Source organism: Heteronotia binoei, chromosome 13 (assembly GCF_032191835.1).
Source record: "Heteronotia binoei isolate CCM8104 ecotype False Entrance Well chromosome 13, APGP_CSIRO_Hbin_v1, whole genome shotgun sequence".
NCBI classification, from domain to species: Eukaryota; Metazoa; Chordata; class Lepidosauria; order Squamata; family Gekkonidae; genus Heteronotia; species Heteronotia binoei.
The window spans coordinates 56571697-56860054 of record NC_083235.1 but is presented as its reverse complement, the minus strand read 5'-3'; the positions used below and the strand labels follow the sequence as shown (position 1 = coordinate 56860054).

Sequence of the window (288358 nt, the reverse complement as noted above, 5' to 3'; positions counted from 1 at the left end):
TTATGGTTAATGAAAAAAGTGGGCACAAATCACCCCCAAAGGCTGATTTTTAAGTGCATTACTTTCAATGAGGAATTAAGTACTGAGGATTCATGACTAGTTCTCCTGATGTGTAATTTCATGGCAAAAAGCAGCCAATTCCAGGGAGGCAATATGGTTCCAGGGTCTGTGCTAGGGGAATATTTTTTAAACCTATAGGTCTGGATTTAACATTCCAGGTGACAAAATAAGGCACAATTAGTGGCATTAGCTGGCATTATTCCTTGAAGTCAATATGAGTAGAGCATTAATCATTGTTGGCAGCTAAGGTGGGCTCATAATTACCCATGACTGAGTATCCTCAGGCCTTTATGAACCTGGGCCTGCTCAGAAATGTGGTATGTTTTTATTATTTATTTATTTGTTTGTTTATTCAGTTTCTATCCCTCCCTTCCTGCCAGAGCAGGCTCAGGGCAGGTTACAACAGAAGGATTGAAACAACCATGTCTAAAAAGCTATAGTTTACATCAGTTAAAAACCAACAGTACTAAACATTAAAATGGTGTCCCAAATCTGCTTCAAGTCTTTTTAAATCAGGTCTGATCAGTGGGACTTCAAATTATCAAAGCCAGACACAACCTTTTCGTAGCAATTTATGCCAATAGTTGAATAGGCAGCTGGAGCGGGGGAGGGGGGTCATATTAAACATCCACTGCCTCAGTTAAAAGCCTGGTGGAACAGCTCCATTTTACAAGCCCTGTGAACTGTAGCAGGTCCTGCATGGCCCTGATCGGTCGGAGCCAGGACTGAAAAGGTCCTAGTTGAGGATAGATGGATGTCTTTCACGCTGGGGATTACTAGCAGATAATGGTCACCTGATGGTAAGGCCACTGGGGCACATAAAGGGAGAGGTGGTCCTGCAGGTGTGTTAGTCCCTGGATGCTCAAGGCCTTAAATTTTAATCAATAGAGCCATTATGTTTGATTTTTAGAGTAATTATGAAGGTTAGAAGCTGTTTGGGAGAAAAACTTTTCCCACTCCCACATTAGGGTTGCCAGGTTCAACTCAGAAAATATCTGGGGACTTTGGGGGTAGAGCCAGGAGACTTTTCTATTCCTTAAAATAAATAAATAAAAATACAGCAGTGCAGTTCCCCTGAATACAGTCTGCATTTCCTCGTCCCCCAGCAGCTATACTTCCACTAAAAGAAAGTGAACACACACTCTCACAAAGCAGCCAAAATAAACAGTTAGCAAGTGCACATGTTTGTGATCTCACTGGGACAATATGCTCATGTTGCTGAATATAACCATCTGCTGTATTTCAACCAACGTCTTCAGACTAAAAAGGAAAGGACAGCCAAGGGGTGGAGTTTTTCTCCAAACAAACAGAGGGATTGAGAGCAACATGGCTCTGTCTGCTTGCCCTAGTCTCCTGCAGCTTTCCTCATGCCAAGATTTAAAGGCACACACACATTCAAAAACATAAACATTTGTTCTAAACCTGCTGAGGTTTGAAGCCACATAGTAGCTGTTGGGGGGTGGGGTGGGCAGGGGTTCCCCTGCCAACCAGTTGGCTGGCGGCAAGGAGGAGCCTGAAAAAACAAGAGATCCTCCACTTGGACCTGGGAACTTGCAAACCTATCACATTTTTGTTATTGCAAGTGAGAAAAAGCTTGTGGACATCAGCTTGATTACTAGCAGTTCAAGTATAGTTGCCAACCTTGGCTTGCAAAATTCCTGGAGATCTCGCAGCACTGCCTGAGTTGGGCAGAGTCTGAGAAGGGAAGGGACTCAGTAGGGATTAGGGTTGCCAGGTCCAACTCAGGAAATATTCTGGGACTTTGGGGGTGGAGCCTGGAGACTTTCAGGTGGACCTAGGAGTAAGGTTGTGACAAATACAACTGAATTCTGAAGGGAGTTCTGGCCATCACATTTAAAGGGACTGCATGCCTTTTAAATGCCTTCCCTTCATTGGAAATAATGGAGGATGGGGGCACCTTCTTTGGGGACTCATAGAATTTGACCCTCTGGTCCAATCTTTTTGAAACTTGGAATTTTTTTTAAGGAAAGGCATCAGATGCTATGCTGAAAATTTGGGGTATCTACCTCAAAAAAATAGCACCCTCACCCCTGAGCCCCAGATACCCAAGGATCAATTTTACAGTATATCCCGTGGGAATTGGTCTCCATATGGTATAATGGAATGCCCAGCAGACATTTCCTCCCCACACCGCACTTTCTAATAACCCTGAAGTAGGGGGAGGACCTCCAACCTGAGGGATCCTTTGCCCCCAATTGGGGATTGGCAACCCTAGCAGGGATGTAACACCATAGAGTCTGCCCTCCTAAGCTGCCATTTCCTCCATAATGGATATTTGTAGTCTGGAGATCAGTTGTAATTTTGGGAGAACTCCAGACCCCAACTTGATGCCGATAAGCCTAAATTCAAGCAAATTTATAAGAACATGATCACCAAATATGATCATAGAGATAAATGGGGAAAGTTAAACAAACTGGAACGTTCCTTATACAGAGTGTCCCAGCAGAGACAACATTACTTCCAGCAGTAAAGCACACTACTGGATTGAAAACAGGCGTTGTATTGTCCAGTGCCTTTCTACTCAGCTTTCCCCCATATAAATCAATAGAACAAAAGAGAGCTGGCATCATTTTCTCGCTCATGCCTGTCTGTGTCTTCTTCCTGCAGTCCAGAAGGCAGACCTTGGTGGGGATTCTACAGTGGCCACCATCAACCACTCCCTGTCCTTGCTGCAGCGATTGCAAGAGCTCCTGCACAACGGGAATGCCAGCGACACCACTCTGCGGGTGCGCACAACTGGCTCTGATGAAATCAAAGTCTTCCACACCCACCAGCTGATGCTCAGCTTGCAGAGTGACATCTTTGAGAGCCTCCTGCACAACCAAACGATGCTGACCCTGCACGAGCCACCTGACAGTGCTGCCCTTTTTGAGAAGTTCATCAGGTAGGGGGCTGCCATTGCATGTTCTGCCTCAATGACCTGGCCAGGATGGGTCTGAAGGACAGCCATCTTGGCCCTGAGGGTCTGTAGCTAGCAAAGGGGCCAGGTCTGCAAGTGTGCCATGACCCTTCTGCTCTCTCTTGGTCATTCCTGATGGCCTGCTACTCGCTGAGCCTTGCTGTGCTGTCCTTGGAGGCAATGCTGCATGCAGCCCACAGGCTGGGAACACTGCTTGCTGAGAAAACAAGAAATGTGAAAAGAACAGAAGGAGAACATCCTGAGTTAAGCAGCCATCTGTTTTACATATTAGTTTTCTAAATAAATCTTACGTTGTGCCCATAGCCAGTGTGTGGAAGTAGACCATGTAGGTGGCTGCCTAGGGTGCCTACAGGGTACTGCTAGGCATCCCCTCCCACATGCCAGCTGGCCCCGCACTGCCTCTTTTGCCCACCCGAGACTTGGGCAGAGGAAAGTGGCAGCTCGGCCTTGCTTCCAGGCTGCCTTCACTTGCCACCTCTTTCCCCCATCCGAGACTTCATTGAAATGCGGGAAAGTTGAGGGGGGGGGGCGTTTGCACAGTGGGCTCCTCAAGAGGAGCCTGTTACACAAATGAGGCCATCCAGCCCCACTCAGCTTTCCCACACGATGGGAAGGTTGAGCATGGGGGTTAGGGTTGCCAAGTCCAATTCAAGAAATATCTGGGGACGTTGGGGGTGGAGCTAGGAGACATTAGGGGTGGAGCCAAGATCAAGGCTGTGGCAAGCATAGTTGAACTCCAAAGGGAGTTCTGGCCATCACATTTAAAGGAACGGCACACCTTTTCAATTCCTTCCTTCCATAGGAAATAATGAAGGATAAGGGCACCTTCTTTTGGGGCTCATAGAATTGGACCCCCTGGTCCAATCTTTTTGAAACTTGGGGGGTATTTTGGGGAGAGACACAAGATGCTATACTGAGAATTTGGTGCCTCTACCCCAAAAAACAGCCCCCCCAGAGCCCCAGATATCCGCAGATCAATTCTCCATGATTTTCTATGGGAATAAATCTCCCTAGGGAATAATAGAGTTCCCAGCAGACATTTCCCTCCTCCCCCCCAGCTTTCTGTCAAACCTTAAGCGGGGGGAGGGTCTCCCTTAAGCGGGGGGAGGATCCCCTGCCCCCACCTGGGGATTGGCAACCCTAGTGGGGGTGTTTGCATGGTGGGCTCCTCAAAGCAGCCTGTTGCACAAATGGGGCCATCTGGACCTGCTTGGCTTTCCCACACTGTGCGAAGGTCGAGTGGGGGCAGTGTTTGGGCAGGTGCTCATGGCCATCCCCCACTAGAGGGTGGGGGGCGGGGCCTTGCCAGAGGCAACAAAAGCCCCAGCGCTGGCCCTGGTTGTGCCTCAGTTACATGATGTAACTCCTGCCTAGTTTGCTAGCCAAGGTAAAATCAAAGTGGTTGCTGTGGTTGAGAGTTGCACTTATAAACAGGGTTGCCAGGTTTCCTGCTATGGTGGGAGACCGCCCACTGGTATCTCCAGCTTCCTGCCACTGGGTGGTAGGAATAAAAAATATAATCACTTTTGGTGTGCACAACTTGATGTCACTTCCAGAGAAAATGTGAAGGTGATGCCATGTCACTCTACAAATTTCTAGAAACTCTATGGTTTTACCATAGTTTCCTACAGAGATATGATGTAACTTTTGATTTTTTCCCTGGAAACCACATCACATTGTGTGTGATAAGTGCACCCCCATATTCCCACCTCCCCATCTCCTGCCAGGTGCCAGCCATTGACTGGCTACCCTACTTCCAAAGCATTTCTAGAATCAGCCTGCTTCCCTGACAAATCTCTCCATAGGTTCCAAGGCCTGGTACTGTACCTTAAGCACAGATTTTTACTTCTGGCCTGTGGTGTAGTTACAGACATTAGAATTAGATTACCAACTCTAGGTTGGGAAATCTCTGAAGATGTGGGGGCAGTGCCTAAGGAGGGGTGGGAGCACAGAGGGGAGGGATGCTGTAGAGTCTGCCCTCCAAAGTTGCCCTGTCCTCCAGGGGAACTGATATCTAGAAATTAGTTGTAATTCCAGAATAGCAGACCCCACCTGGAGATTATGCAACCAGGGGGTAAGCAAGCCAGCATGGTAGACTTGAAGAAACTAAACTTTGAAACTCAGTGTAGTTGGAAGGAAGCTGAAGTGGCAGACTGGTGGGTTGAGAGTGGAGGCCACGTCATATCACCAGATCCCAGCATGTGGGTTAAGGATGCAGCTCCAGAAGAACAAATTCCCAAGGATACCTGGCAAGAGAAAACACTGCAGAGCTAGCAAGTGGAGCACAGTGCCCGATTGTTCTCACAGGAAGAGATACTTGAGAGCAGTGTTCCCTCTAAGCTGAGTTAGCGTGAGCTAGCTCACAGATTTTTAGCCTCCAGCTCACACATTTTTGTCTTAGCTCAGGAAGGATGACCCTAGAGCACACTAATTTATGCAGTAGCTCACAACTTTAATGCCAGTAGCTCACAAAGTAGAATTTTTGCTCACAAGTCTCTGCACCGTAGAGGGAACATTGCTTGAGAAGGGATTCCACAGGTTGTATTGCTGCTTGGAAGGAGGGGACCTAGGACCAAACAATGCATTATGTTTTTTAAATGGGTAGCTTCCGGTCCCCAACTTGCTTTCCTTGCAGGTACAGAGCAGCAGCAGGGAACTGCTTTTGAAACCATGGCAGCGGCCCAGTTTGTCTTCTGTGCATGTGCAGCTCCACAAAGGGGCAAATAAGAAAATGTCATGGGGGAAGGCTCCGCCCCTCATGCTGCGGTCCAGAGCTGAGTCTGGCACTTGACTTGTTAAAAATCACATGTAGTTTGGTCTCTAGAGAGGAAAAAAAAAATCATGGCTAATGATTATGCAACCCAGATTAGAAGGGGTTTCCTCCATCTCCAACTGTTTGACCCGCTTTAAAGAGTGGGAGTGTTCTGGATCTCTCAGCAGCCTGAGTCACAAATATGAGTCTGCCGTCATGAAAGCTGTGCTTGTAACTGCAGGATGCATAATCTGGTTTTCTGATCAAATCTCTGTTTTTCTGTCAAATTATTAGATCTCCTGTTGACGAGGAGGAAAAGTAAAACAAGATGGGAACAACATGTACATTTCAACACAAATGAGAAATTTGGGTAAAGGGGTAGTATAGCTCAGCTCCTAGCACTGGCAGGAGTTTTTAAGATGTCCCAGTCAATTAAAAACCATACTGTTCTTCTCACTAGCTAATCAGTCCCAAGAGCTGAAACAAAAGTTCTGCCTTCGCCATAGATTTTTGTAGCTGTCACAATAAGTATGTTAATTCTTTCATGTCGATGTGCCAAAATCTCAGCTTTCTATTCCACAGAATCATGTGATTAAAAACAATGCAAAGAGCATGGTGAGGAATGGATGAAAACTTTTCTATTCAGTGTAGGACTTCTTCTCACATTAATACTGATCAAAATAGGAGTTGATTGCACCTTTAAGACCAATTTAGTTTTATTCAGAACGTAAGCTTTCGTGTACATGCACACTTCTTCAGCATCACTGCAGTGTGGCTCCTCCCCCTCCCACCACTGTAAAAGAAGTGACAGAAGCTCTGTGCTTTTGCTACTGTAACCTGAGTTTACTGGAGTGTTGAGCTGGTGCTGGGAATGTACTGTACATTGGGGCCTGAAGACTTTTGGACCTTTAGAGGCCCACTGGCATAATCTCATCAAGCTTTAAGAGCCTAGCATGCTACATGTGAATGAGTTCAGTCAATCTAAAGCAAAACAGCTTTAGGAGGGGAGCTTTAGGAGCATGGAATGGAAAAGTATTGGAGAGGTGTCAGAGTTTAACCCTTCACCCACTGGCTTGTTCCCCCTCCCCCCACCAACAAGATTCTAGATGTCTGTTTGGAAGGGTAACTGGCATTTGAAATCTTTTGGAGAATACTTCATAAGGGTAAATTGAGGAGAAAGTGGCAGGTGGGAGGTTAAGCACCTCCCCATGCAATTGCTTCTGTGTTGAAAATCCTTACTCCCAAAACAGTTTTGCTGCAAAGAAGTGAACTGCTAGAGTTTCATTTCATGTGCTTGCTTGTAACATAGTTAGACCATTTGTTTCTGAGACAGGGCAGAATCTTGTTCAAATCTGATAGAAATATTGTGATCTGAGGTTATATCTTTGAATCATGAGGGAATCCTGAAGCTGTGTGTGTTGAGAGAGGAGGTAGTGAGCATGGCCATTGTTGAAAGGGTCAAGGGGAATTGACATTGCCTCCCTTCTCCAGGTATCTGTACTGTGGCGAGATCTCCATCCTCCTTCATCAAGCCATCCCTCTTCACCGACTAGCTAGCAAATATCATGTCTCCAGTTTACAGCGGGGGGTGGCTGAGTATATGAAGAGTCACTTGGCCAGTGAGTCAACCCAGGGCCATGTGGTGAGCTGGTATCACTATGCAGTGAGGATCGGAGATGAGGCTTTGCAGGAGAGCTGCCTCCAGTTCTTGGCCTGGAATCTCTCTGCTGTGATGAACACTGCTGAGTGGGCCTCAGTGAGCATAGACTTGCTGCTGCTGTTGCTCGAACGCTCTGACCTGGTCCTTCAAAGTGAACTGGAACTGTACACTGCTGTGGAGGAATGGGTGGCTACACATCAGCCTGAGAGCCCTGTAGTAGAGAAGATGCTGAGAGTTGTGCGCTACCCTATGATCTCCCCCAGCCATCTCTTCCACCTGCAGAAGCAGTCTTCGGTGATGGTGAAGCACTATAATGCCGTGCAGGACCTGCTCTTCCAAGCTTTCCAGTTCCATTCTGCATCCCCAATCCACTTTGCCAAGTACTTTGATGTCAACTGCAGCATGTTCCTGCCTCGCAACTACCTCTCCACCTCTTGGGGCTCCCAGTGGGTTATTAACAACCCAGCTCGGGATGACCGCAGCACTAGTTTCCAGACCCAGCTGGGACCTAGCAACCATGACTCTTCCAAGCGGGTGACTTGGAATGTCCTGTTCTCCCCGCGTTGGCTCCCTGTCAGCCTGCGTCCTGTCTACTCTGATTCCGTGTCTGGAGCCATCCAGTCCATCAGGATTGAGGATGGGCGCCCTCGCTTGGTTATCACTCCAGCCACAACCAGCTCTGACTTTGCTGGGGTCAGTTTCCAGAAGACCATCTTAGTGGGAGTGAAGCAGCAAGGCAAAGTCTTTGTCAAACATGCCTACAGCTTCCATCAGAGCACAGACGAAGTGGCTGACTTCCTGATGCATGCTGACTTGCAGAAGCGTACTTCTGAATACCTCATTGACAATTCCCTGCACCTGCATATCATCATCAAGCCGGTCTATCATTCGCTGATCAAGGTGAAGAAATAGGAAGAAAAGGAACAGCAGGGCAAGGCATGGGGTGAGCTCTGCTGGTGTACATTGAGGAATGGTGACCCAACCACCATCCACTGCAAAAAGTTTGATGCATAATCTGTATTTTGCAATTTATGGATGCCAGAATGACTTTTTGGGATAAGCCCACAGTGCTCCTAGCACAGCAATAACATCTGTACCAGCAAATCTGGGATTTTTAGCTTTTTAGATAGATGGGAAATCACGGGAGGGAGGGAAATTTTTTCGTCTTTGTTTAAGTTGCTTATGTTTAGATCCCTTCCAACTTCCTTTTAAATTACTCAGGTAGCACTGGAGGATCTCTGTGGTGCTTTGGATTAGGGTGTTCGCGTTCTCAAAGGTACGCCCATAGTGACAGCTTTGTCTCTCCTAGCTGCTTAGAACCTGACTTGCATTCCATGTCTTGACCTGGATCTCTATGGAATGGTGGGAATTTGACAGTCAAAGAATGAAGCACCCTGGTAGAACAAGCTCCTGGAAATAATACTGAAAACAATCTCTTTGTGTTATCCTCATTTGACCTAGGTCTGTCAGCATTCTGTATGCTTGATACCAGCCCAAGGGATCCATGGGGGGACTGTAGACTGGAGTAGGGTGGAGAGAGAAAATCAAGCTCCAGCTGTCTCCTGCAAAGTCCAGGCAGGGTATCTTAAAGAATAACAGGCATTTCTGCTCATAGTTCGGTTTGACTTGTCTTCATTAGAGGGATGTGTATTTGTTTGAAACGACTAAGCTATAATAAATCTATCACCAGCAGAAAAAAAAATAAAGAGTGAAGTCACCACCATTATGCGAAATGAAAGTAAGTGTGAAAATAACGTGAAAGAGAGGAAGATAATAGATGATCTGTGCTCCCCCAGTCTTGGTCAGGGCAACCCAACCCAGCTTCTGAGCACCTATGACATCTAGAATACTTTCCCCTCTGTAAAACCCATTGCACACAAGCATTGTATTATTGTTTTTTATTCCTGTATCTGAGTCCTTGATTCTGCAAAGACTTGTTAATGGCCACTCACCACAATTTATTTCAGGTAAATAGGAGTAAGCTATTACCTGAAAGTTTTCTCAGATTCCCTCAGACACAAATCTTCCCTCTGAAGATTTCATGAAGTTAAACTGTAAACACACACACGCACGCACACACACACAAACACAGAGGGATCTGGGAGAATTCCAGTGCAGATACCAACACAACCACAGCTTTGTCAAAGGAATCTGATCTTTCTACAGGAATTTCAGCTGGAATGAATGTTAATTTTAAGAGTGTTGAAGGTGGTGCTTTTGTCCTGATATTGGCTCTTATCAAAGAGCATTCTGAAACAGTTCAAAAACCAGTTATCCATCGTTGGTGATGCTGTTATCATATCACCTTGAACAATCTAAAAAAAGAGAGAAATTACTGCCCATTTCCAGCCCTTGCCTTTCATTACTGGTCTCTTGTATATTTTCCCCCTTTCAAGACGGTTTTCCTGTAATATGCGCGAATTCTTAATATTGAACAAAAAAATGACAAGTAAATAAATAATTGGGACATTGTTTAAGGGAAGTGGCTGGATTTCTTGCTTTGTTTAAATGGGTGCCATTAAGACATAATTACTAGCTCAGGCAAGAAAGAACAGCTGTGATCCTTTATATAGAAGTTCAGATAATATTTGTGTCATGTACAGCCATGAAATGTATTTATTTATTTTATTCGACTTATATCCCGCCCTTCTCACGAAGCAGGCTCAGGGTGGGTTGCATCAGAAAGGCGAAATGCATGATACTGTGTGTAGCAGAAGATGAGAGTTAGCCTGGAATTGTGGGAGGGGGTGGCACAGGGCAGGTGTGTAATTGTAGACTGAGGCCCAGCTAGAGGATTGGTGCTTATAGTATCCCTGCAGGCAGTGTCCACAACTATTTGGATTATTTATCAGCCAATGAAAATCAGAAAACTTGTTTTTGAGGTGACCACAAAATGTTGTATAAGGAGTTTTCTGATTTTGTTTGCAGCTGTCTGCTCATGGAAGGACCTCTGGAGTGCTTACTGCCTCAGGCCGTGGCTATGGGGGAGGGGGGGAAGCTGCTCCACCCAACCCCCCCTTCCACCTCTATGGCCTCTCCTTTCCCTGCTGCTCTGGCAGCCCCCAATCTCCCCACCGCTGCTGCTGTGGTGGGCCCCAGCACTCCCTGCTCTCTCACGCCCCCGTTCTTCCTGCCACTCCGCTTTTTAAAGTGTGTGACTCATTTTGGGGCCCCAGGCCTCTCCACCTGAAATTTTATTCCCTGCCCCCCCTCCAAATTTTCTGGCTACAGGCCTGTACCCCCTTCTGCCCAAGTTTCTCTTCCATGCACTGGCTCTATTACTGCTCTTATCCCAGCCCAACAAACATCTCCTATAATCTCCATCACCTTGTCGTTCTTTTCTCTTCAACCTTTTCCTGATAGCTTATCTTCAGCCTACAGAAATGGCTTCTGCTGCTCACCTTCCATGTGGAGGCAGCTTCTCTTGCCTCAGAAGTATGGTGAGTCCACCATCCATTTTGCAAGAATCCCAGCCACCTCCACTCCTTCATGCTCTCTCAGCTGATGGTTCCTTTGCTGTGCAAAGAACTACAAGGGGCAGAAAAGGTCACATTGTTTGAGAGAGTCTACGTGAAGGTGAAGCCCAACAGAATTACATTGCAGTCCTAAATAGTGACACTTTCTAAGATGACTGAGTTTCAGGTTACACAGAATGTGTAGCAAGATACACCAAAGGAAATATTAACTATTGGAAACTGGATTGAAAAAGTCGTGGACATTCAATCGATACATATGAACATATGAAGCTGCCTTATACTGAATCAGACCCTGGGTCCATCAAAGTCAGTATTGTCTTCTCAGACTGGCAGCAGCACTCCAGGGTCTCAAGCTGAGGGTTTTCACACCTATTTGCCTGGACCCTTTTTTGGAGATGCCAGGGATTGAACCTTAACATATATGAACATAAGAAGCTGCCTTATACTGAATCAGACCCTGGGTCCATCAAAGTCAGTATTGTCTACTCAGACTGGCAGCGGCTCTCCAGGGTCTCAAGCTGAGGTTTTTCACACCTATTTGCCTGGACCCTTTTTAGTTGGAGATGCCGGGGATTGAACCTGGGACCTTCTGCTTCCCGAGCAGATGCTCTACCACTGAGCCACCGTCCCTCCCTTGGGAGGAATACATGGGAGGAATATTTCCAGACTAAAACAATGGACAGGAAGGGGGTTGGTGATACCTCTGTGCAGTGCTGGCACAGTAGCATGACACATATGCAAAAGCTTATACAAACCCATGTGGCTCTGTTGACAGCCCAGTTGCATGTGGAACTCGTAGTCTCAACAGCAGCATCAGGCTGCCATTTGGCAGGAACTAAATCTCCAAATCCCCTGTCAGCAAGAATAGCTACAAAAAAGAGGCTGAAAAAGGACTCTGATCATCTTTGGTGTTTGTTTGGGAAAATGCATGAATACTATTCATCTGCCTCCAAGCAGCTAATTGGATATGCAAAAGACAGAACATTAGCCAGCTGTCATGAAGAGCCTCTGCACGTGATGCTTTGTGGTATCCAACCTAATGGCAAAGTTACCAGAAACTTAATATATAATATCCAAGTCCTGTATAATCTCACCAGTTACGGGTACAGAGCCCTCTTGCCCTTTGGCCCCACCAGTTTAGGGCTCTGCTTGCCTTTTCTTGAAAATGGTTGTGACTACAGAGGAATTACCCCCTTCTTATTTTCAGATCCCTAATCCTATGAAGAATGTCACAGAAAAGTGCAAATTTAAAGGATTCAGATTTATTGAAATTTATTTGATGACTTAACATGATGCAAAAATTTAGTGCGTGCATGTGCGCACACGCAGACCATGAAACGACCCATCTCTCTGCAGGTTGTGCAGAAGTTGTGTGGTAGTCTCTTTCCTCTAGCACAAAGGCACAACAGAGCTGCAAAACCTTCAACTTAAAACTAAACAGAAATCTGTGCTTGTAGAGAAAAGGCTTTTCCAGTTTGATCCCAGTTACAGATGGCAATGGATGTCTCTGGGCATACATGTGGCTGCCCATCCAGAGAATCACTTATTTCAGCTTGGGGGATCTTGTCTTGGAGCTGGACTGACTTTCGGGGCAAGACAAAACCTTGAGACGAACTCCTGCAGCAGAAATCCCCCTGGGCCTTCCTTTGAGTTGCCAGGGGCCGTTCTGTAGTAACTGCCTTCCCACAATGCTTTCTGAGTGGGCACCAAACACAGTACTCTAAAGTCTTATGACCTCTGTTCTTAACATCGCCGGTTTCTGCCATCTTTGCTGTGAGTGTTGCTACCATTCACTGTGATATAGTTCAAGCGTGGATGCTGGCTGGGATGATGTACTTTCTTGCATACCCCAATTTGGTTGGAGGAGACAGAGAAGGGAACAGTCTCAGTGGGGCCTGAAGGAAAGAATGAGAAAAGGAAGAGGAGGGAAATTGTTAGATTGCACCATATTTCCACCATGTGCTTCCATCACAAACATATATTAACTAGGCCTCCCCACATCTTAACTACTGTAGTATAGCTATATTTACCTATGTGACAGTCCTACAGTCTTTCAAACCCACAACTTCCCAGTGGTGGGAGGTGATGATAATTCCAGATTCATTACTCCTAATTAAAAGGGTGGATTCCTGTCTTTTCACCTGAGGGTAGATGCTCACTATAATTAGTGGCATCTGAATGTCCTACTGTGAGCCAAACTGATTTTGATATGGCAGGGAGCGACAGTTGCCAAGAAGCCTTGTCCCTGCTTGCCTCCACTCACCCACCTGATGACGGCTGGACCTGCAGAAGCCTCACTCTAGATAACGGTGCTGCAGTTTTTCCAATGCCTCGGGTGGTGGGCGGCCCTCCTGCAGCCATTATCTTGTGCTCAGAGCTGCTTTCTAGTGGATGATGATGAGCAATGTTGTTCTTCGGACATGGGAGCTAAAGAGGGGGCAATAGATAGTCACATGACTTGGGGAGGAGTGTTTAGAAGCAGGAAAGGAACCTTCTTTACCACTCTATGGTTTTCTATTACGGCACATTTGCACAAAGGGAGGAGCCAGTTGCAATGTGCATCACCGAGAGCCATCAGCTGGTTATCAATACCATGATGTACTTATTCAAGACCAGTTTCAGACGGTAGCTGATCTGCAGGAGAACAGTTAGTTTTGAGTCCAGTAGCACCTTAAAGACCAGCAAGATTTTTGGGGTATAAGCTTTTGAGAGCCACATCTTCCTTTACGTGACCAGTTTTCTGATTCATAACTCTGGAGAAAAGAATGCTACCTTTGGCAGGAGGGCATTCCTGTATTAATTCTGTCTTTTTGCTCTGCAATATGGAAACTTGCTAAATACTCCTTCCTCTTCCAAGATGTTATGTTGTTCAAATTGCTCATGGTTAGCCCAGCTGATCATTTGCATGATCTGTAAACTGCATCTTGTGGGAAGGCCTTACTTGAGTTCCCCCAGCCTACCTGCCTGCTTTAAGAAAGAATGTGAAAACCCCCAGAGAGTTCAAGGGAAGAAACAAAGGGATTGGAGCACCAGATAGCACCTTCACTACTGCAAAAACCTTGCAAAGGTCACATGATGATAAACTTAGTGAAATGAAAGAAACCACCCCACCCACCTCCTATTGATACAGAAACAGCAGTGACGGCAGTTAGCTTTATTGCAAAATCATAGAAACATAGAGTTGGAAGGGACCTCCGGAGTAATCTAGTCCAACCCCCTGCACAATGCAGGAAATTCACAAATACATCCCCCCCCACATCCAGTGACACTTACTCCATGCCCCAAAGATGGCAAAACAAACAAAACTCTCTAGGATCTGTGGCAAAACTGGCCTGGAGAAAAACTGCTGCCTGATCCCCAAAGGTTGACTGATTGGCTAGCACACTCTGCAGAAGGAACTCCCTAGATTTCCCTCATTACAGTTCTGGGATACTGAAGACATACCCTATGGCCAGTGACCTCAAAAGATCGTGACCTCCGCTTCCTCCTCTTGGCTTCTAGTGACTCTTCCCTCTTCTCCTGCTTCTTGCTCCCCTTTTTGTTTGTCCGGAGCCAGGGTCCAGGGGAATGATGAGGTGCATTTCTTCCTAGAGCAGTTTCCCCAGTGCTGCTGGACAAGTTGTCTTCACTGACAGCATGTTGTAAGCTGGGGCTGAGTGGCTGGCAGAGCGCAGGTGTCTCCCGGCAGAAGGGGTCCTCACTCTCGCTTAGAGAGTGCAGGGATAGTCTGCTGCACTCCTTGGTGGGCTCCAGCAGGGTCAGGCGGTCATATTCCAGCACTCGGGAGCGACGCCGGGCAGCCTTCACAGCGATGCTCTTGGTGCCACTCACTATCTCCTTGCGCTCTGTTAACAGAGGGTGCATGTGCATATGTATTTTTGTGCATAATATATTTTCAAACAGAAGACATGGTTCCTGGAACCAGAGGATGAAAAGCCTTGGCTCTGGAGGTAGGTTATGTAGACATGACAGAAAACAATGGAAATACGGTTATCCTTTTAACAGGGCAAAATGCTTTTATTACAATTCTTCTCCAAGGTAAGGAACACAATGGCAATACACCAAGAGCTACACGTTAGGAGAATCTGCTGCCTCTTGTCAGAATAACCCTGCTGTCAAAAATTCATGGATTACTGAACCACTTCCTGCACAACACCTCTGCTGCCTGCCTCCCACCCTAGCCAAAGCCCCTGAGATCGACTGGGGAGCTTGGATCAGCTGCCCTGAGTACAAACCCTCATGACCCTAGCAGTGACCTGCACAGGCTGCTCCAAAGAGCTGATATTGGCTTAGGCTCACTGACTACCCATTCTCCTTTAGCCAGAATTTTATGAACCTGATCCCTCTCCCCACTTTTATGGGGAGAGGACAAAAGTTGCCAACAAATACATTCAGCCCAGAGTGTTCTAAGGCCAAGCTGATCTGTGGCAGCAGAGCCTGCTAAGTTTTTACACGTTGCCCTCATGGAGATGCCAAATGGAGCAGGCTTATGGCAAAAATGGCCAGTAGCTACTTTCTCTTTCTGAGTTATCTCCACCCAAGCAGCTGACAGAGGGGCCCTTCAGAAGAGGCACACATACATGGAGTTGAGGGATTAGGCAGGGAACAGAGGGCAGAGTCTCCTTGTTCCCTCCCCCTAGAATTATTATGGATCTTCACTCATACCCATATAACTAAGTAGAATATTGTAGCAGCACCCATTTGTGTTCAGGCTAAAGGACAGGGGTGGCGCCCAGGCAAGCATGTAATCCCTTCACCATAAAATGCTGTCTACCATCCAAGAAATAAATTAGACATTTCTCTGTCCTGTGAGGATGTGTGTATGGGAGGTACTGCTGTGCATTTGGAGAGCCAGATCTGTGTCACAGGTTTGCTCTGGGACCAAAGAAATGGTATGTTGGCACAGAGTCTGGCCAAAGGCAAATCATTGTGTGGTCCAGGAAACAAAAAGCAAGGCTGCTGTGGGAGCAGGGGAGGTTACACCACTCCAGTCAACGTTTGCCTTTGCTGGGTATTTGTTTCAGGGGAGAAACTCCCAAAGTAGGGCTTCTTGCTGATTGGCTGCCAGCTTACACTGTGACTGACAGAAGGCAGGGAGCTTCACAGGAACCCTTAAATATCTGAGTTACAATTACCTCCACGTGTCAGGATGCCATCAGAGCAGTGATCGCTGCTGTCAGGAGAGGAATTTCGTTGGCTCCCCAGGCTAACCACACTCTCTCGGGGTATGTACTGTGGAGAGGGAGAGGCAGGGCAGGTTAATAAGACTTCTCCCCAAGCACTGGAGTCATCCTCTTGGGCTTGTGTATGCACACTGCCCCACAGACAGAGACATCAGCCCACAGGGCTCCACCTGTGGAAAAACCACACAGAAGTTTCCACCATTGTTCTTTCAGCTGTGGGTGGAAGTTCTGTCTTGCAGTTGGGCACACTGTCCTGTAAAGTAGTGGTTCCATGCAACTATATGTCTTTGCAGGACCTTACCTGCTATGTAACACTACTGTTTCTTATAAAGATGAAAGAATGAATGAAATGGAAACACATCCCTTCCACTGCTTCTAAAGCATTCCCCTCTTACGGCTCACACCTCTTGGCTGATCATGCCATTGACGTGGATAGGAGGCGGGGTCACTACTGTTGAATTCTTCATCTGCCTGGCCCGAGGACTGGTCTTGAACACCTGACTGGCTTCAATGCTGAGAAAGAGAGAAAGATTACCTGTGAACACTGCAGAACCTCAGATCTCTGGAGATGCAGAAACCAGGAGGGGAGACCAATAATTACCCAGTGGTCACAGAGGGGAAGGCCAGAGGAGGATGTGATTTGCAAGGGGGAGGGATGGGCAGGATGGTGTAATGAGCTTCCCCCTCCCCCCCCCTTCTGTCTCTTTTCCCTTGTAACCTGCACCAGCTCCTTTCCAAATATCTGGGGTTTCCAGATATGTGCTTCCCCTATGGGGTAGACTAAAGAGAGAAACAATGACTATGCCAAGGTCATCCACTGAAGATAAGAGGACGGGTTCTCGTATGGATTAAAAACTAGTTAAATGACAGGAAGCAAAGAGTAGGAATCAATGGACAATTCTCACAATGAAGGGAAGGAAGCAGTGGGGTCCCACAAGGATCTGTATTGTGTCCAGTACTGGTTAATTCATCAATGATCTTGAAGTAGGGGTAAGGAGCGTAGTGGCCAGTTTTGCAGATTACACCAAATTTATTCAGGATGGTGAAGACCAAGGCTGATCGTGAAGAGCTCCAAGAGGACCTCCACACACTGGGTGAGTGGGTAACGATGTGGCAAATGAAGTTCAGCGTCAGTAAGTTTAAAGTGATGCACATTGGGACAAAAAAATCCCCACTTCAAGTATAGGCAAATGGGGTCAGAACTTGCTGAGGGTGAGAGGGACAAAGATCTCAAGAGTGTAGATGATAATTCAGTGAAAGTGTCGACCCAGTGTGCTTCAGTGGTGAAAAAGGCAATGTTAGGTATTCTTGGGAAAGGGATTGAGCATAAAATGGCCAATATTGTAATACTCCTGTATAGATCTATGTTGCAGCCTCGTTTGGAATACTGTGTACAATTCCAGTCACCGTAAAGGACACAGTTCTAATCATCATAAAGAAGAGGAAGAAGATGATATTGGATTTATACAGAACGGCTTACAATCTCCTTTACCTTCCTCCCCCACATCAGACACCCTGTGAGGTAGGTGAGGCTGAGAGAGATCTCACAGAAGCTGCCCTTTTCAAGGACACCTCTGTGAGAGCTATGGCTAACCCAAGGCCATTCTAGCGGCTGCAAGTGGAGTGGGGAATCAAACCCGGTTCTCCCAGACAACGGTCTGTGCACTTAACCACTACACTAAACTAGCTCTCGAGGACATTACTGAGCTGGAAAAAGTACAGAGGAGAGCACCCAAGATGATTAGGGGGTTGGAGCACTTTCCCTAGGAGTAAAAGGAGTTTTTGGTTTAGAAAAGAGATGACAAGAGATTTATAAAATTATGCATGGGGCGGAGAGAGTTGTCAAAAAGCAATTTTTATCCCCCTCCCAAAATATTAGAACTCAGGGGCATCAAATGAAGCTGACTGGCAGTAGGTTTAGAATGGACAAAAAGAAAATACTTTACACAGAGTGATTAAAATGTGGAATTCACTGTTGGATGATGTAGCGATGGCCACAGGAATAAACAGCTTTAAAGGGTGATTAGATATATTAATGGAGGATAAGTATATCACTGGCTACTAGTCATGGTGACTAAGGGGAACCTCCCATATTCGGAGGCACTAAGCCTCTGAATTCCAAGGCAACATCAGGGGAAGGCCCCAGAGAAAGTGGTTGGCCACTGTGTGAGATGGGATGCTGGAGCAGATGGACTATTGGTCTGATCTAGCAGGGCTCTTATGTTTTTAAGATTCATGCCACATAAACCTGGGTCTCTTCAGCCTCAGTCTTTCACCCAAATCCTTAAGTATGATATTGGCTCTCTTCTTCCATCTGGACAAATTATTTCAGAGCTTGAGATAACCTTCAAGCTTTTAGAGTTTAAAGAAAATAGGTTTGGCGCAGAATATGCTTGCTCAGATTGTCGAGCATTACATCAACTCTTGGTGTCAGAGCAACAGAACACAGCCAGTTTCATCCCATCTCCTCAAAATACTGGAGACAACTCCTGGAATGGAGTTGCTTTATGGCATGCTGGGTGCCTTCCTCTCTAGTGTATTTACTCTAGAGCAGTGGTCCCCAACCTTTGTGGCACCGGGGACCGGCAGGGTGAGGGCACCGAATTTGGCCCCGCCCCCCCATGGACACGCAACCTCACTGCCCCACCCCCCACCACACAACCTTGCCCCTGGCCCTGCCTCACCGCCCTTCCCACAGCCTCACCATCCCACCGTGCAGCCTCGCTGCTCACCCCTGTGCAGCCTCGCTGCCCCTCCCGTGGCGCCTCCAGCACCCTCCGTTTTTACGATTTTAAGGCCAGGGAAGGGGCAAAGCACTGCCTTCCCCGGCTCTTTAAAGGCTGACAAACCCTGCTCCCCTGCTGATAGGCAGGGAAAACCTTCATAGCAGCAGTGAGCGACCCGCTGAAGAAGCGCCGCCACCCTCGTCTCCTCCCCCCCACGCCCAGGAAGAAAGTGGTGAGGAGACAAGGGCGGTGGTGCTTCTTCAGCGGGTCGCCCACTGCTGCTACAAAGGTTTTCGCTGCTGATCGGGGGGGGGGGGGGGTTGTTGGCCTTTAAAGAGCTGGGGAAGGCGGCGCTTTGTCCCTTCCCTGGCCTTAAAATCGTAAAAATGGAGGGTGCTGGAGGCGCCACGGGAGGGGCGGTGAGGCTGCAGGAGGGGCAGGGCCGTGGGAGGAGGCCACGGCCCGGTTGCCAACAGGCCACGGACCGGTAGTGGTCTGCAGCCTGGGGGTTGGGGACCCCTGCTCTAGAGGCAATCATTTGAAGAGCTAGGAAAAGCAGGTTGGGCAGCTTCTCCAGAAATGGGTGACCCTGAGGGGATGAGGAAACATGTGATGAGAGGAAAAAATGGATCCTAAGGGGAACACTGATGCCAGAGAAAAAGAGAATTGTAGGGGTGAGGGAAACATTAGGGAAGAGAAGTATTTTTTTGTCTATGTGTCTTTTGCTGGCTGTTTTGTGACATTTTGTGCTGCTCTGCTTGGTCTAATATAACTTGCTTTTCCCCAAAAAAACTTCTGGGACTAGTATGACCCTTCTGCTGCAGAGATGCACTAGCCAACCCCATGCCATATGCTCTGAAAAGACCTTCTTGCAAGCCACATCACACACTCTCTTGGGGTACCAGATGGACCTCACCTGTCTGCCTCTGGAGCAAGGTGTGGGAGAATGCTCCTCCGAGAATCCCGCCGTGGGAGCTGCTGATACTCAGAGCCCAGCGTCTTGATGCTCTCTTGGTCTGAGTCTAGGGTGCTTTCCACTGCAAGAGGGGGGAGCTTTGGCACAGACGTGTCCTGTGGGGCAAACAGCAGGCATGCCCAGAGAGTTAGACAGATACCACCAAGGCAATGCAACTGAGCGTCTCCATCTACAGTTTAGGTTTATAAGATGGAGAATATGATGGTAAAGTAGCAACTGCACTGATGTTTTAAAGCACTGGAAAAGAAGAGTTCAGCTCCTTGCTTTTTTCCTGGATCTCACCTTTTCCTTTCTTTCTGAGGATTCCGCGCCCAAATATACCTTTGAGGTGTGGGTGCATAACACTAGGTGAGAAGGTTTATGCGCTGTGAGAACTGCCTGATTTCAAATCCATTGAGAATGGCTAGGTTGGGAAAGCACCGCCTTGGCCTGTTTTGTTGTTTTAAATGTCAACAGGATTCCACAGAGAAAGGAGTCTGCTATGTTCCTTTGTTGGAGAACTTAACCCAAAGGCCAGGAATTTTATAAGGCCAGCCCAGCCCACACATTTGCTGCAAAATAGGTCTAGGCCTCTGAAATGTGGAGACCCTTTGATCTGGAAGGAGACTGGCAAGGAGGTGCCAAATGGCTGAGCTATGTATGAGGGCCAGACGTGGTAGCAGTGTGGTGCGATACCTTCAAGGCTCTAGCAGCTGCGCGGTCGATGGTGGCCACACGATCCAAGTTACCCTCCTCCAGCTCATGCAGGTAGGCTTGATACAGTTCTTCCAGGTGGGATGGCACCAACAGCTGAGACTCTGGCAGGAAGAGAATGATCCAGATAGAGTCAGACACCTCAGAAATCAATCTTTATAGCTAATAAACATCAACATGCAAAAAATAAATAACTCCTACTGTAACTCCTACTGTACGGTTTTAATTGCAATGGCTTTGTTTGGAAAGTGATATGGGTGTGATTTGTAGCTGTTAGAATTGAAATAATCTCTTTTGTAATGAACTCCCTAAAATTACATAATTATTCTGCAAGCCATCTTCAAAAACTTGCAAAACATTAAAGGTTGATTTTTTAAAAAATGTGAATACATTCTTAAAGCAAGAAATAAGGCAGTAGCACTAATGGTTTGATACTGACTCCTATGCATACTATGCATTTACTATGGTAAACTGGGAAATGGACATACAAGCAGTGCATTTATGCCTGCAATGTTCTCAGTTGTGTCTGTTTTTATGCAATTTTTTCGACAATGTTCAAGAAGGAAGCAGTTTCTTGAAAGGGTACTGAGAGAAGACATCTCAGAAATCAATGCGGCTCTGGTCTGCAGTTGAGACCATAGACCTCTGACAGCCAGGAGGAAAGACAACCCTGATACAGAAACTGGTGCCATGATAGAATCAGCCTGAGCCAGGGCATGATACTGCAGTGTGGCAGCATTCTCAGCTAGGCAGTTTGTGTCAGATTGAAAAGAAAGGGTCTAAACCGTGCTGTAGGATGCGGGACGGTCAGATCCTGGAAGCTAAACAGGGTCAGGACTTGGATGGGAGGCCACCAAGGAAGACTTTGCAGAGGAAGGCAATCGCCAACTACCTCTGCTTACTTACTGGTCTTGAAAACCCTACGGAATCACCATAGATCAGCTGTGACTTGACAGCACTTTGCACACACACAATTTATTTTGTGAATTGCTTTGGGGAGAGCAGATTTTCACACAAACACCTCTCCTGGTTCCGCCACAGAAAGAGTTCTAATAGTCACTGCCAGAAGTAGGCAATGCAGCTTCCTCCTGCGCTGCACAGATATGGAGGGTGTCACAACCACTCTCCTGGCCCTCAGCTGCTCCACACCAAGGTTTGCTGAATGCCAAGTCATTGATGGGTTTTCCTTCCCAACCCTGCTTGAACTTGAGGTGGTTCCTTCAGTTCTGTTTCCCTTCCTGGGGTATAATTTTAGTATTTAATTGTCCCCAACCCCACAGATAAACCAATGTTATCCTCATGGCACTTTTACAGGTAGGGCCTATGAATGCAAATACAGCAAATTTCCATAAGACAACCCCAAGCCAGGGTTGTGGCCCTACCATGAATTATCTGCCTCTGTTCGTGAATAATGCGGTGGCAAAGGTTGCGGTGGCGCTCAAAGCGGCGCACGGTCCGTTCTTGGTGCCGGATGAGGTTGTCTTTGAGCAGGGCCCCGGATTGCATGGCTGTGTTCTCCACCTCTAGCTCATGCACTTTACACAGCAAGCTCAGAACCTCCCGTTGTTCTTCGGAGCTGATGCGCCATGGTAAGGCCTCCTCTAGCTGCTGACCACGCTGCCGCACCTCCCAGAACTTCCTCTCCAGCTCAGCCTGGCACAGGAAAAGTCACATGAGATCATGGGGCTGACAAAACAATACAGCTTTCGTTGTTGCAGCCCTGTGGATTGCAAACTGGTGCATCCCACAGAGACAAGTGCTTCTGTATGGCCACTCTTCTGGGCTCCCTTCCCTCCCCATTTTTAGAAGCCCTCTGTCCCCTTTGCTTTGAACACCTTCTGCTTGTGAAGTTTATCCTGCTCTCCCAGGAGAATGGCAATATGTTCCCTAGCTATGGTCACTTCTTGTGGCTCAGGAACATCTGATAGGTCATCGCCAGTGTCAGAATCCTTCTCGCATTCATCTTTGCTGTAGCTCTCTTTCCTTTGTTCTTCTTGCCATTTCTGGGCCCTTCGTGTCTTCTCCTGCTCCCAGCTGGGAGGTGGGGATGTGGGAGGGAGGGAAGGAAGGAAAGAAGGTAGAGGGACTGCATCAGGGCCATGACCTGGCAGGACACACGTTACCACATGCTGAGTACCTGATCTGCCACCCTTACTGAAAGAATTGGACCTGGGCAACCCAACCAACTCCAGAAGACATCCTGTTCCGTCAGCTCCCTGCTTACTCGGCAATGGTGAGCAGATGGCGGGAGCTGTCAATTTGGATCTCCATGTAATTGTTTTCCAGCTCCATGAGGTGGCGCCGCACATCCATCTGTTCCCGGAAGGTGCTAATCAGCTGTTCTCTGAGTTGGTCCATCTCCTGTCTCTCAAAGGGGTTGCCATGGAGTTGTACTTCAGCTGCGGGGAGGAAAATTGCTCAAGAGATGCAGAAAGGCCAGTGAACACGTTGAGAGAGAAGAAACCATAGAACAGCCACATGCCTCTTGTACTCACTTCCAGAGAGCCATGTGCCACCTCCTTATCACAAGTCCCTTCCATACCTCCAACATGCCACCCTAGTTATCTGCCAGGAGAACTACTTCTAGTGTAAACTCTATGATCTGCTGTCCTCTAAAGAAGCATCAAACTCACCCACCCTCCTTTATGGACAGATGCCAGCAGGGCTTTTTTTGTAACAGGAACTCCTTTGCATATTAGGCCACACACCCCTGATGTAGCAAATCCTCCTTGAGCTTACGGCAGGCCCTGTAAGCTCTTGGTGGATTGGCTACATCAGGGGTTTGTGGCCTAATATGCAAAGGAGTTCCTGCTGCAAAAAAAGCCCTGGATGCCACATTGTGTCAGGAAGAAGTTCACCAAAGACAGATTGCAGGAAACAAATATTTACTTGAATGCTGGAGGGGAAAATCTTCATGCAAGGCCAGCCATCTCCCTCACCCCCTGCAGGACTCTTTCTACCTTGGATACTACGGATGTCAGGCCGTGTTGGGCGCAGCTCTTGCTGTTCAATCTTCCGCTGCAGCCGCTGAATCTCGCTGCGCAGGTCGGCAATGATGCTTGTGTACTGGGCGATGTGATAGGAAACATTAAGAAGATTCCGCTTTACCTGCCAGGCAGAGAGGGAGGAAGAGAGAGACCAACCTGAATGTTAGAAGCAGGTGGTTCCCTTAAGCCCCAAATGTGCCAGCCCATCACTTTTTACTGCTTTTGATGTAGTTAGCGAATGGCAGTGCTGGAAAACGGTTACAAAGTTCACATGAGGAAAATGAGTCTGAGGGTAATCTGGAGGAGGTTTTGCAAGGGAGGCATGATTGCTAGATCAAAAATGCAGGGCCCTCTGCAGACCTGGTGTCTGTTACTGTAAAAAGACACAAGAAGAAAGGCCTCAATGGACGCATCAGCAGAAGGGCCCACTTTACCCAGCCAGATGTTTCTGGAAAGCACAGACCCATATGGCTCTGAAATGAAACATCCTGTATGTCTTACAGAACAGATTGCAGGAAACAAATATTTACTTGAATGCTGGAGGGGAAAATCTTCATGCAAGGCCAGCCATCTCCCTCACCCCCTGCAGGACTCTTTCTACCTTGGATACTACGGATGATGCAGGCAGCCTGAGTGTTGGTCAAACATTCCTGTTGGGTCTGAAACGCTGAAGGACTGACTTGATTCTGACAGGACAGGTAAGATTCTGACAGGACTAGGCTGCGGGAACTGCACTGGCTGCCAATTGTGTACCGAGTTCGTTACAAGGTGCTGGCTATTACCTTTAAAGCCCTATATGGCCGAGGACCTGCCTACCTTAGGGATCGCCTCTCTCCATATGTTCCTCAGAGAGCACTGAGATCTAGTTCTCAAAATCTTTTAAAAATCCCTGGACCAAGGGAGGCCAGACTGAAAACAACGAGGGAGCAGGCCTTCTCAACAATTGCTCCCCAATGGTGGAATCAGCTACCAGAGGAGGTGCGAGCCCTGCGGGACCTTAATCAGTTTCGCAGGGCTTGTAAAACCGTCCTCTTTCAACTTGCTTTTAAGATGGAACCCGGGTAATGACATCTAGCCATCCTTATACATGTATCGAACTGTAGCACCTTAATCTATAATGGTTTTAACTGATTTACTTAACTTAATTTATGAATGTAACTTAATTATATTTTAACTGTCTTTTATTGTAGTAACTGTCTTTTATTGTAATCATGGTTATACCATGTCCTGTGAGCCGCCCTGAGCCTGCCTAGGCGGGGGAGGGTGGGATATAAAATAAAATTTATTATTATTATTAAGATAAGAGCCTTACACAAAAATGAGAGGGCAGGACTCTGGCTGAGGAGAAGAATGGGCAGAAAAGAGAACAGAGGATGCAGGATCATACCGTGGTGCGGATACTTTTGGCACGCTCGGCGTAGGTCAGGGTGCTCCGCGACTCCTCAAAGGCACTGCTGGCAGGACTGATATGAGCAATCATCACTGTCCGGCTGTTCCCTCCTAGTGAGTCCTGTGATTAGAGAACATGGCCTTAGGGCTTCACATAGGCCAGCGGCAGCCCTACAAACCTGTAATCTCACTTGTGTATATATACACAAGGCCATCTAATTCCCACAAGAGCACTCCAAGCAGAAAAGGGCACCTGGGAGCTTCTCCCTCTCCCTCTGTAATGAAAAGCACAAATTATCCCCATGTCCTGTCATAACTCTGCTGAAGTTTCCCCCACAAGCAGCATCTCAAGGGTGGGGGAATGCACTTCATGACATGAGGTCAGTTGTAAATTCTATGGACCTGGAGGGAGAAAATTCAGCTGGGGCTGCCATTTTTCTTTACCATCATTTTAGCTTCAGTCTCAGGAGTGCAGCATGCACTCCTTTCAGTGAGTCACTTCTTGTCTTAAGAAGAAGAAGATGATGTTAGCCTTAATGTGTAAATTAGCACAGGCTCTGCTCATTCTGCATCCGTGGCAAAGGATGCCAGCCCCACCTACCTTGAGAAGGCGAGTGAGCTTGCTGTCTCGGTAGTTGACATACTTGACGCCTGCCCTGTCACTAAGAGCGTTGATACAGTTGCCAAGAGCCAGTAGAGAGCGGTTGATGTGAGCTCCTTCCTTCATTCGCTGCCCACGGTTCTGTGTCTGAAGGAGAAGGAGAGTAGGATGAACAAGAGACTGGAGCAGTTGTTCCAGCAAAGGCCAAGCAAGGGGCAGGCAGCACCATTTATCTTGGTTGTAATTGTGAGAGTGGGCTGGAATCTATTGCCCTAGCAGCTTTTGCTCTCTCTCAAAGTAACAGCCTCAGGAAGGAAAGAAAGGTTGTGAGAGAGGCACAGAAGAAACCTGAGCTGAGTTAAGCCAGGAGGCTGCAAGGTGAAGTTATGCGGTGGGGGGGGAAGCTGGAACAAGGAAGAATGGGCAGGATACGAACATGGCAGGCTAAGGAAGATGGTAGCTGGAAAAGGGACTTTCCCCTTGCAATATCTTACTTACTTTCCCCTTACAATATCTGGGCCAAAATAATCCTTCCATGAGTAAAATGGCAAGGAGCTACCCATATCTGAGAGTTGGTGTGGTGTAGCAGACTAAGACCCTCCTGCTCTAGAATATTCCATTGCTGAGAGGACTGCCCCTTTCTTCTCATACCTGAGAGGCCCGCTCAGAGCCAGCTAAGTCGATCATGAAGAGTCGCCCCACGCGCACCTCCTGCATGATATTCTTAATGCGACTTTTCTGGCGCACAGTGACTTGCAGCACAGCATGGGATCGTGAGGATGCCCGGTTGGCCGCTGTGGACTCTTGTGTCCGTTGCTTATTCCCCTTCATCAGGAGCTGCATTATCTGCATAGAAAAAAAGCAGCTGAAGGCACTCAAGCGGCCTTCTATACCAGCAGCCATGAATGTCACCTGTTGTGGAAAAAAGAGGGAAGCTTCCTTGAGTGCTGGAAGCATAAATGTGGGGTCAATGTATGGACAAACCATCAGGCAGGCCTCACCTGACTGGTAGATTGGACAGAGATGGATGGATTTCACAAATCAAATGGGAAACCACAAGGGGCTTGTGTGGATCCTGATGAAATCTCCACTGACAGAACGTATTTCTGTCAGTGAAGCACAACTTCACTGCCTCCCTCCTCCTGCAGACCCAAATGCCCCCAGACATGGAGGTATGGGAAGCAGGGGATCTCCAGCAACAGCAAGAGTGGCCAGTTGGAAGGCTGCTGCAGGGGGAGGGAACTCATGAAAATCAACTGCCTCATCAGCAGAAATGACTGACAGAATCTCATCCTAGCATTTCTCTCTCTCTGCTTGTCCTCAAACATGTAATCCAAAATTCAATGCCATATCTCATCAGTGGTAGCCAAGTCAGTTGATGTGGACACTGGGACCCCCTCCTAGAAAACTACAAGTCCCTGTGTTTTCTGTTTCTGAACACAATGCAGGAAAAAGCTTTCTGGTAGACCACAAACTTAAGCAGTCACTCTTTCCCCGCTGCTGGCAGTTCTGTACTTTTTGTTATCCAGGACACAGATAAAAGGAAAAGCTCTGGCCTGCAAACCTCTCATTCAGAGTTCACAAAACAAAAGGCAACTGAGTCCAATACATTTTAGAATACATGTTTTACTTCTGTATTATCTTCACATTATGACTTACAAAGAATGCGTTCCTCATCTTTTTCCACATAGGAAATTATATTCAGTGACAGCATTCTCCTCATTGTCTCCTTTCCAGCGACAAAACAATCCTTTCCTCATGACTAGACAGTGGCACCTTCCAAAGAACTAGAATAAGTTCTGCTTTGGCAATATTCACCAAAACTTGAAATTCCTTTAGAGACATTCCTTTAGAGTCCATACTGGCAGGCCTGTAGCCCTGGGAGCATTTGGGGGGAATCCCCCCATGGATGAGTGCCACCCTCCCCCAAAAATTAAAAATATATGTTTAAAAATTTTTTAAATGTAAGATGTGTGTGGGGCTTCCAAAATGACCCGGGGTGCAGTCTAGGAAGCTTCAGTCTCATTTTCTTTGATTCTGGGCAGGAAATAAATAGTTTTTTTAATAATGCAAAATTAAATTAAATTGCAAAAAGAAATGCAAAATGCAAAAAAGAGAGAGTCAGATATCCTTCCCTGACTTATGTAGATGAGGAAGCCAGTAGAGTCACAATGACTGCAGGTGGGAGATCTGTTCTGTCATCAGCTTCCAACTCTCTTATTTCTCTCTCTCTCTCTGCCCTGGCTCCCTTGCCCCACAGGATTTCTGAATGCCCCACCACCCAAAAATTTCTCACTACACCCTGCATACTGGTCCTCCCTCCTTGTTTAACTCCTCATTCAATGAGAACTGCATAGGAAGTCAAGCCTAATGGAAAAATGGGTTAATGTAAAGCAACCTTTTTGTTATAAAATCACTCCACATACAGTAGAAGCCTTCAACACCACTGATGTTTGCAAACAAGCCAGAATTCCACCATTAGGAAGATCAGAAGCTCAAGGATTGGAGGAGTGTACCAGAATCGAGATGTAAGGGAGAGGCAAAAAGAGAGATCCAGAGAGTAAGGCTCATGAGAAACAAAGTTCACAGGAGCAAGAGCAGAAAAAATAAAATAAAATAAAATAATAATGCCCTGGGATATTGAGGGAGCCGATAGGACAATTATATTCCAGATTCCTTTATCCATCAAATTGATCCAAAATGTCTTTCTTGTTAGCAACATCACTTAAAATTAATGGAGGGAATCCAGAGAGCAGTTACCGTCTTCCACTGGGGAGAAACCAGACAGAAAACCCAACCTGCAATTGCTTAGCAATGCCTTCCAAATCCCTCAAAACTAGGTCATAGATGGTGGCCAAGAGATACTGAGCTAATTTCTCTCCTCTTAACCAATATCCATAAAAGGTGATCACATAACTTGCCCCATCCACAGCCTCAAAAACTAAATCTAAATACAAACAGGAACCAACCTGATTCCCATTTTCATACCTCTCTCGCATTTCAGTGACCAGAATAAACAATCAGGCCACATGAAAGTGCTCAAATCTCTATTAACAAAAGCACCACTATAAAAGGGAAAATGAAGATCAGATTTGTCCTTGGCCAGGATGCAAAGTGGGGATGTTATTCCAACAGCATCTCTAACAACGAGGAGCTAGTGCTGTTCTGGCCACTGTTGGATGCTGAGCTAGATTAACCAAGGCCGTCAGTTCTTTATGTTCAGCAAGCTGGGTCTGGATCTTCATCCAGAACAATCCCCAATTCACTGCAGTGAAAAATACAAAACTGTGGGCAGGCTCTTGCAGGACATAAAATGAGTCAGTGAGGTGGTCACTACCCTGCAGGACTGCATATAGGAACAAAAACATTTCTGGCCTTCTCCACTTGTATAACTGGCTGATCCCCATTCACCTCCTTCGCATTGATGGTTGACACTTCAGTAATACCGGCCACTTGGATTATGCCCTTGGAATCTTCACGAAGGTCCAGGTAGCCAAGGGAAGGGTTGAGCAGATCCCGGATCATCTCATTGTAGATCTAGTTAAGAGAAAGACAGCAAATCCCCATGCCAGGGTCTAAAATAGTGTGGTAGTCAAGTTTAAGTATCTTTGAGCAGGGCATTTGTCCATCTGGTGGGACAGAGTGGAATCATGCATGTGGTTGAGAAAGATCTTTTGTAAGTGCTGCTTCTTGCAAGAAGCTAATAGTATATGGCACAGTGTGTACATAGAAGCAGCTGGTAGGAGAATGTATGTCAAGTCTAAGCAAATTCTCAGTTACCTTCTGAATCTACAGTTCCTTGAAAAAGCCCTGGCAGAAGAAGGTTTAGAAAATGTAGCTCCCTGTAGCATGCTACCCTATTCCTCTCCTTGCTCTGCTCAGCAGACCTGAAAACCAGCCTTTCCTTTTGGTGCAATGAAAATTGAACAATATGTTAATGACTAACAAACGAAGGCTGCAATCCTCAGAACACTTTCCCAGGAATAAGTCCCACTGAATAAAACAAAGCTTGCTTCTCACTAGACCTGCCTAGGATTGCTTCCTGTGTAGCCATGGGTAAATAAAATGCCCCTCATGCTTCCCATCCTTGTTTTGTCCACAGCCACAGGACTGGGCTATTAGCAGGACAGAACACTGAATGTCAGGAGTGAGAACATAAAATGCTAGGAAGTCAGTTAGGGTTGCCAAGTCCAATTAAAGAAAAATCTGGGGACTTTGGGGGCGGAGCCAGGAGACTTTGGGGGTGGAGCCAGGAGACATTGGGGGTGGAGCCAGGAACAAGGACGTGACAAGCATAATTGAACTCCAAGGGAGTTCTGGCCATCACATTTAAAGGGACAGCACGCCTTTTTAGGGGCACCATCTTTTGGGGCTCATAGAATTGGACCCTCTAGTCCAATATTTTTTAAACTTGGGGGGTATTTTGGGGAGAGGCACTAGCTGCTATTTAACCTGCAATACTATACTACTTAACCTGCCTTCGACAACATATAACTTGCAATAATTGTTACTAGCTAGGAATATCCATAACCTTCCAACCCAAAAAGGACATTTTCATCAGGTTTTTTTTAAAGAGCCCAAAAAGAGGACAGACACACAGAAGAGGCAACCATTTCATATCACAACAAATATGCAGCAAAGATGGTCAAAGAAATTTTTTTAAAATGTTTACAAAAGTGCTTTTTTAACATTAGGAATTACCTGCTGAATCGTTACGGGCGCGTTTCTGACCTAAAATCTCACTACTTCAAGAAACGCAACCCATCCACTCAGCGTCCCCCTGCATTTCAGAGACCTCCGACTGAAGCGGGGACCTCTTCCCACCCCAGTCTCACAGCCCTCAAAAAGGATCCTCCATTTCAGACCACGGTTTCGTCTCCCCCCAACCCCAGAGGAAGCTACTCTAGCCGGCTCTCCTCCTCACCATTTGACCAGGCGGTTCCGGGTCTCCTGGCTTTCCAAGGAGGGAAAGCTTTTTTGAGGGAGGTGGTGGAAAGTGTATTGGGGCCGAAATTCGTCGTCTCCACAAGCAGACATCATCGCAACTGGAGAAGACGCTCGGCTGGTCACCATAGAAACCCGCTCGCTTTCAGCCAGCGCTGTGCAGTGCCTTTGCGTTTTCTGTCCCCGAAGAACCCGCGCCGATAACCATGGTTCCGTTTTTTTTTTCTTTACAAAAAAAGACTGAGGTCTCATCCAACTGGCGGGAGATCATTTTCTGTCAAATCTAAGGGGAAAGGAGTGTGACTGGAAGTGGGGAATGGTCTCCAAGGATGGATGGGTAGCCATATTGGTTTGAATGGGCTCAGCCTGGGCGGGGAGAAGCAGCTGCGGTGGGCAGGGAGGGGGCGGCGGCGGCGCAGCGCAGCGGCTTCGCCCGCTCTGGGATGGGGTGGCTGGCCATGCTCCCCGGCGCCGTTTCCTCCCCTCCCCCTGCTTCCGTTTTTTGGGGGAGCGGGGGAAGAGGGTGGAAATCCTGGGGTCCCCCGCTAGAGCGGGAGGATTGGGACCCCTAAAGTCAGTGCATGGAGTCACAATTGGAAACTGCTTCAAATTCTACTTCTCAAATCTCCTCCCCAGGGTTACAAGCCAAAGTCTGAAGTCACAGCTGCAAGTGCTTCTTGGGACATGAATGTAAGAAAAAGATGGGTGTGATACACATTCTGAATGTCTGATGCTGGAACCTGAAGTCCACCATTGGATATGACTCTCTATGGGCACAACAGGAATGCAGTTTGATCCCTTCATCTCTACTGTGAAAGTTTATGCTTAGTTCAAAATGTGGTAAGCAAGGATTTTTGGAGTGGAGCTCTGGCTGACAGCATTGTTTCTAAGGCCCAATTTAAAGTTTTGATATTCCCTGACTTAGGTGGCCCAGGCTAGCCTGATGTCATCAGACCTCCAAAGCTAAGTAGGATTGGCCCTGGTTAGTACTTGGATGCAGGGCTTTTTTTTAAAAAGAAAAAGTCCAGCAGGGACTCATTTGCATATTAGGCCACACCCCCTGACACCAAGTCAGCTGGAACTGTGTTCCTGTGTGTTCCTGCTCAAAAAAAGCCCTGCTTGGATGAGAGACCACCAAGCAAGTCCAGGGTCCCGATGCAGATGTAGGCAATTGGAAACCACCTCTCAACATCTCTTGCCTTCAAAATCTTACAAGGTCACCTTTCAGCATTATTGCTCTTGAAATGTTAGGACCTGAATGCCTACTTCCACCCACATGAGCTTGGTTGTGCTTTGAAAATGGATTCTGGTTCCTTGCTCTGTGTTCCTAAACCAGCCAAAGTGCAGTCCACACACAATACAGCTTTCTCAGTTGTGGCCTTCCAGTTGTGGAATTCTCTGCCCCATGAGGTTTGTCAGGCCACCTCACCTCTGATCTTCCTGAAATTTGTTAAAACTTGTTTTTTTTAAAGTCCAGAATGGTTTTAGTGTGTTTTCAATCTGATGAGTATCTGATGTTGTTTTGTTTTATGGTTTAATCTTACCTTTAATATTATTACTATTGAATTCCATTATCTATTATCTATCAGTTCTGAATAAATTAATTTAAATCTTACCTTTAATATTATTACTATTGAATTCCATTATCTATTATCTATCAGTTCTGAATAAATTAATTTAAATTTTTATTTCTGTGTATTGATGTTTTATTTATTTTAGGATGCTGGTCATGCGGTTACAGATTGGTGTTTTAGAAAAGGCCTTTTCTGTGGTGGCACCTTGATTATGGAACACCTGTCCCACCAAAGAAGCCTCCAAAGAGCATAGTGCACCGTGTAGTGCTCCTCCAAGCCTGCCTTCAAGGCAGGCTTGGAGGAGCACTCTGCAGGGGCAAGGGGGAGTAAAGGGGGTGCCTGATGGTGCCCCTATGGCATGGTCGCCTACTCCCATGTGCCGGTTCTGCTGAAAGCCATGGCTGTCATGGGCTAATGCCTGAATATACCTTAAAAGGGAGCTGGAACAGAGGCTGATGAGGACTCTTATCTAGGAGAACCAGGTTTGATTCCGCACTCCTCCACTTGCAGCTGCTGGAATGGCCTTGAGTTAGCCATAGCTCTTGCAGGAGTTGTCCTTGAAAGGGCAGGTTCTGTAAGAGCTCTCTCAGTCCCACCTACCTCACCGGGTGTCTGTTGTGGGGGAAGAAGATAAAGGAAATTGTAAGCTGCTCTGAGACTCTGATTCAGAGAGAAGGGCAGGATATTAATCTGTGGTCATTATTGTCGTCATTGTCTTACTCTTCTTCGCCTGTTCTTCCAGCCTCTTGCTCCTGCCTTCCCCACTTTGTCGCAAGGTGGCTGTTTGTTCCAAGCTGCTCACATGTGTCAATATTGTACTAGCCTTCATTATGGTGTGTAACCAAGGGGATTATCTATGCACAGCATAGTGTGCTCACCAGCCGTAAAAACAGAAGAGACGAATGAGATGTCTGGGGAGGGGTGGGGAGGGTTAAGGACAGATGAGCAACCACAAGATTTAGAGCAAAACTGCATCTTTATTGGAAAGGCCCCTTCCCGTGCAACTCTTTGCTTCTTGGGTTGTTCAGACAAAAGTAGGAAAATAACTGAAAAGTAGAAAATGCTTCACAGCACAGTTTCAGTCACAAAGATACAGTTCAGCCTCTTCTCCAAGAAAAACAATGTGGGAAGTGTTGCAGTTCTAGGAGCACTTCAGAAATAGTTACATGAATCAAAACACAACAAATAAGACACCCAAATATCCTGGCAGTCACCAATCCCTTCCCATATCGGGACCATGATGTACAGGCTGACTCTCACACACAAATTCCTTCCCTTCCCCACGGTGACCCCAGTCTCACCTCTAGGTAGGACATGGACACTTCATACTCCATGTCATTGCTGGTCTCCTCAATAGCACGGAAAAGATCATTGAGCGTCCGAACATAGATTCCAGGTTCATTGTCAGTGCCAAGCATGGTATAAGTTTTCCCACACCCTAAGGATAAAAACGGAGTAAAGAAATTGATGCCTGAAAAATAGCTGGCACATTTTGGTAATGGTGGTGTGGTTACCCAAATTTGGAACACAGCCTTGCTAAACCTGGGTTTTAGAAGGGATAATCTAATGTCACTGCCAGCCAACCAGTACTGTGTAAATCTGGTTTCTGTTCAAACACAAAAAGCACCCCCACGATCCAAATCTGGATAGAAGGTGGCATGTGTGTCATGACTACTATGAATGTGTTTCCACTGAAAGCTCACAATTGAATTTATATATATCTCCACTCTAAAAATGACTTTCCTGGGATAAGCCGATTCTTAGAGTGGCTATTCTGGAAGGAAGAAGTACAGTCTGATCAGAGAAGCTATGCTGGAGTCAGGAATGCTACAGAGAGGTATGAGTAACACTTTGTGCAACTATTTAATAAGAACATTTGTCTCAGTTTCTTGTCTCAGATTTACTCCAATGTTAGTGAAAGGGCGGTTTATTTTCTACAGTCACGGGACACAGCAAAGCAGCTTCAAAAATCCTGTTAGTTTTTAAGGGTCCAAAGATGCTTTCCCTTGTTCCTGCCCTGCCTCACACTCAAAGAATTCAGCTAGGCAGCCATCAAAGCAACTCGGATGTTTTTTCCACAAATTTCTGAGCTGAAACCTGAATCCCTGCAGTAACCAGAGCTTGGCTATCACAAACTGATGGTAAGCTGAAATGATTTCCCAATAGTGCGTCTCGTTCAGAGCAGAACCTATGCTCTTACCAGTTGGGCCATAGGCAAAAACAGTAGCATTGTATCCAGAGATGACACCTTCTATGAGACCTCTGGTGGTGGCACGATAGACCATCTCCTGCAGAGGGAGATGAAAACATGAGGTTATCAAAGACATAAATTGTTTCCAGTGCAACAGTGGAATAAAGTGACCTCAGTGTGAGGAAACACAGTGCATTGAACAAGGACTTCTCTTCTAACGTCACCAGGATTTAGTTCTTATGCTAAGTTACTGTCCTGTTGCCTACCTAATACAGAACAACAGAGATCCTCAAACCGTTAGTGAACTATCCAAGGTCAGAAAGAAACTGACCACTCCCCTAGATAGCTGGTTTCCAGGGCCATCCCAGTGGTACTGTTAAGTAATTTTTAGATGGTGAAATTTGTATTCCTTTGGCTTGGTGTACAAGACAAGCTTCCCAGCTGCCAAATTCCTCTCTTGCTCAGATAATAAATCTGAGCAAGAGAAGAATTCTCTCTCTTCCAACCCATACCAGCATAAATTCTGCTAGTGCTGGAGGGCAAACTGGCCAAAAAGAATTGGATCCAGAGAACTGAAAATCTGGTGGAAATTAAGGAACAAGGAAACTTAAACCATGTTGCACACAAACATTCATATCACAGTGATTAGATTTTACCTCCACGCTCAACAAAGGCATACAAACTTGATTGGAGAGTCTGGCTCTTTGTGTATTTGTGCACCTTCTTCACTACACAATCTCAAAAGCAAGGCGCTTTGATGTAATAGGTGCAACAGGAGAATTCAGTGCATCTTACCCATGCCCTGAGCAACAATTATTAGCCACTAGAAGGCAGTACACATCCAATTTATGACAACTGACTGGTTGTTCAAAACTAAACCCCCTCATATTCCTTCTCTTTCACTACCCCCTTCCCAACTTTCACTCCAGGTGCATCAACTGGCATGGTGGGGTGGGGGAAGGCAGACCTCGCTAAAGAGCTCCAGTTTCACTATAATGTGCAAATTTGAAATGGAGCTGATGAAACTGTATCTTGAGGTTTGGTCCCACCATCCTACCTGCCATCTGGTACTATACCTAAAACAGGGAAGAAGGAGAGGCTGGGATTAAAGAACCATTTTAGAACTAAACTAGATGTTACGCAGCAAATGTGGCTAAAATGCTCCCAACATTTCTAGGAAGCTAAGAGCAGAGGAATGGGATAGGGTAGAGGCTGCTTATCCTTTCCACCCTGGCCATTTTCTCTCTCAAAATCCATCCCCAGCTACTTTTCAAAATCCATCCCCAGCTACTTTTCAAATACAAGTACCAATGTACTCATACATTGTACAATGTACAAAGTACCAAAAGCAGTTTGACTAGGGGAAAAATGGTCTCAGCATTTCCCCTTACTTTGATATTCTGATCAAATTTGCAGCATCCCGCAGCAGTTTTTCATTTAAAAATATATATGCATTGGGAGGATGTGTCTATTGCACAATATCACCTTTGGTTCTGATGGCCCTGGGTAAGCGGAATATGGATGTGTAAAATTCTGACCTGCGTAGCCGCAAAGTCAAAGGCAACATCAAACATGTAGGATTTCTCCCGTGAGCGGTTGGCGCGCAGCACATCGTCAGGGTCCTCCATTGGGTCCATCAGGACGACCATCTGCAAGGGACAGCATTCGTTTGTCTATGTTGTTATAGGTGTGGAGGATAGAAACAAACCACAAAGAAGCAGCTGGGAAGGGGAAGAGAAACTGTGTGCACTGAGCAAAGGGAGACCTTTTGCAACCACAGCCACCCAACCCTTTTATGGGTGGCTAATCAGACTCCATAGCTGTAATAAGCAGAGATGAGGTGCTGGGAAATACTCAGAGGGACAACCAGCAGGAGGCTGAGTCCTGATAGGGATCCTGATAGATTGATCCACCAGTGCCCTTCATAGCTAGTGCGGAAACTTCACTGTTCTGAGTCTATTCGTTCATAAATTACCATTCTGGTCTAGCAGTATGTTAAAAAGCCCCACCCCCACCAACAGAGAACTATGTGTTTCCAAAGGGTACTTAGTCCAGCACTGGCTTGAGAAGGGCCCAGCTCTCCAATGGGAATGCAGACATTATCAGCAAGGAGCATCTCAAAGGAGAGATCTTTTTACAGTGGCCCAGAGCCTGAGCAGAGGGTTGCCAGGTCCCTCTGAGCAGCCAGTGGTGGGTGGAAAGTGTGCTTCCTGGCAGCAGGGAGGAACACCTGGCATTTCAGCAACGTGCTTAGATATCTGACCCAGAAGTATGTAGGCATGTTTTTTTTTTGGGGGGGGGGCAATGCTCTAGTTGTGGGGCATGTTGTTTTAATTTCTAATGTTCCTCCCTTTGGGGGGGGGGTAATTCCTGGCAGAGAGGAGATTCGGCACCCCTGTCCGAGGGCATCAGTAAATGGGCCCTGGAAAGTATGAGCTAGTGAAGACCAAGGGGCAATGGAGGAAAATGCTCGACAGTTATTAGTGCTTTAGGAATGACGGTTACTCTTAATCCAGGCACCCTCCTTCCTACCTGCCAGGGAGTCATTAATCCTCTTTGTTTTTCTCTGATCCCTGCCAACCCTAATCTAGGGTGACAAAGGGGACAGGCCTGTACTAGCCATGGGGATGTTCATTGCTAGACTCAGGGCTAATTCTGTTTGTTGGGCTTAATCCCAACAAGATAAGCAGCTAGGGAGGGAGTTTGGGAGAAGGAAGAGTGCTTTTAGGCTACAGAGGTGGGCACTGTTGCAGCTGGGGAGACACACTGATTTTTCTGCTGGTGCCTACATTTGCATGCTTACAAGGGACAGGCACTGAAAATGGGAAGAAATGCTAGACATTTTACTTTGAGATGAAAGTAGTTCCCTCTGGGTGCATTTCTACAATGCTTTTCCCTGGGGTGGTTCAGTAATACCATCTCCAGGAGCCAGTGTGGAACTAGGTCATATGCATGAGACCAGCATTACCTCAGTGTGGCTTCGAAGCTTTCACAAAGGGTGGGAAGGCTTTTTTATTTTAATCGCCCAGTAGCAGGACTGGGGATGTGCTATTAAAGCAGCTACTGATGTCTCAATAGATGTCAGCATCTGTCCCCTGTAAGCACAGCTTGTCTTCCTTGTGTGTGTACACAGATCAGATTGCCATAGAGAAAAACATTCGGTTGGGTTTCAGTCTCTCTAAGAGGCCTTAAAAGGGGCTCAGTGTAAAGCAATCAACATAATAAAAGCAGCAGGTTTTTTTTTTAAAGGTGACTAGCAAAGACAGAGGGATAGATTAATCACAGAACATTTACCAGGGCAACAAGAAGCCTCTACCAGAATGGCTGTTTCATTAAGGATTTTCTAACTGAATGGAGTAAATTAGTAGCTCCATGTGCTAGTATTTACAGAGACAGCCACATAAAAGCATTTCAATGCACTTCCGTGTGGTTAAAGTGACAATAATGGGACTTGCGTACTTGCTGGACTGCTTCTTCTGGCAGAAGCCATCAAGAACACAAGGCGCACTACCACAGGGGATGTGCCAAGGAATATCAAGAGTTTGGCTCATACCTGGGCTTTTCCAGTGGCAGCCCCAATGCCTAGGAATGGCCTGCCCAGAAGTGTGGCAAGTGTCACATCTGGGTATAACCAACTCTGGGTGGTGGTGCAAAATACAAGGCTGAACTATTTGAAGGGGCCTTTACAAACTGTCCTGTTGTTATTCTGATAGTCTGCTAATCTACTTTTTTTTGTTTATTTATTTTACTTCATTTATACCCACCATTCTCCACAATGGGGATCCAAAGCAGGTTATATTGTCCTCTCCTCTGTTTTATCCCCACAACAGCCCTGGGGGATAGATTTGTCTGAGAAAGCATGACTGGCCCAAGGTTTTAATATTTTTGATGTCTATAGTATCTGCAGAAACTGGCTTTGAGTGTAGGACAAAAACAGTACATAAATATTTTAAAATAAGCAAATGCTGCACTATGGTGTTAATGAAGCATGAATAATTCCGAAGGAGCTGACAGAGGCCCAGTGGTAGAGGAAGGGAATGAAAAGTGTCAGAAAAAATCCTTTTCCTTTTTGATGAATTTCTGCTCTATAAAGGGAAGAAGACTGTGGGAGTCTGAAATTCCTGGGGGCTGAGGCTGCCAGCAGCCTTCTAAGTCTGGAGAGAGTTTGGAAGGGACGGGCCAATGGATCTTACATCACCTCAGCCTGTTGCCTTATCAGAGGTGGCCAAACTTGCTTAATGTAAGTCACACAGAATAAATGTCAGATGTTTGAGAGCTGCAAGGAAGGAAGTCAGTAAGTCAGGCAGGCAAATAGATGGGGAGGGAGAGGTGGAAGGAAAGCAACTTTAAATGTGTTCCCCAAGCCACTGGCAGGCTTGGCTTAGAGAAGTGATTTAAAGAGAGAAATGCCTTCTCCAAGCCGGCCAGTGGGATGGTAGCTTTGAGAGCCACACAATATGTGTGAAAGAGCCATATGTGGCTCTGGAGCCACAGTCTGGCCAACCCTACCTTATATCTTTGCACAGCCAGGCAGAGAAGCAACAGAGCACTTTAAGCAGGAAGGCTTCTTCATTGTGAATAAAACATTTATCTATTGTAAAATGTATTGTGAATAAAAGGGTCTAGTTATGGGGAAGCATTTCCTAGAGGCTGGAAAGAGCATGTTTCTGAAGCCCCATTGGCAGGCTTGGCACTCATATATCAAGATGAAAGAAGTTCTGCAAAGTAATCAAAGAAAATGTAAATCTCATAATGGGAATCTTAAAAACAATTATCAAAAGAGCAACTGAGAGGAAACAATATTTTCTCACAGAAAGTAGATCAGTGTATAAAACGTTCTCTTCGTTCTAGCAGATAATGGATGGTGGTGGTGGTGGTGGTGGTAAGGATTCATACAACTGTGTTTTGTTTTTCAGCTGCAAGCTATCTAATTTCAGTAATAATGAACTTCCAAATAAAACAGTCCTAGGTGGAATTCATATATCTCAAAAACCAACTGCAAAATTTTCATTACCATGTGCTTCCTAACATTAACTATGCAGCTCATCATTCTCCCATTTACACAGCTATCTAAGTTTAGATTTGGGAACTTCACGGTATGGAAGAGAATTAGAATTTCACATTGTATTTGTCAATGTCACATGCATGATGTCCATTAGGTTATTATTAGTATTCCTGTTATTCAAAGAGAAATTAATTTTGGGCCAGGGGGATTAAATCCTCCTTGTATGAACTTGCTTGCAAAATTCTAATCGGATTCATATTCTCCTAATTTGTGACCCCCCCCCCCCCATCTTTCCCAGTTATGAATATTTACTATGGGATAAGTTTTAAAGGTACAAATGTACTGAATATAAAAGTACTGTTTGGGGTCTTTAAAACTTATATGGCTTCTACCCTAGCTCCTTTCAAATAAACTCTTTTGTGCTATTATTTTGCAAAGGCAGCTCTTCTGCTGTTGTCATCTTCTTTTGAGATCAGGCTGCCAAGCATGAGGTGCAGAATCTTCTCATTGGTGGTGCCATAAACATAAAATCCCTCCCTTCCTCTTCCAGATCACATTTGGTGCTGTGCAATAATGGTTTTAAACTATGCTGATAGTTTATTTTTTTCAAATCATATTGATAATTCTATTTATTTTTTCAAATTATATCACACATCTCAATATAATTGCTCTAAAGGCAACTTCTGACAATCATCAAAATGATCAAATAACCTTAAAAGACCATCGATAACATTTTCCCTAGTTTTCAGTTCTTTTTTTAAAAGATATTTAATGTTTTAATTGATCCCTTATTCAATAATCATTTAGGTGCTTATTGAAGAAAATTGAGTCAGAAATCAATTGTTGGTTCCCTAACATTACTGATTTACAGCTCATCATCAAGAGTTTTTTAGCTTTTCAAGAAGATCCCTCTCCAAAAAAAAAAAAGATCTGATTGTGTTTGAAATTCAATAGATCCAATATCAGATTCTGGGACATTTTGATGAATACTGATTTTGTAGTTCTCATTTTGCTTATTTGGTATGTTTTCTATTTTGTTTCATCCAGTGCAAATTTACTCTGTGTGGTAAAACAGATCCTTTGTCCACAGATTCTGGAAGGGCAGCACCTAATTAGGAGCATTAGGCAGTCCCAAAAGGTGGTGGGTATGCAAAACATGTCAAAACATTTTTTTTTTTTAAGTTTGTATGGGGGCCCCAAACAAGTTAGGGAATTTATGTCGTAATTAATTGAGAACCTTATCACCTTTTCCTCTTTATTTGGACTTCTTGCTGCAAGAAGGTAGTTCTAGAATGAAAGTTGCCAACTCTGGGTTGGGAAATTCCTGGCGGTTTGGGGGTGGATGTTGGGGAAGGCAGGGTTTGGAGAGGGGAGGGACCTCAAATGGTATAATGCCACACAGTCCACCCTCCAAAGCAGCCATTTCCTCCAGGGAAACTGATCTCTGTCATTTGGAGATCAGCTGTAATTCCAGGAGATATCCAGGCCTCACCTGGAGGCTGGTAACCCTAGTTAACTTCTGCTTTTCATTTCTGACTTCAGAGCTGTTAATTAGTTCTTTCAAATCTTCAGTTACTAGCCATAAACCTGTGCATTTTCTGGCTGTATTATGGCTTCTAAAGGAACTTCCAATAAACTGTAATTACTGGGAAATTAGGCCAATGTAAAAGTAATCATCCAGCAAATTCTCCAGTCTATACATTAGAACAATTCCTGGATTTCTTTCCTAGCCCCAGCCAGCCACCCAATACAAATACCCAGAAGCTGTGCCAAGCATGAACAGTCCTTGGAAATAGGGGTAGGAGTTGGCTAGAGGCTATGCATGAATGTACGAACAAGGAGTGGAGGCTGATCAGGGCAAAATGACTGGACTGGGAGGGATGTGGATGGACCCAGTAGACTGCAGTGGAATTTCAAAGGAGCAGTGTGATTGGGCTATCAGACCATGAATACGTGTAGTGGGGAGAGGGCTGATACTACCATGCTGCAAGCCTCGTTGAGGTTCTGGATACTGACAACTGAAGTATATCCCCCTTCAGCATTTGGATCTGAATGGTCACCCTCTTTCAGGTAAGGGTGCAGGTAGCTCTCAGCAGCAAGAACAGTCTGTGCTGGCAGCTCTTCCCCATTGTGCTTGTAGAATCAGGACATTGTTCCAGTGGGCATTAATAGGCGCTTTGTGAACAATGCCAAAAATGCTGCTGGCTGGCCTCATAACTTCACTCAGACAATTGGGCCTCTATGTGGTACAGTCCTGAGGTTTCAGCAGAGGGATCCAAGGGAAGAGGAAAGGTGACCTACAGTGTAGAGGGACATTTGCAAATAGGGTAGCACCATTTTTTAAAAAAACCCGAGGCAAGTTTTAACAGCTGTGTAGCGAGCAGAAATTCACAAGGTGACACATTCTCTCAGTGCTAGTCCATGCAAGGAAACAGCTTCACTAGTGTATCTCTACCGATTATATACATTGAAGAGACAATCCCTACTTGGTTAGAGATAAATGGGATTAACCTTTGCTAGGATTTCAAAAAAGAGAGGATGCTAGAGCCTTGCACATAGGTAGGGCTGCACCAGGATTTCATGGAATGAGGTGGGAAGTTTTACCATAGGATGAAAAGGACTCTTGGTGCTATTGCTTCCTTTTTCATTGAGGACTAAAAGTTATGGTTGTTTTGTAATTCGTGATGGTGGAATTTTGTATATGAGTATGTTTATTTTTGTTGATCTTGTATAATTTAATAATAGAAGCTGGTTTTCACTGTGGGTTATGTACCTTTGATTTTTTTTTTTTGTCCTTTGCCGTGTTACTCTCTCTCTCTGTGTTGTATAATATCCAGATGGGGCCTGGAGATCTCCCAGAATTAAAAACTGTGCTCCAAACTACAGAGATCAGTTTCTCTGGAGGAAATGGCTGCTTTGGATGGAGGAATGAATGGTATTATACCCTGATGAGATCTAGGGTTGCCAATCTCTAGTTGGGAGCAGGGGATCCCCTAGTTTGGAGGCCCTCCCCCCGCTTTAGGGTTATCAGAAAGCGGGAGAGGGGGGAAGGAAATGTCTGCTGGGCACTCCATTATACCCTATGGAGACCTATTCCCAAAGAGTATAATGGAGAATTCACAGAATCATAGAGTTGGAAGGGACCTCCAGGGTCATCTAGTCCAACCCCCTGCACAATGCAGGAAATTCACAAATACCACCCCCCCCCCCCAAATTCACAGGATTTGCATTGCTGTTAGATGGCCATCCAGCCTCTGTTTAAAAACCTCCAAAGAAGGAGAGACCACCACCTCCTGAGGAAGCCTGTTCCATTGAGGAACTTCTCTAACTGTCAGGAAGATCTTCCTAATGTTGAGCTGGAAACTCATTTGATTTAATTTCAACCCATTGGTTCTGGTCCTTCCTTCTGGGGCCACAAGAAACAATTCTGCATCATCCTCTATATGACAGCCCTTCAAGTACTTGAAGATGGTGATCATATCACCTCTCAGCCTCATCCTCTCCAGGCTAAACATGCCCAGCTCCTTCAACTTTTCTTCGTAGGACTTGGTCTCCAGACCCCTCACCATCTTTGTTTCCCTCCTCTGTGGCTGTGACTTTGGAGAGGGCTGCTTTTTGAGGTAGAGGTACCAAATTTTCAGCAGAGCTTCTACTGCCTCTCCTCAAAACACCCCCCAAGTTTCAAAAAGACTAGACTAGGGGATCCAATTTAATGAGCCCCAAAAGGTGCCCCTATCCCTTATTTCTGAATGGAGGGAAGGTATTTAAAAGACATGCAGTACCTTTAAATGTGGTGGTCAGAACTCTCTTCAGAGTTCATTTGTGCTTGTTACACCCTTGCTCCACCCCCAAAGTCCCCAAATATTTCTTGAGTTAGACCTGGTAACCCTAATGAGGTCCCTTCCCTCCCTAAATTCCATCCTCCCCAAATCTCCAGGAATTTCCCAACCTAGAGTTGGCAACCCTACATACATGCAAAGGGGGTGTGAAGTACAGATCTGATCCTTATTTCCATGTGAGTGTCTCATATCGGCATAGCAGTGCATGCATTCAAACTGTACACTTGCAGGATCCAACCATATGCTTGTAGGATCCATCTCCATGATTGGGAACATTGGTCCTCATCACACAGACACACCTGTGCTTACATGATGAAAACATGTACTAGGGGGGAACAGCATGCTTCTTCCCATTCTATGTATGTTGGCTGTATACATCAATACAGCTACAAAAAAAGGCTTTCTACCAACTCAGCTTAGTCCAAAAGATGGCCTCTTACTTTGATATGGCTAACCTGGCCACCTGGATCTATGCCAGAATAACGTCAAGACTAGACAGCTATAATGTGCTCTACATTAGCCTCCCTTCAAAATGGTCCAGAATGCCACAGCTCAGATATTAACTGGAGCTAGACGGAGCATGCATATTACTCCTCCATTCTGCAGATGCTCTGTTGGCTGCCCATCTGCTACTGGGCTCAATTTAAGGTATTGGCTATCACATACAAAGCCATTCATGGCCTTGCCCCCCCCCCCTCTGTTCTTTGCTCAAGTTAGCAGGGGCTTCTGCAGGTGTCAGCCTGCAAATGGGCAAAATCAACAACTGCCTACACACCTGCTTTCTCTATTGTGGCTACTGCCCTGTGGAAAGGTCTCCCTGGGGTCAGGAAAGTTCCCACTCTCCTGGCTTTCTGCAAACGACGCAAAACTGAACTGTTCAAGAGGGCTTTCCTGCACATGTAACAGAGTTACACTGTACTAAATGATTCACAAAATTACTTGAATCAGTTATAGAGGACAGTGGTCTATACTACTGTATGTAGCTTATTGTAAGCAGGAGCCAGTTTATGTAATTTCTGTACTGCTTAAAGTCATGTAAATACTTACGCTGTGCTTCAGTTCTTTCTCGTGGTTCCTGACTTCTAAAATCCTAATTCTTTATGGTGGTTCCAGACTTCTGAAATCCTAATTGCATTGCCTATTGAATGTTCCAGTTGTCAGTTTGTACTGCCTCATCATGTGTAATCTGCCTTGTGAGAAAGGCAGACTATAAATGGAAATAAATAAAGAAGTAAACGCTTAGGACAATGACCACAGGAATATCTATGAAACTGCCCTACATCTAGTCAGCCCATTGGTCCATCTAGCACAGTACAGCTTAATCTGACTGGCAGCAGCTCTTCAGCTTTCCTAAGACCTACTCCCTGACATCCTTAACTGGAGAGGCCAGGGGCTGTCCCCATCTTCAAGAAGAGAAAAAAGGAGGATCTGGGTAACTACTGACCCATCAAGTTGACGTCTATACCTGGAAAAGTTTTAGAACAAATCATCAATCAGTCCTTGAGCATTTTGAAAGCATGTCTGTGATTACTAAGAGCCAGCATGTGTTTCTCAAGAATAAGTCATGTTAGACTAACCTTATCCCTTTTTTTCAAGAAAGTTACTACCTTGCTGGATCAGGGGAATGCTGTAGACATAGTTTATCTGGATTTGGCTAAGGCTTTTGATAAGGTTCCACATAATATTCTTGGTGACTATTACTGTTAGGTGGATCTATAACTGGTAGACAGATCGCACCCCAAAGAGTGCTTGTGAATGGTTCCTTATCCTCTTGAAGAGGACTGACAAGTGGAGTGTCTCAGGGATCTGTTCTGAGACCTGTTTGTTCAACATCTTTAAAAATTATTTAGAATAGAGGGCATGCTTATTAAATTTGCAGATGATGCTAAATTGGGTAGCAAATATGGTAGAAGACAGAGTTAGGATACAGGATTATCTTGACAGGCTAGAAAACTGGGCTAAAACAAATAAAATGAATTTCAATGGGGATAAATGTGAACCATTTCTGGATTTTGATAGGAAAAATCAAATGAATAGTTATAGGATGGGGGAGACTTGTCTGGGGAGTAGTATGTGCGAAAAGGATAGGGGTCTTGGTAAACCATACACTAAACACGAGTCAGTAGCATGATAAAGTAGCTAAAAAGAAAAATGTGATTTTGGGCTGTATCACCAGTACAGAAGTACAGTGTCCAGATCATGCAAAGTGGTGGTACAACTTTACTTTTGTTAGACCTCACCTTGAATATTGTGTTCCATTTCAGGCACCACAATTTAAGAAGAATGTAGACAAGCTGAAATGTGTCCAGAGGAGGGCAATGGAGATGGTGAAGGGTCTGGAGACCAAGTCCTGTGAGGAAAGGTTGAAGGAGCTGGGTATGTTAAGCCTAGAGAGGAGATGACTGAGGGGTGATATGATAACCATCTTTTAAATAATTGAAGGGCTGTCATACAGAGGATAGTGCAGAGTTGTTTTCTGTTGCCCCAAAGGGTCAGATCAGAACCAGCAGGCTGAAATTTAATCAAAGGAGTTTTTGGCTAAACATTACGAAGCACTTCCTGACAGTTAGTGGTTCCTCAGTGGAACAGGCTTCCTTGACATATTGGAGATCCATGATCAGATATCTAGTTTCCTTAACATTTCTACAAACAGTAACCACTGGAAGCCTGAATTCTGATTAGCACCATAATACTAAGCAAGGTGTGTATGTGTGTGTGTGGGGCTCTTCCATTTGCTCCCTTTCCTGGTGTAATTTACCCTTCCCGTGGCTCTATTTGTTGGGGGGGAGGGGTGGGTGGGCTCCCTCTTGGGTATCCTGGCCCCCCAGGGAAAGTGTATGCGCAATACATAGCCTCTCCTTTCCCGGTGTAGTGAACGCTGCGTGGTCACTGTCCGGCTATGCCTGGCAGATGGTTACTACAATGGCCTCTCCTGCATTACTGCATCTGTGGCAACACCTTCCCGCTGGTCCCCCCCGTTCTCACAGAGTTTGCCACGTCATGGTGCGACCGAATGTCTGGCGGTATAACCGGATGGGCAGGCTGGGCTCGCCAGCCAAGAGAAGGAAAACTCTAACATCAAACCCGGGCAGATAGAGCTCGTTAATGTAACACCTACCACCTGGAGGACTCGCTGCCAGCGTCCCAGCTTACTGGGCCATGGCAGATGACCCCAAGGTGAAAGGGTGGAGCCAGTACCGCGCACACTGTGCTTCACCTAAAAATTCCTCTGCGCAGGCCTGAAGGGCATATCCACATCCACAACCCACAACACACCAAGTCCTGCAGCGATGGGCAAGGGGCGAAACAGCAAGTGGAAGATGCCACTGGAAGCCGCAGTCCCGATCCTGCATGTAGGCGGTTCAGGGTATTGGTCGCCTGATGCTGACCCGGAGACGAAAGCATTTTTCGGCAGCCCCCTGAACGACCAAGCAGCCTTATCTAGGGACAGCACTGCTTGCTCCACACGGAGAGGGGCCTAGAAAAGGTGGCCTAAACAAAGCTCGTCTCCCCCCCCCAGTTGGCTAGCCGTGGTCAACGGGCATCCTTACTTGCGGTCAAAAAATAACAACAAAGAAAAGGCATGCACCTGCCTCACAAAGTGTGCAAAGACTAAAGCTTGCGTGTTGGAACATCAGAACCATGCTTGACACAGTAGACAGTGGTTGCCCTGAACGACGCTCTGCTCTAGTTGCCCACGAACTTCTCAGGTTGAATACTGACATAGCAGTTCTCAGTGAGGTCCGTTTCCCTAATGAAGGTAGTCACATTGAAAAGGAAAGGAAAGGTCCCCTGTACAAGCACCAGTCGTTTCCGACTCTGGGGTGACATTGCTTTCATAACATTTTCATGGCAGACTTTTTATAGGGTGGTTTGCCATTGCCTTCCCCAGTCTTTTATACTTTCCCTCCAGCAAGCTGGGTACTCATTTTACCGACCTCGGAAGGATTGAAGGCTGAGTCAACCTTGGGCCGGCTACACATTAATCCTTCACCCTTCCCCAACTCTAGCCTGATCCAAACTGAGAGCTTCATAAATTCATCTATATCGACTTTTAAAGACATAGTTGATCCCTCCAGATTTTACAGTTTACACTTCATCGTGTATGCTGTTCATCATTTCCTGCTGCATGGAGAAGTCGACCCCTAGCAGAGCTAGCCAGGCTTCAGTGGCATGGCTCAGACCAGGTTAGGTGATGGCGAAGAGATAGCAGGTGATGATGGTTATGCCTATTGCCTCCTCCCCCACCACCTACATCTGGGACCAAGCGCAGCCCATGTGGTATATTGGTGCCCCCTTCATCATGCTGTTCCAAGTGGCTACATGGATGGCTTGAGTGGAATACCAGGCCTGGTACCATCTAGTATGACAATCTGATCTCTTCTGAATGTCAGATACAAATTTCTCTACACATTCTTCAGGGACCTGAAGAACATGAGACCTCTAGGTAGAACCACCCTCTCCCTAGATTATGTTAGAAGAATAATCCCTACTTTTGGGGGTGCATGTTAGGGGACCTGTTTGCCAAACAGTCATTTCAGAAAGCAGTTTAATCAGAGATTGTTTGCTCTTTTGCCTGGACTCTTTATAAGTAAATATAACTGCTCAGCAACAGGCAAATTAAAATATCCATATATTTAAATGAATAAATGAACATTAATCAATAGGGATAATTGTTTTGTTTTTCCGATCTGGAAGGGATGATAGAAGAGATAGCTAAGGGACTCACCAAGAGAGAGATCTTGGGGTCGTGGTAGATAACTCACTGAAAATGTCAAGACAGTGTGCGTCTGCAATAAAAAAGGCCAACGCCATGCTGGGAATTATTAGGAAGGGAATTGAAAACAAATCAGCCAGTATCATAATGCCCCTGTATAAATCGATGGTGCGGTCTCATTTGGAGTACTGTGTGCAGTTCTGGTTGCCGCACCTCAAAAAGGATATTATAGCATTGGAGAAAGTCCAGAGAAGGGCAACTAGAATGATTAAAGGGCTGGAACACTTTCCCTATGAAGAAAGGTTAAAACGCTTGGGGCTCTTTAGCTTGGAGAAACGTCGACTGCGGGGTGACATGATAGAGGTTTACAAGATAATGCATGGGATGGAGAAAGTAGAGAAAGAAGTACTTTTCTCCCTTTCTCACAATACAAGAACTCGTGGGCATTCGATGAAATTGCTGAGCAGAAAGGTTAAAACAGATAAGAGGAAGTACTTCTTCACCCAAAGGGTGATTAACATGTGGAATTCACTGCCACAGGAGGTGGTGGCGGCCACAAGTATAGCCACCTTCAAGAGGGGTTTAGATAAAAATATGGAGCACAGGTCCATCAGTGGCTATTAGCCACAGTGTATGTGTGTATATAAATTTTTTTGCCACTGTGTGACACAGAGTGTTGGACTTGATGGACCGTTGGCCTAATCCAACATGGCTTCTCTTATGTTCTTATGTTCTTAATATCAGGCAGAAAGGCTAGCTCAGGGGGGGGGGGGGGGGTGCAGAAGAGAAAAATAAAGCAGGCTGAAGGGTTTAGATCCAAGAAGCTCCAGTGCCATAGTCAATGCCAGAAATCTGCCATTCAGTGTAACATGCTTTTGTCCCTAAATTCAATGTTTCCAGAGGAGTAGCCATGTTAGTTTATTGTAGTGAAATAAAACAGAGTGGCACCTCAAAAATCAACATTTATTCCAGTTTAAGTTTTTGTGAGTCATGCATTGGGGGAGGGGGAATAGCAGGATTTGCTCTGACACCTCCTGGTGAAAGAAAATAGAGAGACTTTTGGTTTGCCTATTGAATTTTGGCCCTAAAAAAAGCTCAGCAGTTTAATTAGGCCCACAGCAAGTAGCACTGCACTTGTGACAGAATTGTTCCGAGACTCACATCTGCAGCCGGGAGACCTCAGTTAAACTCATAACATCCCACAATTAGGAAGGATACTTTTACACCTTTATCTCCTATTTCAACATATTTATTGCTCCACTGTTTGTCCATCTTAATTAAATTCAAACAAATGTTGATTGTATAAACTTAGCTTGTTATTCCTGTTTTGTCTTCTCATATCTTGTTGTGTGGTAATTCCCTGGTCAGACCCTGCTTTTATGTTTGAACTGTTATCTTCTGTTACAAATCTGAAAAAGTGCACATGCACACAAAAGCTCATACCTTGAACAAAATTTTATTGATTTTAAAGGTACCACTGGACTCAAACTTTGTTCTACTGCTTCAGACCAACACGACTGCCCACCTGGATCTATCTGCAATAGGGAGGTGAGTGATCTCTACTAATCCCTCTATTAGTCTCAAATCATGCTCTGGAACTGGTTCTCCCCTTCTTCTTCTTTTCTAAATCTAGTGCATTATTGTCTTGACAACAAGTCACTCCCACAAATGGTTTGCTGGTACTTGGAATACAACATTGTCTTCAGCAGGATGTGGTGGGAAGACAACATTGTCTTCAAGACAACTCAGGCCCTAAAAGAAGGGGGAAGAACCCCTTCATAGGGCAGCATTGTAGTGGAAGCAGGAACAAGCACAGTGAACAACTACACCTCCCTGCATCTACAACCATCTCCTGCTTGCAACAGAGAGAAAAACCAACTGAAAGTCACAGTGAGGGAAGCAGTGAGGCAAAAGGGATGGGCACATCTGAGGAACTGCGATGAGACATTTGTCTCACATAAGTGTCAAACTTATCAGCATGAACATCTTGGAAGCCTGAAGGGTTTGAGAAACAGGGCAATATGCCACAAGGTGTTAGCAGCAGTATAACGGTTCTAAGCACCAGTGAACTTGAAGAAGTTGCCAGACAGGATCTTTGCATGGAGGATTGAAGTAGCTCTTGGCAGGCCTGTCAGCACCCTAATCCTCGCTTACAGCTCCAAGACTCCCAATTTATCGTTTCACACACAGTGATTTAATGTCCATGTAGGAAACCTATGTGCAGACTCTATGGCTGCATTCAGACTGGCAGCTTGGGGCAGCAACCTTCCTACTCAGAAAAAAAAGCCCCAAATGTGCCACAAGGTGTTAACAGCAGTATAACGGTTCTAAGCAAATAAAACAAATAATTTGTGCAGTATTTACTGTCTTTTTTTGTCTTGAGCTTAAGACAATCGGTCAAAGGAACTAACAAATAAAAGGAAAGGCTGCATGCACCCGGGAGGAGTGGTCACACCACTCATGTGCTTGAGAGGGGTTCTCCTGCTGCACCCTGGCTGGGAAAGATGACGGGGAAGTGCTTCAGAGATTCGCCACCAGTTAGTGCCTGGTGGCTTTTTGAAGTGGCATAGAGGTGGCAGATGACAAGGTAAGGGCAGAAGCAAGGTGGGGCCCAGATTTGCATGTATGAATGCACCATTTTGATTTGGATGTGTGTGTGTGTGTGTGGGGGGGTGCCTGTGTCACCCCAAATCGCCCATCTGAATCCAGCCTGAGCATCCACATTAGGCAGAATTGCACACATAGGCATTTTGTTACAAGTGCATTGGGAAGCCACAGCCCTACCACGAATATATACAGATGACAGTGTACAAGAAGATTTTCTACAGGGAAGTGATATTGGCACATATGAAGTGGTTTAACATATGAGACCTCCACTATCCCAGCACGGGGTTGCTGGGAAGAGGCAGCTACCACTGTTGACCATGGTGCCCAAATTTCAATCTTCTTCTCAAATTTCAACCAATCCAATTTACTGTTTCCCACCTCTTCCATATTTCCCTCATTCTGCACAGTATTCCATCCTCTTCAAAATCTGCTCTACTTGAGATCCTGTTTCCACTTCCTTAATTACTGTATTTCTCCCCACCTCCACTGCCCTGACCTTTTCTGCCTTAGCTTGCTTCATGGAGCTGTATAGGAAGACCAAAAGCCATCTTTGCTCCTAAGACAAGTAATAATAGATTTTTAAAAACAGCAACTTGAACTCCTGCTTTCCTAATGTTGCAGCACCTCTGATTTACCTTTAGTTGGCATTTGATGACATTAGAGTTGGAAAACACATGTGTCTCTGTGTGTATGACAAAGAGGGAGAGTGCATGTGATGGGGGAAAGAGAGACATTTTTTCATGTTCAAAAGTGATTATTCATTAGTCACACTACTGGAACAAAACTTAACAGGAAAACCAAAGACTGTCATTAATATCCATTAATATTTGTTATCCTAGTGTCTGGCTGTCTGGTTTAGAGTGTTCAAGCTGACTTTGTACACACAGAGAGAAGGAAGAGTCACACCGGCAGAAAAAAACATGCCTTATAGCAAAAGAGATTTTTTTTCTGGGTACTTTTCCCACAAATCATTATTGAGCATTATCCAGAGTCGCTTGTTTTAGTTCCATTAGGAATCTGTCAGGGGGCTCTGCCTCCTTCCGACTTTGCGCACGCATGGTGACCAGTGCACTTAGCTGGGAGGGTGTGAACAGTGAGTCAATAACCTCCTCCCTCTTGCTGTTGTGTTGTGGGAGGCGGAACAGAGCATCTGCTAGTAAGTTCAGCTTTCTCGGGATGTGACCCAGTTTAAAATTGAACCATCGGAACAACCCCGCCCACCGTACTTGCTTATTGTTGAGATTCTGGGTGGCGATGAGGGCGGCCAGATTTTTATGATCTGTCCAAAGGTCGAACGACTCCTTCGCCCCCCTCTAGGTAGTGCCTCCATTTCTCTAAGGCTAGTTTAATGGTGGAGGCTTCTTTATCCCACACAGACCAATTGCATTCTGTGGGGCTGAATTTCTGGAACAGGTATGCACAGGGGTGCAGTTGGCCATCCGGCCCCTCTTGGAGCAATACGGCGGCGCCGGCAACGTCGCTCATGTTGCATTGAACCACAAACCTTTTATTTTCATCTGGGTGTATTAAGCAGGGTTCGGACGTGAACTGGGCTTTCAGTTCATCAAACACCTTTTGACACTCCCCCGTCCACTGAAGTCCGGAACTATCCTTTACGGCTTGTGGTCCCTTCCCCTTTGTTTTTAACAGTTCTGTGAGGGGTAGAGCGACTTCAGCAAAGTTATTGATGAACCCCCTATAAAAATTTCCACACCCCAGGAAACTCTGGAGCTGTTTGTGGGTTCTGGGGGGTTCCCAGTCAATCACAGCCTGCACTTTGTTTGGGTCCATTCCCAGCCCTCCCGTGGAGATGCGGTACCCTAGGAAATCGAGCTGTGTTTTGTGGAATTCACATTTGGACAGTTTGGCAAACAGTTTGTGTTTGTACAGAGTCTGTAGTACCTCCCTCACCGGGCGAATGTGTGAGGGTAGGTTTTGAGAGTATATCAAAACATCATCCAGGTAACAGACCACGCCCTTGTACAGGTATTTGTGCAACACTTCATTGATTAAGTTCATGAATACTCCTGGGTCCCCCGTGAGGCCAAACGGCATGACCAAGTATTTGTACTGGTCAAGCGAGGTGTTAAAAGCGGTTTTCCAGTCATCCCCTTCCTTGATATGGACTCGGAAGTACGCATCCCAGAGATTGAGCTTGGTAAAGATTTTTCCTTGGGACACCTCCCCCAGGAGGTCCGGTATGAGGGAGAGAGGGTATGCATTACTCATGGAAATCGTGTTCAAGCCACGAAAGTCAGTACAAAGCCGCAAACTGCCATCCTTTTTCTTCCTAAAGAACTTGGCTTTGGGCCATGGCTCCCCCTCCACCAGTTCAATGGCACAGTCCATGTTTCTGTGAGGGGGTAGCTCATCTGCCGCTTGGGCATCAAACACCTTATGTAGATCTTGATATTCGGGGGGTAAGCTGGGTACCTTGACCTTAGTAACACAGAGTTTCTCCATCTGTCTTTATGCTTGGCATGTCAAACTAGGTCACAGACATGTGCAGAGTGTGCAGAAACTATTGAAAGATTGTGATATCAATGCTGTTGATTGTGATGTGATGAAAAATGCCTGTGAGACATGTCTGAAAGCAAAGGGAACAGCTCCCAGCTACAAAGGTCAATCTCCTGAACAAAATGCAAAATTTCTGAAGATAGTGCATTTTGACCTTATGGGGCAATAAAACAGGAGCAAGTGTTTTGCAACTTTTATAGGACCTATAAAATACTATCTTGGAATACGAATTGAAAGAACAGAAGATGGAAGTTTTCTTTTAAGCCAGAAACAAAAAATAATGGACTTTATTGAATCTGTGGGAATGAAAGTTTCCAAACCAATTAGTACTCCACTTGAACCAAGGTACCTAAAGAGAACAGATGGAGAACTACTTCCAAATATCATAACTACAAGTCAGCAATTGGAAAACTTTTATACTTGAGCAAAATTTGCAGACCTGATATAACTTCAGCAGTTGGACTCTTATGCAGAAAGACCAACACACCAAGTGTTTATGATTCGAGACCCATAAAGAGACTGGCTAGATACCTGAAAGGAATTTTGGATTACAAACTTGTAATCTCACCCTGTGATGAACCAAGACTGATTGGATTCATGGATGCCAACTTGGATAGAAATGCACCTGATGGCAAATCTACAAGTGGATACTTGTTCTTCTATGGAAACAGCTTAATTGAATGGACTAGTCAGAAACAATCTGTCATAGTTCTTTCTACAACAGAGGCAGAATGTATATCAGCAACAAGTGCCTCCCAGGAACTAGAATGAATTATTCATCTACCAAAGGACTACGGGATAGATGAACCTAAACCCATTGTACTGTATGAGGACAACCAAGCTTGTATCACTACCTGCAAAGGTGAGATCACCAAGAACAGAACTAAGAACATAAAACTTAAATGCCATTTTATGACACATATGATAGAAGGACTGATTGAAATGGAATTCTGTCCTACTGAGAAGATGATCATGACATACTCACCAAACCGCTCGCCAAGGAGAAGTTTGCGATTCTTTGTGAAAGACTGAACTTGCATGACTTCAGTATTTTAACTTGTAAAGGGGTGTTGGAATTAGCAAGTTTGCAACACTTCAGTAATTATAGAGTTAACTTTGTTTGGTTAGTCAGGAAGTCACGTGTGTTTACTGTAACCTATTTGTTAGCTAAAGAGAAAGTCCATGAATGTTTGCAGGAGGTCTTAATTAAATCACCTGGAACTAAGTGTTGTGATTGGAAATCAATGCATTGGGTATTCTGCATTTTATGGTTCTCTTCCTCCCTTTGTCTAAGTTTGCAGAAGAGAAGCCATTCCTAGTTTTGTTCTCTAACTGTAAAGATGTAAACTTAGTCTCTGTTATTTTCTTCCCAGTTTACCCTTCCCTTGTAGCTCCAAGTAAAGCAATCATATTCTTTTAAACACACATATATTATCTGCCTATTCTTGGCTGTGCTGCTAATGTCACACTCTGCTAAATATTTTTTCCTAAGAATATCCAACAAAGATCTTTTGCTTCTTGTCTTGGCTGCAGAAGCTTGAGGAATGCCCAACCCGCCTGCCTCTCCAACAGCCAAAGAGGTGCGCCGGGGGAGATATTCCTCCTGCTTCTGCAAGCTGAGGCTGCAGAAGAAAGAGGAAAGCCCAACTGGCCTGCACCTCTCTGACAGAGAGGCATGAGGATGGGGAGGTCAGTTGCTCGCAGGCTGGACCAGAGCCCTTCAGGGGCCGGCCCCGGCCCATGGGCCACCTGTTTGACACCCCTGAATAACATACCCTTCAGCGAGCATCTCTTCGCCTGAATTAGTTGTGTTCTATGAGACTGAGCACTTTCAGGGTCTTTTTGATGCTTTGCAAATTGCATAGCTGTACTGTGGTTTACCTGTACGTTAGGCAGTATGATTTATTGTCCATTTTTTGCTAATGTGTCAGACAGTATTGCTATTTTAGTAAGGTCCCCCATGGCTTTAGTGCTAGCATAAATCTACTTACTGAGTAAATTCTGTACTCTGTAAGTCTGTTAGTGTCACTATGTGGTAATGTGATTATGCGCAGCACATACTGATGCACTAAGTTACTGCAAAAACGCACACCAGTATACACAGTCTGTTACTTTGTCTGCCTCTGTGCATCACTCAGTGTGATCTATACATACAGAAGGGATTTCCATCAAGCACTATTACTCTCATGTTCAGTTTATACCAGGCACTAGCATACATTATCTGAACAGTAAACAAGGGATAGGTGGCGGCCAGTGCAGAGTAGTGGTTAACAGCAGTGCACTGTAATCTGGAGAACCGTGTTTGATTCCCCACTCCTCCACCTGAAGCCTGCTGGGTGACCGTGGGCCAGTCACAGTTCTCTCAGAACTTTCTCAGCCTCACCTGCCTTACAAGTTAACTGTTGCGGGAAGCAGAAGTGAAGGAGATTGTAAGCTGCTTTCAGACTTCTTAAGGTAGAGAAAAGCAAAGTATAAAAACCTACTCTTCTGCATCTGTGGCCAAGGCAAGAATGGTGGCACCCTTTATCTGTGAAACACAGATGCCCTGCTCACCAGTTACACTGAAAGAACATATAATACACCTCATTGTTCTATGTATGTTGGTTGAATAATTATCACATTACAGTCAATGCATGTACCACTGAAAGTGTGATATAAATCCTCCATTTCTCCAGGCACTGGTCACAGGTTTCATGTGTTAAGCGAACATACATTGGCTCTTTCTTACAAACAGATGTAAGCATATATCGGCAGGATGTGCCCGTGTTCACTGTAAAATGTGAACAGGGCTATTGCTGTTGCAATGCTGCTGCTCTGTCTTTTCTGAAGTCACTTTTCTTGGGAAATTCAATGGCCAGCTCTGCCTTGCTGCCTGCCTATGGCAGCCCAAAGCAAAACCACTGCCTGCCATTCCACCTTGCTTACTGGGGCTGTGAGATGGAACAAAGTTAGAGTCCAGTGCACAAAGTTTTATTCAAGGTGTAGAGCTGTGAGATGCCTCCCTTGTGTATCCTCCTTGCAGTGCCAGGCATTTTCTCCCTTAGAGATTTGTTGTTTTAGAGACATCTGAGTGTTTTGACTGGAAAATGGTAGCCAACTAGCCATCCAGAGAAGCCCTTTAAGAGACTCACAGCCCCTTAGTTCCTCAGCTCTGCTCTACCATGCTACCTGCCTCTCTAGGGGAACAGTCCCTGAACATTCCATGCACACCGGATGGGAAACGAAACACAACAAACAATTACAGTCAGCACAGCACACAGAAACCAACTGAAAACTTTAAAAGAATAATGAATAAATGCAACAAAGAAATGAAAATGAATATAACTGTTCATCAGAACGCACAAAACATGTTTACCAGAACAGAAGATGGAATGAGCATCATGAGCATTAATCCCTCTTTCAAACTGCATTCATCTCTTTAAAAAAAACACCTTATGCCCAGACCTGATGCAATTAATCTAATACATGTAACACACAGACACAACAGCTGAGTTCTCACTGGAGGCCTGTCTGGATCCCTGGAGCCAGATTTCTGGGTCAGCTGCAGTTAGCACTTACCAGCAGCTCTCAAGAGGAGAGAAAAAATATCCTTCTAATCAGCACACCTAATTTCCCTCCAGACTGCAACAAGTGGGAACCAAGTACGGCTAAGTATCAGCTGAGGCACTAAGAAGGCACTAAGAAAGGCGGAAGGGCTGGTGGGAGTAAGATTTGGGGGTGGCTTTGGTACTCTGAGGTTCTTGGAACCAGGCATATGATACAATTTGTTTTTACATTATGTAAGGCTTTGGCCCAGCTGGTATGTGTGTGGAGGGGGCAGAAAGGATCTTTGTCTAAAGCAGGGGTGGGGAACCTCCATCCCGAGGGCCGTATGTGGCCCTTGAGGTCACTTGGTGTGGCCCTCAGAGATTGCTGGGCTGAACTGAGCCATGTGGCAGCCTCCCTGGGGCCTGGCTGGCCAGTGAGGATGGTGGGGCCCAGCTGCGCTGTGCAGCAGCCTCCCCAGGGCCAGCCAGGGATCACAGGGCCCAGATGTACTGTGCAGCAGCCTCCCTGGGGCCTGGCTGGCCGGCCAGAATTGCTGCAGGGCCTGGAAAAGTTACTGTCACAGTTCAGTTTGTACTTGATTATCCCAGATGGTGTGGCCTAATATGCTACTGAGTTCCTGCTGGGCTTTTTCTACAAAAAAGCATTTGCCTAGGGCGGCAGACTGTGTGTGTGTGCGCGCACCAGATTAGGCTCTCCCCACATGACTTCAAATAGAAAAACAATTATTGGCATTAATTTTGCCGGCCTGAATCGTTCTCCCTTGGCAGAGCACTGTTTTTAAAGCTAATAATTTTTTATGGCCCGTGAATGATATCATAAATATCCATATGGCCCTTGGCAGAAAAAGGGTTCCCCACCCCTGGTCTAAAGGCTTGTGGTAACTCTGGGCAGGCTTGTCAGTGTGGGACTGAGGTGGGGAGGCAAGCAGCTGGGCTCAGAGATGGCACAGGAGAAACCAGGGGATTTGGTTTGGGAAAATGTGCCAATAGGCTAGCACCCTCTGCACCCTGAATGAACAAAAGTTTCCAACTGCCAGGAAAGACCCTACAGAAAATGCACAGCACATGACACCTTAAAAACGCTCACACATTCATTAATGGCCAGATACTTCTCTCAGCTCAGCTTTGTGGAACTCAAAACGACAGATGTAAGAAGAAGGGGAAGAACTGAAGATGAAATGGGGTGGAAAATGGCAGGGGAAAACTGTGGAGTGGGGAGGGGGGGCTCTTGGGAAATCTAGATGGAGTGGCTGTGGAGGTGATTGCTGAAGCATTCTAGACAATGGGGTAGCTGAGGTTGTTATGTGCTGCAGTACTGTTAAGAAGGTGCTGTTGATCTGAACAACTTGTCTACTATAGGGTGGTTGGGGGAAGGAGTTCGTGAGATAGATTTGTTTGGCATATAGGGAGAAAGGAGTCGCTCAACCTTTGGGCAAAGGTATGCTTCTGATTAACCTGGCCTCAATGCACAATCAGCCAGCCTCTTGGTGACCCAGAATTTTAAGGCTAGTCATCATGCTTGGCTTTTGCCTGACTAAATGTCATCGTTTTTAAGGCATCCAGCCATTCTGGAATCACTAAGAAAGCATTAAACTTCCATTCACTTGTGCTATTACAACTGAGGACCAATTTAATGTTCTTATTCCAGATCTGCCCCATTCACCTTCCTCTATTGGAAACTGTATACTCTCTGCTTTTGGAATCATGATGAGGGTTTTTTCTAAAGCCAAAGTTCTTTGGAATGAGGAAATCCAATCCCAACCTTTCTTGTTGCAAAGAAATATACAGAGAAGTACAAGGGAACAAACAGACAGTTATCCAGGAGGGAGGGAAGAGTGGTCGAAGGTAAGGAGGTAGAATCAGCTGTGGGCTAAGATGGCCAAGAGGGAAGCAAAGTTCTGAAAGAATGAGGGAATGGGGGATCCACTGGGCTAAAGGAAAGAAGGAGGGGCTATGGAGATGATGTGGAATCAGTCTAGTGACCAAAGAGAACTCTTTGGCCAGGAGGTCTTCAAAAACAGAACATAGAGTGAGTCCTTTGATCTAGTTTACTTGCAATTGATTACAGGAGCATCTGGTCCCTCCAAGGAGCGTCTGGTCCCTCTAAATGATGTCAGACCTCTCCACTATGCTCTAATTGAGGCCAGACTCCATTTTGTTTGCTTATTTTCTAGGCTTGCCAACCCCCAGGTCTGGACAGGGGTCTCCCAGTTTTGTAGGCTCCTCCCCACTGCCAGCCAGCTGGCTGGCAGGGGGAAGCCCTGTCCTAACAGCCATGATGTGCCTTTAAATCTGGGCAGGTTTAAAAGAACCTTGCAAACTGCTTGTTTTGGACTAAGTATGTGTCTTTAAATCACAGCAGGAGGAAAGTTGCATGGGCGGGGTGAGAGGCAAAGCCATGTGGCTCTTCCCAATGAGTGTGTGAAGCAAATGCAAAAGGAAGAGAAGTGAGCACAGTCCCTCTGTTTTGCATTCATTTCAGAAGTCATGTGTATAGTAAAATGGGTAGTAAAGAGTTAACTAGAACCTGATTATGAGATGTAGGAAAACTTCACCCCCTAGACTGCTCCTTTTCATTTTCCTGTGTTAGTCTCAAGAAGCTGGTTGAAATGCAGCTAACATTCAGTAGCTCCCATGAGCAAATTGCCTCAATGAGATCACAAAAGTGTGTGCTTGCAAACTGTTGTGTTTATTTAGGCTGCTTTGTGAGTGTGCGTGTGTTCACTTTCATTTAGTGGAAGAGCAGCTGCTGGGGAAATGGAGATATTATTCAGGGGAACTGCACTGCAATATTTTATTTATTTTAGGGAATGGGAAAGTCTCTGGGCTCTACCCCCAAAGTCCTCAGATATTTTTTGAGTTGGACTTGGCAACCCTATTATTTTTCCACAGAGCACTCACACTGGACAAAAGGCATACCTAGTGAACAGGAAGCAAAGGCCTACAAAAAGAGAGCTAAATATTATTTCTTTACAATCTCACTGTTTTTAAGATCAGAATTTAAAATGGTGAGATCACTGATTGACATTTTCTACATTCTGTCAACACAAATATTTGGGCATGTTTCTTTCTGCTTGAGGAAGTGATTTTTCTCCTGGGATTTCTTCTTTCATAACTACTTTTGCTTCTGTTTCCTCCATAAATCCATCTAGTCCAATTTCTATGCATCTGAACCAGCTTTGCACATGGCGAAGATCTATGGAGCAGACACAGTATTTGAGAAGAATGTCTTGGCTCGTTTGGATAAAAGCAGTAGTTACTCTGAAATCTGTCTACATGGTCTTTTGATTGCTGATCCTCCTGGGATTTTTGGAGTTACAGCTCAATCTCTGTCTGTTTTTTTTAGTGTATGAACAAAAAATATTCATTGAGGAAGCATGGCAGTTCAAGAGACTCTCCTAGGGCTCTTCCCGTATATGCCCCGGAGGTCGCTTTGTTCAGCTTCCCAGGATAGGCTGACTGTCCCCGGCCCAAGAGATGCCCGTCTTGCCTCTACCAGGGCCAGGTCCTTCTCGGTCCTGGCCCCAACCTGGTAGAATCAGCTCCCTATAGAGATCCGGGCCCTACCTGGCTTACTAGCCTTTCGTAGGACCTGTAAAACGGAGCTGTTCTGCCAGGCAGCGGGCATCTGCCCATTAGATCGGTTGACCTCCCCTACTGAATATCCTATTTCGCTGATTGCTGCATTGTCCAGCTGCACCATCTCATCATAACTGTTCTGCCGTGCTACTTTGTTTATGGAATAATTGTAGTTGTTTTTATTAATATATGATTTTTTTGTGATTTTAATTATGTTGTGCTCCACCCTGAGCCCCTACAGGGGAATGGGCAGAATATAAATAAACTATTATTAATAATAATAATTAAATGAGAGAAGGGTCTCCTAGTGGTCCCCTCAGTCTCAGCAGTGTGATCTGTTATGGTCCAGAGCTGGGTCTCATCTATTACTACGTTGATGTTACGGAACAGCCTCCTATAGGGTTGCCAGGTCCCTTGGGCCAGCCAGCAGGGGATGGGGAATGAAGTTACCAAGAGCATGAAATTAAACATGAGTCATGAAATTCACAACATGCATACATGACCCAGAAGTGATGTAAGCATGTCAGGGGGTGATGCTCTAGGCAAAAACTCTAAGGTAGAATTAGCTTCTACCACAGAGTTTTTCCCAAAAAAACTGTGTCACTGCCTGATGTCACTTCTGGATCATGTATCATGTAGTTATATCTTGTTTGGTCATGCTAATTTGATTGTGTGACCCTTAATCTGTGAGCCACCCTGAGCCTGCCTTTGGCGGGGAGGGCGGGATATAAAATAAATAAATAAATATAGCCACATCACATTAATTTCTGGTGTTCTTCCCTGTTTGGGGAGGGTAATTCCCCCCTGCCAGCCAGCTGATAGACAGGGAGACCCAAAACCAGGAGACCTCTGCCCCCACTGGGGGATCTGGCATCCTTAGCCTCCTAGGTGGGGTTAGGCACATGCCTACCTTTGTGACTTCAAATGAGGCTATCAAAATGAATTACTTAAGAGAGCTTAAGGCTGTAGCCTGAAGGAAACCAGCACAGGGAGAAGGCTGACATTCCCCTTCTCTGCATGCTGTGATCCCAGCTTTTTTATGCTACTTAACTTTCAATTTGAAGTAGCATTAAAAAGTTGGGATCACAGCCCTGAATCTCTCAGCTAACCCAGGATCCATCCCACCATGATAAAGTTTCTGTACTGACTCTCAGTTTCATGTCATGGCAACACCCAGTCTTCTCTATTTTCAAATTTGTCAAAGTCCTCTGGGAGGGCTTCATTTGAACAGATTTAGCCTGTTTTTGGGGTCAGTACTCATCCCTCGACTATGCAAAATAAGACAAAAAAGGAACCTGTATAGAATCCTGAATGCTCTTTCCTTCCTACTGACTTCAAGCTAGTCCTCACCACACCTTTGGTATCTGGCTATTCAGGTTAGAGTTTGTGGCTCCAAGGTAGATTTGAGCCATGCAGCCTTGTTGTTTGTCTGTGCGTAAAGAGACCACGTCGCAGTCCCAACCTGGAATTACAGTCTATCTGAAATAATTTCTTGATGCCTTCTTCTTTCAAAGATGAGAGTACCTATTCCTAAGCTCTCCAATACAGCCCCCCTCCCCGAAGGCTTTCCACAATACCTGATCATCCACTTTATGGGCAATGAGCGTGGCTCCTTCTTCCAACTCTGCCATGCTGACTGGCCGTATGCGAAGGGCCACCTAGAAATCAAGGAGGAGACAGATGAGCCCCAGGCAAGTCCCACAGGTTACAAAGTGAAAAAGAAAAGAGAAGCAGATGGAAACAGCACCTGCATGGAAGCCAGAGCCTTCCTTGCCATTACCACACAGCCAGAGACAGACTGCATGACAAAAGCGCTTTTCACTCCTAAACTTCAGGAAAGAACTCTTGGTTAATTTTATAACCTCCTCCTCACCCCGTGTGTTTCACCTGAGGTACTGCCTGTGTAGAGAGATGAAAATCTGTGTCTTTCCAAAGCCCTGGCAGGCAGCCATACACCGACAATTACAGCATTTTTCCTGGAAGAAAGAAAACACCTCCCCAAGAGAAGCATCTCTGGCTTCAAACACTGTGTTGCTAAGCCATAGACTGAAAGAAGCTGCTTTAGCCATGTGAGCCAAAAAGGTTCCTTGATATCTTTCACTTGCCCTCTAAATACTACAGATGGAAGGTGCAAGACTGAGCTGTTTGTTGAGCAAAGCAGCCTTTTGTTATTTATAAGCCAACAAAGCAAATGCTGCATCATTATCTTCTCTCACTTGAAATTATGAAATGTCTTGATTTCCAGGGCTTAGATTGAGCAGAGAGTAAACCCCAGACCCCATTTCAGTACAAAGTGATAGAAATATGTCTTCTCAGCCTCAAGGATGAGCTGAAGAACAAATGGAGAATAGCAGTATAGATCCTCTCATGGTGGCAGAAAGAGAACTGAGGAGTAATGCCCCTCCTCCTGATCACATGATTGTTTTGGCGGGCAAGCACCAGAGGGAGGAGGAGCACTCCTAGTCTGCTAGAAAGCTTTGGAAATCTTTTCCACAGCTAGCCTGTGGACTCGCAGTCTTAGTGTGGGACTGCACAGAAGCCATGATGATAAACAACTTTTCTCAAAGAGACATGGCCTCCTTGTCTACATTGCATTCTCTCTGCAAGATCTGACTGGTTCTCCCCCCCCCTCTGCTGGTGGCGTAAGACAATGACAGCTCTAGAAGTTTTCTTTAAAGGTCCTTTTAGAATCCCATTTCATGCAGCATCATGCACACTGCTGCAAAACTATTCTGCACATGCACATACAGTTTCAAAACATCCACTCTTTATACTTGCTTCTGTGTTGTTATATGTGCATAGTATAACTTCACATACCCTTCACATATGAGCATCCTTCAAAAACAAAGAGGAATTATACACTTTCAATAAATAAAATAATATCATTTACAAATGACAGAGGTTTCTGGTCAGATCCAACAAAAGGCAAAGAAGGGGAAGGGATTCCTCCAGTCAGGCAGTCTCTGCCAGGTCACGCCTCCAGGCTCTTGGATTTAGAGAAGCCAGGGAGGGGAAGGGATTCCTTCAGTAAGGCAGACTGAAGTCAAAGTCTTAGAAAAGAGCTGCTCTGAATCAAAGTGCATTTGCTCAAATAGGACCCTGTTCAACCAGGTATGTACATTGATTAATGGCTGCAACAGTGTCACAACTTGCATGAGTGGAAGAGCCACTTGAGGTTAGTCACCAGAGTCAGAGCTTCCACATTAGTCTCAAACACTAGACTTTCTTTTGGAGACAGTCAGCCTCAAACACTGATAGTTTAAGAAGTGATAACACATACTGGGCTCCTCTGGCATATGTGAACAGGAATTTCAGATAACTGAGATCTGGACAAAGGTAGAAGGTACAGGGTGTGCAACTGCATATAATTTTGCTTGTCCTTCACTATCCTTTTCTATCCCTCTGAAGTTGTGTAGTTTTAGACCGAATTCATACATGTCTCTTAAGGCACTTTTTGGTTCCTCCTTGCTGTTGTTGTGCACATGTAAAAAACAGAAAAGCAATGTGCTTCTATCAGGTTTCTGAATTTACTGGTGGCCATGTAAAAAGGTTGACATGTTTCAACCTGCTTTCCATGAGCACTTGGTTTCGGCCTTTGTAAGTTTCTTGGGGCAGGGACCTGTCTTTTTTGGCTCGAGTTGCTTCATTAGGGAGTGCTAAAAAAAGAATTAAAACATAACAGATTGTATGTAAAAAGCAGAAACTTTTATTATCTAAATGCTGATAATCCATAGGATCTCTCTTTTGTACAGAATAATGTATCTTCTGTTTATTTATTTAGCAATTAGGCTATTGGCTACAAGGCTGTCCAAAGCGCTTACTTCACATCAGTATAATTTCCCTGCCCCTTATCTAAATATACATCAATATGCATGACCTTATGTGCATCTACAATGTACACAGAGCTTTCTACATTTTGAGAAGGTAGCAGTCTCCTGTAGAAATTTTTTTTCCAGATAATATTCACAACTTTCTTCCAAGATACAATTCAAACCCCAGAAGCAAACATTTTTGTTATATATACTATACTGATAATGGTTAGCTAGTACAGTTAGCTCAGTAATGCAAGCTATTACGGAGTACACGAGTAGCTCTAATTGTTGTTATGTAATTACACTAGTGTGGTAAGGCTCAGACAGACACTCGTGTGGTAAGCTCAGACAGACACTGATCTTCCATCCTTGGGTCATTAATTGCAGCTAAAGTTGCTTATAGCAGCTAGACCTCTTAGGTCTGGGGCATAAAATGATTAGTTCAGACCCGGGCATAAGTACTGCAATCCAAACCTGCCAGATGGGCTACGCGGATGCAAAAGGGCAGCTAAACGCTGGATCCCGTTTAGAGCAGGGAAGATCTCTTAAGGCCAGCCGGCACCTTAAGTATCTCTGTGACCCCCCGTGCAACGCAGCTCAGTTATTAAATGATATCAATTCATCCTTATTTGGTTGGTCCCTCTGTTAGGAAGAAAGAACATAAGAAAGCGGCTTGCCAAATGCAAAAGGGGGAATCGTACTCCACTTCACCTGCTAATTTACCATGCGCAGCGAGCCCCTCCTTTAAACTGTACAGTATCACCACTACTGAATCCGCCCTCGTCCCATACCCTTCTCACTTTGTCTTTCACCAAGTTGCAAAGGATGCATGACAGGTTAAAAACTTCCGCTCACCGTCAGCTGCTGGTCCTTGGAGTCGCTCGCCTCTTTCATGATCATGGCAGGGGTGCGGCGGGAAGGCGTCTTTAGGCAAAGGCGAAACCCACCGCAGCTGCCACGTGCAGAAGAGCTGTCCTCTTCTCGTCGTCTGCTCAAGTTTACTTCCCCCCCCACTCCTCTAGCAGAGTCTAGTCATCCGCAAGCGAAACGAATTCTTCCCAAGGATGTAAGGCGCGTTTCCAATCTGGCGAAACGGTCTCGGCACCACATCTCACCAGTATCGAACCCCCTTGGTCCTCTTTGCGACCCTCCTATTAATTATAGTTCATCTCCCCCACCCCGCTTTTACGCCTTCTCTTTTCGCAGAGCTTTCGCACGGTGTTGTCCTATCTGCGCCTCGCCTTTGGTGAGCCTGCCGTTCCCCATCTGGGATTTGTAGCGGCTCAGTCTTTTCCCTGCCCTCGTCTCACGCCTTTCTCCGGCCGCCTCCTGGTGTTTCGGGTCCCCTGGAGATCTTTCCTGAAGTGTACACAACAACCAGGCGCGCGTGAGGCTTCCTCTTGGCGACAACACGGCACACAATTGGCTGGGCTCCGACTTGCTCTTTTCGGTCGCCCTCTGCTGGTCAGTCCTCAGACAACGTGGGACGTCGTTGTCCACTGAGAGGATAGAGGGAGGAAGGGCTTAAGACGCATGGAGAAGTTGAAGCCTTTCTGTGCTAGGGTGTGGTGATGCCAGCCTCCAGGTGGGGACTGGAGATCTCCCGCTTTTTACAGACATCAGCTTCCCTGGAGAAAATGGCTGCTTTGAAGGGTAGACTCTATGGCATTGTACCATGCTGAGGCCCCTTCCCTCCCCAAACCCCACCCTCTCCCAGATCCATCCCCTAAAGTCTCCAGGTATTTTCCAACATGGACCTGGCAACCTTTGTTCAGAGATCAGAGGTGAATTTGCTCCTGAAGGTGTGCAGAGTGCCACAGCCCCATCTCCTTTACTATGAGGAAGAGGATGGTGCCGTGCTTTACTTCAGTATTTTTTTTAAAAGCACAAAACCTAACCTCAGGAGAAAAGGCGGATGTGTGAATAAAGATCTCGAATTAGATAACTGGGAGGAGAAGCTCAGGGCTGGCATGGCTCCCGTAATCCATGTCACAGGAAGATGAGTAGCTACAAGAGGCACAACTGCTGTCTGCACTTATGGCCCCCAACAGATATTCTGGTTTTTGTTGTTATTTTAATCTGGGTACTTTTTGTTTCCTACATGTTTCTCCCACTCTCCCCCAAGGACAATAGCACAGTACCTGGAGTTCATCCATTTTGTCCTCACAACCTGCCAGTAAAGAAAGGGCCTAGTGATGTCCTTTAAGATAATGAACGATGAAAATCCATAAATGCAGCCAACCTCTAAAGAACCACCTGTGTCTAACCCTGGTACTGCCATGACTTACTAGTACCTGTCCATCAGTAGGGAAACTGGCTTCACCACTTTTGTATTCCATGGGACACCTGCTTGGAAGTCTGGTAAGGAAGGATGCCTCTCAACTCATCCATCTATGCATTTAGGTCACAGACATATGTTCTCATGTTTCTACACATCCATAGCACAATGGAGAGTTCATTGAAAATCATGCAACACAAACCACAGAAAGAAAATTGGTTGTAAAGACTGGTGTGAGTCACTGCTATCTTTCTCCATTAAAACACACTGACAAAGTGTATTGGCAGTATTCTGGGAACAATCAAGCATGAAATCACTTTTTAAAAATAGCACAGAGAATGGAAATGCTGACGATAGTTTTCTCATGAAACCTTTGGGAATCTTCCCTTAGGACTCTGCTAGAGTCAAAGTGAGCTCATTGATGCAGGTAAGCCATCGTTTGTGCTCCCAGACTCCTTTGCTCCATCACAAGGAATTCTGGGCTGCACCTGTCATGATGGGTTCCCTAAGGATCTGGAAAGACAATAGAGAAGTGAAGGCTATTTGAAAGAGGGATTGGTACTTGTGTGTGTGTGGGGGGGGGGTGCATGCTCCTCCACTTTTGTCATGCATAAACAGGCTTTTATATTGTTTCACAATATAAGAGTCAGCTGGGGAACAAAAGGAATATCAATGTGTAAGTGAACTGCTTTCTGTCTCCATCCCTCCATCTCACTCATCTTCTTTGGCCAATTTGTTTCACATAACACTAGAGATAAAGTCAAATGATACCACTATAAATCCTTTTTGCCCATGAGCCAATGCTTGTGTAAACCTTGCCTGAGCAGTGTCTGTGTCTGTGTGTGTGGAATAACTGTAACAGGACTCCTTTCTATTACTCTTGCCCTCTGCCACTACTTCAGAGAGGAGGCAGTCACATGACCTGCAAGATGATCATCCCTTTAATAATTTACTTGCCAGAGACTGGCAAAGCTGTTGCCCTTCAATAAAAAGTCCTGGATATTGCAGAGATAACTGGCATTCTCTCTTAGTTAAATGGTTGCTGGTGCTTCTACATAGTGTGGTTCAGCAATATGCACATATGTCCTTTAGTTTAACTTTAAAGGGTTGAGAAGGAATGGAGGACACTTTCTGTCACCTCTCAAAGAGCAAACAAGAAGTTGTAGTTGGCTCATACATTAGGAAGACCAAGTGGACCAACAGCTCTGAACTCAGAAAGCAGGCAAAATCTTTGGAAAATACTACACAGTACCAGTCTGAGAGACGCACGTAGGGCAACATAGTTTACTGCATGGTACAAACACGAGGTAAGAGAGAGAACACGCGGGCCGGGTCCCGCATATATACAGATCCGGAACTATTCACCCTGCTGGCCAGTCCAATGCTGGCCAGCCATATTTCCCGCCACTCGCTGTGATTGGCGGATGACCAGCGCTCTTCGCGGAGGCATCGGGTCGTCGCCTTTGCCTCCGCGGCTTTAGCGGACTAACGCTTTAACGATGGTACGTTATAACGAAATGGTTGCGCTGTCTGGAATGAAGGCGTTCTACGAACGCCATACACTACACCCCTCCCCCCTCAGTTAGTAACATAGTCCTGTAAGTAGGTGGGAGGCCGGCGCTCTCGAGTCGAACGTCGTGGGGTGGCTTGCGGAGTCGTGATGACTTCGGGCCCCGGCGTCTCCTCGGGAGCCTGAGCATCCGAGGGTTGCGGGGCGAGTTCGGGGGCTTGGTTGGCTTCCGTAGGAGGCGGCAGTGACATGGATGGCGGCGGGGTTGTGGTAGGCTCCTCGGGTTGGGCTGCCCCTCTTGTTTCTGTGGGTGCTTCGGGTAGGGTCCTGCGCCGCATCTGGTCGATGTGCCGGCGTAGGATCTGGCCCCCCTCAGTGGATACTTCATAGTGACGGGAGCCCACGACCCGTAGCACCCGCCCAGCCACCCATTCGGGCCCCGCGGCGTAGTTGCGGGCGAACACTGGATCCCCGGCAAAGAACCCCCTGGCTGCCTCTCGGACCTCGGGGGACCCTCGTGTGTCAGCGGCCCGGTCGGGGTGCAGCCTGTCCAGCCTTGTGGTGAGCTTGCGCCCCATGAGGAGCTCAGCGGGACTGACCCCTGTGGCTGGGTTTGGGATGACCCTGTTGTCAAAAAGGAATGCGGCCAGCCTGTGATCCCAGTCGCCCTGCACGATCCTGCCCAGGGCCTCTTTGGTAGTGCGGACCATCCGCTCGGCCTGGCCGTTGGTGGCGGGGTGAAAGGGGGCCGACCTGATGTGCCTTATGAGGTACCTCTGAAGGAAAGCCTGGAACTCCCCCGAGGTGAAGGCGGCCCCGTTGTCCGAGACCAGGGTGTCTGGGATGCCGTGGGTGCATAGGACCCGGCGCAGGGCTCGGATGGCGGCTGCCGAGGAGGTGGATGCTACAGGGAGGACCTCTAACCATTTTGTGTATGCATCCACGATTATAAGGAATATCTGCCCCTGGAACGGCCCCGCGAAGTCTATGTGGAGCCTGGACCAGGGTTTCCTAGTGGTTTCCCACCTTGTGGCCGGGGCGCTGGGTGGGTCCGGCCGCGATTCCTGGCACGCACTGCATCTCCGGACCCAGTCCTCTATTTCTCCGTCCATTCCCGGCCACCACACATAGCTCCTGGCTAGGGCCTTCATCCTCACCATGCCCGGGTGCGTTTCATGTAGTGATGCAAGGACCCTTTTCTGAAGGGGAGGGGGAACCACCACCCGGCTCCCCCATAGCAGGCACCCCTTGTGGGCCGCGAGTTCCTCCCGCCTCATTTTGTACGGTTTGAACTCTCCCCCCAGGTCCCTCTCTGGCCACCCCCTCACCACCCAGTCGAGCACCCTCGCTAGGGTTTTGTCTTTCCCTGTGGCCTTTGCCACTTCGGCAGCGTGTATGGGCTGGTCAGGGAGTGCCTCAATTGACATCACCTGGTGGGCTGGTGCTGGGTCGGGCCCCGTGTCCGGCAGTGGTAAACGACTGAGGGCATCGGCGTGGCCCATTGCCTTACCCGCCCTGTGTACCAGTGTGTAGGTGTATGAATTTAAGAATTGGTTCCATCTCAGCACCCTCTGAGACAGGATTTGGGGGGTTTGCCGGTCGGGGGCTAGCAGACCCAAGAGAGGCTTGTGGTCGGTCGCTATCGTGAACTTGCGACCATACAAATAATCGTTAAATTTGTGAACCCCCGCTACGATCGCCAGGGCTTCCTTATCTATTTGAGCGTAATTACGCTCCGCTGACGTTAAGGTGCAGGAATAGTAGGCGACCGGTACCTCCCGGCCGTCCGATAGTTGGTGCCCCAGAACGGCGCCCACCCCGTACGGCGATGCATCGCATGCCAGAATGACTGGAAGGCGCTCATCGAAGTGGTGAAGCACCGCGTTAGAGACCAGGACGTCCTTCACTGCCTGGAACGCAGCGGCTTGCTTCTTCCCCCACACCCAAGGAGCTTTTTTGTCCAGTAACCGGTGTAGGGGTTCCGCGATGGCCGCTTTGTGGGGTATGAACGTGTGATAAAAGTTGAGCACCCCCAGGAAGCTCTGTAGCTCCGCTTTACTCGTGGGGGCTGGGGCTTGTACGATGGCCCTGGTTTTCTCCTCGGTCGGGTGGATTCCCTCTGCGTCCACGGCGAATCCTAGGAACTCCACCCGCGGTACCCCCAGCAAACACTTCTCCCTCTTCACCTTGAGTCCAGCGGTTTGGAAACGACGGAGCACCTCCCTGAGACGGTTGCTGAACTCCTCAGGGTTCGGGGCGGCGATTAAAACGTCGTCGAAAAAGGGCTGGACTCCTGGGATCCCTTTGAGGAGAGCGTCCATTATACTCTGGAAGATCCCCGGAGCTACGCTGACCCCAAACTGTAGCCGGTTCACCTTGAACGCCCCCCTATGGGTCACAATCGTCTGTGCCTCGGCCGTTTTGGCGTCCACCGGAAGCTGCTGGTAGGCTTGTGCCAAGTCCAGCTTCCCGAAAATTTTGGACCCCGCAAGGGCGGCCAGGACGTGGCTGACAACCGGCACTGGGTAGGGGTTATCCTGGAGCGCCTTGTTGATTGTGCACTTGTAGTCGGCACAAATCCTCACGTCCCCATTCGGTTTGACCGGAGTCACTATGGGGGTTTCCCACATGGCGTAATCGACCGGCTCTAGGACCCCTTGTGCTACTAGGCGGTCCAGCTCGGCCTCGATTTTAGGTTTTAGGGCGAAGGGGACTCTCCTTGCCTTAAGCCGGGTTGGTCTGACCGTGGGGTCGAGCGGCAGGGAGATGGCCGGGCCCTTGTAGCTACCCAACGACCCGTCAAAAACCTCTGGGAATTCTCGGCACACCTCCCCGAACCCCCCGGCCATGGTCATTTGTGACACCTCAACTCTGATTCCTAAGGGGCCGAACCACGTGAGGCCCAACAGGGTCGCCAGTGGTCGCTTAACTACCAGGATATCTAGCGGGCCTCTGAAAGACCCTCGCTCCACGCGCACCCTCGCCCACCCCGCGATCTGGACCGGGTTTTTCTGGAAGTCCCGCAGTACAAAGTCGGCCGACCGCAGCAGTCTCTTGTAGCCGGGGTGTAACCGCCTCAGGGTCTCCTCCGCAATTATGGAGATGGAGGAGCCCGAGTCCACCTCCATGAGGCAGGGGGCCCCCTCTATGCGGACCGACACCTTAATCTTGTTGGGGGTGGCCAGGGGCAGGTTCAGTACCTGTAGCGTGGTGGAGGCCGTGGAGTGGAACTCAGCGGCCTCGTGGTGCGTGGTTGGCCCCGGGCGGTGGGGCTTGGCTCGGCAAGCCCGCGCTATGTGACCGGTCTTCCCGCAGCTCCTGCAGTCCCAGGTCCTGTACTTGCAGTCCCGCCGGTCGTGGGGGTCGCCGCAACTGGCGCAGTTCGCTCCTTGGTTGTTGCGTTGGTTCGATCTTTCGTTCGCCCGGGGCCGCTGTGGGGCTCGGGAGGCTGGTCTTGCCGAGCGGTGCATCTGGAGCGCTTCTCCTTCGTCCGGGTGATGGGGGTCCAGCTCCTCGTGGTGGACGGCTTCCGACTTGGCCCTGGAGAACGTCCGGGAGGCGCGCTCGAAGGCCACGGCCTCGCTGAAGGCGCCCTGAAGCGTGAGCTCTTCCTTTGCGAAGAGCTTTTGCTGGAGCCTCTCGTCGCGGAGGCCCCAAGCGAACCGGTCGGCCAAGGTCTCTTCCAAATTCGGGAAGTTGCAGCTTCCGGCGATCTGGCGCAGGGCGGCCAGGTAGTCTGCAGCGGATTCTCCCTGGGCCTGGTCCCTCTTGTGGAAGAGGAACCGTCGGGCCACCCGCGACGGCTGCGGCAGGAAGTGGCCCGTGAGGAGGCGGACGACCTCCGTGTACGTTTTCTCCGTGAGGCGGGCGGGCGCCGAGAGACCCTTTGCGATCTCAAAGGTGGCGGCCCCGCAAACGCTCAGGAGCACGTCCCGCTTCATGCCGTCCTCGGTTACTCGATTCGCCCTCAGGTAGCAATCGACTCTCTCCGAATAGGATTCCCATCCCTCGGGCTTCGTGTGGTCGAAAGCTTCGATGTGACCGGTGTTCCCGCTGGTACTGGTCATGGCGGCGGTCGTTGCGAAGTAGCGATACAGCGATGAAGCGATGGGACGACGAGTTGCCCGGGCGTCTCCTTCGTAGCCCTTGTCGAAGGACTAAGATCCCATCCTCGTCGCCACTGTTATGTACCAGTCTGAGAGACGCACGTAGGGCAACATAGTTTATTGCATGGTACAAACACGAGGTAAGAGAGAGAACACGCGGGCCGGGTCCCGCATATATACAGATCCGGAACTATTCACCCTGCTGGCCAGTCCAATGCTGGCCAGCCATATTTCCCGCCACTTGCTGTGATTGGCGGATGACCAGCGCTCTTCGCGGAGGCATCGGGTCGTCGCCTTTGCCTCCGCGGCTTTAGCGGACTAACGCTTTAACGATGGTACGTTATAACGAAATGGTTGCGCTGTCTGGAATGAAGGCGTTCTACGAACGCCATACACTACACAGGGGATGCTTTTACATTCACTTTTCATGTTTTTAACCATTAATAGAAGCAGCACTTAGCACATGGATAACTTCATGGTTACTATATTGGCCTCGGGATCCCAATAGTCTTACTACCTGAAGTCTCATCTCACGTCTGGCAGAACAGCATCTGGAATAAGCTGCATGAAGTTACCTAGAGTGGGTTCCTTAAGTAGAGTTAGTCTTTAAGCCTATTAGAGAGCATTTTGCCAGTAATAATTAGAAGGCTTTTGTATCTGCTAAAGAAATTTAGAACTGTCTTGCTCCAAAATGAAACCACTTATGTGATAAAAAAAGAGTGAGCATATTTGCCAGCTAAAAAAAGAGCATTGTGCCACTTAAACTTCAAAGGCTTTTGCAATAGATTAGATTCAGGACTGGCTTAAAAGCTCCATATAAATTTAAGCACAAGCGGTACTGAGAGGTAAGATCTAAATTGAAATGTATAAAGTTACTCCCATTCAGCTTTGTGTTGTATCTTGTTGTAACAGCAATGGTTTATTCCAGGATGATAATTTTGAAAGAAACAAAGAGGTTGCAGAGAGCATTTACCAGTCAAAAACGGAAGGCTTTTGCATCTGCTAATACATACACTGAAACAGAACAGGCGGCTGATAACCTTGACATGTTCAGGAATATCCTTGAGAAAGAATTTGACAAAATGAGCCTAAACCAGGTGCTCATTGGATGGACTTTTTTGTAATATTGTATTTCCTTGCAATGTGACAAATAGTTTTGTAAGAATTGTGATAAAAGTACTTTTTATAAAAATTTTACTAAATATGTTAGCTAGCATATCACAGTGTTTGAATGTCTGTATATTCTCTAATATGAATTATGTTCTAATGTTGTTGTTTTTCTGCTGAGAACTTGTAACTGACCCAAGGTCACACCAGCTGGTGCATGTGGAGGAGTGGGGAATCAAACCTAGTTCTCTCAGATTAGAGTCCACACACTTAACCACTACACCAACTTGGCTCTCCTAGGTGAACAGAAAATGGTCATTTAACAGCACCATTCCAAAGCAAAAGCTGGCCAAATCTTGAGGAGGTCTCTTTTCAGCCGTAATGACACAGTGGAAATCTAGAAGCATTTCTTCTTTAAATGTATTTTACTCTTCACTACAGTGAGTATTGATGCCAAAAACCTGATATAAATATATCTCCTCAACCTCAAGAATGAAAAACAGAACAGCAGTGGAGAACCTCCCTTCGTGGTGGCACAAATAGAACTGAGGGAGTAGCACTTATCCTCCTGGTCATGTGATCATTTTGGAAGGAAAGTTCCAGAAGGAGGAGGGGTGCTCCTTGTCTGTTAGAAAGCTTTGGGAATCCTTTATGTGGTTGTCCTGCCACAGAAATGTGAAATCAATACGAGACTGCACAGAAGCCACAACGATGAAGATACTGATTCACAGGGTTGCCATAAGTCAAAAGCAAGCTGACAACAACACATAAACACATACATAAATTGGACTGAAGTATTCAAAAATTAAAATGTTCATCCCCTCTGTTGCCCTTCAGTCTCTTCTCTGAACATGCCATTTCTGCGCCTTTCATATGCCTTACTTTTTAAACCATTTGCCCTCTTTGCGTGTGCGTGTGCAGCTCTTCTCTGAACTCCACACTTTGTTTATATTCTTATTGAAAGGCAGTGATCCAAACTGGCCACCCTACAAAAATAAGGCCGATGCTGTTCTGAGCAGAGAAGTATCACTATTTATTACCTATTCCTTGCATACATGGCATCACTCAATGCAACAGCAACACCTTTATCCTTTGCAACTGTAAACCATGACACATTTAGTCACTGAAAATATTTTGCTACTCTTTAGAGATGCTAGAAGGAAAAAGGCTAGCTTGCCCTGTTACACCAGAGTTTTCTTTTCAGTATGCAGTATTTCATGATGCTACATGCTGAAGCTGTTTTCACTGCTTTCAATCCAATAGATATCTTGATTTGTCTTGTATTTTGCCCTTCTATTTGTGGGGATTACTGCAAGCCCTCATGGCAAAGACATTCAGAGCTCAACTGGACATCTGCTTGACTGATGGAAAAAAAGCAAAAAAAAAAAAAGGAATATAAACACTGCTACATTTATTGATGCAGTCTGTTCTGTTAAAAAAAAATAAAAAGGAAAAAGTCCAAAATGACAAGAAAGTGAATTTCATGCAGGCTCTGCATTCACTTCTCTTCTTCTTCATCATCATCATCCTGTAGAAAAATGAAAAACAGGATAGATTATTTTCAAAATTCTCACAAGAGGTGATTTGTTGTCAAGATATTCCAGTGACTTTTGGATTAAAAGTGATAATACTAACAAACAAAGGTCAGCAAAATTAAATGGTCTTCCTGGTCTATACCACTTCAGACTACAGGTGGGAAATTGAGTTTTTGAATGGTTATGTCATGTAAAAACACCAGTTTTTCTCCATGCAGTTGTTTCTCCATGCAGTTTCTCTATGAAGTTGTCTTTTTAACACAAAGTACTCAACAGTGTTGTGATCCTCCTGTAATCTGAAGTGGTACAATCCCAGAAGAGCTCTACCATATGACTTTGTTTCCTGTAGAAATCAGCCCTGAGCATTGATGATCACTGTGATTGTAAAACTGGGGTGACAGTGGTCAGAAGTGGTGTTAAATGATATTCGTCATTGTAGATGTGTCCATGTATCATATTTTAACAAAGCAGACACAAATAAAATAGGGTTGCACTTACCCGTAACTGTTGTTCATCAAATGGTCTTCTATGCAGGCACACATTGGGACTGGATGTGTGCAGGCTAGCTGCAGAAAATATTTCCAAAGCTTTCTAACAGACTAGGAATACCTTTCATTCCTCTGGTGCTTTTCTGTCAAAACAATCATATGACCAGGAGGAGGGGCAGTACTCCATCAATTGTCTTCATGCCACTAGAGACTTCAAGAAACTAGCATTCCAGAGAGTTCACAGCAGGGCAGGAGGGAGGTATGTGTGCCTGCACAGAAGACCATTCAATGAACAACAGTTACAGTTAAGTGCAATCCTGTTTTCATCATCATAGCTTCTGTGCAGTCCCACACTGGGAAAATAGCAAGCTCATTGAGTGAGAGTTGGGTGTGAAGCTCTCAAAGGAAGAGACCATGGAGGACCACCTTCCTAATAGCTGTTTGGTGTCTCATATTGATCTTCACCAAGAACTGTCCTGTAAAGGAATTCCAACTGAAATACACACAGGAACATGGCAAAGAAAAATAGCACTAATAATAATAATAATAATAATAATAATAATAATAATAAACAACTTTTATTTATACCCTGCCCTCCCCGCCTAGGCAGGCTCAGGGTGGCTAACAAGACATGGTAAAACCATGATACAATAAAACAGTATATAATATAATTAATAATTTAAGCAGTAAAACCAATAAAACAGTATAACATTATGGTACAATCAAATTATGTATAAGATGGCTTGGTGTTATTGATATTATCAGGAGTTCCGTCATAAAAAGCTAGCTGGAAGAGGGCAGTTTTGCAGGCCCTACGGAACTGGTTAAGATCCCATAGGGCCCGCACCTCTTCCGGCAGTTGATTCCACCATTGGGGGGCCTTTGTAGAGAATGCCTGTTCTCTGGTAGTTTTTAATTTGGTTTCTTTTGGCCCAGGGATTTCGAGAAGATTTTTTGAGCTTGATCGCAGTGCTCTCTGGGGAACTCGCAGTGCTCTCTGGGGAGTTCTCGCAGTGCTCTTCTGGAGAGAGCCATGATATATAAAATGGGGTTGCACTTACCTGTAACCACTGTTCATCAATTGGCCTTCTGTTCAGGCACACATGGGACTGCATGATTGCAGGCCAGCTGTTGGGAAGAGATTCCAAGCTTTTTAAAGAAGTTTCTAGGCTCTGGAGTGCTCCCCCTCCCCTCTGTCTATAGAGATCCCTTTCCCCGCCAAAGGGTCACATGACAGAGAAAGGGCAAGAACTCCAACTAAGTTCCCTTTGCCACCATGAGAATGCCATTCCATAGTCTGCAGCCCTCAGCAGGGAAAAGAGGGAGGGATGTGTGCCTGCACAGAAGACCACTCGATGAACAACAGTTAACAGGTAAGCGCAACCCCATTTTCATCATCATGGCTTCTGTGCAGTCCCACATGGGAGAATAGCAAGCTCACTTATCAGGGAGGAGGGCATGGGTTGATCAATGAAAAATCACCTGTAATATTGCCTTCCTCACTGTGACTCCTTTCGTGGAGTCCACATCCATCAAGTAGTGTTTGACAAATGTAGAGTGAGTGGATGTTGCTGTTTTACAAACATCCTCCACCCCAAGTCTGGCATGGAAAGCTGCTGAAGAAGCCTGCATTCTCATGGAATGAGCTTTTAGGGACATGGAGCTTCATTATAAGCTGTTCTGATTGTTGAAAACATGCATCTAGAGAGATTGCACTGAGGCAGCTCTCCCTTTATTTGGGCCTCTAAAACAGTGGTGGGGAACCATTTTTCTGCCTAGGGCCATATGGATATTTATATCATCATTTGTAGGCCATAAAAAATTATCAACTTAAAAACAGTGCTCCGCCAAGGGAGAATGATTCAGGAATCAGGTCAGCAAAATTAATGCAAATAATTGTTTTTCTATTTGAAGTCATGTGGGGAGAGCCTAATCTGGCACACACACACACACACAAACCCGGCCTGCCACCCTAGGCAAATGCATAGGTTCAGGGCTTTTTTGTAGAAAAAGCCCAGCAGGAACTCAGTAGCATATTAGACCACATTCCCTAATATTAGCATATTAGGTCACACACTCATTAGCATATTAGGCCACACCATCTGGGATAATCAAGTGCGAACTGAACTGTGACAGTAACTTTTCCAGGCCCTGCAGCAATTCTGCAGGCCCCAGGGAGGCCCCAACCAGGCCCCAGGGAGGCTGCCGCACAGTACATCTGGGCCCTGTGATCCCTGCCTGGCCCTGGGGAGGCTGCTGCACAGCGTGGTTGGGCTCTACGATCCTCGCTGGCCAGCCAGGCTCCAGAGAGGCTGCCACATGACTTGGTTTGGCCCAGTGATCCCCGAGGGCCACACAAAGTGACCTTGAGGGCCGCATACGGCTCTCAGGATGGCGGTTCCCCACCCCTGCTCTAAACATACACATTAGTTCCTATCTTTCCTGAATTCTAGTGTTCTTTTTAAATAAAAAAAGAAGTGCCCTCTTCACATCTAGATTGTTTCAATGGAGATGCTGGGGATGGGAAAAACACTGGGAGTATGATGTCATGATTGAGGTGGAATTGCATCACCACTTTAGGGAGAAACTCCAGGCCAGGCCTGAGAACTTTTTTGTTCAGGTGGAACTTAATAAAAGCGGGTTCACGGAGGTCACATACCCTTCTGGCAGAGGTGACTGTCACAAAGAAGGTGGTCTTATAAGTAATGAATGACAACTCAGCATTAACCACAGTTTCAAAAGGTTTATACATTGATTTTGATAGGACTAGGGGCAAACTCCATTGGGGAACTGGGGGTACAACAGGTGGAAACATGTTAAATAACCCTTTTAGAAATTTCTTGGACTCAGGTGCAGAGAAAACTGACTGCCCCTTAACAGGGTTATGGTGGGCAGATATTGTGGCCAAGTGAACTTTTATTGTTGAGACTGCTAAATCCCCTTCCTGCATTTCCAGGAGGTAGTTAGAAATCCTCCCCAAACTGCAAGAGCGTGGATCAAACCCTTACTCATCACTCCAGTGAACAAACCTCTTCCATTTGTACCCATATGACTTTCCTCGTCATGGGTTTATGGGAGGCCATAATAACTTGTTCTACCTTTTGTGAAAACCTTCCTACTGAAGGATTAACAAAGCTCTCAGGTGCAAGGATTTCACCTCTGGGTGGTTAACTGGGCCTATGTAAAGGAGGTCATCCTCTGGGGGCTGTGTTATGTACTGCCCTCTGGCCAGTTTCCACAGTCTAGGGAACCACACTCTCCTGGGCCAAGAAGGGGCCAGAAGTATACATTAGGGGGAAGTATTTGTGAGTTTCCTGCATTGTGCAGGGGGTTGGACTAGATGACCCTGGAGGTCCCTTCCAACTCTATGATTCTATGATGTCTGGAACATATAAAAACGATGGCCATGCCATCACCATCTCTCAAAGAACTACACCCTTGGCTGCCCTGGAGCAGAAAAAAAATGACATTTTTGTTGTTGTCTGTTGATGCAAATAGATCTGTCTCAGGGACTCCCCCACCCCTACCTTCCCTGAAGATTGGGGCCAGGTAGTGATCTGATTTGGACCACTTTTGTTCTGTGCCTGTGTCCCTGCTCAGGCTGTCTGCCAGAGTGTTGTCTAGACTGGCTACATGAACTGCTGTCAGCTGTATCCAATGTCTTATTGCCCATTACCAGACGAGTATGGCCTCCCTGCATAGGCACATGGATCCAATGTCTCTCTGTCTGTTCAGGCAGAACTTTGCTATGATGTTGCCCTTTGCTACCTGAACATGTCTTCCATCTGCAAAAGATGTGAGTTTGATGCCTCTCAATTCTAATAAATTGATGTGAAGAGCGGACTCCTTTTTAGTCTATTTCCCCTTCTCCCTTAATTTCTGATAGTGGGCACCCCATCCTGTGAGGGAAGCGTCAGTGAAAAGGTGACGTTCATGGGATTGGATCCCTAGGGGGACACCTTTGAGAAGATTCCCAGGTATGGACCACTAGATTAGGGTCCTTACACTGGACCTCAGGGCCAATTATTTTTTCTAATGGGTTTCAGAATTTGGGTCAAAGTTCCTTATGAACCAATTCTGTAATTGTCTCATATATAAGTGTGTGTATTGGACCACCACTGTGGTCAAGGCCATATATACCAGGGAGACTTTGAATGGGCTTAGCTGATTGATATCTATTGAACAAAAACTTTTTCACAAGGGCTGACATAGTTCTGACCTTTGCTAAGGACAGGTACACCTTCCCTCCTAAGGTGTTCAAGAATTCAATAGACCGGATGGGAGTTAGGTGGGACTTCTTCCAATTCACTAGGAAACCCAGGGACTACCCAGTGTCTACAGCAGAAGTGGCCAAGCTATGGCTCGGGAGACAAACATGGCTCTTTCATACATATTGTGTGGCTCTCAAAGTCCCCACCACCAGATTGGCTGGCTTGGAGAAGGCATCTGTCTTTTTAAATCAGTGGTCCCCAACCTTTTTGGCACCAAGAACCAATTTTGTGGAAGACAATTTTTCCATGGATGGGGATCCCTGCTTTAAATCACCTATCTGAGCCAAGCCAGCCAGCAGCTTGGAGAATGCATTTAAAGTTAAAGTTGCTTTCTTTCCACCTCTCTCTTTCTCCTCCCATCTATTTCCTTCCTTCCTTCCTTGCTCTCAAACATCTGACATTCATGTCTTGTGGATCTCAAACATATGATGTTTATTCTGTGTGGCTTTTAAGTTAAGCAAGTTTGAGCACCCCTGGTCTAGGGCAAAGTTTAAACTCACAGCCAGTTTATCTTGGGAGTCATTTACAAAGAGCCAGTTATATAGGTAAGGGTATACCGTGCACCACCTTAACCTTTAGTGAGCTATGACCTCTGCCACACATTTAGTAAATACTCTAGGTACTGTTGCTAGACCAAAGGGTAGCACCATGTATTCATAAGTAGAATTTAGTCATAAGTAGAAATTATTCAGGCACAGGGAGCATTATTAGAGTGCTGATCCTTAGGGGCCTGGGATGGGTTCCTCCCTGCTATCTACCCTGTTTTTTAGCATATGGTAGTCTTATAGCCTTGCTAGAGGGGCAGAGGGGGTTGGTATCTATAGTCTTGGCTTCAATACAACCTTGGTTGGTAATACCTCTGGGTATGCCTTGGAAAGTACCTTTGTTTATAGGAAGCTGATGAATTATGGGTTATGGCCAAGGACTTGATTGTCTTCCTAATGGAGTCCAATGGAGTCCAAAACCATATCAGTTTTGTCAGTAAAGAGGTCTCAACCTTCAATGGGAGGTCTTCTATCTTAGCTGTCATATTCTGTGGAAGGGCTGACAAACACAGCCATGAATATCTCCTTATAACAATGACGGGGCCCACAGATCTGCTATTGCAGTCTGCACCATGCTTGGCCACATTAAGCTGCTGCTTCCCTAGTTTTTGGCCTTCTGCAATGGTCTGTTTATCAACAGGTAAGAGTTCCACAAATTGTAACATCTTTTCCTGCAGCAACATTTGGTAGTGGCCTATTACCACCATAAGATTGACCATCTTCGGTCCTATCACACCAGATGAGTAGATCTTTCTTCCCACCAAGTCTAGTCTCCTTCATTCCTTGTCAAGAGGAGATGACCGACTGCCAGTTCTTCCTTTTGCTGGAAGGACTTCTAACTCTGTGGAGTTTGTTTGGGAGAGGCAAAACTAGTAGCCACTCACACTCCTCTTCCCTGATCCTGAAAAGATTCCCCAGGTTCTTAGAGGCTGGCTTGGCCCAGATGGCCATGGCTGTATCTTGCATCCCTTGAAGCACAGAGTGAGCCACAGGACCCAAGTTGTGTTGTCAGCTGCATATCTCAAACTGATAATGTTCCTTTCACTAGTTTTCACTCCACTTTCATCTAAATCTAACCCAGTTTTCCTTATAGTATTCCCTGCATATAGATGGAACGGATAGGAAGACAAAATATGTCCTTGTCTGACACCTTTGCCAATTGGAAACCATTCTGTTTCTCTATATTCTATCCTCTTTCTGTTTCTCCATCTTCCAGCCACTTTCCAGGGTACAGGTTATGCATCAAAACAATCAGATGTTGTGGCACCATCTTTTCTTTTGAAACTAACCATAGCGTTTCATGATCCACATAATCAAAAGCTTTGCTGTAATTTGATTATTTTCTGAACTTCTTGTATGACCAGTAACCAATCTAAATTTGCAATATGGTCTCTAATACTTTCAGAAACTGTATGTTCTTCTTTAAAAGCTTTTTCTTTGAAGGAATCTGGCATCCTTTCACCTCTTTGGTATGGTTATTCAGTGCATCGTTCCCACCTTCTCGTTACTTTGTTCTGTTCATTTAATATGTTTCTGTGTTGATCTTTCAGTAAGCCTAACTGTGCTTTAAGTTTCCCTATGATTTCTTGGATTTTGTGGAACAGATCTCTTGTTTCTTTTTTGTCATTCTATTCTATTTCTTTACACTAGTTATTATATTAGTGCTTCTTGTCTCTATGTGCAAGTTGCTGGAACACTACATTTAGACTTTTGATTCTGCTTCTGTCTACTTTTACTTTTGCTCCTTGTCTCTCTTTAGCAGTTTTAAGAGTCTCATCAGTGCTTGTCATTTCCAGAGTAAAACACTTTGTAATTTTGTAACTGAAAACGTCCTAATCCAGTCCACGTTAGTTCACTCACTCATAGAATGACAATGTTAAAATGCTACATTCCTCATTTTACAATTTTGAGTTTACTTTGATTCATAACCCTAGCAAGTACTTGGATGGGAGACCTCCTTGGAATACCAGGACTAGGAGGCGAAGGCAGGCTGTATCAAGACACTTCTCTGAACATCCTCCATGTCACAGTAGAGGTTGCCAGAATTTGCTATGATTTTCAGGCATACACATGCACACACCAATACAAAAAATGCTCCCAAAAAGAAGAAGCGCCAGGATAATGCTACTTGTACTTGGCCTCAGTTCTTCTCCAGTAGCTGACTGAATGCCATTTGACCTGGGGGTCCTGTGTTCCAGCACTGTATCTTTTTTCATTTTGTTATTATCTCATCATAGATTTTGAGGTAAGAGATAATCAGAAGTGGTTTATCACTGCCTTCATCTGTGCAGTACTAACCAGGGTTAGCTGAAGTGGCATTGCTGTTGTCTGTGATAGATCCTCCACCAGCATCAGCTTCCAGTACTGCTGCTGCCCAGTAGCTCCCCTTCAGGGATTCCACTGCCCTCCTCACTATTAGAACTGCCCATTCTCTTCTGCTGATGTGGCCATTAGCTCCTGAAGGGGATGGATGCATCTTAGTCTAGTGTCTCAGTTGTGACCATCCACCTTGAGAGACTGTTAGGAGTTTAGCCTCTTGACAGAGACTACGCTCCTTACAGTATGGTCCTCAGCTTTGCTGACACACACAGACCCCCTCCAACTACATTAAGGTCTGCATCCAAGAGGCAGGTTGTGTCCTAGACAGGAATAAATCCAAACAATTACTGCAGAGCACGTGTGATTCTGCTTATGCAGACACCATCTATTTGTGGGTAACACAGCACGGCCCTGGAGTACCTGGAGCAAGTCTAATAAGGTCCTTGGCCACTGGCTTTGTAAGATTGTCATCATTTTAATAGCTCCCTGTTTCCAACCCCTTGCTCCAGGTAGTATTTGTGCCCTTGACTTCCTCTTCAGCAGGTAAACCCCTATAAGAGAGGCTCCCAGCAGTTTGGCTAGGGGGACCATTTGTTTCTGGACAGAGGGGGGAAACAAGGATGACCCTAACACCAGCTCTCTGCTCTCAGTCATACCAACAGGTGGGTTGGGGAATGTGCTGACAGTGGTTGGGCTGTAAACTGCACCCATTGTCCCCAGTTTATGATGTGCCAAAACATGAGGAACCAGTAATCAAGAGAGTTGTGGCCTGATTCCTCCCAGCATGATGTGTCTCTGTCATCCTTCTCTCTTCCTCATAATTTGGTCCCCGTTCCAAGCATAACAAAAAGACTTCTGATAGTAGTTCATTTAAACTACAAGGGTGTGCTTAGACTTTAGAATCCTGACCTTAGGAAGGATTATGTCATCATCTTCATCAAATTCTCGATCCTGAAAAATGTAAGAACAAGGTTGTGATATACCCAATGACTTGAAATAGAATAATAGAATCACAGAATCCTAGAGTTGGAAGGGACCTCCAGGGTCATCTAGTCCAACCCCCTGCACAATGCAGGAAACTCTCAAATACCTCCCCCCACATACCCCTGTGACACCTGGTCCACACACAGAAGATGACAAAAAAATTGCTGCCTGACCCCAAAGTGGTGAACAGGATTTCCCTGGGCGTGAAAGAAAGGGCCATGAGAACGAAGCACTAATGCAACCCTTCCTGCCCTCCTTCTCATGATCTGCCTAATTCACAGAATTAGCATTGCTGTCAGATGGCCATCTAGCCTCTGTTTAAAGATCTCTAAAGGAGAGCCCACCACCTCCCAAGGAAGCCTGTTCCACTGAGGAACCACTCTGTCAGGAAGTTCTCCGTAATGTTTAGTCAAAAACTCTTTTGAGTTAATTTCAACCTGGTCCAACCTTCGGGGCAAAAGCAAACAACTCTGCACTATCCTCTATATGACAACACTTCAAGTACTTGAAGATGGTGATCATATCACCCCTCAGTCATCTCCTCTCCACACCAAACATACCCAGTTCCTTCAACCTTTTCTCATAGGACTTGGCCTCCAGACCCCTCACTACCCCTCTGGACATGTTTCAGCTTGTCTATATCCTTCTTAAATTGTGGTGCCCAAAACTGAACACAATACTCTAGGTGAGGCCTAACTAGAGCAGAGCAAAGTGATACCATCACTTTGCATGATCTGGACACTATACTTCTGTTGATACAGCCCAATCACATTTGCCTTTTTAGCTACCGCATCACACTGCTGATTCATGTTCAATGTATGATCCACTAAGACTCCTAAATCATTTTCGCATATACTGCTACCAAGACAAGTCTCCCCTGTCCTATAATTATGCATTTCATTTTCCTATCTAAAATGCCAAACTTTACATTTATCCCTGTTAAAATTCAGTTTGTCTTAGCCCAGTTTTCCAACCTGTCAAGATCATTCTGTATCCTGACTTTGTCTTCTACGGCATTTGCTACCCATCTCCATTTAGTATCATCTGCGAAGTTAATAAGCATTTCCTCTATTTCTTCATCCAAATAATCAATAAAGATATTAAACAAAACAGATCCCAGGACAGATCCTTGAGGCACTCCACTTGTCCAAGAGGATGAAGAAGCGTTAACAAGCACTCTTGGGGTGCAATCTGTCATCCAGTTAAAGATCCCTCTAATAGTAATAGGCACCAAACCATATTTTACCAATTTGTTGATATAAATAGGATGTGGAGCCTTACTGAAATCAAGATGTCTACAGCATTCACTGATCCAGCAAGGTAGTAACTTTCTCAAAAAAAGAGATAAGATTAGTCTGACATGACTAAATAGTTCACAGGAAAGAACATTTCAGCCTAACATGGCCCGGCCTGACAAGGTCTCATTTATGTCAGATCCGGCCCTCATAACAAATACGTTTGGCACCCCTGTTATACAGTTTGCATAAACTTGCTTTGCAGTTAGAATACTTGGCCTCCTATTATACCAAAGGAGCAGATCTAGCCATTGCATTCTCCATTCTGCTACCCTGACTATGAAATGGAGGTTCCGAAGGGCATCACTGGAATGTTCCTTCTTCCCCTGCCAGCAGCCGCTTTACCTGACCAGCCAGTGATTTAGCTCGACCTCGTTCCCTGCGCCTGAGCTCATTTTCAATGACATCAAAGAACTCTTTCCGGACTCGGGCCAGGACTTCCTCAGGTTTTTCTTCTTCTATTTCTTCCTTGACCTCTTCCTCTTTGCCCTCTGCTTTGGTTCGCTCCTTAAGCCGCATTTCACGGTGCCGGGCCTCCAAAATCTTTTCTCGCTTTGTTTCCCGCTCAAACATCTGGGATATACAGAAAAGTTACAGCTGAAACTTCTGATGGCTCATGTTTCCCAGGTATGTGGGGGCCTGATTTGGATCAGCACTGCAGTGCATGAAGGGGACTTAGACTTTCCTTTGGTGTAATTTTCCTGACCTGAAATGGCTGCAAGGGGGAGAACTGTTTATCCTATTTAGAAAATGTAATATGTATCTGAAAACTACACATGAATCCCCAGAGGGCTGTTCTAGGTCTGGGAAATGGACCGAGGCGTCGGGGTGGGGGGGGGTGGGGAGATTGAAGCCTTCTCTCTCTACAGTTCCAATTAGGGTTGCCAGTCCTCTGGTCAGGGTGAGGGTTCCCCTGATTTTGGGGGCTCCAATCTGCTGCCAGCCAGCTGGCCAGAAGAGGAAGCACCACCTGCGAACGGCTCTCTCCCACATTAACATTGTCAGCATGATGACACCACCTGGAAGTGCTGTCATCATACCGGGCACATCTCATGCCACTGCTCTAGCATTTTGGCCAAAACTCTGTGGTTACCAGTGTTCCCTCTAAACTGAGTTAGCATGAGCTAGCTCACAGATTTTTAGCTTCCAGCTCACACATTTTTGTCTTAGCTCAGGAAGGATGACCCCAGAGCACAATAATTTATGCAGTAGCTCACAACTTTAATGCCAGTAGCTTACAAAGCAGAATTTTTGCTCACAAGACTGAAGCTTACAATCTCCTATATCTTCTCCCCCCACAACAGACACCCTGTGAGGTGGGTGGGGCTGAGAGGGGTCTCACAGCAGCTGTCCTTTCAAGGACAACTCCTGCGATAGCTATGGCTAACCCAAGGCCATTCCAGCAGCTGGAGGAGTAGGGAATCAAACCTGGTTCTCTCAGATAAGAGTCCGCACACTTAATTATTACACCAAACTGTTTCCTTGTTGTTTATTACTGCTTGTTTCTTTCCCCTCTCTTACAGCCAAAGAGAAGGCCATATACTTTCAGTGTCTCTTGAACTGTCTCCACCTGTTCACAAGGTCCTTTATAGTTTTTTTGGGGGGGGAAACAACTCACAGAGACCAATTTCGCACTACACCTTTAATCCTGGTTTAGCTCTGTTCCCAAACTGACATTCTACACTAGAATCAGAGAATCAGAGAAACCGACTATATGACTCTAAGATTCTATGATTTTAGTGTAGAATGTCAGTTTGGGGACAGAGCTAAACCAGGATTAAAGGTCTAGTGTGAAATCTGTGTATAAGGCAAACTGCACAATATGTTTGGTCATTTGTTTACACTAGTTTGCCTGTGTTCCTAGCAATCACACTGCAGTGCAGTAATCTGCTTCTATTTAAAACACACACACACACACGGGTGAGCACAAACAGGCTGGGAACAGAGGGAAGAAGGGCTTTTGCCTTCCCTCAAGTAATTCTCTTGCACAAAAACCACACTGCAGAAGAATTTTGCCCATTTTTCTGCTCCACATGCAGATACTTCATGTGCAACCTAGTGTAAACAAGTGACCAAATGAATCATGTAATTTACCTGTTTGAGAAATATGGTTTGAGTAAACACAAGTATTGCTACTGCAAGACATTCCCCTTATAAGGTTAGCTATCCAGCTGTTAATGAGGATGAAGGACAGGATAAGAACATGAGGAATTAATAAGATTTTTAAAACAGAAAATATGCAGAATTTCTTAATAGTTCACAAACTGGCAACAGGATGAGTTGAGACTTGTATCTATCATGACTAGTGAAGCCACTGACATGATCCACTAATAATACTAATAATGGTAAAGTGGGGAAATAATGGGAAAGTGGGAAAATTGGCATTTTCCAAGCAACAATATATTGTTTTTTAGGGCCAAGAAATCATTATACTCCATGTTTCCTCAAGGAAGGATAGTCATAACCCATGTAATAAAGCAGTGAGTTATAAGCCATCTAGAAAAGATTGTGGTAATGAAATGGGGTGGGGGAAAGGACATTAATATTGTGTTCTATGGAGTAAAAATTGGATAATACAGATCCCTCTTAGCATTGCAAATATATTAGCAGGCTGACCTGCAATTTTAACCCCTCAGACTCATTTGTTTTGCCACTGTTGAATAAGAGGAGATGGCGGTATCCAATGAAAAAGGCTGGAGGCAAGAGTAACCACTCACTGCTGAAGCCAGGTTTTTCTCATTCCGCTGCAATGTGCACAATCCTGAAGAAACTTCCAACAGTGTCACTGTACCCAGTTTGGAACCACAACCAATAAAACGACCATTATCCTGCAAACGTAGACTGAAGAGTGGATCATCACAGACCTGTGAAGAAAAAGCCAATTCAGGAAGAAAGAAGGAGTTTCAAATGTCACAAAAAGGCCCATCAGAATCTCAGCAGCCTTGACAACTTTATATGGCTGAGCCCATAGGATGTAAATATTTAAAGTCAGGCAAATAATCTCAGAAGAACAAGCTGACAGCAGTGTGGCTGTGATTCTTTAGGATTTTATTCAAATGCCATTCCCCAACCACCAACCTGCCCACCTAGCTACACAGCAAGGATAGCTTCATTCACATTTTTTTCCTACAATAGAACTCATCTCCATATTATAAAACATTTGAAATTTTAGTTTGCAGGAATTTGAAAGCCAAGCACATGCGATCTTATAAAAATTAGCACTTGTGTTACTTTCAAGCACCACTATGTATACAGGTGAGCAAGTTATACCCCCTCCAAATAATCCGTAGTTGTAGGAAATTGGCTGCTGGCAGTTAAAATGCCAGTTTATATCTTTTATAGCTTAATTTATGTAAAATATTTATTAGTTGCTTTCTTCCTTATGGAGCTCAAGGCTGCTTACAACATAAATAAAACATGTACAATAAAATACATTAAAACATAAAAGCCAAAATTTAAAATCACAACTCAGGCCTGCTAGTTAAATAAACCAAATGCAGTCCTAAATAAAACCATCCTCAGCCACCTCCTAAAGATCAAAACTGAGGAGGCCATGGGATGGTGGTTCCATAATAATGGGGTTGCCAGTGAAAAGGACCTCTCTTGTGTACCTACCAAAGGAACTTCTTTGGTTGATGCAACAGTCAGGATGGCTTCTCCCTGTGATCTTAATTCTAGATCATACAGGAGAAGATAATCCTTCAGTTCCACAGATTTCAAGCTACGTAGGGTTTTAAACTAAATCAGGCTTGGGAGTAGATCAGGAGCCAGTATAATTGCTATAGCATTGGGGTCATATGCTCCTGGTAGCTGGGTCTGACCAGCAGTCTAGTTGAAGCATTCTGCACTAACTGCAATCTCAAAACACTCTTCAAGGGTATCCCCAAGTAGAACACAACTCAATGGTCCAGTCTAGATATAACTATTGCATGGATCACTGTGGCTAGATTAGACTGATTTCAGTAGAGTTGTCTCAGTAGAGAGAGGATCCAAAGAACAGTCCTTCCTTTGCCATCTCTGCTACTGAGAAAGAGAACAGCAACAACCTCAGAAGGAGGACTAAAGAACATCCTTCTTTTCATCATCCTCATAGCAACCACTTGACAGTATTAATTGCTTGCAATTGAAGGAAGTGTCAGACTTTGAGTCTCCATTTTGTATTGATGAAACTATGAATTTTGTTAGCTGCCCTGAACATATTCATTAATAAATCAATGAGGTCACTGGTTCAACATCAAAGCCAGTTCAGAGTCCCGCAGAAACTCCGGTGCTCATTTATGTTTAACATATGCACTAAGCAGAAAGATAATAGGATTGCACTTACATGTAATTGTTCTGCATCAACTGGTCTTCTGTGCAGGCACACATTGGGACTGTGTATTTGCAGGCCAGCCATGGAAAACATTTCCAAAGCTTTCTAGTAGGCTTAGAGTGTACCTCCTTCCTCTGGCACATTCCCATCAAAACAACTGCATGATGATGAGGAAGGGCACACGTAGCTCAGTTCTCTCCATGCCACCATCAGAGACCCAAAGAAACTAAGGTTACAGGAAGTTCACAGTGAGACAGGAGGGAGGGATGTGTGCCTGCACAGAAGATCACTCAATGAGCAGCAGTTACAGGTAAGAGCAACCCCGTTTTCATCACTATGGCTTCTGTAGTCCCACAGTAGGCGATTATCAAGGTGACTAAATGAAGGAGGTGGATGTGAAGCTGTTAAAGGAAGAGACCACGAAGGACTGCCTTCCCAACAGTTATTTAGTTTCCCATATTGACATTCACTCAGAACTGTCTTAAAAGGGAGCAGGGAGCTCTCTACAAGTGTGCCAACCAAAATACAGGCAGGAAAGTGGCAAAGAAAAACAGCACTATTCCAGAGAAAGCTGTGACACATATAGTGGCATTGAATAGCCTTGCACCCAAGACAGGGAGTGATAGCTTCTATCCACCCATAACAAAGGATGTATACTGACCAATCTTTCTTGGAGCCTGAGAGACCAATACAAAGTGGTGTTGGGTTCCTAGCAGACCAAAACCCAAGAAAAGTAATATTCAAGGAATGAAAGCATGAATGTTTGGCATCAGAAACAAATGTAAGGTTAGCATTGTGCAACATGAGGACTGAGATACAATCCCTGGTAGTGGACATGGCACAGGCATCATACCTTGTAAAATTGCATGAATAGAGTGAGAATTCATTAGAACCCACAATGTCTTCATTCCACAGTTAGAAGTGCTGCATACTGGAAAAAACCCTATTTAAACTGAAGTAACAGAAAAGTGCAAAAAAAATCAAATAAGGGGTTATACCTCCATTTTGTAACATCTGTAGAAATCCAACAAGGAAGAGAAAGGTCTAGATAGTTTGAGTCCCAGTGGCAAAAACATAATATCACAAGAAGCAGGGTCCAAACCCTGTTACAGCTTCAGTAGAGACTTTTTTCCCATTTAGAGGGGCAAGATCTCATAGTGAAAGAGTGGTGCCTTCTAGGTGTGTGTGTTTGGATCTACCTTAGCTGAAAATATACCCCAAAATACCTTATTGATATTTTTCAGGTATATTTTGGCTTCCCAAATGTATCTGAGTTTTCTCAGAAAAACAAACAAAAAGTCCTGGATGTATTTGGGAATTACCAGGTAGATCTAAAAACAGTGGAGGAGAGACAGGAGCAGATTGCTTCCACCTCTTAGCTGTCTGTTGGGCTACTATTTCAGTCCCTTTAAAGTTTACTGCCAGAGGAAAAAACCCATAAAAACAGATTACCTTACCAAGGGATTAGAAGGGCATTGTTCAATGACAGGGATCCCTGAGAAGCTCACCTTTCCCCCTCTCCAAATACTCATTCCTAGCATAGACTAGGGCAGTGAACTGTGTTATGGTATCACATATGCTAAAATGCAAGAAAATGAAGCAGTGAAAGTAAAAAACAATTAATACTCTTAGTAAAATAAGGACTGAATAAATACTAAGAAAGGCAAAGGAAAACTCAATCAGCAAGGTAAAAAGGGATGCCCTGGAAAGGATCAACATCTAACCATCAACAGAGCAGGGAAAACAATATAGCAGACTCACATGAGCCACCCTAATTGTGCATTTGGTAAAACACCCAAGACATAATCCCAAATGAAGGGGAATACTGGAATTTTACTACTGGGAGCTTCCATCTGCAATGCCAGAGGGATTGTCTACAGGAATGTAGAGAGGTCAATGAACAAGACTGCTAAACAAAAATGTTAGGACTATAATACGTATAATTAGATGATCGGAACCTGAACATGGGCCTTTCTAGATGCTCACCTTAATACAAAAGAATCATTCTAAATAACACCTTTCTTTTGTCCCAAGAGTAGTACTAAATGGAATAATCTAATTAATGGGGGAGAGGTAACTTTAGGGGAGAGATGGGGAAGATCTTGGGTCTGTGCCCACAAAGTGAAACAGATGTGAAAACAACTGTAGAAAACTTGTGAATGGTGGACAAGCCATCAGACCATATCCCCCCTTTCTCTTTTAAAGCAATTCATCATAGATGAAAGATGAACAAATTTATAGGATTTTTGTTAAGTCCAATGACTAGAGACTTTTCCAGTAGGAGATGTCAAAGATGGAACTCAATATATTGCATGCAGGAAAAAAGTGTACACTACCCCAAGATACCACATTATTTGAAGGAGGGGAAGAAGAGGTGTCTCTTAAGGATCTGACAGCAAGCCTGTTACTGTCCATAGAGGTTTGCTCAACTGGACTGAAGAATTCGTAGCCTCTCTCCCGCTGCACCCCCCCCCCCAATACTAATTTCCTAGCAAGACTAGGGCAGTATAAAAAGACTGATCCAGATTAAAGGAAAAGATTTATAATATACATCACCAGCATAGACATGGTGTATCAGGCTCTGTTCAAAGGGCCATTGACCTATTGATTCACAACTTAAAGAGTAAGTGTGGCAGAGAAATGCCGCTTCCCATCAAGGGTAAGAGTTCAGCACTCACACTCTGCAGTGGCTGAATTAGAGATGAAGTTCTATTTAAACTACAAGCCATCAAGCACAATAGAGATGACAAGTGAAATAAAGCATATATTTGCTAAAAGATTGTAGCAGAGGTTGCTTAACATCAACTAACAATTACAGTTTGTATATCAAAGGCTTTGCCCTGCGGGGGAGCTGTTTTTAGTAGAACATGCATGATGTCCTTTAAAAAGATGGGTATCAGTTTTTCTTACATCCCAACAGGGACTCCAGGTGTCTTATAACATTTAATACTTTTCCATTCCATCCTCACCAGAACCCTGTGAGGCAGGAAAGGTTGAGGGAATGTGATGGCCCAATGTCACAAGCAAGTTTTCAGCCAGAATGGCATCTGAACCTGGATCTTCCAGAACCCAGTCCAATGCTCCAACCACTATACTACACTGGCTTTTGCTACTCCTCATGGGCTGATTCTGGATTTGGCGTTTGCCTCCCTCTCGCTCCGGGGCTGTTCTATGCAGGTGTGATTTTCCGATTCCGCACTAGAGGATTTATCCCGGATTCAATTCCCAATCTGTTCCAGGTGTTTTGATTCCACATTACTGTTGCTCCTGGAGTTTCCACCACAATCGGAGCAATTTCCCCCTCCCTCCTTACTCATCCATGCATTTTCCTTTTTTTTTACACGCATGTGTATTCATGTTACAATGCAATCGTGGGGTTTTTTTGCGTTACAGAGGCACAATACTGGCAAAGTCATGTGTTTCACCCTGCCATTGGTAGTTTATCTAAGCCCCGGGAAATCTGAGTTGGCGATCCACCATTTTTATTTATCTTTTAAGCGCTGTTTGCATGCTTAGGTAGGTATATTAAATCAGATCACAAGAATTGGTCCTTTCATTGCATGGTGCATATAACATTTCCTTAAAATAATAATGTAGAATAATATTGTAGAATAATAATGTAGAATAATATTGCATAGTATCAGTGCTGCTGCTTGGCTATGGCTATTAATTGAGTAATAATGGCCCTAGAGAAAACTTATTAATGCAGCATGCTTGCGCAAAAATTTAATATCAGCATCTCATAAAGTAGTTCTGTTGCTCACTGAAATGAAAAGCTTAGAGGGAATGGTGGAAAGCACCTCTTAGCTCAGATGAACACGCAAATCATGCATGCATAACCGATTTTGATTGCACTGTTATGTTACAATGAAAACATGACACTTTAAATTTTTAAAACACCAGCTGCGCCAAACAATTCCCCACCACACTCACCCGCACCGCAAGAACCCTGCAGTGCCATTCCTTTGGAGGAGGAAGGGAGTGTGGGCAGACATGAAACTGACAGTGGGACATTGCCTACAAAAATATTGTATGTAGGGGTGCAGTTTTATCATTGTTATTGAAAGCAGCAGCACCTAAGATGCCTCTGAAATAATCGATGGTTCTGAAGACTACCATGGAACTGAGAAGAGAGGTGAGCTGCTCAGACTTGCCTCCAAAAAGCATACTTGCTTATGCCTTCTGAGTACCCCGTGGAAATGACAACAGCAAGCTTTGCCTTGTGCTGAAACCTCTTAGGATAAAGTTTCAGTACTGAGAGACTGCAGCAAGATGGTGGTCTGAAGCTGTTGTGTCACTGTGTCAGCTTTTAGAACTAGGCATTAGCATGAGGGTTTGGAGCCAAGATCACCAGAGAAGTCGTTCTGACCCTGGAACACAGGCAGTCCCAAGAGAATGAGTGGTACAGAAAGCTAAGCAGGCTTTAAGCATACCTAGTCTGTTGTCTCCCAACACAACTAACAACAAGAACAGGAAACTCCACCCACTTAGCAATTCCCCAGAACTGCAGGGGCTGAAGAGGTCCAAATAATCCCAACTAAATGATGTAATACCCAGTTTTAATCTCAAAGAGACAGTGAAAATTGCAACGTCTTGTTAACCTGTGTTTCTGAAGATTTCACCTTAAAATGGGGGGCAGCCAGGGAAAGGTTCTTTAAGTCAGGCATAGCTAAGCCTTTAACAGAGGCTTTCATCAGACCACATCTCCAGGCTTCTGGTCAGATCCAACATCAAGCAGACAGGCAAAGGTTTCTTTTACTCAGGCAGTCCCTGCCAGGTTTCACCTCCAGGCTCTTGGATTTGAGAGAAACCAGGGAAGAGATTCCTTCAGTAAGGAAGGCTGTGGCCAAAGCCTTAGAAAAGAGCTGCTCAGGATCAAAGACAGTCAAACAACACCTCCAGGTTTCTCCCCTCAGAGAAGACAAAGCCAAGGAGGAGGGAATGTGCCTTTATTCAGGGTTGGGGCACAGCCAAACCCTTTGTGAAGACCTAGTGACTCTGGGGCTCTTTCATACCACACCTTACCAGGGAAAGGGAAGGTGCCTTCATTCAGGCTGGCATGAAGCCAAAGCCTTTGAAAAAGAGCTTCTGAGTTCAACTCTATCAAATCATTCCTTTAGGGGAAAGTGGTGACAGAAAGAGCAGGCAGCTCTGTTGTGTGAACTCCTAGGCCGATAAGATACAAAGAATGGCTGTTTATCAGCACCATTCCAAAGAGACAGTTGGCCCAATTTTGAGGAGGCCCCTTTTGAGTCATAATGACACAGTAGAAATCTAGAAACATTTTTTTGTATATGTATTTTCATAACTTTCATATGTCTGTATAGAGTACTTATAATAAAAAATGTTTGAAAGAAATATGTCTCCTCAAGAATGAACTGAGGAAAAAACACAGAACAGCAGTGGCAGCAGAAAGAGAACTGAGGGAGTAGTGCTCCTCCTCCTGGTCGTGTGTTCATTTTGGCGGGAAAGAACCAGAGGGAGGAGGAGTGCTCCTAGCCTTCTAGGAAACTTCGACAATCTTTTCCATAGCTGGCATGTGGGAGTGCACAGAAGCCACAACGACAAATTTCCAATTACCATGTCACCTCCAAGATGTCTCAGAACAGAAAGAGTATGATACCAAAAAATAAAAAGTGTAAGCAATGCTTTTGCTAAATTACCTTCAGGTTCAGGGTAGGGTTATTCTGTTTGAAGAGGAAGTCCCAGACATCAAGGGTCCCATCCATCTTTGTGGTAAAGAAGACAGCTGGACGAGTGGTACTCCAGCATGCATCTGTGAGGTAAGACATGTGGTATCTGCCAAAAAATACGTTTATTGAAGCTGTGCTGTTCTATCCCAAAGGATCAATTTTTAAAAAACTGCTGGTTTCATCAATTATTGGAAGGTGCATTTTCACAGAAAGTCCTAAGCTTCAAAGAATGGTATCAGACACTAACGTGGAGCCACTGAGACAAAAGAGTAAGGTGGACCTTTCCTCATTTTGGGAATACACACATTCAGCCATTCCCTTGCACATGTTAGGAGTCAGAAAGGATATTGTGATTGCTCAGCCTTAATAGCTGGCTCTTGTCACTGATGTCTACATTACGTATTTCCATAGCTTTCACATATCTAAAAAGATAGGAAAGCATCAAAGGAATTACTTATGGAGGGGCTCAGGCATCAATTTCAAAATAGCCCTAGAGTCTCCTGTTACTTCCCATACAACTTGCTCACTCTCTGTTTCCTCTTCATAGAGTTGTCTCCAATACATGGAATGGAGCAGAATGCTGATTCAATGGTACTTCCATACTCAAGAAGGGATTTAAGACTCATGTAGGCCTGATCTGCATGGCCCAAGCTAGCCTCATCTTGTCAGATCTTGGAAGCTAAGCAAGGCTGGCCCTGGTTAGTATTTGGTTGGGAAACCAAGGAAACCCAGCAGTGGCAAACCACCTCTATTTGTCTTTTGGCTTGAAAACCCTATGGGATCGCCATAAGATAGCTATAATTTGACACCACTTTCCACTACCTCCACCATGTACTTGACCATCAAGTTGGTGATTTTATTAGGTTTTAATTATTTATTGTTTTATATTATTCTCACTGTTATAGCTTATATATGTAGTTACAATGGTTTTGGCTAATAAACTGAATATAACTTAACTGATTTGTTTTTACTATTTTATATAATCCTCTTATACGCTTATGACAAACTATTCCATACGTCGTTCACAGCTATTAAAACAGTTATTATTAACCAAATAAAATGGTTAAACTATATTAAATGATTTAACACATTTTAAAAGAAATTTTATTGATTGATTTTGGAAGATTTAGATTCCGCCCTTTCCCATAACGGGCTCAGGGTGGATTACAGGCATAATAAAAACAGTTAAAATCCAACAATAAAATAATAATATGCAATAAAAAACAAGCAGAGTTAAATAAAATATAGCATAGGTGAAGCGGGCACATTTTCCAGATTAAAACATAAATATCGGCCCAAATATAATAGTCCAGATGGTAAGTCATTGTAGGGAAGGACAGTAGATGGTATAGGCAGTTGAGGAAGGACGCCCGCTTGCTTCAACCGAAAGCCTGGCGGAATAGCTCTATCTTGCAGGCCCTGTGGCAGGGGTGGGAAACCTTTTTTCTGCCAAGGGTCATTTGGATATTTATACAAAATTATCAACTTAAAAAACACAGCTCCGCTGAGAGAGAATGATTCAGGTCGGCAAAATTTATGCAAATAATTGTTTTTATTTGAAGTCACGTGAGGAGGGTCTAATTCAGCACACACACTGGCCTGCCACCCTAGGCAAATGCCTAGGTCCAGGCATATTAGACTACATCCCCTAATATTAGCATATTAGGTCACACACTCATTAGCATATTAGGTCACACCATCTGGGATAATCACATGCAAATTGAACTGGTGGTAGCTGGCTCCCACCTCCCACCCCTGCCAGCCCTCCCTTCTTCCCTTCAGCTGCTCCCAGCAGACCTTAAAAGGCATTCACGTACCCCAGCAGCAGTCCTTCACAATGCCTATGGGGGGGGGGCTCAGCCCAGCAATCCCCAAGGGCCAGACTAAGTGATCTCGAGGGCCATAAATGGCCCTTGGGCCTGACGTTTCCCACCCATGTCCTATGGAATGGTAGTAAATCTGGTAGGCCCTGAATCTCCATGAGGAGCTGATTCTACCAGGTTGGCGCCAAGGCCAAAACAGCCCTGGCTGTGGTCAAGGCAAATTGGATGTCCTTTGGGCCAGGGATGGTCAAATGGTGTTGGTTGGCAGATCACAACAATCTTCGGGGCTCATATGGGGAGAGGTGGTCTAGCAGGTATGATCGTTACAGGCCATGTAAGGCTTTGAATGTCAGTACTAGAACCTTGAAGCACATCCGGTACTCGGTAATCAATGCAATTTGCACAGCATTGGCTGACTGCTTGCCCGAAAAGGCAATCCAGTTAATAGTCATGCTGCCACATTTTGCACCAGTTGGAATTTCTGGATCAGCCCCAAGGGCAAGCCTGTGTACAGCAAGTTACAGCAATCCAGCCCAGAAGTGACCATTGCATGGATCACTGTGGCTAAGTCCTGGGGAGTCAGCAAATGCAGAGCAACAATTGAAAAACAGCAAATGCAGAGCTACAATTGATTCTAGTTCATTCCTTTCAGAATAAAAGTGTTCACATGCTTCCAAAAGCAGACCAGAGAGGAACATAAATGGCCCTCTGAAGAAAGTGCATTCCACAGTTGCAGCCACACACACACAAATGTCTTACTTCTGCTAGATGCCAATATTATTTCTTGAAAATATGGTAGATCTTAAAGCTCCAGAAGAATGAGGGAGAAGACTCTGTGAGATTTAGGTCTTTTGATTTATTTGGAAAATGTATAACATGCCTTTTGACAAGGCCCCTTTTCTGCTCTCAAAGAGACTTTAACATAAAATCAGGGTCCAGGCAGTGTAGGAATTTACACATCAGAAACAGAACTTTACATTGGACCTGGCAGAAAAATTGGACCTGCAGATCTTCTAGAACAGGTGTAATATGTTTACACTTATCCCTACTTATCAGAGATGACCCAAGGCATTTTGCAGTAGCTGAAGCTTCCAGGTTCTTTTCAAAGGCAGCTCTCCAATGCAGCACGTTTGACAATAATTGAACCTGGAGGCCATGTATGACAGGAATCAAGATATTAAAAAGTAAAAGATAAAAGAATACACAACTTACTTGGTCCACATGATCGATGATTCTTTGCTCTCTTCTGCCCAGATACGTGCAGTCCAATCTCCAACTGTCAAAAAATTCTTGGGGTAGAAAGGATTCCTAGTCAAGGCGTATATGGGACCATGGTGCCCACTGTACGTACAGACAATTTTTTCTGCAGCAGTTTTGGCTTTGCGGTTGCAGGAAATTACTATTCCTTGCTCTGTCCCCACCATAAATTTGGTTGTCTGTTAATTGAAATTCAGCAGAATACCATTGTTATTTATTTTTCTATCCTGCCCTCTCCGCAAGTGGACTTAGGGTGGCTAACAATCAATCAAAGCACAATTTAAGGTTACAATTTAAAAACAGTAAAATTAACAATTGAAATACATTTCACGGTGCTACTCAAAATTTCAGTACAGGTAGGATCAAAACTAACTTTCTTCTGACAGTGATCCTAGGGTGGTCATAATTCTTCATAAGTGCTCAGCAGTGTAGAGTGGCAGTCCTCTTCCATTTAGGTATTTAAAGGCCTGTCAAAATAATTCAGTTTTACAGGCCCTGTGGTATTGGGAGAGATTGTGCAGGGCCCTTATGGCCTCTGGGAGGGCATTCCACATCATTGGTGCTGCCACTGAGAAGGCCCTAGCCATTGTTACTTGAGCACAGGGCTTCTGTTTCCCTGAACAAATATGAAAAAAACCACAAAGAGACCTGTTTCCCATTATTTACATTGAATTCAAAGACCATGGAAGTGTCATTATAATCAAAGCCAAGCAGTTTCTATGCACATGCTGGGAAAAGTGAAAGTAACAGAACTGCCAGGTAGATCATCTAAGTGACAGAAGGTGGCTGGTTGCCAGATTGCATCAGCCTGGACAATGTTAGCATGACTCAGCAGCAAGCTGATTGGTTACCTGGGTGGATAGTGTGTATAAAGGTACAAAGACACTTTACTATGTGTGGGATATGTATGGTGGAGTTGCAGCGGAGCATTCTGTCGCTTTGGAGAGTGGAGGTGTAAATAAATTGTATATAGTGGTTTTATCACTGCTGTGTGCAAGCCTTCATTCTTTGCGTCACTAAAGACCACCCTCACTAAGCACAGGCGCATCTGTAAGTATTTCTGTAAGTATTGCTGCAAGGTACAAATGAAGAAAGTAACAGAACACAGATATGAAATTTAGGACATATGATGCTGCCAGGCTCATAGTGCTCTCTTATACAGAATTGCTCTATTCTAAGCCAGCTGGTAAAATTTCATCAGCTTTACCTCAAGCCACACTGGGGCAGCAAGCACTTTCAGTTTCTGATATGATACATTTACTATGCTACATCATAGAATTATGGACTGTTAGCTAGTCCTTTTATAGTTCCTGAAGCAATTCCCCACCACCACCTTTTTCTTTACGCCACATTAGGTCTTCTGAGGCTGCAAAATATTGCTAATTTTTAGATTTAATTAAAATCTTGGTCTAAAAGGATGATCAATGACTTTGCTATAAACTTCAATCTGCAGTGCATTTACCACAAGCAGCAGAATGACATGGTTACTTTCTCTTCCTGCCCAGATTATAACACAGCAGTCAGGTCTGTAGCTAGAGGGGGCATCTAGGGGCAATTCCAGGTCAGAAATATGCTAGGCCACTCCACAGATTCTTTATTTTCATTTTTAAAAAATTATGGCGATGGGAGGTGATGATTAGAGCTCGCAGTACACCCACACACAAATATAGGGTTGCCAGTCCAAGGCAACCAGCAGGAGACTTACCATGGTAGGGAGGAATCTCACTGGGGGATGCCATGACATTATGATGGTGTCGCTTCCAGTGTGACCCCAAAGTGATGTCATTGCACAGGGGCGGCACTCTAGCATTCACCCAACTCTATGGTTTAACAACAGAGTTTTGGGTTAATGTTAGACTGTTGGCTGGCTTGATGTCATCAATTCTGGGCACACTGGAACGGACACCATGGCATTGACATGATACCAATAATCCTTCTCTTTCTCTCAGCATTTTCCCCCTGCTGCCCAGCAATGGCTGGCAAAGCTGGCAGTGAGTGGAAGTGCTCCTTACAAAGATATCATGTTGTACAAACCTACTGGTGTGTCTGGAAATACTATTATCAATGCTGCTATTCAATGTGACATCACAAAGTCCCACCCCATGTCATCACTGGTCATCTACCCATAACATCTTCAGGCCCCTTCCAACGAGTCTCAGAGTCTGAGATGGTGGGAGGACCTGGCAATCCCCTCCCCCACCATACATTCATGCCCACTACCATAAAAATCTGGCTACATGTCTACATTAGCTAGGGCAATAATCATATTTTTCTAGTGACAAAAATTAGATCTCATTCACATTGTTCTCCCTGGGCTTTAAGTAGTTGTAGTCTTTTAAAATCTTTCTTCCAAGAGAGGTTTGTATGATGATAGTGGTGGTAGGTACACAGTGTAATTATCAATTTCACTTTCCTGCTGGTTCACAGCAAACGTGCAGTCTCAGCAATTAGGACTTGCTTGGCAGTGTAACAAAGAGATAAAGACGCCTATCAAGAGGGATTCCATGCTGTTTGTACAGATTAGACCTCTTACAAACTGCAGCTGATTCCTGCTCTCCAATCTAACAGACAACCATCTCAGAACATGAACATAATGTTAGAAAATATATCCTTTGATATATTTGTATTTAGAGTAATGGAATCATAGAGTTGGAAGGGACCCTCAAGATCATCTAATCCAACCCCCTGCACAATGCAGGGAATTCACAAATATTTCCCTCTAAATTCACAGTATTAGCATTGCTGTCAGATGGCCATCTAGCCTCTGTTTAAAAACCTCCAAGGAAGGAGAGCCCACTACCTCCTGAGGAAGCCTGTTTCACTGAAGAACCACTCTGTCAGGTAGTTCTTTCTAATGGTTTTTTTTGGTAAAACAATTTTTATTAGTAACATATGGTAATAAATCTATATCTTTATCTTACATCTTTAAAAATTTCTTTTATCTACCCCATATATTACTTTCCACACACCCCTTCCCCCATTACTTGACCCCCACCAGTGTTATTTACTTAAAAAAACAAATATTAAAGGTACCCTTAACTATTAAAACAAAAATTTATATTCTTCTTTTTAAAACTTAATTATTAACAAAAATTGTCCAATGTCCTTTTATTTTCCACTCCTTTTCTATATATTTTCTAATTTTTCCACTCCGTCTTAAAAACTTCTAAATCATAGTCTCTTAATATTCTTGTTAATTTGTCCATTTCACTCCGTGTCATAACTTTTATATTCCAATCCCATTTCTCTGGTATTTTTTTCTTGCTTCCACAACTTGCGCATACAATGTCCTAGCAGCTGAAAGCAAGTACCAGATTAAAGTTCTATCTTCTTTTGGAAATTTTTCCATTTGTAATCCCAATAAGAAAGTCTCTGCAACTTTCATTACTTCATATCCCAATATCCTAGAAATTTCTTGTTGAATCATTTACCAATACTGTTTTGCTCTTTCACAAGTCCACCACATATGGTAGAAAGAACCTTCATGCTTTTTACATTTCCAACATCTGTCTGGCAAGGAAGTTCTTTCTAATGTTGAGCCCGAAACTCTTCTGATTTAATTTCAACCTATTGGTTCTGGTCCTACCTTCTGGGGCCACAGAAAACAATCACATGAGAGTCACATGGTCCCCCTGTAAAAACTCCAATTTACAAGTCATTATTGCCTTGGTAGGACGATAGAAAACTCAGGTAAGACTGAAAGATGGCAGCATGGTACTTTATTACATTCTCATCTATACAAAGAGAGGAAACAAGAGTCTTAAGTTAGTAACTACAGGAGGTAAGAATTTCAGTCCCTGGGAGGGCTAAACTCTCTGCTAAACTCAGTGGTGCTCAACTGAATTTGAGTAACAGATCTGTGTTCAGTTTATGTTGAAGAAGTTTAGGTAGCTGGTACATGAAAAGAATATTCAAAAGTTTTGTAAAACAACTATTTTATCAGAGTTTTTAGACGTATTATTTTATTTTTAAAGGGAAAGGTGGTTGGTACAGACTATCCAGCATGGTGAGGGAAAATTCTTTTTAACACTTGCAATCTCCAAATTAATATTGGACTGAAAAAGTAAAAAGAATGCTCAGGGACTGAATTAGGGTTGTGCATTTGGGTGAATCCTGTTAGGGATTTCTGTTTGAAATTTTATTTCTTTATCTCAAACAGTGCGATGGATCACTGGATCAAATAATCATTGAGAGGCATTTAACATGAAAGCCAAAACATATTTATTTCTACAGGGAAAGGGTACTGGGAGGTGAAAATAACAAACACTATAGAACTACATGCTTACACTAGAAGATCATGTGCTTAATGGAGGCTACTTCCTCCTTTTTCTTGATCTCTCTGCCTGAACAAAGGAAGTCACCTGACTAACTGACCAAACAGACAAAACAGGTTTTCCCGCTTTTAGACCTTGATTGACAGCAGTCAGTATCTTCTTCCCAGGTCATGCAGACAATAGGAAATCATGCACAATGTTAACCCTATAATGACTGGAACTTTAGAATATTGCAAAGGACATACAAAACAGATACATATTTCCAACACCCCTTCTCAATGCCTAATGTGCAAGTCATTTTACATTCAATAGTCATTACTCATTATTCACTGTAACATTCACATCAACTAGATTCATCATTTCATGTAAACGTTCGAATCTAGCACAAGGTAATGGCTTAGTAAGTATATCAGCTACCATAGAATATTGTTGTACAGAAGCTATCTCAATCAGCCCCTTCTGGTGTAGATCTTTCACTAGTTCACATTTAATACCAATAGATCTACTTCTGGCTGTTCTACTTTCCCCTTTACATATAGCAATACAAGCTTGGTTATCTTCAAACATTACAATAGGTACAGGTTCTTTTATCTTGAAGTCTTTCAGCAGATGAAAAATCCATTCAAGTTCACTGCAGGCACTGGCTCTGACACACACTCAGCTTCTGCTGTAGATTGTGCCACTATAGTCTGTTTTCTGCTAGTCCATTCTACAAGTCCATTTCCATAGAAGAACAAGTATCTGCTGGTTGATCTGTAATCTCTCATGCCAAGAGATTCTATAAAGTCCATAATCTTTCATCTTTGGCACAGTTGAAAAGTTCCATTCTCAAGTCTCTCAATCTGTATTCCTAGATAGTGTTTAACATCTCCAAGTCTTTTGACTTCAACCTCTTTGTTCAGCTTCTCAACAATGTCTTTAATGTCTTCTTTGTTCTTGCAGCTCACGACCAAATCATCAACGTAAACCAGAATGTATTGATATTCTCCATCTTTGAGTCTAGTGTACATGCAGGGTTCTGCTTTCCCTTGCTCAAATCCTTGTCGCTGTAGTAGTCCAGTTATTTTGTCATACCAACTTTTCATGACCTGTTTCTAACCATACAGTCCTTTGTGGAGTTTGAAAACATAGTTCTCTTTGCCAGGGACTTGAAAACCTTCAGGTATTTCCATATAGATTTCCTCTGATAAATCACCATTAAGACAAGAGCACTTGCTGGAACTCCACCTATGCCATGCTTGAGTATTTGGTGAAGCAGAAGAGAGCCCTGACTGCCTTGATCTGAGACCAAAATAGTCTGGTTCAATCAGGATGAGTGGTTGACTATCTCTCAGACTGTGAAGGTCCTTCAGCTGCTCTTTTCTGATTTCCAAAGCTTTCTACTAGGCTAGGGGCTTCCCTCCTCCTTCTGGCATTTTCCCGACAAAACAATCGCATGGCCAGGAGGGGTGCTACTACCTCAGTTCTCTCAATGCTGCCAGAGACCCCAAGAAACTAAGATACCAGAGAATTCATAGTGGGGCAGGAGGGAGGGATGTGTGCATGTACACTTGATGAAAACAGTAACAGGAAAGTGCAACACTGTTTTCATCATCAGGGCTTCTGGGAGATTAGCAAGACCACTGAGTGAAGAAGGTGGGTGTGAAGCTCTCAAAGGAAGTGCCCCTAGTAGCTGTACAGCACAGGGGAATGCTGGAGGTGGTGCTCAATTCACTCAGTCATCAGCCACTCCAAACCAAAACACATGTTGAAAATAATACAGCAGCACAAAAACTGTTCTTCATCTTGATGGAGATGAAAGGGATAGAGTAGGATAGAGACCTGTGTGCCAAACAGAAACCAGCAGAATCCACAGGATCTGGTGAAGCTAATCTACAAGTCTCTAATGCGGCATTCTTCTTTGCAGGGGTGTGGGAGATGGGAAAATGAGAGCCAGTGACAAAGCGCAGCTGCAGCCCATAAGGCTCTTCCTCTGTGGCAATGATGGTGTGCAGACTGCTAAGAGAGGAGAATCAGGGTGGACACAACGCCCTCACTCTCACTTTCTCAGACCTTCTCTCGAGAAATGATATGTCATGTTTCTCTGTGTTTTGCCCTTGGGTCTGCCCCCCTCGAAACACTTATTGGTTTTCTCTGGTTTGTCATTGGTTCTGCTGGGCTTCAAAGAGCCCCTCACTTCAGTTTCTGCTGCTGGAATTCTCTGATTCGACAAATGTTCAATTGGGCTTGCACTGCCACATTGCCCTCGGCTTGCACTAAGGCTGCATATTGCCCTTGATTTTGGTGGGCTTGCAAAAGTGCCCTTCTCTGCACTTCAGAGTGTTCTGCTGGGCTTCTGTGTGTTGCCCTTAGCTCTGCTGGGCTCTCAAAAGGGTGTGCATTACCTTTTGCTCTGGTGGGCTTGCAAAAGTGCCCCCTGCACTTCAGAGTGTTCTTCTGGGTTTCTGTGTATAGCATTTAGTGGGGGGGGGGGGGAGGCGGGAATCCTACTGGGATTCTTTGGTTTGGCAGTGGTTCCATTGGGCTTGCACTTTTACATTGACAGTGGGTTCTGTTAGGCTTCTCTGTTACGTATTGGTTCTGTTGGGCTCAAGAGTATCCTGTTTGATTTTGTTGTGCTGGAATTCTCTGGTTTGACATTAGTTTTGTTGGGTTTGCCACATTAGCTTGTGGTTCTACTTGGATTCCTGAGTTCTGTTTTGGTTCTTTGGGGCTGGTATTGATTCTTGGCATGGGAGGCACTGATCGGTAGTTGCTGCAGGCTTGCCTCTTTGTTTTTGCCCGGGGGGGGGGGGTAGGCTGTTTTTCCCCATTGGAAACAACAGAGGATGGATGGGGCACCATCTTTAGGGGCACAAAGAATTGGACCCTTAGTACAATCTTTTTGAAACCTGGGAGTCCTTCTCAGAGCAGACACCAACAGCTCTGCAGCAAATTTGGTGCTTCTACCTTTAAAAACAGCCCCTTGGATCCCTGTGTAATTTCCCCATAGCTGTAATGGACTCCACAGGCTATCATGGATCTGAAAATACCAAATCTGAATACCATAGTGATATTGGACTTCAGGGATATTCGGAATACTGATATTTTTCAGATCCAATATACCCGAATCTATTTTTTTGTCATTTTGATTATTTTAATTTTAAAGATTATATGACTTCTGTTTTGGGATTTTGCTTTGGACCTATATGGAACCTCTATTCCTAAGCATGTGCACTGAAAACAAAAATTGATTTCATAGCGACATTTCTAAACCAGGCTTATTTATTTTGCTGTATGTAGGTATTTATTTATTTATTTATTTCCAACACAAACACAGAGAGATAGCTCTCCATTTTGTCTACCAGCACACAAACATACTCATAAGAAGATATTTTATTTTTTGGCACTCAGGTCCCAATGTTGCCTATTTATGTGCTATGCTTAGTGACTACAGCACTAAAAGGTGAGAAATGGTGCAGAAGAAACCAAGGTTTTCTTAGAGCTCACACAAAGAAGAAAATTCAGTAAGTACTGACCATGGTTGGCTCATACTCCAGTGCAATGGCTCCTAAAGCGTTTTCTAGTATTCCTTTCCTGCTGATATCCATCACCAGTGTCTCAGTAGGCTCAGAAAGTTTACGAATATCCCACCACAAGACCTGATAAACAGAAATGCACACAACTGCTGATGCAAACAATAGCAAAAATGGGCTCCTGTGTTAAAACAGTGTGCAGCTATATAAAACACAGGAAGATGCACTCCTCATACGGTTCAATATCTTATATCACAGTGAACTTTATATGTTTTGTACAACAGTAAATATAAAGCTATATGTAATTACTAAAACAAAATGTTCAAATCCTATGTCTTCAGCAGTAGCAAAGTACTGGTAAATTATTTAATCCACATCTCATTAAACAAGTCCACTCTACAAAACAAAAGTCCTTCAATCAGAGTGCTCAAAGAATTATTTAACATGAAAAAAACCTCTGGAAGACAATGAAACTCTTAGAAAGATGCTGTTGCTCCTGGGGTCCCTTGCCCAATGGAAGTAGATTTTTTTTTCAAGGGCTGGGATTTCCTCCTCACTAATAATTTATACAGAATGGTTAAGCCTTCCACAGTTGCAAAAGTGGTCACTCTGACCTACAGTTTAAGAATCTGACAAGTCCAAGCTATCAGATTCTTAAACTGTAGGTCAGTGACCACTTTTGCAACTGTGGAAGGCTTTACCATTCTGTAGAAATTATTGGTGAGGAGGAAATCCCAACCCTTGAAAAAGACCCCAGGAGTGAGATACTTCAGTGCCTTTTTAAGAGTTTCATTGTCTTCCAGAGTTTTTTCTGTCTTGTTAAATAATTCTTTGAGCACTCTGTTTGAAGGACTTTTGTTTTGTAGAGTGGACTTGTTTAATGAGATGTGGATTTAGTAATTTACCAGTACTTTGCTATTGCTGGAGACACAGGATCTGAACATTTTGTATTAATAGAGTAATTACATATAGCTTTATATTTACTGTTGAACAAAACATATAAAGTTCACTGTGATATAAGATACTGAATTGTATGAGGAGTGCATTTTCCTGTGTTTTATATAGCTGTGCATAATTGCTGGTGTTCACCTTTCCTGGACCACATTATGATGGCTCAGGTGGTCTGTATTCAGGAAAAAATCATGATGACATCGCATCTGAGCTGCCTGCTACTACTTTGAAGCATCAGGGAGTGCAAAGACCTAATTCCTGATCAGCAGCCTTAACAGTTGCAGCATGGTGCTGAAGCCCTTTGCACTCATTCTGGTTTTTCAGTCTTGAATAATACACATTGGCTTTCCAACTAGTGTTTTCAGAAGAAGAAGAAATAAGCTTAGTTGCATTAATTAGGCATTGTGCCTGAAACAGGCATGCTATAGCTGACTGTTCCCATCTCCTGACCTCCCTGAATTGTCTTTCTTCTCTACTCACTTCTTTAGTCTCTATCCTAGTTCCTTGCCTTCTGCTTCTCTCAGTCATTGAACTGTAGGGGTGAAAATGATATGTTAGTCATTTAATTTGAATTCTCTGGACTGAGGCAGGATCTGCTGTTCTCAAGCATTTTTATTAGATTAGTCCAAACCTTAAAACAGTAAAAAAGAGAGATCCAAGGGGCTTGGCTCAAGAAAGCAAGTTGTACTCTGTATATAAGAAGAGGAGTACAAGAGATGCCCAGTGTCATCAGCCAATCTGATAAAAATTGTCACTGACCCAAATTCCCTGACAACATCACACATGGTCCCCAGTTTGAAAATGAATGCAGAAACCAAGGCCATCCCCTCTTTCTCTCAGCCAATATTTCACTTTTATGTCGTTTCTTCATTAGATTGTGCCATACAGAACTCTCCTGCATTTATCAGTCCATTCTACACTTCCAAGCTAGCTCAGAATTCTGATACATCTTTCCCAGTTCACACTATTTATTGAGCTTGGTTTATTCGGTTCCATGGCTGAAAAAGCATTTGCAAGGCCTTAATGGCTGTAGAGTTGAGAAGGAAAACAGGTAGTTCCGGGAGGTCAGATGATCTGTACATGTCATCAGCTATATTCACTACCCTGCATGCAGTTCCTATTCTGCTCAGTTGATAACTGCAGCCTCTGATTTGAACAAAGGGTACAGCAACAGTAACAAGGACATAACTTGTTTTATTACTTTAGGACCACAATTGTATACCATGACTTAACAGCTGGGTTCTCCTAGCCGCTTACAGCATTTAGAGCCAGCGTAGTGAGGTGGTTAGTGGGTATGACTAGGTTCAAATCCTTACATCACCATGAAGCTTAGTGGTCTTGGCCCAGTCACTCTCCATCAGCCCAACTTACCTCACAAATTGTGAGGATAAAACAATGGAAGGAAAAATCAGGTATGGCACTCTCAGCTCTTTGAAGGAAGGGAAATATAAAAATTTAGTAGATAACATATGGAATGAAATGAACACATACAATAAAACCAGGGAACAAAATCGAATGCCAGAATTTTCAAAAATTAAGTGAATCCAGTCAATAAACCCAGCTACAGAATGCCAGTCACAAAGGCTACTCGGACACAGCCCAGTTTAGACAAAATAGAAGAGACTTTATGTCTCCTCAACACAGACAAGGGAGGAGTCAAACAAAGTGCTCAGTTGCCCTTCCTAAACAAAAAGCACCAATTATACTATGGTTTGTTGTTACAAAGTGTTCTGCTTCTTACCTGCCCATCAGTGGAGCCAGAGAAACAATCAGTTCCAGTCTTTGACTGCAGCCAGATCACATTGTAGACAGGATCCCGGTGGCCAAGTTCAACCATGGTCAGCTCCACAGGCAGAGATCCTTTTCGGGTGTCCCAGTAAGCTGAAGGACAATGAAAGAAAGTCAAGAAAGAAATCTGACACTTTCCTCTTTTCCCTCTTCCTTTCAGTCATGGGATTCGTATGGGATGATCACAGCCACTTTCACCAACACTCAGTGTAAGTTGTTCCATATTAGAGATTCCAGTGATTGTCTCTTTTGTCTGTATTTAAAAAACATGGTTAAGGGAAGTTGATTTCATTTTGGTTATTGTGGTACTAGAGATCCTAGCATATATTATTTAATATATGCGAAGTTTCTGGGTTATGAAGACACAGGATAATCATTCCAAAAAGTTTGTCTTAGTTCTTTACTCTACCTCAACATTCCAGTTTTTATGGGGGTCCTTTCAAAAGCAATGCTAGCCTGTGAACATATTTTAGTCCGAATGGAAATCTTCTGCATCTAATAAATGGGGCATACATACAGAATTAAGCAATGTATACGTTCCAGTCAATGTACACTTGATTTTCATTTATGTACAAATATACATTTGTACATCTGATTTTCAAACATAGAAAATGGAAAAGCTTTAAGACTCAGTAGTATAAATGACCTCATACTGGTCACCAGGCCCATACCTACGATGGGGGCCCCTGGGGTCCTGCCCCCTGACTTACTGCCAAGCCACCCCAACTTCCCATCCAGTCCAGACCACTCAACTTCCCATTTTTATTTTTTGTGCCTCCATTCCCATGCTCACCTGCCTATTGAAAAATCCCTTTGCTGCTTGCTGCAGCAGCCATGAGCCGGCATGTCCTGCAAGAAGTCTTCATGCAGCAAGGGCAGTGCCTCCTCCTCCTCACTCTCATCTGCTACCATCCCAGCCCAACTGCCTTCCATCAGCAGCCCACTGCAGCCACATTATCTGTGCACCTCCTTGCCTTACCACGTCTGTCGGTCGGCCCCTCAGCAGCCCGCTGCAACCACACCATTCGTGTGTTGCCTTACCTTACCATGGCATTTCGCCTCTTGGCAATGCCACACCAACCCCTCGATGTGCTGAGCTGCCCAGCAAAGGAACACCAGAACTTGGGAGTGAGGAAACCAAGCGGCTACCTGGCTCTCCTGGACAGCCTTCACAAGAGGTGCTGGGAACCACGGTGGGTGCTCATTCTTGGAGGGACTTATTTTTTTTTGTTTTTCACACTGCACCCTGCCCCTGCCTGCCTGCCAACACCTTGCCCTACCCCCTGACCTCGCAGCTTATCCTCCTTTAATTTTAATTTTGTCAGCTCCTGACCCAGTGCCCCTTGAACATGAACATATGAAGCTGCCTTATACTGAATCAGACCTTTGTTCCATCAAAGTCAGTATTGTCTTCTCAGACTGGCAGCGGCTCTCCAAGGTCTCAAGCTGAGGTTTTTCACACCTATTTGCCTGGACCCTTTTTTGGAGATGCCAGGGATTGAACCTGGGACCTTCTGCTTCCCAAGCAGATGCTCTACCACTGAGCCACCCTCCCTCCCCTTGACTGAAAAATCCTGACTACAGCCCTGCTGGTCACTCCTGATTCCCAGGAAATACTTTGTGCCTTTTCTTGCATTCTCTGCATTGGCTAGAGCAGTGGTCCCCAACCTTTTTGGCTCCAGGGCCTGGTGACCCACTGCAGCCCCAGGGCTGGCAGGGTGGGGGCACTGAATTTGGTCTCACCCCCCTGGGGCGCTGCAACACCTCGCCCCCCTCCACACTTCCTCCTCCCTCCATTTTTACACTATTAAGGCTGGGGAAGGGACCGTGAAGCACCTTTCGGGCTCCGTAAAGGCTGACCTCCCCCCCCCTCCCCATGCCGATTACCTGATAGGCTGGGAAACTGTGCGAAACCGCGGCGGCAGCAGTCAGTGGCAGCTGAAAAAGTCACATGGTCCTTGCCTCCTTCCCACTTCCCCGCCCCCCCCCCCCCATCCAGCACCTCCTCCTCCATTTTTACACTATTAAGGCTGGGGAAGGGGCCATGAAGTAAACAGAGGGAGGAGGAGGCACGGGGGAAGTGGGAAGGAGGCAAGGGCTTTGTGGCTTTTTCAGTGGCCACTGGCTGCTGCTGTCGTGGTTTTGCGCAGTTTCCCGGCCAATCAGGTAATCAGCGGGGGGGGGGGTGTTGGCCTTTATGGAGCCCGGAAGGTGCTTCACAGTCCCTTCCCCAGCCTTAATAGTGTAAAAACGGAGGGAGGAGAAGGCGCTGTGGGTGGGGGACAGTGAGGCTGCACGGGGCCATGAGGGTGGGGGGTGGGGAGCAGCAAGGCTGGGCAGTTGGTTAAAGGCAGGCAACAGCCTGGTACCAGTCCGCGGCCCGGGGGTTGAGGACCCCTGGGCTAGAGGCACAGTTTTCACAGTCAGAGCCAGTTAACATTTCCCTCTGTGGGTAATATTAACACCATTGGTCTATTGGCTGTGTGATTGAGGGGCATTAAAACAACCAAACTAACATCAAAAGCTATCTATGATCAAAAAACCCAAAGTCTGAATCCAGTGGCACCTTTTGGACCAACAAAGTTTTATTCTAGGTACAAACTTTCATGTGTATGCACACTTCTTAAGATATCAAGAAGTTATATTTACTGACACTATGTCTTAAGATAATAGTTTTCTAATTTTAATTGCATGTGAACATTTTAAACAGTTTATTTTCCTTCTCCTTCATACTGCATAGTTTATTGGGATGCATTATAGTGTCTTCTTTCATTATTCTCTAAGTGCACAACCCATCTTTATTGCATTGTTCATTGTATGTGTTATGCAATACATAACTGTTTTTTTTAACTTTGTAATCCACCCTGAAACTCAGTGGATGATGAATGAAACACACAAATAAAGAAAAATAGGGATCAAAAGATGATCAGATAATTCCAGAGTCTTTCCAGTTCAATTACAACCATGCATGACTCCAATACAATTGGGCTGTGATGTTGGGGGAGGGGTGTTTCACAAATCAAATATGTTCTCCTAGCACTGTTATGGCCCTTTGAAGAAACAACAGAGACAAAAGACAGGCATCTAGCTTTTTTCTTCACAGGGCTAATAACTGCTCTTTTTTTGCAGGGAAAGGTTCAATTAGCAAAATTGGGGAGGGGGGGCTTAGAATGATTAAACACCCTTTCCCCTTCTTGTATGGCAATTAATCTGAACCGCTGCTGTGGAACTGAATTCTGCTTTAAATTCTGTCCCCTCGGGATACTGATCTTTAAAGAAATCCCCTCCCCCCTTTTTTCAAAACAGGCAGCTGGTCAGGATCTCTGCAGACACAGCAGGCTTTTGCTGTCTATGGCTCAGTTATAATTAAGCAAGTGGAAGTGACAGAATGCATTTCACTCGACCATTGTTGCATGCCTGGGGAGTCCTGTGAAGGATAAAGTGAAATCAACTCTCTCTTCAATCATTTAAGGAGCGCCTTATAAAGTCCCTGTAACATATACCCCGTCACATCTGATTGGGGCTGAAAATGGCAACCAAAACCTAAAGGGAATAAAATTAAATCAAAGGGTACATGTGATTGAAAGAGTACAAGGATCATAAATGCACTTGGCAAAGTGGGGCTTTGTGGAATGCTTAACAAAGTAAAGTAAAATCTTTCTTGTTAATCAAATGGGGCAATTATGAAGAACAGGGGCCATGTTGCTCCTGGAGAACACTTCAGAATAGCAGCTCTGTATCATATGAGTCCCACTCTGAAGAGAATCCTCAAGAACAGTCTTATTCCAAATGTTACCTGTTCATTCACTCTGTGCTACCATAAAGCCATGTGGCCAGACAAAAGACAAGGTGTGACTTTACAGGCAGGGTTGAATATCAGCACAAATTGGCAAAACTGATTCCTGTGGGGAGCAGGATCCCTCAGGAATACTTATGGGACGAAGTGGAGCATGAGGAATGATCAGTAAGAGAGCTCAGGGCCATTTTATCCTATTTTCTGTTTACAACAGCATCAGAACCTGTCTAAGATAAGGATGCATGTGCAGTCAGAGCTTTGTTGTTTCCTTTGCAGTAATTCTGTATTGTTGTAAAGTGTCTTGTCCCTTTGGCATTCAGACATCACAACAATTTGTTTTCATGATTGCATGCTTTCTCCTGCTTCCCGTTTGGTTTAGGGAATGCCATTGAAGGTCTGTTCCTAGTTTCAGAACTCCTAAATCAAAACTCCCGTTCACTGTGATGAGACTACAGGTGCCTAGACAAACTGGAGTCTGTTTTCTTCCTATAAACTAGGAGCCGATGCTGGGATTAAATGGAGATTTAGAGTTCCAGTTTGTGAACAGGAAAGAAATTTGCCCAAGCATCTGTATAATGTATTTATATAGCAAAGGTGCATACCATTTATTTGGCAAATGGAAGGCTTCCAAAACCAAGAAGACATCAGTCACATTCTGCATGTGAGGGGAGGTAGAACAACCTGTGTTCTTGTCTACTGTGGACAAACAGAGGGTTGTTGTCATAAAACCAGCCAGGGAGGCAGTGGGGCCCTTGGATGACCAAGGGTCAAAGGATTACTGAAGTAGGTTAGGGAAATGGCTGAGAAGCTGAATGCATTTTTTGCCTCCAAAAGATGAGAAGATGAGAAGTGTTTGCCTGCTCCAGAACCACTTATTTTGGAAGGGGTGTTGAAAGACCTGAGTCAGATTAAGGTGACAAGAGAGAAGGTCCTACAACTGATAGATGAATTAAAAACTAATAAGTCACCAGGTCCGGATGGCATACATCCAAGAGTTCTGAAAGAACTCAAAGTTGAACTTGTGGATCTTCTGACAAAAATATGTAATCTTTCATTGAAATCTGCCTCTGTTCCTGAGGACTGGAAGGTAGCAAATGTCACCCCCATCTTTAAAAAGAGTTCCAGAGGAGATCCGGGAAACTACAGGCCAGTCAGTCTGACTTCAATACCGGGAAAGTTGGTAGAAACCATTATCAAGGACAGAATGAGTAGGCACATTGATGAACACGAGTTATTGAGGAATACTCAGCATAGGTTCTGTAAGGGAAGATCTCACTAACCTGTTACAGTTCTTTGAGGGGGTGAACAAACATGCGGACAAAGGGGGTCCAATAGATGTTGTTTACCTTGACTTCCAGAAAGCTTTTGATAAAGTTCCTCATCAAAGGCTCCTTAGTAAGCTCGAGAGTCATGGAGTAAAAGGACAGGTCCTCTTGTGGATCAAAAAATGGCTAATTAATTGGAAGCAGAGAGTATAAATGAGCAGTCTCCACAGTGGAGGACGGTAAGCAGTGGAGTGCTGCAGGGCTCAGAACTGGGTCCCATGCTCTTTAACTTGTTCATAAATGATTTGGAGTTGAGAGTAAGCAGTGAAGTGGCCAAGTTTGCAGATGACACTAAATTGTTCAGGGTGGTGAGAACCAGAGAGGATTGTGAGGAACTCCAAAGGGATCTGTTGAGGCTGGGTGAGTGGGCGTCAACGTGGCAGATGAGGTTCAATGTGGCCAAGTGCAAAGTAAAGCACATTGGGGCCAAGAATCCCAGCTACAAATACAAGTTGATGGGGTGTGAACTGGCAGAGACTGACCAAGAGAAAGATCTTGGAGCCATGGTAGATAACTCACTGAAAATGTCAAGACAGTGTATGATTGCAATAAAAAAGGCCAACGCCATGCTGGGAATTATTAGGAAGGGAATTGAAAACAAATCAGCCAGTATCATAATGCCCCTGTATAAATTGATGGTGCGGTCTCATTTGGAATACTGTGTGCAATTCTGGTCACCACACCTCAAAAAGGATATTATAGCATTGGAAAAAATGCAGAAAAAGGCAACTAGAATGATTAAATGTTTGGAACACTTTCCCTTTGAAGAAAGGTTAAAACGCTTGGGGCTCTTTAGCTTGGAGAATCGCCGACTGCAGGGAGACATGATAGAGGTTTACAAGATTATGCATGGGATGGAAAAATAAGTACTTTTCTCCCTTTCTCACAATACAAGAACTCGTGGGCATTCAATGAAATTGCTGAGCAGTCGGGTTAGAACAGATAAAAGGAGGTACTTCTTCACCCAAAGGGTGATTAACATGTGGAATTCACTGCCACAGGAGGTGGTGATGGCTACAAGCATAGCCAGCTTCAAGAGGGGGTTAGATAAAAATATGGAGCAGAGGTCCATCAGTGGCTATTAGTCACAATGGGAAGCAAAATTCTTGCTGCAAATTTCTTGCTGTAAATGCAGACTGTGTGCCCCAGTGCAAAGATCACACCTGAAACAGTTTTCCCCTCAAGGGAATCATGTTCATCATGCTCATGTCTCTTCTACACATTAGTAAGGAAAAGACAGAGAATACTGCAGCTGCAAAACTCTTTCCGAAATTCAAAATGGCAGTGGGAGATGGTTATATATTGCATTCACGTGTGCTTCTCTGTTGTTGCCCTCACAAGAGAATGCATAAAGACAAATAACAGTCTGAGTGCACCTTTGGATGAAGACAAAATTCATCACAAACTTTCCAGCAAGGAGACAGTCTCAGAGGGTAGCCATGTTGGTCTGCAGTAGAACCGCTAGATTCGAGTCCAGTAGTACCTTAGAGACCAGTGCACAGTGCCTGTGGGATAGGAGGCAAACCTTTTCTTGCCAACAAATAGCCTCCTGACTTTAAACAACTTCTCACCCACAATAATGCACTTCCTAACATGGGCACTGAATCTGAGACCACGACCTGCAACAAACCAAGATGCCAACTCTGTTTATGGGAACTGACAACACAATCACTGAATGTAACACCACCAGCCATACCACCTCAGGTTCATTCACCCGTTCATTTTCCAGCATTATATATGCCATCAAATGTCAGCAATGCCCTTCCATTCTCTACATCAGACAAAGAGGTCAGTCCCAATGCCAAAGAATAAATGGACATGAATCCAACATTAAAAACTACAGCATTCAAAAACACATGCAACAACATTTTAATCTTTCAGGTCATTCCATTGCTGACCTAAGAATGGCAGTCCTCAAACAGAGAAGCTCCAGGGGGTGATTACAATGTGAGATTACTGAACTTGAGTTCGTTCACAAATTCAGAACAATAGATCCTCCCCAGGGCTGAATAGAGGCACAGGATTCTTATATCACTGCAAATGCTAATTCTCTGTCAACCAGTCATTTCCCCTCTGCTCTAATCAAGCTGATTACAGCTCATATTGTACATCTGCACATCTACTTCCTTCTTTGCAACACCCCTCCCATCTTCTGACCAGGATATAAGGACTCAGAGATCTGTATTCCAACTCATACCAGACAAAGGGAGATCTGACTCGCAAAAGCTTATACCCTGAAAATCTTGTTGGTCTCTAAGGTACTATGGGACATGAATCGATCAGCAAGAAGAAGCTCTGCACAGCTGACAGGAATACTGTTGATGCTAGTGTCACCAACAACCCAGAAGGGATTGTGAGGTTTTCTTGCTTTTAATAGAACTTTTTAATAAGAATCAACTGCTCTGGATAAATACTTCAGGGCAGGGCTTTTATGGTAGAAAAAGCCCAACAGGAACTCATTTGCATATTAGGCCACACCCCCTGATGTCACTACTGTTTCACATAGGGCTTTTTGTAGAAAAGGCCCAGCAGGAATTCATTTGCATCTTAGGCCACACCCCCTGACACCAAGCCAGTCGGAACTGTGTTCCTGTGCATTCCTGCTCAAAAAAAGCCCTGCTTCAGGGGGATATACAGGAAAATCTGATTTTAATCTTCTTTTCCTTAACACTGTATTTACTTTTTAAAATCAACAACTCATCTTTTTTGTTGTTATTTCTGTTTCTGCTTCCTGATTCTAAGCATTTGGCTTCAAGTACATGAATAAGATAATGACTTGGATTCTGTAGTAAATTTCTACAAATAGAAATTGATTCCCCCCTCACATTGCTCCTGGGGTCCCGCCCCCAACTCCAAGGAACAACAGTTCAGAGATCACTTTGAGCTGCAATAGGTAGGGGAGAAAGTCCCTTCCATGGACAGGAATCCTTTCTGTCAGCAGAGCTTTATTATGGGATCCAGCCCTATGTGGAAAGCAAAGTCATGGTTATGTGTTTTCTTGCCACCATGTTTAAATTCTGTACCAAGCCAGGTAAATTCCGGGCCATGCAAACGTAACACATCCACACAATTTTCCATTGTTCATTCTTATTACAATACTTCTCTTTATTTTGAGGGCTTGGTGTTCTTGAATATACTACAGCAAACCATTCCATGTTTTCTGCCTTACAGAGGCTTCAGTCAGCCCAAAGAGATGGGAACAGAAGTGTATCAAGTTTACTGATTATTTAATTTTGCTTGCAAAAGTATTTCCAAAACATCTAAAACCTCATCCATGGACTCCCTTTGTTCTCACACTAAGTAACCATCCATTAAGCCTGGATATTGAAGAACACAGATTCCAATTTATGTTATTTTAGATATGAATATCCATAATCTTCTCATTAAGAAAACCCATGTGCAATTTGAAAGCTATAAACATTTTGAAACAAATAAGTTCAATAAATGGTATGTTATGTATTTCAAAGTTCATGCTATGTTTTGTACAGGCCATCTTCCTTCATTTCCATCTCAGAACTCTAGGAGCCAAGATTTGTTGAGTGCGGATTGTAGTTACTAGAGTCAAAGAAATCAAGGATCTGAATAATATAGTCACACTCCTCAATAACTGTATTTGCATCTATTTCCCTTACCAATCTGTCCATTGTAACAGCCACCAATCAGGATATGCGAGTCTTTGGGGTTGTATTCCAAGCAGATCAGAGGTGAGGAAGGTCGGATAACCATTTCTGGTTTGTTGGGGGTTTCTAAGAAAGAAAATGTATTATGACAGGAAGGAAACAACATGCATTGTTTCCCCCCTCTAGATTCCATATTCAGACTCCACATCCAGTTCCCTCCAGAGTCCATATTCCCCTCACCCCACACACACAGAGCTGCCTCAGCCATCACCCTCTCTTAAGCATGTTTGAGCTGAGACTGATAAATTCACCTGGCAGCTCAGATACATTGAGAAGAGGGACAAAGGAACAAGAGGCAGAATGAGCAGTAGGGCTAAGATTTTAAAAGCTTTATTAGGGCCACACAAAATCAGGTTCAGGGAAAATTTCTGCTTCCTCCACAGCATGAAGGACAGATATGGCAGCAATTAAAGTGCACAGTCAACTTCAGTCCCCACCCAAGCCCTATTGACAAATATGCAGAAGGTTTCGTTTCTGCTGTTCTCTCACTTACCTAGATCCCATATATAGGAGTCATAGCTCATGTCTTTCGAACTCCGCTGGAACTCTAGGTTGGAATAAGCTACTGCTAGTCTCCGACTTCTGTCAGGATGCCAGGAAAGATGTGTGGCTGTTCTCTTCACTAAGTTTGGGTCTCTTTTGGACAACAAAGCAGAAGGCAATGGCATCTCATAGGCTATTCAGTGAAATCTGAGAATTTTTAAATTTGTGCTACTCAAATCCTTCAGGTCCTTAAAAAGTGAAGAACAGTATGCAGCAAAGTTTTACTGATCCTAATACCAGCAAACCTTATATTGCAGAAGTTGTCACTGTGGCTTAGTTAGGATAAAAAGGTAAAGGTAGTCCCCTGTGCAAGCAGCAGTCGTTTCCGACTCTGGGGTGATGTAGCATCACAATGTACTCGTGGCAGACTTTTTTACGGGATAGTTTGCCATTGCCTTCTCCAGTCATCTACACTTTCCCCCCAGCAAGCTGGGTACTCATTTGACCGACCTCAGAAGGATGGAAGGCTGAGTCAACCTCGAGCTGGCTACCTGAACCTAGCTTCGGATTGAACTCAGGTCGTGAGTAGATTTTAGGACTGCAGTACTGCAGCTTTACCACTCTGCACCACGAGGCATATCCTCCCAGTATTTCTTTCATCTAATAATCCTTGACCACCGGTTTGAAATTATAAGACCCTTCTCCTTAGATACTTTCTTCTGCTGATACCTTGTCTTGTATAACACTCTGGGTTTATCCAGTGGAAACCAAAAGAGTACTTCGATGCTGAGGTATTACCACTCAGGGGTCCAAGTTTTACTGCAGTCTGACTGGCATTCAGTTCCTGTTTCCAACTGAATGCAGTCATTTGAGTTCAAACCACTGTTAGGAAAATAAGGTGTACTTCATAGAGATGTGAGGCTGCAGCAATTCCCCCTAACTGCGTGATAGTGTTATCATGCACACAGCAGCTTCCAAACAGAACCAGAAAGTGACAACTACGTATGATCATAGTCTTTTCATAACTGAGTTTTCTCTCATGTATTGGGACTTATGTGTGCTCCAAAAAATTACAGCCTTTGCGCAATGGGGTTTAGTGTGATAGCTTTCCTGTGCCTGTTGCTTTTCTCTTCCACACTCTCCACCAGTTTTCCCCACAAAGCGTAGCAAAGACAGTTATGGTAATTGGATGCATGGAGAACATAGCTGTTGGAGGAAGAGTTAAGTGCCCTATTTTGCCCATCCATCCCATTTCCACATTGCAAATCCCTGCCCACCCCCTACATGCTGCTACTTTGCATTTGGGAGGCAGCAACCAAGATACGCAATCCATGTGTGCCATGCTGTTCAGCCCTGAGCCATTTGCAAGGAAGTGACTGAAAGGACCTTATTGTATATTAACCCAAAAACAGCCAGAATGATGTTCAGTGCTTGCTCTAAAGGACTGTCAATGACCAGCAGCTGGAAGTAATTTACAAGTATACTGAATAATGAATACTAGCACAAAAGAGGCATTCCCCTTTTTCAAACACCGACTATACAGGTGGTTTTTTTAGGACAGCTAGAAAATAAGAAAAGCTGAATGGGAGCAGACCCATGGGTCATTGAGTTCAGTACCACAGGACAAATGACATGCCTCTGAAAGACCAACAAACAGGGCCTAGAGGCCAAAGTCTCTCCCTCTTGTTGCTTTCCATAAACTGGTATTCAAAGGCACACTGTCTCTGAATAAGAAATTCCATTTAGCTGCTACGGCTAATAGTCAGTGATGCCCCACCCCATCATTAGTTATTTTTCTCTAAACTGAAAAGTCCTGAACTCTATTAGTCTTGGGTCCTCCCGGCTGTGTTGGGATAAAGGTGGGGTACTTTTTTTTTTTTTTTACTGTCAAGTCACAGCCGACTTATGGTGACCTTAGGGTTTTCAAGGCAAGCGACGTTTCAGAGGTGGTTTGCCATTGCCTACCTTTGTATTGTGACCCTAGTATTTCTTGGTGGCTTCCCTTTCAAATACTGACCAGGACTGACCCTGCTCAGTTTCTGAGATCTGACAAGATCAGATTAGCTTGGGCTACGGAATATATAAATACTCCCCCCCCCCAAAAAAAAAAACCCTTCAGAATTTCTTTTTAGGGAATAAACGTCCTCTGATCAGTTTGCCACTCTCTGCAGCTTTTTCAGCTTTACAATATCATAGCTGCTGGGGGGCAACCCGAATGGTATGCAGTATTCCAAATGTGGCTCCAGTAAAGGAATGTATGTGGGCTTTACAATACTCTTTTATTGTTATTTCCTTTTGATATAATCCCTAGTATAAAATAATTTTCTCTGCTGCTGCATCCTTGAGTCATTCACCAAGCTATCCAACACCATCCCAAGAGATCTCTCTTGGTCAGTCACCATCAGTTCAGGCTCTATTAGCATATGTGTAAAGTAAGATTTTTTTTTGCTTCAGTGTGTATCACTATTCACATATTTTTTACTGAATCGCATTTGCAAGGTTGCTGCCAATTTGGAGAGTTTCTCTTGGGTCTCTTCACAAGTCAACTTCATTCACACCATCCTGAATAACTGGGTACTACCAGCAAACTTAGCCACCTGATTAAAAAAACTGAATAGGAGTGGTTCTATTAGAGACGCTTGGCTATTGCGGTACTTGCTCTGCAGCTTAAAGAGGGCTGCATTTGCAATTACCACCAACCAAAATAGGTTCATCACCACTGCATGTTTTGTATGTCACTACAACAAATAGGGAGGGACGGTGGCTCAGTGGTAGGGACGGTGGCTCAGTGGTAGAGCAACTGCTTGGGAGGCAGAAGGTCCCAGGTTCAATCCCCGGCATCTCCAAAAAAGGGTCCAGGCAAATAGGTGTGAAAAACCTCAGCTTGAGACCCTGGAGAGCCGCTGCCAGTCTGAGAAGACAATACTGACTTTGATGGACCAAGTGTCTGATTCAGTAGAAGGCAGCTTCATATGTTCAAATAAGCAGACCCTTTTAATTATCAGAGTATATAGTCTGAGTATGGTTGGGATCTCTCCCCACTACCACTGAACCTTAGCCAGTCTTTGTCTTTATGGAGAGAGTGGAAGGGCTTGAAAACCAGACTTATGACACAAAACAGTGCACAGGCTTCCAAGTTTTCCAGAACTCTTTATTAGACTAGCTGGTTTTTTAAAAATGGCTCTCTGTGTTAGAAACTCTTTTCAAGTTGAACTCTAGCATTGCAGGTTAGCACCTCCCTCAGAAGCCTTCTCTGAGCCAACAGCAATGTTGTGAAGCCTCTCTTCTTAGGAAGCATGTTCTTCCCTCCAGACCTTCTTGCTCTCTCTCTAGCAACTCAGGTGAGAGTCAGTGAGACAGTCAAGTACAGCAGGCTGCCCATGAGGAAAGGGGAATAAAACCACCCTCTGATCACTGTGGCTAGGTTGCTCCTTTCCCAGGTGGCTGCTGTGGTGGTTGTGGTTATAGTCTCCTTTGCAGCCAGATTGCTGTCCTCCTGGCAGCTCTCTGAATGCTGGGATGAAAACATAGAGATTGCAGTGAAGAGTAGGGGATTGCTGGAGAGGACAGGCATTTTACTGCCATCCTTGGCATAAGATTTGCAGCTTGCCCATCCTACAGTCCCTCTGGTTATGGTCATTTCAAGGTGGGAACTACCATAAGCCCACCAGCCAATGTCCCTGCCCACTTTCCTGAACCATGGGGTGGGTGCTGCATTGGTGAAGTGTTCAGGCAGTATATTGAAGAGCAACATGTGGCTCCTGAGCCAATGAGTAACGCTCCTTTACTAAATCATGACAGAACCCATCCTCTTTTTCCATTATTAACCTCTTAACTTTTGTTAAGAGCCTTCTGTAAGTCTAGTGATAAGTAAATCTGGATCAGCTTATCTACATGCTTGTAAATAATTCCAAGAGATTGGTGAGGAAGGACATCCTTTTGCAGAAGCCATATGGATTCTTCCTCAGTAGGGCTTATTCTTCTAAATGTTTACTAATTCTAATAATAATTTCCACCATCTGTGGCTCTTTTGATCACAAATCCAGTAGCGAGTAGCCAACAAAAGCAGCTGTTATACCAGAGCCGATAATCAACCTGAATGGATTAGAAACAAATCCTGAATGCATAGAAGCTTCTGGTTGCTAAAGAGTTACCTGAAGACATTGATAGTTTTTGCCGATGGAGGCTCATCAGTAACTCCTGCTGGCTCCTCTTCCTCAAAGTACTCTTCATAGATATTGATGGCATTATTCTGTTTGATGCAATGATCCATCACCTATAAAATGAGTAATGAAATTGATGAATTGATGATCAGACAGCAGTCTTTTGAGATATTCTGGAAAAAATAGGCTGCACAGCAGCCCTGTCAAGCTGTAACGTGTGTAAACAGGGTGTCCAAAAGAATCTTACACTGCCAAGTTGTGTGATGATATTAATGTAGTTCTCATCCTTTTCAACTTTTTTCCGGAAGCGAATTGTTTGTTCCATTTCCAGAGGGTTGACATCTTTAGGCCAGCCACCTTCCACATGGTTAATGCCTCGAGTTTCCATCTCAAACCGTTCTGTGTTAACCTAATTCAGTGGAAAACCAAAAACTTGTCTTCAGTTTCTTTACTATTAGAGACCTAATTGTTCTGCTATACGTGACCATTCTTAACAATGCATTGGTGATATGCACAAGGACTGTTAATTCTTGATGCAAGTGTACATACAAGCAATCAGTTCTATGTTCTTTCTAACTACTGTGCCAGACAGAGAGAATTCTGACTGACTGAATGACCTTGTATGTCAATAGTGATAAAGGAACAAGACTGTGAACCAACTAGCAGGCAGCACAATGGATGGATGGATGCTCTGACTTAATGTAAAACAACTTGATTTGCTAATAATGCCAACCACTGCAGCCTACATCCATATATTCCACATTTGGAGATTCCTCCCATGTATGGAGCCATATGGAGAAACTTCAATGTGAACCCAGTTGACTATAAAGGTAGTATGGTATAGTGACTAACAAGGACTAGGGAGAGTCAGGACCATCCTCAGTCTTCCATGACACTTACCAAGTGACCTCAGGTCAGCCACTATTCTCAGACACATCTACATTACAGGGCTCTCATAAAAACACCATGTGGTGTAGGAATGGTGAGTCATAGTCATGAACTAACTAAGATACAAACTATGTAAATAATTATCCAGTGGTAAATCTGACTACTCTGAGATGAGAGCTAGTCTCCTGCTGTCTCTACAGGGCCCTCTCATGCACAGAACTTATTGGAGATACTTCAGAGTGAACTGCTGTATTCAGATCAGCCTGCAATGGTAGCATAGCAACATACAAAACTGCCTTGTACTGAATCAGGTCATTGGTATATGGTGTCTACTCAGACTACCAGTAGCTCTCTAGGATTTCAGGCATGTAGAGGTCTCTCCCAAACTTGCTACCCAAGTCTGTTCAACTGGAGATGGAAGGGAATGAACCTGGGACTTTCTGTGCCCAAGCATAAGTTCTGCTATGGAGCTATGACCCTTCTCCCAGCAGCTGGTTTCATTAACTCTACTGTAGCTCTGAAAATAAAATGCTTTATTTTCTTCATGAAGGCCAGCTTGCATGCTTGATTTGGTAGTGTTGGATGATATTATAGCTACTTTGAGGCTGGGGACAGACATTTTATTTTAAGAGACTGTGGAAAGCGGTTTGAACCAGGAAGTGTTGTTTGTGGCATAGGCATTTATTATACTATCATAGCAGGTTTGGAAGGATTACATAGTGCTTCAGAAACATGCAGTTCCATTTTGACCAGAAGTAACAATAGGGAAATTAATATGGCATAGGACACCATACGTTGGAGATATCATTTCAGCCCTGTTAAAACTATCTCCAAGCAATGACATGACCAATGAATGAGAAAAGCCACTGCTGCAATTTTCTTGCTGCTTCCTTCCCACTGCAGGTGGTTGGTTCTGCATGGGAGCCTTATAGATAACTCTTATGATATTACAATAAACTTTGGAAGCATGGTTACCTCGTCCCTGTAATAGCCAAATGCAAAACTAGAAGAAGAAAAAACAAGTGTAAAAGTGACTATTAGCTATGAGTTTTGGGTTGGAAGATACAACTTGCGATGAAAATGCCATTTCTGGTTTTGTTATTCATTATAAAAAATTAATTATTAGTGTATAGCTTTTGAGTTTCTAGCTCAAGGTTATATTTTAACACCATTAAAAGATTGCACTGAACCATATCCTGCCACTCCACTAAGAGAAGTTGGAAGGTTTCCTCCAGCCTAAGGAGTCTTCCTCCAACTTAAGCGGCTCTTTCTCTGTTCAAATTTCTACTTTAATTGGAGAGAGGCTTCTGAGCCTGGAGGATAAAATACCGCAAATTGAATTGTAGTTGCAGGCAAAAAATTCACATACTGTAGAAAGATGAGCACTCTACCTCATGCTCTGACATGTCACTTGCACATTGCACTCCAGTATCAATGGGGTCTTTTTCTATAAAATTCATAGCTTGTACTGGATCTGGAAGAATATCAACATTGACTTCTGGCACTCGGTCGGAAAAGTTGCATTGTCGACCGTACTCACTGCGCTTCTTCACGTAAACATAGACAATCTCCATGGTGGCCACTACAGATGCAGGGGAGAGAAAAAGTCCACATTGTTCCTTTGATATCACTTTTAAACTTTTATTTTACTGTACATTATGCAGTCTACAAAACAACACTGGGTGAGGCAATACGTCATCTTTGCAGTAGGCCTGGCTTAAGCATTTACAAAGAATGAAGCAGCAGATTCTTGTTAACTGAAGACTAGATAGTGAGGAGTAATCACTACAGTGCTGAAAACACTGGTGAACTTTACATGGGTGTGCGTTGAGAGAGTCTATGAAAGTAAAATTGCCATCACAACACTCTAGAAATTTTCATACTAGACAGCTTTTCTGTTATAGGGATATCACATTTTTCTTAGCATTCAAACTACAATAATCTGCCACTGGATCACACACCCCACTTCCTGGGAATTTACTAAACTCATGAGGAAAGTGATTGCATGGGTATCACAGGCACTAATTGGATAGTGTCTGTGCCAACATGGCTAAGGAGTGATGCAATATACTCTTGACCATTCCATGTTTATAAAGTGAATAAGCATCATCAAGCTGCAACTGATTCATGGCAACTGCTCATGGGGTTTTCAAGGCAAGAGAGGAATAGAGGTGGTTTGCCATTGCCTTTCCTGTTAGTTTGGGTGGGAAATCGCACAATTAAGGAACGCTGTGGGGCTAAAATGTTTCTCAACAGTAGAACAGAAGAGTTCTAGCAAATAGGGGACCCAAGATGCATAAATCAAAGGGAAGCCACTTATATTGGAACCTGAGGGAGATGCAGGTAGATAAGACAAAGGGCAAAGAAAAATACTTGAAGACTAGAGATGAAGATGAAGAAGATATTGGATTTATATCCTGCCCTCCACTCCGAAGAGTCTTAGAGTGGCTCACAATCTCCTTTACCTTCCTCCCCCACAACAGACACCCTGTGAGGTGGGTGGGGCTGGAGAGGGCTCTCACAGCTGCTGCCCTTTCAAGGACAACCTCTGCCAGAGCTATGGCTGACCCAAGGCCATGCTAGCAGGTGCAAGTGGAGAAGTGGGGATTCAAACCCGGTTCTCCCAGATAAGAGTCCGCACACTTAACCACTACACCAAACTGGCTAGAGAGATTAATGGAAACAGTTGCCAGAAATCCACATGCAATTTATGCCAGTACATTAAAACAATCATGTATTTCTTCACTATGCTCAAAATGACATATAGAAAAGGCCAGGAACAAAGATACAGAATCCATTTTCCAATAACAGCCAGCCATATATCTGAAAAAGTAGGGCATGAAAGCTGTTGCATGGCCCAGCACCTGGCATTTAGAGGTAAACTGCTTCTGGATACAGAAGTTCTATTTAACTATAATTATTAATAAGCCTTTAATAAACTGTATTGTCACAACCCCCAAGCCAGGTCCTTCTCTTGTTATTGCATTATAAACCATTTTACCAAGAACAAGTTCCTCAGACTAGAAAGTTGTGCATCACCTCACCACATACAACCTCCTTTTATATTGTTAACATTAGGCTCACTGCCCCTTCAAGTGTGTGAGGTGAAGCAGATTTGTTTTATGTAGTGTGCCTTTGACACATACATAAGACTAATACTGAAATAGAAAGAGCATTCCACTCCACAAATCCAAACCCCACTCCCCTGGGTCTTACAGAATGTGTAGTGGCTAGTCTGGGTTGAGGATGACATAAGAACATAAGAGAAGTCATGTTGGATCATCCAATCCAACACTCTGTGTTACACAGTGGCCAAAAAACCCAGGTGCCATCAGGAGGTCCATCAGTGGAGCCAGGACACTAGAAGTCCTCCCACTGTTGCCCCCCCTCCCCCCGCACCAAGAATACAGAGCATCACTGCCCCAGACAGAGAGTTCCAACAATATGCTGTGGCTAATAGCCATTGATAAACCTTTGCACCATATCCTTATCCAGTCCCCTCTTGAAGCTGTCTATGCTTGTAGCCGCCACCACCTCCTGTGGCAGTGAATTCTACGCGTTATTCACCCTTTGGGTGAAGAAGTACTTCCTTTTATCAGTTCTAACCCGACTGCTCAGCAATTTCATTGAATGTCCATGAGTTCTCATATTGTGAGAAAGGGAGAAAAGTACTTCTTTCTCTACCTTCTCTATCCTATGCATAATCTTGTAACCTTGATCATGTAACCCCTCAGTCGAGAAAGTCATGCACAACAGAACAAATTTATTTGGGTGGTAAGCATGATTTGTAATTCCTCCCCAGGCCAGTTGGCCAGCTGACACAATACCAGAGCTTGGAGACATGTTATACTTAAAAGTTACAAAGTTTATTTTTTCAGTGGCTTTTAATGTAAATACAGTAACTAGACAGCGTAAACAATTTCACTGTTTTTATCTGGGAAAAGCATTCAAACCCAGTCTTGTTAAAAATCAGTCACTATAGTCAGTTCCTACTAGACTCACTTGCTCTTCCCAGTCAAGGACCCCTCCTTTCCCTTCCGGCTCCAAAATGCAACTGCTCTTTTTTTGTCAGTTGGCTGTGGAAAGTTGACCTGCTCAGGGTCCCTCCCCCCATTCACTTCAGAGTTCCATTTACTGAAGGGATCTCATTGGTCTGCTCTGCCCAGGAAAAGCACAGGGTAGAACCTTCTCCTGTCCATCACACCTATCCACCCAGATTTACATCAGCTGGAAAAAAAAATCTACTAAAGAATAAAATGGCAGCAATTAATACTAATGCCAAAGAGAGCTGAGAGGTGAAGAATAATAAGGATTAAGAACAATGAAAGGATAGGTGGGGTAGACAATACTAGTGCCAAATAGAATTTGGGAGTTGGGGAGGAATAATGAGTAATTGAAAATGAAGGGTCAGGTGGGTTACACATAATAAGATGGCAGCCATTAATGATAATATTAATGCTAAATAGAGTTGGAAGGAAGAAATAATAAGGATTATGATGTACTGCAGGAATGCGTGGAATAGTCAAAAACTGAGCAAAAGAACACCTGGGCTGAATGTTGACTCTTGTTTCTTTCAGTGCCACAGCTCAGCCTAGAAGCAGGAGAAAAGAGCAGAGTGCCTCTGAGCATGTACAGAGTCAATGCCCTTTATTGCACTTGATTAATCACAATTAACATTCCGGACATCTGGGGTTAAAATTGCCAGATGCAGAGATTTGAGCCTCCGCACCTCTCTTGCTCGCAATGAAAACCCCGCTGGGAAAGAGGGTGGTAGCGAGGGTTAATGGGATCGTCGTCAATAGCCTCGAGCGCGCCCCTTAACGCAAAGAGGCGAAATGGAGCAGGAAGGGATGCATTTCCGTGCCCTATCCACTGCAATAGAATTACCGCCCCCCCCCCCCGCCCCCAGTTCTTACCCAACTCCTCTTACCGACCGCAGCTTCTGTCGATCGGAGCAGCGTTTATTCGTTGCCTAGCAACCTCCCAAAGGGACATGTGACGATTTGGGCGGAGATCATGGCTATAGCGGAGACGATCCTTCCTGCCTTCTGAATAGAGGGCAGGAGAGCAGAGTGGGAAAAGGAGGTACCCGGGGAAGACGGACGGTAATTGAGGGGCAAGCAATTACAAAGCCCCTTCCCGACGTAGTTCTTAATATATGAAGGAAACGTTGAGTAGAAGCAAAAATACTAGTGAAGCACAGTAGTGGGAAATGCTGGATTAGGATCTGGGGAATTTTGGATCAAATCTCACTCAACCATGAATCCCGCCTTGGCTGGCTCAGTCATTCTTTTTAACCCTACTCCACTAAACAAAATTGTGAAAATAAAATGAGAGGGGGGGGGGGCGGGGGAAGGGGAAGACGTGTGTGCAACCACTCTAAACTCGTGGGCATTCGATGAAATTGCTGAGCAGTCAGGTTAAAACGGATAAAAGGAAGTACTTCACCCAAAGGGTGATTAACATGTGGAATTCACTGCCACAGGAGGTGGTGGCGGCCACAAGCATAGCCGCCTTCAAGAGGGGGTTAGATAAAAATATGGAGCAGAGGTCCATCAGTGGCTATTAGCCACAGTGTGTATATGTGTGTGTATGTGTGTGTGTGTATATATATACATATATATTTGGCTGCTGTGTGACACAGAATGTTGGACTGGATGGGCCATTGGCCTGATCTAACATGGCTTCTCTTATGTTCTTAACTCTGGGAGTTCAGGGTTAATGTCAGCCAGGCGAGGTGAACATTGTCAAAGCGCGAGGCCCGCAGGCCCTGTTTGTAGTGCCCATGCAGTTCTCTTCCCGATTAAAGCTCCCAGGGGAATCGGAGGACTCAGAAGTAAAACTAGGATGGCCAACCTCCAGGTGGGACCTGGAGATCTCCCGCTTTTACAACTGATCTCCATCTAGCAGAGTTCAGCTCCCCTGGACGAAATGGCTGCTTTGAAGGGTGGACTCTGCGGCATTGGACCATCCTGAGGCTCCTCCCGGCTCCACCCCCAAAGTCTCCAGGTATTTTCCAACACAGACCTGGCAACCTTAATTCAAACCCTCGCTCACTCTGTAAGGAAAATCGTGACCAACCCTGAGGAAGGGGGCAGGAGCGTGTGGAACTTGTAAAGCCCGCTTCCACAAGAGTTTAGGGTGCGTTTCCTGGAGTTGCTCAGCCAGGTGGTAGCTTTGGGTAGGAAAGTGTACCCTCACACCAGGCAGTGTGAAGATTCGACCTGATCTATGGTCAGGGTTAGAAATTTGTTATTTTGGCTGGTTTCCTTTTTTTCTGCTAGCCCAGAGGACTGTTTTTCTAGGACCAAAGTTTAGCCAGCTGTTCAGTATTTTGAAAGCTACAAGATGCTGCCAGCCATTTGCATTTCTATGTTTTCTGTTAAATAACAATCCTTTAATGGTTGCACATCTAGGCAGCCCCCCCCCCTTTGTGCAAGGAGGTGCTGCCCAAGAAATTAGAAGAGAAGCAGAGGTAGTTTGGGCCTTCTCCAAGTTAGAGTAAAATCCTCAGACCAGGTTGGGGGCAATGAGCACCTAGCCTACTCCAAGGGTTAATGGGGGAAGATAGAAAAGAGGGGTGCAGCTTTGTCTGCTGTAGAGGAACGTGTGCTTCAAATGGGATCCTCTCCTCATCCCAAAGTCCGTACATGTTAGAATCTGACCCTGCTCTAAAGCTACCAAATAAACTCAGCATTATCATCAGTTTTATGATGACTGTAATAGTTGGAAATAGGCAAATCTCTGTGTGTCTCTGTTAGATTTTGTTGGTGTTTCTTTGCTATAGGTAGGTAACCAAGATGGCTGACAACAGTCCTAATAAAATAATAAAATAAATAATAATAGGTTTACATATACTGAATGAGCAAAGCTTTCATACATAACAAATAGTTTAAAATTGTCAAAACCAAATGCGTCTTGGCCACAAGGCCTTCCTCAATGGTACAAATAATTAAAATACCTTACAGGGGTGTCAAACTCTTTTGTTAGAAGGGGCAGATCTGACACAAATGGGACTTTATAGGGCCGGGCCATGTGTGCCATAAAATGTAATGTGAGATAGTGGAGATATCAACTTTATAAATGATACAGATAAACAAAAAGATATTTTTAACTTAAAATAAAAATATGCTTAAAACTCTTGCAATATATTGATTAAAATGAAAAGGTGCGGGAATAGTGGGATTTGGCAATGCAATTTTTAAAATAAAACATCAAGAAAAAGCACAAGAATCACAGCAGAAACTAAAAATATAAAATGCTTTGAACTTGGAAAAACATGAAAGGAGGGAGGAACAGTGAAATGGCATTGCAAGCTTTGCCTCCCTCCCATCTACTCAGATAGGCAATGGCTCTCCAGTGTAATATTCCCCTTTGGCTGTGGGTTCCCAGGTTAGAGTATTCACTAGGTCAGGTCCATTCAGCAGAGACAAGCTGGCTCAAAGCATCAACCCTTTATTTGCAAAGACACAACTCCAAGAAGCATGACCTTCAGCTGGCTATAGGAACGCTGAAAGTGAAACTGATGTCCACTCCATTGAAATACATTGCAGTATAGACAAAAGTTGCAAGGAAAACGTGGAATGGATTTTCCTTTAAGGTCTCTGGGCCCTATCTATCTGGGCATAGAGACCTTAATGGAAAATTCATTCCACGTTTTCCTTGCAGCTTTGCATCCTGCTGCAGCCAGAAACTTCGTCAGCCTCAGAGCTTCAAAGGGTAAGGACAGGAGGGAGAGGATCGGGGAGAAAAGAGTCCTGCAGGCTTGATTAAAGCTCTGGGCAGGCCAGTTCTGGTCTGTGGGCCAGACATTTGACACCCCTGCTATAAGGTTAATTTGCTTCCTGCATGCAGACTATACACACTATAAAGTTACAAGCTTCGATTTACTCTGACATTGGTTATGCAAATCTTTGTACCAGGAACAACTCCAATCTAAAAATGACTTTTAATAGTCCTTATTGATTAACAAAAATGAAGAGGTACATCAAATTAATACATTTTCCTTTTTTATGAGTATTTTTAAAGTTCATGTCACAAATGCTGTGTTTTATATTGTGATTAATTTTATTTTATGGTATGTATTTTAATTATTTGTACCACTGAGGAAGACATTGTGGCCAAAAAAGCATTTGGTTTTAATGAATTTATCTTACTGTTGTTATGTATTAAAGCTTTGCTTATTCAATATATATAAACCTATTATTTTATTAGGCCTGTTGTCAAGCTTGTCGGTTACCTAGTTCTTCTGGGTTGAGTTTAGATTAATGTGTTTTGATTAATGCTGGATATTTTAGCAGAATAAAAGGGAACCAAACAGCACACACATGTAAAATAGTTAAAAGAAAGTTTATGAAGGCGGAGCTTCTGAATAATTAATTAATATCCCTATATAATGAATATAATGAATAAGAGCATGCTTTGCCTCTAAAACTAAAATGTCTGATATAATTATCTGTTGGAGCACTAACTCCTGCCTGAGTGGGTGTGTGCCTAAAGCTGGCTGACTAGATAAGCTCTCTTGGAGGTGCCTTGCTGAAATAGATAAGTAAGGGGATGGTGGGATCTTTGAAATCAGATAAGCCTGTGTGCTTGCTTGCTAGAAAACTTTGTGTATGAAGGGGGATGCATCTCAGTTTTGTTGGGCTATGATGCCTGAACTGAGATCTGCTCAGGTACCAGAGTAAAATACCTTGCTTCATACCAGAAATTCTGTGCGGACCACATTATTTTTCTGCTACATTTACCTGGTGTGATTGGCCGGGAAAATAATGGGGTAAGATATTTCCTTCCCCTTGGAGTGACTGTATAACTGTCCACCTTCCACCCTCGCGGTGGGAAGATTGGACTAGGCGCCACAGTCACATTTTCAATCGAGTCCAGCTCTCTCTGCCCCGGTGGGGGAAGGTGCCCGGTCCGCCAACCAAGATCCCATGTGTCACGGCTGGGGCCGGGTCAGGCAAAGTCCAGGGGCAGTCCGAGGTCTGTAGCCAGTAAGCAGGAGGGTCCAAGGCGCCAAATCTGAATCACTGTACAAGTATCGCAGGTCCGAGGTCCAGAAGCCGAGGTCAGGGAGTCCAGAAGTCACAAGCCAAAGTCAGGGAGTCCAGAAACCAAAGTCAAGCCAGAGTGGATGCTAGCACATCAGGGAGATGACTAGTTGCTTCCACAAAGCCTCCTCCCAAAGCCTACAGCTATATAGCCCTCTGCTGGCTGTTGCCCATTTGGGCTAATTGCTGGCTCAGAGAGGCAGCCAGGATCCTCTCAAAACTCAGGGAGCGTCTTGCTTGTGAGCGTGCCGCCCTCCTCCGATCCCTGAGGTCCTGACGGAGGCGGTCACGCACACGCGCCACCCGAGAGGGCGAGGCAGGGGGGCTGGGATCTTCTCCAGCAGGAGGCAGGGGCACTGGTGCAGGTGGCAGGGGCACAGTTTCTTCTGCAGGCTCAACTTCCTCTGCAGGGTCCCCAGCACCCAGGACACCATGCCTGGTTGAACCGACGTGTGCAGGAAATCGGAAGATCTTCAGGACTGTATGAACTGTCTGGGAATCTGGAATTACCTCTCCTTAGGAGAGAAGAAGGGTCTGATCACCGCTTAAGCCCTGTCCAGTAGGCTCCGCTCTGGTGCTGAAACACAGAGGCTAGGATCTGGGAGGATTTCTGTGGGGGGGTGTGTGTGTGAATGAGAGGAGGCACAACCTCTAAGTGAAAGTGGACTCTCTATTATGCATTTCTCAGTAGGGCGACCTCACTGGATCATGAGAGAGAGGAAGTGAAAATCCCAGGGCTCCCTGGCTGTCCAGACCCCTTAATGGCAGCTGCTGTTTTCTGTTCTCCCTAGAAATGTCTTGTCTAAATATCTGGTGCCATGGGTGAAAATAAGTCAAACCCCCCACTAGAATAAATGTGTAAAAACTTCAAGGAATATTTCTGTGATGATTATGGAGTCAAACTGACTCCCAAACTCTGGAAGCATTCTGTCAGGAAGATTGGGTAGCCTTACATGTAGAATGGCCGCCCGAGGGTAACTTTGACCAAGGCTTGGTTCATCAAGTTTATAAAAGTGTAGTGCGGTCCCCGAGTCACGAAAGTCAGTTTCCCTACATCGACAGTTGGGCAGCAATGGTGCAGAAGTCTTAGTGGTGGCCAGAAAAGTTGCAGAGGATGAAAAAGAACTGGGCTCAGAGGGCCATTGATAAAGCTGCAAGTCAAGTTATGGCTTTGCACCGGAATGTGTTAATAAAAACAACTTCTCCTGCAAGGAAGGAAAAGTCCCCAGTGTTAGATGCCGGGCCCGAAGACCTCTTGGCCAGTCCCCCACCATATGTCCCAGCATACCCACCTCTCCCGATGCTGCCAGCTGGAGGAGGTGCCGGGGCAGCGGAAGGCAAGGCTGATGTCGAGAGCCAAGTGCAGCCAGTTAAAGGCACTCCAGAATTCTTTGATGAGGAGAACCAGGAAGCAGAGGCAAATGAGGGACATGCCTCGAAAGCAGAGTTAATTGCCCTCATCAGAGCACTTCGTTTAGCAGAAGGACTAAAAGCTAATATATACACTGATTCCAAATATGCTTTCATGACATTGCATGCCCCATAGAGCCTTGTATAAAGAAAGAAGCTTAATAACTGCCAGTGGCAAAGGAATTAAAAATGGGAAAGAAATTCTGGAACTGTTAGAAGCTGTTTGGGCCCCCCGGCATATAGTTGTTATTCATTGCCGTGGCCATCAAAAGCCCCTAAGTCCAGTAGCAAGAGGAAATCGCAAGGCAGATTTAATGGCAAAGGAAGCAGCCCTTAAGCCTTATCAGGGAAACGCAGAAATTCTGCCTGTTTTTCAAGTTTCCTTAACCGAATGGAACCCCCGGTATTCACTAGCTGAGGAGCAGTGGGTTCAAACTCAAGGGGCAGTAACCAAATGAAGAGATGGCTGGTATGTTCTTCCCGATGGCAGAATCTATATTCCAGAAGTTGTAGCATGGGCATTAATTCAGAACCTGCATGAGGGAACACATTATGGGAAGACTGCTCTTGAATGCTCTGTGAGTCAATAGGCATACATCAACCGTGTGAGTTCACTGACAGCCCAAGCCTCTGTGCTGTGTGTTACATGTGCAAAGAACAATCCAAGGTCGGACCCAAATCAACTCCTTGGAAGTCAGCCAGTGGAAGCAACACCTTTCTCCTCCCTAGTTGTAAATTTCACTGAGATGTCCAAAGCTGGACCATTACCATTACATGCTTGTATTCATTTGCACAATGTCTGGATTGATTGAAGCTTACCCAACCCGCGCTGAGAAAGCCAATGAAGTTGTAAAAGCTTTATTAAAAGACAGTGTCCCAAAATTTGGTTTATCATAGGGAGTGACAATGGAGTATCGTTTATAGAGAAAACTGTACAAGGTGTATCTACGTTGCTTGGCATTACTTGGAAATTACATGCCGCTTACCGCCCACAGAGTTCAGCAAAAGTTGAAAGGGCAAACAGATCCTTGAAGAACACCCTGTCTAAACTCTGTCAAGAAACCCATTTGCCATGGACTACAATGTTGCCAATTGCATTGTTCTGGTTGCACTGTCTGCCACATAAACATCTTAAACTATCGCCATTCGAGATAGTTTATGGAAGAGCACCCTCTTTAGTCCAAGGAGTTCGGGGTGACCTCTCACAGTTGGGGAGCCTCATAACTTGTGAGGAATTGCAAGCCTTGGGCAAAGCTGTAAAATATGTGAATAGGTATGTGTTTGAGACTCTGCCATATCAAATTTATTCTCCTGTACATGCTTACCAGCTGGGAGACAGTGTGTGAGTTAAAAGCTAGAGGGCAAAGACCTTACAGCCTAAGTAGAAGGGCCCCTTTACTGTCCTTTTAAGTTTTCCTACAGCCATCAAGGTCCAAGGAGTAGCAGTGTGGATCCATTGGTCTCATTTAAAGTGAGCTGCAGATCACTGGAAAGCACAGCCAGTTCCGGGGAAGCCATTGACTTTGAATTTTGTAAAGACCTTATCTGGCCTTAAGCCATCCAGTAAAGACTGTTAAAAGTCAGCAGCTTGTAGCTGGTGGGACTTGCTTGAAAGCAGGTCCAGAGTACCCGAGCTTCATCAGCAGCCCTGCTCCAACCACACCCGGAGGCTGGCTGGTCTACACACGGCCGAAGCTTTGAGGAAGCCTTTTGGAGCCACACAGAGTTAGATATTCCTTTGTATTAGTTTTCTGAACTTATTGAATTTTTCCACTACTATTCTGTATTGAATGTATTATTGCAAAAGTGCTATTTCACTATAAGCTTCTGCTATAAGACTAAAAATCATGCATGCTTCAAGTGCTTTTATTGCTACGCTTTTCTGCTGTATTTTTGCCTGTGTGCCAATATGCTGTACTCAAACTGTGAGATGTACTAAATGTTGGGAAAGAGAAAGTTCACAACGCATGCTGCATGTCCAATCTAGAGAAGTGTATGGAGTTTGTGTAGAACGTGGAGTGTTATTATCAGGCAAAAATTGAGTATCCTGGGGTTCAGGAGGAATAATATCCTATAGAGGGAGTTTCTGCTGCCTGACTTTACAGTGGGTATGCTGGCCAGTTAATTTAAAGTCTTACAAGGTGAAAAAGCCAAAGCTTAAGCCACCTGTCCAGGAGGCTAAGAAAATTCTGTATAAGGCTGTGTTTAATGATGCTCAGGATGAAAAAATTGTTATTCCAGAACCTGGGAGTAATCTTTTTATATCCCTTGCTGAACAGATAGCTGCCTCCCTAAATATTTCAAACTGTTGGGTGTGCGGAGGTCCGCTGATGAGGGAAAGGATGGCCTTGGGTTGGCATGGAGGTTTTGCCTTCAGACTTGGTCCGATGGAATAAACCTAGATCGGAGTCAAAGTCGGAAGAGTGGAAGATCTGGGAATTGCAGCCAGTGGTGAATGGAGAATTGTGCATTTCCCGGGCTGTGTTGTGGGTGAATGGAAAGCATGTTGGGCACTCTTTGTGCCGCTGGACTTTGTTAGTCAGCTCCACTAAGGAGAAGCCAAAATGGGTAGAGGCAGATGGCAGTGTTATAGAGGATTTTCAGCCATGGGAAAATGTTAGCAGTGTAAATAAATATTCTAATGCTGCTTCAGATTCCTCTGATCAATGGATGGCTCCTGAAGGGTTATATTGGATCTGCGGTAAAATGGCTTATACACTCCTGCCCAGGAGATGGCATGGGACTTGCATTATTGGAACAATACATCCCAGCTTCTTTCTTTTGCCCTGAGACACTTAGGTGAGAAGGGCGGGGTATAAATCTTAATATAAATAAATAAATAAATGTTGGTTCTGCCTTGGGAACCCCAGTATTCGATGACTATGTTAGATCAAAGCGTTCCTTGGACATCGGAGGGATGCAGTGGGGAAATGAATGGCCCCCACAACGGATCATTGAATACTATGGTCCAGCCACATGGGCACAGGATGGGTCTTGGGGCTACCGTACACCTGTGTACATGCTAAACCGTATTATTAGATTGTAAGCTGTGGTAGAAATTATAACAAACCAAACAGCCATGGCCCTGGAGTTGTTAGCTAGATAGCAGATCCAGATGCGTGCAGCCATATATCAGAACCGCTTTGCTCTGGACTACTTATTAGCTGAAGAAGGTGGTGTCTGTGGGAAGTTTAATCTTTCAAATTGTTGTCTAAATATTGATGATAATGGAGAAGCTGTGCAGAATATAGCATCTGAAATTTGTAAAATAGCTCATGTTTCAGTGCAAACATGAAAAAAATTGGATGTGTCATGGTTTGGGCAAATTATGGGAGATTGGAAACATATTCTATTCTTAATTGGTATTTCTTTAGGAGGTTTGATGCTACTCTCATGTTTATATGTTAATACAATGTTAATAATGCTGTGAAGGCACTCACTCCCTTAAGAAAGAATGTTAACATCATGTATATTTCTCCAGATGAAAGGAAACAGTACTTTATTAATTTGTTTGAAGATGGTCAGTCTCCTTCAGACTAAATAAGCTTTCAGAGACTGAAAGGGGGGAAATGAAGGTGGAGCCTCTGAATAATTAATTAATACCCCTATAATAATGAATATAATGAATAAGAGCATGCTTTGCCTCTAAAACTAAAATGTCTGATGTAATTATCTGTTGGAGTGCTAACTCCTGCCTGAGTGGGTGTGGGCCTGAAGCTGGCTGACTAGATAAGCTAACGGCCTCTTGGAGGTGCCTTGCTGAAATAGATAAGTAAGGGGATGGTGTCATGGAATTTTACTAGGGAGAACTCTGCAAAGGAGAGATCTTTGAAATCAGATAAGCCTGTGTGCTTGCTTGCTAGAAAACTCTGTGTATGCAGGGGGACGCATCTCAGTTCTGTTGGGCCATGCTGCCTGAACTGAGCTCTGCTCCGGTACCAGAGTAAAATACCTTGCTTCATACCAGAAATTCTGTGCGGACCTCGTTATTTTTCTGCTACATTTGCTAATAAAATTAGGAAGGGTTACATGATAAGGATAAAACAAGAAAACAGTCTAGTTATCTAGCCACATCTTTTTAGTCACTTCTGGCTCCAAGACAGACTCACATTCTAATCTCTAAGCAAAGGGAAGAAGAAACCCCAAAATGCCTCCATGCAAAATCTTCGGTAATATCACCCAACTATGACTTGACCAGTAGCCAGGTTAAAGGTCACTGCGTGTAGGACAGTTCATTGGTTCTAAAGCTAACTTAACTAACAATTACCATAAACAAACAGGACTCTTTCATGACATCAGGGAGTGAACTTGCAAATACTCTAACATCCCTTCTCATCCGCCATCTATTTGGTGACAATATGTTTGCTTCTTGCTTTGATGTTCTCACTCTTGGATAATAAAGCTATGCATGCCTTAGTGTCCCCAAACAAAGTTATTGGTTTAGGTTCATTAACACCAAAGTCTTTTAGTAAACAGATGATCCATTCAAGTTCATTTCAGGCACTTGCAGCAGAAATATACTCAAGCCTCGTTTGTTGATTAGGCCATTACTGGTTGCTTTAAGTCAATCACACTGCTTCCCTAGAAGAACAGGCAGCCATTTGTTGACTTGTAATCAGTCTAGTCAGTGTCCATATATCCAACCATTCTTGGGTTGTCACAAGGTGAGATCATTAGTTTCAAGTCAGCAGTTTTTATGAGGTATTTTGTCAGTCTTTTTGCAGCATTCCAATCATAATAATTTGGTGAATCAAACTTTCTGCTTAGGATTCCAACAATTTTTCTGTTGTAGCCTAACATCTTAAATGCTGCCACATTTATGGGGGTGCAAGTGTTCTGGCTGATGAAAACTAATGCCCCAATAAATTCAAAATTATTCAGGAATAAAAAGCACCTGCCATTCTTTAAAAGCAAAGCAGCAGGTATACCAGGCAATTTTAATCTTAGAAATGGGAATACAAAGCTGCATCTCTCCCCTGCTCCTCCCTAGTAGCTTCTAGACCAACCTTTCTGTTTCTGTTGCCATCATCGTTTTACAACGTTAATCAAAGTACCATACTCCATCCTGCTTGGCTTGTCATTATGAGGCAACCTGCTGGTAAAGGGGCCATGAAGCTGTGACAGTGAGAAGAACAACACTAATGGTTTGATGATAGAATGTGTGCAACATTAATTCACCTCTCCATACAATCTGGAACAAGAAAACGATTCTAACTAACTGGATGGGTAGTAACAGGATGGCATGAATGTATTCTCTCCTGTTAGAACAGGTCCCCTTCTAAGGGCACAGTGTGAGAATGTCAAGCTGCAACCGCTCATCATATTCTCTTCTTTACTTCATTTATACTCTGCCTTTTTCCTCAGTGGGGAAAGCAGTTTATGGAATTCCCCTCTCCTCCATTTTGTCCTCACAACAACCCTGTAAAGTAAGTTAGGCTGAAAGCATGTGACTGAACCCAGGTCACCATGGCACTACACCACTCTTGCTAACACCTATTTCCAATACTCTTTTGAATGTCACCCCACTTGTCTTTCAAGTGAAATCACTTAATGTAAATTGTTGTTCATATAGACAGGAGTTCTAAACTAACAGATCTCTCATCCACCCACAGAATTTACAGTTTTGGATAGTTAACGGAATGTATCAGGCCTGTAGCAAGTCACCTGCAGCTTTTCTAAGTTCCCCAAGGTCAGCTAGAAATCCACATCACCAGTCTTTTGTTTAAAAAAAACCTCTTTGTAACTTATGAGAGAGCTTTGACTGAAGAGAGCAGCTTTTGGCAGCAAACTTCACAAGGGAACAGATCTGAGTTGCAGCTCAGCTGTTCCCATAAGCACATGTCATGTGTTTGAATCAAAAAAACAGACAGAAAAGACTGCTCTTTTTTCATTTTCTCTTAATGAGTTACCAGAGTATCAAATGACCCAATGGCCATGTGCTGCCAACAGTCATAGAAGCACCCCAATTCACTATCAAAACAGCTATCATCTATCAGCGGCCCATTTTCAGACACTGCCCTAAGCAGCATGGGATAATGGAACAGAAGGCATAACAAAGGGTCATTGTGAAAATCTGCTGTTGCTGGAAGCCATTCAGAAAAAAAAAAAGTGCGAGTCACTGACAGAAAAATAGAAAAGAACAGCTTTCCATAGCCACACATGTTCAGATAAGGGGAAAAAAATGGTTTCAAAACTCACAGAGCCCTTGAGCAGTCACTTCTACGATTATTTTATTTGGTTTGATTTTACAGGTGTAACAGACAGTTTCAGCCAGAAAAAAGCAAGAGAATCAGGTGGAATATCCTATGTACTTCAGCACCAATGTTACCCATTTGCTGGTCACTATCAAATCTTTATCCAAAGTATGCAGGGCCATTACATATGTTACAGAATTACTAAAGATAATGTATTCCTGCACAGCTTCTAATGAACTTCTGAGCACATATTTATATTCCTAGAAGCTTTGAAAGTAAACTAGAGTATAGATAGCTTGTGCCTCTCTTGAGAAACCTTAAGGACTTTCCTAAAAACAAAAATACCACCCCCCCCCGGATCTGTTTATAAGTCTTATATCCCATTTTTCTTCATCAGTTTAAAGCAGCCAACAACATAAAATCATAATTGCTCTACCACCTATCAGCCACAATCACTATAATGCAACGTGTGCTATACACAAGACATGGGGATCATATAGCAAACAAATGATTAATTGCTGGATGTGGTTGTTCAGGGACACCATTTCTGTTTTGATAGTACAAAGTGCAGCATATAACTGGATCCTATGCACCAAGGATCAGCTGGAAAAAATCCTGGGAAGCTGTAAACACAGACTTGGCCACTTAAGGCAACTGGTAATAGGCACTGGGTCTAAGATAGGCTATCAATTAAAAAAAAAATTACTTCATTTATACCTCACCTTTCTCCCCAGTCGGGGCCCAAAGTGATTTACATTGCTCTCCTCTCTTCCATTTCATCCACTCAACTGCTCTTTGAAGTGGGCTAGGCTGAGCATGCGTGATTGGTCCAAGTTTACCCATTCAGACTTGGGTCTCCCAAATCCCAGTCTGGCACTCTAACCTCTACACCACACAAAATATTTAGCTCTGGACAACTCTTCTTGCTTAGTGTTGCACCAGCTACATCCAAAACAGGCTTGAAGACCATGCCTCCAGGGTTCCACTGCCTCTTTCCACAAGCAGCAATTACCTAACATTTAAAAAACCATTTGGTTTCAGCAGCACTTTGAAATATGAGTAGCAGAAGCTTTAGATTTATTGATGTTTAATGCTTTTTAAATCTCTTGTGATTAAAATTTGTAATGTTTCAACATGCTCTGGCTGTGAGCTAAAAACCAATGAAAATGCAGATGAATTGTTGGGGATGAATGATCATGGATAGATTTCGGTAGGCTAAACCCTTGCATTCAATGCAAGGATGGTTTTTACCATAAGGTGGCACTACTTACTAAGGCATGAACCTTGGAACAAGTTTGGGTGTCTGCCATAAAATTTTCCAGCTACTGGGAACACAGCAGCTAGGTACTGAGATAGTCACAATTATTAAGCAGTCTCTTTAAGCAATGTTTGAATAGTCACGCTTTAACACACACAAAATTCCTTGCTTATACACATTAAAATAAACAGCACATCAGATGGGATGAGGCAAGAAGAGACTTTTAACATGCTGCCTGTCTGTTTAAAAATATTTTTTCATACAGCCTCAAGTGATACAATCCAGCAAAAGCTTTATCATGTGATTCTGGTGACTGACTAGGGGAAAGTTAACACAAAAGACACAACTGATCCTATAGAGCATTTTGTGTTTTCCTTTCTCCAACTCATATGTTCTCTTAGCTAATAATAGTTTGCTGTCAGAAGTCATTTATGCCTTTGAGAACTGCAGAATATACCCCAAGCATAAGCATCTCAGAAGCAGCTGCGCATTTTGGCAATCAGTTTTAATTTACAGTTTTATTGTATAAACACAGATCGCTGATCTTTCAATTGATCCGGAGGGTGTCCCTTAGATATCCATTGGTTCCCCATTATTTCACCTTCATGGTGATTGAGTTGTTGGACAGTCAACAGCCTATACACTATTTTGCCGCTTTGTCTGAAATATTGGTGGTTTTGCCGCTTTGTCTGAAATATTGTATTGCCTTCAATTTTATATTATTCTGTTTTATGATGTAAATTTTAATCTGTAATATGTATTGAAACTGTTGCTGTAAGCCACCCTGAGTCCACTTGCAGGATAGGGCGAAATATAAATCCAAAAATTTAATCATGTCAGTGAATTTGCATGAGTCATAAATATCTTCAACACTCTTTTCAGACTGACTGACATAATGTGTTTCACTGAACATACAGTGAGGTGAGGAAAACATGAATAATTTTTAGGAAGCATTTCTTGAAGTGATACTGACCGTTGACACTGATGTGTTTACTCCATGGCAACTCATAATACCATCGAGTCAGGCCCACATGTGTCAAGTTCTGCACAGTCCTCATCAATAAGCACCTCACTGGATTTGGCAGAGTAGATTTATTGCATAATAATAGACAGGTACAACAGGCAAGTCTTCTCTTGCTGAAACTGAGACTTGTGGCCTCAGTCTCCTCAGATATAGGTTTTGGCCCATCAGTTATAAATTCAAAAGGCTAAGCACCAAAATCTACCAATTGCAGGCTCTCTCCTCTGCCCTAAGAGCATCCCGAGCAATAGCTGTGAGAAGAAAACGAAAGTACATTCTCTGAGAGTAAGATAACACCGTTGTGTGCACTTTCTCAGGGAAGAAGTGATTACTTAGTAAGGTACAGACATAGCAGGTGAAAACATGCATGAGCAAAGTAGTAATAAGCCAAGCTTGGACCCTATGTGGTTACATCAAGCACATAATAACAATGAGGTTGAATTCATGGCAAGAGGCACTCTTGACAATATGGCTGCATAGGGCTATCAAACTTTCCTTCCTGACTGTAAAAAAGTGATTTCTGCCATCTGGTGAAAAGTCTTGCTCAAGAAGAGCAATACTCCTCCCTTAGAGGAAGGAAATAATTGGCTATAGCCTATAAAGTAGCAATGCACACCCAAAGCTATCCATAGAGATTAAAAAAATTGTCACAGGCTATTGGTTTGTAACCTGTTATCAGATCACACCGCATGATCTATATCTACTTACTAAAAGCTAGCTCAATAAGGTTTTATATACCTTATTAAAGATATCTCAGGGGGACATGGGAGAAAATCCATCACATATATTGCAACATCCAAACATTTTAAAAAAAATTTGGAAGGCAAGAGAACACTGGTGTGATACCTCCCACTGCCCAACCCCATTAGAATACCAACCATAATATTTTGCACCAGCTGCAGCTTCTGCAAAGGCAGCCTACCATAGTAGTCAAGCCTCAATATTCTGAAAGCATAAATGACAGAGTTACCAAATCTGTTTCTGGTTTAAAAAGAGCCACAGCTTCTTCACACATAAAGGGCTACATAGTCTGGGTTCTTACCCTGTGCCAGACATAATCACATATGAGTTGTGGGTTCTTCTTGATTCCCATGCATAGTTAAAACCAGCAACATGCTGCATATGAAGAAGGGGTGTCAGTCTTCCTGCTGGCAGCATTTCCCCAATCTTAAGCAGTCCCAAGGGGGGAAAAACATGATTGCACTTAACTGTAACTGATGTTCATTGAATGTCTTCTGTGCAGTCCTACATTGGGACTGTATCTATGCAGTCCTGCTGCCAGAGAGAAACTTTTAGCTAAAAATCACTAGGGGTGCTGTACACTACAGCCAAGGACCATTTCTGCCTAAACAGTACATGCTCCAGTGCAGCCATGCCTCCTTCCCTCAGTTCCACTTGAGTCACTGCAAGCCTATAACAAAAATGAGCTTACAGTGGGGCAGGAGGGAGGGAATATGTGCCTTGATGAACATCAATTAAAGGTTAATGAAACTCTGTATTCATCTTTGGTCTTCTGTGCAATCCCACATTGAGATATTAGCAAACCACTTACTTGGAGGTGGGTATGATGCTCCGTATGAGATTACTGGAACAAAGAATGCAACACCACTTTTCCCACTTGTGCTTCTCTTCTGGCTTGCAGATTCAGCACATAATGCCTTACAAAAGTATTGGCTGAAGACCAGGTTAATACTCTGCAGAGCTCTAGGAGAGGAACCTCACTGGTAAACACTATGGAAGAAGCCTGGACCCTAGTGGAATGAGCACGGACCTCAAGCAGACAAGGGAGGAAAAGGAAAGGAAAGGTCCCCTGTGCAAGCACCAGTCATTTCTGACTCTGGGGTGACGTTGCTTTCACAATGTTTTCACGGCAGACTTTTTACGGGGTGGTTTGTCATTGTCATCTACATTTTACCCCCCAGCAAGCTGGGTACTCATTTTACTGACCTCGGAAGGATGGAAGGCTGAGTCAACTTTGAAAAACCAGCTACTGCCGGGGATCAAACTCAGGTTGTGAGCAGAGTTTAGGACTGCAGTACTGCAGCTTTAACACTCTGCGCCACAGGGCTCTTAGACAAGGGAGACTGGCCTGCAAATAGCAGAATTTTATCATCAAGACAATCCACCTAGAAGATGTCTAGGGGGAAGTACTCTTGCCCATATTCAGGCAAGCATAGCAAATAAAAACAACAGGATCCTTCCTGAAAGACCTAGACCTAAAACAATAAAGCTAATCTCGAATCCAGAGAGTGTAATGCCCCTTCATTATCTGGGGTTGGGAATGAAAAAATACTGGTAATCTCTTAGGTGGAATCTAGAAACTACCTTGGGCAAGAATTCCAGACAAGGCCACAAGACCACGCCCTCCCCCCAAAATTTTAAGAACAGAGGGTTGATTCTTAAAACAGCCAACTTACCCTTCTTGCTGAGGTGATGACTACCAAAATCCCCACTTTCATAAAAGGGAAGTGTAACAGGTAGCTAATGGCTTCTTCATGAGACCTGTGAGGACCACTGAGAATGTCTCTTGGGAAACTAAAGGATAAGTGTTAAACGAGCCTTTTAGGAAACATTTGGTGAACTTGTGTGTGAACACCAAGGAACCCTCCACCTTGGAGTGAAAATAAGATGTAGCAGCAAGATACACCATAACGGAGGAAAAAGTGAAGCTCCTAGACTTAAGGCTCAGCAGAAAACTGAATATAGTGAGCAAACTTGCTGTTTTAGGTGGGATATGAGGGGTGGTGGGGGGGACACACACAGAAAAGTGCTCCTAGCCAGCAAATCTGGGACATGTCTTCCAGGGACCTTGAGTTGCCACCTGCCAGGGAACAAAAACTTGGGGCCTTGGTAATGTGTCAGGTAGTGAAGAGGTTGATAGTGGATGAACCCCATGTGGCAAAGGTAAGGTACAAGTGGATATTCTGGAGGAACCACTTGTGGCTGGAAAATTTGGTCTGGCTCAAAGAATCTGCTTCTATATGCCGATTCCCCGCTAGATGAATTGCCTGCAAGTTGGTTGGTGTGATGCACCACCGCCCTTCTGCAGATTAGTTTGGTTTCACAACAAAGTCATCTGGAACCTGTGCCACCATGCATATATGTTATATATTGATGTTGTGCTGATTGGATGAGAATGGACTGACACTTTAAGATATCTGAAAAACAAGTCAGGATATTTCCTAACTGCATCTGTCCCATGTCTCTTTGCATTGATTTGTTGTTTGGACAAATGGTCCACTTGTTTGAAGAGGTTCGACCAATGCTCTCTTGTCTGTGGGAATCAGTTTTAGATATGATGTCAGTTTCTCCCAAAAGAAGAGCTGATAACCTGCCATTATAGCTTGGTAATTCAAAATGCGCAAGCCTACAGCTGCAGAGGAATAGATCTTCCTTCCCAGTGCATCAGTTTTCCTGCCCCCTTTGTCAGTTGGGGCTGCATGATAAGCCTGGTGACCCCTGAGCTGCATCTCCTCAGTGACGTGAGGAAGGTGGAGGATGTGTGGTCAGGAAAGGAGCAGTATCCTATCTAATTCTATATAAACCTTCCATGAGCCAGGATGTGGATGGAATGAGGGCTGGTTTTTGATGTTTTCAAGAAGGCCTTCTAACGTCAGAAAAGCCATGACTCTTGAAGAATCAGAATACAGTGGCCTAATATTTTGTGGCCATCTCTGTGTCTAAGGACTGAACTATCCCCAAGCATCTGCTCATCATACATTTTCAAATCTTCTGTGAGAGGAACAGAAATCAACTTCACTGCTCTTGCATCAGGGCTCAGCTCCAATGTCATCTTGGAACTCGTCTCAGACCACAGGACAACTTCCTCTGCCTCAGAACCAGGGATGGAGGTTTCTCTGAAACTGTGGCACATGAAGTGGTCTTATGTGCAGGAAACTGGTAGATATTTCCCAGAGCCAATTTTGATGTCAAGCCATAGTAACTTCCCCATTTAGCTAAGTAAGTTGGGGACTTAAAGAAGGGGTAAGGAGGCCATGGAACTGACAATCCCTCATAGGAACCAGCTGGAGGTGGAACCAATGACATCTCAGTCCCATTTCAACTCACATTCTGAGAAGGACAAAGCAAGTGATCCACCTTGTGAAGAACATGTTATAGGTGGAGGCAAGACTTCCTTCATGACAACTAGCCATGATGGTTTCAGGACTGGATGGCGTTGCTTTGGTTCCTAGTGCTCTCTGTGTTTTGATTTTGATCATTTAGATGTCAGTTTCTAAGAGTGTCTCAGAACTGATGGAGAGGGTGAGCAGAACTGGTGCTGATGGACTTGGAATGTTACACCGATGGAACTAACCTGGTAGAAGCTAAGGGTGACTTAGAAAGCTCAGGAACCAATTGTAATTTTTGAACAAATCTGCCTTTAATTTGGAAGCCCACTGAGTTCTGACTTTCTGCATTCACCTTTGGCAGACTCTGCAGGCAGACACATTATCATCCTTTCGCAGGCTGAGTAGGCTGAGTAGGCATAAATTATGCTCATCAGTTTGGGCCATTTTTGCACTATATCTAGTGCATTTTAAAAACCAACTCTTCTGGGACATGGTTCCAAGAACCTTCTGGGTAGGTATACAATTGCAAGGGGAATAACCTTCCAAAAGGGTTAAGACAAGCCTCAGTGACAACTTCCCAAGGGGAAAACTCACAAACCTGAGCAGAAAAATTTAAGACAATTGATGAGGAAGTGCATGCTAGAAAGAACAAATGGTGACACAGAAGGAACTGAGGGAAGGAGGCATGGCCATGCTGGAACATGTAATCTTTTAGGCGGCAATGGTCTTTGGCTCTGGCATGCAGCATACCTAATGATTTTTAGCTAGAAGTTTCTCTCTGGCAGCAGGCCTGCATAGATTCACTCCCAGTGGGGACTGCACAGAAGACCAAAGATGAATTTGCAAGTTCCCAGGAGAAGTTTTGCTTGCCCAGGACTGGCTCAGGTTGGAAAGTGGCATAGAGAAAAATACTGAAGCCCCTTCTCCACATGCACTGTGGTCCTGACCCTATTCAGGCATGACATACACACACGTATGCAAAGAGAGAAACTGAGAAGAATCTGTAAGTCATGTGTCTCATGTGTCCTTGTCAGAGACAGGGTTGAGACCCCAGGGCCCAGACCAAACTTTTGTACTCCATAATACGCAAAGAAGTCAAAGATGTAGACTTGAGACTACTGCTGTAACCTGGAATTCCAGGTTCGGAGACATTTCTAGAGAATCACTGCCAAAAAGCAGCTTGAATTAGTGGAAAAGGGGCTGAACTTTGACAGTGAAGATACCAAAGTATGATGATCATAATGACTTGGGTTTTGTGTGTATTCAGCTTCAAATTAATCCAATCTCCCAAATTAAGCTGATGCTGAGTAAGCTGGAGACCACTTTGCAGCAGAGTTCTAGTGCTACTCTGGGTTCTAACTCTGCAACTCATTATGCCTCTCAGGGGAAAAACGTCTTTTGGCATCTCAGGATTCAAAAGGACTTACTTTTTAAAAGCAAAGTACCCAATTTACTCACGGTATACAACTCCTGGGACTGTCATACCTTAGACATATATAATAATGGCTAGAACCATACGTTTATAAAAAATCCAGATATTAAAAGGTCACTTTTTAGTACAAGTCTTTATTCATTTGCTTCTCAGCCAGTACATACAAATCAGGCATAGCCCTGAAAGGAGTCTGAGATGAGGTTAGCTCACATGCGGTTTTTAAAAAAACAGGTTTAAATGGTGCTATTACAATGGCAAGATTAAAAGCATAAAATCAAGTTTTCCCTTCCACATGCCTTAATTTGTAGTCTGTCACATATGAGTTGGATGTAAAAACGATGTCACCATACATGATATGTACAAGTTATCCTTGATAGAAGACACAGTGAGTCATTTCTGTCAAGTAATTAAAACCTCCACGTAGCATCACATGCACAGGAGGGCAACTTTGTTGTACCTCTGCAGTGTTTAGCACTTCTATCCCTAAACAGAAGTTGGTGTAAACGATTCTGAAGGATGTGAGGCTTAAAATTCCAGCTTGGGAGTATTTTGTGGCTCTTTGTGCTTTGATAAGCAGGACCCATCCCTTTGGGTTCCCATGAAAGAGTTTATAATATTGCTATCAAACATCTTCAAAATATGTTTATTAATGATTTACTGAGCAGACACAACACAACCTAAACAAATACAACCTCACTGACTTCAAAAAAATTAAAATTGTTTTAGGCAAAAGGCCAAAAATAAGAACAGTAAAAGGACAGCACCAAAGCACCAGTGGATGGAGGAACCTCCCACCTCATCTGTTTGCACATGTTTTGGTCCCCTGGAAGTCTTTTTCCCCTCCCAGCAATCTAGCCTTGCTACCTGGAGATACATCTCCTTCTCAGACTAAGACATGCAGAAAGGCAAAAGAGATCATCTCAGTATCCACAAAAAGCTGAGAATTAGTTACTGTTTGTATTGACAGCTGAAACCATGTGAACAACCACTGCAGTGAGGAAGAGCAGTTATAGTTTAGAAAGATTTCCTTGATAAGTGTTGATAGCTGGAATTACTTCCAGTAACCTCTAAAGACACAAGCTGCTGTCATCTCAGGAGAAAGAAGACAATAATTACTTAAGAGAAACTGGGTGAACACCATTGTTTGTCAATACAATCATCACTGCAGCACTTTGGAGCCATTACACACTAATTCAGATCTAGTTTTCCCACGCTACTTAGCCCCCTCCCCGCAGAATGAGAGTAAAGAATGTTTAAGGTTTCTCACATACAAGGCAGTGGAGATTTCCATCTGCTTGGGAGCTTAATTTTGCTTTGTTTCTTAGGGAAATGGTGCTAAAAATGGATATTATGCAGGTTTTATATGTACATATAAATTATGAGTAATCTTCCATTAAAAATTCTTTTAAAAAGTTTAAAAAGTTATGTTTGATCTTTGGACAAATGATATAAAACATTGGAGGAAAATAAAATACAAATTAAAAACATGACAAATTAGAAACACACACAAAAAAAGAATCAATTTGTTCTAAATAATACCTGAGGCCACCATAGCAATGGCTGGTGAATTTCATGTTAATTTCAGGAACAAAGGAAACTGGTGAAGAAGGGAAAATACTGTGCAGATCTTGTCCCATATCTTTCAAATAGGTGCTGCTTTTGAGAGGGGATGCTGCTGCTCAAGTAGCACAGCACCAAGCTAGCAGAAGGCTTTGTCCAGAGACCTTTCCAGAGGAAAAACAAAATCCACTCTAATGGTTGGTATTGCATTGACTCAGCAGCTAGGAGCATTTTCTCCCGCGACAAGCTCCCATTTCCCTCACGGTTATTGTACACCACATGTCAGTGTTCTATTTACTTGTACAGTGTACTGGTCTTGTTATTTGCTCTTATTAAGAAAAAGAGAAAAGGAAGCTCAACCCATACTGTCAACCAAAGACAATACAGCCCCAAGAGTCAGTGCAAAGGAAAAGAAAATAGGAATTAATAGTCTTTGCACAAATTTGAGGCAATCCCAGATCTCTTCATCCTTCCTCCCGACCGCCCCCATGAAAAAACCAGGTTGGGGAATACAAAGCTCTGGCGGCAGGAAAGGACCAGGAGATAAGTTCAGGAGAAGAATGCAGAGCAGTCAGCTCAGAGGTTGGAGGTATATCATCCAGTGTGTGCAAGAGAGGAAGACTAAGAATTATGAACAAAAGCTGCCAGTTTGAACACACAGGATACCCCTCTGGGAAGATTATCCAGAATCCCAGTGGGCGTCTTCTTCCACTGATGCCTTCTCCAAATGCCCTTCTCTGCCACTTCGCTATGGAGGCATTCCTGTTCCCTGCAGTCCACATACCGTGAGTTTTTGTCAGGTTCCACTATAGAAACATTGTTTGCGAGGGTTTTTCTACAAGTTGGGTGCTAGGCTGGAAATTCGTTGCTGTGCTGTTGCCTGTGATCATCATTAACCGAAAGATAGGTGGCTCGCATACTTGGAGAATACTGAGGAAAGAAGAAAGACAGGAAAAGAAAAGTAAATCACATAGTATCAGCTGTTAGATGACAGACAGAGGTTGATTACTACTACTGTCATATGTTTAGGCAAAGTCCCTTAAGAGTAGTGTTAAAGCTATAAAAAATTTGTTCTGATCTGTTCTGTAAGTGTATGTGAAACTTGTTCATGCTATATGTTGCTGGAAACATCAGACCCACATATATCCTGATGATCAGTGTGGTGGGAATGAGATGGCAATAGAAAAAACATCTAGAATAAAGGAAACCAAGGGTTATGCCTTGTGTTGTTTTGGAAGGACAATGAGTCAAGTTGAGTGAAGAAACACTGAACAAAATCAAATATCTAAAATATTCTTCATGCAAGAGTTGGAGAAGGAAGGGGGAGAAGGAAGGGGATAAGAAATTGGTTTTGTTCTGAAAGATTCAACAGTTCAACATATGAACTCTGGGTTTGTTTTGTAAATGCCTGCTACCAAAATATTTGTACCATCTAACGGATTGTTGAAAGATCCCCAACTCTTTCAAGCAACAAAAAATTCCTGCTATTCTCTATCACATCGATTCAAACTCCCCAAACAAGGATGTTCCAAAGTTAAAATTATGGATGTGAATTGCTTTGTTTTCTTGTCAAGGCCTCCACATGTAATAACAGGCAAGGTAAAGATTTTGAACAAGCTCCCCTCCACCCAAATATTATCTCTAGTTCTGGATTCCACAAAGGGCTTCAATGAAGAGGATGGAATGAAATTCCCTATTTATATGAGAAAGTTACAGAAACACTTAATTACTCAATTGGCATAAAAGTCACTGGGCACATTACTTTTCAGCGCATATTCTATGCTAAAAATGTAATATTTGCATTGAATGCATATGTCTGCCTTACACTTATCGTTATTGTCTCCACTGACTCATAAGGTCACAAATAGAGCTCTTTCACATTATCTGCTTCCTGGTTCTTTTAACTGGAGATGCCAGCAATTTAACCTGGGATTTTCCACATGCAGAGCAGGTTCTTTGCAAGAATTCCAGCAACTAGCAGATGTTTGATGATCCGCTGGAAATCGAGCACTGGTATGTGGGTGAGAAAAGGCCTATCTCTCCTAGAACAAGCACACTGCAACTAGAGACCACTGTAAATTCCTTTCTGGGTGATTCTCCCCGCTCCCCAACAAAACAGTTGTCACATGCTTCTTAAATAGAATCCACATGCACTCCTGCAAACCCTGATCTGTTGTTAGAACTTCACGTCTACTGCACTCAGCAGCCAGAATGCTTATAGTAAATAGAGTGATGAACTTTGAACGATTTGGTTTCAAATACCTATTCACCTTTGAAACCGAGGGCCTAACTATATGGAACACTGTTCCTCAGTCCATCCTTGCTCCTGCCAAGCCAATGTATGCTAGGAATTCCTGGCTGGAACTTGGATTCTCATGTGCGTGGGAGCCATTTGGATCAGGACCATAGTGTATGGGGAAGGGAATGGACTAAGTCTCCTGCCCATGCCATTTGCCCAACCTACAAAGGCCCAGGGAGACTTTATTTGCACCCCTGTGGAAAATTACCTACAATGATGGGCTACAATTTTCATTATACCAATAGGCTACATGTAAGTTTCCCCAAGAAACATAAAGAGTGGCTTCTCAGGACCATTTCAAGTCAGGAAAACAGGTGAGGAAAATGCTAAGCCATTTCTTCATGTACGCCATAGCTTTAAGCTGAATAAGCAACATGAGAATCCAAGTTTCAGTCAGGAATTCCCAGTAGACATCCACTTGGCAGGACCTTGGGATGGACCCAGAAGCAGTGTATCATATAGTCAGGCCTGAGTGGATACTTTTTGGAAAACCATTAATTCTTTTCTGCTTTCACAGGATTATTGGGAAGAGGAAATGGGAATTCCCTGCTGCCTTAGTTCCTTGGAGGACTGGTAGGGCACAAACACAATAAAAACTGCAGTAATAGTGGGAGCATAGCACTAAGGAATAACAGTTGAGTTTTGTCTGTCTGCAAAGACCCCAAGAATGAGAGAGAGAGCCAGAATGTGCATATGCACAGAGAGGTGGAGCACTGGGAGAGACTCCTGCATACTACAGTATTGAGGAAAAATTATTCACAGTATCTTTCCGGAACTCAAAAAAGCTTGAAAGCCTTTCCCCAAGGGATTTAAATCCTATTTAAATTGTACTGTTTTGTGTGTGTGGAGGGAGGGACTGGAATTAATCTGGCAGTGTTTAGCTTCATACTCATCCTTGAGCTTTCCAATAACTGCACGCTCTGCAACAGCAAGATTAAAACCTTCAAAGCTGGCCCAGTTCCAGCACCCAGAAAAGCAATTTAAAAATAGTTCTTGCAAAGGATGGTGCAATAGTCATTGGGCTTTTTAAAAAACGGAACTGTGCCAGTCTGAATGGGCTTTGAATCCTCACTGAATGGGAGTTCATGGTTACAGTTTTGCTTCTTTTTCCATAAAGCCACAATATCACAAAAATCTTGAGAGGAGTTATCATCAAGGACACAGCTGTAACTAAGGCAGCTATTCTTTCTCTTATACACAGATGTGCACCTCTAATGAGAAGCTTTCATGAGACCACCACCCAGGTGCACACAAAGATCAATGTACATCAAACTGGCATTTCCACAGTGTATTACACACCAAGCCTCAATCTGTCCATGCTGTGGACAAGATTGAGTTCTGTGTTGGTTGAGGGTTGCCAATTCTTGCTTGGGAAATTCCTGGAGGTTTAGAGGTAGTGCTATAGAGCCATCCATTGAAGCTGCCATTTCCTCCAAGGGAACTGATCTCTGTAGACAGGAGATCAGATCAGTTCTAGGAGAACTCCAGGACCCATGTGAACATCAGGAACACTATGCTGGCTATGCCTAGTTCAGTGTGATATGAGAAACTGATGTGGAAGGAACAGGACTTGTGAGTGCCTTCCATTTCCTTCTTCTCTATAGCTCCATTCTGGGCTGCCCTGGGTAGAGTATGCCTGGGAGAACCCTGATCAGGGAGTGCCCAGGTCCCCCCACCCCTCTGATGCCTTGTCTTATGCTCACATCATTCTTATCAACTACCCTCACTCCCTGGCTGCCTTCATGTCCTTCCCAGACAGCTCACTCACCTGCCCCTCCTGTCTGTGTTCCCAGCTGCAAACTCCTCATGCTCCTGACTGTGCTGGACATCCTGTGCAAAGAGGAGCATGGGAGGTGATGGCTCGCAAGGGGTAGCTTGGTGAAGACTTCAGTGGACCCTGCTGGAAGTCCCAGGCCCCAGCAGCTGCCCTCACCTTGGTGTATGATGCCAGCAGCCCTGTCTCTATATTTTCTGAAACAGAACATGTGCAACTGTACCACCTGAGAAGTCTTCAAACTGTATTTACATTGGAAGGTCACTCATTTTTCAGGCAGGGATGAACACTGCAAGGTATTTTTTTCAGGTGAGAGGCATTTGCAAAGGACAAAGAAGAATGAAGGCACTTGTCTCTGTTTCCCCTGGAACCAAGTCACACTGGAAGCTAAACTTAGGCTAGTAATAATCAGAGATAAGGCTATATTTTCTTCAAATACTGACATGAAACCAAACAAAGAAGGAATTCCTAAAATTTCTGCCTTTTTATTCAACATACTGTTGATGAAGACGGATGTTCTGAGGCATCTTTTTCAGCTAGTGGTGTCATTTTGTGTGACATCCCCATGGATGGCACCTCTGTTGCAGGTCAGACCGGAATACTGCAATGCATAGATTTCAAAAAGATGGTTTGCAATATTACAGCAGGGTTCGGAGTATGTGGAAAATAAGCCTAAAAGTTAATTGCTGAGTATGTTCCTTAGCCAAAAAGTGGGCACATGGTGGGCACTCTTTACTATCTGGTAAGTAGTTTAAGTGGGAATTTTAAATTAAGGGAGTTATTTTTTTCTTTTATTGACTGATATGCATATCCAATTAAAAACCTTGTTACAGAACATCAGAAAAACAAAGCAAAACAGTAGCTACTCAGTGACTACAAATCTCTTTTCTGTGGCTACAAATCTCTTTGCCTTCTGATTGCTACTTCCCAATCTTTGTTTCCCCTGCTTTCAGCTTCAAACAGAACTCTTTAAACCAGTAGTAGCATGGGTCTACTTTCTACATCATGGGTTGGATCTTACAGGGCCTGCTGATGGAAGGGCTCTCTCCCTCACCTTCCTCTCCCACCAGAAGTCCCCATGACTCCTGAAGAGTCAGAGGTCAGGGTCCCCTGCAGACCAAAAGACTAGGAATGGGCACAAACTGGGAAAATGCAGTTTGGTTCATTATGTGTCCTGTTTACAAATCATGGACCATCATGAATTTTTAGCTGCTTCACAATGGATTGATTTGTGAGATGGCAAAATGCCTCCCCAGCATGTTAGAGGCACCAAACTCACAAGAGATTTCCAGCTGACTCTCCTCTACTTGCCTGGCAAGTCTGGTGAGGTTTGGATTGATGGTGTCTGAGTTATAGCCTCCCAAAGAAGGTGTCCCCAGAAATGACTGTCATTTCCCCAGAAAGCACTTTCCTGAGGGAACCTTCTGGGGTGGTGGGGGGTGAGGCTGTAAGTCAGGCTCCATAAATCCAATCCTCACCAAACATGGAAAGCAGGTAGAGGAGAGTCAGCTGAAAATTCCATGTGAATTTGGTGTCTCTAGCTTGAACAGGATCTATTTTATACACTTCTCAACTTCTTCAACCTGCACATGTCAAAATGACTGCTGTGATGTAGAGGAGCATCTGGGGAGGTCTATAGTGAGTTTGGTGTCTCTAGCTTGCACAGGATCCATTCTGTACACTTCTGAACCTGCACCTGTCAAAATAACAGATTCAGGAGTGTATAGAACGGATCCTGTGCAAGCTAGAGACACGGAACCTACTCAGGTGCTCCTCTACATGCCCTCCGAGGTATGGCTTTGAAGTTCTGTAAACATTTTGATTAAGCAGAGATAGTCTGTTTGGGAATGTCTCCACTCATGAACCTCCACGAACAGCTTGAAAGTTCATGCTGGGTGACCTGTTACAAATTTGACTTTGTGAAGCAAGAACCAGTGAAAATTCATCACAAACTTTCATTTGTGAACCTGCTTATACCAATCCCTACAAAAGACACAAAGGCTGAAGGGCAGCAGAGAGGAGGGAAATTGGACAAGATTTCTGCTGCCAAAAGAGGGAGGAAGGAGAGCCTTATAACCAAGGATGCTTATAAACAAATAACCAGTGCTTGTAGAGGGAAAGTTTGGAAGGCTAAAGCTCAGTATGAGCTGAGGCTAGCAAGAGATGCTATAAACAATAAAAAGCGGCTATTTTCTTATGTTCAAAGTAAGGAGAAAAAAGCAAGGGTAGGTCCATTACAGGGACAGGAAAGTGAAATTGTTACAGGTGATGACGAGAGGGCAGAATTGCTCAATTCCTACTTTTCCTCAGTCTTCGCTTGTGAGGGAAACGGTGCTAAGCAGGGCAAAAACAGAACACATGATGAGAGAAGGGAGTTCAGCTTAGGATCAGCTTAAATAAACAAAGATGAACTGCATCCAAGAGTACTAAAAGGACTTGTGGATGTAATTTCTGAGCATCTGGCTATTATTTTTGAGAATTCTTGGAGAACAGGTGAGGTGCCGCAAGACTGGAGGTGGGCAAATGTTGTCCCCATCTTCAGGAAGGGGGAAAAGGAGGATCCAGCTAACTACTGACCTGTTAGCTTGACGTCTATACCTGGAAAAGTTTCAGAACAAATAATCAAACAGTCAGTCTTTGAGCATTTAGAAAGGATGGTTATGACTACTAAGAGCCAGCATGGGTTTCTCAAGAACAAGTCATGTCAGACTAACCTTATCTCTTTTTTTGAGGAAGTTACTACCTTGCTGGATCAGGGGAATACAGTAGACACAGTTTATCATGATTTGTAAGGCTTTTTGATAAGGTTCCACATAATATTCTTGTCAACAAATTGGTAAAATATGGTTTGGATCCTATTACTGATAAGTGGATCTGTAACTGGTTGAGAGATTGCACCCAAAGAGTGCTTGTTAATGGTTCCTAATCCTCTTGGAAAGGAAGGACAAGTGGAGTGCCTCGAGGATCTGTCCTGGAATCTGTTTTGTTTAATATCTTTATAAATGATTTGGATGAAGAAATAGAGGAAATGCATATTAAATCTGCAGATGATACTAAATTGGAAGAGGTAGCAAATACAGTAGAAGACTGGAGAGTCAGGATTCAGGATGATTTTGACAGGCTGGAAAACTGGGCTAAAACAAAATGAATTTTAACAGAGATATGAGTGAAGTTCTAAATTTAGGTAAGAAAAAACAAATGCATAATTATAGGATGGGGAGACTTGTCTTGTATGTGTGAAAAGGCTCTACAGATCTTAGTGGACCATAGATTGAACATAAGCCAACAGTGTAATGCAGCAGCTAAAAGGGCAAATGCAATTTTGCACTCTATCAACAGAAGTATAGTGTCCAGATTGCACAAAGTGATGGTATCACTTTGTAAAAGTCTGGCATTTTGAAAAGCCATGATTCCAGAACTGTTATGATTGCTAAAAGGGAGAGGAGATTCACAGCACAGGGAACTCAAATCATGGAAAGGTCTTTAGGAGGGAGCAAAACAAAAACCCTGCCCCAAAGAAAGGAAAGATACAACAATTAAAAAACCCCAACAACAAATAACCAACTTACTCTTGAAGGGCAACATAGCTCCAAAAGAGTTGATGCAAAAACAAAGCAAATGTTAGCAGGCAAGATATGTTTCAAAGGAACATTACACTAAACTGAAAAGAGTACTTTTGCTTACAGTGAAAGCAAGTTTAAAGAAAACTTGAAAGGCTTATCAAAACAAAAAAGTAAGCAATAATATAGTATCTTCTTGTTAATTACAATGTGCAATTCTTTTCTCCAACAACAATACAACTAAGGAAATGTTAGTGTGCAGAGGAAAAATTAAAAATATGGCACTGTGTAAACAAGGTTAGAGAGTGTTAAAATAAACAGCAGACATAAGTGGGAAAACCCACCAATGTGATAGGAGAGCCTCCATCCAACAGTCTGCAGGTGTGGCAGTGAGCTGAGAGCCAAACACCATAAATCATGGAGTTGCTCTCTTACTACCAACACTGCTGCTCACAAGGATGCAGCCTCATTGGATTGCACCCAAGGCTATCTACAGATGTTGCAGCTACACATCTGTGGGAACAAGGAATGCCAGCCACCAAAAAGGCAGGACTTCCCAGCAGTTTTTGATCTTCCCACAGATACAAAATTCAGGCTCAGACTGTCATTTTCGGTGAGGTTTGTTCAGCAATTTTTTTAAAATAAAAAAGTTGCTCTTTTCCTCATCTCTAACATCAGAAACAAAACTATTTTAAGCTTCTGACAAAAGCAGGAGGCTTTCTCGTCCCAATTTAAAATATATGTGTGGTTAGTAGAAGCAGAGGGAAATAAAAGGGTGTGTTATAAAAATGATTTGGCCTCTGACGCCCACCGTACCGTGGGGGGAGGCGATCCTCTTCCAATCAGTGGGACGTTTTCATAGCGTGGGTTCCCACCAAAGAGCACAGCTTGGTTCCTGCAGGTAGAGAGGAGCAAGGTCAGGATGACAGTCTATTAAATGACCTCAGTTGCGAGCCTCTGTCTAGGAAATATTCCCCTGAAGTTCCCACAGAAGTAGCCATCCTAACTGGGATGAGGAAGGAAGGAGGGGGGGGGGGGAAGAGGAGATTTCTAACTCAACGAGCTGGCTGTTGGGAACCAATGGCAGTCTCCTATAGTGCCACTAGGAGGTGGTGAGAAAGCACACACATATATTTGGCCTCTGGTCCCTCAGCTCTCCTTAACTCCATCCTTTGCCTATGTCACTCACTGAGGAAAACTGAGTCAAACCAGCATGCACTTCATGCTTTACTGTGTGAGTGGCCTTGGTGAGTGAAGGGTAGGACAGTGAGAATTAAAGAGACAAAGAAAAAGATACACATGTATTTTCTTTTCCTTTCTCATTGAGCAGGAAAGAAGTGGAAGGAAACAACTCAATACTGCTGGTCCACTAGAAAATGACCAGTGATTGACAAGTAGATTGAGATCAATATTCTGCCTATCTTATGGATTTTCAGTGTTCATTCTACTGCACCTTACTTGGTGTAGGCTGGAAAGGTTGACATTTCCACACTTAAGCTAATATTAGTGATCCAACAGGCAGTACTCAGCCAATTCCACTACATGCAGCCATGCATGTGGTACAGCGTGCTTTCATGGGACTGTACTACATGGTGGTACAAACCGAGGAAAAACTTGCCCTAAAACTTTCCACTATTTCAAAATCTTCCTACTTAAGGAAACCTGCCCCCAAGTCAGGCATTCTTCAGTGGTATGTTTGAATCAGCTCCCATTTGTTCCATATCTGGAATGGGCAGATGAAAGCGTGCATTTGGGAAACACATACAGCTGAAACATACCATACACATAGAAGAAGAAACAGCTTTACTGCTGTAATTTCAAAATTGGTACAGACTCAAAAAACAAATCTGAGGGTTTATTTTTAAATTTTCAGCCATTATTAGTTTCATCCAGATCTTGCAAAAGAGGATTAAATGGTTCTTTTTCACTACAAGGAAATCCTATTATTCCTGAATAACTCTCTCGATTTAGCATTTATAACCAAGAGGGACATAAAGTCATTTATTTGTGAAAATTCCTGTAACGTGCTGATGATATGTTACAATAGTGAACCTAAACATAAGGAGGGTGGTGGTGGAACTGTTTGCTTTGGGACAGTGTGTGTGTGTGTGGGGGGGGGGGAGGGTCAGGAAAATAGCACAATGCCCACGGTTAACAAAAGGCTGTATATTAAATACATGAAGAAATTCAAAAATATGATACAAATATGATTTTATCAAACATTCCAAAGAGAACTAGTCCCACCCCTATACAAGGTAAGTACAATGCAGACTCGACAGCAAGGCACTCTAACTATGTGGTCCATTTCCAGAGAACTTCCGCTCCTTGCACTGTACTGATGTTAAGCTGGAAAATGTCCAATAAATCCAAATTCTTTGTTGGTCGTTGCACACATATGTTGTTAAAGTGACGAAATGCTAGCCGTGTTACCCCGTTTCCACAGGCTTCCTCAGGTATGTGTGCTCTTAGGACTCATTTTCCAAACCATTCAAGCACTTCGAGTCATGCGACAAGGGTGGCGTCAATTGCCAGCCTTGTTGCATGACTCTAAGTGCTTGAATGGTTTGGAAAATGAGTCCTAAGAGCACGCATGCCTGAGGAAGCCTGTGGAAATGGGGTAACACGGCTAGCATTCTGTCGCTTTATGGCCAGGGGCCTGCATACCTGAAGGACCGCCTTCCCCACATGTTCCCTGGAGAGCACTTCGGTCTGGATCACAAAATCTACTTACAATCCCTGGCCCTAAGGAGGCCAGGCTCATGTCAACTAGAGCCGGAGCCTTCTCTGTAGTGGCCCCAAGCTGGTGGAATGAGTTGCCGGAAGAGGTCAGGGCCCTGCGAAAGCTCATACGGTTCCGCAGGGCCTGTAAGACGGCACTCTTCCATCAGGCATTTGTGATCTAGGCTGTTGGCCACTACAGTTTATAGCAACATGTGAACCACCACCAACAAGTTGCAGAGAGGAGAACTTAAGATCTGCTATACAGAGAATTATAAAATTGGAAAATGTAACATCGTGGCACCGAATTTTTTTTTTTTTTTAAAATGTATTTTATGTCTGTTTTATTCTATGTTTTATGGTTTTAATGCTGTACTATTACGTTGAATCATGCACATGCATGACTGTATGAGCCGCCCTGAGCCCGCCTCGGCGGGGAGGGCAGGATAAAAGTGGAATTAAATAAATAAAAAAAATGTGTGCAAGGACCAACAAAGAATTTGGACTTATTGGACATTTTCCAGCTTAACATCAGTACGGTACAAGGAGCGGAAGTTCCCTGGAAATGGACCATAGAGAGAGAGTGCCTTACTGTTGAGTCTGCATTGTACTTACCTTGTATAGGGGTGGGACTTGTTCTCTTTGGAAGGTTTGATAAAATCATTTTTGTATCATATTTTTGAATTTCTTCATATATTTAATATATAGCCTTTTGTTAACCGTGAGCATTGTGCTATTTTCCTGATTCACTATATACGGTTTTCCCCTGGTCTTTCTGCCTATTTTTGTGGGGCGGGGGGTGGGGGGGAGAGAGCAATGCCTCCCCACTGCTGAAGTAACTGGGCTGATGCTCCCTCACACTGGGATGTGCAGCCTACTGAAAGTAGCATAAGGCAGAGAATTGACATCCATATTCAGATATGCAGGATAAGACTTCATGGAGAACTGAGATTGGCCAGAACAACAACATGCAGTGAATGCAGGAATTGGTATCAGAAAAATAGCTAAGATACGTACCACATTTTCTTTCTATTAGAACATCTCCCTTTTTTTGTCCAGTATTGAATCCTATCAAGTATTAGATTCCCCCTCCTCCAAAAAAACAACAATGCATGACTGCTAAAGGAACAAGTTCATAGCTGGCTGAGGCCTAAACTACATTTTACAGGTTGCTGAATACCTGCTGGTGGCAGCCACACATTCTGTGTAACATTCTGCTTGGGCCTGACAAAAGAACTCACCTGTATTGCTGTTCCTTGACCAAGCTCTTTTCTCATCCTTTCTCCTCAAGCAACTGATGTGATCTCTCAAAAAGAGAGGTAAACAACAAACAGTTGGGAGGATATAGGAAGGTGCTAAACAGGCAAGCCTTCCTCATCAAATGAAAGAGCCATTCCAAAAACTATTCCCTAGATCAGGGGTGTCAAACATTTGTTATGAGAGACGGATTTGACACAAATGAGACCGTGCTGAGCCAGGCCATGTCTATCAAAATGTAATGCCAGGTAGCAGAGATAGACAAACACATTTTTTTAGCACTTGTTGGTCTGAAAGGTGCTTTCTTTGCATCTCTCTCATGCCATCCAGGCTCTCTCAGTTGTACAGCACAGCTACAGAGCCAAGCCTCTATTCCTTCTATTGGCTGAGGCTCCTCTCCCTCCTGGGCCCTGGGGAAGGAAGGAAAGAGCCAGAGCTTCCTTTGAACCAAGCTATATTACCCCTCCTTCCTCCCCAAGGGAGTGCCTCAGTCAGTGGAGCAAATAGAGGCTTTCCTCTAGCTCCAGTGCAATTGAGCAAGCTTGGCAAAGCAAGCTATGATGCAGAAGGAAGCAAGCAAGAGGAAGAAGGAAGCAGATGACAACCAATTGCTCAGGGGGCTGACAGGAGCCCTCTGGGGGCCTGATTTGGCCCCTGGGCCACATGTTTGACACCCCTGCCCTAGATAATGAGCTAGCAAACACACAGAATAGTGATACCTCTTAAATAGACAAAGTGCTATCTGGTGAAAGAAGATATAACAACATCGAATGCTTACAGAGTATTAGCCAACTATATCTTGTCAAAAAAAGTATTGTTTTACCCATTTCGTCTGTTATACATTCCTTAGGAGATTATCACTTCAAGGACTGTATCTACAAGACTTTTGAGAAGACCTTCTAGAGCACCTGCCCAGTTGGCAATACTTGTGAATTCCTGCTCCAACAAAAGAGTCTGTAGAGCTTTAAAATTTGGCATGACCCAGAGCTGATTCACCCACTGAGTAGTTGGAACATATAACTAGGGTATCTAGTCTGTAGGGGATACTGGATAGCCAGTTGTTAGGAGGGTGGGATGGAGACACATTGTGGTTTTCAAAAGAGCAGGATGGAGAGGAAGCATATGTGAAAGTGACTTATGAGTCTCAGAAGGGGCACATGATCCTGGAGAGTGAGGGATGGAAGGCAGCCAAATAGCTTGGGCTATGTCTGCAGTGTTCTTGGGACCTACACAAGTCCATACATAGGCTTGGATGCCTAAGATATTAATGACTGATCAAGATGGATAGCTGTGTTACTCTGTCTGCAGCAGTAGAAAAGAGCAAGAGTCCAGTAGCACCTTAAAGACTAACAAAATTTGTGATAGGGTATGAGCTTTTGTGAGTCACTGCTCACTTCTGAAGATAAGATACCAGTGCTGACATTTTGTACTCACATGTACTCAGACACTGGGGCATTGGAGATGGTCTGTGCTGGAAGTTGGAGACTGGTCTGACTGCCCAAGCTGCTACTATAGCTGCAGAAACTACGAAGTTGCCCACGTGAAGGGTTGTGGGCTGCAATACGCCGGGCCTGTGGGTTGAAAGGGTCTTCTTCATCTATGTCGTCATATTCCCGGTCCCTGGGAGCAAGAGAGAAACAGTTCAACAAGACTTGGGGCATTTTTGCACAGGGCTTACCCCGGAGCGACGTTCCTCTTCACCGTGCAGCGTCTGTGCGGATTTCGCACCAACTGCTCCGCAGAACCGGAAGAGCCGCAAAGTCCCGCGGCTTTTGCGTCGCAAATGTAAACTGGTTTTTGGCGGTTTACATTTGCGACGCAAAAGCCGCGGGACTTTGCGGCTCTTCCGGGTTCTGCGGAGCAGTTGGTGCGAAATCCGCGCAGACGCTGCGCGGTGAAGAGGGACGTCGCTCCGGGGTAAGCCCTGTGCGAAAACGCCTTTGGCAAAAGACACCAACAGAACCCAGCATGCTCAAAAAAATTATTAGGTCCTGCCAACAAAATAGTTACATCTATAGAAGAATGTTGACTGACACTAGCAATACCCAGTATAGTATTCCTGCAAATTTTTATTTATTTATTTTATTGGGTTTATATCCCACACAAGTGGGCTCAGGGCAGTCAAAACATATAAAACTTAACAACGGTTAAAAGCATAATCTAAAACAAAATTTATACCAGTGCAAAACAAGATAGTAGCTTAACAATAAGATTCAGGTAATCCAAAATGTCTCCTGCAAGGTGTTAGTCTTTGCATTGAGGCCAATGCTATGGATAGGGGAGGCTGAGATGACTGAACGTCTGTTTCAGCTGAAGGCCTGGCAGAACAGCTCCATTTTGCAGGGCCTGTGGAACTGTAGGAAGTCCCACAGGGCCCTGATCTCACATGGGAGCGCGTTTCACCAGGCCGAGGCTAGAGTGGACAAAGTCTTGGCCCTGGTTGAGGCTAAGCGGAAGTCTTTCGGGCTGGGGACTACCAAGAGATGTTGATCAGTAGAGTGCAAGGCCCTCTGGGGCACATACAGGAAGAGACAGTCCTGTGGGTATGGTGGTCCCTGGCCTCATAGGGCTTTAAATGTTATCACTATAATCTTGAACTGAATCTGGTACCACACACATCTGCATCAGCAAGTATGCTGCTGCATTCTGTGCTAGATCAGGATCAAGGGCAGCCTCGAATAGAACACATTACAGTAATTTAGCCAGGAAGTGACCATTGCATGGATCACTGTAGCTAAGTCCAGGGAAGTGAGTAGGCATGGGCCCAAAATGAATCATGAATTACAGTTCATGCTCAAAATGGGCTGATTTCTGGTTCATTTTTTCCAGACAGCCTAGCAGGTAGAGGAGAGCTCGCTGAAGAGTTTGATACCAGTTTTGCATCTCTAGCCAATTGGGGGGCTGTTCTACCTCCCAAATTAGCAAACCACCTAAGGATACCTGTTTTGGGGGGCTGTAACTCGGCTCCTCAAAATCCAATTCTCAACAACCTTGGAGAAGAGGTAGAGGAGAGCCACTTAAGAGTTTGCTGCAAGTTTGGTATCTCTAACCTGCTCAGAGGCTACGCCTTTCTGAACCATTCTACTCCTTCCTGAACCAAACGAACCAAAACACCATGAATTGGTTCAGGAAATTGAAAAAAACCATGAACCGAAATGATCCAATGAATTGAAACGAAACATGACAAACCATAAAATGAAATCAACCACCATTTTCACATTCCATGCCCCTCTCTAGAGAAGAAAAAGCCCTTGATTCTGATGAAACTGTTCCATGATCAGAGGTAGCAGGAATAAGCAAGCAAGAATAAGGATTTAGAAAACAGAATAACAGCATACCAATTTTTCATTTTCTGCCACCATGAAGAAAACAACCAGCCTCCAAAACTGGCAATGGTCTTTTCTACCAGGTCCTGTCCCAGGCAGACTATTCAACATCTTACCTGCTGCCTAAATGCTTCCAGGCATGCGGCATGGCGCAGATGATGGTGGAGAAGGCCATGGCAGCCAACAGAGAAAACAGGATGAGGTAAAGCAGTCCTTCCACTCCATCATAGCAGATCCCAATCAAGGCATCTAGATAATCCTGGAATCAGTGGGCAGAAAAAAAAAATCAGTCCTTCGACAATAGCTTGCACTCCAAAACCACACTGTATACCTTTCCTTTCTGCTCACCTTGTGCAGGCCCCTACAGTCCAACATGGCAGTTAACTGGTGAAGGCTAGTCTCTGAGGAGTTGAGTAGCTTCTGCATTCCAAGAAGGTCTTTCTGCAGAGAAGGAAAAGTGGTGAAGGAGGCTGGCATAAAGAAAGGCTGGCAGTAGTGAACAGAACAACATATTCAGTAGGATGGCTTAGCAGTGGTACCAGAGTGGATATATTCCCAAATGCACACAGCAGTGGAGACAAAACTGGAATTCATAGTCCAGTATTCTTCCTACAATCCTATAAAGAATCTTGAGCCTTCTGCAATTTGCTCTGTTAGCTGTTATCCTCTTCTTTTGCCCAATACCATTGAATATTGGAACTATGGCATGGGTAATTACTGGATAGTTTTCTTGCTCAAAAGAAAACCTGCAACTATGTATGAAAATCTGTATGCAAATGAATGTATGAAAATCTGCCTCTGACATGATCAGGGCCGGCGTGTGGGAGAAGGCCAAGTAGGCGGCTGCTACGGGCACCACTTAGCCTATGGGTGCCATGAGGTGCCCCCTCTCCTCGCTGCCTCCCTCCGTTTCCCCGCACCCGCTTCCCACCATGAGCGCTCAGCCCGCCCCACCCCTGCTTCGAAGTAAGCCAGCTGACTCCCTTCAAAGCAGCAAAGGGTCAGGGTAAGCGCTGGTGCTGTGCGCACAGCCCACTCCGCCCCTGCCTTGAAGGGAACCACCTGACTCCCTTCGAAGCAGCAAAGGGCCGGGGTGAGCACTGGTGCTGTACACGCAGCCCGCCCTGCCCCTGCTTTGAAGGGAGCCAGCAGACTCCCTTCGAAGCAGCAAAGGGCTGAGGTGAGTGCTGGTGCTGTGCATGCAGTCTGCCCCGCCTCTGCTTTGAAGGGAGCCAGCCAACTCCCTTCGAAGCAGGGAAGGGCCGGGCGCTGGCAGCCCGATGACATCACTTCCGGTGACATCATCGCGGTGCGCGCGCTTCGCGCATGAAGGTACGGGGGTGGGGCGGGGAACAGACCTCGACCTAGGGGCGCCAGAACCCCTACTGCCAGGCCTGGACATGATGTTGGCTCACTGAATGTCCTGAGCAAATAAAGTTTTCATCTAGTACTTGAAAAATCAAGTGGTTTGGTGCCAGGCAAGTTGCTGAGGGGAGAAAAAGAACAAATGGACAGTTCTTACAATGGAGCCCTCTTCTGGACAGCTCAGGCTAGCCCAATCTTGTCAGCTCTCAGAAGCTAAGCAGGATCAGCCCTCATTAGTACTTGGATGGGAGACCATCAAGGAAGTCCAGGAGTCTTTACAGAGAGGAAGGCAATGGCAAACCACCCATGTTTGTCTCTTGCCTTGAAAACCCTATGAAATCACCATATGTCGGCTGTGACTTGACAGAACTTCCCCACCACTTCCACCACCTCTTGCAATGGAGGGAAGTGAGAGGTAGGGTCCCACAAGGATCAGTGCCGGGACTGAATTTGTTCACAAATGATTTGGAATTGGGGGTGAACAGTGAAGTAGCCAGTTTTACAGATGATACCAAAATATTTAAGATGGTAAAAAGCTAGAGGAGGATCTCTTTAAATTGGCTGATTGGGCAACAACTTGGCAAATGAAATTCAATGTCATGTGATCCATATTGGTACCAACATTTCTAATTTTAGGCCAAGATTGAAAGAGATATTGGAGTTGTAGTGGAAAGTTCAATAATGTTTATCCAATGGGAGGCACTGATTAAGAGCTCCATGCTAGGAATTATTAGGGATGGGATTAAAAATAAAATGGCCGAAATTTTAATGTCCTTGTATAAAGCTGTGGTACAGCCTCATTTGGAATACTGTGTCACCATATCTTCAAAAGAAAATTGCAGAGCTACAAAAAGTACAAAAGAGAGCCAACCAAGATAATTTGGTGGTTAGAGCACCTTTCCTAAAAGATAAGGACTTTTCAACTGACCAAAACAAACCAACCAACCCCCAGCTAAGGGAAGACATATCCAGGTGGGCAGGCAATGTTCTCTCTAAGCTGAAGAATCTTGTGAGCAAAAATTCTATTTTGTGAGCTACTGGCATTAAAGTTGTGAGCTACTGCATAAAATACTGTGCTCTGGGGTCATCCATAAGACAAAAATGTGTGAGTTGGAGGCTAAAAATCTGTGACCTAGCTCAAGCTAACTCAGCTTAGAGGGAACACTGGTAGGCATGTTGTTCTAAGGGAAGACATAACAGACAGAGATTTATACAATTATGCATGGGGTAGAGAGTTAATAGAGGGAGCTTTTTCTCCCTCTTCTATAAGACTAGAAATTGGGAGCACTCAATGAAATTGTTAGGAAATAGACTCAAGACAGACAAAAGGAAATATTTCTTTACCAGTAATTAAATTGTAGAATTCACTGCCAGAAGAGGCTCTGAAGGCTATGAGCATAGATAGCTTTACTGGGGAGTTAAATGGATTCATAGTGGAGAGGTCCATCAGTGGCTACTAGCCATGGTGACTGAAGAGAGCTTCCATATCTAGAGGCAGCAAACGTCTGAATACTGGATCTGTAGCCTGCTTGTTTCTTCGGGACTACTGGCTGGCCAGTATTTGAAACAGTGCGCTGGAGTAGATGGTCTGATCTGGCAGGCTTTTCTTATGTTCTTATGAAATCATGCTATTTGTCTGGCACCACAACTAAGAAAACCCTGCACCTAATGCTGACTGGTCTAGCCTCAGGAAATGAGGGAAGGCAGAGCAGGATTACCAATGGTGATCTTGATTGAATGGGAAATGTGCGGGGCATGACTGCTCAAGATGTGCTGAGTCATGGATCCTTTTCAAACTGCCTTGTAATTCATTTTAGTAACTGGTTGAGAATGGATTTTTTCTGTAATTTCGGACAGACCCATTTTAGTAACCAGCTGCTAGTGGAATTTATTTATGTGTTCATGCAAACCTGCTTGTGTCAGTCCCTTCGTTGCACTTCTGAACTGTGGTGTGCTGTTTAAAATGACCATAATGCTTCCTACAATGCTGTCCCCCCAGCCCTTTTTCACCTCATGATCTTCCTTGGACTTAAAAAGTTCTATGGTGAGCGCTATAGCACTAAAGTGATATAACAAGGAAGTGGTATAGCAGCACCACTGAGATGCACTGACTCCACTGAGTCAATGCATCTCAATGGTAATGCTACAGGACTTCAGTGCTATAGCAGTCTAGCACTATAGTGCTCACCTTAGCACATTTTTTAAAAGTCCAAGAAAGATTGCATGGTAAAAAAACGGCAGGGGGAAGTGGCACTATTTGAAATTACCATAGTGCTTCTGAGGTGGCTCATTAATGGAAGGAAATTCACTGTATGAAACCCCTTCATTGTATCACTACTCAAAATTGCGCCAACAACTAATAACTGATTTAGAATGGTAATGTGAAAAGGGCCATGGTCAAGGTTCCTATCTTAATAAACCTGCAAGAACACATGTATGAATCTACCTTATACTGACTCAGACTAATTGGTCTATTCTCACTGGCAGTTGCTCTTTGGAGTTTCAATTACAGGTCTTCCATATCACATACTACCCAATCCTTTTAAAACTGGAGATGCCAGGGATTGAACTTGGCACCTTCTACATAGCAGATGGTTCACCACTGAGCCATGGCCCCTCCCGATACCTGCAATTCCTACATGGTATGAGAGACTATTTCCATGACAGTTGCAGCCCAGACCTTTTGGTCTCCTAGTTCACTTATCCTATACTAGGTTGAGGGCATCCATGCCTTCCTAACTGCATGCTTTATTCTTTCTCCTGTTTGCCAGCACTTCAATCTGTCTGCAGCAGAATCTGGCATTCTCCATGCTATGTCTTCTAATAGTGTTAACCAAAGAGAAAGTACAAATTTGTACAGAGGCCCAGTTTTAAATGTATAGTCAAAAATTTCTAGAGATGGATCCTCAAGGTCATACACTGCTCCTTAGGATAATATATGCTTTTTACCTCAGCAGAAGGGAAAGTGGGTACAGCAACTTGCATCAGTCCCTGAATCTGGATTTGCATGGTAGTGAGAGAACGCTGGTAGATGGTCAGAGCCTGTAAAAAAGAATGGCACACAATAATCCAAGGTTTGACTCATCAGGCCATGCTTGTAACCCAAATATTGGGGAGTGTGATTGCTTTGAGACAGAAGAAGAGTTGGTTTTTATACCCTGGTTTTCTCTACCCCAAGGAGACTCAAAGTGGCTTACTTCCCTTCCTCTCCCTACAACATACACCTTTTGAGATAAGTGGGGCTGAGAGAATACTGCAACTGGTCAAAGTACTGTGACTGGTCCAAGGTCACCCAGCTGAGAGAGTACTGTGACTGGTCCAAGTACTGTTACTGGTCCAAGGTCACCCAGCAGGTTTCATGTGGAGCAGGGTTTCCCAAACTTTTCTTTCCCATGGCCCGGTTATTTTTACACTTCTCCTTTGTGGCCCACTAAAATTCGGGCGTGAAGCCTGGAGACTTTGGGGGTGGAGCCAGGAATTATGTCATTTCCCGTGGTGTCACTTCCAGGTCAAGGGCCAAGTGATGTCACTTCCAGGGCACACTGAACCAAAACTCCACCAAAACCAAAACTCCACCTTTTCCTGTGATGTCACTTCCAGGGCATTCCCCCAAACCTGCCTCTTTTTCTGAATTAACTTTGTTTTCAGAAAAATCTCTCTGAAACTCATGTTGAACCAAAATGGGGGTGGAAAGTGGTGGTCTGCAACTTTTTCATACATTCCCAGGGTCCTCTCTTTCCACCCTCACATCTGCATGCACTAGGGTTGCCAAGTCTAACTCAAGAAATATCTGGGGACTTTGGGGGTGGAGCCAGGAGACATTAGGGGTGGAGCCAAGATTAAGGCTGTGACAAGCATAATTGAACTCCAAAGGGAGTTCTGGCCATCACATTTAAAGGGACGGCACACCTTTTCAATTTCTTCCTTCCATAGGAAATAATGAAGGATGGGGCACCTTCTTTTGGGGCTCATAGAATTGGACCCCCTGGTCCAATCATTTTGAAACTTGGGGGGCATTTTGGGGAGAGGCACTAGATGCTATACCGAAAATGTGGTGCCTCTACACCAAAAAACCAGCCCCCCCCCCAGAGCCCCAGATACCCACAGATCAATTCTCCATGATTTTCTATGGGAATAAATCTCCATAGGGAATAATAGAGTTCCCAGCAGACATTTCCCTCCCCTCCCCCGCTTTCTGATGACACTGAAACGGGGGGAGGGTCTCCAAACCAGGGGATCCCCTGCCCCCATCTGGGGATTGGCAACCCGAGCATGCACCTGCTTGTGTGTTCTTTTCCAGCTTGCAAAAACGCCTAATGCCCCTGTTCAATTGCCTGCACCACCTACACACCCCTTCCTCCATAGCACTGGCCAATGTATGCAGTTGGAAGTGCTATTGCCATTGCCATCAGGAATGCCAGCGCTGTGTACCACCCACACTGAGCCCTGGCAGCTGCTGTATCTCAAAATATGCTGACACATTTAGTAGCCCCTTCTTTCAGCGGCTACTACTGGAACCCTGCCTCAAGCTACAACCAAGCTTGCTTGGTTTCAAGAAAATCTTTTGACAGCTATTTTTCATACTTTTCCTTGACTGAAACACTGGGAAACTGCTGTGAAAGGTAGCAGAGAATTGCATTGCAATTAATGAATTAATTTCAAGTTATATGAAGTTCATACAAGCTTTTCTGCAGTTATCCCAAAAAGGATATTTATGAGGGGCTTGCAGCTTTTTACTGGCTCTGTTTCCCATGCCTTTAAAAGCAATCTGTTGTGAAGATATTTAGCCAGTGAACTTCTTTCATCCTTTTTAATATCTACAGGAGGAGTTTAATTTTGGTGTCAGACAGCTGTTAAAAGCAGGACCAGTAAAATTGTGCCAAGTTCATAGTATCATCACTTCCAGTGCTGTTGAGATATACTACAGTAATCTCCAATAATCTCTTTCTGCCCCACACCTCGAACTCTCACTCATTCACACAGAAATTTCATAGAAAGGCCAGCTGGCTACAACTGGGGGTGCCAATTTTTCATTGACAGATCCCCTATGTTTGCAGCAACAGTATGATGAACAGAAAAGTTTCATCCAGTAAAAATGGAAGGAAAGAAAGGGAAAGAATGAAATGGAAGGAAAGGAAAAGAAAGACATGGAAAGAAAGAGCATAAGAGAAGCCATGTTGGATCAGGCCAGTGGACCATCCAGTCCAAAATTCTCTCATACAATGCCCCAAAAGCACCAGAATGTCCACCAGTGGGGCCAGGGCACTAGAAGCCCTCCCACTGTTGCTTCCCCCCACCTCCAGTACCAAGAATACAGAAAGAGCATCCCTTGCAGAGGGAAAAAGAAAGAAGGGGGGACAAAGGGGGAAAAACTTACCATCAGATTACCCCAGCCAGCAACAATTCTGCCCACGGGTCGTTTGGTAAAAAAAATAGCTACTGGAATGTCCACTCCCTGCCCCTACCGGCTGAAAAAAACACACACCCCTTCTTTGCCACCCAGGCCTCCAGGGGAAATCTCCCCAAAAGAACATACTGCTAGGCACATGAAAGCTCATACCTTGAAGAACACTTCGTGGATCTAAAGTGCCAGTGGACGCCAGCTTTTCTCTCAAACACTGGGAGAGGGGGAGAAGGAAGGAGAGGCAGCCCAGCTCCTCTCTGCACAACACAGAGACAGGGGAAGGAAGCCAAATGGAGCTCAAGCTTTGCAGCCTGTGTCAGTCTTCAAGGCTAGCTTTTCTCTGCACAGCAGAGACAAGGTGGAAGGAAGAAAGCAGAGTAGAGGTCATGCTTTGCTGGGGGCAGGGCTAGCTTTGGCTTTTCTTGTGACCCGGTAGTGAGGCTTCCGTGGCCTGGTAGCGGGTCCCGACCCTGCAAATGGGAAACAGTGATGTGGAGGATTGGGGAATCAAACCTGGTTCTCTAGATTAGAGTTCGCCACTCTTAACCACTACACCATGCTGGCTCAGGTCAATGCCAGCTCCTCCAGATCCTGGAAGCTAGGTCTTAATTGATCAGCAACACCCAAAATACCAACCCCTTGAAAGTTACAGAAGATGGATCTCTCTACTCAAGGGTTTCCCAACAAGCATATTGTAACTTATTCTGAATGGCTACTCCTTTCCGCTGAAAGCCTTGGGGGACCTACAAAGACTCAGGGAATGCATAAGGCATGCATCCATAGGAAAAAAATCAGCTGAATTATGCTCAGATATCATAACTAAGAGCCCTTTTCATTGGACAGACTTTCCAGAAGAAAACCAAGAGAGAGAAAATAGTGTTGCACTTACCTGTAACTGTTGTTCATTGAGGACTATACTTGCAAAGGCCAGCCACCAAAGGCTCTTCTCCAGCTAGCACTAGGATTTTAAACACTCAAGGGGGAGCCCCTCCCCTGCAGAGTGTTCTGGAGGCTGTCTTTCCACTCAAATGGTCACATGCTCTGCAGGGGAGGACTCCCCCTTCCCTAGGAGCTCACAGCAGGGCAGGCAGGAAGGAATGTGTGCCTGCACAGAAGACACCTTGATGAACACTCTATCTTCCTCACCAAAATAATTGCTGCCAAAAATAAAAACTTAAAGGACAAAAGACCTAGGCTACAAGTTCAAAGAGTGGTAGCATGAGCTGCGACAGGACCACTGATGATAACTGAGGCACTATTAGTATTTGAGGGAGGGTGGGAACACATTAAACAACCCCTTCAGGAAACTATTGGACACTGGGCGCAAGAAAAGCGTTTTCCCTTGAACCTTCATATGGTAAACTGAGATAGACACTATATGTACTTTCAGGGAGGAAACTGCTAGAGCCCTTAAGGGTCATCAGGTATTCAAACACCAGTGCAGGTCTCATTGGGAACCCCGTGACCTCGTCCATCTGGAAAAATGCACCCATTTACTCATATAGTACTGTCTGGTAGAGGGCCTTCAAGCATTGAGCATAACATTGGCTACCTGCTAAAAAAAACAGAATTGGGATGGTTCAGCATCCAAGTTGCTAATGTCAGCCTGTACACCATATGGTGGAGCAAAGAATCCCTGTCAAGGAGATCCACAGCCAGGGGCAGATGGACATAATGGCCTTTTGATGTAGAGAGGAGAACCTGAAACCAAACTTGTCTGGGCCAAAATGGAATACCCAGGATACACCAGGTATTCTCCTCCCTGATTTGTTCAGAACCTGACCAATGAGAGGGGTAAGTGGGAATGTGTAGAATAGTGTGCCCGTCCACTGAAACTGGAATGTGCCTCCTACAGAGGTATTGTTATTGCCTGCCCTGGAGCAGAACATTGGAGCCTTCATAGTGGCACATATAGCAAACAGGTCCACCCTGAGGAGCCCCCTCCTCCACTGTTAGAAGATTGGTAGGATTTACTCTTCCCCAAAGGACCATTCATATTCCAACTGCCCCATTCTGCTGAGGATGTCCATTCTTGTACTGGAGGTACCTACTACATTTATTACCTGAAGGGAGGAGTCTTGTGCTACAGCTATTTCCCATAAAATACTGGCTTCCCTGCAGAGAGCTATTGAAGCAGTCCCTCTTGATGTTTTATGTAACTCACTACTGTAGTATTGCCCATAATAACTTGGACAACTTTTCCTTCTGTTAACTCTGCAAAGGAGAAAAGGGCATAATGAACCACATATAACTCCAACAAATTAATGTGAAGCCCCCTCTCCCAAGGTAATCAGCTGTCCTGTACAGAATGGAAACCACAGCAGGGGGCCTAACCCTGACATAATAGAGGAGTTTTATCCCTGAAAAAGGTAAAGGTAGTCCCCCTGTGCAAGCACCAGTCGTTTCCGACTGGGGTGATGTTGCATCACGACGTTTTCATGGCAGACTTTTAACGGGGTGGTTTGCCATTGCCTTCCTCAGGCATCTACACTTTTCCCCCAGCAAGCCATGAAAGGCGCCCCTAAAAAGAGATCGCAATCACATATCTACCATTGCAGTTGATGCGCTATGTATCTCAGTGCCATCGACTTTGTTGTGAATGTACTAGAGGTATTTCCTTAACAACTGGTTCTGCAAAGGTCACATCCTTAGACGCGTGTGTGGAGCTGCAGCTGTAGTAGAAGCCATGAGCCCTAGCAGCTTCTGAAAAAAGAGCAGAGACTGAAATCTGTTACATAGTAGGCATCCAATTAAAGCATTAATATGTGTGGCCCTATCTGTAGGCAAGAAGGCCCTAGCTTTAACAGAATCTATGAAAGCTCCAGTAAAGGTTATCTGCATGCTGGGTTTAAGACTCAGTTTCCTATGGTTAATGATCAACCCAGGCTCCTGACACGTACATGTAATCAAGTCAATCTGAAACCTCATCTGTTCGCAAGAGGGTGCAGTAATGCCAGTCATCTAAAATGGGTAGACTGAGCAACTCTTGGCCCTTAGATGTACAACCACCACAGCTACACACTTAAGAGGGGACCTGCAGTGCAGTGGTCAAGCCAAATGGCAAAGCTGTATACTGGTAGAGTAGATGGTTGTATTTAAAATGCAGGAACCTATGGTGAGCTGGATGGATCACTATATGAAAACAAGCATCCTGTAAATCCAACACACAAAACCAACAATTTAATTTTAAGAATTGCAAAACCAACTCAAGAGATAACATTTTAAACTTCCTAACATTCAGAAAAACATTAAGGTCCCTCAGAATAAGGATGGGTCTGTGACCCCTCACCTTTTGGGGGCACCAAAAAAAGAAGCACGAATAGGAGCTCTGGACAGAATTTGCCTCTGGTACTCTCTGTACTGCTCCTTTCTCTATCAGGGTGGATACCTCTTGTTCTAGCTCTAGTATGGTGTTGTTCAATGCCTGGGGAGGTTTCTCCCAACACTCCAGCCTATGTCCGATACTAACTATAGATAATACCCAACTGTCAGAAGTAATGTCCCATCACCGATTGCTGAAAATGGCTCATCTGTCCTTAAAACTGAAAGAAAACTGACCCCGCCCCCATTGGCACTAGTAAGAATGAGTTCTTGAGAGGTTCTGATGCACATCCTTGGGTGGTGGCTGTTGATGATGGCACAACTGTCTTCGTCAATGGTTCAATCTATGCCTGCTCTGAGATAGAGACCCTGGTGGTGGAGGATACCATACTGGTGTGAAGGCTGCCTCCTGGATCTGAGATGACGAGCATATTGGTTCTGGATGTTCTCTGTGCGGCTGACAGTTTGTTTAGTTTTTTAGTCTTCTCCCATAAACTTGCCTTTAGGCGCATTGCTCGATTGGAGCAGGCCTTCTGGGTGAATTTGAGGCAGACTGTGCTTCTCCCCAAGGCGAAAGAGGCACTGTAGATGCTTGTCAGACCTGGTCATCTTAATACTGTATTGGGCACATTTTTTAAACAGTGTCTCCTGAGACGGAATGATTTAAAAAGGGCTGGTGGAGAAGAAAACAAGAAAATGGAAGCATAAAACTCAGCTCACTACAGAGACCTGGAAATCGTGTCCTCACAACATTGTGGTGAAGAAAAGAGTGATGGAGGCAGACTGATGGAAGGCAGACTATGCGACTGTTTGAGCGGAAAGACAGCCCTCCAGAACACTCTGCAGGGGAAGGGCTCCCCCCTGTTTAAAATGCTAGTACTAGCTGGAAGAGAGCCTCTGGTGGCTGGTCTGTGCAAGCTTAGTCCCAATGTGGAACTTCACAGCAGACTGAAGGTGAACTAGAAAATTACATTAATTCCTATAATGGTACAGGTTTTTTTCTGCCCAGTAAGGATTCATTAGAGAGACCAGCAGTGTGAAGCTCTGATAAGAGAATATGAGGTCAAATACATACCTGCTGAAAGGGGTTGGTCAGACTCTGGCTGCAATATAGGTAATAGCGAGCTATCTCTACAAGGATAAACACAAAGGGGAAGCATCAGTCATAGTGCCACCCACTGTAGTTCAACACCATAGTTAAACAGCGACCCCTAGTTTAGATTAAAACTTCACTGGCCCCTTATAAGCAAAGGGAGTGAAATTCTTGTACCAACCGGAGTCTCCAAATTGCCTTTGAGGGGAGAATGCATTTACAGTAGTCTACTCTCAAAATCTCGACATTACCAAAACATGGATCCGTGTTGCCAGATCAGCTGAGTCAAGGTAGGGGCCATCTTGTGGGTGAGACTGAGTTGGAAGAAAGCATTTTTTTGCAGCACATCTAACCTGCTTCTCTAGCAGTAATGAGGGATCCAGTATAACCCCAAGGTTCTTAAGTCCGCAAATGTTAGCTAAACCCCACTGATAGTGGGAAGCACAAGATCCTTCCAAGACATCTGCCTTCCCAATCAGCATTACTTCTGTCTTTCCGAGATTTAGTTTATTTGCTTTCAGCCATTTGACTGCAGCAGTCAAGCAGTGGTTCAAGATCTACTGCAACACCAAGGGATTTTGATAATAAAGATGTTAAGCTTGGTGTCATCCGAATATTGATGAAATCGAGTTCCAAACCAATAAATAATTTCTCTTAAAGGCTTTTTGTAGAGGCTGAATGATATGGAGGAATAAAATTGCACGCTAAGGAACTCTACAAGATAATTCCCAAAATGAAGATAGTTGGTTTCCAATGGCAACCTTTTGAATCCAATTTATGAGCAACATTTACACCAGCCCAAGGCACAACCCCTGATACCTACTTCTGCCTTTAAACACCTCAATAGCATGGCATGGTCTGTTGTATCAAAGGCTGTACAGAGATCCAGGAGGAGCAACAAAGAAGCATGACTTTTGTTTACATTCTGGCAGAGGTCATCAGCTAAAATCACGACAGACTTCTCTATCCCCTCACTTGGCCTGAAAACAGACTGGAAAGGGTCTAGAGCCTCTGCGTTATCCAGAAGACCTGGAGTAAATCCATTTCTGCTATCTCAATGGGCGTTTTCGCACTGACCTTAATCGGCAGCGACGCCCCTCTTCAGTGCGCAGGATCTGCCCAGATTTCGCACCAATTGCCGCGGAGCACCCGGAAGAGCCGGAAAGTCCCGTGGCTTTTGCGGCGCAAATGGAAACTGGTTTTTGGCGGTTTCCATTTGCGCTGCAAAAGCCGCGGGACTTTCCGGCTCTTCCGGGTGCTCCGCAGCAATTGGTGCGAAATCCGGGCAGATCCTGCGCGCTGAAGAGGGGCGTCGCTGCCGATTAAGGTCAGTGCGAAAACGCCCAATCACTTTGCCTAAAAAGGGTAGATTAAAGACTAGGTGATAATCATTTTTTATCTAGGGATGGTTTTTAAAGCAGTGGGAAGGTACCTCTGTGCTTGAGGGAAAGTGCCTTGATCAGTAACTGATTTATGATATCAAAGGCTCATTTATGTGGTTCTTACATGAATTTCATAGCCAGTAGAGAAAAGGATTCAGTGGCAGCCTTCACTGATCCCAGGGTCAAAATGATCTATAATCAGACTGAATTAGACCTGGCAAGATATACCAGGTATTTCATCTGCCAGTCCTATCTCACCAGCAGCATTCAGGTCAGAGCATATTTGTGTTACTTTATCATCAGAGAACCCCACAAAGGTATCACAGGTAATAGTCAGTTTTTGAGACAATAACATTTTAGATTTAGGACTCAACAGTTGATGGGACACGTTAAACAGTTTGAAGAGTCCTGATGTGACTGATGCAATAGTTGCAGAGTAATAATATTTCTTTGCTACTATCACCATTGCTTCATAAGTTTTCCAGTGGGCTCTGTAGTATGCTTTGTTGGATTGTGTGAATTTTCCACCAACATCTTTCCAGGTGTCTTCTAGCTTTCTTTAGGTCAGCCAGCTCTGCAGTAAACCACATGCTCCCCTGATAAGCCTTTCTGCTGCAACCACATGCTTGCTACTTAATGCATATGTAGGGGAGAATTCACTGGCTAAAGGGATACTTGACCCTCCCTTGTGTCCACTGATTTTCTGCCCTGCAAACCCTCTCCTCCTGTCCCAGGCCATTCTTCCCTAAAGTCGAGGGTGGGTTTTTTTGTTTTTTTGGCAGTTTCAGAGCCAGGCTAGAAGGGGAAAAAACCCAGCCATGCACACAAACACCTATCAGCATAAGAAATGGTTTGGGATGTATTTAAAGGATAGAAATCAGTGTGTGTGTGTGTGTGTGTGCGTGTGTGTAAGGGTTAAGTAGCCCCTCCTTTGAGGGCATTCTCCCTTGGAAATGCCCAGTGTGATAGTTTCTCCCCACTGGGCTAAAAAAAGCTGCTTTCGCATTCAGTGCTCAGAAGTGAAATGGGAGGCAAGCAGTATCAAAAGTGCATTTCACTTCCAAGTTCATCAACTCTAACAAGGAAGTGCTGGGTTAACTGTGCAATCAGCTCAAAACACATCCCTTTAAACTAAGCCACACGTTATTTAAGTTAAATTCATATCCGATGCAAGCATAGCTATGGCTTTGGGCACTATGCACATGGTTAAGCTCACATCCCCACAGTTTAAATCTGTTGCAACATTACTGCCTTAGCCATGTACTCTAGAGACATCCCATGGAGAAGTATGCAATCGAGAAGTATGCCAGTTTATGCAGGGCTGGCAGCTGGCTTCCATAAACTGCTGCCGGTGATGTTTCTCTTTGGCCAATGGCTCTGAAAGCACAAATATGCCTGTTACCTGCACTGAGGCCACTTTGTGTCATATTCAGGATGATCTTGTCCGGGGCTACGCAGAAATCACTGATACCCTGCAAGCATCAGCATGAAAAAAGAAGCCACTGTGATGACTGGAAGTGGGACTAGGAAGCATTTTCACAGACGAGGCTTAAACTGATCTTAGCATCTTTCATACCTGTACTATGAATGTACATTGCTAGAAGCAGCATTTGACTTTTTTTTTTTAATGCTGTCTTTGATTTTCTCTCTTGCATTAACATTTACACAGTACTTTTAGCATCATGCTCGAAAGTCACAAATCAGCCTCTGGTGTGCTGGCGGCGGAAGGTGAAAGCAGAGTGATCAGGAGGCTGCAAGACCAGAGAAATACTTCCTGATCAATGGGATCTCCTTGATGCTGCTGAAAGAATGGAATGAACTAGTTTACAAATGGCAGCAAAGGAGCTATGTGCCTAACTTCCTAACCCAAAATCTAACAGAGGAACAACATTCAACTAGTGCTTCTTAAAAGGGACTGGCATAAGCATGGCTTGAAAGCTTCAGTCCATTCCCCAAAATTGGTTGAGTTGCTGGATTTCCACTGATCCCCCCCACAGCAGACCTTTTTCTGTTCATGAGGACCCCCCAACCCCAGCCAGGAACAAAATTTCAGTGGGTTGCAATGAGAGGGCCAGGGAGGCAAGTCCTCTGTTATACTTGCAGATCTCGAGGGGTCCTAGTCACTGAATACTGAAGTTAGGCGGCTATCAGAAGCCCAGCATATAACAGAGTTGCCTATGCGCCCCAAGGAAAAATAGAAAAACAGCACAAGTCTCAAGGCCGCTTCACACCCTTTAATAATCAGCCCTTCTTGTGCTCACAGTCAGGCTGGCAGTGGGACTCCCGGGACATGTGAGCAACCAGGAGGTTGTATTATCCTGAATGAAGGAGGGTAGGAAAGGCTGTACAGCACACACAGCAAGAGGACTACAGTGCTTGCCCTGGCCTAAGTGCAACTCTAGTAGCGGGCCTTTTGCATCTACTCATTGAAAAATGCAGATCAGCCAGGCCTCAGTTACCAGGACTAAAGGCTGCATTAGCTAGAGAGGGAGCATGCAAAATACACAGAAGCACATAAAGCTGTCTTACACCAAATCAGAACCCTGGCCTATCAAAGTCAGCATTTGTTTACTCAGACTGTCAGTGGCTCACTAGGACCACAGGCAGAGTCTTTCACATCACCTGTTGTTCGATTTTTTTAAACTGCAGATTGCAGGGATTGAACCTGGGACTTTCTGCATGCAAAGCACTGAGCCAAAGCCCTTATGATGCAACAAGAGCTATTGTTTCAAGCACACAGAGTGAATGCAGCTTGATCTAACTGGTTAGTATAAAGCAAACAGATATTGTTGTGCTTACCACTGCTGCTGAAACGTCCACTGAAAAGGAGCCCCAGCTGAGAATGAGTGTGAACAGCCCACAGCACAGCATCCTATGGGTGAAAGGCAGATAGCTAAAATAAGGAAGTGGGATTTACTGGGACGACAGGTCTAGGGACTAGATATCCCACAGATGCCTGCACCATTTATCACTTACCTTTCCAAGATATGATCCTTGTTTCAGATTGCTCAGTTCCATGTCTAACAAACTGATGTCAGTATTGTATACTCAGACTGGCAGCAGCTCTTCAGGGCCTCAGGTACAGGTATTTCATATCACCTACTGCCTGGTGCTTTTTACCTGGAGATGCTGGGACTGAACATGGGACTATCTACATACAAACAGGGCTTTCCCCCCATGGAAATTGAGGTGCTGGGACTCACAAGAGGGAAATGAAGATGAATATGATACTTATTATTCCCCCCTCCTTCCTTTTTCTGTACCCCTTAGTTTATAATAACAAAAAAATTACTGAAAACAAGGGAAATGAAGGAAAAACACACAAGTGCCCCTCATGAACTTTTACACGTGGATTGAGAATTTTTGTAACATATGGCGTTCGCCGAACGCCACCATTTCGTTATAGCGTAACCATTTCGTTATAACGATATATCGTAATAGCATAAGTCCGCCCAAACAGCGGAGGCTACTGGGGACACCCAGACGCCTCCGCACTCAGCCAGGGCCAACCACCAATCACGGCCCGTGGCGGGAAATATGGCTGGCCGTCATAGGACTGGCCAGCAGGGCGAATAGTTCCGGCACTGTATATAGGCGGCCCCGGACCGCGTGTTCAGCAGTTCTCCATCTTGTTTTGTACCTTGCAATAAACTATGTTGCCCTACGCTCGTCTCCAAGTCTGGTACATTACAATTTTGTTTCCACAAAGAGGTTCCAGAACTCTGTTCCATCGCATTCCTCCAGAAAAAAAGCCCTGTGTACAAAGCAGATACTCTGCCACCGAGCTGTGGCCCCACACTGATAGGGATCTTCATTGATCCATCATCTGCTCATCTCACATTCTGACCCATTAGCCTTGCTTGGGTGCAGACACAGTAGTGTAAAGGAGGAGAGGTTGCTAAGAAAGAGAAAACCAGGCCAAACAACTTGCTGGTACAGTTGAAACATGGCCACATGTATGGGGGGAAAGGCTTATATCATTCCATTTTTGTAGCCTCTGCCAGAACCTACACTGAGATGAACCCCAGTTCCCTGGTGTTTGGGTGCATGTGTCATAACTCATTTTAGAAAGTCAGGATAGGAAGCATGAAATTGCTCCATACAGACCACCTAGTTAAGAGCCCATTTCTTCTTGGAGCAGCAAAGAAGGGAAGTCCCACCTTCAAGCCCTTGTCTGGAACAGACACAGTTTCCTGTTCCACATGATGTCAAACACCTGGGTCCTATGCACATAGATATGCCAAACACATGCAACAGCAGTGAATACTTACGTAATAAGTAGACATTTTGAGTGCTTAGCCAGCCCCAGGCAAGCAATAAGGCAAATCACCAAATCTAGGATGAATAGCAAGAGGTAGGAGAGCCACCTAGGGAGAGAGGAAGCTGGTAAGACCAACACAGACCGGCAGAAATCCTAGGCATCAGTGCACTGATGGCAACCAGTAGAGGGCATATTAACACCCAAGACAGATAATAATAAACCAGAACCATTGTTCCTCAGTACCACTGGATTAGTACCATAGTAGTTCTGCTGGATCTTTCCAAATATGAAAGGGTGAAAAGTATAGTCCAGGGGTGGCCAAACTACAGCTCGGGAGCCACATGTGGCTCTTTCACACATATTGTATGGCTCTCAAAGCCCCCGCTGCCCCATTGGCTGACTTGAAAAGGGCATTTCTTTCTCTAAATCAGGGGTGGCCAATGGTAGCTCTCCAACGGTAGCTCTAGCTAATGTTTTTGCCTACAACTCCCATCAGCCCCAGCCAGCATGGCCAATGGCTGGGGCTGATGGGAGTTGTAGGCAAAAAAAAACGTCTGGAGAGCTACCGTTGGCCACCCCTGCTCTAAATCACTTCTCCAAGCCAGCTTGGAGAATATATTTAAAATTGCTTTCTTTCCACTTCCACCTTCCCTTCTATTTATTTTCCTTCCTTCCTTCCTTCTCTCAAACATCTAATGTTCATGTCTTGTGGCTCTCAAACATCTGACATTTATTCTATGCGGCTCTTATGTTAAGCAAGTTTGGTCACCCCTGGTATAGTCCCACCTCTTGTATCAATGGAGAAAGTGAGGATTACAATATTCAAGCAGACTGAATGTGAATAATTGTGTTTGCATTATAATTTGAAGAACCAGCTGTATTTTCATTTAGACTAGAAAATACCAGTTTCCATTTCAAATTACACCATTCCTGAACATTTTGCAACACATATCACAGAAAGAAGCACCAACGATTTTGGGCAGGGGAATGTTTTTGTGGATGCCATTAGTATGTGAAAATGCAGTGTGTGTCAAGTCACAAGGATTTATTTGTGTTTGGGGGGTGGGGGTGGGAGGGAAACACAATTTTACTGTAAATATATTTATGTATGTTCTAGTCCTCATTGTGAAGAAAAAAAATGCCCAGCTTGAAAAAAATGTAGTTACAACAAGCTCCTTTTTTTTTTCTTCATCGTTTTAAAAAATGATATCATTACACAGAAGCTTGTTGAATGAAAAAAACGAGATTATATGCTGGAGTTGTGTACCCTGGTCATGTTTTGGGGAATGCAATGCAGAAGGGACAAACAACAACTGCTACCTCCAATTACAAGTTATTCAATATAAGGTGGTAAGAACCAATGTTCCCTCTATTCCTCTCACCCCCCTCCCTCCCCCAAGCTGAGCAGTTCACATCCTGAGCAGAATATAAGTGCTGTAATCTTAAAATGGGCAGCACAAGACCCTGCCCAGTTTTGGATTACTGCTGAGCAGGGCTTCCTGTGTTAGTGAGCGGCTGCTCAGGTTAGAGTGAACACTGGTAACAACCCTGTCTGCATTCTCCTGAATCAAGATTTCCCATCCTCAGCCTGAGAACTTTGAGTGCCATCTTGTTACCTCAGGATGTGGCCCACAACAACTTACTCACAGTGGAAGCCTGGAACGAAGCAGCCCTTCGCATTTCACTCTTGTGGCAATGAAAGCAACTTCCCTATAATGTCTCCCTTGATATTTTAGCTTCATTGGGTGCAGAACTCAGTGACTGAGAAGCTCAGAATTTCCTAGTCCACAAGGTTGTAAAAACAGGTTTGCAAACGTGTAGAAAATGCCTGATGAAATATTAAAAATGTGTGTCTGTGTACTAAGCAGTCACAAACATATGAAGCTGCCTTATACTGAGACAGAGCATTGGTCCATCCTGCTCAACACTGTCTACTCAGATTGGCAGCAGCTCTCTGGGGTCTCAGGCAGTGAAAGATCTTCCCAAATAACTGCAATCTGAACTTCTTTAACTGGAGATGCTGGGGATTGGACCTACAGACTTCTGCATACAAAGCAGGAGCTCTGAGCCACAGCTTTCCGCCATCTCTATAGGTAAGGGGATTCCCTGGCATGGAGTGTGAGAGATGAGGCAATGGTTGCCTATTGTGTTTTTGGATATAAGAAGCTGTTCTATAGCAATCCGGTACTTCAGTGTTCTCTATTCCAACTGGCAGTGGCTCTCCAAGGCCTTTCCCAATACCTTCTAGCAAAATCAATTGGAGGACTGAACCTGGGACTTTTAAGTATACCAAACATGTGCTGCATCACCACTGGGCCCCAGTTCCTACCCTTTAGTAGTCTGAATACTTCTTTGCACATCCTATAAACAGCAGAAGCAAATTATGCAGCTCACATGCTTAAAGAAGACACAGCAAAATTCATTTTTTCCTCAACAAGGTGTCTGAATTACTTTGGTGTAGGGTTTCTGTTTAAAGCAGAGCATACGTAGCTCTGGGTATTATCTTTAGTGGCTCTTCAGTTGTTTCAGCACAAAGTGCCCCTTTGCTCTGAAGAGGCAAATGTCACCATGACATACCACAGCTTGCATTATGCTACATGTTTGGAGTGACATGCAGGCAAGCCTCGTCTATGTGGCATGTGAGCAAATTCTTCCTTCCAGTTGCTGGTGGCTTTATATCCCTTCACCCTACTGATGCTACTGTGCTCTGCTTTCGCTCACAGCAAGAGGATTTCTGCTTCATTAACACTATAGAGGGGAGGAAGAGTGAGATCAGAGGAGTCTTCCTCCTTTTAATCACTGCCTGGAGTCAGTAAGGACCCAATTAAAATTCTGCTGCTGCAGCCATGAGCTGAGTGTAAGCAGGATGCAGCTTGGAGTCTACTTCCTGGGAAACTGCTAAATTTGGAAGAAAAAGGTCATGGGGGGAAGTAAAAGAAGTAAAAGGCTAAAAGCGTTCAGCTCCACATGAGTATATTTTAACCCGGGGGTGTAAACTATGGAGTGGGCAGAGGAGCTCAAGCCCCCTGGGATTTTCCCAGCGCCCTAGACAACCACCTAGTTTGCCCTAGACAACCACCTAGTTTGCCTAGTGGGTGAGCTGGCTCTGGTGCTCGGTACGTGAGTGGTGTATTTGTTAGAGTGTTGGCCTAAGACTGGGGAGACCAGTGTTCAGATCCCCACTTAGCCACAAAACACAGTTTGTGACTTTGGGCCAGTCACATACTCAGCCTGTTGTGAGGAAAAGAGAGCGGGAGAAGAAGTATTTTCTTTCATATACGAATGAAATATTTACTCAAGTTGCCTCACTGAAAGAATTCATGACTTCTTCCCTCTCACAGAATCCACTTCCTTTCACTGAGATTCAGATGATTATGAGTGAAAACGTTATATTTTTAAAACCACATAATTGTTGATGACAAATGGTTTTGGGGATTATACATAATTTCATATTTAAATAATTAAATATAGATTACTAACCGTAGGCCTGGACCAGGTTCAGCCCCATGCCCTGCTGTGTGAAACTGAGAAGTCTATGCTTTTCATTTTTATTTCCTCTTATTTGATTTATATCCCGCCCTACCCCACCAAAGCGGGCTCAGAGCGGCTCCTTTTCCAACCATTGCAACCTACTGAAAACAGCTATCCTAAACAATAAGAACGCACATTCTGTACACTGAAAGATCATGTACAACTCAAAATTTCGTGGGGAATGTAATGCACACTGCAGCTGGCAGTGCAGTGAAGCAAGTGTATAATTTGTCCCATGGTCAGCCAGGTCAGTTCTTTCCATCCACAGCAAGCTGAAATAATTAGTCTGGCTGCATGAAAGAACCATCACGTGGCCACTTCCCTCTGCAACCTCCTGTAATGCCAGCATGGCCTTGGAGAAGTTTTGGTTGCGTCCCTCAGCCTTTAGGCAGGCAGAAGGGTACCACATTACTTTTCTTCACTCCACTTCTAATGACCTCACACAGCCTACTTCTTAGAAACAGTAATAAACAGTTTTTGACATTTTCTATCCTATTGTGGTCCTTTACTGATGTTAGTTGATTCTGTCATGTTTCAGAATCCTCCAACCTTAATTAGATGGCTATTTACCTTGCTTTATTGCTTGAGATGAGACAGATGGAGTGCAACGGCAGTCTCAGTTAATTACTCTCAGCATTGCACAATTAAGGATACATTTGCCCATCAATCTCCAATTTTGACATATTTTGTTTCTTTCACTATGTTTCATTATATATGAAGACGTATGTGTGCACATGGGAAGCTTATACCCAGAATTCAAATATATTGATCTTAAAGGTACCACTGGACTCAAATTTTGTTTCATTGCACTTTTGTTTCTCTTTACTGTAGAAGAGAGGCTAGCCTGTCTTGTTCTCTGTTGTTCTAAACAATGGCTAGAGTTCAATACAGAGCTCAGATAGGGTGTGCAGACTGCATAATCACTTCCTCACTGTTACTGGGCCTGGGGCAAGGAGCTGTTTCCCTCTAGGGATTCTGTACAAAGCAGCTGCGGAACTGTTGCATTGGGGTCTAGAATCTTGCTTGCTTGCTGGTTGAATGGTTTTAAAACAGAGGAATCCTAGGTGGCCATTTGTAATGTTTAGTTACATGTCCAGCAATGCCAACAACAATTCCTTTTCAAATGCAGTTTGAAAGCTTTCATGGTTCCAGCTGGAAGCTTTATTACTGTGTGTGTATGTGTGAGTTTTAAAAAACACATGCGCTGTATGCAGATGAACCTGGAACCCCAGAAATCTCTTAGCAGATTGCTAAGAGCTACTTTCCTGAAGAACGAACAACAGTAATTCCAGCATGGGATGTCATAAATCAGAGCTCACTGCTTTCATCTGCGATGGACAGAAAGAAAATTACTTTCCTCATATTTATCCTGACGGATACAGAACAAGGGAGGGGGGGGGTGACCTGAGCAAAGAGAGGCCTGGTATCATCTGTCAGGGGTGAATCTCTGTCAGGGACTTGAACAACAAATCTTAAATCCAGCGGCGCATTTAAGGTATCTGAGGAAGTGTGCCTGCAAATTGGCTGCTGAACCATTGCACACACACTTCTTCAGATAAAATGAAACATAGTGAAGGAAACAAATATGTCAAAATTGGAGAATAGACTTTTGTTGGTCTTAAAGGTGCCACTGGGCTCAGAATTTGTTCTACTGCTTCAGACCAACGTGACTGCCCACCTGGGTTTATCTTCAGGGACTTGGACAACTTGGAGATAAGGGATTAATAGAGGGATCAGAGATTCTAAACCTTAAGGTTTTTGATCATTTGCCACCTTGCGCACCCTAAACTGAATGGAAAGGCAGCCTAACTATGTTTCAACTTAAATAAATTATTTAATAAATGATCCTGAGAAAGTGGCTGCTTTCCCCACATAATAAGTCTAAGGGCACAGCTAGACATGATGATGTCCCCACATTGGACCCAGGGAAGTTGTTCCCATTTGAGTACTTGAGATTTTAAAAAGCCATGGGCATCTGATCTTAATGGGCCCCACAGCATGGTCGGACCATGCACGCTTGCTCCCCCCCACTATACCTTTTCAAGTGCTGAAACAGCCACAGAAGATTTCTTAAAAACTCCCCTATTAGGAATTCAAATGGTAGTGGCATCCCAAGGTCCAGCCCAGGGACACTATCTCATGTAGTTGTGCCCTAAATGGCTACAGAGTTTCAGCACTCTCTGCCCAAACAGGTTGTTATTTTTCCAGCCCTCTGCATATAGACCACAAAGTCTCCAGTCTGTCCATGGGGGCGGGGAGGGGAAAGAGAGCAGTACTTCCTGTGTGATAATGCTACAGTTTTATGAACCCAGAAGGCTTCTCTTGTGCCATGAAGATGCTCTTTATTGGCTCCCATTATTTTCAAGATGAAACACCCAACACAAAACCTTTCCAAGGCTTCCGATCAGACATGCCCTTTCACCTCTGTGACATCCACTCTCACTTACCTGTAATACTCCGCAGAGCTGACTTCAGTAGTCACCTGGGACAGGTGTACAGTAACATCCTCCCAGACAGGGAGCCCTGAGAGTTGCAAGACAATGTTGCCTGCCATCTGCTGCATGAACTTGAGAGTCTGCACGTAGTCAACGTGGATGGCAAAGATCTCATTCAGTCGAGCCATATGCTGCTCCAAAGCTACCGTCATCTGTCTAGTGGTGCCAAAGACCTATCATAAAAGGGTAATAACAGATTTATGAGAACTAATGGGCTAGTATTCTTGCATATCCAGATTTAAATGAGCATAATGGATAGCCAATATCAACTTGATTGTTATTTTATCTTGGCAGGCCAAAGGAATTCCTCTAGTTATCATCTGTATTTTGGCTGGTCTCTCTTGGGCACATAAAATTATATTTCTATTTTTTAGATGCTAAGTAAGAATTACCTGCCTCCATTTTACACTCAAAATATTCCAAAAAGTTAGTTAGAATGTCCACTTGACATGTCCACTATAATGTTGTAAGCCGCCCTGAGTCCGCTTGCGGAGAGGGCGGGATATAAATATGAAGTAATAAATAAATAAATAAATAAATAAATATAAATCCACTTAAAAAGAACAGACGTCTACTTTGCACCACTTGAACTGCCTGTTAAACGGCAGTTTAAAATGGTTAAAGCAGAAAAATGGTTTAGTTAACATATGCCAATTCATATTGAGTAGATACTCAAAAGTAAAGCAGCCCTTTCCAGTCTAAAAGCTTCTATACAACCCCTTCTATTACAGTGTACCAGTAACTCACATGCTGCAGAATAAAATAAAATTTAAAAAAACTGGAAAACTGTTCTCTCAGCCCAGTACTGGTGCCAAACTATCTTGTGAAGCCATCTTAACCTACTCCAACAGCATACAAGAAACAAAACACCATTCAAATATCACACATGCAAACAGCTGAGATTTATGTTATTGGCTGCCATGTCTCACTGATGCTGGGATCTATGAAGCATCAATACCATAACTTGAATGAACCAGCCCTTCCCTTCTTCCAGTACTCATTTTTTTGCATCCTCATATTTTAACAGTTAGACTGCATCTGCTTTGTGAGCTGGTGGATGGAAAGGAAGAGTTTTTTTAAAAAAATAAGAGCTAAATAAAACCTAGACATGCAACCATCAGGCTGTGAAATCCGGCAAGGCTGCTGAAGTACAGCTGCCAAGATGAGGGAGGGGGGAAGAGTGGCTTTCTGTTTCCCTGCTGGGTCTGGAAGAAAGGGAACCAGTGACAGCAAAGCATGCTGGCAAAGAAGTTCCAGGGTGTTAGTGAGAACTGAAGTGGGAAACTGGCAGCAAGCAGTAATGGAAGAATGCAACAAGAAAGGGGCACATCTCTCACATACTATGGGACAGATTCATCAACCTTTCATTTCCCTTCTAAAGGAAGGCCCAGGTACAACCTTTGGTTGAAAAGGGTAAACTTGCTTCCCAAGGGACTCTAGAGAGATGTCATGATTCAGAACCACAGCTAAGAAAAGAGAGCAGAGTGTTGCCAGATAATCCTGTTTATTGACAACTAGCATGGCTACCAAGACAGTCTGCTCTGATGACTCTACCTTCACTTATACTACTGTGATTATGACTAGGCCAAGACCAGTGCAAAGGGAAAGTTGTCAGCATAACCTACAGCCAGCAAAGACACAACATGACCCAGATAATCTATGGAAGACAAACAGTTGTCTCTCCAAGAAAAGCAGCACTTCCACACACACTAAATAACACACTTTCAATCCACTTCACAACTAGATTTTACTGTGTGAAATGGCAAAATCCACTTGCAAATGGTTGCTGAAGTGGATTGGAACTGCATTATTTAGCATGTGTGAAAGCACACAACACATCAGTCTGAAAGGATCTGCAGATTATAGTTGCTGAAGCAAGGGAGCATTGATAGGTTTTCTGCTGGATTAGGAAGACACCTCTAAAGCCAGCCACTTGTGTTATTACACACCAAGTGCAATTGTTCAGAAGAATAATTAATCAACAAAAAGGGGGATTGATTCCAAGTTAATTTTCTCACTAACAGAAGGCACTTCCATCAGCAGAACAGACACTTCCTGCCTCCCCCCCCCCCGCAAAAAAAAAAGCAGCAGTCCATTGCTCTCCTCAAAATGTTGCTCCTAGGGAACAGGGGACCTGTAGGTATGGTATGTGAAGCAAATCAGGGGTCTGTAGATGGCAGGGGGCATGGGCAGAAATTATACTTCCCCTTCTGCTGGGAGAAAAGTTAGGCTGGATCCAACCCAACATGCCCAGAAAATTATGTTTACATAAATTGATGGTCATACTCAGATGTGATGAGATGGACAAGATATGCGCAATGGAAGGACAACAATTCTCTCTGGTCCAGAAGGATTTTGGTTATATGGACAGTGGTAGACTGAGGATATCAAGGACCAGCTTCCAAATCTGATGTAATTCTCCTCCCACTGAGCAAGCCACAAACAACCCAGTGCCCTGAGGAATCTTACCTAGAGAGGAAGACAGCAGGGAACCTAGAAGTAGTGTCTAGCCTGGGAGGGGGGGCAGTGACTGGCCTCAACCAGGTAATGACCCCCACCACTGCTAGAGAGGAGGCTGGAGATCTGGGCAGTGTAAGAAGATAGAGGAGGGAGGCTGGACCTGATACCAGGAGGAAGAGCAAAGGACAGATAGTCCTGAGAGTGGGTATCCACTCTGCTTTTATCACTTCTAGGAAGAGATAGGGCCAAACCCCGATCGGGGCCAAGGTCCAAGGGTGGCATATGAGGGAGACTTCCAAGCCAGGTTGATGAGGGAAGAAGAAGATGAAGATATTGGATTTATATCCCGCCCTCCACTCCAAAGAGTCTTAGAGCGGCTCACAATCTCCTTTACCTTCCTCCCCCACAACAGACACCCTGTGAGGTGGGTGGGGCTGGAGAGGGCTCTCACAGCAGCTGCCCTTTCAAGGACAACCTCTGCCAGAGCTATGGCTGACCCAAGGCCATGCTAGCAGGTGCCAGTGGAGGAGTTGGGAATCAAACCCGGTTCTCCCAGATAAGAGTCCGCACACTTAACTACTACACCAAACTGGCTCTCCAGTGGACCCAGTGGACTGCACAGAGCCAGAGAGTGAGAGAGGGCAAAGATGCACTCACTTGGAGGGGAAAGGAAATGGAGCTGGGTGCCTGAAACTTTCTCCTTTCCATTCTGAGGCCAGTAGGGAGGCTGGCCCAAACCCATTCAGGATTTCAAAAGGTAGGCAAGCCACAGCAAAGGGGAAGCCTCAGAAAGACCCACACAAGAATGTTAGGTGAGGGGATTATGGCTTCCCAGAAGAGGTGTGAAGGGGGAAATGACAACAGGATCATGCAAGAGACCCAAGATTCCTTTTCTGAACTCTGCTGAGAAGCCATTTTTCTCCCTTGGTTAAGCTTCATCCTCAGTCCTATGCCAGAGAATGCATGATGTCAGAATGAGACGTTATCAACATCAGCTTTGCTCACAATATTGATGGAAGGACCGGGAATCACAAGCAATTTGCACTCTCCATTTCATCTCATCTCTGTCTCACACAGAATAAAAGTTGCTCACTGAAGAGACACTAACTCCTCAAGTGGAGGCAGCCTGTGCAGGAGAGAGGTTACATTTCTGACAACATGGAGGTAAAAAGGCTTCAACAACTAATGCTTCACATTTTTGCCTAGTCCAAGAAGAGTCATCACAATGGATGCTTTTTTTTTCTGCTGACATATTTGGGTTTTTCCACAGATTCTATGGGCCCCAGATAAAGACAAACCTTTCATAAATCATACCCTGTACATTTCTTACCAGTGAATCAATCCCTGAGAAAGTGTGATTGGCATTATCAAGGGCATAGATCAGCTGATAAACCCCATCATTGGTTTCGCTGTTGCCATAGAAACCGATGCCAACAGCAGCACTAGGGGAAGAAAAGAGAAATGTGCATTAGGAGAGAATATGAATATGGGGGAGGGGTGTTACAGTAAGGAGCTCTATCGAAGTTCAGACTGATAAATCTGCCCAAAGGGGAATGGGAAGATTCTCTCAGATGAACATATCTAATTATCAAGTGTATCTTTGTGATGCATACAGGCCAGAAAGACATGTAACAGGCCCTGTGAAAGGATCTCTGCATATTTGCCAATGCTTCGGTTGTGCATGAAAAGTCAGTTTGGGGAAGGGAGAAGCACATGCTTCCCTCAATACTAACAGGAAAGAAGAGCTATTCATGTATGCTACCAATAAACACCGGCAGCAGGAACAGCAGCATGCTCTACATGTTGGAAGTCTGCCTTCAAGGGGGAAATTAGGACTTAAGGAGATATCCAAGGAGATATGGGGAGGGACGGTGGCTCAGTGGTAGAGCATCTGCTTGGGAAGCAGAAGGTCCCAGGTTCAATCCCTGGCATCTCCAAAAAAGGGTCCAAGCAAATAGGTGTGAAAAACCTCAGCTTGAGACCCTGGAGAGCCGCTGCCGGTCTGAGAAGACAATACTGACTTTGATGGACCAAGGGTCTGATTCAGTATAAGGCAGCTTCATATGTTCATGTTCATATGGCATATGCCCCCTCCCAAGCAATTCCACATTCCTCTTTGCTGTAAGCCTTCTTTCCCACTTCCTCCATGTATGTGGCAAAATAAACATATATGCACATGATAGTGTTAGGTGGCATGCTTCTGTCTCCCCACATGTGCACCCTTACATTGCTCGTAACATGCCCCCAAGAAAGGAACTCCAAACAATGAAAAACAAAGTCAAGGTTTGTCTTGGTAATGAAAAATGAAAACAAGAAGTCTTGGGGTACCTTAAACATTACTGTGGCCACAATCCAACCTCATCCATACAAGGGTTGTAATGAAGATGTTTTGATTAAGTATAGCAACTTTCAAGTCTGTTACAGAAGGATCGATGTGTGGAGTTACACATACCAAGAACAATTTGCTTTCACTTAGTTTTGTACTTTTGTGTTATGTGGGTCATGGCTAAGTGATATACCAATGAAGAGCGATAAAGTATTACCATGATTGCAAGATCACCAAGTTGCTTCCATGAGGGCCGGTGGCCAGTAAATGCCACTAGTGAATGACACAAATAGTAAGTGTATGTTTCCTTACAACTTGTTTTAAATGTACATTGTTAAATTTTGCTTCCCAGTTTGCTTCCAGCATCACAGAGCTGTCTCCAAACATGACAATCTTGCTGAATTTAAACTTCAGAGGCAGATGGCAAAGCCATGCCACTCTCCAGGCAGGGCCCAGAGATCTCAGAGAATTACACCTGATCTCCAGATGAAAGATCAGTTCCCTTAGAGCAAATAGCTGCTTTGGAGGGTGAGTATGACATTACACCCTGCTGAGGTCCCTGCCCTCCACCCACCCAAGTCTCCAGAAATTTCTCAATCAGGAGTTGGCAACCCTATACAGAACAGAACCCAAGTGTAGCATTAGTGTACACAAGTTCCAGGATACCAGTTAGAGGCTATGCTTCATCCTCCTGTGAACAAAGCAAACACTGATACATTAAAACTAGTATTGCACTTATGTAGATTAATATACAGAACATGGGTATTTTTGCATGGACACTGTGATGCTTGTCTGCCACATTTTTTACTGCGCCCTTCCTCTAAGGAGCTCAGTGTGGTGTACATGTCTTCCCTCCTTCATTTTATCTTCAGAGACACCATGGGAGTTAGGCTGAGAAAGAAGGACTACTGCAATTTGGAGTTCTCCTGATCCTAGTCCAGGGCTTTGGCTCCCTCTGTAAACAATGGGCTGCCAAGTCCAATTCAAGAAATATCTGGGGACTTTGGGAGTTGAGCCAGGAGACATTGGGGGTGGAGCCAGGAGCAAGGTTGTGACAAACATAACTGAACTCCAAAGAGAATTCTGGCCATCACATTTAAAGGGACTGCACACCTTTTAAATGCCTTCCCTCTAATGGAAATAATGGATAGGGGCACCTTCTTTTGGGGCTCATAGAAATGGATCCCCTGTTCCAATCCTTTTGAAACTTGGAGGGTAGTTTGGGGAGAGGCACAGAATGCTATGCTGAAAATTTGGTGCCTCTACCTTAAAAAACATCCCCCGAGCCCCACATAGCCACAAATCAATTCTCCATTATACCCTATGGGAATTGGTCTCCATAGTGCCCAGCAGACATCCCTCCCCCACTTTCTGATGACCCTGAAGTGGGGGGAGGAGGGCCTCCAAACCGGGGGATCCCCTGCCCCCACCTGGGGATTGGCAACCCTAGTAACAACGCCCTGTGTGCAGATCAACACATGCATGGATGTTCCAGTGAGACATATATGTATGCATGCAATCATTACATGGGGTGTACAGGTTTCAAGCTTTGTAGCCAGGAGAATAAAAACGCTTGAAGAGTGTTTGTGAAAGTGCAGACACTGCAATATTGGAGTTGGAAGAAAGCCAGAGAGAATGCATTCAAGTGTCCTGTTACTAAGATCTGATTTGAAAGTACTCGATAGAACAGAGAGAAGATAGCTTTATTCTGTGGGGACTGAAAGCTGGGAGGGCATTTATATCACTGAAGCTGACAAGTAGTGGATAATTCTACATTTCAAAAAGCCCCTTTTTAGCAGGCTTAATTCATTATCTAATGTAAACAAGACTGATTGGAAACAGGTCAGAGACTGACCTTTATGGCCTGTGGGAAGAGGAGAGCTATAGTTTTGACTTTCTGGGTGAAGGGCAAAAGGGCTACTGCATGAAGGAAATTCTGTTCTACCAGATCCAGAACATTTGTGCTCAAATGACATGAAGCATCTCGTTCCACTCTCTGCTGCGAACAAATCCTGCTCCCCTCTGAAGTTTGGAATTTCCCCAACTATTGGTCATCTGCCTTCTTATTTATCAACTCTCCATGTTCCAAAATTGCGTAGAGCATTTACCTTTGCTAGATGCAATACAATCCCATCAGGAGTTACCTATGGTATATATTTAAAAAATCCCACTTTCATTAAGACTATGTATATGTAATTTAAAACAAGTTGACTCTTTGTCCCATATTCTTCTTTATTATATGATACTATACACCTTAGGTCTCTAGATCCAATTCTGTTCAAAATATGACAGGCTGCTCAGACGTTGTAAAAGTTTGCCATCTTCTGAATGATTTGTCATCTGAAATAACTGAAAGGGTTGCTTTATTTTTTAGTCTGGTAATCAAGGGTCAATTGTCCAATGTATAGCTGCATATGACTGCTTTATTATTTCTGTAGCTGTTTATTTGTTTGTTTATAATCTGATATATGTCAATAAAGGCTTTTGATTAATTGATTGTTCCACTCTCTCTCTCCAATTTTAGGGTTCAAAAAGGATGCAGCAAGCCAAACCCACACAGAATTGCAAGTCAGTTTCCTCCCAAATGCTGAGATTTAGGCCAAAAGGCATCCCAGACTAAGTAGATTATGAGGAGAATCTGTCGAACGAAATACTGCTCTGGATTAAAGCTGCTGCTTTTCGATTAAGCCTCAAGAGAAGGCATGCAAACCGAGTAAAGAATTCCAGAGACTCCAGAAAGCTCCAAGAGACAAAATGGAAATGGAAATATATCCCATTCTTTTTTAAAAGCACTGTGGCAAGGAAATTCTCTTTGAAAAAGGCATCTACAAAATGTCTTCTTGTCTCAGGGTTCCTACGTTATTAAAGGAAGCATCACTGGGTAATTGAAAGATGGCAACCCTCCCCTTCACAAAAACTATTTTAAACATCACACACACAAAGACTCCAATCTTTCACAGTGTGTTAATATATTCAGAGTAATTAACTTGCTCCAATTTTGTACTGTCATTACCATGAAATTAAATCCCCTTTTTTGCATATAAGCATATTGTTGAAAGGATGGGGCAAAACTACCATTTTACTGTGAGCAAAGCAGAGTGGCTTCAGGAATTAATCCACATTGTGACCTTGAGGTGTATCCAGACACATTCATATTAAGTTATAACATATTCCCCATTATTAAGAGAAAAGGCTGTGATATACTATTCTTTTGAACCTTGTTTACTTCCTGTTGAATCTCAGTTCAGTAGCAATGACTATTATGGCAGAGTTACACACAGGACGTATATAATAATATAAAATATGCAACCAAGTTGATATAATGGATACACAGACCAATCGGGCAATTCCGCTACATACTAATATCTGGATTTTCAATCCACTTAATCACAGCTGGGGAGAATTCAAATCAACTGAGTTCAAAGAGTTCAAATCAATTGAAAGGACTAAGGAAATACTGACCAGGGACCTCAAAATTTTGTCTTAGTACTATCATAAACAGCAGTTTATCCCAAGTCCAGAAAATATGGAATGCTCCTGTTCCCATCTCAATAACAATCTTGCCAATTGTGAACTAAGTAACAATGACTATCGAGTTGAACTTGGGAACTGGTTTTAAACTCAGAAGTTCTGCAAAGAACAGGAGTACATCCTGGCTTGTATCTGTGACCCCTGTATAAAAGGCAGCACTGATCTCTGGAATGCAGAGCTCATACAATGGAATGTGAGCTCTGCGAAGAAGTGTTACAGGCCAGTAGACGTGGCCCAACGGAACAGCCAGTAGAAGAGGCTGAAGGAGAAAGAGCCACAGTCCAGCACCTCTGCCTCAAAAAGTCCAACCAAGGAGAAGCCCTGTTACTGGTTGTCACTGGTGAACTGGGAAGTCAGCAGTGGTGGGGCTTCCAGGCATGGATTTGGCTTTCACCAATCCACTGGAGCACTGGTCATGCAAGGCTGCCATCTAGTCTGCCTTCTCTTATGTGGCCATGAGCCCCCTCTCCTGCCCTTCCACCAGTGTCCAGAGTGAGTGGATGTTTTCCCACTGGGAGACATTCTCAGTCCCCACCACTCCTGCCTGGACCTGGCCAGGGTAGAAAAGTTCACCTCCCTCAAGATCAACCTCCTCCTGCTGGACTACCCCTCTCTGGACCTCACAGGATAAGATCCATGTCCCCCTGCATGTCCCCCCATTCCTTCTCTTCTCTGAGTGATCTAGCATGCACCATGTGGGTTGTGCCCTTGGCACTTGAGTGAGATATCCTTGGTGCTTGAGGATGGCCACCTCTGCCGGGCAGGGTTGGCTCTTTCACCCAACACCTATCTCATGGTGGGACTGGAATGCCTACCAAGCTGTCATGGGAGACCCAGTTGGATGTCTGCCTTTCTGTTGTGGCATCACGAATCATTTTAAAGTGGGAAATTGATTTCCACTGGTCTGGTGGGTCTGGGGTGCCCACCAAGCTGTCATGGGTAACTTAGGGGAGCGCCTGTCAGAAGTTCCTTGCAGGGCTGGCCCTAGACTGTCTGACATCCTAGGCAAGGCTAACTTCTGTGCTCCCCTGAACTGATGACGTCACATGGTGGGTGCCCAACTCAGTAACTCCAGAAGGCCAGCACCCTAGGCAATTGCCTCATTTGCTTAGTGACAGGGCCAGCCCTGGTCTCTTGTCATGTCTGCCTTTCTGTCATTGCATCACTAATCTCTTTAAATGAAAAACACTGATTTCCACTGGTATAGTGGGACTGGAAAGTCCACCAAGCTGTCGTGGGGTAACTTTGGGGAGCTCCTGTCAGAAGTGCAGTCATGTTTGCCTTTCTAGCCTTCAGAACCTGCCTTTGGAGACTTGAGGGGGGGCTTTGAGCATAGGGGGGATACTTGCCTTACTTCCAGTGTCTGGTGGGGGGGCAGGGTCTGCCCAGGTGAAGTTTTCCTGTGAATGGAGTGTCACCAGCTTCTTCCAGAGCCATTCCATAGACTCCTGTAACGGCAGCTGTCTTTTCCAGAGAGAGCACTAGGGAGACCCTTTTTGAGGATCCGTAACTGGAAGCCCAGAAATACAAACCACCCCCAACTTGGAGAGATTGTAGAAGAATGGGGGGCAGGGTGAGGTTCCCTGTGCATTTGTTGTGTGTAGTTTGCAGGGGGTTCATTCTGTAAACATTTGAACCTGTGTCTGACATTTTCCCCCAAAGCACTTTCCTGGCTTGACCTTAGTCCTGTTGGCTTTGCAGTGCCACAGTGGTAGTGGTTCTGCTGGGCAAATTGCATTGGTTCTGTTGGGTTTGCAAAAATGCCCCCTACCTTCAGTTTCTACTGCAGAGATTCTCTGGGACTTTGATTCTGTTCTGTTGGACATCTATTGTCCTTCCTTTCCTGCCTCCATTGGAAACAATGGAGGATGGGGGCACCTTTAATGGGGGGCATATCTTAGACCCCATAAATCCAATCCTCACCAACCTTAGACGGCAGGTAGAGGAGTATCAGCTGGGGATCTGCAGTTGGTGCCTTTAGTTTGCACAGGATCTGTTCTATACTCTCCTGGGCCTCTTGATTTCGCACCTGTCATTTCTCTAGAAAGCATTTTTCTGGGGCACCTTCTTTGGGGGCCTGTAACTCAGAATTTGGTGTCTCTAGCATGTCAGGGGGCTGTCCTACCACATCACAAACTTCATGAACTGAACCAATTTGTTTCACATCAAAAAGTTTGTGACAGGCTATGGTTTGCGAATCGGGCATGCCAAGAACCACAAACCAATACAAATTGCATTTTCCCAGTTTATGCCCATCCCTAGTTGCATGCCTTCTGTTATACTTTTGACCTAATGCAGTTGACCTTTTCACCTTTCTCTCAAACCAGAGTGACACATTTACTCACATACTAGGTAAAAAGTAGCTTATTGCCCCCTGCTTTGCAGGAAGCAGCAAAAAGATCAGAAGGAGGTGGGTCAGAAACTGCACCAAAGCCTCAGGGGAAAACTGAAAGTTTCATTGAGAACTGGCTCATTCTAACCAGATAGCAGAAATGAAGACACATGTCCTAAAATAGCATAGGGTGCATCAGCTTGTAGTTTTCTTTCAAGGACTAGGTATATTTGCAGTTTGCTTATACAAAACTAATGCACTTTGATGTGTATATCATTCTCCGGGGTTAGTAACATTGGCTTAACATGGTTACTAGGTTTCAATAAGCATCTTAAATTCATGGCTACTAGGTTTCAATAAGCATCTTAAATAAGCATCTTAAATTCAGGTGAATTGACGATTGCCTGACATACAACTTTTAAATTCCATAAATATGTCAAATATTGCAATTTTATATGCTAAACAGGTTAGGACAATGCATTTTATGTTAGAGTAGCAAAATTAGTTTACATTTGATAGAAGATTATGTACTGCATGTTATTTCCCCCCAAATTTCAGTTTTCTCCCAGGAAAAAAAATTGGGAAAAAATTCCCAGTGTCTTCAAAATTTCCAGAAATTTTCCATCTCGAGTTTTCTCAGCATCTGCTAATCTGATTGCTTTAACTGGAGATGCCAGGGATTAAACCAAGTACCTTCCCTTCAACACTGAGCCATGGGCCTTCCCTCTATTTATCAAATCTATATCCCACTCCCTCTCCCCTGAATGGGACTTGAGCCAAATAACATATAAAATACACCCAATAAAACAGTACAAAAGATACAATAAATAAACTTTAAAAATATAAAATGATTAAAAATCTGTCCCAGTTAATATCTATCCACTGTCAAGTAAGGTAGAGTGCATGGATGGTGAAGACACAGCTGGAGCATAATTTACCAGCTGCCTGGTGACTCACAATCACACAAAGGCTGACCAAAATAGAGCAGGCTTGCATGTCCTGTGAAATCTAGGGAGATCCTGCAAGACATGTACCGCTTCAAGCAGCTGGGTCCACATGATGGGGACTACTACTGAGAAGGCCTTCACCTTTGTTGACACAAGGTCGACAGTTCATGGACCAGGAACCTTCAATAAATTCCAAGATGTTGGAGAAGACTGAAAGGATCGTGCTGAGCACAGTGGTCCTGAAGGCATGAGAATCACAGACCATTTAGGGCTTTAAAGGTAAGTATCAACACTTTGAATTGGCACTGGAAACTAACTGGGAGTCAGTGCAGCTGCCATTGGATATGCGCTATATGTGCTGACCAGGATGTTCCTGTCAAAAATCTAGCAGCTGGATTCTGGACCACCTGCAGTGCCTGAAGTGTCTTCAAAGATAGCCCTGCACAGAATGCATTACAGTAATTGAGGTGACTGTAGTTGAATTACTGTGCCAAGGTCTGCCCGAGACAGAAAGGAAGTCAGTTGGCGGGCCTGGCATAGATGGTAAAATGCAGTCTTTGTCACTGGGGACATGCTTATCCATGGAAAGCAAAGACTCAAGTCACACACCCACACACCTGACAGAGTTAACCGTAGATAGAAATATGGACACTATCAAGGGTCGGTAGGAGTGTCCACCCCAGAAGTCTGGGCTTCCCCAGCCACACGATCTCTATTTTAAATGGATTTACCTTCAACCAGCTTTCCCACTGCATCCAGGCAGGATGCCAAAACCAGAATTCCAGCCACCAGTCACTTCTCAAATAAGAGGTGGAACTGATGTCACAGCATTACTTGTCTCGGGCTGATCCATGACAGCTGTGTGTCATCTGCATATTGATAGCACCCCATTCCAAACCACCTGATGATCACTGCCAGAGGGTGCATATAGATGTTAAATAACACTGGGGGAGGGGAATTGACTCATGTGGAACTCCACAAGTCAGGGTCCACAGGGACAACCTCTCTTCACCCATGATTACCCTCTGGGACCAGACCTGGAGGAATGAGGTGAACAAGCTCAAGGCCATCTCTCTCACTCCCAGAGAGACTAGCAAGCTGACCAGGACCAAATGGTGTCAAAGGTAGCTGACAGATACAATAAGATTAGTAGTGCTATCCCGCTTGGATCCAAGTGTAACCAGAGATTGTCAACTAAAGCAACCGGAGCCATCTTGGTCCCGGATGCTGGCTGAAAACCATACTAGAAGGGATCTAGGGCAGATATCTCATCCAGGAATCCCTGGAGCTGTTCAGCCACTGCTCACTCAATCACTTTTCCCAGAAATGGAAGACTAGATACTGGGTGGTAATTGGCTAGGTTCCTCTCATCTAACAATGACTTTTTCAGTAGGGGTTTCATCACTGCCTCCTTGAGGGAGCTAGGAAAAGAGCCTTGGGGAGAGTGGAAGAGTGAAACATTTATAACATCTCCCAAAGCTTCTCCTTCCACTTCCCTGGAGGCCTTCACCAACCAAGAAGAGCAGGGATTCAAGGAGCAGGTAGTAGGCGGAACAGCCAACAGGAACCTGTCAGCATCTGACTGGGATAGTGGGTTGAAGGAATCCAAAAATGGACCTGATTGAGCAAACAAGGCCCCAAGATTCCTATTGACTCCAACTCTGCAAAGTCTTGGCGGAGGAGCAAGACTTTTTCCAAAAACAATGTTGTGAATGTGTTGCAGCTCATGGACAAATTTTAACCTACTTTCGGAGCCACTGAAGAGGTGGTCAGTTGCCTAATAACTCTAAACAACTGAGCTGGATGCAGTGTGGCAGATGCAATGGAGGCAGAGAAGTAAGAGGACTTTGTTGCCTTCACTGCCATTCATAGGCCTTCAAGCAGGCTCTGTAAAGTGTTCTCATTGCTTTATCATGAGTTTGTTGCTAGCGCCACTCTAGCCATCAAAGTCCCCTTTTACCCAACCTTAGTTCATCTGTATGCCAGGGAGTCATGGTTGTATAGTGGTGAAGAGGATGCTGGGGGGCAATTGATGCCAGGCCTCAGTGAGTTCACTGAGAGAGCTGATGGCAGAGCCAGACAAAAATTCTGCAGAGTATTCTGGAATCCAACTGGATCCATGAATCTCCACAGGCAAACATAAATAAGCTTGCTCCTCCTGCAGAGGAAGAAGGCAAATCTCAAACCAACTTTCACAAAGTAATGATCAGTCCATGATACTGGTTTGCACGGGGGAGGGTCAGTGGCTTAGCGGTAGAGCATCTGTTTGGTAAGCAGAAGGTATCCCAGGTTCAATCTTTGGCATCTCCAACTAAAAAGGGTCCAGGCAAATAGGCGTGAAAAACCTCAGCTTGTAACCCTGGAAAGCCGCTGCCAGTCTGAGTAGACAATACTGACTTCGATGGACCAAGGGTCTGATTCAGTATAAGGCAGCTTCATATGTTCATATATATTCAAAGTGCCACTGAATCCTGCACAACAGATCTAGCGTGTAGCTGCCAATACAACCCAGGACAGCCCTAATGATGCCATGGCTCTCCAGAGAATACAAGCTGTCCACATGTTCAGTAAACCTTGTATGTTCTGCCCTCTGAAGAAAGCTGCTTTCATGTGGGGACTTTTCTAATTGTCACATTTTCTGTGGTACTTTCAGGGCAGTTTTTGAAGCCTGAGGTAATTCCCCCCCCCCACACACACACACAACTGGGAATTAGACCCCACTGACCCTTCCCATTTTAATATTGCTTTACCAATAAGGCAACCTTCTACCTTAATATATTAATAAGGCAGGTTTCCCCCCCCCCATTGTCCCTGTACAAACATTGCTGGGGGCTACACTCAGCTCAGTTTTAGTTATATGCTCAAATTGTAACTGTGACAGAATCATAGACTGTGCACATGCATAAAACTGTCAGAAATGTAATTTACATACTGGATATATCCAACCTGCATACACTGTGGTCTGATAATACATTACTGAAAGCTCTTCTGAACACTACAATGTGAAAAGGAACCAGATGGCATAGTATTATCTTACCACCGGAACTAGATTTTCACATGTGTAGCTGAAGATTGTCAGTGATTGTCTTCTCAATGCTTACAGATGCATTTTACAGCATCTTTCTCCATTAAGCTTTATCATTGTACTCCATTTTTTCCTTGCTATACCTGCATTTACAGGCTGCTGCCTATGTGATGATTGATACCTGGAGGAACAATGTCAAACTAAACAAAGATGCATTCACACTAACTGATATATGATGGACATTACATATTTTTAAATAGTTTCCTCCTTAAAATGTTTTGTGCGTGTGGACTATAGTGAGGACTGAAATGGGAGTTCCTGCAGGGCTCATAGGAGCCATACAAACGGAGCTTGGGGACTTGGGAACAATGGGGCCCGTGATTGGTGCAGGGCAGCAGGAATTTGGATCCTGCTGCCCTGCACCAATCACGGGCCCCTTGCTGGTTTGAATGACCCAATAGCATGATTGCATGGGAACCCTGAGTTGTATATAGTTGGCCCCATTGGCCCAGTTCCTCAGTCTTTAAGTGCAGTCTACCTTATGCTGTACCTAATAAAGAGTTGATGTTCACTACCACCTCGCCTCTTCCTTGCATCGAACCCACTATATTGTGAAATGGCATACAAGTAGGGACTAATGTCCAGTCACTAGCTGCATGCACTGGCAGGGGAAAAATAACAATCTACATGTGTTCCTTTTACAGGAATATATAAAGCTATCTTAAACTACATCAGACCACTGGTTCATCAAGGTCAGTACTGTCAACTCTGAATGACAGCTGCTCTCCAAGGTTTCAGGCAGAGGTCTTTCACATTATTTACCACTTGAACCTTTTAACTGGAGATGCCGGGGATTGAACCTAGAACCTTCTGCTTGAAAAGCAGATGCTCTACCACGGAGTTATGGCCCTCCTCAGAATTTCTTACCTGATCTATTGTGCCAGAATTGATATTTGTGTATCAGCAACCTCCCCCAATGCAGCAGAGTTCTATCTTACTACATTAATAATTAGTTTACCACAGTATATCTTGGTAAAAACCAGTAAGTTACCATCAGTCTTTCCAAAAATATTTTCCCCAGGAAACTGTTGCCTCACCTGTACCTTACCACATGGGAAACATAATGTGAGAAACAGCCCTAAGCAGCACTGGAGTTGGCTGGCTGCTTCTAAGGTAAAGATCTGCACTAAGACAATAGAAACGACAACCATCAGCGAGGCCCTAAGCAGAGTTATGCCTAGTTTAAGTCCATTGAAGCCTGTGGCCTTAGAAGGGCGGAACACTACTTAGTGAGGCCTTAGACGGGTGGAACAGTATTACACTGTACATACCATAGAACATCCTGCTATCTTGAAAGTGTTCAAAGATGCACAGAGACATCAGCAAAATTTGAGAGATAAGAAGAAGGTAAAGGGCCTGAAACAGCTGAGGGTTAAAAGAGGAGGAGGAGGAAGAAGGACAGTCAAATCAACTTAAAGTAATAGGCTGAAAAGAATAAATCTAACTCAGGATCTTCCATCCCTATAGATTCCCAACAAATTTGCTTAATTATGCATTATATAGCATGCTCCAAGCAGAAACTATAATAGTGAACTAGATGCAGAGGGCTGCACTCTGGATCAGTGTTTTGCCCTGCATTTAAGATTTAAAGAAGCCCATTGTCCAATAGTTAGCATACAGTTTTCTCTTCATTGCAGTGCCTGCAATCAAAACACCCTGGGGATATAAAAAGCACTTTTATATGAATTACTCTGCCCAACTAATCTCCCTCATCCACAACGTATACATTTATGTTACTGCAAAGATGTAATACAACAAGAATTCCAACAAGTTCGAGGCACAGGAAGTCATGTGCCTTGGTTAGGGAAGAAGACAAGTCATGGGAGCAGCACGCCAGTTCAATCAGCATGTTTGCTACTAGACACAGACAATTCTATTCAGCTAACAGAATTAGAAAAAAAAATGCCTTCCTTCCTCTTAATTTGGAAACTAGGATCACTCTCAAACAATTAATTACTTAAACTGCTGGAAAGTCCTGCAAAGCAAAATTGAATGAGCTGATTGAGAAAGGCATGAGCATGCAAAGGGATACTCCACAGATAGTGAAATCCTAAGCAGAAGTACATTGTTTCTGGTCTGTTGAAGTCAATGGGCTGAGTATGGTGTAACTCTGTTTAGGATTGTACCGAGAGAGTGCTATGCAAATTTTCTAGAAAACTCATGGCAGAAAAAAGTAGTATGCAGATATGGGGCTGCAGTTTCATCTGTAGTTATTGATTACATGCAGGTTGTTTCCATACTAGAAGTCCTGCCCAAGTATTTAAAGAACCCCAGTTGTTTAAAAGTATATTTACATTTTTGCAGCCAGAATTTTCTGTTTATCTAACCCATTACTTCTCTCCATCTCATTAAAATGAGTTAAAACATGCCTTGGCATAAGAGGATGGGCACCTCAGTGGCAGCTAAGCTGGTCAGGATGACTCAAGACTGTCAGTCCACAAACTGCTGAGCAGACATGATCATCAGCAATTTCAATTCTCCTGTGTCAAACATCCCTTGAAAGTCCCACCTCTTCTTCAGGGTTCTGAACCGATCCTTATGATTTTGGCCTCAAGGTCTGCTGATAAGAACTTGCTGGAGGCCCCTAGTCCAAGAGACATCTGGCTTGGTGGAACTCTGTTGATGCAGCTCTGCAGCACTTGCAAGGTAGTGCTGTTCTACCAGGCATCTGGTTGAGGACAGAGGTGGTTTTCTATCTGGCTGGCACACCTGCTTTTCCTGCCCTCCCCACCCCGGCAGTGGCTTACTTGGCAGATTTATCGCCATCTGACTGGTATTGCTATTATTTGTGATTTTAACCTTTTATTGTATTTTGATGAGTATTTTGATGTACACCACCCTGCACCCTGTCCTACGAGGCTGGGCAGTTTAACACAGAAATAAATAAATGATTGTCAGCCGACAAAAGCTTATGGAATAACTCTGGATGGGAGGAGTGTCTGAGTCAGCCTCAGCTTAAGAGAGGAAGGGGGAAAGTTTTTTCTCAGATGGGAAATTTTGGTAGTTATGGATAAGAGTATTGGTTTAGCCAGGTTTTAATTAGGGGTTGTGGTCAGCTAAGGGAAGAAACCTTGTTTCAGTGAGACCAATAAGCATCATGCTAAGGGACCTACATTCCTAAATTATGTATACACGTTCTGTGGACAGGAGCTCTGCATAGTAGAAGAGCAACCTTGAACCCACTGAGATAATCTATCTAAAGAAAGGGAAATCAAATCTTTGCTCAGGGTTCATTTAGATTAACTGAGGCTCAGTTACAAAGCGGTTACTCTCATCGGGAAAATCCTGTAACCTATGGGGGTGAAGTTGAGAAGCAGTTCAGTTTATATACTGAAACATTTCTACATAAGATCCTTAACCGGTTAATACTTTATTATCTGTTAAATAAACCTTTATTGTTCATCTACATCTGTGTCTTGTCTCTCTGATCAACCACCTATGGAAAAACAATTTCTTACTTCACAAATACTTACAGCCTTCATCTTAGGGTTACCAAATGCCAATCCGCAGTTGGTGACAGGGGATCCCCTGGTTTGGAGGCCCTCCCCCTGCTTCAGGGTTGTCACAAAGCAGGGGGGAGGGATGTCCACTGGGCGTTCCATATACTGTATGGAGACCAGTCCCCATAGGGTATATAATGGGGAATCAATCTGTGGGTATCTGAGGCTCTGGGGGCATGTTTTTTGAGGTAGAGGCACCAAATTTTCATCATAACATCTGGTGCCTCTCCTGAAAAAAACACACACCCAAGTTTCAAAATGATTAGACTGGAGGTCCAATTCCTCCATTATTTCCAATAGAAGGAAGACATTTAAAAGAATCATGGTCCCTTTAAATGTGATAACTAGAACTCCCTTCAGAAACCAGTCATGCTTGTCACAACCTTGTTCCTGGCTCTACCTACAAAGTCCCCAGATACTTCCTGAGTCAGACCTGGCAACCCCACTTTGTCTATCAGGTTCCCAAATAAAGACCTTTAGGGAGCACATAGCTTTCCTGTCACCAGCTCTTTAATCAATGCTTGTGACCTCCCTTTTACCTGATTGTGGGTGGCTGGGGTTAAACAAGGTTTAGAAGAGGCCAGAGTGGGAGACTGGACATTCTTCAGTTCGGTGGACAGTTGCTTCAGAGTCCCCTCTCTCCACATTCCCCCTCCCTGCCATAATAAGGCAATAGTGTTACATTTCCTTCCTATGGAAGGAGAGAATAAATAATAATGTTAGAAGTTTTTATTTCCATGATGGAACCACATGAAGGGTTGTGTTCGCACATGCATGGACATTGAGTCATGGCCTACAACTTGGCCACAGCACTCTTCATTACCACTTCCTCTTTATAACACACCTGGAAGGTCACCTCTGAGGATTTAGGTTTTTTGCAAGCTTCAAAGTGGGCACTTGCAAGAAGCAGGGTACTTGACATAAGTAATTGTATTCTTAAGGGCAAAGCAATTTTATTTCTCAGGCAATTTAACTGGCTTGGTACAGGTCAAATAGTTACCCTACCAGCATAAAAGATAAATTTCTCCCCAAGTCATATTAACTGCTGACTGTTTTTCTAGCAATGTAAATTCACTCAAATGGTTTCTGATAACCTTTCCATGCAGAGATGAGCCCAAAGGACTAGCTTTCATTGTATACACTTGCAGGGTATACACTTGATTGGAATGCTTAGGAAAACAGGGTTGCACTTAACTGTGACTTTCATCTGAGATCTTCTGTGCAGGCATACATGGGGACTGTGCATGAGAAGGCCTGCCATGGGGTGGTTTTCCTAGATAAAAGCCTCAAGGGGGTGCTATACACTGCAGCCAGAACAGCCTGTTTGCACTCGGTCACATGTTCCCATGTGTCAGCATCTCTGCTCTCAGTTCCTCTAGTGACACTGACATCAGACAAGAGAGCATACAGCAGGGCAGGAGAGAGGGTATGTGTGCCTGCACAGAAGATCCTTGATGAGTAACAGTTACATGTAAGTGCAACCTTGTTTTCATAGTCAATCTTCTGTGCAATCCTACATGGGAATTTTAACAACCTACTCACCAGGTGGTGGGCGATGCTCTTGTCACTAGAATAATGACTGGAGAACCAACTTGTGCTTCTCTTCTGCCCTGGAGGTCCAGTGTGTAGTGATCAACAAGTGTATCTGCCAATAACCATGTCATAGCTCGACAAATTTCCAGCAAGGAAACTCCACCCAGAAAGGCAGTAGAGAAAGCAATTGTTCTGGTGGAATGAGCATGCACTCCCAATGGGCATGGAAGTCCAGCCTGTGCATAACACATTCTAACTGATGTCATGATCCACATAGATAAAGTGTGGGAAGAAGCTCTCTTATCCTTACTAGGTCCAGTATAACACACAGGGAAACTGGCCTGAGCCTAAAAATGGCCTGAGCCTAAACTGGCCTAAAATCAAGAGTCCTTTTAAAGTAAAACAATAAAGCTCTCTTTAGATGCAAGGTGTGTAAGCCCCTTTCATTTCCAGTAGTTGGTGACAGGAAGAATACTGGTAGTATAATCTCTTGGGAAAGATGGACTCTTGAGATAACTTTGGGCAAAAACTGGCTTATACGTAGAACCACCCCCTCTTGAAACACATTAAGGAATGTTTGAGGGGTGGGTTCCATCCCACTCTTGGACCACCCACTCTTGAAACACATTAAGGAATGTTGGGGGGGGGGGCTCCATCCTGAGCACTGCTACTTTGCTGACCCTTCTGGCCAAAGGTTCAAAGAGCTTGAACATCAGTTCTGACAAAACTACTGACAGGGACCACTGAGGAATGAGTGGCTCTCCTGGTGGATATGTATTAAAGAGGAATCATTTGAACAGTCTGTGAGAGAAAACAGACTTCTCTTCCAGGCCCACATGATCACAAAATATGGCTGCTAAATGTGCTTTAAGCAAAGCTCAGGACAGATCCTCAGATTTTAGAAAGACTCAGGGTGGAATTCTAGCAGGAGCTCCTTTGCATATTAGGCCACACACCCCTGATGTATCCAATCCTCCAAGAACTTACAAAAAAGAGCCTTGTAAGCTCTTGGAGGATTGGCTACATCAGGCGTCTGTGGCATAATATGCAAAGGAGTTCCTGCTAGAATTCCACCCCTGGAAAGACTAAATACTCAAAAATTACTGCCAGAGGTACCTGAGAGGGAGAAGTATCCTTGCCCCAGCACAATTAGGAGAAACATCTCCTTTTTAAAAGATGCAACCTCCTAGTGGATGGTTTATATGAATGTAAGAGGATCTCACCGACCTCATGGAAAAAGACTAAGCAGATTGACATCATGATGAAGCACCAGGCCTATGCTCACTAAGTCCAGTTTGCTCAGGAATCAGATGTACTGCCCGCCTTGTCATATCCATGAGGGCAGAGAACTATCTCTGGTGGGGCCAGAAAGTGGTCAGAAAGATCACATCTATACCTTCTCCCTTAATTTTCTTTATAACCCTGATGAGCAACGGGAAAAGTGGGAAAGCGCAGAACAGAACACCCCTCCACAGGATCTGGAATGCATCTCCAGTGGAGCCCAGTTTACTTTCTGCCCTCAAACACGAAAGCCTTGGTGTTTGCTCTTGTAGCAAAAAAGTCCATTTCTGGAACCCCCCTCCCCAAAGGGCAAATACTGGTTCTAAGTAAACATCCCTGATAAGTCCACCTCTGTGTTGAAAACACCAGAGATGTGGATGGCCTGAATAGTTCTGTGCAGTTTTAATGCCCAGGGCCACAATGCCATGGCTTTCTGGCAAAGGTGTCTGGAACCCATCTTCCCGTTTGTTCAAATAAAACACATGTGACCCCAGACAACCAGCTGTGCTAACTGCTCCTTCACATAAAGACATTTTTTGTGTTGTTAATCCCTCACATACAAACTCTATTACGTGAGCACTTATTATTACAGTTTACACATCAGGAACCAAATCCAAGACACATAGCAGCCAGATTGGAAAACTGATTTACTCATCCCCACTGAGAAAGTCTGCTGATAATCTGGTATATCTATATTTGATGTAATCTATCTTGGTTCTTTCAAGGGAAAGGTGAAGTAAATATAATTTTAAAAATACAATGTACTTGGTGCCAAGATATTTGACAGACCACCTCCTCCTATATTGTCTAGCCCATGTTAAGATCTGCCACACAAGCCATGCTTTCTGTGTCCCCATATTGAGAGATAAGATAGATGGTGACCAGACACAAAGCAGCATTGATACCTTGCTTATGGAATGCCTGTCCCCTTGAGGCTCGCTTGGTGCCTACACTGTTCACTTTTAGGTGCCAGCCAAAATGTATCTGTTTAACCAGGCTTTTATTTAAGGGGTCTCGTAATACTAATGTAGAGTGTCTTTGGTTGAAATTTTTAGTGGACTATGTTTGTATGCTGTGGCTGAGCCTGTAATGCTGGATTTTAATTAATAATGTAAAACTTTGTTTTTATTATGCTATATTTTGAAAAAGCCTCCTCAGGAGGATTTCTTGGAGAGATAATATAAAAACCCAAGCACATATCCACAAGATACTGAACATTACTCCGCTCAGAAATAATCCCTTGCCATAAATTAGAAAAGTGCCCCAAATGGTTCTTTAGGGTAGCCTGTACAGTCTGCTTCCTTAGATATCAGTCTCAGGGGAGGGGTGTGTGTGAAATAACCACAAATCCATTTCTTCCCACATCTCTCATTTTATGCAACCCGATATAGATATCTCTCAGCAAAAGCTTAGGGAATGTATGGGCCAGACAACCAGTCCCTCCACTTCAAGTAAATGTATTTATTTACTTCATTTATATCTTGCCCCTCTCTCCAGTTAGGACCCAGATTGGCTTAGATTGTTCTTCTCTCCTCCACTGGATCCTCAGAACAAACCTGTGAGGCAGGTCAGGCTGAGAGTGCATGATTGGCCCAAGGCCACCCAAGCAAGCTTCCATGGCAGAGTTGAGAGTTGAACTTGTCTCTCAGAGACCCTAGTCTCTCCAACTACACTGGTTCTAAAAACACACACACACACAAACCACCCAACCACTTCCCCGCAAACCCCTCCTATTTAATTCTCTAATCATGTTGTTTTTCCTGATGAGTCAAGAACTAGAAGTAATGGCTGACATCTAGTTGCCATTTTTAGCAGCACTCTCCTCCCTCCACTGAATGTTCAGAAAGGAAAAACATACGGCATCACCTTATAGGTGAGTCTCCCCACGTCACAAGCATCAGGTTGAGAATGTCAAAACATGATCTCCTCACATCAATATTCCACTTCATGCCCTGACCTGGATGGCCCAGGCAAGCCTGATCTCATCAGATCTCAGAAGCGAAGCAGGGTTGAGTCTGGCAAGTTCCTGGATGGAAGACTTACTTGGAGTACCAGCAGTCGGGAGGACAGGGGCAGGCTTTATTCAGCCACCTCTTTGAGGTTTGACTCTATGGAATTATATCCCTATTGAGCTCCCTCCCCTCCCCAAGTATATTTTTCCCAGGCTCAAATCCCAAATCTTCAGGAAATTTCCAAGCCAGAGCTGGCAATCCTAGCAGTTAAGCACCCCAAGGATTCCTCACCATGTCTTTGAGCAATGTTTCTAACAACTTCCAACTACCTGGTCTATGCCAATTTGGGATGGCTCTCTTGGGCACAGCCTCATACTCATAACATTGACTTGAGGAGACATACTGGTAGCCCACTTTTTCAACAGGAGAGAAACATCCAGTGGCAGCTATTACATGGGCATTCTTCACAGACAGAGTAACACAGGCTGGCTGTTCCTAAGCAGCTGCTCAACAAAAGCTCTGCTTGCAAGGAGGAGCTTGCTTTCACCACATATTATTCTATTAACTTAAGATCATTCCTAGAGGACCTAGTTACAATTTGTCTGTGAAACAGGATTGTTAGCTTCCAGCTGATAAATTCCCAGAGATCTGAGGTGGATCCTGGGGAGGGAGGAATATAATGCCATAGAGTCTACCCTCCAAAGCAGCTATTTTCTTCAGGGGAACTGATCTCCATAGTCTGGAGGTTAGTTGTAATCCTGGGAAATCTCCAGTCTCCAAGTCACTGTTTGCTCAGAACTCTCTCAGCCCCACCTACCTCGCAAGGTGTCCCTTGTGGAGGAGGAAGGGAATGTGATTGTAAGCCTCTTTAACACTCCTTAAGACAGAGAAAACTGGAGTATAAAAACGTACTCTTCTTCTTCCGGCCCCACTGTGAAAGTAGCAAACATCACATTCCCCATCATGTGCTTCGTTTTTCTCACAAGCTGAATGGAACTCACCAGCAGATGAGGCCAGCAACCACAGCAGTCCAGGTGATGCAGCAGGAGTTAGACTTCTTGGTTTCAGACTCTTCCTCTCTTTTGCAGCAGCACAGGCAAATCAGATAGATAGCAAGGAAGACCAGGTTGAGGCCCAAAAATACAGCACCCACCAGAGCTAAGAGCAGCAAGGACTGGGAGAGGAGAAAGGAAGGGAGAAAAATATGATGAGTGCCAGCTTAGGCAATGGAAACATAAATATCAAGATATAAAACTACCATGACGTATCAACCCAAATGAGGAAATGCTTTGCTTAGGAAACTATTCCAACTCTCCTAATTTCCATTTATCAGACAGGTGAATCTTATTGCACAAACAGGTTCTCATTTGTTTCCCCTATATGTTACCCCTTCCCCCCTACACACCAAGGACCACATTTTGAAGCTCTCCTAGATCCTCAGGCATTGAGCAGCCAGAGGCGCAGAGAGTAACCATTTCTAATATCAAACTAGGGAATGAATCATGATCAGACTATGTGAAATAAGATGGAAGCGAAAGAGACACTCGCCTGATTGCCAGGAGCATTCCAGCATATCTTAATTAAGACTCCTTTGTCTGACTTTCTGAGGCCCCTTATAGGCCATGATTAATGGCTGGTGCTTGCAGGACCTTCCAGGCCACTCTGGAACATCACTTATTATGTTGGCTTCTCTCGAAATCTAACTGAACACTCAGCCAGGGATGAGAACCTCATCTCCAGACCCATCAGCATTTCCCCAAGCCAGGCATTAGTAAACTTGATTCCCCCACAAGAACCTCGGCACTGTCCATCACTGGTGACTACCAGCTGCATAAGCCACTCCGCAGGTGTGGACGGGGGGCTTTGATTAATGGCATTAGGCATGCAGGTACACCAGAGTACACTACATCTTCGCAACACAAACGCCTGGAACTAGCCAGATGGGAGGGAAGAAAAGGGGCTCACTTCTTCAGGACAAGCAGAATATGACCCAGTTTATCTTTGTTTTATCTGCCTTCTCTGAACCTTACTCTTGTCCTATCTCCCCTCCCCTTTGAAACACGGGTGTCTGAGAGAGACTCAATTAAGCCCATCCCAGAGTGAAACTGGAGCAACTGTCCAGTTATGCAAAATCATTTCTAGCTGGTTTCAAATTAGCTACTCTCCAAGTGAAAGGCTGCTCTTCGGAGAAAGACTTTGTTGCCCGTGCTGTATTTAATGCTTGTTTTCTGCAAAGTAAAACATTATCTCCTGAGCTGATTTTGCTCAGTAGAAGCTGCTCATTGTGCTTGTGCCATGTAAGTCAGAGAATCTACCAGTCACAGGGTGTTTTCGCACTGACCTTAATCAGCAGCGACGCCCCTCTTCACCGCGCAGGATCGGCACGGATTTCGCACTAATTGCCGCGGAGCACCCGGAAAAGCCAGAAAGTCCCGCGGCTTTTGCAGCGCAAATGGAAACTGGTTTTTGGCAGTTTCCGTTTGCGCCGCAAAAGCCGCGGGACTTTCCGGCTCTTCCGGGTGCTCCGCGGCAATTAGTGCGAAATCCGCGCCGATCCTGCGCGGTGAAGAGGGGCATCGCAGCTGATTAAGGTCAGTGCGAAAACGCCCACAGAGTATACGAATATCTCAGTTTTGAGCTGCCACCTCCCAAGAGAAAAAGGGACCTGGGAATTTGCCATCATATTTTATATGGTGGCCTCAGCATGTGCCTTATGCAGTCTAGCCAAATTGCTTGCACTAGGCAGCCCCATCATCACACAACTGAAGCTACAGGGGACTTTATTGCCTGTTACTCACTCCCTGCCCAGGGCTTCCCACAGACTTGGGAATATTGCACAGGCTGAAACACAGGTCTCTGGAAGAGGAAGAACACTTTTCTAATTTATCCAAACCTCTCTTGGTAACTATTAATAGCTTCTGTGCTTGGTGCATCTTCTCTCCCTTTTCTTTTAAACTTATAAGCTAGCAGAGGTAGTACTGAACTGCAGAGAAGAAGAAACCATGGCACAGGAGAACCAAAGTTAAGTTATTTTATAATTTTGCTGCGGCATCCTAGCAAGTTGCTATTTACTTAAAAACATAAGGTTGTTCTCTGGCAGTTGAATTAACAGAATAAAACTATAGCTCAACTCAGATGATAAGAACCTTTGAAGAGTACAGCAGTCAGAGCTCACCACTTGCCTAGTGGAGGAAACGTTATACACAAATAATATTAATGTTTCAGGTACAGTTTTAAGTAGTGTAAAAAACAGGAGTAGGGTTTTTGTTGTTGCAGTTTAAGTCTCACACTAGTCAAGCTAAGTTTAGATTTGCAAACACGTACAGGAAAGAAGCGCAGATCATGTAAACAGGAGGCAATAATACTTCCAAGTTCAAACGACACATGCATGCACACAAATGGATTTAGACAGGTGCTAACTCTGTATAGGATTGCACTATAAATGTTCATAGGAAGGACTGCTGTTGGACTGCAGGAGACTGCTGAAAAATGAGCAAGGAAACTGCATTTCTTTTGCCTGTTGACAAACCACAGAGGAATCAAGAGGTGCCTGGAAACATTTTGGATGGCTATTTCAGCCTCACAGATTTGCAGAGCCCATGCTACCCTTTCACTGTATTAGTAACCTGCAGCATAAATGAGGAATAAGAACCAGCTGCTTTCCAGTTCACAAAAAAATACCCATGCCTGGAGGCCAGGCTTACTTGCAGCCAAACAGGTGGCTGTTCACAAAAATGGCTCAAAGCCTACAGCTCATTCTTCCAGTAGCAGAACGGCTGCACCAAGCCACTTGACCACAGCAGTGTACTGCAGCTGTTCTGACTAGCAGTGATATTCTTTCTATTTAGTGCTTTTCTTAACGGTTCCTAAAACTATCCAACTGCCACAAAGATGTACTTTTTGGCATCAGGGGCATGCCACATTTGGAATGCATGAAGCTAAAAAGATGTTATGGCTTCAAGGCAGAGCCCTCAATGCTGAAGCTGTGGTTTTTATTGAGGCCAAGCTTCAGCAGCGAAAGAATTAAGGACAGGTCAGCATTAAAATCACATGGAGACAGCGAACATCGTAACGGCAGCACAAAAGTTGTCTCCTAGCTCTGATCTAGAAGAAAGAAAGCAAACATCAAACTAAGCAAAGGCTTAGCCAGTCTGCTAAGAACGGGTTTCCATGGCACATGGCCAGTCAGAAGTTAATTGACCTGCTGAAGGCTACATTTCCAGTTACAGAAAGTAAGATGGGGGGGGGGGGGGGAATCTATCAGAAGGTGCTCCCATGGGATTGGTTCTTGTATTTCCTTCCAAGCAAAGTTGTTTGTGCCAATCTTCAAGCAACATCTGGCAGCAAGAAGCAGAAGGGAGAGAGAGATACTCTGTTTTATGTTAGAGTCTAAGCAAATTAAGGTGTAAAATAAGGGACTTGGAGGTTCAAAATTAAGGTATTCTACACCCGTCTGTATCTTAATCAGATTTGCAAACTGGCTAGAATTGTTACCCTTTTGTGAGTGAATGCAAAGCCAGAATGTTTTCCAGCCTGAACATTTCTTATTAGTGAGGAACGAGACTCTCCAATTCTTTATTTCCCTTCTTACATTGATGGTGGGGGGCGTGAATTGTGGGAAGGATTTATTGTTTCTACTGAAAACATTTTTATCCTGCCTTTCATTCCAATCAGGGCCTTAAAGACAATTAACATTTTTAAAAAAGGACACTAAAAATCAACTTTGAAAGCAACAGGCACACAAACACCACCAATTAAAACATAAACGGAAAGACGGGTCAATAAGTGAATGTCAAACAAAACAAAACAGTCCTCACCTAGTGGCAGAAGACACTGAAGGAGGAATTCCAGCTCTAGAATCATGAACTGAAAAGGCCGTTTCCTGTGTTGCCACCTCAGATGACAACGACTCTGAAAATAACTGCAGTGGCCAGGTAGGTTCAGACAGGAGTAGGCGGTTCTTAGCTTATACTGATCCCAAACCATAAATGGCTTTAAAGGTCAATACTAGCACATCCTGAATAGGGCCTGGAAGCAAACAAATGGAACAAGACTGGAGTGATATAGGTTCTACAACCCACTCCAGTCACCATTCTGTACTAACTGAAACTTCTGGACAGTCTTCAACAGCAGCCCCACTTAGAGCATATTATAACAATCTAATCTAGATATTACCAGAGAATGTATCACAGTGAGGGCTCCCATTCCCCTGATGGGATGGGGGTTCCTCTGCTTTCAGGACCTCTAATCTACTGGCATGGAACTGGCCAGCAGGCGGAACCCTGCCCTCAAAGAGCTCCTTCGCGTCACATGGGGGATGCTCTATTATTGGGAAGGGGGGAACTCTATGGTAACCATAGGGTTCTCCCCTAAATGATAGTGCATCCCCAGTGCCACATGCCAGACATGATGATGCCAAAAACTCCAGGACATAGGACTACACTTCACTGCCAGCAGCCAGGTAACACCTGGCAACTCTAATCACAGCTGCAAGATCTTTTCCGCCTAAGAAAGGTCAAATCAGGTGAAAGGTACTCCAACAACTACTATCACCTGTTCAACCAACAGGAAGCCTGGGTCCAGGACACCCCCAAGCTATGAACCTGCTCCTTTAGGAGGTGCGCAACCCTTTCCAGAACAAGACACACCTCAATTCCTGGGTCAGTTCTTCTGTCTACCAGTAGCACCTCCATCTTATCAAGATTAAACTTCAGTTTATTAGCCTTCATCCAGGGGTTGTTTTGTAGAAAAATAGGTGGTAGAGCTCATCTAGGGATTGTTATGCAACTGCATCTACTATTCAATGAACAAGCTGGGGAGGAAGGGGGGGAATCCTCAGAAAGGTTCAGGAGCTGTGCTCCTGTGAACTCCTGCTGAATCCAAGGCCTGCCTTCATCCATCCAAAATGGCAGGCAGGAGCTTAACTATGTACCCCCTCCCCAAAATAAACACAGAAATGTCAGGAGTACTTAGTGGAAGAACTGGAAAGGGGGTCAATTAACCACACTACCCAGAAATTTCAAAACGCACCCTGTTCCATTTTGCGAAGTATGTTTGCCAGTGTACTTGCACGTTCTGTACACATGTACACCAAGGACATCTCATGAAGACAGCTGCATTTTTACTATAGTATGCACAGAAGTCTGTCCTCTTTCTTCATATAAACAACAAAAAAGGAGGCTTACAACATCAATACAAGTATTGAGAAATGGATGGCTTATTAACGAGGGCTTCCAGCTCTTTGTTGGGAAAGTCCTGGAAACTTGGGGGTGGAGCCTGGGGAGGGCAGGAGACTCAGAAGGGTATAATAACACCATAGAGTCCAGCCTCAAAAGCCACCGTTTTCTTCAGGAGAATTGATCTCTGTAGTCTGGAGATCAGTTGTACCTCCAGGAGTGACTTGGATGTTGTCTTTCCTACTTACAACATCTGTTGTACAACTGCCAGCAGTTTTGTAGCCATCAATCTGATCTTCAGGTAATCAACTTGGAAAGGTCCCATACAGATCCAAAGCACATATTCTTAAAACTGCTGGTCAGCCAGGAGTCAGTATTGTAAAGTGCTTACAGTGTTGGAACAGGGCTAGGAAGACAGACTGGTTCATAGGAATCAAAGAAAGGGGAGAGTGAATCCCCCCTCAAAAAAGTACATTCATATACGTATGTTTACAGTAATGCATACCCAACAATACAGCCTATTTTTCAAGCTCTGTTGCTGAGTGCCACAAATATACTACAAATAATCTTACTGAACTATTTGGTTTAAGTGACAGTTTATTCAAGTATGTGGGCTCCTCTTAACATAAACGAGAGTTGTAGTTCATCTTAATTTCTAGCATATTTAATGCTTTTGTACTATATATCACGGATTGTCACATAGTGCCGGGAAGCAGCCACACTGTTTAATCTATCCATCCCATCAGAGAACACAGAATCCTTTTCATTAGGGGACAATTTTGACTAAAGATCTGTTCATGACTTAGAGATGGGAAGCAAAAAAAGACGCTGGAGCAGCTGACATTCCAACAGGACAAAGCAATGCTGTGATTTTACAAACATATGCTGTATGTATTCTTAGGGAGCCTGAATGTATTCGTAGGGAGTTATATAGGCTGGGCTTCTATTACAACAGCAGATCCAACTTGGTTCATCATTTCCTCTTGTGTCAAGATAGAGACTCCACCATGCAGCTATTTATTGATTGGTTTTAGATTTTTGTTGTTGTTGCTGCTCACCCAAAGTATCTCACAGAGACTTACAACATTAAAATCATATAAATAAATTAAAACAAAACAAAAATGATAAGTATAAAATATGAATGTTAAAATATCAAACTATTAAAATACTTGGCTAGCATCATACTGTTAACAAAGACCACGCAATTGGATTATACTCCAAAAGCCAACCTAAATGATTTGGCCATTCATGCTCTTTGAAACCTAACAGGGCATGGGTGTCATCCAAGAGTACATTCCATAGGATAGGGGCTACAACTGAGAAGGCTCTGCCCCTGGTGACAGCTAATAGAGCCATCCTGGGGCAGGACACCTGCAAGAGGCCCCTAGAAGATGACCAAGAGGAGTGTGAGGGGCTGTAAATGAGAGACAGTCCCATACATATGAGAGTCCCAGACTATTAAGGGTTTAAAGGCTAACACCAACACATTGAATTGGAGCCAGAGACTAGATGGCAGCCAGTGCAGCTGCCACAGAACTGAAATAGTATGAACACATTATAGTGTTCTGGTCAGCACCTGATAGCTGCATTCTGGACCACCTGTTTTCAAAGGTGTAGAGCACCTGCAGTAGTACAATCAGGAGATGATCATTGCGTGGATCAACGTGGCTAAGTCTGACCCAGACAAAGAAGGAACCAGCTGGCAGGCCTGGCATTAAGTAAAAAAAAAAATGCTGACCGTACTCATGGACATTTGTTTATCCAATGATAGTGCAGAATCAAACCATACCAAGATGTTCTTTACAGAGTCTACAGCTGTTCACTAGATACAATCAAGTCTATCATTTCAGTCTTTCCCAGCCACATGACCTCCATCTTGGATGGATTCAGCTTCAGCCAAACCTCCCCCCCCTTAACCACTGGACTACCTCATCCAGAAATGCTGGGATACTGCTGAGAGCCCTGCCACCAGCTGCTGATCTAGCAGGAGAAAAAGCTGAGACCGTTTTCGCACACAGCTTACCACGCGGTCACGTCCCTGTTCTCTCCACAGCATCTGTTGGATTTCCCACCATCTGCGCCGGAGTTACAGGAAGTGCCGCGGCTTTTGCGTAGCAAACGTAAACTGGGTTTTAGCGGTTTACGTTTGCTACGCAAAAGCCGCAGCACTTCCTGTAACTTCGGCGCAGATGGTGGGAAAACCGACGGATGCTGTGGAGAGAACAGGGACGTGACTGCGTGGTAAGCTGTGTGCGAAAACGGTATGAGTGTCATCAGAATAGGCACTCAACTCCAAACCTCCTGACAATCTGAGCAAGAGGGGGTGCATATATATGTTAAATAATTATTGCTTTTGTGCCTAATGGGTGATCCTTTCTTGCACTTTGAAGGAGTCATCATCCCCTTTACATATCTAATTAAAGGATAACTAGGGATGGACCAAAGTTCAATGGCAGAGCATCTGTCTTGCATGCAGAAACCCAGGTTCAGTCGCCAGCATCTCCGTTGAAAACGGTCAAGCAGTAGGTGATGTAAAAAACCTGAGACCCTGGAGAGGCATTGCCAGTCAGATTAAACAAGTCTGACCTTGACAGACTAATGTTTGATTAAGTATTGCTGGAAAAGGCAATGTCTGGTATACGAAGAAGAAGAGAAGAAGGCCCTGCAGTGGGCAGCAAGAAGACAATTAGATAGGATAGTGAGGCCAGCACTTTCTCTCCTGCTAAGTGTTATTCCTTGCCTGTCTTCAGGTTGCTACTCTCAGGGCAACCTCCCTTTTCTTCTCAGAAGTGCCACACTCAGTCTTGCCGTCTCTCTTAGCTAGAGATGTTGCTAGGAACCTATCTCTGTCTCTCCTCTTTTCCTATCAAGTATATTAATTCCTAAATAAAGCTTTATTTACTCTTTAATTAGGTTGTGCACTGTTGCTGTGTTAATTATTCTGCCAAGTAATAAGATGGTTTCATGGGTTACAAAGCCTTGGCTTCAACCCTCAGATACAGCTCTGTACTCTGGAATGATAAATATGCAAGGGGCAGGAGGTAATCCTTTCTCTGTTCTTAAATGTTATCAGAAATACTCAGAATCAGGGCTTTTTTTGAGCAGGAACACACAGGAACGCAGTTCCGGCTGGCTTTGTGTCAGGGGGTGTGGCCTAATATGCAATGAGTTTCTGCTGGGCTTTTTGCAAAACAAGGGTATGTGGCCTAATATGCAAATGAATTCCTGCTGGGTTTTTTTCTACCAAAAAAGCCCTGCTCAGAATACATGTGACAACACTTTTCACACATGCACTCTCAGACCTCTGTGTCAAGGGATCTTTTGCCTGTGCTTGAAATGAGCATCTTGGGGACCCTGATTTGTTTGGAGAGGCAGCATAAAAATATTTTAAATTAAATAAGATTAAACTGTAACTCAGGGAAGGACTTGGATTAGCAAACACTGATGGAGACAATGCTTGAGCTTTAACCTGGGCACTTTAAAATATCAGAGAAAGAGCAGAGACAGAGAGAAAGAGAGTGATATTAAAACTAAGTTTGGGGAATTACTTTACAAGTAACCAGACAGAATATGAACGCACACAAGCATTCATGAGACTAGCTACAACCACCACATTAGATTATTCCTAGTGGAAGCTATTTTGCCTTGGGTATTTACTATTGGGGTCCAATTCTATTGGCGGCATTTTGGACCTTTCTGTCATTAGGCCAAATTTCAGGATTGCTCTGTCGTTGGAGGAAGGTTTCCTACATTGGGGGAAAAGTCAGAAACTTGGCTATCACTAATGGATCTATTAAAAGTGACAATAGGAAATGCAGAAAAAATAGTCATAGGGAAGGAGAGAGGAACAATGGGTACTAGGTGGGGTAGTGGGGAGGTGGAATGGATCTGGGCAGGATGACTGGATTACCTGAGTGGCAAACTTGATTAATGTATGCTTACAAAGGCCAGGAAATGGTTAATGACTGTGTTTCCTACTTACAATAAGGTTTCCAGAGAAGTCTGAATTGTAAGGCAGATTCCAGCATGGCCTTAGAAGGCTGATTATTGCCCTGCAAACCTTGGTTGTTAATTGTACCCAGGATCTTAATGTGTCCTCAGGAAGCCAAATAATAGAGCCATTTTCAGGGGGTGTCCAGGCTCTCAAGGGAACTTTTGTGGGAGTCAGTGCTTTGGTTGCCTATAGTTCATTTGAGATTTCTCTGCTTTAATATCAAACATAAGTATTTCCTGCAACCTCAGAAATATGGCCTGAGAAGTAATTGGTGGCAGGGTGTATGTCTCAAAAAAGTCTTTTGACCCAGGGCTGCTTTTGGCGTAATAAAGAATTTTTCTGTATTTTGTTGTTTCACTATAGATAACTAGAAGTGTGACCTTGATAAATGTACAAGTTGCATACAGAATATATTTGGAAATAATAATAAAATATGTAGTTCTGCAGGACCTTTTTGGCAAGCGCTTTCTCTGCCTCCCACCTTGTAAATCATAGGTAGCTTCTCATGTGCAGAAATGCTGTGGCTTTTATACCCTACGTTCTTCTTTTTAATTTTTTCTCTCTCTCTCCAGTTTCTTTGTTATGCTGTTCTTCTTTTGGGTTTACAGATGGGCAACAAGACTTTAAATAGGGAACCAGTCCAAGCTGTTGGATTATAAAACTCTCACCAGCAGAACTGAAACGCATAGCTATGACTGCATTAGGGCTTTAGCTTTTAACTAGACAGGCTGAAGGAAAATCTGAAAACAAAGCTTGATTTCTTCCATCATTGTGCTAATCGTTGAACAAAATAGGAGTCAATTGCACCTTTAAGAACAACGTAGTTTTATTCAGAACGTAAGCTTTCGTGTGCATGCACACTTCTTCAGACAAGGAAGTGTGCATGCACACGAAAGCTTACATTCTGAATAAAACTACGTTGGTCTTAAAGGTGCCACTGACTCCTACCGGTATTTTGTTCTACTACTTCAGACCAACATGGCTGCCTATTTGGATCTGTGCTAATTGTTGTTCTTAGTGGGTCTGCGTGAAATACATTCAAAGGCTCATCCCTTTTTGATTCATGTGATATACTACATTTTAGTGTTCCTGATATGTGCCTTGTGAATATATTAGTCATTATAAGGCTCATTGTTCCAGTTTTCAGTTTTTTAAAAGTTGCATAGCCATTTTATGTACATATACGTAAAATTTGTCTTTTAACAAACAAAATATTGTTGTCAGTTATACTCTTGAGACTGTTTCCTTCCTAAGCATTACCCACCCAGGGACGAAAAAGGAACTGTTAATAAACTTGAGTGGTGTTAATCAACTTATTTATTTTATACATCTGTACCCTTGTTTCCTAGTTTTCTCAAGTTGTATTTACAAAAGAAGAAACAAACCCCAGTAACCAAACAGCAGCTTAAAAAAAAATCAGCCTCCTTATATTTATTTATTTGGGATTTATATCCCGCCCTTCCCACGGATGGCTCAGGGCGGCTACACACAGATCCCTCTGGCTACCACCTTCTGCTAGCTCCATGCTCAACATACTTTACAAACAGAAGGAACTTGGAGAGGAGCCCTTGATGAGGAACTTGACAGTGAAAAGATCCATTTGTTCAGTAGCATTCTCCAAGATATGAATTCCATGTCATGAAAGGGTCTAAAAAGGCAAAGGCCATCACCTTGAACCATGCCAGTTGTCAATACAATTGAGGCAAAAACTCATTGTATATTATCCTGCTTGCTTCTTTTTGCTGTCAAGACACAATTGACTTACACAGGGTTTTCAAGGCAAGAGGCATTCAGAGTTGGTTTTGGCATTACCTGCCTCTGTGCAGGAACCCTAGACTTCCTTGGTGGTCTCCCACCCGAGTACTGAGCAGGACTGATCCTGTTTAGCTTCCAAGGGCTGCAGCACTCTATGTGCATTGCAGGTTTGGAGCAATTTTTAATGATAGCACCACATTGCAGTAGTCTATCCTTGATACTGCAAAGGTTCAAATCACTATTGGGTTGGTGCAGCCATCCATCCAATGTAACTGAGAGAAACGATTCCTGGCTGCTGATGCCAGCTGCTAATAATCATATGGCATTGTGTGTGGTATAGCCAAGAGACCTGAAGATTGTCTGGAAGCCTTAAGTTCTTTTAGTGTTAAGCACCAATAGGGAGTAAGCTAGACTTATCTTTTTGGGCTGAGAGAGCTCTGAGAGCTGTGACTGACTCAAGGTCACCCAGCTGGTTTCATGTGGAGGACTGCAGAATTGAACCTAGTTCTCCAGATTAGGGTCAGCCACTCTTAACCACTGTACAATGCTGGCTCTCTGCCAGTTTCTAAATCAGCAGAAGCAAAAGATTCAGGAGCACAGATGGCCTTGTCTAGACACTACTGCTACCAGGCCTCAGATTCAGCAGCAGCTCCCAGGAGTGCAGCTCCTGAACCTTTCTGAGGGTTCCCCCTCCTCCTTCCCACCTCGGCCATTGGACAGTAGGTGCGGCTGCATAACAATCCCTGGATGAGCTGCACCACCTTTTTTTCCTACAAAACAACCCCTGACTACTACCACACACACACAAGAGACAACAAGTCAAAGAATCACTGTTGCCTCCTCAAGACATCCTTGAAAGTAGAACAGACCGAGGGCCAATTCTTACAGGGCATCTGCAAGAGTTCACACCGCAAAACATATTTGAGCCTTTTAGTTATTTAAATCAGGCAAGACCCTACTGACGTTTATCAACTGATATGAAAAAATATGGCTATCTGTAAATTCCTACTGATGTGAAAGCCAAGGTGACTGTACAATCTATCTACAACTGTGATTACCAAACACAGCTCTCCTCTGTTTCTGAATGCATGTAGAGATCATTTTCATTTATTTAGATATTTATACTCCACTAATCTCCCCCACTGGGGATCCAAAGCTGCTCGCAACATCATTCTCCTCTCAGTGTCATCCTCGCCAACAGCCATCCTGTGAGGTAGTTTAGGCTGAGAGAGAATAACTGACCCCAGGTCACCCAGTGAGCTTTCAGGGTCAAGTGGAGAGTTGAACCTGGGTCTCCCAGATCCTAGTCTGACACTTTAGTCATGACTACACCATGCTGGCCTGACACCTGACAACTAAAGTATGCCTAATAGTCAAACAGGCACAATGGGACCAGTGACTGAAAAGGTAAGTGGGTTCATGGGCAGGTATGAATGAACAGAACTGGGTGGACACAGTGTCAGGTGGGTGGGTAGGGCGACCTAAGCAAGGGAAGCTGGAGGCAGCAGTGAGAGGAAGAGGGAAATGAGATTTCCCATCCCACTGTTACTCACAAGTCACAACTGCTCTTTTGAACCACAATTTGCACCTTCAGACAGCAACCTGCATATCAAAATCTGCAGTCATATGGCTATTTTTTCTTTTATGTCCCTGACAAATAATTGAACCCTCTCACTCACTCCATTTCTCTGCCTCAGTGTTTAATCTCCATATTAACACTTCTATTGTTAAGATCAAGAAGACTTCAAAGGCTGCCCAAGATGCTTTGATAATTCGGGACCACATATCACTGGAGTTCAGTTAACCTTCCTCTTGCAAACAGCACATGTTTACCTAGCAGGTTCCTTAAGTCTTGTATGCACCAAGACCAGCCAGATAGCATGGGTTCATCTCTGTTCACTGAGACAAAGACTGAACTTCTGCTGTATAAGCGTGATTTTGGTCAGCTGTAGATTCATTACAGTTGCATTTCAGAGCCTTGACCTGTGATTTTGGTCAGCTGTAGATTCATTACAGTTGCATTTCAGAGCCTTGACCTGTGACATCACATCAATTGTCAAGGCAGAGTTACTAAAATCCTATTTTGTGTTTCTTTTGGTATTCGCAAATGTGTTACAATTATTAGAATACATCTTACTTTCCCTTAATGGTTCTTTGTTTTCCTCCATGAGCTCCAGAACTCTTGATAAGATCTGTTTTTCCATTGGTTTATCGCATAAATTCTGCTCTAATATTCAGCGGCCCCACACTACATCTAGTTATTATTTTTATCTTGCCTTTCCTCCTTTATGAACACCATGGTGATACATATATTCATCCTTCTGGGGCATCTTTATGAGGCTGTCCAAGACTGTTATCTCTGTGTGATGGATGAGGAACCAAAACCCAGAGTACGCTCAGTTCCTTGATCACAAAGATAACTTCTTCAAGAAAGTGTATTGGGGATAACAGAATGTAAACATAGCTGTTAAGGGTATTCCTCCATCCCCAAAATTATTTACTGCAATAGCTGGAGCAGGTTTATGATTTAGTAAATAAACTTTTTTGAACAACAAAGCAATCGCTGGGCTGTGTTCCCTAGCAACACAGACCGCAAAGAGCCTTTGCCCGCTCTGAATGTACAAGCTGACCAATAGCAAATCCTGCCATATACAACTTCTCTTTCTCAGCCCTTCAGTAGCACAGCAGGCTTTACTGCAGGGCCTCTCACATTTTAAGCTGTGGATAATGCAGCTTAAGAAAATGGCTAAGGAGACTCCTGTCTGACCAAACATCCTCAGATGCCTCCTTTCCTAGACTCTTTAAATAGTACTTATTAATTCATCAGAAGCAGTTCTGCCCATAGTAACACATACACACAAGTGCCTGGCATGAAATGAATGAATGAGCCTTCATTACCCATGTATTTCCAGCTGGGAAAATACTCAGGCTCAAGGAGGAAAAAAATGGCACAAGCTACAAGGGAGAAGATGATATATGAATAGTGCGGTCAACAATCTCATTTCTGGAACAGAAAAGCAAATATCTAACTCTGTCTTCAGCTGAACACATGAATCTGCCATATATTGAACCAGACCCTTGGTTCATCAAGGTCAGTATTGCCTACTCAGACTGGCAGTGGCTCTCCAGGGTTTCATGCAGAGGCCTTTCACATCACCTGGTCCTTTCAACTGGAGATGCTGGGGAATGGTCCTGGGATGAGGCTCCAGTCTGTTGTAGACACAACAAAAGTTCAGTATTTTTGTAGCTGGCAGAGTGGATTGAACTGCAACCTTAAAATTAATGGCAGTTCATTTTTAAAATATTTATTTGACTAAGATCATATATGAAATGCTGGCCAGATCTGGAAGCTGCATGAGCAAGTCTGGATGGCATATAAGATCTATATATTATTGATCATCCTGAAGACTACTGTATTAATTGATTTTAGATTCCTTTTTGTGCTTGCTTGAATGTGACGGATACTGTGCGATCAGCAGTGGAACTGGTCCCCATTGTGATAATTTGTTTACTTTCTACACAGATCTCTATGATAAAGGAAATAATGTGGTTTTGAATAATACTTTATTGTACATTTTTTTGCTTATTGCACTCGTCACGGTTGCTGTTTTATTTGATTGGTTACAGTTATACAACTGTGGGTTCTCAATTTGGTTACTGTGGTACAGAATCTTAGCTGCTTCAACCAGTCAGCAATCTTTTTGGTCTCACTTGCTTGATGCTTCCAAATCACTGCATATTGAAGCACTGTGGATGCCATTCCCAAGGCCCAGTAAGATGGGAACAGCAATGCAGGAATATTCACTGGCAAACCACCCCCTCCACTCCTGACAGATCTATAGTCAACGGCTCAGTCCTTCAGAAACTCTGAACTAAGAATTAGGATCCACATACCCACAACAAAATTAGTATCATGATGGAGTGAATTTCCCCAAACAAATATTTCTTAGCCCTACTCCACCTGAGGTAAATCCTCCCCTTTTTAAAGAATCTTACTTTGGATGGCAGAATTTTTCTTTCAGCCTCCTGATCAATCAGGACTTGGCTTGATAAGTTTTTGGTTCTGGTTGTTACATTAATTATTAAGAAGATGGAAAGGGATCCATCGGTAGGGTGTAGTTTGCCACTTAACTTGGCATTTATCCAGCTAGGAAGGAAGTGTATTACGATTGCAGAAAGAATAGTGTTAGGCATATCTGTTATTGGCTAGGATTGGATTACTCTACATGCTGTTGTACAGCAACCTAGGGAAACAGCTTTAAATTTATAGATGGCTTGAGTGACAAAATGTGTCTAGAATGAAGTTTCTTTTTCATAGTCTCACCTCCTTCTGTTTATCACAGTACAATAAAAGTATTGCATAGACAGGGCTTTCCATAAAACGCCGGTAGGTACTAAAGTGGCATAGTTCCTGCTAATATATAAAGAACACTCCTGCTACATGACTAAACGAGCATACTGGATAGAGAGCATCCTTTACAACCAATAGGGAAAGCACACTAGCTCTTTGATGTGTTAACACCTCTTGATTGGAGGGTCCATGTTCTGGTGGGCTTGAGCCCAAACTTGAGAGTCCATGTAGGAAGGGGTCTAAAAAGGAGAGCTCTTCCTTTGTTTGTTGGTTCATTAGAGAAGATGTGGGTTGGTCATGTTGGGCTGTTCTCTTGTGTGTGTTTGCAATGAAGGATGACAGATGGGAATGATGCTAAAGATGTCTGGTGATAGACCTCAGGAAGGGGACATCATGCACCTAACGAATACTGGATATGGCATGGATGAGTACCTAATTAGTAACTTTCATTTTGTTTATTGCACCTAGATTTGTCTTTTAGTGTCCTAGTTTGTGCCTTGTAGAAAAAAAGTTAATTAGAGTCCGTGCATTTCCGTATCCACCTACCCTGACTACTTGGCATGCTAAAGTAATTCTCTCTTGCAGCATTAGTATCAAGTGATCCCAGTCCCACGATGAGAAGGCTTAATTTTATCTGGGGTGGTGGCAATGAGAAGGAAAAGGGGGCAAGATAGTAGCTGGTCTTCCCCACATGGTGACAGCTTTTTCTATAGTAACTCACTCCATTTGTGAGTTAAAAACACTGACCAGAATTCCATGTTCTTCAATAGCCTTTCATGTACTGCTAGACTTCTGTTTTATTATGACTAACACAACTACTTCTTTGCAATTACTATTTCACCGGCACACATTCCACTCTTCTTCCTTGTGTCAAAATATGTCTGGTGTTTGTGTTGTGATGCAGTTTAGGCTAGATTTCCCAGCATAATGTGCAGCAAATAACTCCAAAATTGACTGTACAGTGTTGTAAGATTGGTGCATTCATTGTAGGTTAAATGTAACCCAAGTTGGAAGTACAATAGATTACATGTGTGACCAATACAGTTACAGTTCAAACAGATGCAGCACAGGACAGAACTAGGCTGCTGCTGAACACTATAGGCAGGCCCATTGAGAATAATGTTTGGGCCTCAGGGAATGTCTTCACTTGAGCCAAGTATTTTTGTCTAGTGGACTCCAGCTCCCCAGCTCACAACCTTGCAAGTAAAATATACTGCACATCCTATTTATATTTACCTCCTATCAAATATTCCAAGATTTGTGAAAACCCTAATATGACATTCATAATGAAGTATATCCATTAAGACAATGTACACAAATTGACATAAATTGCATGTAGGTATGTTGCTTTAAGAGAACTTGTAACTGAGGAAGGAGGTATATTTATAAACCAGGATGTAGGAAGTGGCTATGGCATGAAGATGAAGGGAGGTGTTGTTTTAAGCTGTTTTATCTTGTTGTGGTTTTTTTTAATAAATGGGCCCCTAAAACTTGGAACAGAGGTTTTATTGTCTAAGATATAACAAACTGGCGATGGCTTTTTTGCCTCTGAACCCACCTGCACCTTTTTTTGCAATGTCCAGGTGAGCCTCCAATTGTTTTTACTTCTTGGACCCAAATATTTGATGATATTGATGATGATGATGATATTGAATTTATATCCCACCCTATACTCTGAATCTCAGAGTCTCAGAGCGGTCACAATCTCCTTTACCTTCCTCCCCCCACAACAGACACCCTGTGAGGTACGTGGGGCTGAGAGAGCTTTTACAACAGCTGCCCTATCAAGGACAAGCTCTGTGATAGCTATGGCTGACCCAAGGCCATTCCAGCAGCTGCAAGTGGAGGAGTGGGGAATCAAATCTGGTTTTCTCAGGTAAGAGTCCGCACACTTAACCTGTTTGCATTTAGTGACCCAGAAACGTCTGAGGAAAATGCATCTTTTATTCATTCTTTAGAGTAGAAGGGCAACATATTTTTAATACAGCTTCTTGACAATATTATTGACATCAAAAGGACAGGGAAAGGTTGGGAATCAAATTGCTAGGTGGTCAGCATGGTTGTTTTCCTTTACTTACAAAAAGAAATATGAGCCAGGAACCAAATATGAGACAGCTGATTGTTTGTCTTGATCACCCTTGCCATCCTCAGATATTTTATCAGAAGAGGATGTAGAAGTTGCTGCACTCCTTTCAGGTATCCCTGTCATGGTTACACAAGAGAAATTTCAAGCTGCATGTTTAGCATGCCCAATCCAGCAAAAGAGATTTTTTTTCCATGAAGAAATTGCTTAATAATGCAAAAAGACTTTATCCAGAGTTGTTGCCTTGTGATGAGCATTCATTACAAAATGGTTGCATTTTACAAAGCACGTATCGATTACTTGTTCCAGAAGAATTGCAGCCTACATTTATACATCCTCCCCATGATACACATCAAGGAATTCTATAGACTAAACAATGATTGCAGAATCTGTATTAGTGGCCTGGGAGGTATTCTCAAGTGGAAGCAGCTATTAAAGCTTGTGTTACCTATCAGTTAGAGGATAAAGCACCAGTAATACTCCCAGTGCCATTGCCACCAGTTCCCATTTCCACTCTGCATGGGAAAAGGCTGCAGTTGATATTGTGGGACCTTCTGATACTGCTCCCACTGACATTAGTGGTCAGAAATAGCATTTATATTACAAGCCGCTTCTGCTGCTGTTATTAGTTTTTTGTCTATAGTTTTTGGTAGAGGAGACCCTAAAGAATTAATTTCTGGTAATGGTGATCAGTTTATTTCCATGCAGTTTGAAACCTTTCTTGCATAGAAAGTCATATGTGTATCACCTGCAAGCAAATGGAGAAACTGAATGATTTAACTGAAGTTTGAAAGACAGTTCACAGACAGCTAAATTGGAAGGGAAGGCATGGATTACTTTTACTGCTGATTTTTTGTAAGCATATAGGGCAAAATGACATATTACAACACAAAGATCACCAGCAGAATTATTATATGGGAGATGTGTACTAAATTAAATGTTGCTGGACTTCTGAAGATGTACTGTTAGACTCTAAGAGTCTTACACAGATAAAACACAGGGGTGACAAGGATGTTAAATTTGAATGTGGTTCTTTTGTTAGAATAAGACGACCTGGGATTTGAAAAAAGAATGTAAATCTGCTTCACCTCATAAGATCGCAGAGAGTAAAGGACTACGTACTTATAGATTGTGTGAAGGATGAATATAGAATGTGTTGCCAAAGGCTTCCCCAATTGGTACCAGTTTCTGCTAGGTGGAATGAAAACTGATTCTGATGGTTCTTTTTTGCCACCAGTATTTCAAGATGAGGCTGGGCCTGATCAAGATTGGGTCAGTCAGCACCTCATGATTCATTACAAATGTCACCTCAAGAGACACCATCTGCAGTAGTGGTTGAGAAAAGAGATGTAAGAATTAGATGACCACCTGTTTGGACTAAGGATTGTGCCATGTAATGCTGTCTGGTAAATTTATTGCAATTGTTGGGGGTTCTGTCCTTGTATAAGTAAATGTATTTAGGTATATTGCTTTAAGAGAACTGGGGGAAGAGGCATATATAAATCAGAGAGGTGTTGCTTTAAGCTGATTTATCATGTTGGAGTTTCTTTAATAAATGGGTCCCTAAAACTTGGAACTGAGGCTTTGTTGAATAAACAGCAACAACAGGCTTTCTTGTTCTCTTTTGAGGGCATCTTAATTTCCTGTAATTAGTAGACAAAATACTTATGGCTTTGTGTATGCTATCACTACAGATGAACATCTGAAATAGGCAACTAAAGTACCACACCACCTAACAAAATCAGATATGTGTTTTATGGAGAACATCATAGACAGACACTGCTCCTAGTTCTGCAGTACGATTCTCACAGTCCTGACAAACACAGCTGTGCTATGGGCAAGGCCAACAACAGCCTTCTAAAGAGCAAACAGCTATTTCCTGGAGCAGAGGGCAGGATTGTCTCATGGCCCATGACTCAAGAACTGATGAATGCTGCTTCTCATTTAATTTCTGCTCCCTGCAACTGGCCAGACTCAGGCTGCTAAAGCCTCTATTCAAAACGCAAGGAACTTTGGGGGCCAATTGAAGCACAAACTCCCCAGTTCTGCTTCCACAGCCAGGAAAACATACAGAAACTGGAAAAATCTTACCCTGACCCTGCTCAGTTCACAACACAATAGAAGTGATGGCTCTTTCCCCTTTATGTTTCCCCCCAACACAGAAGAGAAAGCCTGAATGCAGGAAAGACCCATCCTGTCAAGATTCCAAGCAGGATGCAAATGCTATGCAAAGTCCACAGATGACAGGCAAAAAAGCTAAGTGGGGGGCTGTGGAGACATAAGTCTATGAGGATCAATTCCAAAATGATGTTTTTAGAGGGTTCAACAAAGCACCATGTAACATCAGCCCTCACAGGTTCAAATACCCTGGGCCTAGGCCAACTGGGATTCATAGGGCGTTTTCGCACTCACCTTCAAGTGGCGCGACCACCCTCTTCACGCCAGCGGATCTGCAGGGATTTCGCATAAGAAGCGCTGGAGCAGCCAAAAGAGCCGGAAAGTTCCGTCGCGAAACCCGCTCAAACGGAAACCGCCAAGAAGCAGGAAAACGTTTGAGCGGCTTTTGCGACGGAAGTCGCCGGCTCTTTTCGCTGCTCCGGCGCTTCTTATGCGAAATCCCTGCAGATCCGCCGGCGTGAAGAGGGTGGTCGCGCCACTTGAAGGTGAGTGCGAAAACGCCCATAAAGTTTAATACTAGCACACAAACTGGGTACAGAAGCAAAAATGAAAGCCAGTGCAGCTGGAGTAACATTGCCATTTTATGGTCAATGTTGCACATTCCAGCTGCATTTTGGACTTCTCCATTCACACTTTATGATGTGCTGAACTGAACTTCACTGAGTGTTTCCTCAGCTCCTAAAACCATGGTTATGTGGCATTAATGAAAATTATCAGCAGTTAAGATCAAAATTAGCCGTGAAACAGCACTCTATACTCCCACCCAACCACACAAAAATACACGTATGTATACTGCTTTGACTCACCAGGAAGGGGGATTTTGCAAGAAGGGGGATTTTATTAACTGACACATCAAGGCAGTTCTTTGAAAAGAAAGGAGAGTCTCCCACACACTTTGCCTGAATCAAAGCTTCATTTGTCCCACTGACTTCACAGGGAGACTGTAGGGCTGCTTTTCATCAACAGAGCCTGGAAACATAGTGCAGGTCTTTTGGACAGAGGGGACTAAACCTAACCTCTTAACAGTATGGAATCTGTTCAAAAATCACAAGGATTGCTTCAGGCACAGAGCAGCTTTCCCAGGCCTTTCCTGAGCTGCTGTCAAACATGGTCTCCACTCACTAATACAGAAGGATGCTTTGTCAGGCTGGGTTAAGATCAGAGGCTCCTATCAACAAGTTCAAACCGGTGCTGGAGCAGAGGGGTGAGGAGAGATACAGACTTTTAAGGCAGAGAACCATACAACAATCACTTGCAAGAGGGGAAAAAACAGTTTGAATGATGAAGAATGTCAACTGGAAATATACCATAAAGGTGCTTGCAAGGCTGCAGTTGGGGGCAGTGGGTTCCTTCTAAGCTGTGCGCCTGAGCAGCCACTCATTAACACAGGAAGCCCTGCTCAGGTGCAGTCCAAAACTGGGCAGGGTCTTATGCTGCCCACTGCCCATTTTAAGATTAAAGCAGTTATATTCTGCTCAGGATGTGAACTGCTCAGCTCAGCAGAGGGAAAAAATTTGAGGGAACATTGGTCAGGGGGGCATTGTTTCACAGATCCATAGCCCTTAACAGCAAACAAACAGCAAGTGTTTATTAGAAAAGAGAGCCTCTGAGGCAAGGAAAAGCTTTCACTTAATGTGACAGAAGAACAAAAGCATATTTCTGTGCCTCAAGAACAAAAGCTCACTCAGCAGAGGCTGCAGCCACAAGATCACATCACTAAATTCAGCTTTGATGTTTTAACCACCTTTTGTAAAAACTCTGAGTAATCTAAGAGTTCCAAAACAGCTAGGATTCGCCATCCTGCCCCTATTTCTTAACGGGCATTTAGGACAGGACATCTTATCCCATTATCCATGGACTTCCTATGAATGGTCTTTATGGTGTCCATAAACTGGACACCCCCCCCAAATCATTTTTCCCCTTTGATTGCCTTCCTGTTACTTTGAAAATTGCCTTCGTGAAGGAAAATGTCAAATTGAGTTAAGAAATTCTTTCACTCCAGAAAAGTGCAGGGATGCTATTGTGCACACTCAGATAACAGTTGTCATAGCTGCCACATTACAACATCTAGAATAATTTCCAATTGATATGAATAAAAGATATACCAACCCATTAGGATTATGCACATCTGTCTTTGTTTACAGTAGGTCACTGGATTTTAAGGTAAAATGACCCTTGGCATTTACTGTGAGGGGTCCTTCTCCTCAGAGGAAAGGAGGGCATCTTGGGTGTTTCCCATCATCCAATCATGGAGGCAGGAATTTTCTTCCTCTTCCTGTGGATTGGGAACACCCCCTTGCTCAGTTCGGGTGACTCTGAGAAGCAGTATAAAGTAGCTCTGAAAAAACAACTGTAACTACTGGAGAGAAAAAACATTGAACTTTATAACTACAATGAAAAGCCTAACTAGTAATGAGGCTAAAACACTTCCATTGGTCTAAGCCCTAAGAGGTGTAGGTAGGAATTAGAAGGAATATGAAGTAGAGGAGGAAAGACTCAAAAGTAAGCAGGATAGGGCGATAGAGGGAGGGCAAGATGTCTTCCTTCCCTCTGAGGAGAAGGACCCCTCACGGTAAGTGCCAAGGGTCGTACTCCCTCAGAGGCGGAGGGCATCTTGGGTTCTCCCAGAGCAGTAGAGATGTACAGGGTGGGATCACCCTATTTGGAAACTATATGCTGCAGTACTTTCCTCCCGAAGGCAGCATCTGCTGAGGCGTACAGGTTAAGTTTGTAATGGCGGACAAACGTTGAGGTAGAGGACCAGGTGGCCGCCTTGCAGACTTCTTCCACTGTAGCATTCTTGTCAAACGCAGCATTGATAGCAGCACTGCGAACGGAATGTGCAGTGATCCCCTGGGGAACTGACAAGTTCTGAGCCCTGTACGCCTTCGCAATGCAGAGTCTGATAGCATAGCTTATAGCTGATTTGGACATGCATAGCCCTAAATTTGGAGGTGCAATGTTGACAAACATGGCATCTGTTTTATGGAATGACTCAGTTCTAGAAATGTAAAATTTCAATGCCCGACAGACGTCAACTGTGTGCCAAATACGTTCCCTGGGATGACTTGGATTTAGACAGAAAGAGAGGAGAGAGATCTCCTGCAACTGGTGGAAACTTGAGGAGACCTTTGGCTGGAAGGTGGGATCCTTATGTAGCACCACCTTGTCTTTATGGGACATGAAAAGTTCGCATTTTACTGATAATGCCTGCAATTCAGAGATTCTTCTAGCTGAAGTCACAGCGAGTAGGAAAATTACCTTCATGAGATGCCACTTCAGAGGAACCGTCCCAAGGGGTTCGAAGGGAGGTTTAGTCAATGATGTTGACTCTGGATGACGTCGCCACGTAGGAAATCTATGCACCTGTGGTGGGGAGCATAGTGTGGCTCCCCGCAGGAAATGACGAACATGGGGGTGAATAGTAGGACTCACGCCTTCTATTTCCTGAACCACGGAGGCTAAGGCCTCCGCAGCATAGCTGGCTTCAAGCCCGAATCAAGTCCATCCTGTAGGAATTGGAGTACTGATCGTAGAGAGGGATGCAATGGATCGACCCCATTTCTTCTACACCACCTATGGAAGGCTTTCCATGATGTGTTGTATATTCTGATGGTAGAGGTGTTTCTGGAAGCCAAGATGATGTCAGTCACAGCAGGCGAGTAACCTTGGGACAGTAGTGCGGGGTCAGCGGGGTCAGCTGCAGCCATTCTGGATGAAGGTACCAGATGGGGCCTTGCAGCAGAGAGTCTGACCAGACTGGAAGACGAAGTGGCTCTTCTACTGCCATGTGACATAGCGAGGAGAACCACGGATGACGTGGCCACCAGGGTGCTACTAGGAGAACATCCACCTTCTGCTGCCTTATTATTCTGAGGGTTCTGGCAATCAGGGAGATCGGAGGAAAAGCGTAGAGTAGACCTGGAGGCCACTTGAATGTGAGGGCATCTGTGGCTTCTGTCTGTCGATGGAAGTATCTGGTGAAGAACCGTGGCAGTTGGTGATTCTGAGGAGATGCGAACAGGTCTACCACAGGCGGACTGAAGTGCGCAACTGCTTGGAGAAACAGCTTCCTGTTCAGGGACCACTCCCCCGGTTGGATGTGTTCCCGACTGAGCCAGTCCGCCTTGACATTGCTGGAGCCCTTGATGTGTTCTGCTCTGATTGAGCTCAGATGCTGCTCCACCCAGTGAAAAAAGAGCATTGCTTCCTTGTGAAGAGCCTGTGATTTGGAACCCCCCCCCCCCCGATGACTGAGGTACGCCTTTGCTGCCACATTGTCGGTGTGGACGAGGACGTGTTGATGTAGTAGTCAGTCCTTGAAATGCACAAGTGCTAGTCTGACTGCTCTCAGTTCCAGAACGTTGATTGGAAGTCTGCTTTCTCTTGGGGACCACTGACCTTGTGTTGGTCTCTCTAGTAAGATCGCTCCCCAACCGAGTAGGCTCGCATCGGAGAAGAGTTGCAGTTCCCTCTGTAAGTAATACATCTTCCCCTGATGGAGATTGGAGTTGATGGTCCACCATTGTAGGCTTTCTCGCACCACTAACGGCACTGGAATCCTGTGGTTGCGCTTTTCCATTATCTGCTGCCGAAAAGATTGTAATAGATGTTGACGCGGTCTGGTGTGAAAACGTCCCCATTGGACAGCATCAAGGTTGGAGATGAGAACCCTCATCAACTTCGCCAAGGTCAGCAGTGGAGATGAGTCCGTTTGGATGACTGTCTGTACCAAGTTCTTGGTCTTCCGAACCTTTTCCTCTGGGAGATAGAGAGCATTTGCTCGGGTGTCTATTATCATGCCCAGGTGTTCCAACCATTGAGTTGGTTGTATGTGGCTCTTCTTGAGATTGAGTAGAAATCCGTGCCTCTGGAGACATTCCATTGTCTGTTGTATATCTTGAAGGCACTTCTCCCTTGTGGGGGGACAGATCAGCAGATTGTCCAGATATGGGTGTACGTGCATCCCCTGCTGGCGAAGGAGAGGCACTGAATTCATGAAAATCTTCATGAATACCCTTGGGGTTGTGGCCAGCCTGAAGGGCAGAGCTCTGAATTGGCAATGGTTCCCGTCGACACAGAATTGGAGGAACTTGTGGTGGAGAGGGAGGATAGGAATGTGAAGGTAGGCCTCGGTGAGGTGCAGAGATGCTAGGAATTCTCCTGGCTGAAGGGCCTCCGTAATGGTCTTGATTGATGCCATACGGAAGTGGTGTATTCTGATGGACCTGTTCAGGAACTTCAGATCCAGAATGGCCTGCCAGTCCCCGTTCTTTTTGGGAACCATGAAGAAGATGGAATAGAGACCTTGGCTCTTCTGATCCTGTGGCACCGGTTCTATAGCTGCAATGTCCAGTAGGTGGCTTATGGCTTGGCGGGTGATGTTGCTCCTGACTGGGTCCACACGCAGAGGTGAAATCAGAAAGCGGTGGAGGGCAGGCCTTTTGAATTCGATGGCATAGCCTTTTGAAATAATTTCTAACGTCCAGGAATCGACTTTGGAGTCCGCCCATATTGACTGGAGTTGAAGTAGGCGGGCCCCTATGGGGAGGGCCTCCCAGTCATGCCTTAGTAGACTTGGTGTCTCTATCCTTGTCTGTCCTGTCCGATTGCTGCTTTTGGAATCTGGAGTTGGCGAAGGACTTACGAAAGAACTGCCTTGATTGCCCCCAGGACGGCTTCCTCAAGTCTTGTCTTGGTCTAGACGATGATGAAGAGCAAAAGGATTGGGGGCCGAAGCTCTGTCTGTCCAAACGTTGGATGTTCTTAGGCATGGCCTTCTTCTTATTCCTGGTTTCTACCAGGATCTTTTCCAGTGCTTCTCCAAAAAGCTTTTCACCCTGGAATGGATAGGAGGCTACTATGTTCTTAGGATGTAGATCTGCTGGCCATGCTCGAAGCCAGATGCCCCTCCTAGCCATTGCTCTGGAGCAAAAGGTCAGAGTGCCCAGAGATGCATTTGCAGAGAATTCAGCTGCTCTGAGAAGTCTGTTGGTTCCTTCAAGCACTTTCTTGCTGGCCTCCGGTAGCAACTGGGTGAGGCATCTGATCAATACTATGGCTGCTCTGGCTACTATGGAGTTGATGGCTGAGGCCTATATTGCCATGGCTGTGACCTCATGGTTTCTTTTCAGGGCCAGATCTATCTTCTTGTCCCAGTTATCGTGTACTGTTCCATGCCCATCCTCTGCCAACAAACCCTGGGACTGCAGAGCCGCCACCAGGCCATCTATCAGAGGGACCTGCAACATTTCATTAGCGAATGATGGTAAAGAATATAGTTTTTTCACAAAGCTGGGGAACTGCCTGTTGGAGTTTGGCTTTGCCCATTCCATCTTTAACTGTTTCTCAAAGAACTCAGGGAATGGAAAAACCTTATCAGATGACCGGTAGCGTGGGAAAAACTTAGAGTTGCCCCTAGGTTTGTTCTTAGGATTAGTCAGAGGGCTAGATGTTTCCTGGTCCTCTGGTGACTCATATAGGTCCAGGGCTGCCAGCACTTTGGACAATAGGGATTGATATTCTTCTGACTTAAAGAAATGCGAAGATGGCACAGGGACACCAACATCCTCTATTTCTTCATCAGAAATAAATTCACCCTCCTCCCTCCCGATGTCTGGAATTGGGGACTGCTCCCTGTCAGGGGGATCTTCACTATCTTCCCTGGTTCTGGAGACCTGCTTCTTTGCTGCTTTTGTCAGCCAAGTGGCACCCCTAGGTCTTTTTGGTGAGGGAGATCCGGAGGAGGCTCTGGACATGGAAGCCTGGGAACCTTCTGTGCCAGTCTGGCAGACACTGAATATCGCAGACGTTACTGCCTGTTTAATTGAGTCCATAAAAATAGAGGAAAAATCGTCCCTAAAAGGGGATACGTTACCTGGCCCATACAGGTCATAACCGTCACTGGGTTGCTGGGGATCTCTGTCTCCCAACTGGAGGCTGGCAGCCGCGGCATCAGGTGAGCCCGGAAAGCCGCGCCAGCCGTCACCATTTCCCGCCAAAATCGGGCCCCCAAGATGGCTGCCGTTCCCGGGCAAGAAATGGGGGTGGGGTAAGTCCTCTGTGGCTGGCGAGGACCAGTGCTGCTTTCTCCTGTACTTGTGTGGGTCGTCCATAAAGGACATGTTGCCGGGGTGTGCGGCAAGCCAGGAGGTCATGCCAGCTCCGGAGGGGCCTTTTCTCACGGTCCTGGACTGGGCGCCGGAGTCTGGAGCATCCTCGAGGAAGTCGTCCCTTCGACAACTGGCCATGACGTCCTCTTCTCACCGCGGCTATTTCCGAAGGCTCTAAAGCTGCCACAAACAAAAAAATCCCCCTCAAGTTAAAAAAGGGGGGGGGGAAGTAAGATGTTCCAGCAGAGGAGGATGGAAGAAAAGAGGTAGGGTTTTTTTTTGTTAGTAGGATAAAGAAAGGGAATATAGGAAATAGGAAGAGGAAATTTGAATAGTTAAAAGGAGCAAAGGTAAGCTGAAGGACAGGGACCTATCCTAAAAGACAGGCTGCTCTCCCTGTTGAGGCAGGAAAGAAACTGAGCAAGGGGGTGTTCCCAATCCACAGGAAGAGGAAGAGCTTAGAAAATTTCTGCCTCCCTGATTGGATGGTGGGAAACACCCAAGATGCCCTCCACCTCTGAGTCTTTTCAGGGTTTTCAGTAATTATTCCTATCAAAATGAAAAGTCGAAATTGGTTGGATATAAAAGATGACATGTGTATTGCTATGTCAAAGACCACTCCACAATTTCAACTTATTCAAGCCAAACAGAAGCTGCCTTCTCACTGAAACATACTTTTTAGCAGAATTAAAGTTTACTTTTTATTTCATTTGTACAATCTGAATTAATTTTTTTTTCAGGAAGCAGACATTAAAGTAGATTGTATGTGAATTTTTGTGTGCATGTGTTTGTGTGTATTTTTCTGAGGAGCTCCATAGCTTTCATCAGATTTTCACTGGGGTCCAGGACTCAAAAAAGGCTAAGAACAGCTGATGGGAAATAACTATTCAAACAAAATTTTAAAAATTCATTTGTTGGGAAGGGCGGGATATAAATCATAAAATAAATAAATAAAGTTTTAAAAATAGGCCTTGAAAAAAAAGAATGAAGAGGTGTACCTGCTAATCACATTAGAAAAAAAAACCTGGTAAATGTGAGCGAAAAGTTTGTTGGTATCATTCTTCCCTATGAAGAAAGGTTGAAACGCTTGGGACTCTTTAGCTTGGAGAAACGTCGACTGCGGGGTGACATGATAGAGGTTAACAAGATAATGCATGGGATGGAGAAAGTAGAGAAAGAGGTACTTTTCTCCCTTTCTCACAATATAAGAACTTGAGGGCATTCGATGAAATTGCTGAGCAGACAGGTTAAAACGGATAAAAGGAAGTACTTCTTCACCCAAAGGGTGATTAACATGTGGAATTCACTGCCACAGGAGGTGGTGGCGGCCAGAAGCATGGCCACATTCAAGAGGGGTTTAGATAAAAATATGGAGCAGAGATCTATCAGTGGCTATTACCCACAGTGTGTGTGTGTGTATATATATATATATATATATAAATTTTTTGGCCACTGTGTGACACAGAGTGTTGGACTGGATGGGCCATTGGCCTGATCCAACATGGCTTCTCTTATGTTCTTATGTTCCCACTCAGGCTCCCTGTTTTGCCCAGAAGGGCAAGAGATGTCATGGCACAAAGCTTGTTTTAAAAAGAAAAGCTGTACCCCTGACCTAGATAGTCCAGGCAAGCCTGATCTTGTCAGATCGTGGAAGCTAACCAGGGTCGACTGGGTTAGTTCTTGGATGAGAGAGACTTCTTTGAAATACCCAATCAAGAGGACAGGGGCAGGCTCTATTCAGCTACCTCTCTGAATATCCTCCAGGTCCCCGGTAGGAGCCAGTCACCAGAGGTCCAAATGACTTACAGGTGCAAACACACACACACACTATACAAAACACACACACAAAAATGCAAAGTTGCACAAAATAAGATATATTTTAATAATCTAGCAGTGGCCAAATATTGGAAATGTTCACTCAGGTTCAGAATAGCTACTCTCCTTCTATAACAAACAGACACTGTAACTGAAGGCCAGTGATTTATTCCACATCAATAAACAGATCCTTTATCTTCTTGGTACTGGAAACAAGCACACATCTGCAGGAAGAGAGCAGCATCTGGGAATGATCCATGCAAAGGAAGCACATGCTGTAAACAGGGGCTGGTAGGTGAGTTACAAGAAGCATGGATTAGCTAGCCCTGAAAAATCTGATCTTCAGTTTAAAAATGGCTATTAATCTCTCACCATCAGTGACTCTTGCACCTCAGAATGGGCCTAGTCCCACTCAAGAATTAAGCCTCTACATGGCTGTAGCACTGGAGACAGCTGGCTTTTTTGGCCCACTAAATTTTTCCATTTCCAGTTTGGGATATTTTGCAGTTCAGCTCAAGTAAATATATACTACAAACAAGAGAGGAGGAGGAGAGGAAATGTACACACGCACAAACGTTTTAACAAGATTCCTGACAATAATTATATAATAATTATTATTAATTAACTATTATTAAGCATAGTGGATAGAAGGGACTTGGGAGTGGAGAAAATCATGGCAGATGGAAGGAACACCCAAACTTTTCCCTGTGTACTACCTCCCTGATCCAATTCAGCCCCCACAAGCTATTCCCCTCCCACTGAGTTTTCAAACATATGGTTGCCCTCAAATATATAAACTAGTATCTATGGGGGTGGGGGGGAGGAATGAGGTGATGCAATGCGGAGCAGATAAATGGCAAACAAGGGAAGTGTTTGTGCACACATCCATAGCATCCTTTCCCCACTCCAAATCAACCCAAAGAAACTTCTCTTAATTAAAAATGGCACTAAAAGGTAAGCACTAGTTGTTTCCGACTCTGAGGTGATGTCACATCACGACGTTTTCACAGCGGACATTTTACGGGGTGGTTTGCCATTGCCTTCCCCAGTCATCTATACTCCCCACCCCCCCTACCTCCGCAAGCTGGGTACTCATTTTATCTACCTCGGAAGGATGGAAGGCTGAGTCAACCTTGAGCCAGCTACCTGAACCCAGTTTCCTCTGGAATTGAACTCAGGTCATGAGCAGTGTTTGACTGCAGTACTGAAGCTTTACCACTCTGCACCATGGGGCTCTTTAAAATGGCACTAGAACCCCATTACTTTTTATGTTTGGACTTCTCCATGTAACATATAGCAGGTACCCTCTCCCCAAGTACAAGTTAATACACAATATTAAATTTCCCATTCTCTGAGACTTGGGGAACCTTTCACTGAGTGCCTAGTCACCATCTCTGTATAAATTAAATTGTGGTTTTAAATGGCGAAAGATTTTAAATTTGCTTGTATGTATATTTTATTTGTTATGATTTCATTGTATCCTGCCCTGAGCCTGTTTGTGGGAAGGGTGGGCTAAAAATTGAATCAATCCATCAATCCATCTAGGATACGATTAGAGAGGCATTAGCAGTGAGAATTCTGCTTTAGGAGACTGTTATGACTGCTCAGTGACACCAAAGTCTTGAAATATACAGTGCTGGGTGGGGGAAGAGAACAATGTTCCTGAATTTACCAGGCCACATCATGTAGCAGACACACTGCCTGAAAACATACTGTAGCCTGCCACAGTCAGAACTGCAAGAAGATGCTGCAGTTGCATGAATTAGTGCTTTTCATTGGCAACTGTCCCAAAGCCTGCAAGGGAAAACATTCAGCCCATATATCTCAAGGATCACTGAGTGCTCTTGGGAATGAAGGATAAACATCAGGAATTCCCCAGAGCAACCAGCTGTGCCATATTCCACAGACAGATTCCCTGCTGACACAAATCTTTCCAAGCAGTGCCAGGTTTGTAAGAGGCAACAGCAAGCAATGTGCCCTGTCTGTTGCCTCTTGAATTATTTCCAGTCCTGAGCTCACAGCAGAGCTTCACAAGGGGGCAGGGAGAACAGGAGAAGGAATACTTTCATCCACTTCCTTCCCCAATTGCCAGCTATATGTATTGAATGGCTGATAAATAGCAGCTCAGTTTCATCCTGGCACCGTGCCCCATAGGGAGCTGCCAACCAAAGACACAACACCATTTCAAACTCTCCACAAGAACCACAGTCTGCTTTCAAGGAGGAGAAACAAAGCCTTGTAGCCTTGCTAAAGGTAGGCCTCTCTGGCCACAGGGGTCTTTGGAGCAGTCACCCCACATAGACTTCAAGTCACAGAGATTTGCTATCTATCCTAATAATGCAAGGACAATCTACGATCCCCTGATTTTCATCCACTTCCTATCTGTCTTCATTTTTTTAACCATTGAAAAGACCTGAGCCATTGTGGACAGTGATGAAAAATAGATTATTACTGGTTTTTACAAATTTAAAAAGTATTTTAAAAACATTTTCTGCAGCTCTCATTTGAAATAAATGATTATCAAGGGGAGAGGAGAAGCTATGTCTGAACAGCTCTAACCCTGAAATCAAACTGTCAATTGGAAAAAAAGACAGTGGGGCTAGTTTTACGATTCTCATCCTTAGGAACACAAACTTGTAGCATAACGGAAAAGTAGTTTAGGGGCACCACTAACTACAAACAGGGAGTCTATGCCCCAAAGTCACAAGGTCAACAGAACTCTGTATTTGGAACAAAATGAATGAATTAGGAAACCACCAAATATGCATAGTTTTGAAATGAAATCTTTGATATACATATAAGTGTTTACAGGGCTTTTTTGTAGAAAAAGCCCAGCAGAAACTCATTTGCATGTTAGGCCACACCCCTAATGCCACCATTGTTTCACACACGATTTTTTGTAGGAAAAGCCCAGCTGGAACTCATTTGCATATTAGGCCACGCCCCCGATGCCAAGCCAGCCAGAACTGCATTCCTGTATGTTCCTGCTTTTAAAAAGCCCTGAGCGTTTGCATGTTGAATTTCCCAGAACTTAAAAAGGTAAAGCACAAGGGGTCATTTTGTAGAAAAATAGGTGGTGGAGTTCATCCAAGGATTGTTATGCAGCTGCACCTACTATTCAGTGGAGAAGGAAGGTAGGTGGAGAGGAAGAGGGGGAACCCACAGAAAGGTTCAGGAGCTATGCTCCTGTGAGCTCCTGCTGAATTCAAGGCCTGCAAAGCACCAGTTGTTTCCATCTCTGGGGTGATGTCACATCATGACATTTTCATGGCAGACTTTTTTATGGGGTGGTTTGCCATTGCCTTCCCCAGTCATCTACACTTACATGCTGCTTAAAAACTGATACTGATGTCTAGGAAGCAGAATATTTTCTCTATTCCTTTCTATGAAATTTTTGGCAAGGCTTGGCACAGCCCACAGGAAAAGATGATATTGGAGAACTGGAAAACAACAGCTGTTTAAGGATGTGGATTCAGTCATGCAGGCTGGAAGATGGCAAAACCCACACATTCCATTCCCCAAGGGCATGGCCCCATACAATTTAATTTTTTTTTAATCTTTCCAAAGGATCTTCACAGCCACAACATCAGGAAACTTTTAATTTGTCAGAGTTTAAATTCTCATCATTCAAATTAAACTACACTTATCACAAAAATGTGTGCCATGACTGTGGCAAATTTCAAGACAGATAATAATCCTAACCTTGTAGGATGTGTTAGGATTTACTTGGAGTGGTGTAACACCATATCTCTGCACCAATTCCAGGTGTTCTACTCAATAACCAGAAGCTTTGATTCTTGCAGCTAAACAGAGATGTTAAACAGGAAACAACACAACCCTAGATTGTACAAGTGCTTCCGCCCTTTCAGTGTGGTTTGATATAACATTGCTTCTCCCTCCCCCTTCCATCTGCTCCTAGATCTCATCATCTGCTACAGAGAATCTAACAATAACCTATTAAAAAATGTGAATGGTAGCTGCAGGCTCACTCACTGATCTCCTGTTAATAGAAAATCTGTCCCCTCTAAAACTATCGATGACAGAGGCTCTGAGCTACTCTCAGATGATAAGTGAAACATTCAGGCATTTCAGAATTACCAGTGGGTCGATACACTTTTCATTTAATTACAATGCAGCTGACTTAATCTGATGTGGTGGTTGGTGCTAGAAAACTCTCTAAAGTCTGCCATCAGAAGCATTTGCGAATTATGAAAGCTTCCTTCAGTCATAGGTATGTGGTTGCATCTGAGTTTCCAGGCATCCCAAATCATAAACTGCATGCTTTAGCAAACACTACAGACAAAGATACAGAAAGTGAATATGATGTAGTAGTCTGAGAGCCAGAGCACACCAAAAGAAACCTAGGTTCAAATTCACACTCTTCCATAAAGTTGCCTCAGTGATTTTAGACTAGTCTTCCTCTCTCAGCCTAGCCTACCTCTTTGGGTTCTTAAGAGAATAAAATAAGTGTGGGATTGGAGCCTAGGCGTGCCATCCTGAGCTCCCTGGAGGAAGGATGGGATAAATATCTATAATAAATGAAACAGAACTTCTATATGGCCACCTAAGGAAACCACCAATGTATTTCAAATATATTTGCTTTCAACAGGTAAGATGAAACAGAGTTCATGTCCCAGTAACAGCACATGAAAAGAGTCATGAAAAGTCTCAGGCAATTTTTAGGTGATCATGAAGATATGCTGATCTGCAAACTCTACGGTTTGGGGGATAAAAAATTTAAATGTACAGACATTTGTAAATTAAAACCAGCTCCTTCTTCACTACACTACAACTGTATTGAGTACATGAGCCAAGGGGAAAAAGCAACATTGCCAGGTTAAGTGAGAAAGCACTGCTACATTTGCAGAGGCTTTGTGCCTTGATCGCCAGGCATTTCAGTACATCTGCTGTACTGGAGTGCAACAGAAGCCAAGTTTTAATTTGGCAGTCCTTCATTATTTACTCTGGGAAAGACCTTCACGCAGGCTTCTTTTATTTTTGTTGTTGGTTTCTCAGATCAAATAATGCCATGTCTCACTGCCACGCACAGAGAAAGTGGGTGAAAGAGAGTGGGAGAGAGAGGCAGATCCAGATATTGATGCAAGGCATGATACTACTTGGAGCACCTTATATTCCTCTGAATTCAAGAAACAGCTAAAACTGTGTTTGTACATACACACAAATATATGATCCCACAAAGGCATCATGAAAACAACTCAGAGGAGACATTAGGACCCCCACTTTCAGCTTGCCAATTGCCTGCACTACCTAAAGCAGCAATTGGAAGCTGCATTGAATATACCAAGGGTATCCTATAAATGGTTTCTTGGGAGGCATATCAGTCGTATAGCTCCAGACAAATTTCAGCCCACACAGACATAAGTCATCCTGTAAGAAGCAGTGATTTACAGTGGGATGCAAGGTGTTATCACCCCCTCACAATGCTTACATGGGGCTCTCCCAAAGCCAGCTCATGCAGGTTTAAACTTTCCCTCTCCGAGTTGTCATCTCATTTGACCTCAGCCACAATAGATCTGAGCAGCCTGGCCCTTACTACCTAGAAGTCATATCCTATGACTGAGAAGCAGGAATTTTCCTCTAAAGAATTGACAAGGGCACCTCAATTTATTTAACCACACAACAAACTTCAAAGTAAATTTATTGTAAAATCAAGGAATGATTTATTGAGACTGAAGCAAGGGGAGTAAGTGGGGAAAAAGAGTAAAGAGACTAAGAAAGCCTAGGACAAAGAACCAGGGCCGGATCTAGGTGGGGGGGCAGAGGGGGTGTTTTGCCCCCGGCGCTGCCGGAGGGGGCACCAAATTGGGTGCCTCCCCCCCTGGAAGGGGGAAGAAAGAGCAGCTTCTTTTGCACTGCCACCCGGCCCGCTGGAATCCCTTCCCTTGCCTCACCCGCAGAAATATAGGAATGAAATACCGTAATCGCTCCCTCCTGGCTGTTTTTTTCTCTCCCCCGCCCCTTGCCACCCCACCCCCTTCCCATTGGTGCCTGGTCATACGCACCTCCCTGACCGATTGTGTGTGTTGAGGTGGGAGGGACGGAGGGAAGAATCTCAAAGGGCTATCTCCTCCCCCCTTCAAAAGTATTTTAATCCCCCCCCCAAAAAAACCCCTCCTCTGCTCTGCATGAAAAAGCCCTTTGACAATTGCAGTTCATTCCTGCAGCTCATCAAAGTAAAGCAGGTGAGAAAAAAATCCAGGCTGACCATTTGCTGCTACTGAAACAGAGAATAAAAAGAAGAATCGCTTTCTCTATTCCATCTCTGGGATTCTTCCGTAAACAAGACCCGCTCACTCTCTTCAAGACCCCCACCCCCTATCCCTCCAACCTTTCCAGACCTAGAGCCAACAAGCCCAAAGGGAAGATCATGGACATGCTGGTAGGGGAGTCTCAAAGAAGTCAGTGATTGACTTGCATTGGAGTAAGTTTTTAAGGGAAAAGGTAGAAGTCGGATCTACATGAATCTTCATGAATTCATATGATTTTTACATTGAAATGAAATCAAACAACTATTATTCTGTAGATCCTGTCTTAGACTATAAGCAGGACCACAAAAATCATACTTCCACAGATTCGTAGCGCCTCACCAGTGCAAAAACAGGTTCCATGGCAGCACCATAGACAAAAAACCGTGATTTTGAACCACGGATTCTCATGGATCCTCATGACTTTTGCTTTGGATTCCCCCAAGTTCACCATACAATCACATATCATGTCCATGGGCAGAGTTTGCACCACAGAAATCATGGATCCATGGCTTCGTGGCAGCATCATGGACCAAAAACTTAATTTTGAATCATGGATCCTCATGATCTTTGCTTTTGATCCCCCCAAGCTCACTATCCAATCACATATCCTGTCCAAGGGCAGAGTTTGCACCACAGAAATTGTGGATCCATGGCTTCATGACAGCACCATGGAACAAAAACTTGGTTTTGAACCGCAGATCCTCATGGATCCTCATGATTTTTGCTTTGGCCCACCCCAAGTTAACCATCCAATCACATATCATGTCCATGGGCAGAGGTTGCACCCCAGAAACCGTGGATCCATGATTTCTGTGGTACAAACAATGCCCATGGACATGATATATTGATGGTGAGCTTTGGCTTCGTGGCGGCAGCATGGACCAAAAACTTGGTTTTGAAACACGGATCCTCATGATTTTTGCTTTGGATCCGCCCAAGCTCACTATCCAATCACATATCATCTCCATGGGCAGAGTTTGCACCCCAGAAACATGATATAAGTATTGATGGTGAGCTTTGGGGGATCCAAAGCAAAAATCATGGGGATCCATGAGGATCCATGGTTGAAAACCAAGTTTTTGCTCTAGAGTGTTGCCAAGAAGCCATGGATCCATGATTTCTGTGGTGCAGACTCTGCCCATGGACATGATATGTGATTGTATGGTGAACTTGGGGGAATCCAAAGCAAAAATCATGAGGATCCATGAGGATCCGTGGTTCAAAACCAAGTTTTTGTTCCATGGTGCTGCCATGAAATCGTGCATCCATGTGGTGCAAACTCTGCCCATGGACATGATATAAGAACTGATGGTGAGCTTGGGGGGATCCAAAGCAAAAATCATGAGGATCCGGGGTTTGGAAACATGTTTTTCTACTGTTGTGGCACCACAGATTCGTGGAGGCATGATTTTTCTGGTGCTGCCTATAGTCTAAGACAGGATCTACAGCATGATGGTGGTTTCATTTCATTTCATCATAAAAATCATATGAATTCCTGGGGATCTGTGCTTTGGAACCCTGTTTTCGCACTGGGGAGGCGCCACAAATCCGTGGAGGCATGATTTTTGTGGTCCTGCCTATAGTCTAAGACAGGATCTACAGAATAATAGTTGTTTGATTTCATTTCAGTGTAAAAATCATATGAATTCATGAAGATCCATGTAGATCCGACTTTTACCCAGACCCAGTTTTTAGAGTATCCAGTTGCAAACACTTTGCATTTTCGCTTACTTGTCCCTTGCAATCCTTAGCTCTTCCCCCTTTCTCCCTCTTTGCCAAAATGCAAGGTGTAACCTCCTCGGTTGGGGCAGAGACTTTCCTTATGTTAGTCTGTACAGCACCCTATACAGGAACAAAATGATGAATATTATTACCAGTTCTCCCTTTTCAAGGTGAGAAGCTCTCTAAATTTTATACTGGCTTGTAAGAAAGTCCCACTGAATTTAATGAAACTAGAGGAAAGGGGACCTAAAATTGCAGCTGAGAGTCTGAACCTTTACTCAGAAGTAAGTTCCACATAGCTCAGCATTTACTATCAAGTATATATACTTGGGACTGTGGCCTTATTTGCTGCAGATCCCAAACAGTTTATGCACTTAAAGAAATGGAAACAGCTGTCAGATCCCTGGAAATAAATGCATGCCATATTGAGAAGGGAAAACCAACCTGGGTTTTTCTCTTACTGTTCAGGTGAAGATCCTGTGAATTTAGGGGGAGATATTTGCGACTTTCCTGCATTGTGCAGGGAGTTGGACTAGATGACTCTGGAGGTCCCTTCCAACTCTATGATTCTAGGTTCCTATCCTTTCACCACTGCTGCACAACTCTAGAAAAGGGAATTTAAACTTTAAACCCCTTCTCTGGTATGGCGCTGCATTGGGGTGCACAAAGTAAGTTTTGGCTAGTGCTCAAAACGCTCTAGGGCCAGCGTTGCTGAGGCTTCCCCTCCCTATACAAACACCCGATGGGGTGTTTAAATGGAGTGTGTGTGTCAGATTGCCCACGAGTCCCTTCATTTTTTGAGTGGGAACGCCATTTTTTTTGGTTTTGCCCTCCCTCAATAATATGTAGATCTGGCCCTGCAAGGAACACAAGCTGAGCGGCAGGAACGCTGTCAACAGAGACCCCTTCCTTCTCTAAAAACCTTCTTCCCTCGGTCCCTCTAGACTTCCTATAGCAGCGGTCTTTAGCATACATGATGAGGCAGTACAGAAATCACTTAAATAAGTAAATATGGGTCATGTGAGTTACAAAGTCTTGGTTCTCACATCTGCCTCCACACACCCTGCAGGACTAAGGGGAGGGATGAAATCGATAGATTGCATTGCTATAATCTTATTATATTTTAATGATCTACTGCAACAGTGCACAAAGACCTAGCTTTCATTTTTAATAAACAGTATGTAATCTCTAGCTGTTTATGTTGCTGCATGTTTCCCTTTATAACTCTGCAATAGGAGGGGCTAGAAACTTTTTACAAATGAAACCAGGGAGCTAATACATTGTTGCAATAGATTGTTACAATGCTTACATGAAGTAGTGATTCTCAATTTTGTTCCAGTGGAGAAAAAGAAATGGTTGCTGCAGGGGGACTAATGCAAGGAAAGTGCAGGAAGAACTGCTGTGTGGATGCTCCTCTGTAGTTGCAGCATCAATGAGACAGACAGAAAATTATCTCTGTATGGAAGCAACTTGTGATATCACAGGGCATCACACACGGATACCATCTTTCCTAGAAAGCTCTTCTTGGATTAAACATCTAGATAAAACCAAAGCTTTTGAAAAAGCTGCACAGGTGTTGTTAAAGGTAGCCACAACCCCCCCCCCCTGTCCCAAGTAGAGATATCCAATAAGTCTCACTCATGCTGGGAATAAAAATTAAATTCCTTGGTGCCTATATTAAATTTTTAAGAGCACACATGACCAGGAACTTGGTGAAAGTTTTAACCCAGACCACACCATTTCTAGATATCTTATGTTTTGGTTGAATTTCTCAGATTATAGTATTGGAATAGATTTATTCTCTCCACCTACCTAAATAAGGGGGGGGGGCAGATTCAGACTTGCAAGGTTAATGAGGAGGCTGGCTATAATCTCAACATTCCAAAACAAACTGATTTTTCCTGCTTTACTTCTGCCAGTTTCTCACATTTCAACAGTCATTGGGGAGATCGTATAAAATAAAGAAAAATCCACAGGAGAAGAGGAAGTGTTTGTGTTGTTGTTCTTTTCCTGACTCACACACAAAGACCACCATGGGAACTGTAATCAATTCGGCCCCAATGTCTTGCAGTCGTATCTTGGAACCAAATTTCACATTAAGCCACACAGCTGGTGCTCAACTGTCCTAAAACAAGAGGTTTGCAACATTCTGATGAGTTACTTATGCATATTTGATTCTATTTCCTTTGAGGCCCAAAGAAGCCAACTTTAATAGGCAGAATTTGCCACAAAACCCACATCCGTTAACTTTAGCTAGTAAATTACGACCGACAACTTGTCCCCAGTGCTGGTGCATGTTCTGAAGCTGCAGCACCACAGTTGTGTCCACCGCAGCCTAGCACTCAATACACCAGGGCTCAGACTGAAGGAGCCTCTGTGTGAGTGTCCATGAGCGGGGTGGAGGTGGGGGTGGAGAGGGGCCAAGTTCCCTCTTTGGCCGCAGACCCTGTCTCCGCACTGAATACCATTCAGGAGGATTCTAACCTTCAAAGCAGCTTTTGAGGGATCATGACAGGTTGTGATCAGTATACACCACCCCAAAGTCTCAATGCACAACAGGGCACTGTATACAACCTCTTCGGATCAATCCAATTCCACAGAATAAAAGGATAGCAAGGAAACTGTGTGAAACTCCTTACTTTGGTCAATTCAATTCAGCAGCCATATTATTAGAAAGGTGAATTGAATACCCACGGTCTACTCCCTACAGGTCAAGATTAAAACACTCCTGTGATTCCTTTTCCAAACTGAAGCTCTGTTCAATTCCATTAGTTCGTCTGCTCGGCACACCACCAGCAATTGGCTGCAATTATGTCTCTGTAAGTGCTGTATCCCACTACTTTGACTCTTCCCCTTCCAGATTTGTCGATACCATTACCCGCTTTTGCTGTCTGCAGTGCTAGCTCTTGGCATATCAGAGATGCGCATGTCTCAGCCACATGGGGAACTACTCAAAGCCCTGGATTCAATTAGCCCTATTTGGACTCAGCAATGCATGCCTGCCAGCATAATTTGAAAGCTTTCACCCACAAACAAACATCCAGTGGACACAGGATTCTGAAATGGGCAAACAGAGGTGGCATGGATAGAATTATACAATGGAACTCGTTATGATAGCACCATGGTCAAAGACAGCTACTATCACGTAGCAGGTGACAAATGCAGCGTACGAAGTACAAGCAGGATATGATCTGCTAAATGTGATTTTAAATCTGGGCTGTCAATAGCCACAGGAAAAATCGTCTTGGGGAGGGGGCAGGTCATAACCAGTTTCTACAAGGCTTTTCCTAATGCTGATTGGAAAACTGATTCACTGGGCTGTGGAAAGAGGCTGCTTCTTAACATTTTGTACTTGAGAGCCTGTATCTGTAAAAAGGTGCGTACATGAGCAGATGTTTTAATGTTTAAAATGCACATGGACATAAGTGGGGAAAGACTGAGAATTTGTTTATGATTGTAGATCTGTTAAAAGGGAAAAGTGACATTTCCTATCTTTCAGAGTATGAATGAATCCCTGTTAGCTAGGAATCAGTAAGTGACCCTGCACTAGCCATCATGTACGAAGCAGCCTGGATAAGCATATGCAGAACAGGAAACAAGTGAATTTCAAGGCAAGCCATATGAGGAAAGGTTTCATAAAATGCAGCAGAAAGAACAGAGATCCCAGAACTGCCAGCAATTGCTGCTACGTAATTGCAAATCCAGTTCTAAAGGCAGAGAGCACATTGCATTGCCTGCTGGCTGAATTTTAGATGAGATCATTTCAGTAACATTTTAAAAAATCTCATCAATATAGATTATTAGGTGTTCAGTATGTAAAAAACTACACACATCCAAAGTTCTGCCCTTTTAAGGTTTTATATGCAAATCTGACCATCCTGATTGGCTGAGGCTCGGTGGGACTGTGGGGTATCAGCCTTTGGCCCATCAAACTATCAGTCAAGAGCACTTGTGTGCCATTGGTTAAGTCTGCTCCTCTCTCTCCACCCCGCCCCAAGTGGCTGTTGCTAGTCAGCAAAGCTGATTCTGTCAGTAAAAGGCAAACAACCTTAGTTTCTAGCAGTTACTATGGGAACACACTACTGGTCCATCACACATCGGTCACTGTCTCTGGCCTCCCATTGGCTGACTCCCCTGCCCCCACCTACAGCAGGCCCAGGAGTGTTGAACAAACTGCCAAAAGCAGTCTTACCTCAGAGACAGCCACATCTCCAACTTTTCTCTGTGTCCTCTCTGTCAACTGGCCTCAGAGAGGGCTTCAGAGCTACTGTGGCCTCACGAAAGGCCTCCCAGCACATGCAGCCTTTAAAGGCCACAGAAATACCCAAGGAGGCCAGGCCCTGCTGGGAGTGTTTCCTTAGAGCCCATGGCTACCCCCTGGGAAGTGCTAGTTAGAGGCAGTTGCTAGCCAACGCCGACTGCTTTTGTCAGAAAAGGAAAAGGCCTCTGGGGAATATAATGCCATACAGTCCACCCTCCAAATCAGTTATTTTCTCCTGGATGGGGAGAGAGATCTGTTGTCTGGAGTCTAGATGGCAGAGATCAGCTCTCTTGAGGTGTTGTGGGGGGGAGTGAATGCCTTCACTTGGGTGGGTGGGAAGACAGCAAGGGTAGGGGGCACCCACCCAGAGGCCTTTAGTGATACCTTTTCAGGTTGTTGGGAAATCCCTGGAGATTTTGTGGTGGAGTTTCAGGAGGGCATACCAGTTAGGGTTTCAGAGTGGGTTCTGCCAGACCTAGGTTCTTGCTGTGGCAGCTGACTGGGTGATTTTGGACCAGTCACAGACTTTCAGTCTACCCTGTGAAACAGGGTTGTGGTTCAGGTCAAAGGGGGAGAGAGGAGAATGATGTAAGCTGCTTTGGTTACCCTCCCACTGTGGAGAAATCCTGTCTTTTTCCCAAGTAGAGGCTACAGGGAGGGGGAAGGCAATGGAAAGCTGAAGTCAGAGGCGAAGATAAAGGGAAGGAGATAAAGTTGCCAAATCCAGATTAGGAAATTTCTGGAGATTTAAGGGGTGGGGCCTGGAGAGGGTGGGGTTTGATGAGGGATGGGACCTCAGACAGGTACAATGTCTTTATGTTCTTATTTAGCCACAATGTGTGTGTATATATAAAAAATTTTGCCACTGTGTGACACAGAGTGTTGGACTGGATGGGCCGTTGGCCTGATCCAACATGGCTTCTCTTATGTTCTTAATGTCATTTTCTCCTGGGGAACCACTGTTGCCAATCTCCAGGTGAGGGCTGAAGATCACTCAGAATTGCAGCTGCCCTCCAGATGACAGACATCAGCTCTTCTTGAGGTGGTGGGGGTTAATGCCTTCATTTAGATGGATAGGGGGCACTCGCTCAGAGCCTCCTTCTAGAGCCTGTTGTATTTTTCTTCGCAACAGACCTTACTCTTAGTTTAATTCATAAATCTGTTAACTTCATATTGTTATAACTTGAATACATATCTGAAACTGGACTTAAATCCCAAGCGATATATGTATTGAGAGAGCAGTATTACAACAGGTACTACTAACATTTTTAAACTGGGAAAAACTGGGGGAGGGGGGGTGTCGGACACGGAAAGGCAGTTTTCACCACAGCTGCCTAGATAAATTTTATCTTTTAACTATCTTCACTGGTTAAAAGGATGCTATTTACTAATCATACTGAGATAAAGGGCAGGAAGCTTTAGGCTCTATAAACCTCCTGTTCAAGCAGGAAGAAGGAGAATGGAAAACCGGGTGTAAGGATTCCAAGATCCAGCCTCTGCAGATGTAACTATATCAACCTGGGCTAGTGTGTTTCAACTGAGAACATCTGTGGAAAGTGCCAACATGTGTGTGATAGTGCCAGCAAGTTGCAGCTGACTTATGACTTTAGAGTTTTCAAGGCAAGAGACGTTCAGAGATCGTCTGCTATTGCCTGCCTCTTTATAGCAACCCTGGACTTCTTTGTTGGTCCCCAACTGGAGAGCCAGTTTGGTGTAGTGGTTAAGTGTGCGGACTCTTATCTGGGAGAACCGGGTTTGATTCCCCACTCCTGCACTTGCACCTGCTGGCATGGCCTTGGGTCAGCCATCGCTCTCGCAGGAGTTGTCCTTGAAAGGGCAGCTGCTGTGAGAGCCCTCTCCAGCCCCACCCACCTCACAGGGTGTCTGTTGTGGGGGGAGGAGGTAAAGGAGATTGTGAGCCGCTCTGAGACTCTTCGGAGTGGAGGGCGGGATATAAATCCAATCTCTTCATCTACCTCACAGGGTGTCTGTTGTGGGGGAGGAAGGTAAAGGAGATTGTGAGCCGCTCTGAGACTCTTCGGAGTGGAGGGCGGGATATAAATCCAATATCTTCATCTACCTCACAGGGTGTCTGTTGTGGGGGAGGAAGGGAAAGGAGATTGTGAGCCGCTCTGAGACTCTTCGGAGTGGAGGGCGGGATATAAATCCAATATCTTCATCTACCTCACAGGGTGTCTGTTGTGGGGGAGGAAGGGAAAGGAGATTGTGAGCCGCTCTGAGACTCTTCGGAGTGGAGGGCGGGATATAAATCCAATATCTTCATCTACCCCTCACAGGGTGTCTGTTGTGGGGGAGGAAGGGAAAGGAGATTGTGAGCCGCTCTGAGACTCTTCGGAGTGGAGGGCAGGATATAAATCCAATATCTTCTTCTTCTTCTTCAATATAAATACTAACCAGAACTGACCCTGTTTATGAGATTGGGATAGCCTGGACCATTCAGGCTCATCAATTACAGGGCACTAAATTACTGAAACAAAATTAAGGAGACTTATCACCTACAGCTGTTGTGAATGGGTCTATATGGCATACTTAGGAGCACTCATAGAAATGTATCCCTCTTTTCATGGTCTTTCAACTCCACATCACATTTTTGCTTCATGTGGTCTACCTGGTTTGCTGACTGTAAATACATGTTATACCTATGATGAAGCAGGCTCTATCTAACACATGGAAGTACACACCGCTATAAATCCATTCTTAAGACTTTCCCCCCACAACAATGCAGCTGCAGCTCCAGAGTGCTTTTGCAAACATGACACTGGCTGGTTTTGACATCTTCCTGTTCATTTTGAAGAATGGCTAAAGCTGCATACCCCTTGGTGCATCCAGACAGAAAAATGACACCGCAATGAGCAAGCCTTGGCCAACATTCAAGTACTATATGAGATCCAAGGCCCTCCTCTGGGCTCCTGCCATGAGAAAAAAGAGAACAGCATATTTCATATGGAGCCAGAAAGCGGAACATCTGGAGGATGGTTAAGATACTGGGCAGTATCTTTTGGTCATCTACTATATGTCCCACTTTAAAATAATGCATCATACACTTTGTGTGTGAAGCGGATGAATCCAGTGCAAGAACTGACATATACATGAGCAGTTGTGACCAATAAACAAGGATACCCAAACATGCCTTGAGGCAGGAACCAGAGAATGAACTCTTGTGCTCTGTCCACTGTCTAGTCCTTATGACCAGAATAGCTTTCCTGCATAGTAATGTACCAGTTTTTCAACTGGAGGAGGATTATCTGGGAACAGGTCAGGCCTAATAGGTTAACCCCCCTCCCAGCAATACCACCCAGGAATTCTTCACTTAGCATATTTCCCCTGAGTTTCTAGCCTTGTAAAGGACCTGTGCATTTTGTGTGGTGCTAAAGAGATATTTGATCAACTACTGGCTTAATTGAAGGCATCCATGTTTGCTTCATAGAAGGTCGAAGGTGGAACCCAATACCAGCTCCGTTCAATTGCTTGGCATCCAACACAGGAAGTAGGATGTGGCATTGAGGACAAGTCCTGAAACATTTCTTTCGCCCTCACCCCCTGCCCAACATCCAGACTACAGAACAGTTCAAAAGCCTGCACACCCTTTTGTGTTAAGTTGGAGGGTCCTAAAGAAAGGGTATTATACAACTCTTGTTTTTGGACTATTTGATTATTTGAGTTAAAATTCTAAAAAAAATTGATACTGAGATGTGTAACGGTTACTTCAGCTGCAACTGTTTACTTTGCCCAACGTATACCTGAGTCTGCCTGATCCCATGGCTAAAAGCCAATCTGTGTAGCCTCTACAGTTTAGAGAGGCAAAGTGCTTTACAAACTTTCAGAAATCATTAAAGTCCCATTTAAGTAATCAAGAGTCCTGCAGTTGTTACAGAGGTTGTCAACTCTGGATCACTGCCAGTTACAGAGGAAAGAGCCTCTGAGTGCCCAATAAAACACACCAAACAGTAACCAATCATGCCAAGGAAGCCCCAAAACAAGGCACCTACTAAGGAGGTCAAGTTCTTAGTATCACATGAATATTCTGGCTCACAAAATCATACACCTCTTAGCAACATATGCAGCCATCTCAAGAAATCCACAAATCCAAAAAGCACCAAGTGTCTGCTGCTAAGGCTGTTCTGATTTTATAAAACCTCTTTCGGCAAGCTTGTTAGATCCCCTTGTGCTCTCTTTTCCACCTCCTGAATTAGCACACAGCTCCCTGAATAAAAATTCCAGCTTCTAATAGAAAGAGGACAATAAAACATTTTGCTTTAGTTAACGACTTGGCCTTTACACTGCCTTTGATACCATGCAGAGAGGCAGCTTTCTGCAACAGAATACAAACACCAAATACAGAAGAATAACAAAACACTGCCACAGTCTTTATAAAAGCAAAACGGTTTCTAGGAACCAAAGATGACACAGTCCCAAAATAGAGATTTCAAAATTCAGAAGCAAACTTCATCTAAATGGCCAGGGTATACTTAAAGCAAGCCACTAATTAATAGAGGTCAATGGGAGCATTATTTATAAGGTTCACACTGGACTACAGAAAGGATCTGAAGACGGACTGGGGATTTCAGCTAAGGGAAAACCGGGCAAAGGTTTTTCACCACATCATGCACCCCCAGATAAAACGATGGTTTGAGACAATGGTTGAAAGAGGGACTCCAGTCTGAGGAAGCCCAATGGAAAATGTCCCACTCACATGTACAATTACAGATCAAATCGCATCAAATCACAGCCTTTGGAAACCCACCTTGTTATTTCAAAACCTCAGCATAAATGGCCCCTCGATAGCAAGCGCGGACCATTCAGGAACTTGAATCTTTTTCTACGGTGGCCATAACTGGGGAAGCTTGATGTATCCCTTGATCTGCCGGGGAAAGGGCAAGCGGGACCAGAGGCCCTGCTGGAGGCCTCCATTCTGGCCAGCAGGCTGCTTTATTGGGGGGGGGGGGGGGTGTTGTCCTGAAGGGCAGTGTTTTGATTTATGTGGGCAGACAGAGGTGCTGTACCAGCGCAGGGAGAAACAGCTCACGAGAACGCACCGTGAGGATTTCAGCCGCCGAGAAAAGCCATTTGGGGAACAAAGAGGGCAGCGAGTTCCCAGCAACGGCAGAAAGGGCATGCCGGGGGAAGGGGGGGGGGTCTCCTCGGTGGGCAAGTCTGCGATAGGCGGCCCAGACCCCCCCCCCCTCCCGAAGGGCAAAGCCACGCGGGATCTCCCCCAGAGTCAGCCCACCCTTCCCGCAAGCTCCGGCGACTGGAAGGGGCGAGGATGATGCAAGGCGCTGTAGGCAAGATCAGCCCCGGCTGGAATCAGGGGCAGCAGCTGTGACAAGGGAAACGTGGCTCGGGCGAGCGAAACTGCACCTGCTGGTAGTCGGAGTCCTTCGGCCGGAAGGCGCTGGACACGGGATGCAGGCTCAGGCTCAAGTGGGGGAGCCCGTGCAGCCAGGACGCCCACCAAGGCGCCAGGTAATCGGCCCGCGCCGCCGGCAACATCGCTCCCTGGTCTTCTCCCCGCAGCCGCAGTTGCCGGCGCCCGAACCAGCTCTGCCCCGCCGCCGCCTCCCCCAGCGCTCTCGCCAAGCCCCGCCCCGGCCCGGCCCTTCTGCTCGCGGAGCCGCCGGGGGAGGAGAGGAAGGGCTCGGAGAGCGCCGCCAAGCCTGCCAGCCCGTGCAGCGGTGCCCCCTGCAGGATGCACGAGCGGTGTGCTGATTCTTCCGAATGGGCTTGCTGTATAGCTTCCCACCTGTCCCCACCCGTTATAGCATCTGGGGCATTCGGTCTAAGTCTTGGTATGTTTGTAACTGCCTGTCACCAGCAGTGCTCAGGTACAAGTAGTCACCGCCCAGGGCTTTTTTTTTTTGTAGAAAAAGACCCGCAGGAGTTCATTTACATATTAGACCACACCCCTTGATATCACCGTTGTTCCACACAGGGCTTTTTGGGTAGAAAAAGCCTAGCAAGAACTCATTTGCATATTAGGCCACACCCCTGATGCTAAGCCAGCCGGAACTGCGTTCCTGTGCGTTCCTGCTTTTAAAAAAGCCCTGGTCACAGCACTAGCAGCCACTCCAGGGTCTCTGACTTTCTCCCTTAGGTGGCCCTTAACACATGAAGCCTAGTGCCGCTGAATGAGACCATCGATGAAGGTCAGTATTGTTAACTAACTGGCATTGGCTGTCTACGATATCTATGATAAAGGCATTTCACTTCACCGGGCATATAAGTATGTTGGAAGCAGAGTTAAGCATAAGAGATGCTGGATCAGACCCGTGGTCCATATAATTCACCACTGTTTAACACAGTGGTCAGCCAGCTGCTCTGATGGGCCTACAAACCAGGGCATAGAGGTCACAGCCTTCCCCTGCTCTTGCCTATATAGGGTTGCCAAGTCTGAGTTAAGAAATTCCTCGAGATTTGGATATGAAGTCTGGGGAGAACAGGGTTTAGGGCAGGGGAGGGATCTCAGCAGGCTATAATGCCATGGAGCCCATCATCCAAAACAGCCATTTTCTCCAGGGGAACTGATCTCTGTAGTCTGGAGCAGCGGCATCACTAGGGCGGGGCCAAGGGGGCCATCGGCCCTCCCCCAGAGCATTCTCATTGGCCCCAGGCACTGACCCATGACCCCCCCCCCAACAGGAAGGGGCTGGCCCTGGGACTAGAACGCTGCTGCTGTGTGTGGGCTGGCCGGGATTCTGAAACCGGGGCCGCGCTGCCGCCGGCTCAGCTAAAAGCGTGTGGGTGAGTGGGGGAAACTTAAATGCTGCAAAACTGGTATATTGGATTACGGGGGCTGGTCATGTGACCAGAGGGTGGATGAGGGAGGGGCCATGTGAAGTGGGCGGGGTTGTGTGCAGAGGGGGTGACGCAGCCCTCCAAAAGGGGTGATGCCCAATGGGGGGGGTGACTTGAATCAGTTACACCCCAGGGTGCAACCCACCCTAGTGACGCCTCTGGTCTGGAGAGCAGTTGAAGGAGATCTCCAGGCCACCCCTGAAGGCTGGAAACCCTATTAGGGCTTTACTGTCTCTGGATCTGAAGATTCCCTTTGGTCATCATGGCTAATGGAAACTGATGGACCTATCCTAATTCATGCCATTGAAAGGTACTGGATCATTTTATCTAGAGATGTCAAGAGGTCAACCTGGGACCTTCTGCATGTAAAGGAGTTGCTGTGCCACTGGAACCTGCTCTGGGGAAATGCAGACATTGCTACCTTTGTTATTTCCTTCAACCTCTGCCCCAGTCTTTAGTTTAACCCTCATTTCCAACTGCATCCCAAGCTTTAAGAACCAGTAACAGAACCTACCCACATTAATCTCTTGCTACCCCACACCTTTCAGTTTCCCCTTGTTCCCCACCTCATATTGTCTATTTTAGACAGGATCCACACATCAGTGGATATTGCACTACCATAACCATTCACTTTCCTGTCCACACAGGAAAATCCAGGACAGGAATTATTTGGATAACACAATATCCAACAACATGCTGCTTCTGCTCCTTGAGACCTACAGTATCTGCTTTTGGTGATTCAGCTGTCTTCTCCCATTGTTTCATGTTCCCTTCTCCTGTACTAGCGCTCATTGCTGTGCCATCTTTAAAAGAAATAATACAGAGGGTACAGCACCATGGCTGTCCCCTGCGACAAGGTTATCCCATCTCACAAATTTAATATAACATGTGGACCTCTACTTATGCTCAAGACAGAAATTGAAAAACTGTTGAAAGTCCCAGTGGAAAACTATAGCAGCAACACAAAGCTCTGGTGGGTTTTGTCAGTGAGTCAGTTTGAGAAAGAAGGTAGGTCAAGACTTCAACCTTTGCCTCCTAAATGGTCTGCTATCATATCAGGATACCACAAATCCTGGTTCTCTACATACCCTTCTTGTTTCTGTTAGTAAGAGGAAGATGAGGCAGATTTGGCCCAGCGATCTCCATTTGTTAATCTTTAATTTAATCCTATGCTTGACCCGCACCATGGTAGGCTTGCCAGTCCCCAGCAGGGATCCCTGGTTTTTCAGGTTCCTCACTGCCCTAAATGCCACCATGTGCCTTCAAACCTTGGCAAGTTTAAAAGAGGCTTGCAACTGTTTGTGTTTCTGAATGTGTGTTTGCCTTTACATCTCAGCAGGAAAGCTGCAGGGGGGAGGGATGAACAGAGAGAGCCATGTTGCTCTCAGTCCCTCTGTTTGTTTGGAGGAAAACTCCACCCCCTAAGTAGTTTTCCTATTAGTCTGAAGAAGTTGGCTGAAATACAGCCGATGGTTATATTCAGAAACGTGAGCAAATAGTCCCAGTGAGATCACAAAAATGTGTGCTTGCTGAGTTTATTTTGGCTGCTGTGTGAATGTGTATTTTGGCTGCTGTGTGAATGTGTATTCACTTTCATTTAGTGGAAGTGTAGTTGCTGGGGATGAGGAAGTGAAGACTGTATTCAGGGGAACTGCACGGCTGTATTTGTATTTATTTTAGGGAATGGGAAAGTCTCCTGGCTCGACCCCCAAAGTCACCCAGCTCCACCCCCAAAGTTTCTAGATATTTTCTGAGTTGGACCTGACAACCCTAACCATGGGTCTTATCACTGAATTGCTGATTACCTCTGAACGGTGTTCCCTCTAAGCTGAGTTAGTGTGAGCTAGCTCACAATTTCTTCGCCTCCAGCTCACACATTTTTGTCTTAGCTCAGGAAGGATGACCCCAGAGCCAAATGAATTTATGCAGTAGCTCATAACTTTAATGCCAGTAGCTCACAAAGTAGAATTTTTGCTCACAAGACTTTACAGCTTAAAGGGAACATTGCCTCTAAAGTATATTCACAAAGAGAAGGCATATAGTTTTATTACATGAGCCCAATAAGGGCCTTCTTAAAGAAATGGATATGAACATCTGCTTAGCCACAGGATTTCATCACTTATACTCTTTTCCTTTTATCAGCCCAATCCAGACCTATCTTGTACACTGTGTTATTTGAATTGCATCATAATTGGCAATATTTTTTGGGAATTTCATGTGTACTGATGGGGTATACCTAGGTTTTCTGAATGAGAAAAATAGCAGCTCCTGGGGGCCACTGAGTTTAAAAAGATAGCACAGGACCATAGTCGGGGGGGGGGGGGGAGGAGAAAATTATGTCCCTTCTCCCTGTGCATCATGGTTGTGATCCAAATTGAGCCCATCTTTACTTGGGAATTGAGTTCTCAGAACAGAATTCCAGGTGCACATCTGATTGAACAGACCTAGGGAACACCCAGGGAGAAACATGTGTTGCTAGGCTTAGATTAGATACTGTGAAAGTACAAAGTCCTGCTCTTTAGTCTTGTGCTGAGGGAATAGTAACTGGGTTAGGAGCTGTTAGGAATTGCAAAGGAACCTTCAAGGAGCACTGTCTTCAAAAGAACAGACTTCAAAAGAGCAGTGTCCACCTTTATCCTTACAGCTAAGATATCACAGAAGCCACAATAAAGTAACTGGTGGTGGCTGAAATATGAGGTGCTTAGCAGGAATTGCACTGCCTTCATTTCCACATAGTATGTGAAAGCATCCTTTGAAAGTTTATTCTTGTAAAAAAAAAAAATAGCTTCCAGAAGAAAGCTTTATAACCTTATTTCAGGACAGTCTTTAAAGAAGCCCCAGTGAGTCATACCCATTCTGCCTGTTAATCCTGCTACCTGAAGGAGAAGGGGTGTAAAGGGTCCAACCGTATATGGCCAAGCTGCTACTGTGGCTCTTGCCTGCTGCCCACTCATGAGACAGCCACACACTAGCCTTGCTGGGTAGGAGGGAGCCAGGAGCATTCTAGGTTTAAAAATAGCCAATACTTCATCAGTGAGAAGCAATAGCTTGGAAAGGATGATGCTATCAATACCCGGAACCCTTGCACAATTTATCACAGATCTGGCATTTTCTGCTGAAAATCAGAATACAGGCAGTTCACAAATGTCTGCCTGAGCAGCGTAGGTGGGTGAGAGAATTAGAAAATGGCGTTAAACCCAGTTTCTGTGATGAAGCAATACTCCTCATCCTGCTGCCTCCAAGGTCCACTAATCCAGTGGTCCCCAACCTTTATGGCACCAGAGACCGGTTTTGTGGAAAACAATTTTTCCAAGGACAGGGCGGGGGGGGGGGGCAATAGTTTCAGGATGATACAGTTGTGCACTTTATTAGTTTGGTGCAGTGGTTAAGTGTGTGGATTTTTATCTGGGAGAACTGGGTTTGATTCCCACTCCTCCACATGGGGTGAGGCCTGGAGATCTCCTGGAATCACAGCACAAAGTTCCAAGCTGCAGACTCAGTTTTCTCTGCAGGGTAATGGAAGTTTGGTGTGAGTGAGAGCTCAGAGCCTGGTTCCCTTGGGATCTCATCTTTCTTTAGACTTCCATTCTAGATCTCTAGCAATCTGTCCTGCCTGGATATGGCAACCCCATTCAGGAAATAAAACTAACTGCAGAGAATGTGGCCTTGCCCAAAAGATCAGGTCTCTGTTAGTCCAAAAGAACTTAGGTTCAGCCCTTTTAAAATGCAGCCAGGATGCAAATTAAACAAATACAATTTATTGCCATGATTGAGAGATTCAGATAATTGTACCTTTATTTTCACTTTTAAAATGCCAGAAACAAATACCTCTAAGAAAGAGAGATTAAACTAGTTTTGTTAAATATTTACTGCTTCAGTTCTATAAATTTCAGGCTCAAGGAAAGGCCTCTGAGCATGTACAGAGAGTGCCTAAGATCAGCCCAAATTGGAGCCTGGCCTAGAGAAGTTAAAGATTGCAAATTTGCAGTCCTCCTGCCCTTCCCTCATTCAGGAAAGAATGCTAATCCTCTCCTCCTTACTCAATCTGAAATCTTTAACAGAACCAGAAAAGGCAAAAGAAATATAATTTTTTTTTAGAATGCGGTGCCCTGAGACATTAAGAAGAAAATTTTCTCCTCAAGTCTCTCCTCTTAAAGCACAAGCAACCAGGTGTCTTTAGAGAAAGAGACCCGTCTTCTTTTATAAATCAGATCCATAACTAGGTAGGGAAGAAGAAATTTGGTCATTTGAAAATATTAACTATGTGACTAAATTGATGGAAAACTCCAGGTATCACCTTTTTCACATGCAAATAAGGAAACACCCAGAGCTTGAATTTTCTCCTCTCATAATCAGAAAGAAAACCTTGTCTCTAATACAAAATTAATCCAGTCTCCTTAAGAGAAGTAAATTGCCAACGTCTTTGGAAAGAGTCAAAGTTTTCTCTTTTGCAAAGAACTTTTGTCCTAGCATCTTTCAGTGGATTTTGGCTAGGGAAACTTCTGCAGACCCTCTTTAGCTGTTTTAGGAAAGAAAAGACACTTAGCCAAATTTAGTCTTAATTGTAGAAATAAGAAGTGTAAAATCTGAGCCACCACCAGGCAGATATCACATCACCTTCCCCATCTTGTGTTTAAAAGTTGCATAACCTGAAAAAAACAACTGTATCCTGGAAAATTTATCAAGATCAGATAAGAGAATACTGGGATTAACTGCCCAGCAAGGTTTATTATCTTCTCTTTCTATCTTTTGTTAAACCAATTTTCTCTCTCCCAGCCTTGGAGAGATCTTTTATATATATGCCCCACGGTATCTAAGGGGGGGAGGCGCAATTGAGATATTTTTCTGAATTCTCATCTTCTCCTGATTTTGGGTGTAAAGATGCAAATTCAAACTTTTGAAATTCTGCAAGAATGTCTCCACAAACAAAATGAGTAGTTCTAGAAGACCACTCCCAGTCAGGAAGATGCCTGGAGGGAAGATGTGCATATGTTGAAAGAAGCAAGCCAGTTTGAAAGCTCCTTGGCTTGCACAAAACACTACTTTGTTTTGCAAGGGTGCCAGTCTCCAGGTGGAACCTGGAGATCACTCCCAAAAATATAATGTAATGCCCAGAACATAAAGTCCAGTGCCTCTGGGAGAGAAAGTGTCCGAGAAAATGGACTGCATGCCTTAATCCAAATATTCAGAAATCTTCAACCTGGAGCTGGCATCCCAAAGTTCCACTTACAGCTAATCCTTCTCTGCTAGAGAAAAGGCCCTGCCTATAAACTGCCCTGAGGTTAAGAGTTCTCCTAGATTAGAAGCTTTTCCTCTGATAATTTATTTTTTTTGCTTTACCTTTTGAGTCTGAAAATATCTTTCTAGTGGCTGTTATCAAGTTTCCCCTGTATTTAGATTTTGTAGCTTTAATTTTAAGGAAAATACTTTTAAGATATTCAGCTTATGATCTCCTTTGTTTTAAAGAAATGGTGCACCTAATAGAAGATCTTTTGTTACGTTTTTTTTAATCTGAGACAATGGGTTAAAAGTTTATATTTGCAATTTTGGGTTTACATGGAACATCTTTTTCTGCTAAAGCAATACAGTATCAAACCTTTTGGAAATTTTATTTCTCTTGTGATTTTTGTTAAGTACATCTCATATCAGGAGCATGTGGTCTTCAAGTGTTACATTTAACATAGTTTTCTATCTTATTGAACTGCTTCCCAATTTTTCATTCATTTAAATCTGAAAATTCCTTTTGTTGTTGGTACTGAATTTTTATTTTCTGAAAAGAACAGTGTTTTAAAATTCTACCTCACAAATTTTGGTTCCTATAAGACCTCTTTTCATTTGAAGTTATAGCATGTGTTATAGAAGAACATCTGTACCCTTCCCTGGGTAAAACTATCGTCTCACTGTGCATCTTCTCTCTTAAGTCTTGAGAAACTAATACTTTGTTTTACCAGTGACCCAGTTATTCTCAGTGTTGTGTTTCCCATAAAAATACCTTTTCTAGATTTGTTGGTAATTCACTAGGCAGAATTCCTGAAAACTCTTGGTCTTCATTAGAAACCTGGACTTTAATAATGTTTTGCATTCCTCAAATGTATATCTTTATTTGCTCTCTTAATGTCATTTATAGTTATGTTCCATCTATGAACTGTGCATATCAATCTTCCTATTTAGCTATTTGGTGAACCTCTTACCTGTGGAAAGAGGCATCTACATGCTTATCTATCTTATTTTATGCCTCCATCTATAGTATCTTGTTAGAGCTTGACCTTTTCTGAGAGTTTTGTTTAGAAAATCCTTTCTATGTTTCATGTTCTTACCATGGTAGGACTCCAATTCTGCTTGATTTTGTGTTTCAGTCCAGTCCTGGCCAGGTTTGCTACTAGATAACACATTTCCATTTGCTTGTTTTAAGTTTCTTCTTCTCCATTATTTCAACCTTCTTCATCAAGGTGCATGTTTTAGCACCCTGCTTTATGCATCAGTTGTGAATTATATCTTTGCACTGCCCCACACATCTCCTTGGCTGTGCAAGCTCCTTACTAGGTTCTCTCCTAAGTTCATATATATTGCATGCTTATTATACATAGATTTAAGAATTGTTTTTTGTGTTTGTCAAGGTGTATTAACCAGAATTTGCTTTCCAGGTTTGTTTTGATATATATGCAGGAAACCTGGACCTGCAAATCAAGTTTAGTGCATGGTCATCACTATATAGTAGTTTTTAAGAATTGCTGGTATGTCTGCTAAGAATTGTTTGTTTAAAGATCAACTCTTATCTGCTTTTAGGATTTTGTTGTTAAAGTTTGTTGAAACCCACTCTCACACCTATGTGAGACCCACAGAACAAATTTTGGATGAGCTGGCACAGAGAAAAATGGGGTTCAGTGGGATGATTTCCATTGGTTTAAATTCTCTCATCCAGTTCTCTAACCATTTTGGTCTGATCCCTCGCATACATGTATGTTAAAGCTGGCATTGTTCTATTGAGGCCTCAGTTTTGCTTTGTTTGTTTTTGAAGTTTTTATTTTTGACAATTTCATATATTCCAAAGCTATAGCAAAACCCTTTTTTCCCTTTTTGTGACCATTTTCATAATCTAGGGGTAACCCCAACTCTGCTAATCTCTTCATGGAGCTCCAATCTTGTGCACCATTTCATGGTTTTTTTTAAAATTCATATCTGTTGCAACAAAGTAAAAAGCCTCTCATGAACCTCTAGGTGCACGCTTTCTATATGGATGTGCAGTAGCCTGAATCATGAGAAGTGATGCATAGGTTTATATTGTGGATTTGTGTTCTGCATAATGTATGGGGTATGAAATCTGCCCTTTAACATTGGAAAGGAGGAGGAAGTATCCAGTCCAAAGGAAGTGTGGTAATGTGTGCAACCCTATCTCAACAGGTTTGGACTCAAGTTATGGCAATCTGTGGACAGCCAAGGAAAACTTTAAAGACAAAAAGCACCTACTATTGTTGTTTTGTTTGTTTGTTTCTCCAAGTATGTTTTCCAGGTTCTTCCCTATCTACCCAGAGGTCCTGAAATTTGCCTGGCCGTGCCTCATTGATGTTGGAAGGAAGACTTCCCCCAGAACCCCATCCAAACTGAGTTGTGGAGAAAACTCATTTCCAGGGAAATTCCTCTGCCTAGCAAAAGGCTAGTTGCCCCAGCTGATCACAACAGCAGCCCCACTGCCCCTTCCAAGTTGTGTTTCCAGAAAAAGAATTCCTTTTGGCTGCAATAAAAACGGATTTCCCTGTGAAAAGATTGTCATGCATACAGCACACAAACCCTCCATGAACTCAAAAAAGAAGACCTTTTGTTAGATTAAGGGGGGAGGGGAACAAGGAATTAATCAGGAAATGGTTTTTCTATTGTAAATAATGTGGCCAAATGAGGACTGCCCGCAACTGGCAATGTTTCCAAGTATGTCTGAATGTGTGTATCTTAACCACCCAGGTTACAACAAGGTGTTTGCCATAAAGGCACATGAGTCGATCCAGTTTATAGCATGTCACATGCATATGTCCCTTATTATTGCTTATGCGTTTTAGAAATTGAGATGAGTTCTTGTATTCTTGCATCATAGCTAGTAATGATTTATTGATAAAGAAATAAGTTCCCTAGGATCCTTCCAAGATTTATGTTCACAAATTTAGACTGGACATATGTAATTATTCAATGCATATACCATGAATGGATTTCCCTGTTCAAGTGATTATCTCAAAAATGAAATGTATATCTAGCCTCCTCTTTCCTCTACCTCCTCCTCAAGATCGTCCCAAATTTCAGTGATAGTCTTCAGTACCAAGACACATAGTCCCCTTTTTCCCGATTGGATTGCTTTTTTAAAATTTTAACTCATGTATAGTCTATTTTTTGTAGTTGACATTCCTAAGCCCTTCCCATGTGTCCTAACTGGTTGTTTGAAGTCTGATCAGCAGCGCATCATGAAATGTGGCACACACCCTCCAAGTATTAGGCAGTGCCAAAGCGGGGAATTGATACCAGAGTGCTGCCAAATAAAGAGGGTAGCTTTAAAAGACATGGGGGGCCCTCTCAAGCTAGCCTGTGTGCCCAGAAAGGCCCCATGATGGAGACCAGGAAAACTCCATATTGGAAGGCTGGGCTGCATAGCCAAGGCATGCCTCAAAGTGACCTTCCCCCCCACCACACACATCTTCTCTAGATGGAAAAATACTGGGATGTGCCAGTGTGAATGGATAATCCCATCACTGTCTCTCCCCCTCCCGTGACCCATCTTTACCCCATCTCTGTCAATATACTATTTCATTACCCCATTGTAGTCTTTCCTGGGAATGTCAAAACCAAATTGTCACCTAGCTGCCCTTCCTGAGTGGTCATACAGTATTAATTTGTTTGAGGATGGTCAGTCTCCTTCAGACTAAATAAGTTTTCAGAAGACTGAAAGGGGGGAAATGAAGGGGATCCCCTGAATAATTAATACCCCCAATACTAGTAATTGCTATATTGAATAAGAACATGCTTTGTCTTAATGATGTCTGCTGTAATTTTCCATTAAAGAGCTGACCACAGCATAGTGCGTGTGTGTCTGAAGCTGGCTAACTAAGATAAGAGAAACAGCCTCCTAAAGGTGACTTGCTGTGATAGATAAGTAAGGAAACTTAGTCATGGAATTTTACCAGGGGGAACTTAGTGGAGGCGGGACCCTTTGAAATCAGATAAGCTTGTGTGCCTGCCTGCTTGTTTTGGTGTGAATAAAACTGTCTGTATGCAGAATGATTGTAACTCAGTCATTTTGGGGGACCATGCCCGACTGGGTCCTACTTTTTGGTACCAGAAAGTAAACCTCGCTTCAAACCAGTAAGTCTGTGCAGACCTCATTATTTCTTTGCTTCACTAACTTATAACCTAAATAGGGTATGTGTATAAATTGCTTCACAACATTTGATGCCCCATGGCGCAGAGTGGTAAAGCTGTAGTACTGCAGTCAGAGCCTTCTGCTCACGACCTGAGTTTGATCCCAGCGGAAGCTGGTTCAGGTAGTCAGCTCAGGTTGACTCAGCCTTCCACCCTTCCAAGGTCAGTAAAAAGACTACCCAGCTTGCTGGGGAGGAAGTGTAGATGACTGGGGAAGGCAATGGCAAATCACCCCGTAAAAAGTCTGCCGTGAAAACGTTGTGAAACCAATGTCACTCAGAGTCGAAAACGACTGGTGCTTGCACAGAGGACTACCTTTACCTTTTTGAGAGTATAATGGTGTTCTCCTATTTTCACCAATGTTCACCAATCATGAACTTTAGTTTGTTTTAAACATTTTTCTTGCTAAGAATAGATGGATACTTGTAACAATTACCTAGTTAAACGCTTTGCCTTTTTACTGATTTCTGAATGTGTAAAAACTTGCAAAAGGTTAATTAAAATGATCTTTTAAATTTTTTTCCAGTATTTTAACCCTAGTGAGCTTTGCCTGGTATCAACTTACACTTAGTTGTGGCTACCTCTAATTTCAGACAATTCAGACAAAGTCTTAAGGGAAGAAAGGATTTCTTCACAGCTCTTCATACATCATCTCCTCTCCTGCACCTCACTAGTAAAAATGAGTCCCCATTTCTACTTTGATAGGTCAGTTAGCTCCTTGTTTTCAACAGCCTTCTCCATTTCCTTGCACTGGCCTCACCTGAAAAACTGAAATTTCACTGGTGTTTGAACACTTGCTTGAAAATAAACATCCAAGGAAAGCTCTTGAAAACCTTACTTTTGTAGGGAAATGGTTTTTCAGTGGACCTGCAAGAAATTATCTGGTCTGCTTAACAGGCCATTCTGCTTCTCAGCCTCTATGAATCACAGTAGCTGGCCTCATATTTATTGTTTCCTATGCCTTTGGTTAATAGAGTGTATAAATCCCCAAGCTTTTGCAGCATGACGTTATGGCCTCCAGCCTGATGCAATGAATCTTTCACACCATTCCAACTCAAGTCTTCTTTCTAGGGAGTGTGAATTAGCTAGAACGGTGTTTTCTCTCTCTCTCTCCAACTCTGTGACTTTGTGTAATGAAAATGGCATGAATGTGCAGCAGTCTTTATAAGGGATGCATTAATGGCACCATCCTAAGCAGAGTTACACCCTTCTGACTTCAATGAACTCTGTATAGAATGGCACTATTAGTCACTTCTGATCTTAATATGCCCTTTATGTCATATATGGTCATATTTCAGAGGATCTATTGATAAATGAAATTTTCTTTTGCATGGCTTGTGCTGCCATCACAAATCCTTCATAAAGTGACATGTATTTATGCATTCATGCTTGTATGTTATAGGTGCGTGAATATAGCTGAGTACTGGCAAAATCCAAACAAACATACAGTGTGTTAGATTTCTGGGGTTAAATGTTATAACTATGACTCTATCAAGTCCAGTTCTCCAGGGCTCTTAGTACAGGACCTACTGTAAGCTCCAGGAGGATTGGCTACATCAGGGGTGTGTGGCATAATATGCAAAGGAGTTCCTACAACCCCCCCCCTGCTTTTGCTTATTGATTTAATGACCCAGGATCTAGAGAAACATTAATAGGGCATCTTCCCCCAAATAGGGCATCTTTCTCCCAACCCACTCCTGAACCCTCTTGGGAAAATGTGGAATATTGTACAAAGGGACACAGCTGAAGCAGGGTTCTACAAAGGCTGGCAGACACCCCCTCCAAAAAAAAATTTGAGCAGCGATGCCTTCCACTCATACAAGAAATATTTTGGAATCCCAGCCATTATTGCAGTGATTTTTGTGCTGTTTCCACTTCTTGGCTAGAGTTCAGAAGAGCATTTTTAGTTTATGTATATTGAGTTACAGATGTTTAATTAAAAATCTGAAAAAGTAGCTACAGACTGTTAAAAAATATCTCCTTTGTGTGTACAAGCATAGTGCTAACTAACTTCCAGTGGGAAGGTGAGAGCAGCAATCTCACCTTCTCTGAGGAGAGCCAGTTTGGTGTAGTGGTTAAGTGTGCGGACTCTTATCTGGGAGAACCGGGTTTGATTCCCCACTCCTCCACTTGCACCTGCTAGCATGGCCTTGGGTCAGCCATAGCTCTGGCAGAGGTTGTCCTTGAAAGGGCAGCTGCTGGGAGAGCCCTCTCCAGCCCCACCCACCTCACAGGGTGTCTGTTGTGGGGGAGGAAGGTAAAGGAGATTGTGAGCCGCTCTGAGACTCTTCGGAGTGGAGGGCGGGATATAAATCCAATATCTTCTTCTTCTTCTTCTTATTGGGAGAGTCTACCATTATTGGGAATTAGTTATTTTGGATGCAGGCATAACCTATTTTCAAGCATAATCCCATCCATTTCCTACTGCAAGGCAAATAATTTCTCCAGAAGTTCTTCCTCCAGTCAGCAGACAGCAAGGAAGTGAGTTTAAGGCTCTTTCAACTTCATTTTGCAATAAGGAAAGCAAAGAATGATTGTGTACCTCAACATACATCTGGGAGATAAGGCTAAGACTTAAAATGTATTGAAAGAGGAAACAAGAATCAAAGTTCACTTTTAGACGAAAGCACTGCAGTGTGATTTTGATAAAATCCAGGCTTGCTTGCTTCCCCCTTTTCTTTCTTTCCGAGCAGTGTGTGCTTGATGCTCTTTGAAAAATAGTTTGCCAGTCTTCAGTGTAACTAAAATAGCAAACAGAGGCCAATCAGCATGGTTTATTGCAGACATATTAAAAAAGTCTTACCTGACAAACACTTCTTTGGAATGCAGTGAGAAGACCTACATCAGTGTCAGAAGAGCAGCTTGGTGCCTATTATTAAATACCATGTACTGTTTTAGGATAGGCAATTTAAACAGAAGCTTCATAGGTTTTTATCTTTCTCCCCCGTTGCTGTTCTGTTGAGCCATGCAGGATGGAGTTAAACAAGAGAGAAGCAAAAAACACGATTAACCACTTTCTGGGTTGATTCTTGAGGGAATGGGATGTGCATGAATGAACAGCCGCATGAATAATGGGCTTCGTAGCAGAAGGAGGCAATTTCATTCCTTCTCAGTACAGCCCCTCAACTTGCATGGCTACTAGTCCACACGGGTCCTGCAACCCCGAGAATCAAATCCCCCTACACACAAAATACTCATTGGGATTTTATAGATTATGACTGATGGAGGCCCATGAGTTAAATGGAGTAACAGCTTGGGTAAAGAACTTCTCTGCCCCCAACACATCACAGCTGGGGCTGCCAGGTTCAGTTTTGTCCCTGGTGAGGGGATTGGGGCGGCATTCTGGGAGGAGTGTGGCCATCTTGATGTGATGATGTCATGCAGAGTGATGCCAACATGTCTCCAACATAACCCCTCCCCCCCCACACACTGCTTTTCTCCAGCCATTTAAAGGGAAACTTCAAATGACTGGGTGCTGGGAAAGCAGAGGCTGCCGGCTGTTGCTCCGCAAGAGGCAAAATCCCCTCTTGCATGGTGGGAGCCAGTGGTGCCCGCTTAGAAAGAGCAGGGACTGTGTGTTGCCTCTTGCAGAGTGTTGCCTCTTTTCAAGCAGGGCCCCAGATGATTGTTTTTAGGGGATCTCAAACCCCAGGGGAATCCCTGCTGGCTCCTGAGGACTGCCATCCCTAATTCACAACGATGGCCTAATGCAGACTCATTTGTTATGAGGGCTGAAAAATGCCGCTTTGTCAGGCCAGGCCACGTGTGCCATAAAACATAATGCCAAGTAGCGGAGTTATAAACTTAATAAATGACACAGGCAAACCCAATTAATAATATTATTTTTTCTTCAAAATACAAACAAAAGCAATTGATTCCTAGAAATGAAAGCAATTGATTTACTGGGGAATTAACAAAAGCCTCAATAAATGTATTTAATGTGCAAGCCTAGTTTTTCCCCCCAACGGATACCATAAAAGGGGAGTGTCTTACATTTCCATACATATTTATTACTCTTTGAATATATAACACTTTTAGGAGACAATCTTCCTTGCAAGAAAATAAAGTAGGTTTTCAGCGCATATGCCCAGACTCAACAGCCAAGCATGGCTGCAATCTCTCTTGTTCTTTGTTTCCTCTCTTCCCCTCTCCTACCTCTGAGGACCTCAAGGAGGCATATTGAACTTCCCACTCCACTGCCCCATTCCCACCACCACCCACCTGTCAAGTGGTCCAGGCTGAGAGACCGACCCCAGGTGACCCAGATGACAGGTTCCTGGCTCAGGAGGGGAAGGGATCTAAACCTGGCTGTCTGAGATCTCCCCAACTCTGGTTCTCATCCCTCCTGCATTTTCCACAGAAGTGGCTGGGCTAAGGGGAAAACCTAACAGAGAATCATCCAAGGGGTGCTTTTTGGCTTTCCACAATCCCTTTTCCTTCATGGGCTAAGAGCAGGTATGGGGGAGAAAGGTCTTTCCTTCCTGGACACTCACTCTTGCTTCCTGGTTCTGTCGCTGTTTAGACATGTGGTGGCAACAGTAGTGCTCCTTTCCCCCATTGCTCCTCCACTCATGTCCAAGGCTGGGACATCTTTCCCTCCAGAGCAATTTGCACAAGATTGTCCAATTGCCTCCCAATCCATGTGCCAGCCCTCCTCCTCTCTCTCTTACTGGACCAGTCCCTTTTTTTGGCAAACCACCACTCTGCATACCCACTCTTGCCAACCCTCCTCACAGTCGCTGTTTGGTCTCATGGTGGCCACTCAGCTCCACCCCTCCATGTCATGGCTTTGCCAATCCTTGCTGAGCTGCAGTTGGAGGAGGCGGAAGGGGGAAAAACACCTCACTTACTTCTTCTCTGCTTTTACTGCCATTCCCCCAATATTTTACCTCCTGCCCCCCCTAGCAAATTCCTTTCTATTTCTTGACAGCTTTGACTACACACAGCTCACCACATGCATCTGTCCCCCCCCCCCCACTTCCCCGTAGCCTCCTGCCTTCCCTCTGTGGACCAGATAACAGCCCTGAATGGGCTGGTTTCATCCCTGAGGCCATATGTTTGACACCCTTGGACTAATGCCTCAGTGTAGTATGCTGCTTAGACTGCTTATTAAATATTAGCATGGATATTTATGTTTTGCTTGTAGCTTAAACTTCCCAGTTTCAACAGGGCAAAAAGCTGTGCCTCATAAATAGAATCAGGCAAGTGATTGATCTCCACAGCTTTTGTTCAACCAATAAGGGAATCAATTTATCTTTCAAGAACACAGACTGCTCAAATGAAAACCCATCTGGCTTCATATTGTCTACTGAAGTTTCAGAAAATTCCAAGACTAACCAGCAGAGCCTTATGCTCTCTCGGGATAGGGTAAATCTGACCTCTATACAGATCCAAACACAAATACCTAAACACCAGAAATAATTTGTCTGAATCTCAGGTATTACCTAGCAGAGAGATCTGTTTAGGCCAAATTCCCCATGCTCCTTATTTAGAACTTCTCTCAATCTACAGCTTCTTCTTATTTACCATTTCTAGGCATGAAAGCAAGCAGAAGCAGGCTATGGCAAACTACCTCTGAACACCTCTTGCCATGAAAATCTGTGACTTGACATCACTTTCCACCACAAGAGTTTGATGTGGGGAGAACTCTGCTGCACGGGGGAGGCTGGGAGGATCTTTGGATGCACTCCCAGCTCACATTCAATTCCATGTAACTAAGCCCTTCTGTTTTCTGATTGCTAAATTAGAATTGGTATTTTTAAACATATAGCGACATCTAGAGGCAGGATTCTGAACAGTATTTTGTTTATTGTTGTTCAGTCGCACAGTCGAGTCCGACTCTTTGCGACCCCATGGACAAAGTCACGCCAGGCCCTCCTTTCTTCCACCATCCTCCAAAGTCTGTTCAAATTCGTGTTAGTTACATCAGTAATGCTGTCCAGCCATCTCGTCTTTTGCCATCCCCTTCTCCTTTTGCCTTCTGTCTTTCCCAGCATCAGAATCTTCTCCAGTGAGTGCTCCCTTCTCAGGGCTTTTTTTGTACAAAAAGTCCAGCTGGAACTCATTTGCATGTTAGGCTACACACCCCTCACACCAAGCCAGTCAGATCTACATTCCTGTGCGTTCCTGCTCAGAAAAAGCTCTGGAAACAAGGATTTTCATAAAATTCCCCTCACCTCCCTGAGTTGAAGCATTTGAATTTCTTATAATCAAAGCATAGTGTTTGATGGCCCTTTGGGACAGACACTGTGCCATGCTATTGCCCTCAAGCCAAGCAGGAATGCAAATATGACAACTAGCATGGATAGACATCACTCCCTTTGAACCCTGGCCAAGCCAGCTGGAACCCTAGCCAAGCCAGCTGGAACTGTGTTCCTGTTCAAAAAAAGTCCTGTCCCTTCTCATTTGGTAGCCAAAATATTTGAGCTTCAGCTTCAGCATCTGACCTTCCAGGGAACAGTCTGGGTTGATTTCCCTTAGGACTGACTGATTTGATCTTCTTGCAGTCCAAGGGACTCTCAAGATTCTTCTCTAGCACCACAGCTCAAAAGAATCTATTCTGCGCTCGGCCTTCCTTATGGCCCAGCTCTCACAGCCATACATTACTACTGGGAATACCATTGCTTTGACTATACGGACTTTTGTTGGCAGGGTGATGTCTCTACTTTTTATTATACTGCCCAGGTATGCCATAGCTGTCCTCCCAAGGAGCAAACGTCTTTTAATTTCATGGCTACAGTCACCATCTGCAGTAATCTTGGACCCCAGAAATGTGAAGTCTGTCACTATTTCCATGTCTCCCCCTTCTATTTGCCAAGGTGTGATGGGGCCAGATGCCATGATCTTAGTTTTTTTGATGTTGAGTTTCAAGCCTACTTTTGTGCTCTCCTCTTTCACCCTCAACAAGAGGTTATTTAGGTCCTCTTGACTTTCTGCCATTAGAGTGGTATCATCTGCATATCTGAGGTTGTTGATGTTTTTCCTGGCAATCTTAATTCTGGCTTGTGCTTCATCCAGGCCAGCATTCCTCATGATGTACTCTGCATACAAATTAAATAAGCTGGGTGACAATATACATCCTTATCGAACTCCTTTTCCTATTCTAAACCAATCAGTTGTTCCATATCCTGTTCTTACCGTTGCTTCTGACCGAGAGCCAGTTTGGTGTAGTGGTTAAGTGTGCGGACTCTTATCTGGGAGAACCGGGTTTGATTCCCCACTCCTCCACTTGCACCTGCTGAAATGGCCTTGGGTCAGCCATAGCCCTGGCAGAGGTTGTCCTTGAAAGGGCAGCTGCTGTGAGACCCCTCTCCAGCCCCACCCACCTCACAGGGTGTCTGTTGTGGGGGAGGAAGGTAAAGGAGATTGTGAGCCACTCTGAGACTCTTTGGAGTGGAGGGCGGGATATAAATCCAATATCATCTTCTTCTTCTTCTTGACCCCTATACAGGTTTCTCAGGAGAGATGTGAGGTGGTCTGGTACTCCCATCTCACATTGTCACAGTTTGTTGTGATCCACACAACAAGGGACGGTGGCTCAGTGGTAGAGCATCTGCTTTGGAAGCAGAAGGTCCCAGGTTCAATTCCCGGCATCTCCAAAAAAGGGTCCAAGCAAATAGGTGTGAAAAACCTCAGCTTGAGACCCTGGAGAGCCGCTGCCAGTCTGAGAAGACAATACTGACTTTGATGGACCAAAAGTCTGATTCAGTATAAGGCAGCTTCATATATTCATATGTTCAAAGGCTTTAGCGTAGTCAATGAAGCAGAAACAGATGTTTTTCTGATACCCCCGTGCTTTCTCCATAATCAAGCGAATGTTGGCAATTTGATCTCTAGTTCCTCGACCTCTCCGAAACCCAGCTTGAACTTCTGGTAGTTTCTGATCGACATACTGCTGAAGCCTTGCTTGTAGGATCTTTAACATGAGCTTGCTAGCAGGTGAAATGGGTGCAATGGTGCGATAGTTTGAACATTCCTTGGCATTGCTCTTCTTTGGGATTGGAATATAAAATGATCTTTTCCAATCCTGTGGCCACTGTTGCATTTTCCAGATTTGTTGACATAATGTGTGCATCACTTTAACAGCATCATCTTTTAGGACTTTGAATAGCTCAACTCAAAATTTAGTTTGTACCCAACCCATACACAGACTTTTCTGCAAGGCTTACCCCCGCCCCCCGCAGAAAAAGAGGTGCCAGAAAAAGAGGTGCCAGAACTCTGAAAAGGAAAATGAAGGAGAAACACATGGGTGCCCTTCATGAACTTTAATATCTTTTTTTGAAAATTTGAAAATTTTGCTTCCATGAAAAGGTTCTGTTACCCCTGACAGAATTATTAATTATTGCCTTTTATCTTTATTTGGGGGAATTCGTTTCAAAAGGCAGAGTGTAGTGAGAGGTGGAGTAGAGCAGGACCTATTATCTATGTTTATGGAGATAGTCCCAAATAGACCCTCCTATTAAAGCCAGTAACCAGTCCAATTATACGAAAGAAAAGGAATTTTTATTTAAAAGATAATAATAGTAGTAGTAGTAAGTATTTTAACCACACTCAAACAGAATTTAAACTAGCACACATTCAAGATCATCAGGAAAAATAGTAGTTAGCAAGACTGAGAGCATGGTGTGTGTGTGTGTGTGTGTGGTGGGTGGGTTTCATAGCTACTGGTCTGAAGAGTAGACATCCATGAGGAGAAGGACAAGATGACCAGCATCTTGGGTGTGGAATCCAGGAACACACAAAACACACTGAGCATGGGCAAAGTTGGGTCTATTTGTACCCAAAAATGTATCCTGAAGGTATGGCTGGGTGTGTTAAGTGGTTTATACAATAGTTTGATGGGATTCCCATTGTGTAGTGAGGGTGAGTTGAATTCTTCCCAGGTGCTAGACACACAAGTGTAATGTTCTATGTTCTATCCAGTCCAACACTCTGTGTCACACAGTGGCAAAATTTTTTATATATACACACACACTGTGGCTAATAGCCACTGATGGACCTCTGCTCCATATTTTTATGTAAACCCCTCTTGAAGGTGGCTATGCTTATGGCCGCCACCACCTCCTGTGGCAGTGAATTCCACATGTTAATCACCCTTTGGGCGAAGAAGTAATTCCTTTTATCCGTTTTAACCTGTCTGCTCAGCAATTTCATCGAATGCCCACGAGTTCTTGTATTGTGAGAAAGGGAGAAAAGTACTTCTTTCTCTACTTTCTCCATACCATGCATTATCTTGTAAACCTCTATCATGTCACCCCATAGTCGACGTTTCTCCAAGCTAAAGAGTCCCAAGCGTTTCAACCTTTCTTCATAGGGAAAGTGTTCCAGCCCTTTAATCATTCTAGTTGCCCTTTTCTGGACTTTCTCCAGTGCTATAATATCCTTTTTGAGGTGCGGTGACCAGAACTGCACACAGTATATGCTGACATCATGGTGCCTATAGGCACATGAGGGACTCCTGATCTAGCATACTTAAAGCAATCGATTAGAAAATTATAGCTCCAGTGTCTAGAAAATTGGTCAAGCTGAACATTATTCAAGTCTTCTGTGGGTTATAATTTAATAGTGATTATCAATGGATGTCCAATTTTTTTATTGCTGTTTTCTATGTTCTTTTCCACATTCTGTTTTAACCCTTAATCACTTTCCCATTTATTAGAGGTTAATCTAGTTTGTAGCATTGCTAATAAACTGGCTGGTCTCTGCCCTACATGAATGATGCAGACAGCAAAGCAGAGGCTCCGCAGGTATACAGAAAAATGACTTTGTATATTATCAAAAAACTCTCCAAAATGTCTGTGGAGACTTCATCTAGGGTAGAATGTTAAGAGTAGCCAAGGCCCAGTTAAAGGAAAATTGGAGCGGAAGAATCTTGAAGGGGGAAATGGAAGGTGCAGTGAAAGATTTCCATATGTTCCTTACCACACGTCCTCATGAATTGCCTGCAGCCTGTGCCAGTCTATTTAACAGTGTGTGAGTGCCCAATATCCTTGCGACAGTTTTTAAAAATGGAGAATCAAAAACTTGCATAGGTGGATCTTGTGAATTAGGCCTGGCTCCAACACCCAATGGACAGTTAGCTGTGCACAACTCTTCTTATGCCCAAGGACAATATAAACCTCTTATGACGGTAGACTGCTGGCCCAGGCCCACATTCAGCCCCCCCCCATCAACGTAGCTTTCAAGGTACAAATGAGAGAATAACCAAGGTCAAGCCCTAACACTATAAATTTGACATCATGCAATAATTGCACTTCGCCAATTTCTGAACAAATCATATCCACTCAAATTCATCTCTCCTCCATGCCTGCCAGTTTCTCTCTCTCTGCCCCCAACATCAACATTCTCTTTCTACCTCCCCATCCCAGCTTGCTCCCTGCCTGGTTCCCTTGCCAGTTTGCCCAGAACTGCTTTGGGCGGCCCCATCAAGCTTCCCACCCTTGCTTGGAGCAGCTCCAGGCAGGCCCACCAAGCTTCCCTTCTGGCTCTTGGTTGCTTATCTAGAGCTGTTCCAGGAGGCCTCCTCCATCCGCCACTTTCCCCTAGCTTTCGGCAGCTGACTTGGCGTGGCTCCCAGTGGGTCAGTCCTGGTGGTGGCTTCCAGGCTTCTGCTGTGCAGCCTTTGCCACCAGAAATTTCAAATATGTGTTGTGTCTGCCTGCACAGATGGGGTATACAGGTGGACGCTGAGCATGCTTAATAGCTTTATGTATATTCACTTTCATGCCCAGCATAGGTAATTGCTTCATTTGCATGGACATGGAATACATGTTAAAGGTGGGGGCTCATTATGTTGATATGTAAATTGTTTAAGGTGGACTGGGAAGTTGTAAACCTTGCTCTCTCATCCAATGAGAGGGACAAGGGAGGAGCTTGTGGCCAGTATTTAATTCTGTACTTTGAGCTTGCCTTGGGAGTACAGCTCCTACTGGTATCAGTAAAAACTTTGGAATAGATCTACCCAACTTCATTTTTCTTTTTGGGGGTTCAAGGGGAACCTATTTATCCCAGTATCCTCATAGAAAAATCTGTTTTGATTAGTGCTCCTCTCAAGAGCTAAAGCAAACCAAGTACCCATGTTGTTATTCAGTGGCTACATTTGATAGATGCAGAACTCATCACAGCCAGTAAGGCTTCAAAGGGCAGAATTCCACTGCTCCAGATAAAGCACACTAGATAGAAGAATGACCTAGCTAACACTGCAATGAAAATGAATGTCATAAGGTTGTAAAGGAATTTGAACATTACAAGATATACAGAAGCTCATGGAACACAACAACATCTGAACAGCAGGTCCACCTCCTATTGCCATAAAGTCAGAGCTGTCAAACAATACAAAAAGACCACAGCAGATTGGTATATTTCGAACAAAGGCAAAAGACATCTGTGGTACACTGAAAATAAATCTATTTGTTTTCAATTACAGTGAGTCACACCTTCTGTGTCCAGAATAGATGGAAATGTATTGGTGTTTTGTACCAAACTTTTCATTCTGATTTATTTTATAGGAAACAAGAAGTGCATTTTGGCCATGCTGTGAATTTTAGTGCCTTATTTCCAACCAGTTTACAGGCCTCTCCTTAGCAGATATAATACATACCTTTATATTCCAGACTGCTGTAGTTCTCCACAGTTTTACAAGTACTAGTTTGAGAATTAACAATATATGTTCTCAGCCACTTTTGGCTTCCTCTAGAGCAGGTATGTCCAACAGGTAGATCACGATCTACCAGTAGATCGTGGGGTCAGAGGTAGATCACCAGCCCCGCTTGGTCTTATGGTTTGCTGGACAGGTGTTTGAGGTTTTTTTGATGATTGTTTGGTGCGGTGATATTTGATTATTGGCCTCAGTATGATGAATTCTTATTTTTACTTTTAGAACTGCATGTGTGGTTTTGGCATCATCCAGAGATCTTCAGTCCCTGTTGATCTTTCATACTTTGGACCAGTATTGGACCAGTTTTGGACCAGATTCAGCCAGTGTTAACTTAGCACCCCAGCCACCCCAGTATAACAAAAATGAGTGTTCCAAAGAAGAGCAAAACCTACCACTTTCATGATGAATGGGAAATGGACTACTTCATCATGGTGAAAGACAAGTGTTGTTGTCTACTTTGTAACACCGCTGTATCCTTGCCCAAAAAGGGTAATGTGGAGCGTCATTATAAGGCTCTGCATAGCAATAAGTTTGATGCCGATTTTCCACCCAAAAGTGAAATTCGTAAAATGAAGCTCAAAGAACTTAAATCTAAATTGGCTACACAGCAACAGTTGATGGCGAAACCAAGGTCACATTCGGTCAATGCAACCATGGCATCCTTCAAGGACAGCAACCTGATTGCAAACTTTTCAATGAAGAAAGAAAGAAATGCAAACCTTTCAATGAAAGAGAATTTGTAAAAGATTGTTTTCTTGAAGCAGCAGACAATCTTTTTGAAGGATTTAAGAATAAGAAAGATCATAGCTGCTGTTCAAGATGTACAATTGTCAAGAAACACCGTCGTGTGGCAAATTGAAAAGATGTGTGGAGACACAACTGAACAATTGTTGCAGGATGTTTCAGTTTGTGTTGCTTTCTCACTCCAACTGGATGAATCTACAGACATAAGAGACATAGCCCAGTTACTAGTCTTTATCCGGATGGTTATTGAAGACTTCAGTGTTAAAGAACTACTTGGAATGACCGGAGGACTACCGGTCAGGAAATATTCAGCTTTTTCCATTCTTTTGTGCCAAAGTGTAATCTTCCATTGCATAAACTTGTTTCCATCACTACTGATGGAGCAAGAGCAATGACAGGTGAGGTTAACGGTTTCATAGGCCTCTGTAGACAGCATGACTTTCCAGATTTCCTTTCTTACCACTGCGTCATTCACCAGCAAGTTTTGGCAAGCAAGAGACTCAAGATTGTCAGGGACATCACTTTCAAAATTGTAAATTCAGCTCGTGGAAGATCACTTCAAAGACAGCTTTTCCATCTTACTCTTGATGAAGGGGCAGCAGAAATCATTTTGCGCACAGATGTAAGGTGGCTAAGTAGGCACAAATTTCTGCAAAGATTTCGTGATTTGCTGAATGAAATAAGGTTTTTGAAGGAGAGGGGAGATGACAAAGCAGAGTTGGAAGATAAGAAGTGGTTATGTGATCTGGCATTTCTCGCTGACTTTACAGGCGAACTAAGTGATATGAACATTGAACTACAAGGTAAAAACAAATGCATTGGCGAGATGATGAGTACAGTTTCATCCTACAAGAGCAAATTTGAGCTAATGATGACTGACCTTGCAAACAACACTTTTGATCATTTTCCTAATACGCAGGATCATCTGAGACAATATCCAAATTTTGTTTTTCAGAACGAGAAGTACGTGACAGAAATCTGCTCTGTTATCCAGGAATTTGAAAAAAGATTGTGACTTCCAAAAAATTGAAAAAGTTGTGGAGTACTTGTCATACCCATTCAAAGCAGATATGGACATTAAGGAAACTGCAGCTGCTATCTGTCAAAATTACTCATTGAACAAGGCATCTCTTGAAAACGAAATAGTAATCCTTAAAATGACATTTTTCTCAAGACCTGTGCAGAGCAAGAAACGTTTTGGAAGCTAGTGCCTAGAGACAAATTTCCCAACTTGAGAATATGCAGTGAAGCTGTACACTCCTGTTTCGGTTCAACTTATTTGTGTGAATCTGAGTTTTCCCATCTGAAAATGACAAAGAGTACACAGCGTTCCAACATGACAGATGAACATCTCCAGGATTCCCTGAGACTGGCCTTCACGCCATATTCACCCAACTTCAAAAAGCTGGTGGATGAAATGCAGGCTCAGACGTCTCACTAATTAGCAAGAGTGAAGTTTTAAAGATTGAGCAAGATCTGCCTGGATCAATACTTGACCTACATTTAGCACAAATTACTCAATAAAACTTAAAGAAAGTTAAGACAGTTAAAGTTATAACAATAAAAATTTAAGAAAAACTGTTTGCAGTTTTTCTGGATCGTCATCTTTGTTTAGTTTTTGCTTACCAGTAAATGACAAAAGGTGCGTTGTAAATATGCGGGCAGTGGAACCCAACTTTTGTGGGTTAAAATCTAATTCGAAACTGATTTGAAACTTAAATTTTCATGGTGGTAGATCACCAGTACTTTCGTCCGGAAAAAACAGATCACGACCTGTTTGAAGTTGGACATGCCTGCTCTAGAGTCCTGAATGCTATGCCAGCCTGTACATTTCAAGGAACATCCAGATCCTACAGCTTGTTTGCAATAAGCACGCTTAGATCATGCACATGTTGGCTGTTCTGGAATGTTTTTATTTACTTCATTCATACGCCACCGTTCTCCAAGAGGGGACCCAAGACAGTTTTCACAGATCTCCTTTCCTTTTATTCTCACAACAATCCTGTGAAGTAGGTTAGGCAAGGAGTGTATGACTGGCCCAAGGTCACAGTGAGCTTCCAAAGCAGCCATTATTCGAAACTGGGTCTCCCAGATCCTAGTCCAGGGGTGGCCAAACTGTGGCTCTTTCACACATATTGTGTAGTGCTTGAAGCCCCGACTGCCCCATCAGCCAGCTTGGAGAAGGCATTTGTCTCTTTAAATCACTTCTCCAATCCAAGCCAACTGGCAGCTTGGAGAATGCATTTAAAGTTCCTTCCTTTTCCACCTCTCCCCATCTATTTGCCTTCCTTCCTCCCAACATTAATATCTTGTGGCTCTCAAACATCTGATGCTGTCTTGCAGCTCTTATGTTAAGCAAGTTCTACGTTAAGCCCTGTCCTAGTCCATCACTCTAACCACTATGTAACTTGATCTCCAAGTAATATTAGTGGGAACCCACAATTAAATATTTGCAGATTGTTTTTAGTTGGCTCCTTGTATATCCTTAAATTCAGTCCTATACATAAGCAGCAGTGTGGCCATGCCATGTAGTTGATTGGGAGCAAGTTACTTGACTAACTCCTGCAGGAACAAAAAGAGGTAGACAGACTAGGGAAAAATCATAGTGAATCAGAGAAATAGTACAATGCTCATGGTTAACAAAAGGCTGTATATTAAATATATAAAGAATTTCAAAAATATACAAATATAATTCTTTTGAACATTCCAAAGGGAACAAGTCCCACCCCTATACAGGGTAAGTACAATGCAGATTCAACAATAAAGCATTCTGTTGCTTAGCAACATGTGTGCAGGGACTGACAAAGAATTTGGACCTATTGGACATTTTCCAGCTTAACATCAGCACTATATAAGGAGCTGAAGTTCCTTTGAAATGGACTATATATAGAGTGCTTTATTGTTGAATCTGCATTATACTTACCCCGTATAGGGGACTTGTTCCCTTTGGAATGGTCAAAAGAATTATATTTGTATCATATTTTTAATTCTTTATATATTTAATATACAGCCTTTTGTTAACCGTGAGCATTGTGCTATTTTCTTAACTCCTGGAGGCATTGTGGATTGCTCTGGTATTATTGTCTTGTTTGCTGCCATCTTGTTTGTTCTGCACGTTTTTAAATTTTATTCTTATGTTATTGGTATTTTTCTGTATTTTATTTGCTGTGAGCTGCCCTGAGCCCATTTCTGGGATAGAGCAAGATATACACTTAAAAAAAATAACTTTTTTTCCCAAGCCTCTCTCCTTGCTTTTCATCTACTCACTTTTCTTTTCCCTTCGCCATGCCTGTTCTCCATGTCACCTGTAGGCATTCTTGTCCACACCATACAATTGTCCCTTAGTCTCTCTCACATAAAGCCCATTATCCCTTCCCCAACAGCATTCACCTTTCCAGTCTTCATGTTCTTCTTTTAGTTGTTACAGACCTCACATGAGTCTTCTATCCTTCAGTGTCTTTTCCTTCCATTTATCATACTTCCATCTGCTTTTTAAATGGCCTTGCTCATTTGTGTGTCTGTGTGGGGTGGGAAATCATCTTTTTAACTGGGAGTCTTCTGCAAACCATGCCACCACCACCACCCTAATTTGCAGAAATCTCTAGCCTCACATAGTCCCATTGTGTGGAGGTTTTGCTATACATGAGGAGGCACACATCCATTAGAAAGTAGGATTCGATCCTTATTGTTAAATTTGTCCTACAAAAAAAAGTTCATTTGGAGGGGGTTCAAATTTATGCCTGAACTAGGAAAAGAATTCACTTCAAAATAAGGATCAGACATTCTTAGTTCACCTGATTATGAATTCTGTTTTGTGGATCGTGTTTATGGATTCTACATTAGGAACGTTTTAAGGCAGCCATCAGTACCCTATAAGTGCTAGTTTGGGTGGTGGTTTTTCTACAGATATGTGAACTCCAGGCTTTTAAAGGGCCTCAAGTACATCCACTAAGTGTTTCAACATTGTGCCCAAATATTAGAACAATGATTAGAAGGTCTCCACTCCACACTGAAAGCATCCCCCTTATTGTACTATTGCTTGAGTACAAAGTCCAAGGAGACAGAGGAAACAAAGCCGATAGGTTCAAAAGGAAGACCCAAGTACACCACAGTCCAGAGGATGCAAAGTTTGTATAGGTCTTCAGAACTGCAGACCTCAATCCATGCGTAGTTGCTGTTCCCTAAAGAAGCCCCGGGAAAAATAACACTGAGTAGGAAGAACAATTAATTCCTTTATTACAAGTTGAAGGCATAACCAAGATTCACTTCAGCTCCTTCACAGCCAAACCTGAAAAGAAGGAAGAAATAAAGATGCTGAAGCATAAAGAGACAGATTCTGCCCTCATTATTTCTGTTTTGACAGGCTGGCAGCCCCTCGAAGATGAGACTCGTTAGCAAAGCTCAGTTAGTGTGCACAGGAGCATGACTTGCTAACCTGTGAACCAGGTGGCTTGAATGCACACAGGGCTTTTCATAGATGTACTGCTACTATGGCTGGATGTTCAATGACATTTTACATTGAAACTAACTATATCATTGCTCAAGCTGTCACATCTTCACACTGTCCAGTAGTTTCCCTCCTAGGCAAGTGACATTTAGACAAAAGGCTTTAACAGCCAGTCATTAAGCTGACACTGGTACAACTTCATGTGAAAGAGAACTTACCCTCCTGCTATCTCTCTGGTTATGCTTAACTAAAGGAACGGCATTACATTTCACTCACTTCTCAATTAGATGTTTCCAGGTCTTTTTAATTCTTGCTACAATCTCTGAAGTATGTACTAAAAACTGATGCTCATTCTGCCAAGTTAGTAGTGTAAATGCTTTCCTCCACGCTACTGCTTTCCAGAACAGCCCTCATTTAAGTTGCAACAAGGTGAACAAATGGGCAGTTTAAAATAAGATTTTGCTGTCCTTTTAAAAATGTCATACTAAGAAAGGTGAATAAGATTTTAAAGTTCTGACACTTTACACCTCACACCTATATCTCAGCTTTTTAAATTTGTGACCTTTTTCTATGTAACCACCCCCCACCCCCGGTGAGTAACATTTCTCAAGCAAACAGCACAGACATTTTTGAGTTAGGTCCACGGCCGGCTTTGCATAGGATGTATCTTTTACTATTTATCTTGCATGGGTCTGGTAGAACAACAAGTATAGTTTTGGTTCTAAAACCACCGGCTGTGACCCAAGTACCATACGTTTGCCTCCCAAACTCTCACTCACTGTGTCCCCCTAGATAATTGCATTCCTAAATACAGGACTCCCCAGTCATTTGGGAATTCTGAGGAAGAGAGGTGGCTGCTTTAAATAAAGGCCAATCAGCAGAGTTCATTGCCAGGCTGCAGATGGGCATGGTTTATTTATTTATTTATTTATTTAGAATTTATATCCCGCCCTTCCCACAAGTGGCTCAGGGCGGCCACTTGGTTGAAAAGCTTCCACCAAAATTTCTCAGAGCACTTCATTCTCCGCTTACCATATACTCCTTTCTAGTAGTTGGTCAGTATCAAAACTTACAGCAACGTCTCAAATCATGGACTCATGATGCAGTTCTAAAGGCATGCCAGCTAATTAAGAGTTTGGATTTGCATCAGCTTTAAACTATGATTCGACGGCTCCAATAAAATATCCTCCCATGGCTTAGCCAAACAGTGGCTTGTTAATGGTTTGTCATTATATCTCCACCATGTCAGTAAAAATTAGTCCCTGCTTCTGAAAAATGCCATACATCTTTCAGTGACCTTGTTTTGTGTGGGTGCACAGAAATTTCTTAATTGGCTATTTTGCCTCTAAGCAGATAATTTTGTAATGTGAAAGGCTCATGAACTATATGTTCAAGGATTTGAGATTATGTTCCAAGGTAGGGTTAAGAATCTTTAGTTGCACCGTAAGTTGTCAATTTCCCTCAAGCTGCTCCTCCACTGCTATGTCATTTCAAAATACTTCCTGTATTAATAAAAAGAATGGGCCAAATGCTACTGAAGTGATCCTAATCCTTTATCAGGCAGATAACTTCTAAGATCTATACTGTATTTCTAGCTGTTGTATTGTAAATATGTGTGCCACAGAATTTGGGATTGATTTCCAACTATAATATATGCTGATTTACAAGCAACAACAGTACTACTTGAAGTTTTCTATGGCTAACCAGCAAGCTAGCTAGTACATATTTATGTGGCCCCTTTCATAAGGGTTCGTCCCATATTCAACGTATCAAACCGTCCACCACTTTCTGCCCTGCTTGGTATAGGAGGCAATAAAAAGTACCATGATCTGCTGGGCAAGACCACAAGTTTAACACCACTTTCCTGATACTATCAGAGCCATTTCCCATAACCACAACAACCCTCACGTTCAGCTACCTGGTGGCAGAGACTGCTTCAACTTTTCAGCCTTTTCCTTGTCTGTGATGACGAGTGTATACAGATACCGGCTGCATCGCACCTTGAATTTCACATTATCCTTGTTTTTCTTAATCTTGACAGCTGCGGGGTAAGAAGATTAAGGTCAGTGCCGCACCTACAACACTCCAGTAACAGGCTGACTGCTAGAACAAGAGGCTAGTACCGTTAGGGACTGGCTTGTCGCACTGTGGCTGAGCAAAAACAACCCTGATCATCCCCCATTTGTCTGTCAGCTTACTAATATATCTTCACAAGAAGAGTATGTTTTTAATGCCCCACTTTTTTCTACCTTAAGGAATCTCAAAGTGGCTTACAATCACTTTCTCTTCCCCTCCCAACGGTCACCTTGTGAGGTAGGTGGGGCTGAGAGAGTTCGGAGAACAAAAAAGCTGCCTGTCCCTATTTATTTATTAGCGTTCAGGGCAGCTGGAACACAAGAAATGGGACTGGATCTCATTCCACCCCATGGCACGGGCCTTTTGAAAATACAATGATAGAAATCTTAAAACAGGTGGCCACTTAACGTAAGAGCCACACAGAATAAATGTCACATGTTTGAGAGCTGCAAGACATGAAAATCAGATGCTGGAGGGAGGGAGATTGGGGGAAGAAAGCAACTTTAACTTCAAATGCATTCTCCATGCTGCTGGCTGTCTTGGAGAAGTGATTTAAAGAGAAAAATGCCTTTTCCAAGTCAGCCAACAGTGCAACGGGGGCTTTGAGAGCCACACCATAGATGTGAAAGAGCCGCAGTTTGGCCACCCCTGTTTGACAGCTTGCTGATTATCGTACACCACACACACCATCCAACTTTCTACCGAGAACCGGTGCAGTGAAGTGGTTAGTGTATCAAACCAAGACTAGAGAGATTCAAGCTCAAACCACTACAGTGCCACAAAGCTTGTGGTATGACTTTGGACCAGTAATTCTGGTAGGCAGGCAGAACAAGTTAAATCTACCACCTGCGTTTAGTTTCCCAACCCTCTCCTTGTTAAGATCCAGCCAACCTGGCCTCGGTTGGATTACTGTAATGTGCTCTACACTGGGCTGACCCCAAAGACAATCCAGGAACTACACCTGGTTCAAAATGCAGCAGCCTAATTTATTGTCAGCATCTAGTCGATGATAACATATTTAAAACAATTACATTGGTAGCTAGTTTGTTTCAGAGTCCAATTCCAGTTGCTGGCTATGACCTTCACAGCCTAGGACCATCTTCTCTGTTATGTCTTCAAGGTTTTCAGGTTCCCACCAACCCATCATTTCCTCACTTTAGATCAGGGGTTCCCAATGTGGTGCCACGGAGGCCATGGCAGCCAACACCTTTTCTGGCAGCCAACAAGTGCTTTTAGGAAGTAGGTGGAGACAAGTAAGGCTTTTGCCCTGCAGAGCTTCTGACTGGCTGTGCAGATTTTGTTTTTTTAAATTTCCTTTCACAACAACTGCCACCACAACACAAGGATCTACACTGTGTTACTAAAGTTAAAAGGTAAAGGTAGTCCCCTGAGCAAGCACTGAGTCATTACAGACCCATGGGGTGATATCACAATGTTTTCTTGGCACACTTTTTGTTATGGGGTGGTTTGCCATTGTTTTCCCCAATCATCTACACTTTACCCCCAGCAAGCTGGGTATTCATTTTACTGACCTCAGATGGATGGAAAGCTGAGTCAACTTTGAGCCAGCTACCTGAACCCAGCTTCTGCTGGGATTGAACTCAGGTCATGAGCAGAGTTTGGACTGCAGTACTGCAGCTTTACCACTCTGCACCATGCAGCATCTCATTACTAAAGTTAAGCTGTGGCAATCATTTCGTGGCTGGCTCTGCCTTCCTGCAGCAACCATTTTGTTGCTGCGCCCACCATGTCATGTCAGAACTCCAAATGTGCCCACAGGCTCAAAAAGGTTGGGATCCCCTGCTTTAAGTGGCTCACCTGGCATAAGCTTGAAACTGTGCCTCTTCTGTAAAGACTCCCACTTGAAAAGGTGAGTGGAGCACTGCTGTTTGAAATCTCCAGGAGGCACTGCAAGACCATTTTATTAGCCAGTGCTTTGAATAGGGTATAAACTACAGCAAACTCGAGGGCAGGAGAGATCTAGGTTTTAGATTAGTGTTTTAACTTGAGTTTGAGTCTAGTGGCACCTTTAAGACCAATGAAATCTAATTCTGGGTATAAGCTTTTGTGTGCATACACACTTCTTCAGATGTCTGTGATTTGCAAGCTGCTTTGAACCACAAGAACTTCTGGGGACTTCTAGGGGACTTCTGGCGATCATGGCTGCTCATTAGAAGCAATCTCTACTTTGTCTCTACCCCACAGAGAATGTTCTGCCTTAAATGTTGGAGGGAGGCACTTTTAATATCCCCTCCCCTTCTGAGGAAGGGCGCTGACAGGTGAGCTCACCTGGAATTTTTTCTAGAACAGTTCTGATAACACCAAGACTGTGGAGTAAGAGAGTTAATATTTGCCAGTAAGAGCAGACCAACATTACTCTTTGAACTGTCCCTGGCTTTTCCTAGAGCCCTCCAGATTAAGTCTTCTTTCCCATTTATGCTTTTTCCCCTTGCATACAACAAAAATTCTAAAAAAAGAATTTAAAATAACAGGCTATTTTAATAGATTTACTAAACTAACTGGTCCAAGTTCATCCCACTTCTCAGGATTATTATGAGGACTAAAATGTGGTGGGGGCCAACGTTCCCTCTAAGCTGCAGAGTCTTGCGAGCA

General features: G+C 44.2%; 5 protein-coding genes and 1 non-coding gene across 11 annotated transcripts in view; 2 read left to right on the top strand and 4 right to left on the bottom strand.

Moving 5' to 3' along the window:
* Window positions 1-9895, top strand: part of BTBD17 (BTB domain containing 17) — a 13147-nt gene extending 3252 nt beyond the window's left edge. The window contains exons 2-3 of the mRNA XM_060252403.1: window positions 2689-2965; window positions 7245-9895. Coding sequence (XP_060108386.1) covers window positions 2689-2965; window positions 7245-8325 — 1358 coding nt within the window. The 3' untranslated portion in view covers window positions 8326-9895. The remainder of the gene's footprint in view (window positions 1-2688; window positions 2966-7244) is intronic.
* A 2240-nt stretch (window positions 9896-12135) lies between these two features.
* Window positions 12136-64797, bottom strand: KIF19 (kinesin family member 19). 2 transcript variants are annotated; one of them, XM_060252401.1, is made up of 20 exons: window positions 64633-64797; window positions 61543-61623; window positions 35692-35802; window positions 34163-34250; window positions 33264-33400; window positions 28856-28981; window positions 26096-26290; window positions 25445-25591; window positions 24842-24964; window positions 23428-23575; window positions 22692-22866; window positions 22303-22501; window positions 21850-22120; window positions 20450-20571; window positions 19715-19869; window positions 16477-16585; window positions 16025-16121; window positions 14334-14734; window positions 13157-13316; window positions 12136-12784 (listed from the first exon to the last, which is right to left on the bottom strand). In XM_060252401.1, the coding sequence occupies exons 1-20, from the start codon at window positions 64675-64677 to the stop codon at window positions 12633-12635; spliced, it is 3042 nt and encodes a 1013-aa protein (XP_060108384.1). In that variant the 5' UTR covers window positions 64678-64797; the 3' UTR covers window positions 12136-12632. The 2 variants fall into 2 exon arrangements, with proteins under 2 accessions (XP_060108384.1, XP_060108385.1); XM_060252402.1 differs by lacking the exons at window positions 61543-61623; window positions 64633-64797 and adding an exon at window positions 56194-56307.
* A 9372-nt stretch (window positions 64798-74169) lies between these two features.
* Window positions 74170-127232, bottom strand: DNAI2 (dynein axonemal intermediate chain 2). 3 transcript variants are annotated; one of them, XM_060253030.1, is made up of 14 exons: window positions 127080-127232; window positions 123555-123745; window positions 121523-121684; window positions 121267-121388; window positions 117123-117265; window positions 116582-116695; window positions 107782-107921; window positions 105093-105215; window positions 97256-97479; window positions 94191-94326; window positions 86933-87079; window positions 84561-84788; window positions 82846-82887; window positions 74170-74306 (listed from the first exon to the last, which is right to left on the bottom strand). In XM_060253030.1, exons 2-14 carry the CDS (start codon window positions 123735-123737, stop codon window positions 74277-74279), a joined length of 1794 nt encoding a protein of 597 aa, XP_060109013.1. In that variant the 5' UTR covers window positions 123738-123745; window positions 127080-127232; the 3' UTR covers window positions 74170-74276. The 3 variants fall into 3 exon arrangements, with proteins under 3 accessions (XP_060109013.1, XP_060109011.1, XP_060109010.1); XM_060253028.1 differs by lacking the exon at window positions 127080-127232 and adding an exon at window positions 126709-126783; XM_060253027.1 differs by lacking the exon at window positions 127080-127232 and adding an exon at window positions 126166-126255.
* A 19480-nt stretch (window positions 127233-146712) lies between these two features.
* TTYH2 (tweety family member 2) lies at window positions 146713-256187 on the bottom strand. Of its 3 annotated transcripts, XM_060252170.1 has the most exons (14): window positions 255990-256187; window positions 209893-210065; window positions 189735-189846; window positions 185897-186117; window positions 179929-180024; window positions 178457-178529; window positions 177060-177129; window positions 174258-174313; window positions 167407-167499; window positions 163441-163533; window positions 163209-163351; window positions 161201-161386; window positions 156608-156686; window positions 146713-149088 (listed from the first exon to the last, which is right to left on the bottom strand). In XM_060252170.1, the coding sequence occupies exons 1-14, from the start codon at window positions 256119-256121 to the stop codon at window positions 149008-149010; spliced, it is 1608 nt and encodes a 535-aa protein (XP_060108153.1). In that variant the 5' UTR covers window positions 256122-256187; the 3' UTR covers window positions 146713-149007. The 3 variants fall into 3 exon arrangements, with proteins under 3 accessions (XP_060108153.1, XP_060108154.1, XP_060108155.1); XM_060252171.1 differs by lacking the exon at window positions 156608-156686; XM_060252172.1 differs by lacking the exons at window positions 189735-189846; window positions 255990-256187 and having other exon boundaries at window positions 209893-210023.
* Window positions 256188-274353: 18166 nt separating this feature from the next.
* Window positions 274354-274420, top strand: TRNAP-UGG (transfer RNA proline (anticodon UGG)). Its single transcript has one exon. It is a non-coding gene; the product is annotated as a tRNA-Pro (tRNA).
* Window positions 274421-283441: 9021 nt separating this feature from the next.
* RPL38 (ribosomal protein L38) overlaps window positions 283442-288358 on the bottom strand; it is a 7529-nt gene continuing 2612 nt past the window's right edge. Inside the window, exons 3-4 of the mRNA XM_060252092.1 lie at window positions 285588-285710; window positions 283442-283510 (exon numbers count right to left, since the gene is read on the bottom strand). Coding sequence (XP_060108075.1) covers window positions 283485-283510; window positions 285588-285710 — 149 coding nt within the window. The 3' untranslated portion in view covers window positions 283442-283484. The remainder of the gene's footprint in view (window positions 283511-285587; window positions 285711-288358) is intronic.

What these genes read in the sequence shown, in the direction of transcription:
- KIF19 (XM_060252401.1), bottom strand. Translation starts at nt 64,677, where the DNA reads ATGATCATGAAAGAGGCGAGCGACTCCAAGGACCAGCAGCTGACG. An exon ending in CCAAAAGTATCCGCACCACG is followed by an intron (nt 23,576 to 24,841) that starts GTATGATCCTGC and finishes TCTGCCTGGCAG; the next exon opens with GTAAAGCGGAATCTTCTTAA. An exon ending in GCAGGTCCAGCCGTCATCAG is followed by an intron (nt 12,785 to 13,156) that starts GTGGGTGAGTGG and finishes TCTTTCCTTCAG; the next exon opens with GCCCCACTGAGACTGTTCCC.
- DNAI2 (XM_060253027.1), bottom strand. An exon ending in CTGGCTCCACTGATGGGCAG is followed by an intron (nt 105,216 to 107,781) that starts GTAAGAAGCAGA and finishes TCTGTTTATCAG; the next exon opens with GTCTTGTGGTGGGATATTCG. An exon ending in ATGACATAATCCTTCCTAAG is followed by an intron (nt 74,307 to 82,845) that starts GTCAGGATTCTA and finishes ATTTTTCTACAG; the next exon opens with GATGATGATGATGAAGAAGA.
- TTYH2 (XM_060252170.1), bottom strand. Translation starts at nt 256,121, where the DNA reads ATGTTGCCGGCGGCGCGGGCCGATTACCTGGCGCCTTGGTGGGCGTCC. An exon ending in ACTGTAGGGGCCTGCACAAG is followed by an intron (nt 163,352 to 163,440) that starts GTGAGCAGAAAG and finishes CACTGATTCCAG; the next exon opens with GATTATCTAGATGCCTTGAT. An exon ending in GCCCCAGTGTCTGAGTACAT is followed by an intron (nt 156,687 to 161,200) that starts GTGAGTACAAAA and finishes CTCTACCTGCAG; the next exon opens with GAACCAAGCTGTGCTCTTTG.